The sequence below is a fragment of the Vulpes lagopus genome, chromosome 19 (assembly GCF_018345385.1).
Source record: "Vulpes lagopus strain Blue_001 chromosome 19, ASM1834538v1, whole genome shotgun sequence".
Classification (NCBI taxonomy): Eukaryota; Metazoa; Chordata; class Mammalia; order Carnivora; family Canidae; genus Vulpes; species Vulpes lagopus.
The window spans coordinates 27,907,013-28,195,370 of record NC_054842.1 but is presented as its reverse complement, the minus strand read 5'-3'; the positions used below and the strand labels follow the sequence as shown (position 1 = coordinate 28,195,370).

The following is a 288,358-nucleotide window of genomic DNA, read 5'->3' as shown; positions in this document are numbered from 1 at the left end:
AAATTGTGGTATGTATATACAATGGAATATTACTCAGCCTTAAAAAAAAAAAGATAAGTATACTGACATTTGCAACAACACGGATGAACTTGGAAAACATTACCCTAGGGAAATAATCCAGATACAGAAAGAAAAATACTATATGATCTCACTTATATGTGGAATCTAAAAAAGTCAAATACATGAACCCAGAGAGTACAACAGTGGTTGGTTACCAGGATCAGAGAGATGGGAGAAATGTGGCAGCGTTGATTAAAGGGTACAAAGTTGCAATTATGAAGGCTGAATATTTAGAGATATAATGTACAACATAACTATAGTTAATAATTCTATATTGTACACTGGAAATTTGCTAAGAGGGTAGATTTCAGGTGCTCTCACCACATACCCTCCCCCCCCCCAAAAAAAGCTAACTATGTGAGCAGCTAGGAGCAAGGATTTATTTCTTTATTCTTTACTTATATATTTTAAGCTAATAGAAATACTCTTAGTATATAGGAACTAAGGTAATTCAGTGCTCAGTAAATATTGTTTTAGATAAATGGACATTACTTCTTACATCTCTCCTTATAAATTTCTTTCTAAGCCCTGTCCAGTTCAAAATTAAGACAACCTATTAAATGGAAGAAGATATTTGCAAATGATATATCTGGTTAGGAGTCAGTATCCAAAATACAAAAAGAACTTACACAGTTTAACAACAAAACACAAATAATCCAATTAAAAGTAGGGAGAAGACATAACAGATATTTTTCCAAAAAAGACATCTAGATGGCCAACAGACATGTGAGAAAATGCTCAGCATCACTCATCATCAGGGAAATGCAAATCAAAACTACAACAAAATATCACCTCACACCTGTCAGAATGGCTAAAATCAAAAACACAAGAAACAAGTGTTGGCGAGAATGCAGAGAAAAAGGAATCTTCATGCACTTTGGTAGGAATACAAACTGGTGCAGCCACTGTGGAAACAGTAAGGAGGTTCCTCAGAAAATTAAAATAGAATTAGTATATGATCCAATAATTCCACTCCTGACTATTCACCCAAGGAACACAAAAACTAACTTGAAAGGATAAATGCGTCCCTGTATTTATTGAAGCATGATTTACAATATCCAAAATATGGAAGTAACTCAAATGTCCATTGATAGATGAGTGGATAAAGATGTGGTTATATATACAATGGAATATTACTCAGCCAGAAAAAAAGAATGAAGTCTTTCCATTTGAAACAACATGAATAGATCTAGAGGGTATAATAGTAAGTGAAATGAGTCAGTCAGAGAAAGACAAATACCATATGATTTCAGTCATGTGGAATTTAAGGAACAACAACAAAAAAAAGACAAACAAAAAGTCAGACTCTTAGAAAACAAACTCATGGTTCCCAGAAGGGAGGCTGAGGAGGGGGGTGGATGGGTAAAATAGGTGAAGACAATCAAGGGTACACTTATCTTGATGAGCACTGGGTAATGTATACAACTGTTGAATCACTAGATTGTACACCTGAAACTAATATAATAACACTGTACATTAATTGTACTAGAATTTTTTAAAAACTAAGGTATTTCAAAGAACCTTGAGATTAAAATGAGTCTGAACATTCTGACATCCATCTTTAGTTTCCCCTGAGGAAAATGATTAGAAATTAAAATCCAGGCCCAGTCTGAGTATATCTTTTCCTAACAGAAGGAATTCTGATATAATGGTTGTCTTCTGATGAATAAAAAATCATGCTTTTAAAATGTGCTCACCCATAAAATGTACTCGAGTTTACTGTTACTTACAAAGGACATTAATTCAGACCAATATAGAATATGTTCTTCTTTCCTGAATCAAAGATTTTTTTTAACATAACATTAGCTCACAGGTTTAGACTTTGTATTTCTAAGGAATTTTTGGATTACTATGATGCATAAAACATAAATGAAAAAAATTCCATAAATCAATGGCATAAAACATAAATGCACACTTTAATGAATATATGTAAATACCTGTGAAAATACAGTTCTGGTGGAAGACTTGAACATTCCTGAGATCCAGGTTCTGCTTCCCGGCCCCAGGCACCTCCCTCTGCAAAGGATGACAGGCTTAAGACCCTAAGAAGCAGTCTCTAAAACAGAGCTTGACATGCAGGATGTTCAAAAGGGAGTGCTCTTGAGGCACCAGTGGAAAAGAAGGGAAGAAAATCAAATTAGGGAGAAAGAGTAATTGGGCGCCACTATAGTCTCATGGAAGTTCTCAGTCGACCCCACAGACAGCTTAGAGCTGGGACTGCCCTACAAGAGGTGTCCAAGAGGTGGGACTTTTATAATTCAATATTGATCAGTCATTGGATACATCTGCCTGCAGAAGGATGTGAATTTTTCAATTGAGGAAATTTCCAGTGCAGATCAACCTCTCAGGGTCACCATCCAGCAGCACTTTCAGCAGATGGAGGGAGGAGTTCTCTGTTCCTAAAACGGGGGTGTAGGTCTCTCAACACACTCCACCGCATTGCCACTCCGACTTCAGTGGTAACTGCATCTTTGCACTGTTTTTCTAGTCTCATCACATAAGGGATAACAATATAACTTAATTTTACCTGTTTCTGAAGCTTGGATAAATGAAATCCTCTTGTGTGCATATTTCTGTTTTTCTCTCAGAAGTATCTCATTTAAGATTCAGCCATGTTGCTGAATCTTAATTCAGTTTAATCAGCTGGTTTCTATTGTTGTATACCCTGTTTTAATGTACCACAGCATATTCACACATCTCACTATTAATGGACATGCGGGTCGTTCATGACTTGGGGCTCTGAACTTGGTGCTGTGAACATTGCATGTGAATGTATATGAATCCTGGTGATCATGTACATATGATATGTGTAAAAGTGAAATTGCTGGTTTGGGATTTTTTTTTTAATCTTAATAGAAAATGCCAGAATACTGTCTCATTTTCACTCCCTAGAGCCATGTTTGAGAGTTCCCATTGCTCTCTGTCTGTATCACTGGGAATAGGCTTAGTAATGCAGCAGTAACATCTCCTAAATCTCAGTGGTTCACAACAACAAAGTTTCTTTCTCAGCCATATTTTGTGTCCCTCACAGTTGTTTCTGATCACTGTAGGATCCAGGCTGATGGAGCAGACTCTATCTACTGCTGGTTTCTTAGAACTTTTTATTTTCCCAGAAACATACTCATGTCACTTACAAACCGAGATTATATTGCTTCTTCCTTTCCAACTCTTCTGCTTCTAAAGGCTTTCTCTACCTAACTGCATTGGTGTTTTATAGATTTTAAGGCTATATTATTAGATGCATACAAATATATAATTTTTTTATCATTAGGAAGTGACCCTAAGTCAGACAACTAAACAACAGACTGGTGGCTGGCTGTATACATCATCCAGCTCAGACACAACTTTCATCAAATTATAATCACGCCCAAAACTTAGTGTTCTGAAACAACAACCACTTTTTAGCTCATTATTCTATGGATCAGCAATTTGTATTGGACTCAACTAGATGGTCCTTTGTCCTCAGCTAGGCTTGCATCTTTTAGATACCAAAGATAAAAGATGAGCTAAACAAAAAACAATTTAGTTTGCATGCAGAATTTAGAGGGAATTTAGGAGGCAAGAGATGTTTCCTCTCATTTCCAGTCTCCTCAGCCAGAAAAAAACAAGGCCCAGAAAAATGGAGTGATTTGTACAAGTTCACCAGGGAGGTAATGGAGGGGATTAGGTGCTGAATTCAGGTCCCCCAGTCTTGGTATTTCCCATAACACCACAATCCTAACTGTGAATCCTCAGCTTCATCGAAAACATATCTCTGGGACTACTTAAAAACCAAAGGAATAATCCACTATAAAATCACAAGGTGGTAAAAATGTAACAAAGGCGAAAGGCTGGGAAAGCACCTGGTCAGCATGAGCCCTACTCAGGAAAGCTCAGGAAAAATCCTTGAATTCATTTTAAGAGATGGCTGGGAACCAAGTTCTGAGCCTAGCAACCCTAGATGTTCCAATTCTCTGGAATCAGTAAAATCTACTGTATGTTTAAAAGTACAAAGCAATCAATTCATACAATGATTAAAACCTCTCCACTTTGCAGAGTGAACCAAACAGATGCCCAGTCAGTTTCAAACACATTTTAATTCTAATTTTAGGCTACCAACTGATTCACTGCATGAGATTCTATGTCACTTGACCTTTTTACATCTTAATTCCTTCATCAGAAAAACCAGAGCAAAGCATGATGGTGATGTGATAACAGATCCAGGGAAGAGATTAAAAACACATGAAATGCCGTAAATATGATGGAAAAAAGAGAAGTGTGTATAAAGTAGCCCGTAGGAGGCAATGACTAGTTCTTTCTCAAAAAGAATTACGTTTTCACAGAGGCAATGAGAGCTGAGTTGGTTTTGGATACAGATAATGAACGTGATAGATAGCAGATATCTATGAAATACTTTTCAGATAAATGAATTAAAAGGGCACTACCTGTAGAAGTATCACTACAGGCAACAGCATGGATGAGTAGCATGTGGAATTTCCAGGAAACAACATATGATTTATTTAGTATTGCTCAAGTGAAAACTTGGAGAGAAAACTTACACCATGGGTGAGGCTAGAAATGTTGCAAAGACCTGACTTCTGAGGGCTTGGATGTTGTGCTAATGCTTTTGAGGGTGTTCTATTGGATTAGGGAAGCTTTGGATATGTGTAAACAGAAGGCAAAGGACATTCCCCATAAAGGCACTGTGATGGAGAACCCCCCTCAGCAGAGGGCTTATTGCCCCAGATGCTAGGAGTGTGGTTGGCAGACAGTCTTCAGCTGGGCCTTTTCAGAGCTGACTCACCCATGAGCACACCCCTCTTGGAGCAGCCCACTTCCAATAGCAAATGGAGGCATGGATACAGGATGAGCCAATTCCGCACACACTGGGGCAACTCTGGCAAACCCTTTAGCTCTAGAGCTCCCTATGGGGTTGGCTAAGGCTGTCATTAAGGTTCCCCACATCATAGTTCAACTTTTCTTTCAGCCATTCCTGCTGCTTCCTCTCCCAGATTTAGGCCATTCCAGAACCCCCAGGGATTGGGTGGGGAGCATCTGAAGTAGACAGCAAAGTCAGGATCCTTTATGTCAAGCAGGAAATTTCTCTCTTCTGTCTCAGTCCATCCTCCTTCCTCTACCACCCCTAACCCCTGGAGCTCTGACCTTCAGAATTCTCTGGTGGTAGCCAATATTTTGGAATAATGGAGTAGAGCCTAAGGAGCACTGTTCTTGGGATCAGAAAGAAATCAAGGTCAGTTTCTGTTAGGCACCTGGTCAATACACTTCATTTTTCTGTGAATGGGAAGAACAGGAAAAATTGGAAAGAACAGTGCCAACATCTACAATTTAGTGGTGGGAGTAGGTAAATACAGAAATACATGAAATAATGTGGGAATGTGCCTTATAAACTACACACAATCATAGTTTTCCATCCTTGGTCAGATTGTCTCTCCTCATGGCTTTTCAAGTAAACTTTTGGCTTTTCAAGTAAACTTTTTGCTAGGATCATGGCTTTTCAAGTAAACTTTTTGCTAGGATCAGAGGAGCTCCATGGAAGGGATATACCATCATCTTGTAAATGCAGGGAGAACTGCAGGTGGACCTTGTACGTGTTTCAGGGATGAGAACAACCAACACCTGAATGTCTCCTCCCGACATTCCTCTTATATTGAATCTTTGCCTTTGGGTTCTCACCCTTCTAGACACTGGAAGGGGAGGGTGGGAATAAGAGATGGAAATAGATCACAGCTCAACTCACATACCCTTCTTAGGATAGGTAAGCTCAACCCCTACCTGCATATCCCAGCTGAGGGTATGCCTAAAAGAGAGAAATGCACACCTACATAATGAGCTTCCCTCTCAGGCAAGTGGAGCACGTGCCACTTCCTTCATGCTCTAGCCAAAAGCAGGTACAATGTAGTGTGTTAAGGAAGGGAAGAAAAAAACAGTATTCCAGGCATTCCTGGATTATATCAAAATGATTGCCCTTGGGAGAAAAGATTAGAAGTGATCTTTATTTCTTCCATGTGCATTTTTGTATCTCACAAATTTGCTACCGGGAAGACACAGTTACCCTTTTGTGGCCATATAAAAATAATTGCCATGAAAATAGAATAAAAATTTAATGTTTCTATGATTACTTATGTAAAGCTGGTTCCCATCCCATAGCCTTTGTCACTGGACTGAGAGGAAGAACAAATAAGATTCTGGAAATGACAGCCTTTGTCATTGACCCAGGAACTTGTCAGAGAGCAAATGCCACTCTGGATCCTTGGAGGGCAATCACCAGCTGCTTGTGATCTGTTATGGACTGAATGTTTTTGTCATCCCAAAATTCATATGCTGAAGCCCAAATCCCCAGTGTGAATATAGCCTTTAGGAGATAGAGGTTAGATGAGGTCATGAAGGTAGGGTCCTAATCCTATGGAATTAGTGTCTTTGTAATAATAGACACTAGAAAATCCTTCCTTCTCTTTCTCTCCTCTCTCTCTCTCCCTTCCTTCTTTCTTCCCTCCCTTTCTCCTTCCTTTTCTCTCTCCAGAGAGGAAAGTCTATTTGAGGGCAGAGTGAGAAGGCAGCTTTCTTCAACCTAGAAAGGAAGCTTTCCAAATTGGCCACACCTTGATCTTAGACTTCCAGAACTATTAGAAGTAGATTTCTGGTGTGTAAGCCACTCAGTCTCTTTGGCAGCCCAAGCTGATTAATACATGATCTTCCTGAGACCCCCATACCAGGCAGACTCAAAATCCAGCAGCTCTAGAAGTCCATGCAGGTACCATTTCTGCCCTGAAACTGGGCCTAAGTTAGAGGTCTAGGGAATAGAGCCATGAAGCCAGAGGAAGATCTCACAAAAATCACAATTTCCTCACTATCTATATGGAAAAGTTTGTCATCCAGGGTGAATCTAGACCTTTCATTTCATATTTGCATTGACAACATCAGCTTTAATTGTTGAGTCACCAAGTTTCAAAGGACAAGTCATTGTAATTGATGACAAAGGATTGGTCCCACAACAAACTCACTACTTCCTCTCCATCAACTGCTATGTCATAAAATATAACACAATATAACACAGTAAACACGTATCACACAGTTTCACATCAAGTGATTTAACCAAAATATCTTTATTTATACACTGAGTTGATAGGATAAAATATCACATTAAAAATCTCCAGCCCCCCCCCCCCCTTAGACTAACACTTCCATGTTCTCTAGTGATAAACAAGAACTCAAGTTCCAACTCATTTCTGAATTAGGTTTAACTCATTGCTTACAATGAATTTTCTCTTGCTACAGAGCCGAAAAAAAAAATTTAAGTAATGTTCTAGGCCAAGTTTAAGTCTCTTTTTCATTCACTTCTAAGTCCTTTAAAAACTTGCAGGAAAGTTTTAGTTCCTCTTTAAAGTACTGAAATGCAGTCCTTCTCAAGTCACAAAATCATTTGGCCCAAGTCCTCACTGGTAGGAAAAAAATTCAAGGGGTTAGGAATCCAACCTATGAGATTGCAGAGTGAGCTACATAATTGATGAGCTGTATGGCACTGTCTCAGGAAAGGTAAAATCATTTTCATCAGCTATGAAAACAGAAGTGGCCATAATGAGGTTCTGCCCTATAGGGGTGTTGGGACACACCGCGCCTCACACTCTTCCTTGGTTTCAAACCGATTAGCGTTGCCCCCACAGCTTCCATACCAGAACTGTTCACAGACCTTCCTCTCCTTGTTGTAGTACCATTTCAGGATGTAATCCTGGCACTCACCCACCATTGGATCCATGGAACAAGGACCTGCAACAAAGCAAAAGCAGGGAGAGCTGAATTTCCTGCATGAGCATGAGAGCAAAGGAATGATGGTTTAGAGACATAGACTGGGAATGAATCCTAATCTCATCAACTGGCTGTGTGAGCCCAAGTTTATCCTGAATTTATCCTCTCTGAGGCTCAATTTATTCAATCATAAAAGCAATTAAAAAAAGACAATTCACATCACGAGTTTGTCATAAGGTGGCACAGAACAGACATGAAAAGTGCAATACACTTACAGCTATTATTTTGCCCAGTACTCACCATATGAAAGGTATACTAGATAATGCGTAAATGAGTGAATGAATGCAGGAATGAAGTTTTCTGATATCAAGAACTCCTCACTTGCCTATTGTGCTCATTTCCTTCTTTTTTTAAACCGTATCAATCCCTTGTCTACTCCCAAATCCATCCAGCCTTTGAACAACCTAACAAAAAATTCAGTTTAATAGGTACTATATCCAGAAACTTGCCCCAGAAGTTAAGATTTACCTATTATAAGAAAACCATGGGAAAAAAAAGAAAACCATGATGTTCCTGAAAAATGAAAATTAGTATTTATAATTAATAAGTTACAACAAAGCAAGCACTGAGATGCCCTGAATTTTAAATCAGACATTAATTTCCCCATGTATGTAACTTCTGCCTTCCAAGGAGAATAGATTTTCTTGGGTACACTTGATGTTACAGAAAAATATCCTTGTCTCAAGTCAGTGGCCATGCAGCATAAAATAATGGTATCCTCCAAATAGTTTTCCCCTGGGCCTTCTAAGCACCACCAAATAAAGATGATACTGTTCTCAGAAACCAAGAGGCTAAAATTCATTGCCTGTTCCTTGGAAGACACCTTCCACTGGTATAATCAACACAGATCAGTTTTCTTGAAGGAGTGTCCAGATGTGCTGGACCCAAGAGAATCAGATACACTCTTAATGAGGTAAAGAGTTCATCATGGAAATTGCCTAGGAGAAGAAACTAGAGCAAATGCTTCTCCAAAACTTGTCAGAGTCAATAGGAAAATACTCTAAAGGTAAACTCTTGACTATATTCTGTAGATTCAATAAATAGATTTGGGGCTCAGCAATCATCTGGCACCCTCTGCCCTACAAAGTAATTTAAACTGACAACCAAAGACATGTTTAAACAGATCCTTCACAAAGTAAAATAACCAACTGGGACTTCATCAAAATAAAAAGCTTCTGCCCAGTGAAGGAAACAATCAAAAAAATTAAAAGGCAACCTATGGAATGGGAGAAGATATTTGCAAATGGCATATCCAAGAAAGGGTTAGTATCCAAAATATAAAAGAACTTAGCAACACTCAACACTTAGCAAACTCAACTCAACAAAACAAACTATTTCTTACAGTTAAGAAATAGGCAGAAGGCATGAACAGATATTCCTCCAAAGAAGACATACAGATGGCCAACAGACACATGAAAAGATGTTCAGTATCACTCATCATCACGGAAATGCAAATCAAAACTACAATGAGATACCACCTTACACCAGTCAGAATGGGTAAAATTAACAACCCAGGAAACAGCAGGTGTTGGTGAGGATAGAGAGAAAGGGGGACCCTCTAATATTGCTGGTAGGAATGCAAACTGCTACAGCCACTCTGGAAAATAGTATGGAGGTTCCTCAGAAAGTTAAAAATAGAGCTACCATATGACCTAGCAATTGCACTATTAGGTATTTATCCAAAGGATACAAACATAGTGATTTGAAGGGGCACATGCACCCCAATGTTTATAGCAACAACGTCCACAATAGTCTTTCCAAACTATGGAAAGAGCCAAATGTCTATCAACAGATGAATAAAGAAGATGAAGAGTGTGTGTGTGTGTGTATATATATGTATATATATATACATATATATACACACACACACATAGTATATACATACATAATATACATATATATATGTACATACATGGACTGTTACTCAGCCATTAGAAAGAATAAAAAAAAAAACCTTTCCATTCACAATGATGTGGATAGAAATTGAGGGTATTAAACTAAGCAAAATAAGTCAGTCAGAGAACCATATCATATGATTTCAACTCATATGTGGAATTTAAGAAACAAAACAGAGGATCACAGGGGATGGGAGGGGAAAATAAAAGACCAAATCAGAGAGGGAGGCATATCATGAGGCTCTTAATTATAGGAAACAAAATGAGGGTTGCTGGAGGGGAGAAGGGTGAGGGGATGGGGTAACTGGGTGATGGACATTAAGGAGGGCACTTGATGGAATGAACACTGAGTGTTATATGCCACAAATGAATCACTAAATTCTATCTCTGAAACTAATAATACACTATATGTTAATTAAATTGAATTTAATTTTTTAGCAGGATTCTACTAAAACTGTTCCAAAGGATAGAAAGGGATGGAAACTTCCAAACTCATTTTATGAGACCAGCATCACCTTAATTCCAAAACCAGACAAATACACCACCAAAAAGGAGAATTATAGACCAGTATCCCTGATGAACACAGATGCAAAATTTTTCAACAAGATACTAGCCAATAGGATCCAACAGTACATTAAGAAGATTATTCACCATGACCAAGTGGGATTTATCCCTGGGATGCAAGTTTTGTTCAACACTCATAAAACAACGTGATAGACCAAGAGAAAAAACAAGAACCATACGATCCTCTCAATATATGCAGAGAAAGCATTTGACAAAATACAGCATCCATTCCTAATCAAAACTTTTCAGAGGGTAGACAGAGGGAACATTCCTCAGCACCTTAAAAGCCATCTACAAAAAGCCCACAGCAAATATCATTCTCAATGGGGAAAAATTGAGAGCCTTTCCCCTAAGATTAGGAACACAACAGGGATGTCCACTCTCACCACTGCTATTCAACATAGTATTAGAAGTCCCAGCTTCAGCAGACAACAAAAAGAAATAAAAGGCATTCAAATTGGCAAAGAAGAAGTTAAACTCTCCCTCTTTGCAGATGACATGATACCATAGGTGGAAAACCCAAAACTCCACCCCAAGATTGCTAAAGTTCATACAGCAATTCGGCAATGTGGCAAGATACAAAATCAATGGCCCAGAAATCATTTCTATATACTAACATGAGACTGAAGAAAGAGAAATTAAGGAGTCAATCCCATTTACAATTGTACCTAAAAGCATAAGATACCTAGGAATAAGCCTAACCAAAGAGGTAAAGGTATACCCTAAAAACTACAGAACACTTTCGAAAGAAATTGGGAAAGACACAAAGAGATGGAAAAATATTCCATGCTCATGGATTGGAAGAATTAATATTACGAAAATGTCTATGCTACCCAGGGTAATGTACACGTTTAATGCAATCCCTATTAAAATACCATGGACTTTCTTCAGAGAGTTGGAACAAATAATCTCAAGATTTTTGTGGAATCAGAAAAGATCCCAAATAGCCAGGGGAATATTGAAAAAGTAAACCAGAGCCAGGGGCATCACAATGCCAGATTTCAAGTTGTACTACAAAGCTGTGATCATCAAGACAGTGTGATAGTGGCACAAAAACAGACACATAGATCAATGGAACAGAATAGAGAACCAGAAATGGGCCCTCAACTCTATGGTCAACTAATATTTGACAAAGCAGGAAAGACTATCCACTGGAAAAAGGACAGTCTCTTCAATAAATGGTGCTGGGAAAATTGGAGAGCCACGTGCAGAAGAATGAAACTAGACCCATCTCTTACACCATACACAAAGATAAACTCAAAATGGATTAAAGACTTATATGTGAGACAAGAATCCATAAAAATCCTAGAGGAGAACACAGGCAACACCCTTTTTGAACTCAGCCACGGTAACTTCTTGCAAGATACATCTATGAAGGCAAGGGAAACAAAAGCAAAAATGAATTATTGGGACTTAATCAAGATAAAAGGCTTCTGCACACCAGAAGAAACAGTCAACAAAACTCAAAGACAACCTACAGAATGGGAGAAGATATTTGCAAATGACATATCAGATAAAGGGCTAGTATCCAAAATCTGTAAAAAACTTATTAAACTCAACAGCAAAGAAACAAACAATCCAATCATGAAATGGGCAAGAGACATGAACAGAAATTTCACAGAGGAAGACATAGACATGGCCAACAAGCACATGAGAAAATGCTCCGCATCACTGGCCATCAGGGAAATACAAATCAAAACCACAATGACACTTGACGGGATGAGCACTGGGTGTTTTTCTGTATGTTGGTAAATTAAACACCAATAAAAGTTAATTAAAAAAAAAAAAAAAAAAACCACAATGAGATACTAGTGAGACCACACCAGTGAGAATGGTAAAAATTAACAAGAGAGGAAACAACAAATGTTGGAGACCTCTTGCACTGTTTTTGGGAATGTGAACTGGTACAGCCACTCTGGAAAACTGTGTGGAGGTTCCTCAAAGAGTTAAAAATAGAGCTACCCTATCACCCAGTAATTGCACTACTGGGGATTTACCCCAAAGATACAGATGCAGTGAAAAACTGATTCACCTGCATGAACCTTGTATTAGATGATGCCGAAGAGATTCATTCTAAAACAAAGTCAAGAAAACATCTGGGTCAGATCATGCTAAAAGGAGATAATATTACCCTGCTCCAAAGTGTCTCCAACTAGAATGATCAGTGAAGTGAGAAATTCTTGAGAAGGCCACGTAGTTTGTTTTTTTAGATGTCCTTTGTTGGGAATATAGTTCTAAAACCCTTGTTTGTATTGTTTTGATTACCTTACCAGAGGAAAGGTTATTACCAGAGGAAAATAAATGCTGTGGGATTGTTTTTATTAAAAAAAAAAAGTTTATAGCAGCAATGTCCACAATAGCCAAACTGTGGAAGGAGCCTCAGTGTCCATTGAAAGATGAATGGGTAAAGATATGGAATATATATACAATGGAATATTACTCAGCCATCAGAAACAACAAATACCCACTATTTCCTTTGACATGGATGGAACTGGGGGTATTATGCTGAGTGAAGTAAGTCAATCAGAGAGGGACAAACATTATATGGTTTCATTCATACGGGGAATATAAAAAATAGTGAAAGGGATTATAGGGGAAAGGAGAGAAAATGAGTGGGAAAAATTAGAGAGGGTGACAAACCATGAGAGACTCCCAACTCTGGGAAACAAACAAGGGGTAGTAAAAGGGGAGGTGGGTGAGGTGATGGGGTCACTGAGTGACAGAAACTGAGGAGGGCACTTGATGGGATGAGCACTGGGTGTTATACTATATGTTGGCAAATCCAACTCCAATAATACCGAAACGAAAGAGAGAAAGAGAGGAAGGAAGGAAGGAAGGAAGGAAGGAAGGAAGGAAGGAAGGAAGGAAGGAAGGAAGGAAGGAAGGAAGGAAGAGCCGGAAAAAAAAACTTTTTTTAAGTCTTTAAAAAAAAATGCCCAGTGTCTACTGATCATTTGAAATGTGGCTATTGGAACTATGGAACTGATTTTTTTGTTTATTTAATTTCAAATTTAAATTTAAAAATTTTTTTGACTTTGTTTCTTTTTTTTTTAATTAATTTTTATTGGTGTTCAATTTACCAACATACAGAAAAACACCCAGTGCTCATCCCGTCAAGTGTCCACCTCAGTGCCCGTCACCCATTCCCCTCCAACACCCGCCCTCCTCCCCTTCCACCACCCCTAGTTCGTTTCCCCGAGTTAGGAGTCTTTATGTTCTGTCTCCCTTCCTGATATTTCCCAACATTTCTTTTCCCTTCCTTTATATTCCCTTTCACTATTTTTTATATTCCCCAAATGAATAAGAACATACACTGTTTGTCCTTCTCCTGATTGACTTATTTCACTCAGCATAATACCCTCCAGTTCCATCCACATTGAAGCAAATGGTGGGTATTTGTCGTTTCTAATTGCTGAGTAATATTCCATTGTATACATAAACCACATCTTCTTTATCCATTCATCTTTCGATGGACACCGAGGCTCCTTCCACAGTTTGGCTATTGTGGACATTGCTGCTAGAAACATCGGGGTGCAGGTGTCCCGACGTTTCATTGCATCTGAATCTTTGGGGTAAATCCCCAACAGTGCAATTGCTGGGTCGTAGGGCAGGTCTATTTTTAACTCTTTGAGGAACCTCCACACAGTTTTCCAGAGTGGCTGCACCAGTTCACATTCCCACCAACAGTGTAAGAGGGTTCCCTTTTCTCCGCATCCTCTCCAACATTTGTTGTTTCCTGCCTTGTTAATTTTCCCCATTCTCACTGGTGTGAGGTGGTATCTCATTGTGGTTTTGATTTGTATTTCCCTGATGGCAAGTGATGCAGAGCATTTTCTCATGTGCATGTTGGCCATGTCCATGTCTTCCTCTGTGAGATTTCTCTTCATGTCTTTTGCCCATTTCATGATTGGATTGTTTGTTTCTTTGGTGTTGAGTTTAATAAGTTCTTTATAGATTTTGGAAACTAGCCCTCTATCTGATATGTCATTTGCAAATATCTTCTCCCATTCTGTAGGTTGTCTTTTAGTTTTGTTGACTGTATCCTTTGCTGTGCAAAAGCTTCTTATCTTGATGAAGTCCCAATAGTTCATTTTTGCTTTTGTTTCTTTTGCCTTCGTGGATGTATCTTGCAAGAAGTTACTGTGGCCGAGTTCAAAAAGGGTGTTGCCTGTGTTCTCCTCTAGGATTTTGATGGACTCTTGTCTCACATTTAGATCTCTCATCCATTTTGAGTTTATCTTTGTGTATGGTGAAAGAGAGTGGTCCAGTTTCATTCTTCTGCATGTGGATGTCCAATTTTCCCAGCACCATTTATTGAAGAGACTGTCTTTCTTCCAATGGATAGTCTTTCCTCCTTCACCGCATATTAGTTTACCATAAAGTTGAGGGTCCACTTCTGGGTTCTCTATTCTGTTCCATTGATCTATGTGTCTGTTTTTGTGCCAGTACCACACTGTCTTGATGACCACAGCTTTGTAGTACAACCTGAAATCTGGCATTGTGATGCCCCCAGCTATGGTTTTCTTTTTTAAAATTCCCCTGGCTATTCGGGGTCTTTTCTGATTCCACACAAATCTTAAAACAATTTGTTCTAACTCTCTGAAGAAAGTCCATGGTATTTTGATAGGGATTGCATTAAACGTGTAAATTGCCCTGGGTAACATTGACATTTTTAACAATATTAATTCTGCCAATCCATGAGCATGGAATATTTTTCCATCTCTTTGTGTCTTCCTCAATTTCTTTCAGAAGTGTTCTATAGTTTTTAGGGTATAGATGTTTTACCTCTTTGGTTAGGTTTATTCCTAGGTATCTTATGCTTTTGGGTGCAATTGTAAATGGGATTGACTCTTTAATTTCTCTTTCTTCAGTCTCATTGTTAGTGTATAGAAATGCCATTGATTTCTGGGCATTGATTTTGTATCCTGCCACGCTACCAAATTGCTGTATGAGTTCTAGCAATCTTAGGGTGGAGGCTTTTGGGTTTTCTATGTAGAGTATCATGTCATCGGCGAAGAGCGAGAGTTTGACTTCTTTGCCAATTTGAATGCCTTTAATGTCTTTTTGTTGTCTGATTGCTGAGGCGAGGACTTCCAGAACTATGTTGAACAGCAGTGGTGAGAGTGGACATCCCTGTCTTGTTCCTGATCTTAGGGCAAAGGCTCCCAGTGCTTCCCCATTGAGAATGATATTTGCTGTGGGCTTTTCGTAGATGGCTTTTAAGATGTCGAGGAAAGTTCCCTCTATCCCAACACTCTGAAGGGTTTTGATCAGGAATGGATGCTGTATTTTGTCAAATGCTTTCTCTGCATCTAATGAGAGTATCATATGGTTCTTGGTTTTTCTCTTGCTGATATGATGAATCACATTGATGGTTTTACGAGTGTTGAACCAGCCTTGTGTCCCGGGGATAAATCCTACTTGGTCATGGTGAATAATTTTCTTAATGTGTTGTTGGATCCTATTGGCTAGTATCTTGTTGAGAATTTTTGCATCCATGTTCATCAGGGATATTGGTCTGTAATTCTCCTTTTTGGTGGGATCTTTGTCTGGTTTCGGAATTAAGGTGATGCTGGCCTCATAGAACGAATTTGGAAGTACTCCATCTCTTTCTATCTTTCCAAACAGCTTTAGTAGAATAGGTATGATTTCTTCTTTAAACGTTTGATAGAATTCCCCTGGGAAGCCATCTGGCCCTGGACTCTTGTGTCTTGGGAGGTTTTTGATGACTGCTTCAATTTCCTCCCTGGTTATTGGCCTGTTCAGGTTTTCTATTTCTTCCTGCTCCAGTTTTAGTAGTTTGTGGCTTTCTAGGAATGTGTCCGTTTCTTCTAGATTTCCTAATTTATTGGCGTACAGCTGTTCATAATATGTTTTTAAAATCGTTTGTATTTCCTTGGTGTTGGTAGTGTTCTCTCCTTTCTCATTCATGATTTTATTAATTTGAGTCTTCTCTCTCTTCTTTTTAATAAGGTTGGCTAATGGTTTATCTATCTTATTAATTCTTTCAAAGAACCAACTCCTGGTTCTGTTGATCTGTTCCACAGTTCTTTTGGTCTCGATTTCATTTAGTTCTGCTCGAATTTTAATTAACTCTCTTCTTCTGCTGGGGGTAGGGTCCATTTGTTGCTTTTTCTCTAGTTCCTTTATGTGTAAGGTGAGCTTTTGAATTTGAGTTCTTTCCACTTTTTGAATGGATGCTTGTATTGCGATGTATTTCCCCCTCAGGACTGCTTTTGCTGCATCCCAAAGATTTTGAACGGTTGTATCTTCATTCTCATTAGTTTCCATGAATCTTTTTAATTCTTCCTTAATTTCCTGGTTGACCTTTTCATCTTTTAGCAGGATGGTCCTTAACCTCCACATGTTTGTGGTCCTTCCAAACTTCTTGTTGTGATTAAGTTCTAATTTCAAGGCATTATGGTCTGAGAATATACAGGGGACTATCCCGACCTTTTGGTATCGGTTCAGACCCGATTTGTGACCCAGTATGTGGTCTATTCTGGAGAAAGTTCCATGTGCACTTGAGAAGAATGTGTATTCAGTTGAGTTTGGATGTAAAGTTCTGTAGATATCTGTGAAATCCATCTGGTCCAGTGTATCATTTAAAGATCTCGTTTCTTTGGAGATGTTGTGCTTAGAAGACCTATCCAGGGTAGAAAGAGCTAGATTGAAGTCACCAAGTATAAGTGTATTATTATCAAAGTATTTCTTCAGTTTGGTTATTAATTGGTTTAAATATTTGGCAGCTCCCACATTCGGGGCATATATATTGAGGATTGTTAAGTCCTCTTGTTGGATAGATCCTTCGAGTATGAGATAGTGTACCTCTTCATCTCTCACTATAGTCTTCAGGGTAAATTTTAATTTATCTGATATAAGGATGGCTACCCCTGCTTTCTTTTGAGGACCATTTGAATGGTAAATGGTTCTCCAACCTTTTATTTTCAGGTTGTAGGTGTCCTTCTGTCTAAAATGAGTCTCTTGTAGACAGCAAATAGATGGGTCCTGCTTTTTTATCCAGTCTGAAACCCTGCGCCTTTTGATGGGGTCATTAAGCCGGTTCACGTTCAGAGTTACTATTGACAGATATGAGTTTAGTGTCATCATATCTATTCAGTCCTTGTTTTTGTGGATTGTTCCACTGAACTTCTTCTTAAAGGGGAATTTTAAGAGTCCCCCTTAAAATTTCTTGCAGAGCTGGTTTGGAGGTCACATATTCTTTCAGTTCCTGCCTGTCTTGGAAGCTCTTTATCTCTCCTTCCATTTTGAATGAGAGCCTGCTGGATAAAGTATTCTTGGTTGCATGTTCTTCTCATTTAGGACCCTGAATATATCCTGCCAGCCCTTTCTGGCCTGTCAGGTCTCTGTGGAGAGGTCTGCTGTTACCCTAATACTCCTCCCCATAAAAGTCAGGGACTTTTTTTCTCTTGCTGCTTTAAGGATCTTCTCATCTTTGGAATTTGCAAGCTTCACTATTAAATGTGAGGTGTTGAACGGTTTTTGTTGATTTTAGGGGGGGATCTCTCTATTTCCTGGATCTGAATGCCTGTTTCCCTTCCCAGATTAGGAAATTTTTCAGCTAGGATTTGTTCAAATACATATTCTGGCCCTCTGGCCCTTTCCGCGCCCTCGGGAACCCCAATTAAACGTAGGTTTTTCTTCCTCAGGCTGTCATTTATTTCCCTTAATCTATCCTCATGGTCTTTTAATCATCTGTCTCTTTTTTCCTCAGTTTCCCTCTTTGCCATCAACTTGTCTTCTATGTCACTCACTCGTTCTTCCACCTCGTTAAGCCTCGTCGTTAGGACTTCTAGCTTGGATTGCATCTCATTTAATTGATTTTTAATTTCTGCCTGATTGGATCTAAATTCTGCAGTCATGAAGTCTCTTGAGTCCTTTATGGTTTTTTCTAGAGCCACCAGTAGTTGTATAATAGTGCTTCTGAATTGGCTTTCTGACATTGAATTGTAATCCAGATTTTGTAACTCTGTGGGAGAGAGGGCTGTTTCTGATTCTTTTTTTTTTTTTTTTTTTTTTGAGGTGAGGTTTTCCTTCTAGTCATTTTGCTCAGTGCAGAGTGGCCAAAAACAAGTTGTATTGGGAAAAGGAGAAAAAGAGAGAGAAGGAAAGAAAAGAGAAAAAGAAAAAAGAGAAAGAAGAAAAAAAGGGGAAAAAGAGAAGAAAAAGAGAAAGAAAAAGAAAGAAAAAAAGGGGGTGGGGTGGGGGAAGCATCAGAAATCAAGAAGAAAGAAAGAAAAAAAAGCACAAAACAAAAACAAAGAAACAAAAAAAACCACGGGGGAGTATCTTCCGATTCTGTATACTTTAAGTCCCGTGACTTCCCCTGGAACTGGTCCGTCTCGCTGGTCTTCTGGGGGAGGGGCCTGCTGTGCTGATTCTCAGGTGTTAGCACTTGGGGGAGCTGCTCTGCCCCTGCCTGGTGCAGGGCTCAGTGGGGGTTGTTCACCCCGTGAGGCCCCGGGAGGAAGCCACAGTGGCGGGGGCAGCTCTGGAGCCCTGGAGTCAGCTCCCGCAGTAGCTCCGGGGCTCTCCGTCTGCAGGGCCTGGGGGCTCCCGGGCGGGGCCGCTGATCTGCTCAGCTCGGGGCAGGAGCGTCCTCGCTGTCCTGGGCCCTCCCGGCCTCGGCCTGTCCCGGGGGGAGGCCGGATCCTGGGCTGTGTCCCGGGCCCTGTGCTCCGGGGCCTGCGCTGTTGGATTCGCGCTCCCGGCCGCAGCCCCCTCTGCGGAGCCGCAGCCCGAGCCCCTCCGAGCTGTTCCCGGAGCCGCGCCGCCCCCTCCGGGGAGCCGCCGCCCGAGCCCCTCTGAGCTGCTCCGGGCCCCGCCGAGCGCTGCAGCCCTTAGGGAGCTCGGCGCATCTCCCCGGGCGCAGTTCCTCTGTTACTGTCCCAGGGAGCCCGAGGGCATCCCCGCCTTTCTGGGGATCCTGCTCCAATTCCCCGGGAGGCCTTTCCGCGGGGAAGGTTGGTGCAGCTCCTGCTCCTCCGGGACGGGGCTCTCCTGTCCTGGGGACACTCGCCCCGGCCTCAGCCCGGCTCCTCGCGGGGCCCCTCCCCCTTGGAGGCCTTTTGTGTCTTTATTTCTTTTTCCCCGTCTTCCTACCTTGATAGAGGCGCGAACTCTTCTCACTGGAGCATTCCAGCTGGTCTCTCTTTAAATCTCAGGCTGAATTCGTAGATTTTCAGGATGATTTGAAGCTTTTCTAGGTAATTTGTTGGGGACAGGTGATTTGGAGACCCTACTCTTCCGCCGTCTTGCCCCTCCCCTCTAAATTTAAATTTAAATAGCCAATGTGGCTAGTAGGTGGTCAGTGCAGCTATAGGTGAGTAAATCCCAATGCTTTATCTCTGAAGTATTCTTTGTAACCTAACATTCAGGGAGACTCTGAGTCTTCAGTTTTATTTTATCAGTAGGACATAGCTTTGGGGGGCAATAATTGCCAAGTAATTACTGCTAGCTCCCAGTTTTACATTTGCATTATTTTTACCATGAGTATTAACTTTTACCCTCTTAAAAAGATCCTACATCAGTATTACTCAAACAAGTCCATGAAATCCAGGAATGAAGGAAGAAAAGGAGGAAAGAAAGAGGAGTGTTGGATAGGAATGGATTCATCTCCTGGTATGTATGTATAGTCTAGCCCTACCTGGAGGAGAAAACAAAAACAAAAAACAAAACCAAAATAAGATTTATGTCCTTTGGAGAGAACACTGAAATTGAAAATATCCCAAGATCAGCCTGATTTCTCTGAAAAGAAAGGATACTCACTTAATTCTTCACAAGTAGGTACAATTGAAGGTCACCAGTGTTACAGGAGAATTTGGCTGAAGATACAGGGGCACAAGGGAGGCCATGAAAATTTAACCTTCCCTGGGGCCAGAACGGACTCTAACAAGAGGTGAAACTTGAGTACTGAAAGGTGAGTAGTGAACAGTGAGTAGAGGTAGTCCAGATGGACACCATGGAGAGGATGCAGATGGGCAGGTGAGGGTGAGCACCTCCATGGCAATTTGGAACAAATAACAGGGCACAAGACGCAAATAGTGCAAAAGCATCTGCAGGGGAGTGGCAGCCAGTGAGGCCCCAGAGGACCACAGCATGGACCTGATTGCAGAGGCCTGTGCGCCTTACCTAGCCACGGGGACGCTGTCTTCTAAACGATGGGGAACTAGAGAAGAAGATAAATGACATGGCCATATGTGCAGGCAAACTAGAAAAACTACTTTGGTGCTCAGACTGGAACTGGAAACAGGACAAACTGTAAGGAATGAGACCAGACAAAGAGCTCTGCAGTTACCTTTGAAGTCAAAGTGTTGGGGAGATGTGGAAAGGGGCATGGACCTGAGAGATGCTGAGGAGGAAGTCATGCCAACATCTGGTCACCAGCTGGAGGTGGGAGGCAAGGAGAGGAGAAAGACCAGCGTGATGTTTGGGTTTTGACTTCCCATTCCTGGATCGATGGTGGTGCGTTCCGGTAAAGGAACAGCAGAGGAAAAGGTTTGAATGGTGAAGACGAGTGGAGCTCATTTAACTGAGTTCATTTGAGAACTGAGTCCCCATTTGAGAGGACTGAGGGCATGAGCCACGGCACAGTCTGACTATATATAGGTGACTATATCGGTCTGCAGCTCAAGACCGTGAAGGGAGAAGATACGGAGTCATCAGAACAGAGGGGAGAGCCAAAGTCCTGGCAGGAAAGCTCACCCCAGTGTGTGTGTACAGAGTCCTCAGAGGGCTGACCCCCCACCCTGGGGGAAAGAATTGCGGTCACCATGAAATTACAGAAACCGAAACTTCTGGGCTCCTCACTTGCATAAGCCTCTTCTAAAGAAGTACTCACTTTGTCCTTAATTTTAATAATTTTGTTTTCTCTTTCTTAAAGAGAGGCTTAGAGATAGGCATTGTATCAACAATAAATTCCATAAAACCTGAATTCTCCTGTGAGGATGGGCCTGGAAAGAGGAGCCCACAAGAAGGGACAGGTCTGAAGTAGAAGAACTAAGTAAGCATGCTATTTCTAAGGCCAAGAAAGGAGGGAGTTTGAAAAGGAAAGTAGTGGTTAACAGTCCCAAGGAGCTCCAGTCAGATCTGAAAGAGCCCTTTGGTCTTTCTCGATGGTTCTCAACACACGTGAAGACAAGGGCTTGTTCTTTTCTCTGAGTGAAGTGCTGGAGGAGACGGTGTACAGCCCACCATACAGGAGGTCACAGGAGGTTACAGCTGGCCACCTTATTTCTTTTGAAAGCAAAAAACAAAACAAAACAAATCAAAATAAAATAACAGCATCTGTTAGAGACAGAGATCTGGGGAAAGGAGCTTGAGGAGGTGGTAAAGGTTTAGAACACCCTTGGAAGGCAACAGGAGGGGAATTGGCCAAAACCAAGTTACAGAGTATGGGGAATTGAGGGGAATTTCCAGCCTCAATGTTTGGCTATGAATAGGACAGGATTAGATGACCAGTAAGCTCTCCTCCATTTCTTTCACCTTGAATTTGTGGGAAAGGGTGCCTTAGAGCAGTAGTTCTCACACTTGGTTGCTCAGTGGACTCACTGGGTAAATTCCACATGCAGAGATTCTGATTGAATTGGGGTAAGGTCTAAGCATTGAGAGTTTTTAGAATCACAGGCGAATGATTCTAATTTAAAGCCAAGACCATGGGACTCCTGGGTGACTCAGTGGCTGAGCATCTGCCTTTGGCTCGGGGCGTGATCCTGGAGTCCCGGAATCAAGTCCCACATCAGGATCCTTGTATGGAGCCTGCTTCTCCCTCTGCCTCTCTCTCTCACTCTCTCTCTCATGAATAAATAAATAAAATCTTTAAAAAAAAACCAAGACCAAAAATCACTGCCTTAGTAATATTATCTGAGGATATTATATACTGGAAATATGAGAACTAACAAGGTAAGTTTATGTTTAGCTGTCTACGCCACGAGTGCCAATTCCTGTGTCTGTTTGGTTTTGTTATTTCCCTTTGGACATGTGTTTGCTTTGGAATCTGAGGGATAGGACACATCGCTGGTGTCTTAACAGCTAACTTGCATCCTTCTGTGTGGCAAACACACAAATTATCAAGTTTTATTCTTAAAAGAATCCTATGAGGTAGGTTTTCACATAATCCCCACTTCACAGATCAGAAAACTGAGCCACAGCGGGATTAAATAACTTTCACCTCGCTAGCAGCCCCAGCTGGAGAACCATCTAGGCACATTCAAACTTCTGGACAATTATCTCTCATTTAATCTAAGCAGGACTGACCTCCAACTCACTAGAAACCTCTTTCAGCTATTTGCATTAATACCTGCAGTAATCAAAATCAATGCTACAGTTGTTTTAGATGGATCCACGGTGTTCCTTAAACTTGGTCAGTTTATATGTAGCCACTCATACAGAGATGAAGGAACCTTCTATTTTCCTTCAAGGTCAGGAGTATGTTCACCATTTCTGCAATACGTCATTGCTTCTGGGCAACGAAGTAAACACTTCACAGGGTTTGTCTCCATAATACTCCCTGAAATAACTGCTGATCAGCTCCAGATTTACAGTCAGAGGAAAGTTAGCCTTCGTTCTTAAATTAATATCTTTAGTTGCGTACGTGAACTGGTGCGTTGGAAAGGAAAGTGCCTAAAAAGCCAAAATTTGCATGCTAACACAGTACACAGGAATTTTTTTTTAAAATGAAGACAACTGAAGGAGCAAGAAATAGTTTGGTTTTTACCATAGGCAGTGCCTGAATTTCTTTCTTTTCCGGTTTGTTTCCGTCTTGCAGGCCTTTCTTGTCGGTCTCTCTCAGCACCATATCCATTCTTTTCATAATTTTCAAGTGCTTCTTGCTGAGTTACAGATTTCATTGTGGCTTTTCTATTCTCCTCTACCAAAACATCCGCTGCTTCAAGTACTTCCAGATCATCAGCAAAGCCAGATAGGCCAAATTGGCGCTTAGGCAACCTGCGTAGAAACAATCCATCTCACACTGCAAAACTGAACCATAAGAACTGGAAGGTTCAGTCCCCAGCTGATCCTGGTGGGCTCCAGAAACTCAGGTTTGAGCACTTCCTCATGACCTGGTGTCAAATTAGTTAGTTTCTTAGGTTTGCAGAGGTGTTTGCACAGACATCAAAATAATATGGCTAGCATTATTAGTTTTGCCTCTGGGACATGGTATTAAAGGCTGGGAGGATATAGTAGAAGAGAAAATTGTTATTTCCTTGCTTTTCATGTGCTCTTTAGATTTGTTATATTGGCCCTATATTACTCTTAACATTAGAAAATAAGAAAAACCAAGATATATCAGTTGTAAAACACAGGAGCATCCCAGCCCCAGTGGTTCAAGTCAGGTAAAGGACTGGCATTGCCTGTGACCTTTCTTTAGGGGGAGATTCTCCTACAGGGGACAGAGCTATGGGACAACCTCAGCTCTACCTTCAGCCTACCTCCTGATAGGCCTAAAAGGTTGTAGCAGAGTGTCCCCTCGGTTTGGGCCCCCACATTTTCCAATGAGTTCAGGGGATGGGTACTGGTTTATTCCACCTAAAAATAAAATAAAAAATCGAGTCAAGTCAAATCAAGCATAAAATAAAACTTAAAAATAAAATAAACATACAGTGAAATAAAGCATAAATACAAAATGTTACCCATTAAGACATAAAATTTAAAAGAAAAAAATCAAAGCATAAGATAAAATCAAACATACAATAAAACAAAATAAAACTAAAATCAAACAAAACATAACGACCAAAAAAATACACTGACATAAACTGAAAAAAATATAAATTCAAGTAAGGCAATAAAATAGACACCAAAATAAAGGCAAATAAAATAAAAACCAAACAAAATAAAGCCATAAAATTCATCCTATCATATAAATTATATAAAATAAAATCAGAACACTAAAGAATATACCAAAACATACAGTTAAAGCTAACATAATAAAATATAAAAAATAAAGTAAAATGAAATTGTAATGGACTAGAAAGGTAATTCCCCCAGGCTGCTTCACCCTCAGAGCCACTAAGCTATCAGCCATCTATTACAGCTCTCTCCTTCACCTCCTACGAAGGAAAGGGATCAGAATCCACATTTTAACAAGATCCCTGGAAGATATGTGCACACATTAAAATTTGAGACACACTGTTATATGCCACTGGATTCTGTAATCCATATACCTGGATATAGGAATAACAATAACTCTTCCCAAAAAAAATTTAAAAAAATAAAAAAAAACAATAACTCTTCCTTATATATGTACAACACTGGTGCTTTCAAAGTCCATCCACACATGTATTTGAATGTAGGCTTCACACATAAGGAAGAGACTGTAATTCTCATTTTGGTAAATGAGAAAAGCCAAGAGGTTAAGTGGAAAACCGAGGCCTCTTAGTCACCAAAGGAGAAATTCCAGATAAGAAAACAGCACTGGGCTTGGCACAGCATCAGCGCAATGACAGCTCAGGGTTTTCAGGAAATGCTGTGAGGGTGCCCTCTAGGGACTTTCCAGAGGACAGACTCAGCAAGGGTAAAGGTGCACACCAGGCTCTAGTAAGTTCCTCTCCCCACCTCACTCAGGGCATCTCCAGTGCTTACTTTTTAGAAGGTTCAGGAAAGCCTGTGTGAATCCCTGGGCATAGGCTACTTCTGGGCCTGAGATTCCCTCCAGGTGCAACAGGTGCTGCTCAGAGGGAAGGCTGGCCACACCCTCTAGCTCGGCCAGCTCGTGGGTACCCACGCCTGGGCCCAAGGCCAGCACAAATAGAGTGATTCCCTTGCACTTGGCCTCCAGGGACAGAGTCCTTAGCTTCTCCTGGTCCCAGCTGCTGGTCTCACTGGCCACGATGGCAAAGAGGACCTGCATCCGCCTGGGCAGAGGGGCTGCCAGGAGCACCTTCTCCAGCGTCCACTCCAGGGCATGTCCCAGGGCGGGAGCTCCCTGCAGAGGGTGACCCAAAGCCTCGTGAAGGTACCTCCGCATCTGTGTCTTTTGGCCATAGGATGTCAGGTGGAAGCCCTCCAGTACAGGGGGGTGCCCTGCACCCGGCCAGAAGTCTGGGGTTGTGTGCATCACCAGGGCAGCACGTGACCCATGGTGGGACACGCCAGGCTGTGCAGCCACCTCTAGGTCCTCGAGCACGGCATCCACTAGACTCAGGGCCGTGCGGTACACGTCAGCCGGAACGCCATAGGAGCTGTCCACCACGAACGCCATGTCAATGTCCCCTGCCAGGGGTCCTGGCACGCTCTGAACACACTCTGGGGATGGTCTGCACTTGTCTGAGGAGGAAGCACCAGGAGAGGCTGGGGTTACCACACTTCCCTTCTCCCTTCCCCCCTTCCCTTCCCTTCCCTTCCCTTCCCCCCTTCCCTTCCCTTCCCTTCCCTTCCCTTCCCTTCCCTTCCCTTCCCTTCCCTTCCCTTCCCTTCCTTTCCCTTCCCTTCCCTTCCCTTCCCAGCAAACACATTTCCAGACTCTCGGTAAGAATGGATGCTGCTGAATGCTACCTGCATTGTGTTGACATAGGCGAGCTCATGGGCAATGTAAGCAATCATGCCCATTTTTCAGGAGAATGAATTTAGACAATCTAATGCTACATTTAATGTTTTTAACCACTAGGCCGTGGCTTTCTAATCCCTAGGTTCACAGACACCTGCCTGGTTCAGTCCTGTGTCTCTTACTGGATGTGTGGCCTTGGGCAAATTATTCAGCCTTCCCCATGCCTGTTTCCTCATCTGTCAGATGGAGATAGTGATGATGATAATAATAATGGTTTGTACCTTATGAAGTTGTTTGTGTGGTTAAATAAAAAATGAGTCAAGTACTCAGAACAATGCCTGGTATGTAGTAAGAGCTCAAGCTCAATGAATACCTCAATGAATAGGTTTATGCTTCTACAGCAGAAGGAACTGCAACCCAGACCATGTCAAATCATTTGATGCTGTGAAAGCAGTTCATCAACTGTAACATACTCTACAAACAGCAGCCATGGTATGCGACTCAACTGAAGTTCCCAGGTATAACACTGCCATCTTCATGGCAATGTTAGGTCTAAGTATGGTAGAGTAGAGGGAACAATTCAATTCCCTTTCAATTTCACCTATAGGACTCACTCTGGCCCCATTTGCCATGGGTGCGGATGAGAGCTCTCTACACCTGGGCATGCATGGACTTTAGCACAAAATTCTCTCTGGCACAGATTAATATGGAGTGCAGGAATGTGATGGAAGCTAGACATTGAAAGACTTGCCAATATCCCACTAGTGCTCAGTGGCAGTTCCAGGCTTAGAACCCAGGATTCTTGACTCTTAGTTCAGAGGTCTGCTTGCACACTAAGTAAGGAACATAAGCTAAGTCATCTACAGGAGCCCAGTAGGACAGGTAAATAAGCAGAGCAGACCAGGGATAAGACAATAGGGATGGAAGGGACTGTGGGACACTCACAGACACTTGCCCCCATCAAAAGAGGTCAGCCAAAACTCAGTTCGGGCTGACTGTGGCTACAAAGGAATGCAGTATCTGTGATTTTCAAGATAATTCCTAAGAAAAACTGGAAATCCAGACTTCACAGGAATTCCCAGATTCTAAGACTCTGCACATATTCAAGTATATACACATCTGCAGGGAAGATCTGGCCAGTGGCCACCAATGAATTCATCCTGTTCTAAAGACATCAATCTGATCAGAAATGCTGTCCGGGCTTACCATAGCAGAGGGTACAGTAGGCCATGTGCTCCAGGTCCTGCTGACTCTCAGTCTCCCAGACAAACAGATGAAATCTGTTGGTTCCATCCGCCTAATCCAAACACATATACAAGTTTATCAGTAGCTAAATTAAATTTCAAGTCATGTTTTTCATGCTTTTTTCTAATTGAGATGAGAAAGACATTCATATATTTTTAGAGACTATATGTAATTATATACAGATAAATAATTTGGTATTACCTATTACAGTTATTATTGTCATTTAGTTCTCTAGTTCTAACCTAGACATTAGACTATCATCGCTGTGGGGACATGCGGGTCTTCAGCCTCAAATGTGTGCAAAATTCAGCCAGTGTTATGTTGTATTGGAATGAAGTTCAGGGAGTTGAAGATTCAATCATTTATAAATTCCATAAATGTTTAATGATTGTCTGCAGTATGAAAAATGCAGTGTGGTGGGAATTATTAACACAAACAGGCAGACCCTCCAAGGAGGTGGCCATATAGGTCAAACACCATTAGAATGAAAAGAGATAGATAGGAAGGGAGGCCTCTCTCACATAGTCTAGGTGTTCAGGGCTGGTACACACCAAAGCCAGAAGACAAAAGGGAGGAGGACTCAGGGAAAGGAAGACTTTGGAGGGATGGCAAATCCATTTATGTCCTTCCTTCAGCCTTTCCAATTATGATTAATGTAATAATTGATATCAAAGCTTAAAAGCAAACTATTAATAACAAGTCCAGTAAGTTCATGTGACAACTAGTTAATCAACAATCAACTAGTTAATCAGTAAACCTTCTCCCTCTTCTTCCTAAGGCCACAAGTAGACTGTCCCTTGTAATTAATTGGGACCACAAGTAGGGGCTAGCCAATGCCATGTAGGTGGATAGATACCATTTCCAGTGCATGCATGATACTCTGTGTGTGCACATCCACCAGCCAAAGGTAGAGGATTCATAAAAAGGTTTTGAGGCCCTTCTGTGTGATGGGCCCATTGACAGGAGCCCAGGTCTTGAAATGGCTGCACAGAGCAAAAACACTTCTCCCCTCCACACCCACATCAAAGGACCCACGTTCACTTGTGACTGATGGCAGAAATAATATTTTATTATGTTAAGCCACTGAGACTTGGACATGAATGGTTACACAGTTAAGTTTCCCTGACAGATGCAGATAATTTGCAGGACTTCCACCTCATGATGAAATTCAGAATGCTGTCAGATTATTTCTCTCTGCATGTGAGGTTGGATATCTAAGATTAGTCATGTACATCACGTTGTCTGCTCTCTGTCAAAACATGAAGGACAGGGCCCCACTGAAGGGCAGCTCCTCCTCCTTCATCCCTGTGGCCAGGACCACATAGGCTCTGGAGCCTCCTCTGGAATTAAGGGGCTAGGGACTAGAAGATGTCACACTACTCTCAGGGAGAGAAGATGGGCAAAGGTTACTTTGGAAAAGGATTTTCTATAACTTGTACTCCTTACAGAGCTCTTCAATCTTTCTGTTTGGGACTGCAGCATACCCTCAACTTTAGCTCTCAGAGTGAGCTTACTTGAAAGAAATATCTATGTGGAGAAATAAATATAAAAAGTTGAGCTTTAGTGCATGCTAATGCAACACAAAAACAACATGGAAACTTTCCTAAGACTCTTAAGAAGAAAGGCAAATGTATTCTCTCTTGTTCCTCACAGGGTTATGCTTTTTCCTGACTTAGAAATTCATATCAACCAAGACTGATTAAATAGCTACTAAATAAAAATTTTAACAAGCCCTGCAGAGGTACAAAAATGACAGTCACCCCTTTTAAAGAGCTTATATCCTAGCAGGAAGGATGGATAAACAATTTTCAAGAAAGAAAGAAGTCCAATAATATGTTTTAGGAACACAGGAAAAGAAGATTCATTTGAAGCACAAGTCATAGAGGGAGCTTGATGACGATAGTGACATCTGGCACTTTGGGAAGAATGAGTAGGATACTTACTTAGCAAAGAAGCAGGTGAAAGAATTACAGAGTGGAGGAACAGCATGTACAAACCAGAGGCAGATAAATAGTTGTTTATAGAATTCTCCTTAGTGTTCCCACTCCCCAGAGATTAGAGAACACCCTCCTCCACTGTGCAGCTACACAGCATATTTGATACCCTTGAAACCCCCTGCCAGATGAAGGAGGCTGACATGAGAAAATGTGCAGAGTGCCAAAAGTCAACATTCAGATCTATTCCACATGGTCATCAGATCTGAGTACTGACCAAACCAAATTAATCACCCGATTAATCACCAGGGATTATAGAGAACAGTAGAGGTACGTAGATGGCCACAAATCACATGAGGCCATTTGAAATGCTGCTGAAATCAGGATCCACAGCAGTGTTCCAGGAACTAAAAGAAAACTGAGATAACCCTAGGAGCATCCATTTTATTCCAAGCGTTGTGTGGAAACGCTAAGTTCGGGTACATTATTTTTAGGTCACAGGAAACATAGGTGAAGTGTGTTATAAAATGCAGAGTTTGTGTGGATTTTTAAGGTACTTCAGGATCCACAGCAGTGTTCCAGGAACTAAAAGAAAACTGAGATAACCCTAGGAGCATCCATTTTATTCCAAGCGTTGTGTGGAAACGCTAAGTTCGGGTACATTATTTTTAGGTCACAGGAAACATAGGTGAAGTGTGTTATAAAATGCAGAGTTTGTGTGGATTTTTAAGGTACTATGAAAGACTTCAGAGAAATTCAAATATCCCCCCAAATTTGATCCATGGGAAGAGTCTAATGTAGTACTAACAGATTCTGTGTCAGGATCCCAGGTCTTAGTCCTTGATCTGCCTTAAGTCCTTGATGTGACCTTGGACAAGGCTCTGGCACCTCACATTCCTCAGCAAGAGAGCTAATAGTCTGAACAAATGCCACAAGTTTTCTTCCTGTTTCAACACAGCCTGGTCCTAATTTCCAGTCTTCTGTATTTGCCTCATGTTCAGGACACTGTGTTACCTTTTCTACTCTGAGCAACTCAAGAGGATGTAACTCTTCCATCTGTTGTCTGCTTATTGGAAAATTACCAAATTCAATTGAATTGGAATAGTTACAAAACTTACATCTTTTTAAAAACTTCTCTTAGGAAGAATAATTTTATGATCACACTTAAAATCTCTACTACTCTTACAAAAATAAAATTGTGGGAACAAGTACACAAAAACACAATGGAAGTCCATAGGGAACTATGATTCAGTATAGATTCATCTGTGCCTACTTGTCATTAACAAACCTCGTATTACTTTGAATTTGAACTTGCCAGCATGGTCCTAGTCATTGATAAGGTAAACAAGATAATTCCTGGGAAAGCTCATGCAGGGAGTGTGGGAGGGAATCCAGTAAGAAGAGAGGAGAAAATTGGCTCTGTGATTCTTACTGCAAATTCCCATCAGTCCAGAGATGGAAATTTTAAAAATAGAGTACCTTAAACATAGACTAAGTGATCTGCTTGAGGCGCAAAGCCTTATGGCAGTTTGAATCAATGCCTTTGGCAATTCTCTCAACCAACTTCATTCCTGAATGTCCAGCTATGGTTTGTTGGGACTAGTCGTGTAATAAACACAGGAGTGTACGGAGGGGAGAAGACATGGCACATAGATTTGCATTAAGGTCTTCTTTTGTTTCCTAGATAGATATTTTTTCAAAGGATTCAGATAGCCCTTAAACCCTCAATTTTTAAAGAAGTCCTCATGAGTTCTGAGCTACAGAGACCCACAGGGTTCAATCCAATGTTTCAGTTCCCCGTATAAAGCTGCCAGGTCATGGGACAATGTTCTTTCCTGGGACTAAGGGAGGCTCTTGGCTTGGATGGATGGGAATAGAAGGGAAGAAAGCAAATGCTGTGGAGGAGGATTTGCCTTGGACAGAGGAAGACTTAACTGGACCCTAAGGAGGGAGACTTAGAAACCATCTGGCTTCCAGTTGAGTCAAGAACTTGGAGGACAAGGGAAAATAGGCAAGGTAGGGAAAGAGGCAGGTGGAGAGAGTAGTCACACAACTTGTTACAGATGCCAGGAGCCTAAGTCTAGCCCCTGCTCCTTGCAGCTGGCATGGTTCCATCCCACCAAGACTGCGTGAAACAGCTGCCTCCCCCTTGGACTCTCCAGCTAACATCAGGGGTTGGCATTGGATTGAGGTGTCAGGTGGCAGAGTGGGACTTAGGAACCTGACAGACTGGAATGCAAATTCCAGGACTATGTAGTCTAAAACAAGTTGTTTACCTCTGACCTTCCCTTACCTCACCTGGGAAATGCAGATTATCATTATTAACTTGTGGGACAGTTATAAGGATTAGACCAACACTCCTCAAACTTTAATAGTCATGCAAATCATCTGGGGATCTTGTTAAAAACACAGAGCCTAGGATCGTGCCCCCATCAGGCTTCACACTTAGCACAGAGTCTGCTTAAGCTTCCTTCTCTCCGGGATCCCTGGGTGGCACAGCGGTTTGGCGCCTGCCTTTGGCCCAGGGCGCGATCCTGGAGACCCGGGATCGAATCCCACATTGGGCTCCCCGTGCATGGAGCCTGCTTCTCCCTCTGCCTGTGTCTCTGCCTCTCTCTCTCTCTGTATGACTATCATAAATAAAGAATAAAAAAAAAATTAAAAAAAAAAAAGATTCCTTCTCTCCCTCTCCCTCAGCTCCTCCCCCTGCTCGAGCAGGCAATAAATAAATAAATAAATATCTGATTTTAAAATGCAGAGCCTAATTAATTAGATCAGGGGTAGAGTCTGAGATTTGGCATTTCTCATGGACCTGGGTAATGCTCATGCTACTGGTTCTAGGACCATATTTTGAGTAGTGAGGGATTAAGGTGAAAAGGCATGAAAAACCATATAGCATGGTGGCTAGAACTTCATAGGTGCTTACTAAACAGAAGCTATCTAATCCTTCATTATTATTATTTGACAGAGAGATCATGTGCATACATGTGAATACAAGCAGGGGGAATGGGAGAGGGAGAAGTAGACTCTCTGCTGAGCAGGGAGCCTGATACAGGACTCGATCCCAGGACCCTGGGATCATGACTTGAACCAAAGGCAGTCACTTAACCAATTGTGCCACCCAGGTGCCCCATAAGCTGTCTAATCTAATAGTCACTGGGCAAACAGGCACTCTTAAGGTCCTTGAAGAGATTCTAATAATAATGGCTATCCACCAAATACACACATAGAAAGTGTCAGTCCAATGTCCCTGTAGGTGCTACCTCTTGGAACTCTTATAACAAATCTGTGAGTTTATCCCCATTTTATAGGTGAATGAGTTGAGGCCCCAGTGCCAAGAAAATGTATCCAGATAACATATGGAATAAAAACAGGGTGTAAAGTCTCATTGCCTAATTCCTACCCTTGGTTGCTGATCCTGGCCTTAGAGGAGTAACAATCTAATGGAAAGCAACAACCCAAAAGGCCTCAGCAGTAGCTTATCCATGGCCTATGAAAGAGCCTCTCCAGGCAACCCAGTATTTTCTTTAAAAGAAAAAAAAAAGGGAAAAAGTCTTCCTTTATTCTAAATCCTGAAATTATACCAAAATTTAAAATTACCCCCCAATTTTTTTTACCTTCCTCTTAATGTTTCTATCTTCGAAAGCTGATTTTTCCTGTCTCCATGATAGCCAGCATTCTTTGGATTCTTCTTTTTTTTAAATATATATATATTTTTAATTTTTCTTTATTTATGATAGTCACACAGAGAGAGAGAGAGAGGCAGAGACACAGGCAGAGGGAGAAGCAGGCTCCATGCACCGGGAGCCCGACGTGGGATTCAATCCCGGGTCTCCAGGATTGCGCCCTGGGCCAAAAGCAGGCACCAAACCACTGCGCCACCCAGGGATTCCCGGATTCTTCTTTTTTAATACACAGAAATAAAAATAGGGCTAGTTCATAGATTTATCTCATAGTGTTGTAAAGATAAAATGAGTTAGTACATGGGAAGAATTTAGAACTTCTAAACCCTCTTCCCCTTTTTGACTTTTGAACTCAAAATCTCATTGCTAATGGGAATTCCAGACCTTAAGCAAGTTATTTAACTTCTCTGTGTCTCCATTTCATCATAGGAAAAATGGGCCCATAATAACAGTTATCTTGCTGGGTTGTAATAAGGATTAAGTGAATCAATAAGTGGAAAGATCTTAGCACAGTGCCTGAGTCAATAAACGTAAGCCATTTTCCCAGGTAACATTTCAAGGGAACATGCACTAGAATTTTCATAAAGAAAAATGAAATTTGAAACCTGGCACTCAAATTGCATTTTCCCTATAATCCTCTGGTTTTTAACTTTAAAAAAACAGAGCAAATATTTTGAGACACACATAGCCAATTGGATCCAGGCACAAATAGTCCAGTGCTGCAAAACTGGTATTTTTAGGGCTAACTTCTTAGCCCTACTAAGCTACTCAATGAATGTCTTTAAAAAATCCTTTAAGTATGCCCCCACAGCCTCTGAATCATGTTTAAATGGACTGAGAAGTTAGGGCATCTGTTTATACAATCATTTCAAATTGAACAACCATCATTTTTCAGAAGGGGCATATGGGCGTTGTTCTGTGAAATAAATAGCATAGGCGTGAAAGACAAAAAAACTCAAAGAGTCAAAGAGATTCCTCAGGCAGATAATTCTGAAGACAAATTACAGGATATTCCTACTCTCCTAACAGAATCCCCCTAAGGATAACACACAGAGTAGAGGGGAGGTTAAAGGTGGCAATAAGCCCAGTTATGAAGAGATGAGGATCTTTCTGACAGGCCCTGAGAAGGGAGTTGTCATGTTTATGGTTTCTCTCCTTGCCCGTGTCAACAGAAACAGGGTCATCCATTACATTTGAGCTGGAAAGCACCATTTAGCACCATGTAACATTTCTACATTGTTACATTTAGGAAACAGAATTGGTTTGGGGCCAGAATATCCCCAAGAAATAGAAAGGAGAACAGAGACAAATGATGGAGATGAGGTCTAAGTATACTGAAGCTGGCAAATACTTTTCACATACCATTATATTCTTTAATCTGGAACCCAAAGCAACTAAGAGGGCAAGAACATTCTGACTAAATATTAACACTACATCAGATCCCAACAGTCTGCCCAGGATCCTTTCAGAGAGCCCCACTGACAGGCATCTGGGGGTCATAATTATATCCCCAAGGATCACTCTCCAAATGTTAGGGAAATGCCTTTTGTTTGTTCGTTTAAAGATTTTATTTCACTTATTTGAAAGAAAGTGGGAGAGAGAAAGAGAACACAAGTCAGGGGAGGAGCAGAGGGAGAAGCAGACACCCCAGTGAGCAGAGAACCTGCCATGGGGCTCCATTCCAGGACACCAGGATCATGACCTGAGCAGAAGGCAGATGCTTAATCGACTGAGCCACCGAGGTCCCCAGGGAGATGCCTTTTTGAAAATACATCATTACACCAGGAAGGGAACTAGATAACATCCCCTTGTGACCCTCTCTCCATTTTAAAGCTGACCAAAATGAGACTTAGAAAGAAGAAAGGGCTTTTCCAAAGGCACTTCATCACTGATGAAAGCCACTCCCTAATTTTGACTGTTATTTGATTACACCCTACCTTTATGAATCCATTCAGGAAATTATTGACAGCCGCCCCCTTGCCAACCCATATCTGTCCACACATCCTGCTGGACAAGAGGGATGTAATAGCAAACAAGGAACTCATCCTCTGCATCTTAACTTTGTTTCTCAAAACCAAAGGTATGTAGTCTAATAGTTTGCAAGCCGTCACAATTTTACCTATTGTTTCTCAGAAGCATATTCACAGTTGCGACAACAGTATCTGTCACCTACCATTTCTCATAAGAGAAAATTAAATGGTTGAGCACAGCTAAATTAATTAGCTATTTAGGTTGAACCATATGACATCTTCATTTCTACAGGTCTAACACAGTTGAATATTGGCAATGTCACATGGTTCAAACTGACATTCATAAGCATCCTGGAGTCTCTTAAATGTAGAACCACTCTCTATTTTTGATAGATCATCCCATATATTCCATGTGAATGTGTTATGTGAATTTCAGTTAGAAAAGCCAAGTCTGGAGAATAGGTACATAAATTGTGATATACACACTTAGAATAGATCAGAATAGTAGTAAAGAAGAATAAGTTACCCATATACACAACATAGATAAACAAGAAGAACTGACATTACGTTGAGTGGAAGAAGCCAGATACAAAAGAGTACATGCTATAGGCTTCAATTGATATTATGGCTCAGAACAAGCCAAACTACTTATTTTCCTGTGACTAAAGCCAGAAGAACAGTGACTCTGCAGAGTGGATGGTTTGGGAAAATATGAGCAAAACTTATAGGATGTTGAAAGAGTTCCATATCTTGAATCATGTCTAGGTCACAAGGGTTTAAACATTTATAAAAATCCATCCAGCTGTACATTTTAACCTAATGCCCTTTACCCAGTTTGTTATATGGGTATGTATTTTATACCCCAAGAAAAGAAGGGAAGGGAAGGGAAGGGAAGGGAAGGGAAGGGAAGGGAAGGGAAGGGAAGGGAAGGGAAGGGAAGGGAAGGGAAGGGAAGGGAAGGGAAGGGAAGGGAAGGGAAGGGGAGGGAAGGGAAGGAAAGGGGAGGGAAGGGAAGGGAAGGGAAGGGAAGGGAAGGGAAGGGAAGGGAAGGGAAGGGAAGGGAAGGGAAGGGAAGGGAAGGGAAGGGGAGGGGAGGGAAGGGAAGGGAAGGGAAGGGAAGGGAGAAAGAAGGAAGACTCTACAGACCTTCATGATATAATTTAGCGTAGTGGTTAAGCATAGGCTCTGAAGGCAAATAGTATTAGTCTGCCAATAACTAGGTTTTTGACTTTTGATGGTATACTTAACCTTTCTAAGCCTCAGTTTTCTTATCTTTGAAGCAGAGATGTATAGTAATACCCACGTCATAGAGTTTTGGGGATATTAAATAAATTAATGTTTGTGAAGCACATAGCACAGAATAAGCACTCAAGAGTGGCCAGTTAGTACTAGTAATAACACTAGTAGCAGGGTCCCTACTGAGGACCCCTGCTTCCCATGCATACACATTGATTTCTGGAGAATTCTTCCTCTGAAGCTCTCACTCAATGTGGTTCTTGATGGAGGGATAAAAGCAGGTACTAAGCCCCCACCCCCTCCAAGGCTCTCCTGCTTACCCACAGGGCACTGGGGAGGTTGTGTTCCTCCGTGAAGGTGATGACCGTAGAGGTGATATCCAGCGCACTGAGTTCCAGAGTGGCAGTGCTAAAGGCATCCCCACCATGAGTCCAGCCCGCCTGGAAGAACACAGCCACTTTCCTCATGAGAAGTCCAGAGCGCACACGTTTGAATACATGTCTTGCCACAAACCTCATGGCATCCCCAAGGTTCCTGCTGCCAGATGACCCTTGCAGGGGGATCCTCCTGACTGCCTGCAGGAGTGAGGGCTTCCCCTTGTGGTCTGAGAAGCGAATCAGGTAGTCTGTTTTGGCACTGTACGAAACGATGGCCACTCTGGCACCCGTTGGGCAGTTACTGTCACTTATTTCCATCTTCATCAACAAAGACAATAGAATGTTTCTCATCCTCTCAAAATCCGACTGGGAAACATCATTCGACATGTCCAAGGCAAAGACCACTTCACTAGGGAACACTGGGCATTTGGAAACACCTTGACACAATGGACACACAGATTTAAGGTTTTCTGTAATGCGTCTGAGCAGGTGAAGTTGAGTGAATAGGAAGATACATTACTTACCTGCTGAACAAGCTGGAAGGGAAATTGTTTTGGAGAAAAAACAAGACATCGTTAGTTTATGTAGGCAGTGGTACATTTTCCAGCTGAGTGCCTTGATGTGAAAACCATCTCCTCTGAGAAATTCAAGCGGTGACCTTCTCCAATTCCTGCCTGAGTTTGGTAAAGACCTCTATTTGCCCCCGATATCTATTCTCCCTTTTTTTCTTTTCTTTTTTTTTAATTTAAATATTTTATTTATTTATTCATAAGAGACACAGAGAGAGAGAGAGGCAGAGACACAGGCACAGGGAGAAGCAGGCTCCATGCAGGGAGCCGGATGTGGGACTCAATCCCGGGACTCCAGGACCACATCCTGGGCCGAAGGCAGGCACTAAACTGCTGAGCCATCCAGGGATCCCCTTTCTCTTTTTTTCTATAGTAGTAGATCCCCAGTCTGTGTCTGGGCATATGGGTGCCTGGAATAAAGACTCCATTTCCCATTGGGGGAGCTATCTTACTAAGTTCTGAATAATGGAATAAGAGAAATAGTAGAAACAACTTCAAAAAGATAATCTTCCCCTTTCCCTTTTCCTGCCAGCTGAAGCTTGATCAGTGTTTTGGACCATCCTATTCTGAATCTTTTTTCACTTAGTGTATGATGACCATGTATTCTTTTCATCAAGAAGTTTAGAGCGGTATCACCTAGTTCACTATAGATATGATATTCCCACCAAAATCTCTTTGTGATTAGCACACTTGTACATGTATCTGTGCCTCTCTGTTCGATTATGGTGCTATACGAATCTCTATCATTATGGGTTTTGATATGCAGGGTCCAGTTGCTCTTCAGAAAGTTGTACCAATTGACACTCTTACCAGCAATGTGCACTTTTATATATTTCCCAAATTTAGATAGAAAGTTTTTTCTGATCTTAAAAATATTTCCAAGTGGGGGGACAAAAGAAGTATCTCTTTTTTTTTCACTGCATCTCATTTATTTTTCCAAAAAGAGTATCTCATTTTCATTCATATTCTTTGACTTCTTATGAAGTCAAACATTTTTACAGGTTTTTTGGTCATTTGTATTTTTTCTTCTCTGAATCTTCCATTAATATCTTTTGCCCATTTCTTCTCCCTTCCCTTCTATTCCCTTTCACTATTATTTATCAGAAAGGGAGACAGAACATAAAGACTCCTAACTCTGGGAAACGAACTAGGGGTGGTGGAAGGGGAGGAGGGCGGGGGGTGGGGGTGAATGGGTGACAGGCACTGAGGGGGGCACTTGACGGGATGAGCACTGGGTGTTATTCTGTATGTTGGCAAATTGAACACCAATAAAAAATAAATTTATTATTAAAAATATATATATCTTTTGCCCATTTTCAATCTAAGAGTTTTTAACACTAGGTTCAACAAATATGAAATATCTGTGCTTGTAGAGAAAAATGCTTGAGTAGGAACGATTGTATATATTTCAACATGTCAGAGTCAAAAAGGTTAGGTCCTTTGCTTGGGTCCATTGCTTATATTGTATATATTTTTCCCCATTTTTCGCTTTGCTTTTGACCTCACAGTGCTCTTCAGTATAAAGGAGTTTTAACTTTTGACATGGTCAACTCTGACATTATCCTTTGTGGTCAAAACTATGGTATTATTTTTTTATGATTTCTAGGGAAAAGGACTCCAGAATCTCCTTGAACGGCAACTGAATGAGAATGGACAGAACACAGAGTTTGAATAAGCAGAGGAAAACTCAAGCACCCAAATTAAGCACTCTGCCAAATCAATGTCCTTTTCCCCTTGTTAGCGAGTGGAGAAATGTACATATTACAGGATACAAATATCCTGGAATACACTGAAGACACTAAGTAAATTTCAATCTGGGAATGTGGCAAAATATTAAGATCTGATGATTTGTAATTCCATTTTTAAAACATAATGCAAATTTAAAAAGGACACATTTCTTATTGAAGTCTCCCTGGTGACTCCTCTTATTTAAATGGATGGGATTAAAATAACAAAACTTCTCTTTGTTTTGTGTTAAGAAGAACCCGAGATGCAGACATGCAAGTGTGCAACTGGCATTGCCTTTCACGGGGTGTCACATTATACTGGAAATTTCTTCACTGTTGAGATAGCATGCCTTTCAGCCACTTCATCGCTGAGACCACGTTGGCAAAGATCACTTACCCAAAGGGAGACCAGCTGATATATTAATTTATAAGAGCCTTTCATGAGAGGGCCCCTGGGTGGCTCAGTCAGTTAAGCTTCTGCCTTTGGCTCAGTTCATGTTCCCAGGGTCCTGGGATGGCCCCACATCAGGCTCCCTGCTCTGTAAGGAGTCTACTTTTCCCTCTCCCTCTGCGCCTTCCCCTTCTCATGCTCTCTTTCTCTCAAATGAATAAATAAAATCTTTTTTTTTAGGAGCCTCTCATGATAGACAATGATACCTCCCAAATCTCAGTCAAATCCACAGGTGATTTATGTCCCTAGTCCATGATCATGACCTATCCCCACTTCACACCACTGGCCCCCATTTGAGCCTTTCCCAAACAACTTACGGCACTTTTCTTGTATGACATCAATGATTTCACAAGGCTGTTAGAAAGATGGAGAAAGACAGAAAAGGAAAAATATTTAATTTGAAGCATATTCCTTCGTGACATGTCATCTGGATATTACTAGTGCCTTTCTGAAGCTTTTTAAGCTACAATAGAAAACACAAAAATTGTAACAGCAGATTAAATGATCCAGAACTTACATTTCTAGATAAAATGGATATTTAAAAACATTTAAAATGTATTTTATATACAATAGAGTGCTCATATTATTAGTGATAGGTAAATATGGGGAACTTTTTAAATTTTTTTATCTGCCTCACAAAGCAATTCCTGGAACATATCTTTAGAATGACTGCCAAGACAAGGACCCATCACACCTTTCTTAGAATTCTATTTTGTTCTTTTGATCTCTTTTGTTCTGTTTATCCTTTGATTCTATCACTTCTTGGTTCTCACTTGCCTCCACTTCCTTTCCCCCAGCACCAGTAGTATTTCTGTGCATGTGAGATGAAAAACCATCATAATTTTGAGATTGTTTTCAGGTATGTCATGAAACATGAAGATGTATTCTACCATATGTTGGCCTATAAATACTTTATAAGCAATTTTTGAACTCTGCAAAAAGGCATATTGCACAGGGGTAGTAGCCTCAAAGTCTTTCCCTCCATGTCAACCAGTAGTAGTACTCAAAAACATCCAGAGTGCCTCCATGATGATTCAAAATACATTCTACTCTTTTCATTGATGTGATTATAACATCTCAGAGGCAAGTCTATAAACTTAAAGTACTAAAAGAATTTGTAAGAGGAAAAACAAAAGAATCTTTATAGATTTCTCTTTTGTGAAAGCATAAAGTCTCATGTGCTAAAAAGAATAAGGTTTAGAATTAAAATGTTCACCTACCGTCACATCTGCCAAACCTTTGGGGCCCTTGATACCCTAGAAAGAACAGAAATGAGTTTAAAATGTAAGATTCTGAGGTCCAATACATTGTTATCCAGAGTTGGCAAAACATTCTCACAAGGATACCATAGTATAAATACAAATCCACCTTCTTCCCCTTCACTCCTGGCCCTGGAAATCTAATCCCTTAAGGAAGAAAGTCCAAGTACCTAGGAGGTATGTCCCAAACCTCAGAGTCCACGATATCCAGGAATATGGTACATGAAGACCCTTAGAAGATGAGGTCATCTTGAGAGTAAGCCATAGTTTAGGATCCAATTCAGGAAAAGGCCTTTCAAGATCTCAGGATCATTCAGAGACAGTTCTAAAGTAGACTCCTATCATTCCCTATTCCTCCTTCTCAGGCTGCCTACCTCCATCCTATCTTTACTTAGTGCTAAACAAGTCATTTCTGGAACCCTCTGAAACTATAGGCCTGCCTGAGCTACTCTGTGAGACTAGAGATCTTTGTTTTTATCTAGATTCTACAAGGTAGTAGTTTGTCTCCTCAGGCAGGTCACTATAATCTTCTCAGCCTTTGTTTTCTCATCTAAAATGGGCATGTGCATCCTTCTAAGATTTTTTATTCTATGACTTCATTGCTCCTCTACAGTAAACCCTACATTTAGTGAAACCACCAGGTTCAGCCCATGGCTCACTCACTGTACCATCCCTCATGAAATGACAGCCTAGCCTCATTGGACAAGGGGTGGGGCAAAAGGACAATCGCCCCCAAAGTCTTTCCCTTCATACCAAATGACCTCCCAGGGAACTTTAAAAATATTTGTGGACTTGCAACATTGTCAGTTTAGTTAAGATTATATAATTTATATTATATAATATAATAATTCTATTTTGTTAGGGTTTCCTTCAAACCCTGTTTGCATAAATGCTGCTCATTTTGTTTACATTGATAAATTCACCCTCCAGTAAGTTTTAAGTAAAATGTTTATTAATCTCCAGTCACTCTAATATCTTCCCCATGTTCAAGTTAACAGTATATATTGAATAAATATACTGTGTAAGGACTTGAAGCTAATTGCCCTCTAAAGCATTCCCTATACAGATCCTCTAGTGCCTCCCTCTAGTTCATTCCTTCATTAAGATGGCTCTTAGCAAATCCTTATTCACTTTTACACAAAGGTTGAGAATAAAAGAAAGAAGAGTCCATGTTACCACTGGTCCTGGAGGGCCTTGGTCGCCTGGAGTTCCAATAAGTCCAGGAAAGCCAGCATTACCCTAAAAATATCCAAACCAAAGGAATAAGATTCTCTTCTTGAATACAACTTGATTAAAGCCATCAGACCCACTTTGAGATACTAAGTTATCATTATTTCTAAGATCCAGTGAATCTGCTATGGACCAGCTAGTTTATGAACTATATCAATTGAGTGAGACACCAAGACTAGAGAGAGAAAGGGTCTCCTTATGAGAGTCATCTAAATTGCCCCCTACATACCTAATCCCAGCCAGCATGTGGACATACACACACTTCCAAACCTAGTCTTAAAAAAAATGATTCAATACTCAGTTTAGACTCCAGATCATATAATTAAAAGAATACAGGAAATATACACTGAGGGACTGACATCAAGAGAAAGGACAATTTCTTTCACCACCTTCTGGTCTTTAGAGTCCAAATAACGGTATATGCTGACCATGTCTCACTGCTCGTCTTATAGGTATTTGAAATGACACAGCATTATCTGCATGTAATTGATGTTTAATCCTTTTTTATTTGAAACCAGAGACATAAGCTTAGCTGAGGGGGCAATATTAGCCAGCAGCAAACCAAGTTAGGCGTAGATCCATTTTTTCTTTATGTCCTTGCCAATATATGAAAATACCAATTATTGAGTACCTAGATAATGAATATTCTCTTTCCTCTTTTCTGTACCAAACAATAGTCTATGCCTTTTTCCCAGAAGGCCTTGCTCTCTAATGTCTATTAGCTAAACACTATCAAGGTTTTAGATATCCACAGGCTTTTTCTGAAAAGAGCTGCCAGTGATTGCAGCTTTTTGAGATTGAACCTTTGGAACCTAAAGAATTTTTAATAGTAGGCTCTACAAAGCATAGTGAAAACACAGCTCAAAGTCCACCAGGATGGCAGCCACATTCTTGAGAGCCTAGTCATAAATTAGCTAAGAGAAAGTTAAGGCTTGGAAGAATCATAAGATATAGCAATTTTTGCTCTGTAGCTAAAACAATACTCTTCCAAAGGATATCCAGACTTATCATAGATATTGATCCTATGTAACTCCAACTTGGATTTTCTGTTATTATGCTTTGATGAGCTGCGTTTGAATTCACAAGATCAATGAGAGTGGTATTAAGGGGGCGGGGGGAGGGTGGTGGTGAGGAAGACATGGAATGTTTACTGCCTGAGGAGGACAAGAGCTCCCTGCTGAGAAGTCCATGAACCCAAGAGAAATGCTCCTGTGAGTACTGTCATGATGTGGGCCTCTATAGACCTTGGGAAATTCCTTTGGTTCTTACCCTCCTCCCTCTGATTCCCTTTGCCCCCTTCTCTCCTCGGTGGCCTGGGTCACCATCTTCTCCCTTAATAGAATCAAAAGCAAAACCTTAATTTGAAGAAAAATAACTAGAAACAAATGATACATGCTGCATACCAGTTGTAACACCCAGAAAGATATCTTCTTACTTGTGCACCAGGAAAGCCAGGAAATCCAGGTTCACCCTAGTGTCAGAAATGAGATAAGGTCTTGTTTAATGTCATGTGATTAAGTATTTCTTTGACATTCCTCAGAGAAAAATACATAAATAAACTATAATTTTAAGAAAACAGACTCCAAACACGTGCCAGGAAAAACAACTATAGCAACAGTTGTTATCTTGAGCTTCTCCCAAGTGGCCATATTTTATTTCTATAATTCAGTGTGAAGCAACTTGCACATGATTTTTACCGATTCTAACCCTTTCTTCCTCTTTGCCCTTCTGGCAAAGAGAAAGATCCTTCCCTTCTTTGCCAGAGGAAAGGAGACAATGAGACTTATTACATATTGTGTAATGGAACTTCCTTCTTAAGGATTTTTATCTATTGGTCTAAATAACCAGAGGTCTGAAAAGAACCAAAAGAAGGTGTACCAAATTGACTGCTGGAAACAGGTGCTCATTGTCAGATCAAAGGCACCCTACAGGGGCACCAGTTGGTAAAGTGTCTAGCTTTGGCTCAGGTCATAATCCCAGGGTCCTGGGATAGAGCCCCACAATGGGCTCTCTGCTCAGCCTGCTTCTCCCTCTCCCTCTGCCCATTCCCCTGCTCATTCTTTCTCACTCTTTCTCAAATAAATAAATAAAATGTTTAAAAAACAAACAAAGGCACACTACAAAGCAACTGTTCATTCAGCAAATATTTAGTTAGCACCTACTACGTGCCAGGCACTTTTCTAGATACTGGGAAATCAGCAGTGAATAGAACAAAGACCCTGCTATCATGGAACTCACCTGTTAGGGAAGAATAAATGTATGTCAGGGAGAGATAAATGCTATTCTAGAAAGGGCATTAAGGGATAAAGAATGGCATGGATGGGGTTGGGAAGGAAATAACTATTTTATATAAGGTGGTCAGACAAAGCTTTTGGTAATGGCTGCCTTTGGGCAAAGACCAGCATAAATTGAGGAAGCCAGCCAAACAGGTATCTGGGAGAGAGCATTTCAAGCAGAGAAATGAGTGTGTGAAGGAGCCTGAGGCAAGAATATGAATGTGTTCCATGTTTGACAAACCCCGAAACAGAATGGCAGGAGAAGAGTGGGAGGAGATGATGTCAGAGAGTTCACAGAGGAGCCAGGTGGTAGAGAGTCCTGTAGGCCATGTTAACAGTGGAATTAATTCTGAATGACATCAGGAGTTGAAGCTTGGCTTTGAGGAAAAGAATAACATGATCTGATTATTCATTTAAAAGATGGGTCTAGAGGTGCCTGACTGGCTCAGTCGGTAGAGTACGTGACTCCTGTTCTCAGGGTTGCAAGTTTGAGTCCCATGTTGGATGTAGAGATTACTTGAAAATAAAACTTTAAAATAAAGAAATAAATATGGCTCTGGTTGCTGCTCAGAGGACTATTAGATGAGGTGAGAATGGAAGCAAGGAGCCCAGTTAGGTGGCCTGGCCCAGAGGGTGGCAGGGTGAGAAGTGATGAAATGCTGGATTTATTTGGAATGTAGACTCACAGAATTTGCTGATGGGGTAAATATAGGAGAGCACTTATTAAAGATGGAGCAAGTGTCTGCCTTAAACAACTGGCAGAGGGGAAGCTCTACTCCCTGAGATGGGGATGGCTAGCAGAGGGACAGGTTGTCAGGGGAATTGATTTTGACTGACCAGATATCTGATGATATTAAAGGATTATTGTTAATTCTTAGGTTGACAGTGGTATGGTAGTTCTATTTATAAAGAATCTTTTAGAAGTACAACTTGAAATATATATTCATGGAATATCTGATACTTGGGATTTGCTTCAAAATAATTGGGAGAAGGATACATGCACGGCAGAGTGCATACGAAATAAAATAAAACTGGCCAAGGGCTTTTCATTGTTTGAGCTAGATGATAGATACATGGGGAGAGATGTCATCATATTAGTCTCTTCACTTGTACATATGTTTGAATTTTTCCATAATCAAAAGTTGACAAAATAGGAAGGACAAAGGAAGGAGGAGGAGGAACAGGAGGAGGAGGAAGTTGTTTGGGGACATGCCAATTTTAAGGTAGAAACATGTTTAGAGTTTAAGAGATTGGTCCAAGCTGGAGAAGTACACTGGAGATCACAGGATAGATGACACTTGATGCCATGGAACTGGATAGGGTCATCTGAGAAGTAAGTAAAGAAGGGAATAAGAGAAGTACAGGAATAGAGCCCTGAGTCTTCTAATACTTAGAGGTCAAGAACATTCAAAAGAAATAGAGAGCAAGGAGCCAGTTAAAACCAGGGAAGTGGTATGTTCTGGAAGATGAGAGAGGAAAGGTTTGAAGAACAAGCCTATGACCACCTTTGTAAAATGCTGCTGAGACTTGGAGTATGACGTGGGCAGAGAACTAACCACTGGCTTTAGCACCATGGGTTTTACTTTGACCAAAGCAGATGTAGTGGAGTGGGCAGAGCTAAGGGGTGAAGGTTCAATTGTCATCAGTTAGAGAGAACCAGAGGAAACAAAGTGGAGTTTCTCAACCTTGGCACTACTAATATTTTGGACCTGACTATACTTTTTGGTTGTAAGAGACTATCCTATGTACTATAGGATGAAAAATAGTATCTCTGGTCCTTGTCCACTAGGTGGTATTTGCATCCCCACCACCAGTTGTGACAACCAAAACATTTCCAGACATTGCCCAGTGTACCCCGCACCGAGGGTAAAATTACCGCTGGGTGAAAACCACAGATATAGAACTACTCAGCCGCTAGGGAGAAAGGGGACGATGGGACTATGTAGTTAAGTGAGGAGTTTTTATTGTTTGATTTTTAGATGGGCTATTATTCCCACCTCTTTGTATACTGATAGGAATGATCTATGGAGAGGGAAGAAAATTTGATGATGAAGAAGAAAAAGGAGCCAGGACCTTAACGAAGCAAAAAGGGAATGGAATCCAGCCCATGAGAGACACAATCAGTCTTAGATAAGGGCATGGGCTCTAATCCATAGCAGTAGGAGGGAAGGCAGGAGAGAAGCCAAGTAGGTTAGCTTCTGTGGTGGTGGATGTATGCAGAGGTTCTCTGCTCATTTCTATATTTCTCCTAATTAACAATGAAACAAAAAGCACAGCTGTCTGCTAAAATGTATAAGAGAAAGCTGATCTTAGAAGTTTGAGGGAAGGAGAGAAGGTATGAAACAGTCGATTCAGAGAGGAGAGTGAACAGGCAAGGGGAAGGCAGCCAGCCAGCCAAGCAGCAATAAGGGCTGTTTAAAGTAAGGCCATTAAGCCTTGCCAGGAAAATCCCATGAAATGTGGACTGAATCTGTGTGTTTCACAACATTATTCATACCACAATAAGCATAGGCTGCCCTTGGATTTAGTGCAGGGCCAGGACGTGGCTTAAAACATGGACATTTGAATTCTACCCAGGATTCCTCTGCTATGCAAACTCCCCACTAAAGATGAAAGACTTAATTTGCCAGGATGGGGCTCCAATGAGCTAGCTTCTACACTTAGATCTATCTCTAATCATGTGTGACCAGCTGTGGGACCACTGGCAAGCTACATCACTTCTCTGCACCTCAGTTTTCTCATCTGTAAATCAAAAAGGCTGAGCTAGATGATCGCTGAGGTCCCCATTGTTCATTATTGCACAGATATTTGCTAAGAGCTTACGATGTTTGGGGCATTTATACCCATTAATTGTACTCAGGGCATTTTACTGATCGATAAAATGGCAGCAGTGCCATCAAGGGCAAGAAGAGAATTTCACAGAAGCTAGCCTGGAGTTAAGTAGCTGGGCATCCTTAAATATCCTAGTGATTTCTTATGTCATGAAGCAATAAACAGCAACTTGCAGACTGAAGCAGTCACGATAACTGTAGCTATTGCTATTTGATGTGTTCAAAAGCTTCACAGGACTTCCATTCTTCAAAACCTCTGTCAGCAATCCATTAACTACAATATGCTAAAATACCATCTTCTTATGGGAGTAGAAATATTCGAACATACTTGTTGAGTACCTACTCTGTGCCAGGCTTGTCCCAGCAATAGAAAATTGGATAAGATCCAACCTACTGTCAAGTTCACCAACTGGATGGTGGATAAATATGTAGGGATAAATTATAATATAGCCTCAGTGGAAAGGGGCTACCATAGAAATATGACCAATGCACATTAGAAACAGAGTATAGGACCACCAAATCTGCCCATGGAAATCTAAGAAGGCTTCTACAAGGAGAAGTTGATATGTGAGATGGTCTGAGAAAATGAGTAAAATTGTCCAAAAGAGGTAAATGGGTAAGGACATCCCAAATATAGGCAAGAGTGTTTGCAAAGGCAAGGAGTCAAGGAAGTTCCTGGCTGGGGTGGGAAGATCTGGCACAGGAGGAAGATGAGGGAAGGTGTTTGATCTTTAAATAAGGCAGTAACAGAATCAGCTTTTGTTTTCCAAGGAGGGAACTCTGGCAGCTACAACATGTCATAAACAGCATTCAGAAACCATTTCTGGCACACCACTTGGATAATAAGTCTTATTCTAGTAAAATAAAATAAAAAGCTATAGTCCTTAGCTCAGAATACTCTGTAAGGTAAGCCTCACCTTTTTTCCTTTTCTTCCCGGATGTCCATATCCATCTGGACCTAAAAGACCCTAATAAAATGACACAAGATGAATAGTAGAGTTACCCAGATCAGTATTTTATTGATTATATTATCTGAACCCTTGGATTAATCAGCAGTGCAAGGAAGTGGTGAAAGCAGAGGGGCTTGGTAGAGGCTTATCCTATCTCATAGGATAAACACTAAGCTATCTTTACAGGATAAAGAGAGGATAAGGGTTTAAAATTTTTAAAGACCATGGAATGAGTCCTTTTTTTTTTTTTTTCCAGTTTTCAACTCTTCAGTAAGATTCTATACCTCCGCAAGATGATATCATAGTTGTAGGAAGCCAAATCACCATACAAAATCCCCCTTGGGCTTTTCTTGCAGGATAAAGTAACAATAGCAGAAGCTCTAGAACTTGGTAAATCAGCTAGATAAAGACAGACTTTAGGGGAAAAGATTGGGATAGAGGCAATGCAATTGAGTGAATCCATGCATAGGATATAAACCCAGACAGACTTGAACTTTCATTCCATTTCCAAACTGGCTGTATGAAGGGCCTTTGGCAAATTATTCAACCTAAGTTTCGGCTTCTTCATCTGTTAAATGGGGTAAAACACCATGCACATAGCATGGTTGCTGGGAAGATTGAGTGAGAGTATGCATGGAAAGCACTTTGCACAATGCCAGCTCAGAAAAAGTACTTGAGAACGTGGTCATTATTCTGAAGCTGATGGCAACAGTAGTAGTGATGATTCTGGCAGAAGAGTAATAATGGTGGTGGAGGTGGTGGTGGTGAAGGGGCCATAATAACAGTGGTGGTGATTGGTGGTAGTAGTAGTGGTGGAGGTGATGGTGGTGGCAGTGGTGGTGGTGGTAGTGGTAGAGGTGGTGGTGGAAGTGGTAGTGGAGGCAGTGGTAGCAGTGGTGTTGATGGTGATTTTGGTCATGATGATGGTGCTGGCAGTGGAGGCAGTGATAGAAGTGGATGCAGTTGGTGGAGGCAGTGATTGTCAAAGTGGAGGTGATGGTGATGCTAACATTATGAATATGTTGACAATACTACTGCATCTGTACACATACACAGTGTGTTTCCCATATTAAGGAGTGAGTTCAGAAACATTCAGGTATTTTTTGCTGAACGGATAAAAACTGCACTAAACCACATAGTCAACTGCGAAGAACCAGTTTAAATTTTTAAAAATATTTTATTCAAATTTAATCTGCCAACATATAGTATAACACTCAGTGCTTATCTCATCAAGTGCCCTCCTTAGTGCCCGTCAAAACCAGGTTAAATTTTAAGCCTGGTTTAATAAGGCCAGGAAATATAGATCTCCTTCTTATGGCCTAGGAGGAAAGTTTGAAATGTTAGAAAATTAAAAAGAATAAGATAAAGAATATTGCCAAAGATGAATTATTAGGGGACAAAAAGGATGCAAATGAGGTTCCTTTGCTGTTATTCTAGCTCTCTCTGCTGAAGGACACACAAAGCCTCAGGCATCTACAACCCTAGAGACCCAAACTGTCTATTTTGGAGATATCTGCCTCTGACATTCCTGAACTGATACCTTCCAGAAAGACATTGCTCCCTAGGGAGAGATCTGCAAGAACAACCTTTGCATTATTTTAAATTAGGATATTTTAACAAAGTTAAACAGTGTTAACTTCATCATCTGGATTAAGTGTAGATGTAAAAACACTACCTGTCCCAGATTCTTTTTGACAGTAATCCTGTTCTGTTCTTTCCCTTTCCACAATCAAGTCTGAGCATTTTGGTCTGGTTTTTCCTTCTCCCCTTGCTAACAAATAAAACTTCAGTGCTGAGTATAAAGCAACATCAGGTTTTCTCCACTGTTGATGAAAGAAGTCTCAAATAAATAGGAGCTGCGGGAAAGACAACATTTTTCCATACCATAAAGCTCATTCCAATAAAAATGGTGAATTGAAAATAGTCATAAAATACCTAACCTACTCTTGTATTTAGAGGGATGACTAAGGAAGGTATAAATGCATAGCCCTGTCTCTGGTAGAATTATCTGTTGAAGTAAACCTTTGACGATCCGTGGTCTCCAAAGGTTATTTCTATGCTCTGGGTAATTGAGCCCATGCGCTTAAAAGTTTGCGATTCTGATTGCCTGTCTTCTTTGTTTCCCTGGAAAAAAAATGTCTCATAGAACTTGTCTGTACTCCAAAAAGTCTCAAATGCTTGTAAAACAGCTTTGTCAAACAGAAGAGGGACTTCCCTCTTCAACAACATGGGAGAAGACAAAGTAAATCCTGAGATGTCTTTAGGTTCTTTATTGACAGGAGGAGTTTGAGAATCTTTGACTCTTTAGATTCACAGCAGCTCTGGTGATAAACATATTTGTGTCCCGAATATTCATCAAGAATATCATAATTTTGTGTGAAACAAGAATGAATAACAAACAAGAAACTGAATTGAGTCCAAAACAGAGGAAACAGACTTACAGGTTGCCCTCTCAGTCCTTGTGGGCCCTGTGGGCCTGTGGCTCCTGCAACGCCAAGCTCTCCCTTTGGCAATAAAAGGTAAACATGAAATTAATTTTCTCCTATGAGTTCATGCAACTTTATGTCATTTTCCTTAGAGATTCCACAGTTCCCCCTTTCCAGCTTCTATTGGCATCACCATACAGTCCAAGGTAAGTATCTTCCTCTAGACTTTGTTACATACAGATAACTAACAAATATAGTAGAGGTTTTGGCACTGAAAATTAACAAAACCAGGTATGAAGCAGCAGTAACAGAATATTATATTATTCTGGCTTTTTCTAGATATGAATGTGAGAATCTATATTTGTAGCAAATCCACATATTTATCTTTTTATTGGTATGTCTTTGCCTACTGATATAGGTGGCCATCTATCCATCCATCCTGCTACATGTCAATCTATATGGCTTTCCTACTCTATCAGTCCATCCAGCTATAAGGTAATTAATGGCCAGTCAATACCACCACCAACCATATCAGAAATTCCTGCTGGAAGTAGGAGAGACGCGTATAAGAAAACCCAAGTTGCAATCAAAAAAGACGTGTTCTCTGACACTTACCTTCATTCCTGTTAGTCCAGCTTTTCCTTTCACACCAACAGGCCCTGGAGGCCCAGGAATCCCCTGCAACAAGACCAGGACTGAGATCACCTTGGGTGCCACAGAGTTAACTGTCTGACTGATTATTATTGAAATAGTCTGGAACTGGTAATATACTCACAAATCACCTTTCATGTTTTAGTCAGTTAATTGTATCCTTCAATATGCAAAATGCTTCATATGCACATTTAACCTCTGGGCTAGCAGGGGGAGGGGGAGGGGAGCGGAGAGAGGAGGAGGAGGGAGGCTTTCTACACAAGAGTCCATATCTATCAAGTACTGAGCACTGGAGCAATGATCTGGCTACTAGAGGGAAAAACACCATTTGATTAGGAGATTGGGAAGACAAACACCTGGACTTTCACTCCAAACAAAATATTACCAAATGAGAAAGAAAACAATCGGTTACAGGGCTAGACTTTTCCTAATCAAGAGTAAAAACAGAACTAGGGCATAGGCCATCCCAGAGCTGCTCCAGACCCAGATGTTTATCCCTAACTTAAATCATGTTGCTCAGGGTTTAATCTATGTCAAATGCTCCCATCATTAGGAGGCACTCCTGATCATCTGCCTCAGTGTGATCTGACTCTTCTAAGAACCACAGGGATTCTGGGTCAGGAGCAGAAGGGGCACCAGAGGGAGCCAAGCTGGGAGCCAGTTTAGACACTAACCAGATGACAAATCATTTTTAATCTCTTGGGGCCTCAGTTTCCTCATCCATAAAAATTGGGATAGTAATGCTTCCTTTTACGTTTATGAGGAGTAAATTAGTCATTTATACCTCTTTTACAGTTCTATTTTTTCTTGCACTATAAAAGGCACTATGAGCTTGTGTTAAACACCCTTGGAGCTCTGACCCAATCTCATTGATCACTATATTCCCACAATATACCTAGAGTAGAAGGGGGTACAGCCAGTGATCAAATTAACTATCTCTAGAAACCCTTGATACCCACCAATCAGTGGGTATCAAGTGTAGCTTTACTTATTAGTCTGGCACTCAGGTGTATGAACTGGCCTTTGTTAATGAGCAGCCCTGCTGCAGCTTTTAATTTTTCAAACCTACCTCAGCACCCGGTAAGCCTTTGTGTCCAGAATTTCCTGGTGGTCCTTGCCTTCCTCTCAGTCCCTGATCAAAGATGAAATTAAAATTCAACCAATGCTTATAGAGTGACATATTTTCCATGTAACCACAAAGTCATGTTGGCCACCGATGGGAACACAAACCTGGGTGCCCTGACCCAGCACTATCAGGTTTATCACACTCTACTCAGCAGCATCTGCAGGGAAACATGCCAGGCTCGCTCCACCTGAGGCATTAGATGTGAGCATCGATATCTGTAACGACCTCTGCAGTTGAATCTGATGAGCCCTAAAATTTCAGGACATTGCTTTTGTATTTTAGTACACCCAACTAATTTTAAATCCTAAAAGGGGAATGAGAGAGAGGCTGCTAGGATATCGATCTTCTTTGAAAATTCAACCTTTTTTTTTTATAGATACAAGGGCTGAGGACCAAGAGTACACTTTGATTTTATCAAGAACCAATAGCACATTTCAGTAGCCTAATCTCACTGGGCACATTGCTGGGGAGGTACTCATTTTCTCTCCAATCTATTTAACTTTAATGATTTCAACACTAATTTTTCTCTAGCTTTTCTGAGAAATGCTTTCCTATTAGAAGCATTGATCATGGCTTCTATACTCCTGCGTGAGGTATTGTGATCACCTATTTAAATAGAGCATCATACCCACATGCCGGTGGAAGGTGAAATTAAGGAGAGGTCTTATTGATTAACTTGCTCATGGCTCACAACACAACTTATTCCCCATGCACTCAGTGGTATGATAAAGTGAGTATAAAAGAGAAGGCCATAACGAAGCAGTGCTGGAGGGTCCAAATTATTTGATTTAAGACAGTGATCAAAGGAAAGGCAAAAATCCATCGCTCAGTTGTTTCCCCCTATGTTCAGACACTATTTTCTATCATAAAATAAATACAAATCTCTAATTACACTTTGATCACCCATTTTTTTCTTTAGTACCTTTGTCGAGTCGGAAAAAAAAAAACAGAAACCTTTCAAAATTATCCCCTGATGCTCAGAGAATTTTTAAGGTTATGGAGAATGATTCAGTGTGTTAGTAACATTTGTTGTTTTAAAGTTCTCCATTTGATACTTGGAAACAATTTGGCCTTTAAAAGAAAGATGTAGAACATGTTCCAGAAGGGTTTGCAGAATGACAGATTTGGGTTATGCTTAGAAGATTCCAAAAGAGCTGGTTGGAAGTTCAAACTTCCAGTTATCACTGACTAGTTTACAACACCCCACTTGAGGGCAAGACCCCTCCTTGCCTTAATGTTCTGAACATCCCTCCCTATTACCAAAGTGCCCTGTATATGATAGCTAACACTTTGCTGATTTTTCATGCCAAATTGAATATAATTTTAATGAATTAAGTGCTATTTGAGTACTTTGAATACCCAGCTTCAGAACAATCTGAATTGTTCTCTTGTAATTCTCTTGTAATCTGTAATTAAGAGTACAGATTTTGTAACTAGCCCTCCTGAGTTCAAATTCCATCTTTATCATTTACTAGTTGTGTGAGCTTGGCCAATTTACCTAACTTCTCCATCCCTCCATTTCTCTCTGTAAAATAGAGATAATAACCCCCCAGTAAAGGATCAAATGGGTTAATACAAGTTAATATCTGAAACATAAGAACTCAGTAAAGATTAGCTATTGGAGTTTAACCTGTCCAGGATAGAGACTGTACAATTTGCTTCAGAAGGCTCTGGAAAAGAGATATCCAAGGCCATTCTGATATATGTTAAATCCTATCCAAGAAGCTAAGTCATAATTTCAAACAAGTATCTTTTACCACTAAAAACAAGTTCACTAATACAACCTGTGAGCCTGGAGATCCAAGCTCTCCTTGGTAACCTTGTTCACCAGATTCTCCGCGCACACCCTGTCAAAATAAACCAACCTTAGTGAGTTCAACAGCCACCATTAGTGTTCCTATTGAAGGCAGGCTTCCTTGCAAGATGTCACTTGAAAGCCACAAGAGAAAGACAAAAAAAGATTTTGATCATCTGTGCTCAGTTCTCTTAGGGTATGGAATTGGAGAGAGGATATGGGGAGAGGGGACTCGACTTATGTTGGAAAAACAGATTCTTACTGTCTTTCAGAGTCTTTGCACGTCTCAGCTGGTGTCAGAAGCAAAATGGCTTTGTTTAAATAACCCACGCTCCCATTTTACTTAATAACAGTTTCCTAAAATCCCATCCATTCCTTTTAAGGGATATGGGCTAAATGCTCACTGGTGTTAAGGATCCTTATCCCATGTGGAGAAACTCAAAATGTTGAACACAGTGACAAATGCAATATTCTGGGTAAGACACATACAGTACATAGAGAAATGACAGAAAACTGGCTTTAGAACCCTATAGATTCTTATAGTATTAAGCTGGCTCTCTAGGCAAATTCATGCCAAATTGAGCTGGCAAAGGGTGAGCTGTTAACATGATTCATCTAATAACTGACTTGATTTCTCCCTCAAATTAATATTTTCACTTCTACAGAGAAGATACATTTTCTAAGATTGAGAATAATACACATTTTGTGAATTATTCTGCCTTCTTTTTAACATTGTTCATGTGTTGGGAAGGTTACTATTTATTCATAGATTCGCAAAGAGAAAAAAATCTTAAACTCAGAATTAATCACTATGTGGGGATCCCTGGGTGGCGCAGCGGTTTGGTGCCTGCCTTTGGCCCAGGGCGCGATCCTGGAGACCCGGGATCGAATCCCACGTCGGGCTCCCGGTGCATGGAGCCTGCTTCTCCCTCTGCCTGTGTCTCTGCCTCTCTCTCTCTCTCTCTCTCTCTGTGACTATCATAAATAAATAAAAATTAAAAAAAAAAATCACTATGTGGATCAATTCCTCATGCTTCTTACATTTTTAAAATTATTCAGGTAAATGGGAAGCACTTCTATTAATCATTCCTGTTATATTATTCTGTTCTTTAATAGTTTATTTCTAGATTTATAAATGTAACTATGTTTTAAAAGGCATGTAGCTAGAAATTTTGAAATAGGTTGTGAAATGTTTTCACATCACATTACTGACATTCACAGTGCAGCATTCTGGAAACATTGTGGCTCTATTGAGCAAATTTCACACTCTTTTACTATACCTCCATGTCTATACACACATTTATTTTACATTTATATTAAGGAATCATTTCAGCAAAGCAAAAGCAGGAAGAAAACAAAAACCCTTTAATACAGTTTTTCTTTACATCACTGACCATGATATCTAATGTAATAAAATTACCTAAATACTCAACATTAGAATTGTTTAGGAAATCATTGTTCTTCTACAGATATGCTATAATATATGAAATAGGAAGATTTGGAAACAGAAAAGTAGACTATAAAATACTATACCTGCTATAATAACTCTTTATTGTCTACCTAGTATAGGAAACACATAAACATGAAAATAATTGCAGGAGGCTAGTGGGTTTACAGACACTTAAAAATGAATTATATTCTTAATTTTATCATCATTAACAAATTAAAGCTTTCCCTTATTGCCAAAATAATCTATGCATTGATTTGTTTGCCATAATACAATGTTTTTCATTTAAAAAATCTTATTTAGAATTCCAATTTATTATGCATCTTGTAGATGCCAGCATATCTAATTTTCTAGACAATAATGAGCCATATTTTCCCCAGGTCCAAGGGATGCTGTAATTTGGAATTCAGCACCTCTGTAAACTGTACTCCTCCAATAGTACTTGCTTATCTTTAGCAAGTTACAGCCTCAAAAACATAAATGCATCTGTATGGCCAATGTTCCCACAGTGTTAACTAGCAAACTATTGACATATTGGATAAGCCCACTTCACACTGGAATCTACAAATAGTTATGATTTTATCTCTATTTCAAAAACTCAAAACTTGAATAGGAAAAAGAGCAAACAACTATTGGGACTCATCAAGATTACAATGTGTTACATGGAGAGGTTTCCTATTAAAGACAATAGTTTGCATACATTATTCTCTGCTCCCAAAATGAGAGGTCGCTGTTCTACAATCTGTCCCCATAAGACAACAGTGCAGAGACCCAGAGAGCAATATGTCTGAATTAGAGCAGGAGGATAGAGGGCCCAGGAAGGAGAAATCCAAGAGAAATAAACCTCACATGCTTGAATATACTGGGAGATTATCAGTTTTCTCAAAGAGTTTTGTAATTAACTGATAATTGGCATAGAAAACACAAAACAAATAAGAAGAAAGGGTGCCTCAAGGAAAACAAACATTACCTAGATGTAAATAATATTTACCTACTCATCATATGAATAATGAACTGACTTGACGAAAAGTGAAGAAAATACGAATATTGCAAGGATGAGCTGGAAGGAAGTGTATGGAGAAGGAGATGGGCAGGTTAAGAAAAAATTTTATTCCCCCATAGTCAAAAATCAAGAGAAAAACATCCCAAACTGAGAACCAAGAAATGCCAGAGTAAGCATGCTGTTTAGAAAAACAGCAATAATACCATAAGGAAAAGTCCACAGAGATGAAAGTGAGTGCTCCTGAAAAGCTGGAAAGAATGGACAGGAAGATATATTTTACTAAGCTTACAAATGTGGTTTAACTTTAAATTTATGCACAGGCTTCACTCTGATTTAAATTAAATCAAAAAAGGATAATACAGGAGATGGAGTGACAAAGAGAAACAAAAATAACCATGACCCAACCAAGGAGAGAATGAACCCAGGGTGAGCAGACATTTAGATAAACTACACATAGCATCATAAAAGAAATAATTCAAGAGTAGGAAATTCCTTCCATTGCCTACAGCCATTTAATTTCTCCAAAACGTAGCCTATTTCTTTCTGCCTCATGGGGATAAAAATCATAGGATAAAATGATAGTTCAAGACATTATTTATTTCACAAGTATTAAAACCAAAGTAATAGTATAAGAAAATATTTAAGAATTTATTTCAAATCCTAAACATTTTGTGAGAAATAATATTTTACTTGGTGGGATTTTTGAGACTTGGAATTTCTCAATATCCATGCTTTTCTAAACTGTTTGGTCTAAAGACTAGAGGTGCCATCTTCTTTTGTACCTAGGAGGTCAAAAGTCATTGCCCAACACACAGACACAGACATACTTGGGGTCAGAGTTGACATAAATCCATCTCTGACTTTTCCTCCATCTCTAAATCAGGAGAATGCTAGAAAAACTACGAGCAGAGCATGACAACACTGTGTTAGAGAAAAGTCTACATAATAAATTTATTTTGTATAACAATTCCCAAGAGCATCCTGATCTTTAGATTTGAATCCCATCTCCACTGATTATTAGCGATCTGGCCTCTAACAAGTTTTGCTAAATCTGTATTTTCTTTCTTATCTGTAAAAGGTAATCAATGATGTTCCTAATTCCTAGGGTTGTAGAAAGGTTTGCAGGAGGTGTTAGAAATAAAGGTGTAGGACAGTGACTGGTGCTAGATAATTGCTTAGTAGAATACACTTCCCCCACAGAGATAGCACCCCCTATCCTACCCTCAAATCACATCCTTCCCACTTGGATAAATGGTAAAAGCTTGGTCTTTTTTCTTTGCTTAGGGACTATGAGATCCCCTTGAGCACCAGCAGGAAGTCCCACTTCTTTGAATGGAAAAATCATTATTTCAGAGGTAAAACCATTCATTATGGCATTAGCTTCTTTTCAATCTAAATAAAATATTATACTAGGCTGGAGGGGAAGCAGAGAACCACATAAACTTTTTCTTCTTCACGAAAAAGGTCTTGATGAAAACTTCTCAGTGATCCTCCTGTAACCTCAAACAACCCAACCACCACATCCCTTGAGCCCAGAGAGTACTAATTAAAGTAAAGTAGCCACATTTGGAGAATGAGAAGCAAGTCTTTCCAGAAAGCACTGACCTTTAGCCCTGGCATGCCTCGTCTTCCTCTTGGCCCCTACAAGTAGAAGGGAAGCAGAGACCTTAGAGAAGGAAACAAGCCAATTTCACCCCAGCCTACCTCTCTCCTCCACAAAAGCAGCTGAAATACAACCCATGAGTGGTTGTACTTACCTGAGGACCAACATTTCCAGGTACTCCCTGAGGCCCATCAAAACTAGAACTTCCCTGAAAAGGAAGAAAAGAAGTAAAGGGAATATAAGTTTAGATGTCTACACCTTTCTGTACTTACTCTTCATACATGGGCTCTCCAATACAGAAGCCACTAGCCACATGTGGCTATCAATTTCAAATTCATTAAAATTAAATTAAATTAAAAATTCAGCTTCTCGGTTACACTATACACATTTCAAGTGTTCAGTAACAACATGTGACTAGTGGCTACCATATTAGACAACACAGATATAGGATATATAATCTCAGAAAGTTCTATCGGTCAGCACTTCTCTAGAAGCAAATGGATTAATTCTGGTGTTTTAAAATAACCATGTTGTAGGCAGGCATCTTTCCCCCAAGATTGTTCTTGTGACAACTCTTTGGGGTTCATCATGCTGGGAAAGTAGTCAGACATATTCCCCAATAGCCTGTGCTTAATACTTGAAAAATATTGGCGCTTTACTTTTTACCCATCATATAGGGTGCAGAGTGGCAGACAGAAACAGAAGGTAGAAGAGTGTGTCTCTGCACATCTGCAGTGACCAATATACACAGATGATGGTGGAGGGAGAGGTTACACACAATTAGGATGAGGAAACCCTCTTAGTGCTCTCACTTCTTTAAGGTCAGAAATGAGAAAATGAGTGGTGTCCAGAGAAAGAACGAGTCCATCTTGCAGGAGAAACGGAAATCACCTTGGATCCCAAGTAGGGATATTTTAGATACTCAGTAAAATCACATGCTAACTCAGTAAGAACACATAAACAGGGAAAGAATGTGAAATGTAGAAATGAAAACATTTGTGCAAAGCTGTTCTTCCAATTGTTATTTATAATACATTAAATTCCGAAACAATATAAATATTCCACAATATGAGAGATATGATTATCTCTTGATTATATGAAATCCACGTTTCTGTATTGACTATGGCTGTTTTTGTGCTGCAAGGACAGACATATTGATTAAATCATGGAGAAATGCTTATTGAAATAGTATGCAGCCATTAAAAATTATGTTTACCAAAGCTTATGAAGGAGAAAAAATATGTTATGAATTCTTTTCAAGTGTGTTAAATTCTCTGAAAGAATAATTCATCCCAAATATGGAGAAAGACAAAATGATGTTTCCTCATTTCTTTATACTGTACTAGGACATTTTTTAATAAGCCCATACGATCCTTTTCTGACTTTCTCAGGGAGAGTAGCTTCACCATCACCAAGTTAGGAAAGTTTCATAAACTGATTTTTTCTTGGCTACTGAAACTATAAATTTTTTCTCTACATTTTACTTTTCTGTATTCCCAAGTATCTATATGCTGTTTTTTTTTTAAAAGACTTATTTATTTGACAGAGAAAAGGGGCAGAGGGAGAAAGAGAATCCTGAAGCAGACTCCCCAACGAGCATGGAGCCTGACATGGGGCTGGATCCCAGGACCCCAAAATCATGATCTGTGCCAAAATCAAGAATTGGATGCTTAACCAACTGAGCCAGTCAGGTGCCCCAGTAGTGTTACTTTTACAATGGGAATTCTTTTAATATATGGTAGACTGTATGAAAAAGGAGGTTTCAGACAAGGCACCCTCACAATTGGTCTATATATAAAAAAATTCCTTCTTAAAATGTTTATCATTTTTTTTATTTCAATAAGTAGGCAGTTTTTAGTAGCCAACATAGCAAAGAAATCATCTGGGCAGATGTTGGAATCATTGGGTGTTTAAAGATTGTCGGGAAATAAGAATTTTACAGTCTCAGAGTATCATTGCCAGATTCCTTGATCATTACAAAGAAAAGTATGTTTATGATGGATAAATCTAGTGAACTCCATCTTTATCAAGTGACCAAATTAATGTACCAGTAACAAGACAGCTAGACAACTGACTGAGAAGGATGCTGTCTTACTTAATCTCCTGCCAAAAATGTTTAACCTGACTCTAGGCATGAGGGAAACAATCAGACAAATCCTGAAGGATGTTTAGCAAAATAACTGGTTGGGAATGTCAATGTCACGGAAACAGATAATTGGATAACAGCTGTGACTAAAGGACACTATTGAGTCAAGGCAACTAAATATGCCACATGCTCTTTGACTGGGTCTCAGAACAACAACAATAAAAAATAGCCATGAAGGGCCTCATTGGCATAAATGTGGAAATCTGAATATGAATTGCATATTAGAAAATAATTTTGCCGGGCAGCCCCGGTGGCCCAGCGGTTTAGCGCCACCTTCATCCCGGGGTGTGATCTGGGAGACCTGGGATCAAGTCCCACATCAGGCTCCCTGCATGGAGCCTGCTTCTCCCTCTGCCTGGGTCTCTGCCTCTCTCTCTCTCTCTCTCTCTCTCTCTCTCTCTCTCTGTCTGTCATGAACGAATAAATAAAATCTTTAAAAAAAAGATTTTTGTACTACACTAATTTTTTTTTAGTGTGATCACTATATTACTTCTAGATAAGAGAGTGTACTTGTTCTTGAAAGTTACTTATTGAATATTTGGAAGAGAAATGTCATAAGACCTCCAATTAACCCTCAAATGATTTGGACTCTTGCTAAATACAAATTTTGTAATCTGATCTTTTCACTTAATATTACATCATAAATGTTTTTCTTGTAATGAAATAGTCTTGTAAACTATTTTTCATGACGTAGTAATATTTGATAGGGTGCCATTGTTGATGTAAACAATCCCTTATCATTGGACATTCAAGCAGTGTAGTGATTTCAAATCTAATAATCTAATCTTCATCCTTGGGGAAAAATTTTTTGTGGTCCATAATTAGCTTCTAGGTAAAGTTCTAGAACTGGAAAGACTGGATCAAAGGACACATATACCTTAATCTGTGGCAGACACAACTGGGGGCTACACAACACTCTTGCCTCTTTCTTTCTTGCTAAGAAAATCTGTTTCATTTGGGACAACATGCCCAGCTCCACAGGATGAATTATGATGGGTCTAAACCAATCATGGAAATCTCACTTCCTCTGTCAGACACTTGCCTTCTCTGGGTCTCTCAAAATGGGTTAAGGGCAGGTGGGGAACACAGGACCCAGAAAATGAACCAAATGATCCAAAAAGAGAATATTGCTGGCAGTGCCCTGATGGGAGGAAAGTTCCTTTCTTTCTGGCATTTTATGCAAAAGCAAAGACAAAATACTTGGGCTGCTAAACCCAGGCACCACACTGAACATGGTACCATGGAAGAAAGGGGCTGAGTCCCTGATGACATGCCTAGCTTTTGATGACATCACTGACATCATTTTTTTTTGTTAAAAATATGTTTATTAGCTTAACACTGCCAGTCAGGCTTTCTGTCACTTTTATGTTAAAAAATACAAACAACAAGCAGCAGTCCCAGCTGATGTGTGTTGCCAGTTTGCCTTCAAAAATGTTGTATTGGTTTTCCTTCTCCTCAGAAGTGGAAAAGCATGACGGGTTTTCCATCGCTTCCCCAATACTAGCTGTATAATAAAGCTTTTAGGTTTCATTGAAAAGATTGCTTCATTTAGGGGACTGTCTCCATCCGATTTGCAACACAGAATCTGCTCCTTGGTTCAATTCAGAAAGGAATGCAGGTATCCTTCCTTTTTAAAAGTATGTATTCAAACTAACATTAGTACCAGGTTTCACTAACCAAAAGAAATTCAAGGAGGATTTTCACTTTTACGGAAAAGAGTGAAAAGTAAAAGTGCTGAACACAGCACTCAGCATGGGTTTTGCACTGAGCCTTCACAGAGGCAGCGTGCACCCCATGAAACAAGAGGCCCCGCCAAGCTTCTTCCCTGGGGACCACACTCAGCATCTCAGCATCCAGCCACCATAGCTTTGAACTCTGAGCATCCGTGCATCTCAATGCATGTTGTGCATCCCTTAGCAAGATGTGTCCTAAGGTATAAGGGAAGCCGAAGAGAAGTTATTTTGGGGGTCTGGGAACACTTGAAAATGTTTCCATAGAAATTAATGGTAATTGCTGCTTCTCTGAATACTTGATTTCAGAGAATGGTTTCATAGGAATGCCAAGGAAACCTGTACCGAGGAAAGACTGACCCCTAAAGGTTTATTTTATAACGGCACTTAAGCTAGAATTTCAGCATCCCCAGCATCAGGTTTATGTCATTTGGTGAGAGTGACTTTTATTCCCTAAGTCTAGTCAGAGAAGTAGCACCCTTCTTTGAGCTCAGCATGGGAATGGAAACCACGTGAAACACAAGTTCAGTATGACATGGCACCACTTCAGAGGGTCACAATTTTTGTTTGCACACACAATTCGGAGATCTGAAGTTCCAAGTTAACCCTTAGCTATAAAGTCAGCGATGGAGACCTCAGAAAACCAGGAGCAGGAGCTTCTGCCCATGGCTGAGGTTCTGTGATGCACAAGTACTGGAGCACTTGTCTAGAGGCCTGAGTTCCTTCCCAGCTATAAAACCATGAGGAGGTTCAGGAGGGGCAAGACGGCGGAAGAGTAGGGTCTCCAAGTCACCTGTCCTCAGCAAATTACCTAGAAAACCATCCAATCATCCTGAAAACCTACGAATTCGGCCTGAGATTTAAAGAGAGACCAGCTGGAATGCTACAGTGAGAAGAGTTTGCGCTTCTATCAAGGTAGGAAGACGGGGAAAAAGGAATAAAGAAACAAAAGGCCTCCAAGGGGGAGGGGCCCCGAGGAGCCGGGCTGAGGCCGGGGCGAGTGTCCCCAGGACAGGAGAGCCCCGTCCCGGAGGAGCAGGAGCTGCACCGACCTTCCCCGCGGAAAGGGGCTCCCCGGGGAATTGGAGCAGGATCCCCAGAAAGGCGGGGATGCCCTCGGGCTCCCTGGGACAGTAACAGAGGAACTGCGCCCCGGAGATGCGCCGAGCTCCCTAAGGGCTGCAGCGCTCGGCGGGACCCGGAGCAGCTCGGAGGGGCTTGGGCGGCGGCTCCGCGGAGGGGGCTGCGGGGCTCCGGGAGCAGCTCAGCGGCGGCGGCTCGGGCGGAGGAAGAAGCTCCGCGCGGAGGGGGCTGCGCGGCTCCGGGAACAGCTCGGAGGGGCTCGGGCGGCGGCTCCGCGGAGGGGGCTGCGCGGCTCCAGGAACAGCTCAGCGGCGGCGGCTCGCGCAGAGGAAGAAGCTCCGCGGAGGGGGCGGCGCGGCTCCGGGAACAGCTCGGAGGGGCTCGGGCGGCGGCTCCGCGGAGGGGGCTGCGCGGCTCCGGGAACAGCTCAGCGGCGGCGGCTCGGGCGGAGGAAGAAGCTCCGCGGAGGGGGCTGCGCGGCTCCGGGAACAGCTCGGAGGGGCTCGGGCGGCGGCTCCACAGAGGGGGCTGCGGGGCAGGAGCGCAAATCCAACAGCGCAGGCCCCGGAGCACAGGGCGCCGGGACACAGCCCAGGATCCGGCCTCCCCCGGGACAGGCAGAGGCCGGGAGGGCCCAGGACAGCAAGGACGCTCCTGCCTGGAACTGAGCAGATCAGCGGCCCCGCCCCGGAGCCCCCAGGCCCTGCAGAAGGAGAGCCCCGGAGCTACTGCGGGGGCTGGATCCAGGGTCCCAGAGCTGCCCCCGCCACTGTGGCTTCCTCCCGGGGCCTCACGGGGTCAACAACCCCCACCGAGCCCTGCACCAGGCAGGGGCAGAGCAGCTCCCCCAAGTGCTAACACCTGAGAATCAGCACAGCAGGCCCCTCCCCCAGAAGACCAGCGAGACGGACCAGTTCCAAGGGAAATCAAGGGACTTAAACTACACAGAATCGGAAGATACTCCCCCGTGGTTTTTTTTGTTTTTTGTTTTTTTGTTTTTGTTTTTGTTTGTTTTTTTCGTTTGTTTGTTTTGTTTTGTGCTTTTTTTTTCTCTCTTTCTTCTTGATTTCTGATTGCTTCCCCCACCCCCCCTTTTTTTCTTTTTTCTCCTTTCTTTCTTTTTCTTTCTTTTTCTTCTCTTTTTCCCCTATTTTTTTTCTTCTTTCTCTTTTTTCTTTTTCTCTTTTCTTTCCTTCTCTCTCTTTTTCTCCTTTTCCCAATACAACTTGTTTTTGGCCACTCTGCACTGAGCAAAATGACTAGAAGGAAAACCCCTCAAAAAAAAGAATCAGAAACAGCCCACTCTCCCACAGAGTTACAAAATATGGATTACAATTCAATGTCAGAAAGCCAATTCAGAAGCACTATTTTACAGCTACTGGTGGCTCTAGAAAAAACCATAAAGGACTCAAGAGACTTCATGACTGCAGAATTTAGATCTAATCAGGCAGAAATTAAAAATCAATTAAATGAGATGCAATCCAAGCTAGAAGTCCTAACGACGAGGCTTGACGAGGTGGAAGAACGAGTGAGTGACATAGAAGACAAGTTGATGGCAAAGAGGGAAACTGAGGAAAAAAGAGACAGGCAATTAAAAGACCATGAGGATAGATTAAGGGAAATAAATGATAGCCTGAGGAAGAAAAACCTACGTTTAATTGGGGTTCCCGAGGGCGCGGAAAGGGACAGAGGGCCAGAATATGTATTTGAACAAATCCTAGCTGAAAACTTTCCGAATCTGGGAAGGGAAACAGGCATTCAGATCCAGGAAATAGAGAGATCCCCCCCTAAAATCAACAAAAACCGTTCAACACCTCGACACTTAATAGTGAAGCTTGCAAATTCCAAAGATAAGGAGAAGATCCTTAAAGCAGCAAGAGAAAAAAAGTCCCTGACTTTTATGGGGAGGAATATTAGGGTAACAGCAGACCTCTCCACAGAGACCTGGCAGGCCAGAAAGGGCTGGCAGGATATATTCAGGGTCCTAAATGAAAAGAACATGCAACCAAGAATACTTTACCCAGCAAGGCTTTCATTCAAAATGGAAGGAGAGATAAAGAGCTTCCAAGACAGGCAGGAACTGAAAGAATATGTAACCTCCAAACCAGCTCTGCAAGAAATTTTAAGGGGGACTCTTAAAATTCCCCTTTAAGAAGAAGTTCAGTGGAACAATCCACAAAAACAAGGACTGAATAGATATGATGACACTAAACTCATATCTATCAATAGTAACTCTGAATGTGAACGGGCTTAATGACCCCATCAAAAGGCGCAGGGTTTCAGACTGGATAAAAAAGCAGGACCCATCTATTTGCTGTCTACAAGAGACTCATTTTAGACAGAAGGACACCTACAACCTGAAAATAAAAGGTTGGAGAACCATTTACCATTCAAATGGTCCTCAAAAGAAAGCAGGGGTTGCCATCCTTATATCAGATAAATTAAAATTTACCCCGAAGACTATAGTGAGAGATGAAGAGGGACACTATCTCATACTCAAAGGATCTATCCAACAAGAGGACTTAACACTCCTCAATATATATGCCCCGAATGTGGGAGCTGCCAAATATTTAAACCAATTAATAACCAAACTCAAGAAATACCTTGATAATAATACACTTATACTTGGTGACTTCAATCTAGCTCTTTCTACCCTGGATAGGTCTTCTAAGCACAACATCTCCAAAGAAACGAGAGCTTTAAATGATACACTGGACCAGATGGATTTCACAGATATCTACAGAACTTTACATCCAAACTCAACTGAATACACATTCTTCTCAAGTGCACATGGAACTTTCTCCAGAATAGACCACATACTGGGTCACAAATCGGGTCTGAACCGATACCAAAAGATCGGGATAGTCCCCTGTATATTCTCAGACCATAATGCCTTGAAATTAGAACTTAATCACAACAAGAAATATGGAAGGACCACAAACACGTGGAGGTTAAGGACCATCCTGCTAAAAGATGAAAAGGTCAACCAGGAAATTAAGGAAGAATTAAAAAGATTCATGGAAACTAATGAAAATGAAGATACAACCGTTCAAAATCTTTGGGATGCAGCAAAAGCAGTCCTGAGGGGGAAATACATCGCAATACAAGCATACATTCAAAAACTGGAAAGATCTCAAATTCAAAAGCTCACCTTACACATAAAGGAACTAGAGAAAAAGCAACAAATAGACCCCACCCCCAGCAGAAGAAGAGAGTTAATTAAAATTCGAGCAGAACTCAATGATATCGAGACCAAAAGAACTGTGGAACAGATCAACAGAACCAGGAGTTGGTTCTTTGAAAGAATTAATAAGATAGATAAACCATTAGCCAACCTTATTAAAAAGAAGAGAGAGAAGACTCAAATTAATAAAATCATGAATGAGAAAGGGGACATCACTACCAACACCAAGGAAATACAAACGATTTTAAAAACATATTATGAACAGCTGTACGCCAATAAATTAGGAAATCTAGAAGAAATGGACGCATTCCTGGAAAGCCACAAACTACCAAAACTGGAGCAGGAAGAAATAGAAAACCTGAACAGGCCAATAACCAGGGAGGAAATTGAAGCAGTCATCAAAAACCTCCCAAGACACAAGAGTCCAGGGCCAGATGGCTTCCCAGGGGAATTCTATCAAACGTTTAAAGAAGAAATCATACCTATTCTACTAAAGCTGTTTGGAAAGATAGAAAGAGATGGAGTACTTCCAAATTCGTTCTATGAGGCCAGCATCACCTTAATTCCAAAACCAGACAAAGACCCCACCAAAAAGGAGAATTACAGACCAATATCCCTGATGAACATGGATGCAAAAATTCTCAACAAGATACTAGCCAATAGGATCCAACAACACATTAAGAAAATTATTCACCATGACCAAGTAGGATTTATCCTTGGGACACAAGGCTGGTTCAACACCCGTAAAACCATCAATGTGATTCATCATATCAGCAAGAGAAAAACCAAGAACCATATGATACTCTCATTAGATGCAGAGAAAGCATTTGACAAAATACAGCATCCATTCCTGATCAAAACCCTTCAGAGTGTTGGGATAGAGGGAACTTTCCTCGACATCTTAAAAGCCATCTACGAAAAGCCCACAGCAAATATCATTCTCAATGGGGAAGCACTGGGAGCCTTTCCCCTAAGATCAGGAACAAGACAGGGATGTCCACTCTCACCACTGCTGTTCAACATAGTTCTGGAAGTCCTCGCCTCAGCAATCAGACAACAAAAAGACATTAAAGGCATTCAAATTGGCAAAGAAGAAGTCAAACTCTCCCTCTTCGCCGATGACATGATACTCTACATAGAAAACCCAAAAGCCTCCACCCCCAGATTGCTAGAACTCATACAGCAATTTGGTAGAGTGGCAGGATACAAAATCAATGCCCAGAAATCAATGGCATTTCTATACACTAACAATGAGACTGAAGAAAGAGAAATTAAGGAGTCAATCCCATTTACAATTGCACCCAAAAGCATAAGATACCTAGGAATAAACCTAACCAAAGAGGTAAAAGATCTATACCCTAAAAACTATAGAACACTTCTGAAAGAAATTGAGGAAGACACAAAGAGATGGAAAAATATTCCATGCTCATGGATTGGCAGAATTAATATTGTAAAAATGTCAATGTTACCCAGGGCAATTTATACGTTTAATGCAATCCCTATCAAAATACCATGGACTTTCTTCAGAGAGTTAGAACAAATTATTTTAAGATTTGTGTGGAATCAGAAAAGACCCCGAATAGCCAGGGGAATTTTAAAAAAGAAAACCTTAGCTGGGGGCATCACAATGCCAGATTTCAGGTTGTATTACAAAGCTGTGGTCATCAAGACAGTGTGGTACTGGCACAAAAACAGACACATAGATCAATGGAACAGAATAGAGAACCCAGAAGTGGACCCTGAAATGTACGGCCATCTAATATTCGATAAAGGAGGAAAGACTACCCATTGGAAGAAAGACAGTCTCTTCAATAAATGGTGCTGGGAAAATTGGACATCCACATGCAGAAGAATGAAACTGGACCACTCTCTTTCACCATACACAAAGATAAACTCAAAATGGATGAGAGATCTAAATGTGAGACAAGATTCCATCAAAATCCTAGAGGAGAACACAGGCAACACCCTTTTTGAACTTGGCCACAGTAACTTCTTGCAAGATACATCCACGAAGGCAAAAGAAACAAAAGCAAAAATGAACTATTGGGACTTCATCAAGATAAGAAGCTTTTGCACAGCAAAGGATACAGTCAACAAAACTAAAAGACAACCTACAGAATGGGAGAAGATATTTGCAAATGACATATCAGATAAAGGGCTAGTTTCCAAAATCTATAAAGAACTTATTAAACTCAACACCAAAGAAACAAACAATCCAATCATGAAATGGGCAAAAGACATGAAGAGAAATCTCACAGAGGAAGACATGGACATGGCCAACATGCACATGAGAAAATGCTCTGCATCACTTGCCATCAGGGAAATACAAATCAAAACCACAATGAGATACCACCTCACACCAGTGAGAATGGGGAAAATTAACAAGGCAGGAAACAACAAATGTTGGAGAGGATGCGGAGAAAAGGGAACCCTCTTACACTGCTGGTGGGAATGTGAACTGGTGCAGCCACTCTGGAAAACTGTGTGGAGGTTCCTCAAAGAGTTAAAAATAGACCTGCCCTACGACCCAGCAATTGCACTGTTGGGGATTTACCCCAAAGATTCAGATGCAATGAAACGTCGGGACACCTGCACCCCGATGTTTCTATCAGCAATGGCCACAATAGCCAAACTGTGGAAGGAGCCTCGGTGTCCATCGAAAGATGAATGGATAAAGAAGATGTGGTTTATGTATACAATGGAATATTACTCAGCAATTAGAAACGACAAATACCCACCATTTGCTTCAACGTGGATGGAACTGGAGGGTATTATGCTGAGTGAAATAAGTCAATCGGAGAAGGACAAACAGTGTATGTTCTCATTCATTTGGGGAATATGAATAATAGTGAAAGGGAATATAAAGGAAGGGAAAAGAAATGTTGGGAAATATCAGGAAGGGAGACAGAACATAAAGACTCCTAACTCGGGGAAACGAACTAGGGGTGGTGGAAGGGGAGGAGGGCGGGTGTTGGAGGGGAATGGGTGACGGGCACTGAGGTGGACACTTGACGGGATGAGCACTGGGTGTTTTTCTGTATGTTGGTAAATTAAACACCAATAAAAAAAAAAAAAAAAAAACCATGAGGAAACCATGGAAACAAAGCTCAACTCATACACTTTCCTCCCATGACAACCACTAACTCATGGAAACTTTGAAATGGTTTCTCTAACCTTCCCACCTTGCAGATGAAGAAACCAAAGCCCAAATGAGTTAAGGGGTGCTGCCCTGCTGTTCTCTTAGCTCAACCCCATAACTGATTGAGCGGCTGTTTACAGGCCTTTCTGATCTCAATTCATCCAAGAGAACCTTCTCAATGGAGTTCATCCAAAATAACTGTAATCAAAAACAGGATGAGAAATTCTTGCAGTAAGGATGATGGTTTTCTTGCATAGCTACACAAAAATGATCCTGTTACAAACTGGATTCTGCTCAGGACTTGGACATATATAAAATGAATGGAACAAGCCACAATCCAGGAAGAGAATTAACATCCTAAATTTTTGTCAAAGGAGGCAAATTGGAGTTCAAAGCAAAAAGAAGTTGCTTTATAGTTGTAAACATTTTGTTGTGCAGACCTTGTTCCTGGAAATTGAGAATGATGAGATATGAGGACTGAGGCACTGGGTTACTTTAGTCATATTTCAGTCATGCATTTTAATGACTAGGACATTTAAAAAAATCTAAATATGACTTCCAACCAGTTAGTAGCATCTGCAAAGTTAACAGATCTTTTACCTTTGGTGATGCCTTCTGTCATGACATTTTCAGTCTTCCAGACTAGACAAGGATCTTATCTTTAAAAATGGCTAGTAGTTGGGGCACCTGGGTGGCTCAGTGGTTGAATGTCTGCCTTCGACTCAGGGCATGATCTTGGGGTCCTGGGATTTAGTCCCGCATCAGGGTCTCCGTGGGGAGCCTCCTTTTCCCTCTGCCTGTCTCTGCCTCTGTGCGTGTGTGTGTGTGTGTGTGTGTGTGTGTGTGTGTGTATGATGAATAAATAAATAAATCTTTTAAAAAATGGCTAGTACTAAATTCACATCAATCAACATTGGCTGTGGTAGAAAGCGAGTCAGCGGTGCAGTGGCCTGATCAGCTTTTAAATCAAGACATCATTATGAAATTGGAGAATTTTTAAACTGAAAAGATTTTAGCATCACTGAGCCTGATGCTTTCATTTTGAAGATAAAGAAACCAAGGACAAAAGAGATAAAGTAATGCATATTCCTAGTGTGGGAAATGAGTTTTTTTCCAGAAGAAAAAAACCACGAGACAAGGATTTGAGGATGAGGATATAAGTAGAGATTAGCATTCAGAGGTCTTGTCTCCATTGGCAGTGGAGTCCCACAGCTTTACTCTCTGGTTTTCTATTTGATGCAACCAAAATGCTCAAGCCTTCTTCACCAGCTAACATCTTTCCCAAATGTATCAGCATCCCCAAACGAACAGAGATCATCTTACCTGGTGTCCACGCCTTCCTTTTTCTCCCTTAGGGCCTTGAATGTAACTATCTGCTCCAGGATTCCCCTAAGAAAAGAAAAGTTTGCTTACCTCAAGTAGATGGGAAAGATGGGAAGAGAAATTACAGGAAGTATTTAAAAAAAAAAAAAAGGCACCAACCAAGGAGGACCTTTTCTAATTGTCTGGGCCTGCTCAGAAATCCTAAATACCCAATGCAATTAAAGTTGCAAACTCTTTAAGAACCCAAATGTTCTATAAAATGGGTTTTCTCACAAATCTCTTATTTGTTGCAAGGCTAAGATAGGTGGAACAGATACCTCATTAATGAATAATTAACTGCCATCCTTGTGTCAAAGCAAACTGTTTATAAGTCCCTGGGTTAAAGCAGCTGCAATCCTTCAACCAGCACTCACAGGGTCTCCCCTTAACCCAGGCTCTCCGCGCTCTCCAGGCCATCCAGGCGGTCCAGGCAAGCCCTTAAATCACAGAGAAAAAAAAAGTGTCACTTTAAAAGATCATCTATTGCCTAAAGGAAAGAAAACATTAAGAGGCAAAATGAGAATCACATTAGAAGAGCAATTTAGTACTTGAACTTTAAGGCATTTGCTGCCAAATAGGTGAGGCTGAGATGCAGAAAAGAGCATATTGAAAATCTGTGATAGATGTGGCCTTTTGTGTGCATTACCTCACTGAACCCTCATAACTCAGGAATTACATATTGCATGCAAGAAACCTAAGGCTCAGGGAAGTTGGACCCAGTTCTCCCTGCCACCAAATCCCTGATCTTTCTACTTTTCCCTGATACTCCTACACAGAAACACACATCAGAAGAAGGCTTTCCCTACCACAGACATGGGCAGCACTGGTACAGCAAGATCTCATGAAAAAGAGCAAAAGAGAGAAAAATACTTCTGGAGTTCCTACTATAGAAAGAGAACCAGCAAGGTGATGCAACTTGCCATAAGACTATGGCATGATTAGCAAATTGCCTCTTTTAAAACCTGCTATTAATGGTACCCCCTCTGTGAAGTAGTTCCTACAGAACCATAGAGTTGGAGAAAGTTCCCAGAAACTACCCCAGAAACCTTCCTCAAATTGTATTATTTGCCTGTTTCTAGAGGGTATATGCCACACTCTGAGCATGATGAAGTGGGACCCATCTCTGGGATCTGGTTCTCAGATACACAGGGAATGGAATGTTCTCTAGGCTCAAAAAAAAAAAAAAGCCACTTTTTATTGTTACTGATAACTCCTGCTTAACCTCTTTCCTGGCCTGATATAATGATAAAAGGTAAGTTAGTTAATTCTAAATTCCAACTCGCTATCCAATTTACTACCAGGCAAATTTCTTATTGGGCCATTATGGAGATTAAATGGAATACAGAGGCTAGCATTTGGTTCTTATTATGACATGCCCAACTTCTAAGTGTTTTACTAGATAGATTCTACAGGTAGGAAGTCCTTAACATGTGTTTATTGAATTTAACTAAATTCGATGGAAACAGGTCTCTCCAGTCTTGAAAAAAGTGTGGTGTTCCTCCACCTTCTCCAAAATCTAGTCCCCAAATTGCGGCTTATCAATTAAACCTCCCTCAATAAATAGCCATTTCTTATGACTCTTTGTTTTATCTGATCAGGAAACCAATCCACATATTGGGGTAAAAGCTTTGCTCTAATTCCATAAGGGGCAAAAAAACATAACCCCACCCTTTATCTAATCCAGTCAATCAACAGAAACTGATGATATTGGTTCTGAGATGGATCCTCTGGCTGGATTCCATACTTACTTAGTAATGTCTGCCATGGGCATGGGAAAGGAGAGCTGTAGTACATACACCATACACCTTCCTTCCCTTACATAGAAATATAATTACCAGCACAAGGCAATGAATAATCCCTGTCAAGCAGGTAGTACAAATAATGTATGTGGGAAGGATATAGAGAAGGGAGAGAGCACTACAGACTCATACAATCAAGGAGGGCATCCTGAGGAGGAAAGAGTGAAGCTGGAAATTGGGCAGAAGGTGATGGAGGCAGGGAAAAGTTGCTCAAGGATGGGGTACCTAGCACAAGCTAAGACACAGAGAGGGGCATGCACAAGGAATCCTCAAGGCACAGTGAGTAGTACAGTCTGACTGAGAAACACAGTTATGGACTGAGAATAATGAAGGATGTGGCTGAGAAACCTATGGTATTAGAATGAATCATTGGTGACAGGGAGCCTTGCAAAGCCCATGAGGTAGGGCATGGCGATTATAGCTCCAAAGGCTAAGGAAGCCAGTTTACATCACTCATTTCACTAGCTGCACAGAAGGGTCTTAACTAAAAAGATTGCAAATAGCTAATATTTATTGCCCTTTAACTCCCAATCTAGAACTTAAACCACCAGAGGATTCTTTCCCAGAACTTAAAAATAGACTGTCAAGGTCAGTTTGTGCAATAGGAATATGAGAGAAAAATATCCTCACACTTTACCCGATTTCCCCTGTTTCCTTTTTCTCCAGATGACCCTGGGGCTCCACGATTACCCTAGAAAAAGAAAAATATTTAAAGAAGCTTTGTGTATCAAGTCACACCAGAAACTTTTTTCACATAGTTTCACATTCCAGCCAAGAGCTTTACTATTCGACTTGTATGTGACAGATTAGATGCCTGAACAATCTTTTTTTGACAAACAATATAAAATTCCAGATAACAAAGTTTAAAATACTCCATAAATGTTCATGAGCTGATAAAGAACAAGAGAAATCCTTAGAGCTCAGAGTAAAGAGAAAGCAGAAATCCAGAGAAGTAACAGCCATTGGCTCTCCTCAGGACTTCTGATCACTCTGTGACTGCAGTGTGAAAATCCAAAAGCTCATCATTTATTTTAAAGGGATCTCAGGATGAAGTGCCACCAAGTATGTGACATAGGCAAATAATCTCAATGCAGGCATTAGTGACTTCTCACAGATGAAATTTATTTAAAAATGAGTTTAAGTTAAAAGTCACCATATATGTGAGGGAGATGCCATGAGGGAAAAGCCAGTAGGAGTAACAGGCAACAAAATCAGACTTGTACTGCCTACAACTATTGGAATTATCATATGCAGAATATAAAATAAGTATATTTCATATATTTAAATAGTTTTAAAAATGAGTAAAATAATAAGCAACTGTCAAAAAAGAGACCAAGCAGAATTGAGAAAGAATCAAATAGAACTTCTTAAAGTGAAAATCAGAATAATCGAAATGAAAAATTGGCAGGTTAAATGGTATATTAAACAAAAGTGACATAAGGATTAGTGAACTTGAAACTGAAGGAAGTACTCCAAATGCAGCAGAGAAAGACAAACAAAAATATGAAAGAGAAGTTAAAAGACATTGAGGATAGCATAAGGTCTCATAAATTTCTAATTAGACTTCCATAAAGAGATATTAAAGAAAATAGGAAGGATAAACATTTCAAAACGAGAATTAGCTAAGGAGTTTCCAAAACTGACAGAAGGCACAAATGCTCAAATCCAAAAGCCTAACAAGCCCCAAGCAGGATAAATAAAAAGAAACCCACACCTGGACACATCATATTGAAACTGCAGAACACTAGAAAGAAATGGAAACTTTTAAAGCATCATATATTTTGTTAAGATTGCTGACAAAGTAACAATGAGTTTGATGGATAACTTCTTAGCAGCAATAATGAGAGGCAGAAGATAACTGAAGCCAGAAGACTACAAAATTCCATTTTCTAAGTGCTGAAAGAAAATCATTATTTCCCCGGGAACTATTTTTCAAGAGAAAATGGTAAAATAGATTTTCAGAGAAACAAAAACCAAGAGTGTTTATAACCTTCATTAAAGTAAATTCTAAAAGTTGTACCTGAGGCAAAAGAAACAGGATCTTTCATGTTCTTTTGAAGGCATCAACAAATATGAGGGTAAAGCTGGATAAGCAATGACTAAGTAAAATGATAACTGTAACAGTATCTTATTGATAGCAAAAACATATGGGAATAAAATACTGAACAATAACATGTGATTATGGGAGGTTGTCAATTGGAGCTAAGTTTCTATGGTCCTCAGGATGCCTGGGTGGCTCAGCGGTTGAGCATCTGCCTTTGGCCCAGGGTATAATCCTGGAGTCTCGGGATCAAGTCCCACATCAGGCTCCCTGCATAGAGCCTGCTTCTCTCTCTGCCTATGTCTCTGCCTCTCTCTCTTCATGTCTCTCATGAATAAACAAATAAAATCTTTTAAAAAAAATAAGTTTCTAGGGTCCTTATATTCTGAGGGTAAGGGTAAATAACAGATTAACTTTAGATACTGTTGAGTATGCATGCTAACATTTCTAGACCATATCATGGAAAGTATAGAGAGCATAAATGCCAAGCTTGTAGAGGGAGAAGCATAGAAAGGAGAAACTTTCTATACCTGTTCCCCAACCAAGCCATCAACACCTTCATCACCAGGGCTTCCCTGTGGAGCAAAGGAGGATGAAAACGTTAGAGAAAAGAGGACCAGGTGTATGTGCTTATTGCTTTGATATTAATTTCCTTGCTAATATTTGCCTTAGTTGGAAGAAAAATCTAGACCTTCTGAAATGACATTTATATACTGCATTCATATGTTAAGAAACAATGATCATGTTCATTCCCAAAATAGTCACTAGCATTTTACACTGTTTTTTCCTGACAGTTTTAGGCTCCAAAGAAAAGAAAAAAGAAATTCAAATTTCAAATAGATAGACTTCTTTTTCAACTATTGCACTGGGAACAGGTTGTAGCTCTTCCACAAGACTGAATGAGACATTTCCCACTGATTGTCTGCATGCTATAGATGGTCCTTTTGTCATTGGCTTTTTTAAATTTAATTTTAAATTAATTTTTTTAATTTGTCATTGGCAAATATGTCTGAATTAATTTGCATAATGGAAACTCAGAAGATCTCAGATTAAGGAGGACTTACATGGGAGTTTATCCACATGTATGTACTTGGGGAAAGTTAATGATAAGAAAACTTAACAGAAAACCTGAAGCTAACTGGATAAGAGTAAAAACTGGCAGCTGCAGAGTGACATCTCATCAACTATTCCATCCTTTTCAACTCATGGGCCCTTCATTTTGCCAACTATCTCAGAATGACAGTTAACATATTTATTATAGGGGTGCCTGGGTGCTCAGTTGGTTAAGGGTCTGCCTTCAGCTCAGGTCATGATCCCCCGCCAAGGGTCCTACCCCACGTCGAGCTCCCTGATCAGCTGGGAGTCTACTTCTCCCTCTGCCTCTCCCCCTGCTCATCCTCCCCGCCCCCCTCTCTCTCCTTCTTGCTCTCTCTCAAATAAATAAAAATAAAAATCTTTTTAAAAATCATATTTATTATAAAACGTCTTTTGAAGGAGAAAAAAAGTCCAGAGTTTCTCAAGCCAAATAAAATGCATATTACATGTGTGGTATAGTTGATTTACTCCTACTATCTGTACAAGGAAATCAAGTTTCAGGCACTTTTTTTTAACCCAAAAGACAGCTGAGTTAGTGCATGAAAATAAGCACACCAAACTCCTGGACTAAAATTATGTGATATATTTACCACAGGCCAATATATATAAGGGTGAATCAGTGGTACCAGGAGACATGAGTAAAGAAGCTCTATCAGCCCTTGTCTATCTTGTTCATCACTTTGTAGCCACTCCCATGGATAATGTGGGGAACAGAGTGGGTGCTTATGAAAATATTTTTTGAGTGCATGAATGAACGAATGGGTACTTTGCTTCTGGATCCAAATGTAGAGTCATTCCCTTATTGTGCCAGCTGCTTTCATACCTTATCCCAGCATCCATCTCCCAGTTGATACTCACCTTGACCAGACCCTGCCTACGACACCTTGGATCCAGGATCAACTCTTTCAGAGCCTCATGTGATAAATATGGTGGTGCGGTTATTATAGATAATTGTAAATTTTCATATATATCCCTGCTTTTAACCATTCATTAGCATGGCAGTAGGGCTAGTAATATCATCTGACAAAAAGTTTTTGTCAAAAAGTTTTAAATCTCACTTCGCTGAAGCAAAGGAAAAGCAAGTGGACTCAGTACTATTCCCAAAAGAAATTGCTCTCCAGTTTAAGAGGAGAAAGGAAGGTCACCTACCTTCTCTCCTGAAAATCCTCTTGTTCCCTAAAGATAGGAAGAAATAAGAAGAATTGAGTTTGAATCAGATTTTTAAAACTTTGTTTCACTTAGGACATGATATATTCCTGAATTTCAAGAAAATGCAATTAGGAAACCAAAATGAAGATTTCTTCTCCAGTGACTATAATGGACATCACAGCACTCTGATTACTACCACTCCCCTTTGCCTGTGACTTGAAGAAATTCATATCAGTAATTCCTCACATAGTAGGGGCAAGCAGGAAGTGGCAATGACCTGCCACTTATTAAGAGAATAATCATATTTTTTCCAAAAAAAGTGAGAATACAATGTTTAAGCAGCATGAGAAGGCTTTCAGGAACAATAGGACAAATTAACTGAAAAAGTGACTTGTTAGAATGTACAGTATATGATCACTACAGTCAGAAAAACTCTCTATAGGGGTCGGAAATTGTAGAGAAAATCTTCTGGCTTTATTAAAGGAGATTCTCTAATCCTGGATTGTTAAGAGGCACTTATGGAAGCCACTGAAAAAGGGGCCCCACCCATTATTTCTTTAGACTTTAAAATTTCAGTATTCTCAAATCCCCTTCCAACTGCCAGCACTAGGACTTTGCCAGAGGGCTTTTTCTGGTACTGGAGCCTGTCCATATGCAATGCAGGTCAGAAGTGCTGGAGAATTAATATCCACTGGGAGCAGCTTACAAATAATGCCTGATAGGATGTGGTGTATAAATATCCCAGCTCTCTCCCTCCTTGGGTGGGACAACATTGGGGTACATGTTCAACACTGGCTCATACAGTTCCTCAGCGGGATTAGGCTCCATCTACCCACAGTAGTAATCTAATTGATATCATAACCTTTATAGGCCACCTTCCTTCCTTAACTTATCTCTCATCTTGCTAGTATTTACTGAGATCCCCTCCAATAAGTATTTGCATTTATTCCTTTTCTCGGGCTCTATTTCTGGGAACCCCTCAGTCTGAGAAAGAGCTAAGACACTATGTTGAAGTCAGATTTTCCTCAAACTCAAGGAACAAAACAGGGACAGGGAAAGAACTCCACAGCTGGAGGTCTACACTCACCTTAGGTCCTCTCACACCTGGGCATCCTTCCTCACCTCGGGGTCCAGGAAGGCCTTGGGGGCCTCTTTCTCCCTATGGAATAAAGACATACATGGAAACAGTCAAGCAACTATCTCCATCATCACCCAACCGATTCAAACCAGCAATAATGAATGACTAAAATATGACATTGTCCTTACAATTACTTCTATAACCTCAAAGACTTGATAAGATCACCTACAAGATGATCAGAATGGGGATCCCTGGGTGGCGCAGTGGTTTGGCGCCTGCCTTTGGCCCAGGGCACGATCCTGGAGACCCGGGATCGAATCCCACGTCACGCTCCCGGTGCATGGAGCCTGCTTCTCTCTCTGCCTGTGTCTCTGCCTCTCTCTCTCTCTGACTATCATAAACAAATAAAAAAAAAAAATGAAAGGACCCAGGTTCAAGTCTTAGTTCTGCCTCCAACTTGCCTTGTGAACTTGGATAAGCACATGACTCTATGAACTACAATTTCCTCCATTTATAAAATGTGGATCTTGGTAATATTGATGCTAACCATTCAATACAAATGCATGAGAATCTGTACTGAAAGTACTTCATGAGCGCCTGAGTGGCGCCAATCAGTTAAGTGTCTGACTCTTGGTTTTGGCTCAGGTCATGATCTCAGGGTCATGAGATCAAGTCCTGTGTCAGGCTCTGTGCTCAGTGTGGGAATCTGCTTAGAATTCTTTCCTTCTTCCTCTGCCCTTCCCCTACTCATGCGCACACATTTCTCTCTCCCTCTCTCTCTCAAATAAATTCTTTAAAAAAGAAAGAAATGAAGTACTTCCTTTCTTCCCTACTTGTAGGTGATCTACAAGTCATACAGATTGAACAAATGAGGTGCTTTATACTTAAACAGCAAGAGATAATGAGAAAAGCACAGGTTCTGGCATCAAACTGACAGGGGTTTGGGCACATCTCCAACCTTCTGTCTTTGACCTTATAAGACCTCTGAGTTTTGAATTCCACATTTATAAAATGAAAGTATTAGCACATATCAGTATGACTGTCATGAAGATGAAATGTCATAATGTGTACAAAATGCTGAATGCAAAGCCTCACACAGCAGATGCCAAGTAAATGTCTATTTTCCCCCTTCTTTCTTGTCTATCTGCATTTTTAAGCCCAATGTGTGGTGTTTGAGTTTCATCTGAAATTTTAATTTTAATATATCTCCTTACCATATTGTACTATACAGTGTTATCAATCATGAATAATTGTTGCCTTCATTAGGAAGTAGTTGCTATATACAAAATAAATGTCCCTAACAAAGGTACACAAAGGGAAAATTCTTAGTTTATTTTTAATCAAACAAAACACTCTTAGGATGGTTATTATCAAAAACAAAAAGAAAAAGAAACAAGTGTTGATGAGGATGTGAAGAAATTGGAATCTTTATGCTCTTTTGGTGAGAATGTCAGAGTTCAGCTGATGTGGAAAACATACTGTAGATTCCCCCCCCCCAAAAAAAAAAACTAAAAATAGAATTACCATATAACCTATCAATTCCACTTCTGGGCATATACCTCAAAGAATTGGAAACTGAGTCTTGAAGAGACATTTCCATACACATATTCATGGCAGCATTATTCACGACAGCCATAAGGTGGAGGCACCCAAGTGTCCATTAACAGATAAATTGATAAAGAAAAAGTGTCCTATACTTACAATAGAATACTATTCAGCCTCAAAAAGGAAGGAGATTCTAATATGCTACAATATGGATGAATCTTAAGGATACTATGCTAAATGAAATAAGCTAAAAATAAAATACTGCATGATCCTACTTAATAAGGACCTAGGGTAGTCAAATTCATAGAGACAGCAAGTAGAATGGTGGTTGGCAGAGGCTGGGGTGAGGGGGTCATTGGGAGTTAGTATTTAATGGAGATGGGGTTCCAATTTTGCAAGACAAAAAGCATTCTGGAGATGGATGGTGGTGGTGGTTGCACAGCAATAGGAGTGTACTTAACACCACTGACGTATATACTCTTGAAAATGGTTAAGACGGTAAGTTTTATTTTATATGTATTTTGCCACAACTAAAAATTTAAAAGAAAATTGTGAAGAAAAAGAAAAAAAAACTTCTTCTTATGACTTCTATTCCCAGTTTCTAAAGTTTCAGTTGCTATACATACATAGTATGAGTTTTCCCAAAATTACTCCTTGGAAAAAAGGTTATTCTTAAACTTGAGTTTTCACAAAGATTCTCATATTTCAGAGTACTCTCTCCATTGCTTAACTTTGAACAGCATAGTGTTGACACTCAGTGAATGTTAATATGAGATTATTTATGGATCCTTACAGATGTCACTGACCAGATCAGTTAAAAAAAGAGAAAAAAAAAGGAGGTAAAGGAATATAACAGAGGTAATTTATTTGTCATATTTGACAGTGATACCTTACAATTTCAAATGTTAGATGCTATGCAAATAAGATTTTTAAAAATCACTTTTAAAAGTAATAGAATTCATGAATACACTGTGAAGACCATAAAAAATATTCTCACAAGAAAAATGAGGTAATGAGTTTTTGAAGCTAAAGATTAATTTTTAATGACAGACTTAAAAAGTGGTTTATCTTAGAGATGCCTGGGTGGCTCTATTAGTTAAGCATCTGACTCTTGATTTCGGCTCAGGTCATGATCTCGGGGTTCTGAGCTGAGCATGGAGCCTTCTTAAGATTCTCTCTCTCCCTCTCCCTTTACCCTTCTTCCTGCGCTCTCTCTCTCTCTCTCTCTCTCTCTCTCTCACATCCACAAAAGTGGCTTATCTTAAACAACTTAGACAGAAGTAAACACAATATATTCTATAAAACCAGGTAAGGTGTCTCCAAAACAGAGGCTCCAGTAATGCTGGGAAAACTGATATAGAAATTCCATGGGAAGAATTTTTTATAAAATTATTTGATACTATATGAGAAGAGAAAAAAGAATTTCTTGGTATATAATTTTACATAATGAAAGACTCTAAAATGTTTGTGTGTAACTAAATTAAGTAGTATAAGTAGGCAACCCTCAAAGTTTATATATTCTAATCGGGGAAAAACATTTTTTAGGATGTTCTCATGAGAAAACGGAAATCATCTTATAATTGGTATATATGTCAAATTGTTTTTGAAGATGCAATTTGGGCCTACTGTGTTTTTCATTCATATACTAAGCTCCATCCATTTAAAAATTGGTCTCCCATTTGTTCACAGTAGTGGCTTAAAGCTATCAATTATAGCCATGATTTATGAAAAGAATAACATGATCAAAAGTTGTTCAAACCCAGGCAGCCCCGGTGGCTCAGTGATTTAGCACCGCCTTCGGCCCAGGGTGTGATCCTGGAGACCTGGGATCGAGTCCCACATCAGGCTCCCTGCGCAGAGCCTGCTTCTCCCTCTGCCTGTGTCTCTGCTTCTCTCTCCTCTCTGTGTATTCTCATGAATAAATAAATAAAATCTTTAAAAAAAAAAGTTGTTCAAATCCTACGCTGGTTCAAGTTATTTTTGAGAAATGAGAATAATAATAATAATATTCTTATTTTGTAGATGAAATGAAGAACTATATATAAAATGTTTAGCCACACATCTGACATATATGAAGTTCTCAACTAATGTTAACTAGTTTTGTTACTACTGGAGTTACATAACTATTTGGGGGGAAACTAGATAACCTGACTAATTTGATACATAAGGTTTTGATATGTAACCAATACGTATTTAAACTACCATCTCATACTAGATACATTTTGAAAATATATAGAATTCATGAGTCTGACAGATTGTCTTTCCCAAAGATGGCCACAACAAAATCTCAATGCTCCTCTGGATATGACCTTGCCACTCACCCATGGAGAGGAAGGTTCTAATCCCCACCCTGCCTGCCTTGAATCTGGTCTGGAGCTAGTGACTTATGTGTACACAATAGAATGTGGCAGACATGTGACTTCTGAGGCTCCCTCAGAAGGCTTGAGCTTCAGTTTTGGTCTCCTGGAATGCTCCCTCTCAGGATGGACCCTCCCTGGTGGGTGCTCCCTCTCCGACCCAGCTGCCATCCCCGTCTCTGGACTACCATGGCCCATCCTCTGCTATCCCAACCAAGCTCCAGGAAGGAAGTCCTTCCTGAAAGGAAGGACTGAGAAAGGAAGTCATCTCTGCAGAGGGTCCTCCAGCCACCTCATCAGCCCTTAGGAACCTAGCAGAGAGCCACCTGCAGCATTTCCCTTTTTAGCTTCCCCACCCCAGAGTCCGTGGATGTGATAAGTGATTGTTGTTTTACACCACCAAGGTTTTCCCTGGGGTGGGGGGTGGTTGGGGAAAGAGGAGTAATAGATAACAGGAACAATAAATTAGCTCTTTGTCATTATATACTTTCAATTTGAACCTACAAATTATAGCCCCAGTCTGAAGCCTGCCATCTGCAGAGAGATAGATGTCTCAGCCATTGAGTAGACCAATCTGACCTGCCTTGGGGGGACACAACATGAAAAGTCATTCAGAGGACAACATATTTTGAAGTCACCTTCTCTTATGAGAAGTGCAGTAAAAAGAAAATAACACCTGCTAGAGTCATACACACACCATATGGCTATTGTGCACTTGCAATGTGTCTAGTCCAAACTGAGATTGCTGTAGGTGTAAGATACACACAGGATATCAAAGACAGTATAATTTAAAAAGATACCATCAATTTTTATACTATTTACATGTTGAAATAACTATATTTTAGTACACTTGGTTAAATAAAATATATTAAGATTAATTTCACCTAGTTCTTTTTATTGTCTTTAACATGCCTACTATGAAATTTTAAATTACATAAAATAATATATATCACTCACATTATATTCCTAGCTCTGTCCTAGACAGTCTTTATAAACCATTTTGGTTTTAGGATGTTAAGACAGCAGAGAAGTACAAAACTCTTATTGTAGCAGACAAGGGCTTGTTTATCATATTTGTCTGAAATCTATCCCAATAAGTTGGTTGGACCCTCCATTATTTTCTTAGATTTTGCCAGGCTCATTGAACCACAGGGCAAGTAGACAAAAAATAAAATAAAATAAATAAAATAAAATAAAATAAAATAAAATAAAATAAAATAAAATAAAATAAAATAACACTTAAAGGATATTTTAAAACATCAGAAAAATGGAAAGAATATTTTCACCATACCAGAACAAAATAGCAAAACTCCACAGCCCACATTTCCGAATGTATCTCTGACATCTAAGACTATAATTACTGAAGCAAAATAAAAAGAGAAAAGAGGAACGATTCTCCCGCAAATATAATCAAAGAAATGAATTGGTTTATATAGGTCCCAACAGCTGCATTTCTTTTTCTAATTTCTGCTGATTTTCCAAGTTCCACCCAGCCTACATATCCAGAACAGTAAAACAATGCACAACTCTACGGGGGCAACGAGAACATTAATGCTTGGATATCTCAGGAGTTTGAAAATTGTGGTCCTCCAAGGACCCCTCAGGTCCCCAAGACCCTTTGGCAGGGGGTGCTCAGAAAATTAAAACTACTTTCCCAATTATATGAAGATCCTATTATCTTTTCTTACTCCTATTCTCTCCCAAGTGTACGGCAGAGTTTTTAAGAAACTATAAAGCAAGTGACAACACAAGAAACTGAACACAGAAGCAGACATATGAATCCAGCTGTCTTCTAATAAGCCAGATATTAAAAACACATAAAACAATTCCACTCTTCTGACTCATCTATTTCATTTTAGAAAATATATTTTTCATAAAGGAATATGTCATTTTTAAAAAGATCTTATTTATTTATTCATGAAAGACATAGAGAGAGATGCAGAAACATAGGCAGAGGGAGAAGTAGGCATCTGCAGGAAGCCTGATACAGGATCTGATCCCAGGAGCTGATCACCAATGGAACTGAACGCAGATGCTTAACCACTGAGCCACCCAGGTGCCCCAGGAATATGTCATTTATAAAAAGGGCTTGTTCTTGTTATTTGGGAGTAAGATGAATAACTAATTTAAAATTCTTTCCATTTTGGGGTTCCTGGGTAGCTCAGTTGGTGGAATGCCTGACTCTTGATTTTGGCTCAGGTCATGATCTCAGAGTCATGAGATATAGCATGGTGTTAAGCTCTGCACTGGGCATGGAGCCTGCTTGGGATTCTCTCTCTCTCCCTCTGCCCCTCTCTCCCCACCCATGCTGTCTCTCTCTCAATCTCTATCAAAAGTAAAATTCAATTAAATAAAATTCTTTCTGTTTTAATTTCTAACACAGAAAATATCAATAGAAAGTGTATCAGCAGAAGCTCTTCAAGGTCTTCAATAATAGAGAGTGTAAAGGTATCCTGAGACCAAAAGTTTGAGAACCAGAGGTGTATGCATATCAACTTTAAAATAGACACTTGTGGCAAAGTGGTTTTCCACAATTTAAAATTAATTAAAAACTATGGCATTTAAAAATCCTTTTGATATTATATGATGTAATAAAGATGGGGCCTGCCACATTCCAGCCCCTTAGCTAACAATTTTCTCTATAATATACATTTTTCTCCATAGCTAATCATATGATGGCTAACTTTCCTGTGCTCAGGGATATACGCAAACTTTCAGTGGGTAACTGTAGCTCTATCACCTTTCTGGCTGCTCAGGAAGGAATCTGAGTGATCTTGTTACAAGAATGGCCTTGGTTCTCTTCAATTTATCTTGTTAAATTACTTATAAGCATAGCTACCTCGTTAGTAGTAACAAATTACCTATAATTCAGCTCACAATTAACGATTACTATTATATACATAGTCATTAGACACAGACCACATTTCAGTTATCTCAGATTCAGATTAAAATGATCATCCTTTATAATTAAACACCTTTTAGAGACTACCTTTCCAAAATTTATCCACCTAACATTTGTTACAATAAACAGTTATTTTCATATAGATGTTTTAAGTCAATTTTAAATGGCATAGATGAGAAAAATTTTCAGGACCAAAGTACAGTTAAGTATTTCTAATATTTGACCCACTTTACCATATTCCTTTAAAGAAAAAAAAATAAGAGTCAGTACTTACATGTCCACCTTCTTCACCAGGATAACCAGGAAATCCATCAGTACCCTTCTCTCCCTGAGAAAAAAAGAGATAACTTGGATTCTAAATTCTTTTCTCAAATCTACATGGAATAAAAACTGTTATTGATATCTCACCAGTATGAGATAAAGCCCCAAATTGAGCTCTGTGCTCAGTTAAGCTTGAGATTCCCTTTCTCTCTCTCCTTCTCTGTCCCTCCCCACCCATGTTCTTGCTCTCTAATAATAATAATAATAATTTTAAAATAAAAAAATTTACTAATAGATACCTTTGTCTCACTGAGTTGACATTTTATTGAGAATTGACTAAATGTTGAACATAATGTGTAGGGATGTGTAGAAGGAAATATTTTTGGCCTGTCTTAAAGTAAAAACTTAAATACCTGTTTGTCTTAATAGTTGGCATGTCAGCCTATTTTTATTTTTCTAAAATACCATCTTAAGCCATTCTAATCTGAAAATCCAAACCAAAATGTGTTTCTAGTTAAATGTTTAAAGTACACCGTTCTTCCTAATGTGGCCTTTGGCCTTGTTTTTTTTTTTTTTTAAACATCAGTAAGCAAGGTGTTACCGTCCATGCTACTTATGAGAAATGGTTGTTTATTTCTGTATGACTCAGCTGTTTAGTCTCTTCCAATCTCTCTCTCTCTCTCTCTCTCTCTTTCTCTTTCTATTTCTTCTTAGATAACTAAACACACAAAGCATTTCCTCTCAGGGAAGTTTGGCTTGCCATTTATAGCCAGATGTGTTTATTTAATTTAAAAATGGTCAATAAGATATGGGAGCCATATTCTCTCTGGGATCAACAAAGACACGAACATCAATACAATCAACCACTGAATTCTTGCAGACAGAAAGAGCAGAGAAGTCAATTATTCAAAACATTCCCATCTTTGGCCTTTGAGGCAGAATCCTTGAGTTAAAAAACAACATGTCAAGAGGTTCCCAAGCTTGATTTCCTGATTCTCCAGTCATTTAAGAACAATGCAAGGGGGGAAATCCAGTGCTCAGGCATAACTACAATTTTTCTCAAAAAGTCATATACTTTATACTGTTCTAAATCAAGACTGATCTGCAAAGTCAGTAAGAGCTCATTCCAACAACATCGCAGAAAACCTTACAAAGAGAGAATGTAAAAAGATGAGCAAAGCCAATGGGCTTGATTCAACCATATATGAGGATTTGTGGTAATCCCACCATCATAAAGGGTGTGAAGGGTATTCTTCATGTCCCTGGATAACTGAGGATGATTTTTAATGAGATTTATTCTTCCTTAAAAGTGGGACAAAAAGGATAATTTTTCTATTGCTTCACCATGGAGTTAGCAGAGAGATGCAACCAATGAACCAGAGATGCACCAATGAACCAATGATTATATCTTTCCTCAGACTTTAACGCTATAGAAGAGAATGTCAGCTCAGAGGGGAAAAGGCACTGACCACTATAAAGAAAGAAGATGTTGCACAGTGAACATTTTATAGACAAGTGAAAATTTTTGTGCAGTAGTAGAGTCTGTGAAATTGTCAAATAAATGTAAGGAGACAGCATAATATAATGGAAAGAATGTGAGCTTTGGAGTCAGGTAGACATGAGGGCTTAAATCCCAAAATGCTTCTTCATACCTGTATGACTCTGGGAAAGCAACGTTCCCTCTCTAAGCCTCTATTGACCACCTGTAAGATAGCATTTGCCTCAAAGGTTTGTTAAGAGGGTAGAATTAGCAAAGGTGTGTTAAAGACAGAACATGGGGCTTCGTTTGTAGTGGGTGCTGAAAGGCCCTATCTCTCCCCGCCCCCCATCTGCATCCAACAAATTCTCACCTTGTTCCCAGGGTTCCCGCCATCACCCTGGTACCCATCTTCTCCAAAACACTTCATATATATATTGCAGCATCTTCTTTCCACAATTGTGTCCTGAAAAAGAGAATTCAGGTAATATGGAGTTTTTTTCATCTGTATTAACCTATGTCACATTACACATTGAAGAGACAAAATTCCCCCTGGGTTTTTTAAATCATTAGAATGAATTGACCTAGTGAAGGATGGTGTTAAAAAGAAAAAAATACTTACAAGTTGCTTCAGTAAAATGTTTGGGAGTGATTTCAGTGTGATGCTCAGAGGTTGATTATATATGAATCCTCTGCCAAATTCTAGTTCCTGGAGCTCTTCTAATTTATGCACACCTTCCAGGCCAACAAAGAGGAGCCCAGACAATCCTTCAAAATACCAGCAGGTAGGAGATTTACTTGCATGTCTTTTGACTGGTTTTTGTTCTGGCCCTAGATATTCATGCATCATTTCACTCTTCCTATATCCTTCACCTGTCTTGTCTCAAACTGCATTTCTGACCAATGAAATGTGAGCAGAAATAACATGTGTCACTCCCTGTGAGAAATTTTCAGAGCAGTGCATAATTTGCCCCATTTCCTGTCTCCTGCCACAGGAATAGACCCTCTTTCAGCCTGGGTCCTTGAGTGATGAGAATGAGACAAAAATGAATGGGTCATAAGGCATAATATAAATATATTCTTGCTAGTTTAAGCCACTGGGATTTGAAGGTTGTTTATTATTGCAGCATGAGCCCATCCTACTGATGAAGGCACTAAAAAGTCATCTGGATTTGCCCATATAAACAGAAAACAAAATGGCAAGGACACTTTTCAAATTGGCTAGAAATCACTATTCATAGAATTTAAGGACAAATATTGCCGTTAATATTTTGAAGAGTAAATTCACACACACATACATGCACACATCAGTTTTTTGCTATTATAAACAAGCTATTTAACAATCTTGTGGTTACAAGTTGTTTACGTATTCTTAATTATCCCTTAAAATAAATTTTTAGAAATGGAATGCTGATCTAGCACGTAAGCAAAGTTTGCTATCTTTGGTCAAATATTTCAAATTCCCTTCCAGAAAATTTGCAACATTTTAAATTTCCTATGTGGTAAATCCAGTTTGGAGCAAGTTATCACAGCAAATATTCCAGCACACCATTAACCAACAGAAAGCATCATCTCAAGAGAAATATACTTAACATACTCTACAGAGAAGGGAGAAGGGTACAGGGAGCTTGAGTTGCTGGTTGTTCATCATGAGTTTACTTTAGAGCTTTTATATGACACAAAATGGGAACAGAAGAGCAATCGTGCCCAACTGTACAGGTGGTACTGCCCAGGCACACCCAGCTGAGGGAGCTGGTAGGCCCTGACATCCACCCAGCACTCTACTTATCAAGCCAGGTGCCCAGGCAAAGGGTTTCATACACCCAGAGCATTGGCATCTTTTTATAATTTCACAAAGATGCCATATAGACTAGTAGCAGCCTTTGGGGGATGGAGAAAGAAGAAGAATTGGTGAGAAAAGGAGGAAGGAAGGGCAGTAGAAAAAGCAAAGACCAGCTTTAAGGGGATTCTAGAGTTTAGGAAAAAGAAACGTATTGACCCCTTGGTAGCCTGCAAGAGCAAATGGCACCCATTCATCATGAAATAGGAGTTACACATTCAACCCTCAAAAGCAGATAGATGCCAGGCTGATAATTGGTCAGTCCTGTCTCAGTCAGAGTGGCCCTTGATCAGTGTTGGGGATGTGGTACCCTGGGTTCTCTCAGTCCTGAACAGCCCCTGATTATACAAGGAATCAGTCTTGTGAGCACTGAGCTCCAATCACCTGAGTTAGTCTATGGAAGGCTTAATGGAATCCAGTGCCATCTGGAAATCTGAAAGAGTATCCTGGTCCCTGTGGGAGGAGAAGTCCACCCAAGGCAACCATGAGCACTTACCTTTGCTGCGGAGAAGCTCTGATGTTTCCTTCAGTCTCTGGAAATTATCATCCAGCCCATCTGTAAACACTAGAAGGACCTGTTATTTATGAGAGAGAGAGGAGGGTGGTGGAGAGCAAGGATGGATGGGAAGAACGGGATAGGGGCAAGATGAACTCTGGAAGTCACATATTTTGTAAAAATGTGAGGATAAGCTTAGCTTTTGTGGTTGTATCTAGCCTTTCACCCTCTTTCATTTCACTCACTCATGTATTACTTTATTATACATTCACTTTTACTTCAACCTCCCTAAGATCCCACACCAAAAAAAGAATTTGAACCAGCTTAATGCATTCCCTTTATCAAAAACACCTTCCCAAAATAGTCTCACAATATTCACCTTTATCAATATTCACCTTTATCAATACCAACAAAACTTCAATACATTTCTATAATTAAAATGTGTTATCTTTACTCACAGAAAAATATAATTAAAAGTGAATTTATAAAAGTGAATTTCATAATTTAAGAAATAAATCCACTGAATGCATGATTGAGGGAAAAACTAAATGTCACTTTCAAAGTTTGGGGATATCATTTTCTAATAAACATCACATAAAATCTCTTCATCTCAGTAGGCTTTAGTGGGTTTATAGTTCTTGGGCACCAGGAAGGGAGGACCACTAACAAGCCATTAGCTAGGTACTAAAGACAGCTCAAAGTGCTGAATGGAAAAATAATGGGCCCTACTCTACTTGGCAATCAATGACCATAAGGAGCTAATATCTTCCAAGTTGTCTTTGGAATGAATTTGCATCGTGGAAGAATCTGGATCTCTAAACTGTGAGCAACTTGAAGACAGGGATTTATCCTTTTATCCCTACTGGCATTATTTAAGTACAGAGTCTCTAGGACTTAGTAAATATTTATTAATTGAATGAAAACATATCCCTCATTGCTCTTTACTGAATAAGACTATGGTTTTCCACTAAGCAGACTCTCCAGTGAAGAATAGTTTATTGGCTTCAGTCACAAAAGCCTTATCCCTCCCACCATGGTAATTGGCCTCATATCATGAGTTCTCAGCATTTATTACCTTCACTTTAGCAGAAGAGAGATGGACAGTATGATCTCCCAGGGACTGCAAAAAATCCACATCCATATGGTTGTTCTTGGCAGTCTGATTAATTAAGAAGGTCTTAATAATCTCATCACTATACTTCTTAAAGCCTGAGTCAAACATAAGCTGGCCATTTGAACCAGGGACCAAGTAGCGGAACATGATGTTGAGGCCACCAGAACCACTACAGCTGATGTTGGAAAGCAGGGCCAACTGTTGCATTACCCCTGGCAGTAACCCTTGAAGCTTCTGCTGAACTTGCCTTGTGGAAGTGGAAGTATCAATTCCTACAGACAAATCTATGTTGCATTCTTTGAAGATAAAAGAGAAGAAAATCAAATTAGTCATCTATAGATGCATGACCAAGCTCAGAAGATATCAGCCAACCCTCAAAGAAGAACCTCCAGCCAACATGTAGAAATATAAGCTAAACAATGGTAGTGATCATTTAATTTGGGGGGTGATTGTTATACAGCAAAGCTAACTGGTACCATATATAGTGTTTCATACCTCCGTTCCTCTGCAGATCCTATTCCCTCTACCTGAGTGTCCTTTCCCATCTCTTCTATCCCAATATGGCTAACCCAATACATGTCCTTCAAGTTGTAGTTCCAGAGACCTCCCTCCCCCCAATTCCTCAAATTGACTTATTAAATGCCCCTGCATATCCATGTTACTTTACTTGACCTTCTCTCCCACTAAACAAAGATTCTTTCATAGCAGGGATTATACCATCTTACCTTCCCAATGCCTAATACAGATAGATGCTCACTAAATGTTTGATAAACTGATAAAGAAGGGAATATAAGTGAGCTTTGAGTCTCTTTCAGGACATGCTATACTATTCCCTTCTCCTCCAAAAGTTACTTTCTTCATTCACCACCCATGCATATACCTTATTTCAGAGAAGCATATTAGAAAAGATCAAGACTGACAACCACTCCCAATTTTCTGTTTCTTCTACCTTAAAATTTGTAAGCCTTCCTGGAAGAGTGTTGCAAAAATTTGAAAACCCATTGATCTTTCAGGGTATAGCCACCCACTCACAGACCATGCACAAAATTTCAATGAGGAGGCTAAAGTTGGTCACAGATGCACCTGAATTAGAATCTGGACAAATGACTTAAAATGTAACTTAACAATCATAAAAGGGCCACTATTATTAACTACTTCTGGACAACAAGCATAACTTGCAATTGTCCAGGGCAAGCCAAGAATATGGACATTTTTTCCTTAGCCAGTGCACACTGGGGTATTTGACTCAGAATCAATAAAAATAATTATAGATTTTAGGGGACAAATTTGATGAAAATAAATAAATACTGGACCCTTTACCAGTGAAAATTGTTATAAACAATGTCTTAAAGATTCTCAGGGATCTGAGATCCAGGGTTAGTTAAGCCATGAGTTTTCCATCCCCTAAATAATACACTCTGTGCTAGCTGGCCAGATAGGTTTCCAGAAATGCCAAGACAGAAAATGTCTTCCTCCCCTCCTTTCATATAAAAATCTTGGTTTTGTTTTGACTTTTAAATCTCTAATTGAAATTCACCAAAATGGGTTTTCACAGATGTAAATCCCATTTCTACATCAGATTTAATTTCAGGAAAAAAAGAATTTCCTTTTTGCAGTATGGTATATTACCCCAATATTTTTAATTTACATTTTCCCAGGAACATTTTCAGCTGGCTTTATTCTGTAAATGCAAGAATATGCAAGCATTTTCCCCCCCAGAATATAGAGGATTGAATCTTACCAAGTTATTTCTAAGGCCTTTATGATTCAGCTTTTGATTCCAGAATTCTGGAATTAATTAGGTTCCAGCCATTACTGAGGTATCCAGCTAATTTTATCAAAAAGTCAAAAGACAAAGCTGAAGATGAATGTAAATCCTAATTTACTATGCGGTACAAAATAATCTGAAAAGAGAAGCTGGAATCCTATGCCTCTTTTCCTGCCCAGGATAATAGCCAAGTACATATAAACAAACAAACAAAAGTGTACTTTGACTCCTGGAAAATCTGAACTGCTTAATGCAGGACATCCCACAATCCATGCTTATTTTAAAAATAATTTCACACATCCACTCTTTTCTATTGATTTCTGAATTCACCAAGGGCATGGTAAAGTGTTATCCTTTACACAGTATAAACAAAAATATTAATTTAATACTCCAGAAAATTGGCTCCAGATTTCAACACCAAACTTCTGGAAAGTTCAAACCCTGACTCCCATTATTTCCCCTCTGTATTTCTTAGCCTCTCTCTTGCTTTTCCCATCTGGGAATTAAGTATCATAGTAATAGTACCTGCTTCACATGAGGTTTACATAGGAATGTTGGGCTTTAAGGGTTTCATTATATACCCCTTTATATGATTTCATACTACACTATGGTTTATTATATGTTACTACACTTTATTATGTATTATTATACTATATTATACCACTCCATGCCATTCCATGGCATTCTATACTATATCACACTATATTATACTCTTCTATACTATACTACTCTTCATTATGCCTTCCAATATCATACTATACTGCACTATACTATGCTACACTACACTGCACTACACACTATACTACACTACCCCCCTATTTGAAGTGTAATTTGAGGACCAGCAGGATCATCATCACCTGGGAGCTTGTTAGAAATGCAGAATCCCACCATGACCTACTGAATCAGAATCTGCATTTCAATAAGATCTCCAGATGATTCAAATGCATATTAAAGTTTGAGAGGCCCTCTTCTGCTCTACCATACTGTACCAAAAAGCAATATTGAACAGTATCTAGTACACAGATTCTAGAACCAGATTGCCTCAAGTTTAAATATCAGCTGGGCTATTTACTTGGACCGAATAACCTGATTTTGCTGTGCCTTAGTTTCCCCAACTGTAAAATAATAACTATTTTATGTGAAGATTAAATGTTTTAACATGTGGAACCCTTGCAATAGCCCCTGGCACAAAAAAATGACCATCTAATGGTTAGCCATTCTGATTATAATGTGATTGTGTTGGAGAATCTCACTCCCTGTGGGTAGGAGAGAATACTATCCATGAACATATTCTCTGGATCACTTGTACATTGTAAGGTAAGTCTTGGGGGAAGAGAAGATCCAGAATTCTGGGAGGAGGAACACCTGTCTCTGGACCTTACTTCAGGATAAAAACTTTAGGAGTTAAAATGGGGTTGAGGATGACCTCAGCCATATGAAAGCTTCCCAGCAACAAATTAGGCCTCTACAAAGCCGCATAGAGGAAACTGTTTTCTAGTTCATAAGAGCACCTATGTAACTGATAATTATTCTGTATCTAGTTCCCTTTTGGTATGCCCAAACCTTCAATAAATTGTGTTTACCTATTCCAGTCTGGTTCTTCTATCTACAAGGAATAAACCTAAGAGTTGTAAGGACTTTCTAGAGATAGAGTTCTGAGAAAGTTCAGGCCACCGTAGTCCAAAGTGGTAACAGTCACAAGAATGATTAGAAGAATCCCCAGGGTAAGGTGAACCACAGCATCTGGTGTTCAGGCCCACTGTCCTTCCCCTTGGGATGATCTTCACTCCCATCTCCAGCTAGAAAGATCAGTTTCATTTTATTAACAGAAATAACATCATCTCTGACACTTAAAACAGGCTCATGGATCAAATAACAAACCCTCACGCACCTTGTGGAATGCAGACCTTAAGAAGAATTTTCTTCTCCAAGTTCTGCAGGGACTCAAAATTCTCTTCATAGTACACTTTCTGCACGTCATCAGTAATCTGCAAAAGCTGAGCACTTTTGGCTTCTCCCACCCCAATGGCAAAAATAACGATGTTCCTGTCCCTGAGAGCCTTGGCTGGTATGGCTACGTCATCCTGGGCAACCCCATCAGTGATCACAATCAAATACTGATGAACATTGGGTCTCCCTCCTCTTGAACTGTCAAAAAAAGGCAGAGTAAAAGTCAGGGCTTTCCCAGTACGAGTGCCATCATTCATTTGCACAACTTTTGAGATGGCTCTGTGGATGTCAGCCTTTGAGGAGTATTGGTTGAGCCTGAATTCTTCCTGGGGGGATGAGCTGAACTGCAAAAGGCCAATCTGAATTTCATCAACACCAATATTAGCTTGGTTCACCATCCTCTTCACGAATCCCTTCATCTTCTCAAAGTCATTTGGGGAGATGGATTCTGAACCGTCTATCAGGAAGATAATATCAGCTTGCCTATTCTTACAGGCTGGGGACAAAAAAGGAGAAAGTAACATTCACTCAGAGCCTGAAACCAATTAATTCTGAGTCCCCAGGGACAGTCTGGGGTGGCATACGTGCAACACAAAAATATTTTTACAGAGGGTGGACGAGAAAGTCAAAGAAATAAATTTTCTGTGACTCAGCACAAATGAGACAGACACAGCTGTATGGTAAAGATAAAATCTAACCAGCTAGCTTCATTCCAGGTCATGGTCACTCTGTGACCAAAATTCACTTTTGGACTCCAAGAAGTCAATACTTTGAGAATGAAGCCTATTTCATTAGATTAGATACATACACTTGGAGGGACAGAGAGACTAAAGAAACAACTTACTCTCTGAAGAGCAGATGTCCTGAACCACATCTCTTTGGATGACCTTCAAGGAATCAAACTCAGGTGTGAAAAAGGTCTTATCTTTAGCTATCTCCTTGAGCTCCATAACATTAGCATTCTTGACTCCAATAGCATAAATGGTGACTCCTTCTCCCCTCAGTGCCTCTGCGGGCTCAGCCACTGGATCTTCAGATTTACCGTCAGTGATGATAATGAGATACCAAGGCACATTGCTGCGAGCAGTATCCACAAAGACCTGAGCCATCCTGCTCAAGGCCTCACCAGTCATGGTACCACCTTTCCTCTGCTGGATGTCATCAATGGCTGCTTTCAGCTCTGCCACACTGGAATACTGGCTAAGGGCAAACTGAATATTAATTCCATCTGAGTACTGAACGACTCCAAACTGTACTCTGTCGGGCCCAATTTGGAACCTCTTTATTGCCTCATTCATGAACACCTTCATTTCGAGAAAATTGGCATCTTTGATGCTGCTAGATCCATCGATGAGGAAGTAAATGTCGGCCCTCTGAATGTGCACACAGTCTAGGCAATAAGAAGAAGGAGTGACCCATTAGAATGGAGTGTGAGATAGTGTGTAGCCAAAGTCATTAATCCTGATCCCCACCTGTACACCCTTAGTTCTCATCATTCCCTCGGGAGGCAACAGCTTTCTACTGAAAGCACCTGTGACTCTGCCTAGGGATATTGTTTGACCAGAAGCATGATCAGCCACACAGCAGACAGGCCACAATGCCTGGGAGTGAGTTTGGAAGCAGCCACCAACCAATGATTGACAGGGGAGTAGTGGATACATACCCAGCTCCCTTGTCCTTTGAGTGGGACAGCTCTGAGGGGAACTCAACACAGTTTCCCTGAGTCCCCAGCAAAACTGAGCCCCAGCTGCCTACAGCAATTACCTGCTCACTAATTCAGCCTCTGTTGGCTGCCTTCCTTCCTTTTCTCAAATCTCTACACCCCTACCAGTATCCTCTGGGGACTCCTCCCGAATAAATCACTTGCATCCATATCCTTGTCTCAGTCTGTTTCTGGGTGAACCCTGCTGGAGACATGAAGTAAGTAGTACCTGACATTTCCCAAACGGGACAAGCTAAAGTAAAATATCAGGACATGTTTGGAGTTAGGAACTGTCTCGGTATCCAATATTCCTGTTTCCCATGCAAGTCAGACTTCCTAAAATATAAGCAAAAGGGTACACTTTCTGAAACGTCATTAATTTAGTATAAAACTTTCTGTTTAAAATGAACCTTACTTAAATGGATCACTTTGTATTAAGGCTTAGACTCCAAAGGGCAAAATGGCTCTACATTTAGATCCTTTCTCAACTACTTAGTATCCAGGCTTGCCCCTTTGCATCTCAATTTCCTAATCTATCAAATGGCAATCTTCACACCTATTCAGTAAGATTATAGTGAGGACTAAATAAGATCATAGAAAAATAGAAGAGCTGAGTATTAAAAATTACTGATTAAGATCACCCACTGCCACATAGCAGATTCCTAAAAAAAAAAAAAAAAAATGACGTATAATTTTCTCCTTGCACCCCTCAGAAAATGTGGTCCAGCCTTATGTTTCTAATCTCTAGACTCCCTCATCCCAGGGAGAATGGAGAGCCTTTTCATGTTTTCTGGTTGAAAGGAAGTGGTCTGAGGAGGCAGATGGGCTCCCTTGCTCAGGCCTTTCATTTGGGAGAACCTTGGTCCATGTGATATGTGGTACATAGTTTTACTTTTAAAAAGTATTTGTTTTTTTCTGAATGAAATTCAATTGTAACCAGGCATCCTGCATTGTATCTGGCAATTCTATACTAGCAGGGCAGGCACTGGAAGGAGGTGTGACTTGGAAGAGTGTGGAGAATAGTTATCCACCTCTCTGGTAAAGTGTTTATTGAATACTTGGAGACTCAAGGAGAAGCTATAGAAAAAGAAGGCAGAAATTCATATCTTGCTGGAAGCCAGCACCCACTGATGACAGGTAGATGGCTGGCCTGAGTCTGAGAAAAAGACTTTTGGGCAGGAAGAGGCATCTCTGGAGCCAGCTCCATGCAGCAGTGGTCCAAAGTGGCTCTTCTGCAGCCCAGGACCTTTGCAATGTCCAAAGGATCCTAGAGCCCTGAAGACTGTCTGGCAATATACATTCAGGACAATCTTGGCAGATGGAAGTTTGAGGCAGGAGGGAACAGAGAGAATAATTTTTATAGTCTGGATGCTGCTATGCATCCATATCTATTACACACACAAAGTACTTAGCAGAGTATGTGACACATAGCTGATGACCAATAAATGGTAGATATTATGATCTTGTGGTCATCCAGGACAGATTTCTGATAAAACTGCCCCAACTTCCTTTTACCTCTAACCACTCTAGACTTAGAGTTGATTTTCCTGATTCCAGGTTTCATTTTAGCAGCTATGTAGTCTGGGAACAAAACCAACTCTCAGCCCTTATACTTGTCTGTGAATTAGAAAAAGAGAAAAGGAGACTTCTCTTTCCTTCCTCCCTACAGATTATAGGTAGGGGGTGCACAATGAAATGAAATTCGTATTTAATAATTTTGTTTCTCATTCCCAGGACAGAGAAAGGGACAAAAAAAAATACAGGCCAAAACAAAAGATGGGAATTAATTTAAATATTTTAATTCTCTAGACCTCAGCACAAATAATTAAGAAATTGCAAGATTGTTTAATGATTGTTTAAAAAAAAAAAAAAGGCTCAGTGATTTTCCCCTGAAGACATAATCACAGCCTTTTGAATTTTAAGCTAATTATCTACATTTCAAGTAGTCAACTTCTTTCTATTATTCTGATTTGAATCTCAGAAATATTAGCACGGGTGGACAAAAATAGACATATGAACAGACAGACACAAAGATACTTATGATAGCCAGTAAGTAGAAAATTAGGGATTTAAAATTCAGGCAGTTTGACTCCAAGATGCATATACTTAACTGCTGTTTTCTCTGGTATTTTTTTGAAACCGAATACACAGTAGGAGCTCTCCTAATCAACTTCCTCTTAAGTGGCTCACCAGATAATTGACTTTCTCCCCTCACATCAATAACACGTGAGTGATGTTCCCACAATACACTGAGTGCCCTCCCCCGGAAGACCCCAAGGGCAACACTACACAGTTCTGCTTCACTCAGTGAAAGATGTGAAAATTAATAAAGGGAAACCTCTCTAAAATGGAGACAGGAGAACAGAAAGGAGAATTCTCATACCCTACCACTTGTCCATGTCAGGCCCCAACAGAAGAATCCTCAGCAGAAAAGAATCAATTATAGCCCCAATAGGAAAAAAAAAAAAAAAAGAATAATTCATCTCCTACAAGAAATCAACAACCCAGCAATTCAGCCAATGAGAAACCACCATCGCTCTGTAACTCTTGAATTTTTCCAATGGACTTTCATCCAAAATAATCCCTCCCAATTTCTTCCTTCTCAATAAAATAATATTCCTCTCCTTTGTTTGTTGAGCTTGCCTACTGTTGTTGCTATAGCTTGCCTGTCTGAATTGCAGTTCTCTACTATTTCCAAATAAACCCATTTTTACTGGTAAAATAACTGACTGTTTAATTATAAGGTCAACAAAGAGTAAGTCTAACCAAGAGCAACATAGGTTTGTCCTCAGCCTATTTATGGTAGTTTTGTTACTACAATTATACAATAAATCAAATATTGTGCAAATCAACAGGATATGAGTGTGAATAAAAGGGGTTTATTATGTCTATGAAATCAAAGTTAACTCCTTAGAAAAGACCCAATAAAAGCAAATTGTTTTAAAGAAAATTGTTAGTGTATCAGATAGCACTACAAAAATTGAATTTTTGAGACCATAAAAATAAGGATTCCATACTCAGATTGTTTCAAAAATGGCTGTTTTCTTTTTCTTTTTTTTTTTTAAGATTTTATTTATTTATTCATGAGAGACAGAGAGAGAGGCAGAAACATAGGCAGAGAGAGAAGCAGGCACCCTGCAGGGAGCCTGATGCAGGACTCGATCCCAAGACCCCGGGATCATGACCTGAGCCAAAGGTCAACCACTGAGCCACCCAGGCACCCCTCAAAAGTGCCTAAGTTTTCTTCCCACTTTAAAGAAACTGAAGCTAGAAATTCTAGAAACTATACTATTGGATGATTGATGAAGAAAATATACAGAACTCCAATCAGCAGAGCTCATATTCAAAAAAGCCTTGGCTCTACACAAAAGATTAGCAAATTAATGTTCATTTATATTTGGAGTAAAAAAAATTTTTTTATTGATGTTTGATTTGTCAACACATAGTATAACACCAAATGCTCATCCCATCAACTGCCTTCCTCAGTGCCCATCACCCAGTTACCCATCTCCCTGCCTGCCTCCCCTTCCACTACCCTTTGCTTGTTTCCCAGAGTTAGGAGTCTCTCACGTTTTGTCACCCTCTCTAATTTTTCTCACTCATTTTCCCTCCTTTCCCTTATAATCCCTTCCACTATTTCTTATGCTGAATGAAGTAAGTCAATTGGAAAAGGACAGTCATCATATGGTTTCACTCATACAGGGAATATAAGAAATATAAGAAGTCAAAGTTTTTAATTTCAGGAATGTTTTTATCTTTTTAGAAGTCATTTTCTACTCAAGGAACTTCAGATTTAGTAAATCCATACTAGATCCCTAGATTTGCTTCTACTGCAAATATACATATATTTTCATGAAATTGATAAAAGGAATGAGGAAAAGGAATCAAAACAAAACAAAGATTTTATAACTATTCTGTTCCTGTTTTTAAATAAGTTGACTCCAAACTCTTTCCTTGGTTGAGGAGTATAGGAGGTGGGTATATGGAACAAGAAAATATTTTTTTTAAAAAGATCAAATTTGGTAAAGGTCCACCTACCTTCTTGCGGGGCTTGGCCCATCCCAGAAATGGAAACACTTGTGTCCACAGTCTCAGGGCAGAGTTGGTTCTTAATCTTGCTTCCCACAACAGAGAGTTGTAGAAAGGACTCCAATGAGATGGCATGCTTCCAAGGAGGATATGATGCTATATTTTCCAGGTCTTTACTCTCTGAGGCACGGTGGGTGCCTACCACATAGATGGTAACCCCTGCCCTACGGAGGAGAGAAGCTGGCTCAGACAACTGGTCTTGGGAGAAGCCTTCTGTGATGACCACGGCCATCTGCAGCACACCCTGCTTGGATCGGCTGCCCCTCTCCTCAACAAAAACCTCATTTCTCAGGAAATCCAAGGCAGCACCAGTCTTGGTCCTTCCACTTCTTCTCCGGTAGGTTAATTTGTCCAAATGCTCCAACATTTTGGCTGGGGTCTGAAATGTGTCCAGGGAAAACTCCAGTCGTGGTTCCTCACTGTAAAAGACCAAGCCAATTCTCACACCATCAGGATGAACATTTAGAGAGCTGACAGTGGTCTTTAAGAAGTCGATAACTTGTTGGAAATTCCATTGCTTGTCCCTGCTGAATTCCTCAACAAGGAAGACTAAATCAGCTGGGATGGCCATTGGACATGCTATAAACAAAAACAGAAAGAAGGGCTAAGCATGAGAACAGAGTAATAAAGACAATATTCCTTTTGTATTATGCTATATTTTCACTAATGTATTATGCTATATTTTTATATAGTGCACTAATATATTTCATATTACAAATTCTAATAAATATGTTATACTAACTTATATTAATGAGTTTTTAAATTTAGTGGAAGCCTTTATGACCGGTATTTGGCATGATGGTCAAAGATCACAGATTTCATATTTATCACAAAATTTTTCACTGGAAAGAGTATTTACATCACTTGCAAAATATGTAAACATATGAATATCCACAAGAAAGTGCTTTCAGATCATTTTTTCAATTCATCAAAGTCCATTAGAAGCATCTGAGTCTGGCTTGACTAGCTTTTGTTCTTAATTTTTCTAGTTTCAGGAAACATTGAGTCAAATTCTCTATTATAGGCCTAATATATGCTTAGTTTAATTTTTCCTCTTGATAAAGATGCAAATAAGAAATTGTGACTATTAACTTGTGCATCTTTCTCTGATAAATCTCATGTCACTTCAACAGAGGCAACATGAGATGTTGCAAGGTCCTATGAAAAAAATCTTTGCCCACAAATTGGGCTAACTAGCTTTTTAATTCTCCTATTAAAGAACCTTGGCTGAACCTGCCTCAAATGGGAGAATAGAGCTGTAACTGCATGAACTCCCTTCCAAGTTTAGGGCAGTGCTTAACATAGAGAAACCCACTGAGTCCACATACCAAAGAGGTCCAAATCTCTTTTGACACATGAAAACAGAAATCTCCCTAGTGCAGACCCAAACACGCAGAAAGCTAAAGCCAAGGTATCAACAGCTGAGTCCTATCAAATAAAGTTTAGAGAGGCAACAGAATCACCTTATTACTTATCTTTGGCCTCTTGATGTCCTGTAATTTCTTATAAAGAACCAAAAACAATCCTAGTTTTAAAAAGAGTGTTGCCTCTGATTTTGCCAAGTCTAAAACACTTCCTATAGAAACTCCAAGAATCTCCGACTTCTTCTTTCCTTCACCTGCTTATACCACATGTTATTATAGTTGACCCTTGATCAACATGGGTTTGCCCTGTGCTGGTCCTCTTACATACGTGAATTTTCTTTCTTTTTAAGAGCTAACACCAAAAACCCCAGACATTTATTTACAGCTGCCCACCCAAGTCTCTATAAGACACAATAAAAGGTACCTGCTAGCCTCTGAGTATGAGGGAGGCCCACCCAGGCTACCAGGGGCCCTGGGACTGGGCAGGGCTGCAGGTTGCCCTGTGAGTCCATGGGGTGGTTGGGTAAAGTGCCAGGTCTGGGGCAGGAGCTGGGCTGAAGCAGAGAAACGTGTTCAGAGGGCAGAGATGGCACTGCACAGGAACCCATGAGCCCCTGGTACACCAACACACTCCCACTTGGTTGTCCACTCACTGGGGTCTCTGACAGGCCCATTTCCATGGTGGTGCCCTTGCCCATCAGAAGCCAGTGCACTCACAGGTGGCCACATTTTCAGTAAATATATGTACAGTACTATAAATATATTTTCTCATCTGTATGATTTTTTTAACATTTTTTTCCTCTCTAGCTTACTTTATTGAAGAATACAGTATATGATACATATAACACAAAAACAATTGTTAATTCACTGTGTAGGCTATCTGTAAGTTTTCTGGTCAACAGGAGGCTATTATTAGTTAAGTTTTGGGGAGGCAAAATTCATATGGAGTTTTTCAACTGTGGGTGCTGGGGTAAGTGCCCCTAACCCCTGAGTTGTTCAAGGATCAACTGTATTCTCCTTACAAGTTGTCTTTAGGGTCCATCCCCTTTCCTCACTATCAGAGCCACCATTGGTCTAGACCCAGGCATCCTTCCAATGGGAATAGGTTATGGTTCAGCCTTAAAATCCTTCTCAGTCTGAGGTGTCATGTAGAATTCAGCCTGCCCCGGAAGCCTTCCTTAAAGACCACTTTAGTGATGTCATTTTTTCCTGCTTAAAAGCCTATAGTTACTTCCCAGTGCCTTTGGGATCCTGGGATTCATCCTACCTCATCCGATCTCATCTCTTACTACCTCCAAACCCTCTCCCTCCTCCAATTGGCTCCATTTTGTCACTTTCTTCCATATTTATCCAGCCCATTCCCACTTCCACACCCTTTCTCATGTTCTTCCCCTTACCAAGAGCAGCCTCTTCTGTTTTCCCTATATATTAAGATCATACCCATTATTGAGTGGAGGGGCCAACACAATTCCTTCTGGGTCAGATTCTCCATTACACTTTCCTTCTAGTCTACTTCTACTTAATGTAGTGTCTGTAAGATGCCTCTTAGTTCCTTAGGATCTCTGCTTGGATTTTCCTCATCTTGTCTCACATGTGTATGTCTCTTCTGACTATAAAATTCCAAGGACTTTCAAGCTCTACATGTTGAGAGGTCTGGGCAGAGCTATAATAGTTCAGAAAAAGGAAGGATATATCACTTCTGTTGTGAGGATCAACCATAAGCACCGTCAAGAGTATAACTTAACAACTGAAGGACAAAGTTTTACCTGTAGCCATTCCAGGCTAATAGTACAGTGTATTCAAGGGCAGAGACAGTGGTAGGAAAGCATGACACATATATAGCAAATGGTGAGTAGTTCAGCTTGGCTAATAGTTAGAATGTATAAAAGGACTTCATAGAAGATAAGGCTCAATGGTTCTCATCCCCAGGGGACATTTTGAAATATATGGCAGTGTTTTGAATTGTCATGGGGGATGCCACTGGCAGAAACCAGGAATGCCAGACCCTGACAATGCACTGTACAATCCTACACTACATATCATCTTACTCAAAATGACATGTTACTCACCTCCCTTAAGCATTTTGAACACCAGCTTCTCTGGGGAGAAGCCTGAATACCCCTTCTCCTGGAGAAGGCATATGGTAACTTGAATTATTGCTCAGAAACATTCACTCCCTACATCTCACTTCCATGGGAGGACTATACTTTCTTACTCCATTGATGATGACATGACTATATGATTTACTTGGCCAATGGGATGTTAGCAGATGATGAAACAGAGGCCTTAAAAGTGCTTATGTAATTAGATTTTCTCTCTTGCACCTCTGCAATCCCCATGGGAATATGTATAATGTGCCCAGACTAGCCTAATAATCCCAGGAGGAAGATAAGCGCTATGGAGCAGAGCAAAATGTAGATCAACCAACCCTTAGCCAAAGCTCAAATCTGTGGATAAGCCAAGGCAAGATCAGCAAAACCATTCCATTGAGCCCAAAAAGATCAGCTGATTCCAGCAGATCAGTGAAAATAAATGATTCTTTTCAGCCCCTGACTTTTCAGATGGTTTCTTATGCAGCATCACTGTGACCATAGTTAATTAATATAATGGGTGTGCTTGAGGAAGCTCAATTTTGCCTCCTCTTCCCCATCCACTGGTGCTAGTATCTCATTATCGAGAAATCCAGAATGCCCCCCTTCTCAGCTTTTTCTCCAGAGTTTCTGAGGCCTCTCAGTGGCTCACACACATAGGCACCAAACCTTACCTACTCGAGTCTCCTTCTCAGACGCAATCCCGAATTGAGGCTTCCCAGTCCCTTGGATAACCATACTCACATCCTGCATCAACTGTCTGACTCCATCTTCTCCTTGCATCTCGTATATAAGGGGTGGAGTTGCCATCCCCTCCAGTTCTTTCCTGTCAAAGTCCTGTACACCCACAGACATGACTTTCACGCCTTTCTCCCTCAGTGTTTGTGCGGCATCCCAGACCTCATCTTCAGATTTGCCTGAGGTCATGACCACTGCATATTGGGGAATGCCCTGGAGAAACCGGCTTCCTGCTGCCTCCTGGAAGAAGGTCTGATGAAGGTATCGCAGAGCTTTGCCCGTCCTCCTGGAGCCACCCCGGAGCAAAAAGTGTTCACGGATGTGAGCAATCATCTCATCCCGGGTATGGTAGGTATTGAGCAAAAATTCAGTATGACCTTGACCACCATACTGAGCCAGCCCAATCTGGTACTTGTCCCTGCCAACATCCAGCAGGCCAACCACTCTGGAGATGAAATTCTGCATCCACTGGAAACTGGCCTGTGATGTATTCTGTGAGGTGTCAGCAAGAAAGACCACATCTGCATAAGCTTGAGTGAATTCTGGAATCAAAGAGAGGAGGAAGAAGGAAAAGACATAAAGGAGAAAGTAAATCAAATCAAGATCTCATGGGATGCCTGGGTGGCTCAGTGGTTTAACACCTCCCTTCAGCCCAGGGCATAATCCTGGAGACCGGGGATCAAGTCCCTCATCGGACTCCCTGCATGGAGCCTGCTTCTCCCTCTGCCTATGTCTCTGCCTCTCTAATAAATAAATAAATTTTAAAAAATCAAGATCTCATGAATACAAGGATGTGGGGAACAGAAGAGAGAGAAGTACTATATTTATATAATGGTGTCCATATTGTATTTCCACCTCCTCTCACAAGACTCTCTCCCCCTTACATCCTATAGCTTTTGTTGTCTGCTTTATTAGACTAAAGCACCTCTTGCCTATTCTTCTTCCACCAATGGAAGAGGCAAGGAAAATGGACATATATGGAGCAGTTATTTTGTGCTAGTAATTTTTATACACATTATCTGACTTAAACCCCATAAAGTATCCTACTAGGCAAGTGCTATTATCTTCACTGTACAGATAAGAAAATTGATGTGAAGGAATGAAGCTGCTTGTCCATGCTCACATAACTAAACAGTGGAACAAGCAGGATAAAAAACATAGATCTTCTGTTCTTCCTTTGAACAACATGGCAGGGTGTCCTTTTCAACCCACAAGAAGTACATTCATTCTTCAACTCCCAGCACCAATGTTCCTTCACCTAGGAAGTCCCGTCAGGTTCTCCAGTGGTGGCAACCAGCTCCTTCTCCTGCCTTCCCACTACACTCAGTGCATTCTGGCTCATACATAATTAGGTGTTCTGATTGGAACGTAGGGTTTTGATGCAGCTTCTTACCTTTTATCTTACCCTCTACTGCTGAGCAGAGAGTCTGAAGAATGCCTCCTGAGAAATCCTGAAGGATGTTGAAGTTTTCGATGTTGAAGAGAAACTTCTCGAATGGCTCACTGGCTATTTTTTGCAATTCCTGGACATCCTGGACATTGACCCCTACCACATACACAACAACTCCATCTTCTTTTAACTTGTTGGCTGCCTCCTGGACTTCATCATTTGACTCCCCATCTGTCACCAGGATAACTATCTGAGGAACACTGTCCTTGGCCCGGCTGCCAGCTGCCTCTGTCAAGTAGTGCATCCTGATAAACTCCAGGGCACTCCCAGTGTTTGTGTCTCCTGTACGGTAGGGAAGATTCTGAATCTGCTCCAGGACCACACTCTTCAGAGGGTACTGGTTCAGCTGAAAGGCTGGGTAGATGTTGTCATTATACTGAGCAAGTCCCACTCGGACCTGGTCACTGCTGATGTCAAGCCCCAAGATGACAGAGTAAAGGAAGTTCTTCACTTTCTGGAAGTTCTGGGGCCCAATGCTGGTTGAGCTATCTACTAGGAAGACAATGTCTGCCAGAGCTGCCTCTCTGCAAGCTGCAAGAAAAAGAACAAAAGGCATGGAGTCTGTGGGTCTCACTCAAAATGCTGAGAACCAATGGAGCTGAATGGTGTGCAGAAAGGAGAGCAGTGCCAGTTAGACTATACTCTGTGGACTATACACTCTAAATGACAGTGCTCAGAGGCGTGACAACCTCCCTGTGCTTTTTCTTCCCTCTATTCCATCATTTGAGGCTTCTGTCCTGTTCTATTGATACTTCCGATCTTGAAACCCGTTTGGACAATGCCTTCAATCTCATTAAGAAAAACCCTTCTATAAATGTAGCAGCATTCTTAGAAAGGAGTTGTCCTCTTTCTAGTGCTAATAAACTTCATCTCTATAAGTGTGCTGGTACCAACAAGTCAGAAAGCTGGAATATATCCTGTATTCCATGATACATGTCATAGTAGCTCCATCATTTAGGAGCCCTGTGACCTATTTATCACTCATCTTTTTGGGACTCAATTTTCTTCTTTGCAGCACTGAAATTTTATACCATCACTCATACTCTCAAGAGTTGTTTTGAGGATAAAATAAGATAGTCTACTGTAGACTCTCCCAAGGTCCTTTTGAATTCCTTATTACCATTTCTGTACACTGTTCCTTGAAGGACTTCTCTTCAGCTACTGGAGCTGCTTTGCCAACAATTTATGAAAGCCTAGCTGCAGCATAATTTATATTCCTGAGTTCTCCTGTAGGATCATGCTAAAACTACCCTCTGTGGAACTTTTGCCTAAGATTTCATTCTTCCTTTCTTTCCTCTACCTCTCTGTCCTGTATCCCCCACATCTTTACCAACCCATTGGGAGCTCTTCCATAATAAATAATGTATATCCAAATCCTTGCCTCAAGCTCTGCTTCTGAGAGACACAATCTACAACACCTGGCCTATTAGAATGGATCTGCTCTTAAAAAACTGGGATCAAATCCAGTTATATTACCTTTGACCTGTTTCCTTGCTTGAAAAATGCAAATAATAATGCCAGTTGCCTTAGATATCTATATAAAAGTAAATAATAATTACCCTGTGCATCACACACATCCCCATGAGTCTAACAAAGAATTGCCTTATGTATGTATCTATCAGTCAGATGGGTGATTTAAGCAAGTTTGGCAAACTATATATTACCAAGCAAATGGTAGTTAATATTACTAAGTATATAAACCTTTTGTGTAAACCCTGAAGTGACACACAAAAGCAAGGTATGTAATTTGGTTGTACAGATGCGATACCACCACCAAACTGCTGCAGCATCAAATGGGTGAAAAGTTTCAGCACTTCTTCCAATTTACCTACCTTATGTAGAAATACCAAAATAATGAATAAGTTATTATTTGCTCTATTTTCTTGAGCATTTTGATGAAAACCACTAGGAAGCTCCTCTTTCTCAGCTCAAAGTTTTTTCTCATAGAATTAAGTAATTAACTCATTAAGGATTTCTGTAAGTCTCTGCCCCATCACCACCAACAGAAGTACAAAGCTAATGAGAGTTATATCATCACAGATAATGACCATAATACTATCACCTCTGATGAGCTGAGCACTGTGATAAGTACTTGACCTGTATAGTTTTATTTAATGCTTTCAACAACTTTCTGAGGCAGGTACTACCATCCTAGGAAAATTTAGACTGAGAGAAAGTAACTTGTTCAAATTGACACAGTTAAAAAGTAGAGAACTGGAATTTGAACCCAGACCTTACTTTTCCCTAAATTCATCCTCATAATAACCAATATATTATACCAACACATTGGCAGTAAAATTAGCAAGCTGCGCAGAGGATCTAGATCTACTGCCCCTCTCTCCTCTTCTGCCCCTCATCCAGGCAACATGGATAAATTAATCTAGGAATAATATCAGCCTGGGAACCAATATTCTTCCTTCAAAAATGGACTTACGCTACCAGCATATGCCCACAAGATTTATTTAAGAAGTTGGTAAGTTTCTGGTCAATGATTGAAAGGGAGCAGAGAGTACAGATAGTTTAGGGACACTGTGATATTAAAATCCAACATACACATAGGGAAAATAAGAAGGACAATTGGAGAGATGGATAAGAGATAAAGCTTTGAGCTCTGTAACTTCTAGATCAGAAACAAGGAGAAAGTTTCTATACCTGGAAAGACGCTGTCAACAGGTTGAGCTGCCTTTGCCAAAGTATCACAGACCTGTTGCCGCAGCTTCTGAGCATGACTGCCCAGATCAGGGAAGTTGGGAACAAAAGAGGTGAACTTCTCCGCAGGACTGCTGGCGATCTCCTTGAGCTCCGCCAAAACTGCATCTTTGACACCAACGGTATAAAGTAGTACGCCTGCCCTCTTCAATGCCTTGGCAGCTTCCTGCACAGGATCCTCAGCTGGGCTGTTGCTGATCACCATGGCCATCTGAGGCACACCCTGGCTTGCCCGACTCCCTGCTGTTGCCTGGAAGTGGTGATCTAGAAGGAACTGCAGGGCCAGGCCCATCTTGTGGCCCCCAGATTTAGGCTGAAGTTTTTGAATGTGTTTCAACACATCACCTTTGCGGGGGTAGGTAGAAAGCAGGAATTCAGACTGGGGCACATCACCATACTGAGCCAGCCCGACGCGGATGCTGTCTTTGCTGACATTGAAGCTGTTTACCATGATGTACAAGAAGTTCCGCACACTGCGGATATCCTGGGTATTGAGGCTGGTGTCCACTAGAAACACAACATCTCCCACAGATGCCTCCCTGCAGACTGGAGGAGACAATTCAAGATAAAACATCACAAAATTGACAGCTATGGCTATGACTCTCTCTCTCCCCATTCATGGCCTTTACAGCCCACAGATCTGCCTGCATGGCTCTTTGACAATAGCTAGCATGCACAGCCTAAGCATATCATCATCTTCCTAGGCTTCCTCATAGCCACCATCTACCCTTATTCACCTTCCACTCTCTGTTTCATTCTAACAGACATCTGACCCCTTCAGCGAGATCCCTGACCGTGGCCCTCCATCCATCCCTTAAAGTTAATCAAAGAAAATAATTTTGACCAGTAGAAGATGCTGCTGGTACCCCACCTAGATCTTTGCTGGCTGGCACACCTATGTCCTAGCTGCTTCAAGCGCTATAGTTAACTGCTTCCCTCTGACACTTTGTCTAGAGACCTGTCCGTGGCTGAAGGGAGAAGAGCAACCACATCTGGAGACACCTGGAAAGTCATACCACCTGAGTGGCCAATGTTCAATGACACAGGGTTACAAACACCTGGCCCCATTGCTCTCAGGGTGCTGTTTAGATTCTAGCAGCTTCCATGGCTCAGGCCAAGGCTGGATGTTAACCTGAGGCTACATCCTTGCTTGGCTTCTTCAACCCCCAGCCTATCTCACTTCTCTTTGGTTTATCCTAAAGAGTATTCCCTCACAATAACACATTCACCAAATCCCTGTCCCAGTCTCTGCATCTCGAGAACCTGACCTAAGACATCTGCTTTGCAGTTCTGAGCTCTTTAGCAACCATAGTTTTATCTTGTTCCATTACTGTACGTGTGGCTCCTATTTGTCCATTGGCTCCCTGAACTCAAGCTTGCACTATACAACTACTTCTCCCAAACCCAGTTCTAACCCCGGAAACCACAACCCCAACAGTGCCAGAGCAAGTGGTGCTCCAGCTGGGCCCACCCTGGTCTCCAGCATAAAAGGAATCAGACACCAGGTGGCTGTAGGACTGGAGCCAATAGCTAATCTTTCTGCTTCTCAGATTGCATCTCTCTATAATAAGGGTTTGACCGGATGACCTGGTCTCTTCCAACTCAAACATTGCATTTCTGTGACAAGAAGTAAATATACAGATTGAATACTGTGCGTGTGTGGACAAAAAAAGAGAAGCGGTAATTATGATCTCTCTGTTCGTCAGTAACCAGCATGACTTGTCCCCTGTACTTCGCAATTTGTGATGATGGTAGGAGAATACATGAATCAATGATGAGAGAGAGGACAAACAAAAGCGGAAAACAGCTGAAGATGATGTTAGTGTCAAGTGGCTCAACAGCAAGGGGATGATTATCCCACACCAATTAAATATATCTTGCATTTGGTTTGTGCCAGGAGGGTTAACATACTGACTGGGGTTGGCCCTGTACTCTTCTTCCCTCTCCACTTTAATCTCCATAGTCCAGGCTCCTTAGTCTAAGTTCTCAAAGCTGCCATGTGGTCCCTACATGCATGCCATTCCATCCCCTGAGTTTTTTTCTCTTTCTCTCTCTCTCTCTCTCTCTCTCTCTCTCTCTCTCTCTGGACAAAGTCCCATGGAATAATGTTCTTTTATCTTTATTTGTAATGTAACATTCATCAATGTGCTTATGGCTCATGGCAGTCTCCCTGATTAGACAGTGGACTTCAAACAAACAGATGCCATATCTTTTGTTTGTTATCCATCACTTGCATGTCTAGTATAGGCACCTCCAAAAAAATATTTAACGAAGGAAATATTTAGGAAAGAGAAAAGAAGAGAAGGAGAGAGAAAGGGAGAAGATATCACTTAGAAGAATGGAAATATTGAACACGAAAGAAACTAAATAAGGATATCGGAAAATTTTAGAGTTAGAAATAATCCTATGAGATTATATAATACAATACTGTAGCCACTAGGTATATGTGGTGATTGAGCCCTTGGAATGTAGCTAGTACAAATGAGCAAATAAATTTAAAATTTTACTGAATTTTAATTTAAATAGTCACATGTGCCTAGTGGCCACTATATTGAAAAATGCAAGCACAGAATAATGAATCCAATTCATCCATCTCACAGATAAGGAAAGTAAGACCTAGAAAGGCAAAGTAAGTCACATAAATCAGTTCGAACAGCTAGTCTTAGAAACCATGTCTCCTGACACCCAGTCCATACTATGGACTGCCAGAAAGAAGATAAAATTGAAAGTCCATATTATAGAAAGGTAAAGATCCTGTAAGAGTTAGGCAGAGAAGGGCTAATGAAGGGTGGCATGGTCCAGGGACACTAAATCCATCTGCCGCTTCTAGATTCCAGAGTCCCTCTTCTCAGGAGTTGGCTTAATCTTGGTCAGAAAGCCAAGTGGAATCATGATTACTGAAAAGGCAGATAATGAATGAGCTCATGGACCTTTAAGCTTTATTTCCCTTTGGCACTCCAGGATGCAATCGCATTGAGAGGAGAGAGTTCTGTGAGTACTCCAGGGATGGCTGACTGGTCTCCTCAACATCTCTTTTCAGAGGGATCAAACACAGACATAGAAGTGTTTCCCTGATCTTTCCAATTATAGAATAGTTTTTCAGGTTCCATGACATGCACCTTGAGATATATATTACATTTTCATACATTGTTATTTTTCTTAAACCCCCCACCCACCAGTCCTTTGTCATATTAGAAGGTGTTTGAAACATGAAAAGACTGCCACAGCTTCTGCTCACAAGAGCAGGGAGTCCGAGCTGGAGGGAAAATATAGAGAGCTTCATGGGTTTTTTTCCCCAACAAATAACAGTCTGTGTAGTTATATATAAATATTTAGACCTCAATATTGTCTCAGTGGGGCTTCAGGCTACTCAAACAATCTTTTCATGAGACTTTCATTGTGAAAAGTCACAATAATCTGTTAAAATGACTAAAAAAAATTGCAGAGGAGTCACTGGCATCTAGTAAAGCTATCCATCTTGTGATGACAATTACATCTCAGAATAGCTCTGCCAAAGGAGATAAAGCACAATGCAGAGTCAAGAGAATAGGCCCATGTTTACAAAAGCATTTGAGAGCCTGGTAATACATTCAGAAGTATAGCATTTTTCATAGCTTTTTTTTTTTTGTCATATGAGGTTAAGCTTTGAAAAAAATCAAGTGTCCATCATTCACTAAAAGCTTCTAGATTCTAAGTTCTTCTAAAAAGAAGCATTTCCCTTTCATTAATAATGAAGCTTCTATAATATTTTCTTTCAAGATTCACTACTACTAGGTTCCTGGCAAGGTCATCATTTTTGGCTTAGAGAATCCAATGCATAATGCATTACCAATTCTCTGTGACTTGATGAAGCCAAAACTAGCTGCAAGGAAGATGAACTCCCAAAACGTCTTCCAAGTCTTCATTCTGGTTATGTACCTAAGGAAAAAAAAGAAACCTCATAATTAAAATTATGTCTTCAAACAGTTAAAATGAGTGCATCATATCATGTGCTAGTTATATCTCAAAAAGTGAATAAAAAATATATATATATAACAATGTCTTTGCCCAAACCAATAGAAACTTGATAAAAAATAAATAAATAAAGGACTGTGGCTACATTGTTTCAATTGTACAAGAAAAATGATCTTGATGACCCAACTCAGGAAGAGTTTTGTAAACACCCGGAGTGTATACCTCAGACTTCACTGTTTAAAGTTGTCCAGATATGACTATAAAAGGATAAAGCATATGGAGCATGGGTTGAATTTCTGTTTCACACACCAAATTCATTTGGGGGAACATAAACATTTCTGGATGATTTTGCTTGTATTTTTATACAAGCATTGGATGACCTTTATAAATATTTGTAGCATGCAGAAATATTCAAATATCTTGGGGGCACATCTGCTTGATAAAATCAGGATAGCCTGAAAATATTTTATATGTTCCCAGAAGAAGCAGAACATCAGACTTCCCTCCCCTAAACTTGGATTCATTTCCAAAGGCCTCCATGAAAATTTTCTAGCCCCAGTTCCATTTCTGTTTTTCAACCCAAAAGAAGTCCATGTTTTTAAAAGTAAGAAAATCATGGAATTCACATTAGATGAGGTTTCAACTGGAACAATGAATACCTCATCTTTATCTTCTTAGCCACCCATCCCCAGCATCCTCATAAGTTTGATCATTGTGTTGTAGGAAGAGAATGTCCTTGTTCTTAAGAAATATAAGGGGGTTAAGAGTAAGGATTCTTGAGGATAGATTGCCTGAGTTTAAATCCCAGACCTATTACTTAATAGTTGACCTTGGGTAAGTTGCTTTACTGCTCTGTGCCTCAGTTTCCCCATTCATAAAATTGGAACAAGAATAGCATCTACTTCATAGTCTTGCAATCAGGATTAAGTGAGCTGTAAAAAAATTCACATATGCCTATGACATTGAAATCATTCCTAAGATGCTTCTTAAATAAAATAAGTCTTCTTGGATACTCACTAAGACATAAAAAAGTGTTGCCTCTAACTTGAAACTCAGAATCTGTAGAGGTAAAGGAACACTAATACTCTGCATTGTGTGCTAATAAGGAGGTTATTTTGTTATATGTGTTTTGATTTATATTTTTTACTTAATTCATTCAAATTTCACTCTCAAATGATTGCTATTTTGTAAGTTACTATGCTAATATCTCCATGTTCCTCACCTCAAACCTGGGAAAGGCCACCAGAGCAGACCTTACTCTGCTCATCTTGTTAATGGAAATGAAGAAATCAGGCCCCAGAAAGGTTCAATAGCATACCACAGCTACAAGCCCATGGACCTTCTGTCAGGCTCTGTCCCATGTAACCCGACTTCAGGTACAACACACGACAGGAGCTCTAACCCTTCAGTGAAAATCCCCAAGTCCAGACTGTCACTCAATGCTCCATAATCTGACTCATGTGAAATGAAGACCTGTGGGTAAGTTACCATGGCATAAAAATGTGAGCTGAAGCCCTAGTTCCTGTATCTACCAATCTGTCTTCCAAGAGTACAGTTTTATGGACAAAACGCTGTATTAGGTGCTCCGGAGAATGGAATTACAAACCTTGCTCTTATGTTTAGATAACTGAACAATCTATTTGGGGAGATTAACTTTACATACCAAAAACACTAAGAAATTCAGGAAACTTTAAACACATATTTTAAACGTACCAAAGAGTTTAAGTGAGCATCTCATTGTGTCTATATCACTTTGCAGCCATGGCCCCTTTATGTGGAACATTGTGGGGAAACCATACCACGATGCCCAGAAATCCCAGCTATCCAACAACTGGGGCCCTCTTTCCAGAAAGTGGCAGTGGAGCCATCCTGTTTAGCCATCCTAAGGACATATTTCTCCTGTTCATGCTTGATTTACTCCGTAGAAATGACTCAAGGATATGAGATAACCACACCTGTTTTACTATTTTATGGTAACAGAAAATACTGGGAGAATCCTTGACCTCAAAAGAAACCCACAGACCTTAATTCTGGTGTCAGCCTGACCATTTGCTTTAGGGACTTGAGCTAGCCAGTTCATCTTTTAAGGTTTATGTGATGACTCTCAAGGACTTGGTACTGATTTGAGACACCTACTACATTGCCTACTATATTACGAACACTTCCAGGATATTGGTCCAATAATTTTCCAATAACTGTGATATAATTTCTCTGTTCCTCTGTCTCTACATCAACCTCCCACTAATGCCTCATTAAGGAGGCATATAAGTAATTTGAGGGAAGATGCTTTAAGACTGTAAATATCTTATTCCTCAATAAGCTTTCGTCTAATGGCAAATGTACAAATGCATGATCACAAGAATAGACTATTCTAATAGGCTAAGGACAGTATGAGAGTAAGGAGCCGAAGAGTTTGAAAGTGCTAGGAAGAAAGATCCAAAATAAATTCAGATGTTAATCATAATTATTATGATTATTATTACTATTGTTACAATGAAATACTATACCCCAACTTTTTAACTCTTGGATTAATGAAGTTAGGTGAAATAGAAAAACTTCAAATATGGTATCTACATTTTCATATTCTTATGTCTTAATTACTAATATTAATGCAACTAATCATAAGAAATGAGATGTATTTTTAGTTAGTTGTAAATAAAGTACCAGAGCTATTTATGGAAATCTAGTGGGAAAGTCAAAAGTTTATAAACAGTTTACAGCTGTGCATTTGTGTATTTACATTAATGAAGAGAAAAAAAGCCTATAGATTAAGGACTTAATATCTATATTGTATATACTATTTCATGAAGATGTTTACATCTAATTTAATCTGTTAAAGGGGTCTTGCATTTGAACATGTAGGGTTCATTATGGGAGGAAAAAAAGTAAAGCCATTAAATGAAATACAATTAGGTAGGGCTGGCATAGAATACTGATTCTTTCTGGAAATAATTCTAATGGGTGTGGGGTTGTGAGACACCACTCTCAAAGTATGCCGAGAGAACTCAAATAGTTCAATAGTCAACTAGGACAATCTACTTTTTAAGACTAATTCATTCAGGGGCACCTGCATGGCTCAGTCGGTTTAGCATCTACCTTTGGCTCAGGTCATGATGTCAGGGTCCTGGGATCCAACCCCATATCGGGCTCCCTGCTCAGCAGAGAGTCTGCTTCTCCCTCTCCCTTTGCTGCTCCCCCTGCTTGCTCAGTCTGTGTGTGTGTGTGTGTCAAATAAATAAAACCTTCAAAAAAAAAAGGCTAATCCATTCAATTAAAAAAATTATCTTGTAAGCAACCACCATAGTAATAATTGATTCAGGAAGAATCCTCAAATGAAGCTAAAACTATTGGGTAGAAGCATGTTGGGGAACAAGGTTTTAACAGTCTCAAAATGTCTCCTAACCAATTACTTATAAGTTACAAAGGACAAGAAAGGTACATTTACAACAGAGAAGCACAGTGGATATGATGTAACCAACAGTGGTAGGCTACACCAATAACACATACTTCCTGATGTGCTACATGAGAAAACTCTACCTCACTTATATGGTAGTCCTCCTCAAATCCCATGACTTAAATCTAATGTTAATAAACAATCATACAAACCCAAACTTGGAACTGGCCTGTGCTCCTCAAAAATATTAATATCATGAAAAACAAAGAAAAGCTGAGGAACCAACTGAAGTTACAACAGTCTAAGAAAAATTGGCAAATAAATGCAATGAACAGTCTTAGCAATGGGAAAAATGGCTATAAAGGACATAAAGGGAGACAATAGGTAAAAATTCAATATGGACTGAAAGTTATATAATAATTCTGGGTCAATGTTATATTTTCTGAGTTTGATCATTGTGTTGTAGGAAGAGAATGTCCTTGTTCTTAAAGAAATACATGTAATGAGGCAGAGGGTCTTGAAGTCACCCACTTACTCTCAAAGTTTCAGCAGAATTATAATAATCCATAGAGAAAGAAGAATAAAGTATCACAATAACTCTTGCAACTTTTTTTATTAAATGTTTACTGTTTACCAGATAATACACCAGGCACTAGAAATAACAGATTAAAGAAACAGTTCTTTTCTTGAGAAGAATTAGAATTCTAGTGGAGAGAAAGAGATGGATAAATTGTAATATTGTGGGATGAACAAAATAAAATAGAAAGTTGTACAAGGTGCTGAGGAACACAGTGGGTGACCATCTCTCTTCACTTGGTGAAAGCTTCAGAGCAGGTGATGCTAGAGTTGAGATTTAAAGGAGGAATAGAAATTTATAAGTGAGCAAATGGAGAACGGGAATTCCAGGTATGGAACAGCACATGAAAAGACTCTTGTTGTTGGACAGCCAACAACCTCATCCAGGGATTTGGGAACTAAGGTTTAGAGTGTAGGGAATCTGGTTAGGTCTTCTTGGAGCTCACACATTTGTGCTGCATAAGCTCTGAAGGCATACGTCTATGGAGACCTTTGGTTTTCTGAAATGCTTGAATTCAGAAGGTGGGATAGAATGGGGGACCTGGATAGAGTTTCTCAGTCTTCAACTATAAACCACCTTCACTTCATTTAATTAAGCCAACTGCCCTTCATATACCAGTCTCCTTCAAGGTTTCTGTTCTCCCTCTATTGACTCCTCAAAAATAAAATGAAAAGATGCCATCACTAACATTCTATGCCAGTGGTTCTTAGACTTGAGAATTATGTCAGAATCACCCAGAGGACCTTTTAAAACCCAGCTTCCTGCCCCATCTCCAGAGTTTCTGATTTAATAGGTTTGGGTGGTGAGAACTGGCAGGCTGAGTGGATCCAAGGGACCACTTTGAAAACCACTCTTCTATGCATTTAGCGTGCAGTGGTTCCCAACCAGACAGATATCTTCTCCACTTACTTTCAACATCTTTAGCTCCACATGGAGAAAACCAAATGTCTACCATCAATTAAGTGGAGAAAGGGGAGAGACGATCAATTAAAAAATGTTTTCTTTATACACATATGACTGAGAGGTAAGCGGAAGCTTCAAAATATTTAAATGAGAAACCCAATGCAAATGTACAAAACTAACACTTTTTTTTTTCAATTTGCTTTATAATGATACTTTATTCCCTGAAATAATAAAGAGCTATGTTCTCTCTCTTTTTTTATTTTTTTATTTTTTGGTCACTTAAACACCATTATTTTAAGTACTGTGTTATTTGGCTTTCTTACAAGACACTCTTATAGTATACCACATCTGGGCCACAGGAAGTTCCAGAAGGCAAACAGTTAGGGAACATGAACAGATTCTTCTGTACACATCACATTAGAAATCCACATGGCATGTTTAACAGTTAAGAAAAACTAAGGTTAGCCTTAACCTATTGCATAAACATTAATATTTGCTTCCTGTGCCCATTCACAAATCCTATGACGGCTTGGATATATACACAACTTTGTTGCAACATATTTGAGGGAGGCTGTGTCAAACATTTCAATGACAATTAATGTGTCATGAGGCTCAAAAAAATAAAATAACAAGATGCAGAATCCTAGAGCATTCCTCCGGGGAAGGATAAAGATCACAATGCCAGAGTTCAGCAGGGCAGTGTGCACAGCAGTAAATGGGCGCTGATGGCCATGACACTCTCATCAGCTATGGTAATTTCAAGACTGGCACACAATCTGAGAATACTCAAACTCTTTCAACTTATGTGTAGCTTATCAACTCCATCACCCCAGCATTTCACGAGCTTGGTTTTACCAGAGATGGGAATAACTACCCTTTCTCAAGGGTTTCATTCAAGAAGAATCCCTACAATCCACTAAGCAGATCAGGCCCCTCAAAAGAACTGGGGCAGGGGGCACCTGCGTGGCTCAATGGTTGAGTGCCTTTAGCTCAGGTCGTGATCCCAGGGCCCTGGGATCAGTCCCACAGGGAGCCTGCTTCTCCCTCGCCCTATGTCTCTACCTATCCCTTTCTGTCTCTCATGAATACATAAATAAAATCTAAAAATGAAAAAAAGACCCAGGGCCCATCAAGGTACTCTGGCACTCCCTACTTCCTATCACCAGGAAACACAGAAAGAGCAGGTCATGGTAGTGAATAAAGGCAAGTTGACCCCCTGCAATTTTCTAGGGCATCATATACTCTGTCCCTTATTTCTTCTATGCCCTTTAAGAAGGTCGCTCTAGAGGGGATCCCTGGGTGGCGCAGTGGTTTGGCGCCTGCCTTTGGCCCTGGGTGCGATCCTGGAGACCCAGGATCGAATCCCACATCGGGCTCCCGGTGCATGGAGCCCGCTTCTCCCTCTGCCTCTCTCTCTCTCTCTGTGACTATCATAAATAAATTTAAAAAAAAAAAAAAAAAAGGTCGCTCTAGAATCTAGAAAGAAAATGTAGTGTGGAGCAGTAAAAGTTGATAGAATTTGACTTTGAATTTTCTGGTTCAAATGTCAAGTCTGCCACATTCTTCTTGTTTTTTTTTTTTTTTTTTTTTTTTTTGCCACATTCTTGTTATGCAGCTTGCCACATTCTTGTTATGCAGCTTCTTGGAAGTCTCTTGAACTCTAAGGCTCAGCTCTGTCAGCATAAAAGAGAGGTAATGATACTGTGCCATCACTATTTGGCAGGTGTACTGTGAGGACAGAATAAGCTAACGGAGTAGTAAAGACTTTGTAGAAAGCTATAAAACTTGAGAGGTTACCTTTACCTTGTCAAGCAAATAATCTACAAAACAAAATTCCAAAAATGCAATCCTTTCTCACTGATAGAACCAAGCCTCAGAATATTTTATTCCAAGAGGGAAAAAAACACATTGCTTGAATCAAAGAGCTGTGGCTACATTTTTGCTTCATTATGTCTAGGAAATAATCATACTCTGATGGAAGTGAGATTTTGGGTAAGAACAGACATTTTATGGCAGCAAGAGGAGATTCCCTAAATCAGAGAAGTATGGTGCCAGGTGTGACAGCAAGCTGGTGGTCACCTGGATGAGATAAGCTCTTTCAAATCTTATGTTATGAAATCTTAGCTGTCTGTGTTCTTTGGGCTGAATGTCTCACTTTTGTCTTTAAGCTTAAAAATAACTTAGATGCCATTGAACTGTTCTTTGTATCTTAGTGTATAATAAAATTTTTAAACACAAACTGAAAAAATATCCACTAAATTCAGTGACACAAACCCATCTGGCCCTTGGAAAGGTAACGATAATTTCTTTATGATTGCAAGATGCATTGACCAGGCTATAAACCTTTCTGGAGTTTATAGAATTATAAGTCAGCATGGTTTGCCAAGTCCATTCAGACTTCAGTGACTCAGAACACATCACTTATTCCTTCCCTCTACCTAGAAGGTTGCGTACTACCCCTTGGCCCCAGTACACTCTCACACATGCACATACAACCCACACATACACACACATACCTGGAAAGCTCTATTCACCTTTCAAAACCCAGCTCAGAGGTCACCTTCCTAACCCAAGCCCGATGGCAAATCACTCCCTGTTCTGTTCTTCGTCTGAAACCTGTACATTTATTTCAGTGAATAACTGGGATTTGTTAAGACTGTCTTTACCATTAATATATGCTCAGCACCTAGAACAGTTCCCTTCTCTGCTCTCCCCCTCCCTCTTCCCTCCCTCTGTTCACTTCCTTCAGTCCTGGCAACAGCAACCTTCTCATAGCACAAAGCAAAAACCATGGAGTTATCATTAACACACCTACATCCAACCTGCCAGGAAATCTTGCTGCATCAACCTTGAAAGCTATTTGCACAGAAACTGATCCTCTCATCATTTCTACTGCACACAGGCTGGTTCAAGCCATCTCTCTCTTGCTTGATTACTATAAACTCCCTGGCTCTCCCTGCCTCTAACCTTTCTCTCTGAAGTCTATTCTCAAGATATATTCAGGGAAATCCTTTTAAAACCTAAGTCACTTCTCCCACGTCGGGCTCCCGGTGCATGGAGCCTGCTTCTCCCTCTGCCTGTGTCTCTGCCTCTCTCTCTCTCTCTGTGACTATCATAAATAAATAAAAAAATTTAAAAAAAAAAAAAAACCTAAGTCACTTCTGTTCAAAGCCTTCTAATGGCTCCCTGTTTCATTCAGAATGAAAAAACAAAATAGGCTACAAGGTCCTATGTAACCTGGCCCCCAGTTTTCTCTAACTCATCTCTCACCCCCACACATTAGACTCTGATCTCTTTGGCCTACTGGCCGTTCTTCAAATAAGCCAGTAACACCCTGTTTAGGGTCTTTGTATATACTATTTCTTCCATCTGGAATGCTCTTCTCCATATATCCCTATATACCCACCTATATCCCTATATATCCACACACATCTACAGATATTCACATATATCTACATATATCCACAAATATCCACATATATCCTTATGTCCACCTATGTCCTCATATACCCCCATATAGCCACATATGTCCCCATAGCTCTACATACATCTCCATAAGGTCCCATATATCATATATATCTGCACATATCTATACATATCCACATACATCCACATGGCTGATTCCCTTGCTTCCCTCAAGCCTTTGCTAGGATGTCATCTTCTCAGTAAGGTCCACCCTAGCCATTCTACTTAAAATTGTTACCCATTCTTATTCCCCCAACACATCCAACCCCCCCTTACCCACTCTCTGCTTTTCCTCTTTTCTTATCACCTTCTAACATGCTATGTAATATTCATCATGGTTTTTATTAATTACCTGTTGTCATGCCCACCATCAACTAGAAGAGAAGTACTACAAGGAGTCTTGTTTTCCACAATATATCCCCAGTGCCTGACACATAGTAGGCGCTCAGTAGATTTGTTGCATAAATTCACTTGCTCAAAAAAAAAAAAAAAAGATTACCTGTTCGTAAGACAGGATGTTCTATACAAAGAGTTAGAGGCTTTCTTGGAAAGATTAGTGCCCCCTAGCCATTATTTTTTTGTAAATGGAGGACTCAAAGCCAACTGAGCTTGGTTTTATATTTTGATTATAATTTTATTTTTAATTCATTTGTATTAAAAATACAATCAGAACAAACAGCATAAAACGAAACATTTGACAGATTTATTGAATAAGCAAACCCAGATCATAAGCATAGTAGAAGGGACTTGGTTTAAGAACTTCAAGAAATCTAAAATTAGAGCCAGTCCATGCCTACAACCAACCCCAATGAGGCAGGGAAGAGATGCAGCCAGAGGTGAATCTTTTAAAACTCACAGGCACAAAAATTTACTTATACAGTGAGTTGCTCAAACATAAGACCTAAGATTAGGTTGGAATGTTTGGGCAAAACAATTTCTTGTATGATATTTTTAAAAAGACTCATAGCAGGACAACTGGGTGGCTCAGCGGTTGAGCATCTGCCTTTGGCTCAGGGCGTGATCCCAGAGTCCCAGGATTGAGTCCCACACGGGGCTCCCTGCATGGAGCCTGCTTCTCCCTCTGCCTATGTCTCTACCTCTCTCTCTCTCTCTCTCTCTCTCTCTCATGAGTAAATAAACAAAATCTTAAAAAAAAAAAAAAAGATCCATAGTATTATTATTTCAGGCCAAAATATCAGGTAGGTAACATTCATTATTTCACTTCCTAGTGACTGTTATGCATCATATTTGCTGTTTCTGCAAAAACATAGACAAGGCTTCATTACTCTTGGTCAGTGATGGAATAAATGCATCCATAGACCTTTCAAAGCCCATTCCTATGAGTCAGAAACTACTAGACAGAATTTTGTGATGAGAGACTACTTTCAAAGGCCTGTGGCATACACACTCATGAGCCGAAATAAGAAGGACCCTTCTGCATTTGCAGTTCCCTGGGCCCAATTTCTTAGCTTCTGAAGATCAATACAAAAGAGAACAAAAAGATGCTAGATTTTTCTCCTGTAGTCCTGTGGGATAATTCTCAGTCAATATTTGATCCTTTCACCCCACAGAAGTCATCCTTAATAATTGTCACCATCCCTATGTTTGTTCAGTGAATTCAAATGTGTATCAACCCCAGTCATCAAAAAATTGCATATAAAATCTGAATCTGATCAACTTTACACTAACTTTCCTTGAAGTTCTTTATAAAAATAATCATTTTCTTTAACTCTGGTAAATGATATGCATGCTGATGTATTTAGGGAATTTACTGATGTTTATAATTTACTTCAAAATGCATTTAAAAATAAGAGGGATTAACAGATGGTTAGAGGGATGGAAATGTGAAAAAAACAACTATATTAAAATGTTCACAGTGAATCTAAGTGGTGAGTATACATGTATTCTCTGTGAGTTCTGTAACTGTTGCTGTATGTTTGAAATTTTTCATTAAAAATTTAAATAATCCTCTGAATTATTTCTTAAAACTGTGTATGGCAGTCAAATGGAAAGGAAGATGAGAGTCTAATTATATGAATCCTGGCAAACTGGATGGGAGAAAACTCTATTTCTAACTCCAAATTGCCCCTGGGATTGTTCTAAGAGAGTCATTTTTACCTGAGTTTTATATCTCTACCAAAGACATGTTTATTTCCTGAATCTTTAGTGTTTTCTTTCTTCCTTTAGCTTTAAGAGTTTAACACTAATCTCCATGTTTAAATTCTCCCAAAGATTTGCTTCAGTGAAATAATTCATGAGACATGTGTGAGTCCCAGTAAATTGGTTTCCCCTTTCCACACAGATGGTAAATTCTAGGTCCAATCTTAAAATATTTCACATCTTCCTGCTCCACAAAAGTTCAGAGTTATGGATCTTACTTCATCACAGTTTAAATCTTAAAGGTTATTCTCCCTCTGTATATCCGAGATAATCTTTGGGTTTTTTTCCTCTGCATCTTTATCACTCTCTCATATTCTCTCCATCTCATTGCTATACGAGGTCTCTATCACTTTCCCCTCTGTTGATCTATGTGTCCCTATCTCTCTCTACCTAGAAGTAAAAGAGAAGCAGTGCATTTGCAAAAAATAACATGGAAACAAACTAGAGTTCCCACCTACCAAACTTTCCCTAGGAGAAAGCACTTCCTCCTACCTGGCAAAACCTTTCGGACTTGTTCTCTTAATTCCTTCTTCTGATCTTCATCCCTTAAGAAGCTGCTTGAGCCTTGGGAATTCCCTAGAGTATGGGAAGGCTCAAGGGTACAATGACATATCAGCTTTTCCAGTATTTAATCCTCTCCTGGGGGAAAGGGGAGGGGGGCAAGGGGAGGAGCATAAATGGTGTTTATGGTGACTGATGCATTGCTTGTTCTCTTGCATGCTTTACTGCCATTAAATAAAAAGAGTTCTTCTGTAAACACTGGTCTCCAAAATGCATACAAAAACTAAGTAGGGAGAGCATTCTCTAATAATAATAATGTAAATAAAATTAGCCTTTTTCAAATTTAAAGTTCCTAGAATAAATATCCTTATTATCTTTATTTCAATTATTTAGTCTCCACCTAAAATCTCTAGACTATAAGCCCCTTGATGCCAGAAACTGAGTATAATTCATCTTTGGGTCACTCACGTCCCCTGGATATCCCTCAGCTAAGGGTCTTGTCTCAAAATACTAGGTATAAGGGATGGATGGATAGGTGGATGGATGGGTGGATAAATTAACAAACTGGACAATGACAAACACTCTGCATTGATGTTTACCAAGCAGGGTAAAGCTCAAGTGTTTGTATTCATCTTAGATGTTCTAAACTAGCCCATACCAACCAGATCAGAGGTCAGGATGGAGTCAAAGGAAATATTTAAGTATTTATACATGTATGAGTTAAACAAAAAATTAAGCAGCAATAACAAGAAACCTAATAACAAAGGTCATTTCCCTCTCACATAGTTCAGTCCTATGTTCAGTCCTAGGTGGGTATTCCAGGTCAGCAAGAGCCTTTCCTCCACATGGTCTTTCGGTAATCCAGGCTAATATTCAACATGTGGCATCTGAGGTTTCTGCAAGTACCAGCACAGTAGCCAGTGGGAAGGGTGAAAGAGCCCATCCTACAGATTCCCTCCTAAAAGAGTGAGGCACAGGCTGCTCACATTCCCTGCATTCACATTCCGCTGGTCAGACCTTAGCGACACCGCCACATCCAACAGCAGGGGTGCTTGAGGTTTGATTGCCAACCAAGCAACCCTGTGCCCTGTTCAATTCCGTTACCATAAAAGGAGAGAGAGAATGGAGGTGGAGGAGGTGTTGGTCAGTTACCATCTCCATCACATTTTGTATACATGTTTTTCACCATTATCTCAAAACCTGACCCATACTTGGAATGGAGTGTTGTTTCATTTCTGGCATAAGTATTCAAGGAAATGGGGTCAACTTGAGGTTTCCCAAAATAAATTAATAGAAGGACAGTGTATCATTCACAGAGTTGAATTCAAGTTTCTCTGTGTTTTTCCAGGATTGTTAAATTTGACATAAAACCTAGAGAGCCTCCTACACAGAGGATAACTTCCAAAATGACAGGTTAGTTCACTCTTCATTACCTCTTCCTTAATTATTCATGATGTGGAGATAACAGGGGTAGAATTTTGCTCTACTTGGAAATAGAGTGACTTCATATTATAGCTAAAGAAGCTGTAAGCACTCACTAAATATTCTGATTCTCTGAGGGAAATAATCAAGCCATCATATATAAAATTCTTCAGTAGAAACAGTAAAGATATTTAGTGAAATTTAGATATTCAGTGCCAACCAGTGCATTCAGTCTTTAGTCCCTTCCTGCTCAGGAAGCCATGTCCTCCCCTCTGACTCACCACCTCACAGCATCCCCTTCTTCTGTCTCCCTTTCATTCCCCAAAGCAGTAGCTCAGATACCAAGGTAACTTTAGGCTCAAGGTCTTGAACTCTCTCTAACATGACCCTAGCCAAAGAGTAGGGTCCTTATTTTTTTCTATTACTTCAGAGCATTCACCATTTTGTTCTGCTCTGTATCCTCTCCCTGAATTTCAAGCAACATTCCTACTTCTCCTTGTCTGCTGCTCTCCCATAGTAGAGAAGCTTGCCATCTTCATTTAGGTTCTCCCAAAAGTAGACCCTGAGACAAGGACTTGGGTGTAGGCAATTTATTCAGAAAGCCATCCAAGGAAGGGAGGGCAGATGGAAAGTTAGACCTAAAAGCACAAAAGCCAAGAAGTTTGCCTTAATGTGTGCATTACTGTTGTAGGCAACTGAGGTTCAATGTCGCTGGAGACCCTCTGAGAAACTCAGAATGACCCTCAGAACCATCCCAAGGAGGTACAGTTGGGATTTAGACACTGAATGCTACCCCTCAGTAGTTGAGAACTGAAGTAGGGGGTGCTGTGGGAAATCTTCAGCACTTCCAATTTACCCTGTGAGCAAGTTGAGTAAGTAAGCTCTCTTGGCCACTGAGAAAGCCCTCAAGTGGAAGACTATAGCGGGAAGCTGTGCACACGCTCAGAAACCATCCATAGCTCCAGGGGAGCTCAGAGGCACACTGAGCAGATGGGGTATGGCATCAACAGTGTCTGCTACACATGTCAACTCGGAGTTTCCTCACCTCAAAACCTCAAATCTCCCCTCCCTCTGACTACTCTCCCTAAGAGCTGGACCAAATTCCTAAGCCCAGAGTTCACAACTTCTTCCTCTTTGTTCTCGCAAATGTTTCTGCCAATATCCACCATTGCCTTTGCCCTGGTGTACCGGGCTTGTTTCCTTCTGCAGTGTTTCCATCACTAAGTTGTGAGCTGCTCAAGGACAGTTCTATCTCCTTTGCGAAGATTAGCACATAGTAGGAGCTCCATGAATATTTACAGATAATTGCCTCAATAATATACATAGGGCCTTCAACTTTTCTTTGTGACTGACATGACATTTTCACCTTAACTCACTCCTTGATGCTTGGTTACAAAAGCCATGTTGTTATTTCAAGAAAGACTCTGATCAGTGTATATCTGATGAGTGGAAGAGGATCTCTTCTGCAAAACTTTGGGGGGGAAATGCTTTTGTTAACTACAAAAGGACATGAGAAAACTTGTTCTCTAAAATCACAGACTGTCAGAAACTGAGGTTTGAAATCACATTTAGCGAGAATGAAACACCTCTTTTTTGCCTAGAGGATCTAAGTCATTTTAACACAGAAAAACAGCCTCAATTTCCAACCCAGGTGCAGAGCTTCAGATAAGGGTTTTGAACACAACATTCCACATTTATCTTAACTTTATAGTTTCCAAGGAAACAGGACCCTGAGTTCTCATCTCAGCCCAGGCATGATGTCAACTCCTTTATACACCCCCCTGCTTCACTTGAGTGAGCATAACACTGCTTTGCTGAAATTTTACTTAAGCCCCACCATTCCCCTAAATACTACAATAAGCCTGAATCTTCCTTTGGTGTGTGGTCCCCTTACTAAGCAAGTTAACCTTATTGGATGACTAGTGTCTTCTTGGTGGTTTTTATCAGATGGACTTTATCACCTCTAATTTGTTTGTAGCACAGACAAATATATCAAGGTTGCTAGTCATTACCAAGAAAAGCACTTAGAGATAGACGCTGAGAATGCTGGGCAGGTACATCTTAGGCAGGAGCTAAGTAATGATTTTTTTAAAAGATCTAGGGGTTTCAAGGGTATAATGGACTCCTGAGAAAGCCAAATTTATATGGTAGACTCAAACCAAGTGTAGAAGGGATAAAGAGAACAACCAAGGCAAAATGAAACCAACATTTACTCTTTACCTACCTGGAATGATAGCCTCCTTATGAGAAACTTCCATGCCAGTGGGAGCTGCAGTCCCCACACTATGCGGTCCAGAAATCAGCATATGACCCAAACCTGGCCAATCAAAATCCTTCCTTATATTCCCCCCCCCCCCATTTTTCTGGTTGTAAAGCTTTAAAGATATGCTGAATTTGTCTGTTGCCATGGTTTCAGCTTTGTGGGAAGCTAGCATGACCCCAAAACACAGAGGAAAGCAGAGATGAAACTGAGGAGATTCAAGTACCTGCCCTTCCACTGTTTTGTTTGTTTGCTTGCTTGCTTGGAGGTTTTTTTTTGTTTTTTTGTTTTTTGTTTTTTGGTTTTTGGTTTTGGTTTGTGAGTTTTGTTGTTGTTTTGAGTTTTGGTCATTTGTAACAGAATCATCATTATGACTTACATAGACAAAATCTAAAACTTTTTCTAGGGTCCTATATTATACTTTCTTCCTTGCATTTTACTCCATCTCTGCAGATACAAGCCTGCACTTCTTTTCATTAATGAACCCTGGATAATTCAACATCTCTTCCTATTTTCCTTTGCTACCAGGAATCCTAGAGCCTAATACAATGTTCAGCGGCAGCAAATGTTTGTACATTTTACAAAATCTAGCCCTGGAAAGGATCTTACAGATCATCTAGCAAACCTCATTATTTTGCAGAGAAAACTTGAGGTCGTAAAAGGTGATACAATTTGCCCAAGAGACACATAAGCAATTAACAGCCTTTCTCTTCGCGTAACTGATCACATCTACTTACTCTACTGTCTTTATATTCTCTGTTTTTTAATCTGAAAACTGCCTTAAGTAGGTATCTCCATTTTCCTCCTTACTGATGGGAGGGCAGATGGCAGAGGATGAAGGGATGATTCTCAGAAATTGGGGAGTGAAAAGGGCAGAGATAATGGAATTTAACCAAGGAATTAATACTATTCAGACCTGACAAAACCTGGAATTTTACACAAGAGATGGAATTCACAGTGATTCCAGAAAGGGAAGGGATTATTGAGGAACCAGGGAGGGGAGTTTTAAGGCTGTCAAGAGAAGACTTAGGCTTTGTGCTATAGGCAGGAATTCCTTTAAAAAAAATGGTTACAATTATAGTGCTCTAAAAACTTAGACACATTTCCTCATAACTAATGGAGTGAATTAGGCAATGCTAATCACACATTTATAACTTCGTGTCTTTAGTTAGAAGTATATAGCAACCAGCCTGTGGCAGAATTTCAGATACTGTAAACCACCCATCACTAGCCCTTCATGGGTAAGAAATAGCAAGAGGGAAAAGATGCAAGAAATGTCATCTGTGATTCATAATGTCTTTGTGGAGACTTCAGGAGATAAGGTGCTAGCAGCCATGAAGAAGAGGGATGATTTCCAACTCCATGAGCCAATATGAGGCCATATCAGAAGAACATATATTTATTAGTGTACAAACTAGCTTCCATTGGTGACATCAGCTTTGTCCCCCTCTCAAATGCCACGTTTAATTTTTTTTTAAGATTTTTTATTTATTTGAGAGAGAGAGAGAGCATAGCAGAGGGGAGGAGCTGAGAGAGGAGAAGCAGACTCCCCACTGAGCAGGGAACCCAATGTGGGGCTCCATCGCAGGACCCTGAAATCATGACCTGAACTGACAGTAGACACTTAAGTGACTGAGCCACCCAAGAACCCTTCAAATTTCTCTTGATCTGGAAATTGGAAGGGATCCACAGGACCAGTCTTGTTCCCAATCTCTATCCCCATAAACAGAGATCTAAAGACCTTCTTCATTTTGGTGGTGGAGAGGAAGGCATCAGGACTTTTGGATCCCCAGAAATAGGAAAAGCCCCAGTTATCACCAAAATGTTGGCTGAGTAGTCACAGTGGGAATGGCACTTCACTGGCTTCTTGGAATCCAGACTAATCCCAAAAGCTATGTTCCTTGGAGAGATAAGATTTCTGTACCCAAGACAAATATAAACAGGAAGAGATTGAGAAATGGAATATTAAAAAATAGCCAATCTTCATATAGTCAAAGCCTGGACTTTGGGTCATTCATAAATATCATCATTTTTAAAACTATATCCAGAATCAGTAATTCTGTTACACAACTTCATCAGGCTACAGAGGAAGAGATCCAAACCCACTGAGGGAGAAAGAATTTGCTTTGTGTCCTTATCTACTTAAGTCACATATTTAATGTTTATTTAGATAGAACTTATGTAAGAACTTGCTCAAAAAAAAAAAAAAAGGTTCAGGGATGCCTGGGTGGCTCAGCGGTTGAGCGTGTACCTTCAGCTCAGGTCGGGATCCTGGGGTCCAGGATCAAGTTCCACATTAGGCTTCCTGGGTAGAGCCTGTTTCTCCCTCTACCTATGTCTCTGCCTCTCTTTCTCTGGGTCTCTCATGAATAAATAAAATCTTTTTTAAAAAGTGCAGTTTTCATGCTATGACTATGACAACAAGATCAAGAGATCATAGTCAAGGGATCAATGATCCCAAAGTTAGCCATAAATTCAAACTCCAGTGACAAACCTTGCTTTCAACTTTAAGTGATAAACACTCTTGTCTACGATAAATACTCTAACAAATGTAGTTCCTCATAACACAAACTAACGATCTCAAGGTTACTAATCAATGGTCTTTCCAAGGTTCATATTAAGTAAACTTTTGAATATTACAGGAAAGTCTTCCTTTCTAGAAAACTGACTTAACCTGAAAATCAACTTTATGATGACAAGATACAGGTTAAAAACATGTTGAACCTATCGCATTTTTTTTGCAACTTCTGGATAAATCTTTTCTAATCTTCATAATCTATATAAAGCAGTGCTTTGCATTTTCAAAGTGCTTACTTTTCTTTCAAATAGACTGCTATGGAAATTATCAATTTTAATCAAGACTGATTCAAAGATATTCTGACTTAATTCCTACACAAGCCAGATAAAGCACCGTACATTTTTCCACATCCTGAGTGTGATGTGACTGGTAAACCTTTAAGACGCTTCCCCACAGTATGGCACATAAACTTTGGTTTTCATCTATGCCCTAGGAGAAGTGGATTCCCCTAATCTGGATGGCCAAGTAGCATTTAATCAAAAGTCCACACACTAGAGGCAGCTACCATCAGTTCTTCAGCTGTCCTTGTTTCCAGTTAACCCCAGGTATTTTGTTAATTAATATAACCATTGGAAATAGATTATTAAGTGAAATCAGTGATGTTCTAGAGGTGTGCATTTTCCACTTATACTCTGGATGCTCCCCATCATTATACAAACAGGATATAAGAATTTAACAAGCCCAGTGTATTTTTGGAAATGTTCCCTGGGACTTGATTCTCAAAAGTTCTGGTGTCCAGACCCTGATTTGGAAGGATTATTGGTTCCCTCACTTACCTAAATGGTGAGCCAAACCATATCTCTCACATTGGAGAGATTTTCTTTCATGCAAGGTGCTATCAAGAGCTCCTACAAGACAAAGAACCAGCATTTTCTCCATCTTGTGGAACAGGTGATCTGTAAACTAATTCTAATCCTAACCCTACTCTGCCTGTTTGTTTGTTGCTGCTTAAATATAAATGTCTAACTGGATAACCATAACCTGATACTTGGTCTCTTCTAACTTAATAGTAAAGACCTATATCTAAACTTACAGCTCCAGCTTCCAACTATTGGGCACTATGCATAATGACCAAAAACTAAAACAAAATAAAAACAAAGGGCCTCATAATTGTAAACAGTCATGTGCGTTTAGGTCAGGTTGTCATACTGAGCCATCTACCTTTATTTTGTTGATCGATTTTTCTCTGCTTAGCTAAAACAGCAATTTAAGCAGCTTATTATAAGGTGGTACCTCAAATAACAAACACAAAACAAAAGGGAGACCAAGTAAGAAAAAAGCAAGAGAGGAGAAAAATGAATCAAACCTGTGGGCTTAAGAAAGGAAGAACAGCACAGGACTTAACATTGAGCTTCCTGACAGGGGAAGAGTTGTGTACAGTACCTCAAAACAATCTCAGTCCACTCCAGTGACGCTGCACCCAAACAGTATGATTCTTGTAAGCTTTGTCGTGTTCATGACCTTCATTCTAAACCGCTCGCTTCAGCTCTTCTAGGGCTTGTCTTCTCAGTTGGCATCTGATAAATGTAACTCTTAGCCCTCTGACCTGTTTCCTATTGACTGCCTCAGCTTACTCCTCAGACCTAACAGCACTCAATATGCTCTGCCAAAACCTAATTTGAAGGTTATCATAATTCTCCTATGGATAGATAATAAGCACACTCAATGTTTTATTCAATTTATTAAAGCACAAACTAGCAGAAATACAAAGCCAGTTCCATGAGGATATGAGAAATTTCATTTATATAGTCAGTGGAGAAAATGAATGCTGAAATAAGAGTGCCAGGTCAGATACAATGCTGATTCATGCACCACGAGGCAATAAAACCTTAATATCTGGGTTATATTCTCTACTGAACAAGAAAAGAAGTCTCTTCTTAGTTTAGTACAACTTAATTTATAACTTTTCAAAGCTGCAAAATAAATGGGATCTAGTCAATTTGTGAATAGCAAATCAAATAAAGCTATATTCCCTGAGATTCAGATGACCCTGAAGCAGGCTTAGAAAAAGCTCTAGTGTGACATTTAAAATATCAGGAAATCATCTTTTTACTTTATTCCCAAGTTTTGGATAATTCTCCTGAACACTGTCTTTTTTCTTATTATCAATCAACAAGTACCTGTTTTTACTCTGATGGCACTGCCAGAAGCAATCCCCATATAAGCACTTGCACACATGCCCGTGACTTTGCCACCCTTACAGCTAGGGCATAACCATGAGGTTTGTTCTAGCTCTTCTGATGGACCTTACATATCACCCTTCCTTGTCCAACAGGAGGATACCAATTAGTGGGTGAAGCAAAAAATTTTCCAGACCCTGCAGACCAAAGGTTCTCAAATTTTAATAGTTATAAAATCCTCTGGGGGAATTCTGATTCCGTTAACTCAGAGTAGAGTTTGGGTATTTTTAACAATCATCCTCAAGTGATTCTTGCCTTTCCACTTCCCACCTCTGCTTCTCTCCTGATTCATTTATATCACATGTTGGCTCATGGGAATCTGCAGGAGGATAAATGATTTGCAAATGTATACATGCTATTGGTCTGTCCTTCCCCACCTCCCACTCTGTTAGGAGAGACTGGCACTAAGAGAGTTTCCCTCTCCTCCAGACAACCCCACAAACTTATCAAAAAGTCCTTTATTTCAGCACACCTGAGGAAGAGATGACAAAGGCCATTATTTGGGTTGAGAAAGGAAGGAGACATACCCCTGAGACTGTATCCCTGGAGTGGGTTGGGGGCTCCACACAGGACAGACCCTGGGCCTGCATGCCTACTGAGCCCCAACAGATAGGGGCCCATGCAGGGGGCCTGGGGAGTGCCTCTCTAGTTTGCTAGGAGTCAGCTGGAAGAGCCAGTTCTGAGGATGGCCATCACTATGGAACCAAGGCGTCACAGTCCAGGTGAGAGTACCTTAGACTCATACCCACCCACCCTGCTCCAAGCTGAGAATTCTTACTTGACCCTGTAGAGGTGAAAGGAGAACCCAGTAATGTCTAAAGTTGAATTTCCTACCAGCCAGGTAGAGGGATCCTTAGAAGAAGTCATCGCATTGAGAGAAAAAAGTGCAGAGTGGAAATTTAATGTAGCCATTGAGAGCAGGGACTCTGAGGCCAGACAGTCCTAGGTTTAAATTCTGGCCCTGCTCCTTATTAGTTGTATGATTTGGGGCCAGATAATCTGTCTGTACCCCAGTTTTCTCATCTCTAAAATGAGGACAGTAACAGCCCTTATTTCATAAGGTTGCTGAGAAGTTTGAATGAGTTAATGAGGCAAAGCATTTGAGCTACTTCTGACACTAAAATAGCTATTTTCTATCATTACTCTAAAATTCAAATACCGTGCAGAAGTCACACCTGCTATATCTGCAGGGTGCATGGATGAATACATCCTTAAGAACAATTTTACCCATTGGCAAAAGTGTTTCACTTCTGACGATTTCTAACTTGGTTCTACAGAAAGTGAGCTCCTAAAATTTAAACATCTTTCTTTAAAGCTTCTGTGGACTTGATCGTGTAGGGTGGGGTTGGTAGAGAGATCTGGATCAAGTATGTAGGAATTTGACTTAAGACCTGAGGAAGGAAAGAAGAATATGTTGATCTCAGTTGAGATGTATATATATAATCCCTCTCTTTATTCAGCTGTTTTGATGATTTATTTATTTTATGAATTATCTGTGCAGTTGAATTTATCTCTTTAACCCCTATATTGCACATGCACACACACGTCCCAGGCATTAACAGAAAATCTAATAAATAATACAGAGGCACCTGGATGCCTTAGTCGGTTAAGCACTGGACTCTTTATTTCAGCCCAGGTCATGATCTCAAAGTTGTGAGATGGAGCCCTGCATCAGGTTCTACACTTAGCATGAAGTCGGCTTGTCCCTCTCTTTCTGCTTCTCCGTACCCCCTGCCCCGTGCTCTCTCTCTCTCAAATTAATTAAAATCTTTTTTCAAAAATCTTAAACATACAGATAACCCTAGGGGCAAATGGGTGGCTCAGTTAAGTGTCTACCTTTAGCTCATGATCTCAGGGTCATGAGCTCAAGGTCCTGGGATCAAGCCTGGCATTGGCATCAAGCTCCCTGCTGAACCAGGAGTCTGTTTCTCCATCTCCCTCTGCCTCTCCCCACTGTTCGTGCTTTCCCCCTCTATCTCAAATAAATAAAATAAAATCCTAAAAATACAGACAAGCCTAAAGAAAACATAAACATCACCCATAACACAGCCCATCACTCAGAAATAATCTCAGGGATCCCTTTGAGAAAGGAAAATGTGCCTTGCTTTGCCCTTTAAAGGTTATTTTCCTTCTTGTGTTTGGGAGTGGTGTGAGATGAGCTAGGTGCTACCTGAAAAAAGAAAAAGAACTTCTGCCCAGTGGGCAGAGATGAAGACACGAGTTGGCCACGTGACCACCAGCAGCTGAGCAGCTCTCTCTGATCTACATGGCATAGGCCACGGGCAGGGTTTTCTTGGCAGCTCTTTTCTGAATCCAAAGGATAAAAGATGAACTTTCAGCAAATTTTAGCCTCTGGCTCCAGCTTCTGAACACAAATGTTGGAGATGTCAGTCCCTCTGCAAAGCTCATTTCAAAGCTGGAATCAATGAGCTGATTGCCAGAGGAAAGAGGGGGGGGGAAATCTGTTTCCCCATCTATCTGATGAGGGCTTATGCCAGAATTCAGGCCACCAGGCACATAAATAGCCCATGTGGCTGGACAATGGTCCAGACACACTCCTGGCAGAGATGTACACCTTGGGTCTGTGTTTTTCCTGAGTGGTTTCCTTTTTTCTAATCTGGAGAGAGGTGAGTGTCTTAGTTAAAGCAGAGCGTTAGACTCAGCAACTTGGAGGCAGGTGACTAATTTGCAAGGCGAGCCCGGAAAGCAGGAAAGAGGAAGACAGGAAGGAAGGATAGGCAGCCTGGTGGCTGTGTTACTGAACCACCGAGGGCTTGAAGCTTCTGCAGCCTCCTGAGAAGCAAACTGCACTGAATGCCTCTGTTTCCTGTTAGCTAAGGGTTGTTTCCAAGGCTGTCAATTTCAACCAAGCTCACTAAAAGGCCCAACGCCCTCCTCTGCGCTTAGCAGAGAAAGCCCTGGATTAGCAACAGGGAAAATACAGGGGCACACACTAGAGAGGTGCATCATCAGAGTCCAGACTGGTGGTCAGGGTACTCAGACTTCTTTCATAATGGCTGCTTCCCCTTGTGTGAGCATCCCAAATGAAAGGGGTAGAAGCTACATGGCCTCGGAAATCACATAGCATCACTTCCACCACAACTGTTTGTTGAAGCAGTTACAGCCCGTCCAGATTCAGAGAGAGGGGACATATACCTCACCTCTCAATGGGAGGTACATCAAAGAATGTGCAGACGTATAAAACTTACACAAAGATGTCATCTGGTGGCATTCAAAAAACATCTGCCTAACTCATATACTTTGCTGGCGGGAGAGTAAATTGATAGAAGTCCCATAGAAACCAATTTGGAAATATTTGTTAAAATTTCAAATGCGTATACTCTTAAGACTGAGCAATTCCACTTCTGGGGATTTACCTTCTAGATGAGATGTGGCCAACTCAAATCACTACAAGTCATCTTCAGTATTTCAGGAGTGTTAACAGATGTACAGCCACAATTTCCACTAAAAAAATTAATATATATGTATTATATATATGCATTCTCTCCATTTAAGGAGACCATAATATTAAGTATATTAGATAATCTTAATTATTACTTGGCCTCCAATGGGCTCAGCATGCTCTCTGTTTTACATCTATTATTTCTAATCATTTGTATAGCTCTCAAAGGTTAATTATTTCTATTTCTCTGGATTCTATTTCTATTTCTCTGGAGCAATATGTGTCTTGCTCAAGGCCACACAGCTGGTTACTAGGAGACCTAAAATTCCGATCCAGTTCTGCTTGACTCCATATCCCAATCTCCAGCTCACAGTAGCATAATTCAGTCTTTAAAGTATGTTTTCATTTGAGAATCTTTAGTCTTTTCGTATTCCCAAACCACTGCACAATATGAGACAATATTTCAATACAAGTTGTTTTCTGTAAGAAGTAACATAAAGATAATTCCATACAATATTTTGAAGGAGAAAGGCTATGAGATTAATGTTCATACTGCAAATTTCCTTAGAAATGGAAATTATTCTTACAGTGTATAAGTAGAAAAAGTGTCCTTTTGCATATCTTGTTAAGAAATTCCCAGAAATTGAAGGTCAGCACAGTTTTCTCTCATCTCTACTCTGGCCAACATTGTGTGAGGACAGCTAAAGATTTGAGACCAGAGGCTAAAGTGAATCAATAATAACTGTTAGTTGCCCAAGCTAAGGAGTAGGCATAGATAATGAGTAAAAATTCTTTGCCCTTAGTAAGTTAGCCAACATTTCATCATTCCCTGATTCTTCACAAGTGTCACTGAAGGGAGCTGTCTGTGGAAGCAGCTGCCCCAGCCCAGCACTTTACACACACTCACTCACACACATACACACATGTGCACATCCACACATTTTGCACCTGAAATTTACCCTTGCTTTTTTTCACTGAAATATAAATGCACAAAAAATTCTGCAACTTAGTAAACTTTCCTAATTTCCTGGGCTAAATGGATCACTCCCTTGCTCAGACATTTAGAATAGCTCTATATTGTTCATTGCAGTAAATCCACCAGTAAATTTAAAAAGTACTATACTCCAAAAAAAATAGAAAAATAAGGAAAACGTCTAAAGTCATTATACAAGGTATCAACATTCTACAAGGTTTGGTATCAGCATTACCCTGATACCAAAACCAGACAAAGACACTACAAAAAGAAGAAGGAGGAGGAGGAGGTGGAAGAGGAAGAGGAGGAGGCGGCAGCAGCAGTGGTTACAGGCCAGTATCTCTGATGAACATAGATGCAAAAACCCTCAATAAAATATTAGCAAGCCAAATTTAACAATATATTATCACAATTATTCACCACAATCAAATGAGATTTATTCCAGGGATGTTCAATATTCATATCAATCAATGTGACATATTACAATAACAAGAGGGAGGATAAAAACTATATGAGCATCTGAACAGATGCAGAAAAAAGCATTTGACAAAATATGACATCTATTCATGATAAAAACTCTCAAGAAAGTGTGTTTAAAAGGGAATATACCTCAAAATGATAAAGTCCATATATGAAAAACCCACAGTTAATATCATATTTAATGGTGAAAAACTAGGGATCCCTGGGTGGCGCAGCGGTTTGGCGCCTGCCTTTGGCCCAGGGCGCGATCCTGGAGACCCGGGATCGAATCCCACGTCAGGCTCCCGGTGCATGGAGCCTGCTTCTCCCTCTGCCTGTGTCTCTGCCTCTCTCTCTCTCTATCATAAATAAATAAAAATTTAAAAAAATTATTTAAAAAAAATGGTGAAAAACTGAAAGCTTTTCTTCTAAGATCAGGAACAAGATAAGGATGCCCAATCTCACCACTATTATTAAACATAGTACTGGTAGTCCTAACTGCAGCAATCAAATAAGAAAAAGAAATGAAAGGCATCCAAAGTGGTAAGAAAGATATAAAACTGTCACTATTCGTAGAGGACATGAAAACCCTAGACTCCACCAAAAAACCATTACAACTGATAATTGAATTCAGTATAGTCACGTGATATAAAATTAACATACAAAAATCTGTTGCATTTCTATACACAAATAACAAAGTAGAAAGAGGAGAAATTAAGAAAATGATTCCATTTACAATTGCGCTGAAAAAAATGAACTATGTAGGAATTAATTTAACCAAGGAGGTGAAAGACCTATACTGTAAAAACTATAAGGCATCAGTGGAAAAAAAATGAAGATAGTACAAACAGAAAGATACACCATGCTAATGGATTGGAAGAATTAAATTGTTAAAATGTCCATACTTTTCAAAACAATCTGCAGATTCAGTGCAATCCCTATCAAAATACCAATAGCATTTTTCACAGAACTAGAACAAATAATCCTAAAATAGTTTGGAACCACAAAATACTTAAATAACCAAGCAATCTTGAGAAAGGAGACAAAGTTGGAGGTATCACAATCTTCAAGGTATACTCTAAAGCCACAGTAATCAAAATAGTATGATACTGGTACAAATATAGACACATGGACCAATGGAACAGAATAGAGATCCCAGAAACAAATCCACACCTATATGGTCAATTAATCCACAACAAAAGAAGAATACACAATGGGAAAAAGTCTTTTCAATAAATAGGGTTAGAAAAACTGGACAGCTACCTGCAAAAGAATGAAACTGGACCACTTTCTTACATTGCACACAAAAATAAACTCAAAGTGGATTAAAGACCTAAATGTGAGACCTGAAACCATAAAACTCCTAGAAAAAAGCATAAGCAGTAATCTCTTGGTCATCACCCATAGCAACATATTTATGGATAGGTCTCTTCAGACAAATGGAAAAAGCGAAACTAAACAACTAGGACTATACCAAAATAAAAAGCTTTTGCACAGTGAAGGAAACCATCAACAAAACAGAAAGATGACCTACTGAATAGGAGAAGATACTTGCAATTATATACTGATAAAGATATAAGAAAGATACTTGCAAATTATATATCTGATAAAGGGTTAATATTCAAAAAATATAAAGAATTTGTACAACTCAACACACACACACACAAAAACCACAAATAATTCAATTTAAAAATAGGCAAAGGACCCGAATAGACATTTTTTCCAAAGAAAAAATGATACAGATGGCCAATAGACGCATGAAAAGATGCTCAACTTCACTCATTCTTAGGGAAATGGAAATCAAAACCACAATAAGAAATCACCTCACACCTGTCAGAATGCCTAGTATCAAAAAGACAAGAAACAATAAATATTGGCAAGGATGTGGAGAAAAGGAAACCCTTGTGCACTCAGTGGGAATGTAAATTAGTACAACCATTGTGGAAAATAGTATAGAAGTTCCTTAAAAAATAAAAAAATAGAATTACCATATGATTCAGTTATTCTACAACTGGGTATTTACCCAAAGAAAATGAAACACTAATTCAAAAAAATATACATACCCCTATGTTTATTGCAGCATTATTTACAATAGCCAAGAAGTGGAAGCAACCCAAGTATCCATTGATAGATGAATGGATAAAGAAGATATGAGATAGATATATATTAGCCATAAAAACAAAGTCTTACTATATGCAACAACATGGATAGAACTAGAAGATATTGTGCTAAGTGAAATAAGTCAGAGAAAGATGAATACACTATGATCTCACTTATATGTAGAGTCTAAAAACTAAAACAAATAAATGAAAAAAATCCAAACAGACTCTTTCCTTTTAGAGGGGGAGGGGAGAGAAGCAGAAAGAGGGGAGAGAGAATCCCAAGCAGGCTCGATCTCACAACCCTGAGATCATGACCTGAGCCAAAATTAAGTCAGATGCCCAACCCACTGAACCACCCAGGCACTCCCAAACAGGTACTCTTAAATACAAAGAGAACAAACTGGCGGTTGCCAGAAGGGTGGGGGGGAGGGGTGGGGAATGGGCAGAACAGATAAAGGGGATTAAGAGGTATGAATTTCCAGTTATAAAATAAGTCACAGGGATAAAAAGTATAGCATAGGGGATATAAGCAAAATATTGTAATAACATTGTATGGTGACAGATGATGACTATACTTTTCATGGTGAGCACTGAGTAATGTACAGAATTGTCAAATCAATATGTTGTACACCTGAAACAAATATAACATTGTATATTAATCATGCCTTAATTTTTAACATCTGAAAAAAAGGATTTGTAAGAAAAAAAGTATGAAACCTCAGTCACTGTTTCCCAACTTTCTTCCTTTCTGTATACTAAGTCTTGTCTCTGATACTTCTACATAAACCAAATCTACTCCCCAAGAACCTTCCCATGGTATCCTAACCCATCATACCTCTCTTTTCCCCAAAAGCCTATGGTATTTAGGACCTTTAGAATTCAACTTAATAGTTGATTGTCTATGACCTTGTAGACTCTTTTAATTCAGTGGTCTTCAAATGTTGGTGTGCATAAGAGTCACCTGGAAGGTTTTTAACAGATTGCTGGGCTCCACTCCCAGGATTTCTAATTCAGTAGGTTTGGGATGGAGCCCAGGAATGTACATTTCTAACAAATTCCCAGGTGCTGCTGCTGCTGCTGCTGTTGCTCTGAAGACTGCAGTGTGGGAGTTACTGGTGTAGAGAAAGAGCATGCTGCTTGCTAGCTACCTTGAACCTGGACAAATAACAGAGATGTTCTTCATCCCCAGTATCACTTCAAAGGACTATAGAAAAAACGGAAATAATGGTGTTTTTTTTTTTTAAATAATGTATTTTAAATGTTTAGCACAGTCCTGGTGCATAGAAAGAGCTCAATACACAGGAGCCATTATTTCTAGCAGAAAAAGACAAACTTCTTGAGGATTATCTATATAACAAAGGCAACACCCAGACTGTGCCTTAACAAAGCTCTGGGCGGTAGGCTTATTGGCAGGGGTGCCACATCCCTTGCCAGGGCCTAAAAGGAAGCTATACAATTTTTTACTCAACCACTTACGTAAGTCTTTATCCAGGAAGGGCAATTGAGAAAAACATTTCCCATGTTTATAAGACTGCTCTCAAAGCTAAACACCTGTGATTCATTCACATCTCAAATAGCTAACTTTTCACTTTATTGTAAATTCTAGTAACTGTGACAAAAAGCAAAATATCCTATAGTTTGTCCCAGATTGTCTTAACTTGGTTCTTCATTAGAAAATAAAACAAACAAACAACAAAAAAAAGAATCTTAAGAAAACTTCGGGAATAATTTAGAATTATGAGACCAGCTTTGTTGGCAAGGATATCTGAAAAGAAGGCCCAAGTTTGCAGAATCCTGGACTGTGGGGGTGTAGCTTCTATGCAACCTAATCCAGCCAGGGAGAAGGAGCTGGGGCAAGGGAGTTGTCAACCAGCTTGGTCAGACCCTGCCCCACTGGCCTGTGACAAGCAGGGGACTGCAGACCGTCTTCTGATGCCACAGAGCCAAAGCTTCACCAGCACACTGGCTGGGGCTTGGACTTTTCCTGGGACCTTTTGGGAACCAGGAAACAAAGAATGAAGCTGGCAAAGCAAATCCAATCTCTCGTATAGCCTGCAAAACCTCCACCCCCACGGTTTCCCCTGCCAGTCCCAGACCTGACTCTCACACCTGAGACTGAACATCTCATCCACAGCGCCTAAAGAATGAGAGGTGCTCAGCTGAGATGAATGTCACTAAACAAAGTAAATGTTGGGGTGGCTGAGTGGCTCATTTGGTTAATTGCCTGTTGATTTCAGCTCAGGAAATCATGATCTCAGGTTGTGAGATCAAGCCCAGCATCAGGCTGCGTGCTCAGCTGACTCCGCTTAAAATTCTCTCTCTCCCTCTACCCTTCCTCCCACCACACACAGTGTTCTTTCTCTCTCCCAAATAATCTTTTAAAAAAATAAATAAGGGGGGGAATTCCTGGATGGCTCAGTGGTTTAGTGCCTGCCTTCGGCCCAGGGCGTGGTCCTGGAGTCCCGGGATCTAGTCCCACATCAGGCTCCCTGCATGGAGCCTGCCTCTCTCTCTATGTGTCTCTCATGAATGAATAAAGTAACTGTTGACAGTTTTTTTTAATGTTACATTACAGGTGCTATCATATTCATGATGGCTATGGTAAATTCAAGAAACTGTTAGTCATAAGAAATCAGTACATAGGTAGGCTTCAAATTCACCTGGTAGGGTTGTTGTTTTTCCATACCTGTGTCAGTCAGGGTTTAATCAGAGAACAGCTAGGAGAAATATAGATAATAATGGCTTCTTTAAAGGAATTTGGACTTACACAATCATGAGATCTTGTTAAACAGTTTATACTGGGCTGTTGTTTCCACATCTGGTACTGGGGACTGAATCAGCAGGGTCAGTTGGCAAAAGTAGAGATGGATGTGTAGTGGGAGAAAACAGGACAAGCTGGAATATTCAGGCAGAGCCAGAAAGCACAGGAATGGAGGGAACTGTGTCAGCCTTTCAGGGCCTCTCAGCCTTCGTCTTCAGTGATGCGAGAAACCTGTAGGCAGAGTTGGCGCCCTTTGTCAGAGAGGTAAGCACGTAGCTGGCACGGGAGTTGGAGGAGCCATAGAGGAGGCTCGGCAGAAGCAGAGGATCTGTGGGCAGGGCTGCTGCCCCACACCAACCAGGTGAGAGCAACCCCACGCATCAGCTGCCACAGCAACTAGCACCCCCAAACCAACCTTAAAGCATGAAAGACAATATAGTTACTGATGCATTTCTGACTTCCAGGTCTCACACAAAGGGTCTCATGGGATCTACACTATGCAGAAAACTCTGGAAAACATAGTTCCAACTTAGACGAGTCCATGCGACACAAACCCACCACAATACCTGGCAGTGCACAGAAGACAGATTCTCCTGAGGGTGAGCCTCCTCGCTCCAGCTCAGAGAGGTTCTAAGCACAAGAATCAGGTGGTCAAGGTGGTGACTGACCCTGACTCACAGCCAGTTTTTAGAAAAGATGCTGAATAGAAGAGGAACTGAGTTCAAACTGCAACCTTGAAAATTTCGGAAGGTGTAATTCATTTCAGATGGGTTTAGTACCAATTAGTCAAGGGAGACAACTCCAGGATAGTTTCCTGACAAGCTGGCCCTTTTTTTTTTTAAGATTTTATTTATTTATTCATGAGAAACACAGAGAGGCAGAGACACAGGCAGAGGGAGAAGCAGGCTCCATGCAGGAAGCCTCACTTGGGACTCGATCCTGGGTCTCCAGGATCACACCCTGGGCTGAAGTCGAGGCAAGCTGCCATCACGTTGCACCTGCATGAGCTGGTGAGCCAAGATATGAGGTCAGGCATAAAATGTAGGGATTCTTCACCACTGGGCCACCCGGGCTGCCCCAAGCTGGCCCCTCAGAGCAAGATGAGAAATATAATCTAGACTCAGAAACTGGACTTCATAAAAATCCTCCAGTTTGTGGTAAGCACGCAGATTTCCCTCAGGACCCTGGCACAGCAGGTCTGGGAAGACTCCCAGGAATCTGTGTTTCAATTAACACCCAAAATGATTCTCCTACAGGTGGGCCTTAGTCCACACTTACGACTTCTCTGGAGGCCTGCAAATCAACTTGCAAACTCCTGAATCTACCCTGTCTGCAAAAGCTGGTGGCTGTTGGTTATTTTAATTGAGGGAACATCAGAGAATATCTTTATAGAAAGGCAGCAGTGGGAAATAAAAACCTGCTATTTATTTTAGCATGATGTTCTAAAGGTTATTTTAAAATTCTATTTATTGAGGGTTCATAAATGTTACTTGCTCTATTAATAAAAAAAAAAAAAAACTTTCTGGTTGCCAAATCACATCCTCCACTCTGACTTGTCTAACAGCCCACACACCTTACCAGCCTCAAAGCAGCCAAGATGTGCTAGCGCCACCTAAAGGTCACTATGAGCATACGCTAAGTGTAAAGCGCGACGTCCTCTTGTGGATGTCACAGTGTGACCGTTGTAAGTGACAACAGCAAATAAGAAACTGAACTTTGGGAATAGCCAATGATTTGAGTTTGATTTTTTTAGTAGTGAATAACAGAATTTACATGTGTCCTTCCTTGACTGCTTGAGAGAACAGAAAGAACAGAACAGTAGGGAAAGGGACTTGGAATTTAGCAGACTTGGTTTAAATCCCTGCTTTTTCTATGCCCAATGGAGGCAGAGCAGAAGTACAGGCAGGGTCCCCCTCCTTGGAGAAGCATCAGCTGTTGGTCACTCTGTCAGGGGATGAAGTGAAGAATCCCTACATTTTATGCCTGACCTCACATCTTGGCTCACCAGCTCACGCAGGTGCAACGTGATGGCAGCTTGCCTCAATTTCATTGATTATCTCCCTGTGTCTTGACCAAGGCTTCTCTCAGGCAGAGGATGCTTGGGACAACTGTGGGAGCTTCTCAGTCCTTCTCACATATGTGCCACCCCCGTAGAGACCTTCAGCACAGGGATCCAGAGCCCACAACAAATTCTTCACTGTTCTTGCTCACACAGATAACCCTCAGTACACTCTACCTAGCTTCTCAGAAGACTCCTCAAGAAAGCCATAGGGAGCTCCCGTTGCCCAGAGTGATGATCAAGTCAAGAAAAAAATCCACCCTTGTATTACCGTTTCCTCTTCGCTTTCATATTCCCTGAGATCACTTGCCAAAATAAACTACCTGCACACAAGCCTTTGTCTCACATTCTACTTTCTCGGGGGATCTCAGACTAAGACAAAATATAACTTTAGGCAGTTTATTTATCTTCTGCAGGCCTGGGTTTTCTCAGCTGCAGTACGAGATTATTGCAATATGCAAGACCTTCACAAGGACACTGTAAAAAAGTAAATGAATTCCTGTAAGAAGAACACTTGTACCATGTCTGATCCATAACAGAGCCCCATTTCCTGGGGACTCTCTCTGTTACCTGGTAATTTCTTGGAGGGGGCAGTTTCTCTTCAAGCTGGGCCATCACTACCAGTGTCACATGCCTCACCACCACCACTTCCACCATTATCACCTCCTCCCCCCAAACCACATGCTAACACTATTAGCACCAGCAAGACCGTTATCACCACAACCATCACTACCACTGTGACCTGTACCACTCCCACATTCACCATGAGTATCACTGTCATCCTCATCCATACCACACCACATACCACCATTACAATCATCACCTCTATGCCACCATTACCACACTCCTGTAGATCATTGAGCAATATTGCTCCAGCCCAGGTGCAATCAATTCCCTTCAGCTAGACAAAGTACTTCACATGTCTCTATTATATCTGTCTCCACAAAATCTACACACCAGCTACAGTCAACATTTCTGGTTATTCCTGACCAAAATTTTTCTGGCTAATTATCACAACAGAGTTATCACCTGGCTAAACATATATCCACTATATGTTCGTGTCCTTCTAGGAGTTGGGTACAAGAAGGAAATGATGGAAGTCTCATAGTAAAATCACTGAGATCAGGTGAACTGGATTTTTAAATAATTCAGCGGAAAGTACAGAGAGTTCCTATATATCTCCTGCTCCCATATGCAGAGCCTTCCTCACTGTCAATATCCCAAAGTGGTATATGTGTTACAATCTATAAACCAACATTGACATGCCATTACCATCCAAATTCCATAGCTTAATTAGGGTTCAGGCTTGGTGTTGTATATTCCATATTCCATGGGTTTGGAAAAATACATAATAGACACATATCCACCATTATAGTGTCATGTAGAGTAGTTTGTCCTAAAAATCCTCTATGTTCTACATATTCATCGCTTCTTCCCCCTTACCCCTGCAACCACTGATTTTTTTACTTCATAGTTTTGCCTTTTCCAGAATGTGATATAGTTGGGTCATATAGTATGAAGCCTTTTAAAATAGGCTTCCTTCACTTAGTAATAAGCAATTCACATTCCCCCATGTCATTTCTGGTTTGATAGCTCATTTATTTGCGGTGCTGAATAATATTCCATTGTCTGGATGTAGCACAATTTACCCATTCACCTGCTGAAGGACATCTTGGTTGCTTCCAAGTTTTGGCAATTGTGAATAAAGCTGCTATAAAAATCTATGTGCAGGTTCTTGTGAAGATATAAGTTTTTAGTTCATTTCGATCAATACCAAGGAGCATAACTGCTGGATCATAAGATGATAGTATGTCTAGTTTTAGAAGTATCTTCCACACTGCCTTCCAAAGTGTCTGTGCCATTTTCCATTTCCACCAGTGATGAATAAGAAGAGTCCACATCTTGGCCAGCATTTGGTGTCATCAGTGTTCTGGGCTTTTGCCCTTCTAATAGGTGTAGTATAGGCTCACTGTTGTTTAATTTGCCATTCCCTAATGACATGATGTTGAGCAACTTCTCATATACTTCTTTGCCATTTGTATCCCTTCTTTGGTGAGGTTTCTGTTCATATCCTTTTCCACTTTTTAATTAGGTTGTTTGTTTCCTCATTATTGAGTTTTAAGTGTTCTTTGTATATTTGGGTAACAGTCCTTTATCAGATGTATATTTTGCAAATATTTTCTCCCAGTGTGTGTCTTGTTTTTTCATTCTCTTATGGATTCTCTTATGGAACTGGATTTTAACCCTAATTATGTTAGTATAAACTCTAAAAATCTTACAATCAACTTTCATCTTTCATTCAATAAATACTGTAGTACTATTATGTGGCAAGCCTCTATGATATACTGGAAAACAAGATTGTGGGCCTTTCAAAGAGTGTTCTGAGTAGCAGAGACCAACACACAAAGAGGGAACTTTGATGCAGGAGGGCCAGCTCCATAACAGGGAAAAGTGAGGACTGCCCATCCAGTTGGAGATAAGGAGTGTTCAGGGAAGGCTTCTTGAAGGAGATGACCTAAAGAAAGAGGAGCTAGCCAGGTATAATTGAGAAGAGGTGGTAACAAGAGTTCTGGCAGTGGGGACAGTATAGTGCTTTATGCATGATAGAAGGTAAGACTTCCCAGGACTGACCACAGCTGTAGTAAGTGTGAAAGGGGCAGTCGGGAGATGTAGAGTAAGACAAGCTGTGGCCAGGTCACAGAGGGAGCGTATACCACACTAAGGAGCTGGGAATCAGTTTTTTATATGAATGGGGTCCCCAAAAACATTTTCCTCCCTGGAGAAAGTAGCCTTGGAACCAAGCCAGTCCAAACCAGATCAGTGCTTCACAGAGGAAGAACTTAAACAGAGAGTGCGGGGTTTGAGGGTATTAATATCAACTTCATAGCTACTTCCCACATATGTTTTGGTGAGGCATGTTGAAGTCATCTTCATCCGTGGGCAGACATGTATGGGAGTTCCTATATCTGGTACTTTCTTCTCCCCCAAACCCCAAGCAAAGATAGCCAGAACCTTGGTCACCACTGCCTCCTATATAAATATCTCACTCATAGACTCTGACCTTGGAGTCATAAGGAAAGCAGTGCTACTAAGACTAAACCAAACCAGCATTTCCAAGAATGAATGTCTTGGGATAATTTTGAAGGTGAACCCATGCACCATGGGCCACCAAAGTGAAATTTTCTTTACATGCCAGACTGGTGTTTCTCCTTTGAATCCACCATATTGAATCCACTCCAGATAGTCCTGAGACTGAGCAGTTTTCATAGCTTCTTGTGGAAGGATCTCATGGGATTAAACAAAACAGACAATTCAATTACATCTTTGTCTAGGTTTCCCCTCTTGCCCTGACTCACAACCATCCCTCACTCCTGCTCCCTGGGCTTGTACTTCCTAAGACATTTGGTATTCACGTAGCATTCAGGTGTGCTAAGCAGTACGTGAAAGTCCTCCTTCTAAATAAACACCCTAGCACCCTGTCACCTCCTCCCCAGAAGTAATCACTATTATTAGTTTTGTATGAATCCTTCCAATCTCTTCTGGATGCATTTCTGAACACATACGTATGGTGTCTATATACATGTATACAAAGAAATGTTTACATATGCAGAAATATATATCTTTAAAAGAAATATTTATGTGTATTAAATCATACTATTAGCATTATTCTGAGTGCCTCAATTTGTTTTGACTTAGCAAGGATATCTTCCCAGGATATTTAAATGTGTCAAAGAATAACTCATATGTATAGTTAGCCATTCTTCATGCTATTTGGCTGTTTTACATGCAAATTGTTTGCTCTTGTGTTAGAGAGTTGGTGAAATGAGTGAAGGAACAGAAGCAAAAACAGGGTTTATAAGAGATGAGAGACTACAAAACTTTGAACATTTTGGGGAGAGAATTCCTAGCTGGAAACTGGCAACGAAGCCAGAGTAGCATTCTGTACCTGAATAGACTGAACAGGCATAGGAAGGAACACACATTCAATAGTTGGTGGATTTTTCAGAAAATCTTGAGAGTTCAGTAGTGGAGCCTCATGACAGGCCATCTCTGTGAATGGTCTGCCAGGTTGTCCAATCACGCCTCCACCTGAGGCCAGGTCTGTGACACGTGCCACCATAGAATGTGTCCAATGTTAAAGGACTCAAAGCTACTTGGTCCAAATGCCCTCATCCTGCACAATGACAGCCCACCCACAAGGAAAGCTGGGACAGACCCAGAGAGAGGGTGAGCTCCAGAAGACACTGGTCAGCACACAAGCTCCTGCTCAGAAAAAAGCCCCAGGCTGTCAATTGTCGAATTCCTTGCCTCCCTTCATACAAATGGCTTCACAGTCAAAGCAGCCAAATCGAGAAGCAACAAAAGTTTGAAATCCAGGCTTGCAAAGGCCTTCTGGAGTTAGCACTGCCCTGGGAGGCTGTAGGCAGAAGAGAGAATATTATCAGTAGCCGTAGTTTATTACTCTGTTAAAAGCTGCTAGCCTGGGGATCCCTGGGTGGCGCAGCGGTTTAGCGTCTGCCTTTGGCCCAGGGCGCGATCCTGGAGACCTGGGATCGAGTCCCACATCGGGTTCCCGGTGCATGGAGCCTGCTTCTCCCTCTGCCTGTGTCTCTGCCTCTCTCTCTGTGTGTGACTATCATAAATAAAAAAAATTAAAAAAAAAAAAGCTGCTAGCCTGGTGATGGTAGTTTTTTACTTCAGTCAACAAATGCTAAGAATTCTGTTGACCAGACATTGAGTATTAGAGCAAAGTGACTGAAGCTGTTCACACTGTAGTGAGTAGGAAGTGCATGAGCCAATGATTCAAACACCATTTGATAATTGGTAAGGGAGAGGGAAGTCAGGGCTGGGAGGGCCAGAGGAGCAGCATCTCCATCAGCCTGGGGAGTCTCACACCACATCCTAGAGGAAGGCAGAGAAGAGCAAAGCAGAGAGGAAGAGAGGGATGTTTCAGGCTCAGTATGAGGCAGGTGTGGAGCCCAGGATACAGAGAGGATCACCATCTATTGGTATAGCTGTGGGGAAGGGATGGGCATGAGACTGGATGAGGCAGTGCTCCTCACAGCTTGGCTGAATCAGGATCCCCTGGGGCCACACCCAAAATGATGGGCTCTACCCCTAGGGCTCTTCTGACTCAGGAGGTCTAGGCAGGGAGGGCCCTCAAATGTGACAGGTTCCCAGATGCTGCTGGTGCTGCTGCTGATGCTACTGCTGGTGCTGGTGCTTCTGGTGCTGCTGGTGCAGAGACCACACTTTGAGAATCACTGTTATAGATTTAAAAAGGCGGCCTGAGAAGCTTAAGGTCTGTTCCCAGCCAAGATTCTTGACTATGGATCCATGGCCTCATGGCCTTGAAGTTCCAGTGCTCAGGAACAGCATGTGTCACGTTAATGATGCCAAAACAAGGGTGAGTCCCCTGCCTGCTATGCTGGCTTCATGTTCTTGAATTTTCCTCCTTTTGTAAGCTCTTCCTCTGCAACCTTCATGCTGTTTTGCTTTCAGTAGTACAATGTGTCTGAACACTGCTTTTCCAGGTTCTACCACCATATGTCTTGTAAGGAGATGAAGATTTTATGAGTTAATCTGGGTGCAGGCAGATAGCCCTGAGGTGCTCCCACATTTTCTCCAGACTGCATTCCTGATGCCTGACTTCTTATAGAAACTGTCCAATTTCACTGACCTGCTTTCCTCCTCACTTAATGAGAAAATTGAATAATTTCCCTACCCACAAACACTGCCCTGTGATTTCCCACATGGGAAAAGCAAAAATAACTGTTGGTCCTTGGTTTCTTGGTTATATTGTCTCACTCTGATAAGCGACCAATTTTTCATGTCATTGACAGATTGAGGACATTAGATTTTAAAACTAAGAAAGAAGATTCTAGTGAAAGAGAACACAAGATAAGCTTTGTTTTCTACAGATATAACTTTGGCCCATTTGAAACATTAGTTTCAACTACACAAAACGGCTGTGTTTGAAGGTCTAAATAGTCAAATATTTGTGCTTTTATATGATTCAACACAATTATATATTCTAATTATATTAAATATATAATTGCATGTACATCTTAGTTGTTCATAAATGCTATATATATGATTACATATCCTGATATCATATATCCTAATTATATATATTTAATAGATACTGGTTATATGCATATACCTTAATTATATAAAAATTGTAAATGTATTTTAACTATACCTATATATTCTATCATACATCCTGATCATATGTATATCTAAATTGTATATATCCCAATCATATAGATTCATTATATATATCCTAATTATGCTTCTTCTAATTTTAAACATGTTTATTATATATATGTGTGTGTGTATGTGTAGATAAAGACACACACATTAGGACATAGCAAAACTACAATGTATTTATATTATTCGAAGATGTGGATATACATTCATGGCAGACAGAATTCAAATTCTGTCCTAGAGAAAATCAGGACCCTTGTATCACACTTCTCCAGGTCCACTGGGTATGGATTTCTGAGAGCACACCACCACCTTGTGTCTAGTTGAGGAACTACGTGTCTCATAGCCTCAATTCTAGAAGGGACTTGGGGTCACTCGTTTTGTCCATTTAATCAGCATTTATTTAACATCTACTACTGGGATGGATTCCAAGTACAATGATTTCTAGTCTGAAGCTTCTCCAGAATTCTTCAGAGCATATTAGTCCCATAGCCCAGGCAAAGAACATCAGTGTGAGAAGCAGGCTGGGTGTAGGAAGCAAGTAGAACAGCACATGTCCCATATCACTGGAGCAGTCACTGCTCAGCTCCAGACGCCTTCTCCAGGAAGAGAGTATGAGCCTAGTATTCTCTGCCAAGAGAATCCACAAATCCAAATGTTGGTGTGAAAATCCAACTTTTAAAAAACAACTAATTTTAATTATTTCTAAACACCATGAGCCAACATTATGTATCTGCAGGCTACATTCAGCTCATATTCTGCCAGCTTCAAATCCCCAGTTTGCACTTTCTTTACCCCTTTCCATCATTCTGGAGGGGGAGGGGGCTCAAGAATGAGAGAAAGCAAATGTTGCCCTCTGAGGATGCATTGGTGAGCAAATACAGACACAGCCTTCCTCTCAGGAAGTACAGAAATGGCAATTCCTCACATCCACACTGATGACTATTTCTAGAATGGTAAAAAAAAAAAAAAAAAAGCAAACCAGTCAAGCATACCTACAGACCTTGTTTTAGAACAACCTGACAATCTGCCAGTTCTGAATCTTTGCAAGTCACATAATAAAGACTAGGTGATTAAAAACTGTTAGTACTCTCCACCCCTTATCAAAGAGCTAAGCATCTTCTTAATTATATTTCACCATTTAAGGTGGATATTAAACTGGTAGAGGAAAAAGTGCACAAACATATCAATCAACCATACCCCTACTCACTGTGACTAGTACAAGAAGAATTCAGAACAAGAAGAATTCAGAATAAAACGAAATTGGAATGCACTAGAATGACTAAAACTGATAAGGCTGCCAATGTGAAGTGTTGGTGAGAATGTGGAGGAACTGGAATGTTCATACATTGCTGGTGGCTGCTGTAAGTTCACAACCTTCTCTGGACCATCTCTGGCATAATTTGAAACCAACCCCATATACAGAGAGCTGGGACAGACAAAAGAAAGAAGCAGGCCACTCTAGGTTGGCAGGTGGCAGTTTTAATAATAGCAACGGGAATTTACGTACAAGGCTTGTCTTGGGCAGCAGTGAGATCCCCACAACCATCCTCTAAATCTTAAAATGTTAGATAGAGGCCCTAACTAGGCTCAGTTGCATATACTGCGCAGGTGTTTTTGACACTACCTCACCATCTCAAGGCTATGTTCTTGGAGAAACCTCTAGGAGCAGAAAAGACAAGGCAAACCCACACTCTAAGGACAGGGCTGGGGAGTGTGGAGCCTCTGAGTGCCCTGGGACCAGTTCAAATGTCAATTAGGGGTCATTTCTTTTTCTTTCTTTTTTTAAGATTTATTTATTTATTTTAGAGAGGGGAGAGGAGGGGCAGAGGTACAGGGAGTGAGTATCCCAAGCAGACTCTGTACAGAGCATGGACCCTGATGTGGAGCTTGATTTCATGACCCTGAGATCACAACCCTAGCCAAGAACAAGAATCAAATGCTTGGGGGTTATGCATGCTATATGTTGGCAAATTGAACTCCAATAAAAAAATTAAAAATAAAAAAAGAGAGAACTCACAGTCTAGCTAAGAGGAGTATGGTTAGCTGATTGCTTCCAGCGACTAACCCTTATGCATCTGCTTCAGCTTTCAATGGAAAGTATCCTCTTCTTGGAATAGCCATCACCCAGTATCAAAGCAAGGCAGTCATACAGGGGCCTGATCATTGGTGCCCAAAGTGGGACGGCCCTGAAGAACAGTATTTGCTCTGGAGTTTCCTCTAGACCAAAATAGACTTTGTCAGGTCTATATAGCTGGCCAAACTCTCCCCTTCCCAATCTTTCCTCTTCCCACTTTTGTTCACAGAGTTCCCAATAAGACTCCTTTCTTCCCATTTCAGCCTCTGATTCCCTGAGAACCCAACAGGTGACATATGAGTAGGACACCACCTAGAGTTGTTTTAAAAGCAAGTTTTACAATCTGAATGAAATGCACTGATGAAATGTCTTAGAATAATGCTGCCAACAAAAATATGTTAGTCACATGGATAATTTTTAATCTTCTAATGGACCCATATGAAAAAGTCAACAAAACAGGTAAAATTTATTTTTAAAAATGTTTTACTTAATACAACACATTTAGGATATTGTTATTTCAACATGTAACCAATATTAAAAATAATGAGATATCCTATGTTTTCTTTTGTACTACATCTTTGAGATGTGGTATAAATTTTATACTTATAGCACATCTCAGTTTGGACTAGCCACATTTCAAGTACTTTCAAAGAAAAGAAGCCTGCTAAAACTAGAAAAACTGAAGAGTATTGTACACCAAGGAAAAGGGCAGGAATTGTATTTGTATTTATAGCATGAATAAATACAATTGTCTCCTTCTGAGGTTCTGATGAGGTAGCTATACCACTCCCAGCCCTTCTCTTTTTTGCTTTTTTATTGAGATATAACACCCCTCCTTATCACCATCAGATACCAAACTTTAGTTTCCCCAAATTCATGAAGAGATGGGCACTTGACACATAGCTGCCCTCTCCATTTATACTTCTGTCATGAGACAGAATCATGAGTTTCATTATTACCTGCATGGATAACCCATCCAGTGTTCTCCAAGTGTTCCTAATGGCAGGAAGAGGTAGTCACAGACTTCTTTGGGGATCTTCATACTTATGGACCATTTTGCAAAGGGAAATATGCAAACAAAATGTTGCATCTGATTTCATGGTGTTCACAGTACTCCTGGAGCTATATATGATTTCCAGGTTAAGAGCATCTACCCATTAGTTTATTTCTTCCACAGAACAAATTCAAAATTCCCTTACATATCATGCAAGGCATTCTGCCCCTGAACTTCGCCTTCCTTTGTGGTCTCATCTCCTGTTGCCTCTCACCTATAGTTTTCACAAGGACTCCATCCATTCTTTTGAAGTTATCTTGCTAAGCTGTTTCATACTTCTGCACATCTGCAAATGTTATTATTTCTACTCAAAATGCTTTCTCGTCCCCCAGGTGGACTTCTCTGAAGCTCAAACATCAATTCAGAAAATCCTTCTCTGACTCTTACTTTTCCCAGTCACTAAGTTAACGTCTTCTGTTGTTCATTCATTCATTCTTAATACTTCCACCCTAGCATGTATTATACTATTTGATACAGTTGTTTGATACTTTTTGATACAATAATTTGTTTGAACATCTGTCATCCTCCACAAAACTATAAGCACCTTCAGGATAGAGTTGTTTTTTTATACATCATATCCCTATCAACTTGTGTGGTGTCTGCAATACAATTGGTGCTCAATTAATGTTAATGGAATATTGTTTACAAAAATACTTATCTTACTTTTGGAAATAGCTTAAACCTTGAGGTGCTGGCAGATATTAGTGAATTTTATATGTTAATTCTTACACTAAGAATATTTTACTGGGTCTTGAAATAAATTTTATTTCCTGGAGAGCTTAAACGTAAGAAGAAAAACATTTTTCTCTCCCTATTTTCTTCCTTTACTTTTAGAAAAGAAATATTGAGTGAACTGTTGGCAGTAATGTTAGAAAATCAAGTCAACAAATATTAGACAAAAGTTCCTCTAGTGAAAGTGTATTTTTCCCTAGAATACAATTCCATGCTGAAAAGCCATCACAGCCATATTATGTACCAGGATAGAGATATATAGCAGAAGAAATGGAAATGCTTAGGTAAGTCAGGAACCAGCTTATGAGTCACTAACACGAGGATTTGTATTCACATAATAAAGGTAGATGATTTTATTCTCATTAGGTTTCTCTTACTTAGACCTTTTTCACATTGTATTGTTATAATGTAATTAGAAAGGGTATCCTACAGACAAACTTGAAATAATCTATGAAGACTTGTTATTTCTAATACTCTTTAGCATGTATTCCTTCTAGACATGATAAGTGTTTCCAACAAGTCTGGTATTCTACAAAACGAAGCGCTAAAAACTAATAAAGAAAAATAGGACTCTATGAGTGGATCACTCATAACCTAGGCAACTCTGTAACCAAAGCCCTAAGAAAAGGCACAGTTGTTAGGTTTTTTTTTTTAAGATTTTATTTATTTATTCATGAGAGACACACACAGAGAGGCAGAGACATAGGCAGAGGGAGAAGCAGGTAGGGAGCCCAATGTGGGACTCGATCCTGGAGTCCTAAGATCACGCCATGGGCCAAAGGCAGACATTCAACCACTGAGCCACCCAGGCGTGCCAGTTGTTAGGTTTAAATAGTAATTTAGGCAGGCCTCCCAGGATGTCAAGAGGCTTCCTAGAAGGATATTTGTAAATGCACAACAACACCAGGTGGAAATCCTGGTCCAATCCTGGACTCTAAGACAATGCTGGGGGAATGGCGCTCTGAACTTGCAGAGCTGCTCTTCAGGCAGGCCCGGAGGAGGCACAACCTGCCCGGAGAATGTGCAAGTCATGCAGGCATTCATTGTTCATTTTTCTCAAAATCGAGCTGAAATGACTTCTCACTGGGTAGTAGACATCTAAGAGCTTTTCCTTTCATTTCCAGCTGATGCTTTTCAACTCTGCGCATACTAGTATGGCTCCCCATGCCTGGGGAAAAATGTGTATAAACCAACACAACTGGGGTGCCCGGGTGGCTCAGTCAGCTAAGCAACTGCCTTTGGCTCAGGTCATGATCTTGGGGTCCTGATATCGAGCTCCGCATCAGGCTCCCTGCTCAGTGGGGAGTCTGCTTCTCCCTCTCCCTCTCCCTCTGCTTGTGTTCTCTGCTCTCTCTCTCTGGTGCTCTCTCTTGAATAAATAAATAAAATCTTCAAACAAAAAGTAAAAATGAACCAACACTACTGCCACTTATTGGATAACAGGAATATCTGTGATAGCAAAACATAATAGCAATAGCAAAACATAATTCTTTTGAAAAAGACAAAAACAATCATATTTTCCATTTCTACTTAATAAACCAGCTTGAAATCATCAGAGAAGTATAAACTTCCTTAATTTGATATTACGCATTTAACCTTTGGGAATTTGTGGAGAGGAAGCACTTTTAAGTTGCTACCCAGAATGGGATACTATTTTAGATACCAGCCAAATTGGAAGCTTAACCCCTAAAAGAAGGAAAATCCTGTCATCTAATCCTTAGAACCATTACCTCCTCTGCTAGAAACAATGTATTCTTTCTTTGTTCTGGATCCTGGTATAATTAGCTACATAGTGTAACAAAAGCATATTTTAATTATGAGATAGAAGATAATAGGAGATAGATACCATTTAGGTAATTTTAATAAGAAAATTAAATATGAAGAAATGCTAACTCTTAAAAGGCAGTTAATTACCAAAAGGGATTTTTTTTTTTAAAAAAAGGAGTCTTAGTCCTACAGAAGTAGCAATTGGAGAAAGCAGCTACTGCTTCTATGGCTGAGATAAAGTGAACAAGGAAGGAACTAAGAAATTTAGGGAAGGGCCACAATGTCCTGGAAGACTGACAGTCAGTTTTCTGCAGAGGATGTGGTTGCCACAGGTATATGCCCTACCAGAGTAATTTATTGGAAGCAGAGGCCTGCCTCTGAGTTGCAGACAAAATTGCTGGAGAGTATAGACAATTGATCCAAACAAGCAACCTACCTCGAACCATTTAAGGCATCAGCTTGATCTTGTCCTCTACACCATGCTCAGAGCGCATGAGACCCCTTGGGTGTGATTCATTGGGTGCAGCTCCTTTAATATCACTCCTTTTGGGGACTGGGTGACTCAGTGGTCGAGCGTCTGTCTTTGGCTCAAGTCATGATCCCAGGGTCCTGGGATCAAGTCCCCCATCGGGCTCCCCACAGGAAGCCTGCTTCTCCCTCGGCTTATGTCTCTGCCTCTCTCTGGGTGTCTCTCATGAATAAATAAATAAAATCTTTACCAAAAAAATAATTCACTCCTTTTGATTGGAGAGCTGTTAATCAAAGAGACTAGGATTCTGCTTCACATACACACATATCCAACATACCATGATAAGACAGACATAGGATGATCCCTACTATAGAAAATCCTATTCTAAAGGGCATGGGGAAGGGCAGTATACAGCACTAATTCGTATTAATTCTGAAATCCAGCTGGATACATGCTTCCAGTTCCTTATTAGAACTCAGTCCGACTCCTACCCTCAGGGAACTTTTTTTCTGTGAATTCCAAATTCCAAAATACATCTGGCTCCAAGGAGGTAATCAAGAATTGTGGATCTATACCCACAGACTGGAAGGAAAAAAAAACAAATAAACACATTACCTGTTAATAACTAAGCTCCTCAGGTGATGCTATTGTTGCTCCTGTTTTCCCCAAGGTGATCAGTCTCCAGGAAGCTGAATACAAGCAGCTCAGAGACAACACTATTCTGAAACCATGCCTTCTGGCCCTGCACTGATGGATCATCACCTGAAACCAGAAGCGTATAGAGCCCAGCCAAGTGTTGCAGGACATAGCTTTTTCCAATGCCTCAAATACATTAGGCGCTATGCTAAAGGCCTTCTGGGCATTACTTCATTCAATCTTCTGCAAACCCATGAGGCAGGTACTCATCTCCCCATTTATGTTGCCCCATTTAGGTGAGAACATTTAGACTTGATGTTAGGTAATGTGCTCACAGTTTGCAAACCTAGAAAACTGTAGCAGAAATTGCAAAGCGACTTTCTCCATCAATTTTCTTGTCTTTGCTATTATGGTGGAAATGAAAATTCTTGAATTTTCTATTTTGTCTAGTGAAAGCTAAAAACAGATATTGGTGGATTGTTACAATGCTAGTCATGCTATTATACTACAGACTTGCAAGATGTTACCATTGGGAGAAACTGGGTAAAGGTACATGGGATGCGATCTCTCCATATTATTTCTTTCTCTCTCTCTCTTTTCTTTATTTTTTACTGTAGCTGGCATAAGTGTTATATTAGTTTCAGGTATATAATACAGTGACTCAACAATTCTATACATTACACTCCACTTATCACAATAGGTGTAGGTACCGTCTGTCAGCATATAAGGTAATTAAAATACTAGTGCTCCTCAGAGCAGTCGTGCATGTGGCCACACGTGTTTGTACAAATACTTATTTGTATTCTATTTCATATCATTACCAGCATTTAAGCAACACTGGAATTTTTGTGTTGCTCCAGGGATTGTAATATGCAACTATCACAATGTAAGTAGAGTCAAGAGTGTACTGGTTTAATAAATGTCCAGTAAAATATTTGCCACAAAAAAATAAAAATAAATAAATAAAATAAAATACTAGTGCCTATATCCCCTGTGCTGTACTTTTCATCCTCACAACTTATTTAATTTATAACTGGAAGTTCATACCTCTTAATCCCCTCCACCTATTCCACCTGCTTCCCCACCGTCATCCTCCCATTTGGCAACCACCAGATTGTTCTCTGTATTTATGATTCTGTTTCCAGTTTTTGTTTGTTTTGTTTTTTAGATTCCACGTATAAGTGAAATCATATGGTATTTGTCTTTGTCTGGTTTATTTCACTTCATACCCTCTAGGTTTATCTACATTGTTGTAAATGGCAAGATCAGATTCTTCTTTATGGCTAATATCCCATTTGTGTGTGTGTGTGTGTGTGTGTGTGTCTGTGTGTGTGTATACATATGACATCTTTACTCATCTATTGATAGACACTTGGGCTGCTCCCATATCCTGGCTATTGTGAATATGCAACAATAAACATAGAAGTGCATATATCTTTTCAACTTAGTGTTTTCATCTTCTTTGGTAAAATACCCAATAGTAGAACTACTGGATCATATGGTAATTCTATTTTTAATTTTGTGAGGAATCTCTATGCTGTTTTCTACAGTAGTTGTACCAATTTGCATTCCCACCAACTGTGCACAAAGATTCCCTTTTCTCCACATTCATCAACATTTATTATTTTTTACCTTTTTGATACCAGCCATTCTGACTGGTGTGAGGTGATATCTCATTGTGGTTTTGCTTTTCATTTCCCTGTTGATAAGTGACATTGAACATCTTTTCATGTGTCTGCTGGCCATCTGTACGGGTTTTTTGGGGAAAAAAGTCTATTTGGGTCCTCTGTCCAGTTTTAATTGGATTATTTGGGGGGTTTGGTGTTGAGTTTTGTAAATTCTTTATATGTTAATCCCTTACGGGGTGTATCATTTATTAGTATCTTGTCCCATTCCATAGGTTACCTTTTTGTTCTGTGCAAAAGCTTTTATTTTGGTGTCATACCATTTGCTCATTTTTGTTTTTTCTCCTTGATTAAGGGGACATATCCATAACTATGTTGCTACAGGTGATAACCAAGAGATAACAGTCTGTTTTCTTTCAGAATTCTATGATTTCAGGTCTCACATCTAATCTTTAATCTATTTTGAGTTTATTTTTGTATATGGTATAAGAAAGTGGTCCACTTCATTCTTTTGCATATAGCTGTACACTCTTCCCAACATCATTTATTAAACAGACTACTTTTTCTTCATTGTCCATTCTTGCCTCCTTTGTCATAGATTAATTGACCATATAGGTGTGGGTTTATTTCTAGGTGCTCTATCCTGTTCCATTGATCTGTGTCTATTTTTATGCCCATGCCATACTATTCTGATTACTGAGGTTTTATAGTATACCTTGAATTCTGGGATTGTGATACCTCCAGCTTTGTTCTTGTTTCCCAAGATTGCTCTGGCTGTTTGGAGTCTTTTGCAGTTCCATACAAATTTTAACATTATTTGATCTAGTTTATCTGTATTATTTCTTACAATGGCATGTTAATTTACAATTATCTCAAAATTTTTTTAAATGTTTTAAAAAACACACACACACTAAAACTACCCTACAAAGATGGTTTCTCCAGGCTTCTTTTATACATTCTTGAGAGATGATGCAATTCTTCAAGCAATGCAGTGAGAGAACTGAAGAGTGATGTCATGTAATGATTTATTTCATTATTATTTCATCAATTTAGGCATTCCATCTTCTGTTTCCCTGCTTTCTTAGTATTTTTAAGCATAGATTAGAATTATTAAGTAATTTGAAATAACTCATTGAATGATGAAATAGCAAAATATTTCAACACCTAGAAAGATCTCCAAAGGTTGCTGAGATGCTATTTATCTTGCTATAAAGCAAATCAGAATCTAAAATTGGATTTCATGGTCCATAATGGTGTACTGAGGGGTGCAATAGAATCCAAATCCTTAGCATGGCCGATAAGATTCTCTTGTACCTGACCACCCACCTCCCTAACCTCTTTGTGCATTAACCTAACCTTTTTAATTCTCTCAGCTCCAACCACACTGTTCCTCTCTCTCTCTCTCTCTCTTTTGGTCTGTTCACAGAACCACTGTATAAGGAGGTCTGTCTATCTGAAGCAAGTCTTTGCTGACCCTCTACTAAGGTCAATTTCCTTTTCATAAGTTCTTCCAGAATTGAGTTGATTACATTTGGAATAGTCACCTCCATTTGCAACTATTCGTTTCTCTCAAATAAAAAAATTAAAACAACTAGTGTTGTTGTTTTTTTTAATCATCGTCTGTATCTCCCATGAGACCAAAAGAAGGGCTTTTCTTGTTTCACTCACCATTGCATGAGATCCTCTGTAAAAGGTAATAGAAACAAATAAAGTACAAACCAAAGGATCAATGTATCAGTATGTAGATCCATGATACTCTACAGACATGCACTGTTGGTTCTTTATATTTAGAAAAACATTTAAATTCATGTTTATTTAAAAACCAGGAATTTTTACATCAAAATTTGAATTTCTAACTTCTCTTTATAAAGGTACCAGGCCCCCAATTCCCTTGAAGTCTGGACTGCCTTTCCAGGATGGGGCTTGAAGGTCGGCCTCGGTATCCTCCAGACAATTCCCTTGAACTGTCAAGAACTGAGCAGTGGCTGGCCCAGTTAGATGGCACATTTACTATCCAACTCCCCTTCCTAGCCCTAGTCTATTTCTCACGTTTCTGTTCCCTGCCCTGGGAATGAGAGGATAGCCCCACAGAGGCTTGGGACATGGAATCATTGTGCTCTGGAGCATTATGGTAAGTATTTTAAATCAATGTTTGTTGAAAAAATCTTCTAGTGACCGTAAGCACTTCTGGGCTAATATGCAGCCAGGTCATATTACCATATCCAGCCACCGTGCCACATGGAAACATAAGTAGCAGTGTGATCTTAGAAATTCACATAAACCCAGCATAGCTGGTGATGCTCTGCAGTAAATAGGGTGAATTTTTCCTCTGGTCTGTTTTGTGTCAGTGTGGGTTTTTTGTGTGTATGATAACAGCAACTGTGTTAGACCACCGGCAACACATTCCTGTGTCCAAACAAACCCTTTCTCTATTCTTTATTACTTGCCAGACTTTAAATTTAGGACCACTTGAGTGTGTGTGTATATAATGAAAATATGTATAAAATAAGTATAGATATATTTAAACTTAGGGGACTATATAAATTAGAATTATTACATCTGTGTATTAGATATATAAAAATAAATTTAGAATATGTGTAGATAAAATTAAAATATGCATATATAGTTAGGATATGTTTAAGAATTAAGATAGAAAAAGAATTAGGATATCTATATGTGTCTGTATGTATACACAGGCATACATCAGAGATATTATGGATTTGATATCAGATCACTGCAATAAAGTAATAAATCAATGTGAGTCAAATGAATTTTTTTTAATTTCCCAGGGCATTTAAGTTATGCTTACATTACACTGTTGTCTATTATGTGTGTGATAGCATTATGTCTTATACAATGTATATAACTTAATCTAAAAATATTTTACTGCGGGGATCCCTGGGTGGCTCAGCAGTTTAGTGCCTGCCTTCTGCCCAGGATGTGATCCTGGAGTCCTGGGATCGAGTCCCACATCAGGCTCCCTGCATGGAGCCTGCCTCTGCCTGTGTCTCTGCCTCTCTCTGTGTGTGTGTGTGTGTGTGTGTGTGTGTGTGTCTCATGAATGAACAAATAAATAAAATATTTTTAAAAATTAAAAAAATATATTTTGCGGCTAAAAAAGTTTAAGCATAATCTGAGCTTTCAGACTCATAATCATTGATCACAGATCACTATATCACTATAACAGATATAATAATGAAAAGGTTTGAAATATTGTAAAAATTAGCAAAATGTGACAGACACCAAGTGAGCAAATGCTATTGGAAAATGGTGCTAATACACTTGACACAAGATTGCCACAAACCTTCAATTTGTAAAAAATGCAAAAATTGTGAAATGCAGAAAACAAGGTATACCTGTATTCCCCCCAAAGGTAAAGCTGCAGGATTCTGGACTGCCTTTCCAGGATGGGGCCTGAAGGTCTGCCTGGTATCCTCCAGTAAGAGAAATCTGAAAGCCTTGATGACTAGTAGTAAGCCAGAGACCCTGTCAGGCAACAAGGCCAAATGGGGGCTGAATGTTGCCAGGTTAAAGCTGCTGCCCCAAAAGATGTTGGAAGTTAGCTCCCTTTTCCCTGGAGGTGATGCAGGTAGTTCAGGAAGACTCAAGCTCCATGGGCCTAGAGGGCCCAGCTGCCTTCAGTGAGCTGACAGGATGCCTGCTGCATAGATACCAGGGGCACAGGTCAGATTAGCCAGGGACCTGCAACAGGAGAGCGTCTGGAGAGGCCAGGTCACAGGAGCAGTAAATGGAGGTACAAAGCATGTGCCCAATTCCAATCCCTAACTTAGACAAAATGACCAGGAGGCATTCATTCAGGTGATTGGGGTCCTGTCAGAGCTCTGCTAGCCTGGAGGGCTCCTGCAGTCCAAGGTATGTTAATAGGGTATGAGCAGCACAGGTAAAGGTAGTCAGGATTCTGGAATAGGACAACTTTGGGAGAGGCTGGTTAACAGGAGGGGGCTATTAGAAGTACCTGCATCTGCTTACTTATAAACGTTAGCCTCCACTATGTACATACTCCTCCTGAAAACAGAACTAGAGGAATCTGAAGTGCCTCGGCATGGGATTGGGCCAACTGGCTGGTGCCACCTCCACAAAGATACCCTGGGAGTTTTGATTGCTGGGGAAGCCAGGGACTCCATCAGGCAGCTACTCCAAATGGGGATTATCTGTTGCCAGTTTAAAACTGCCGTCTCAAAAAGATTTGGGGGAGTAGACATTCTCTACTCTGGAGGCTATGCAGGTTTTGAGGAATGGCCCAAACCCAAAGGGCCCTACAGCCCAAGGCCAGCTGACACAGTGCAGACTGAATATGTGAACAGGGGCGCACAAATCAGGGAAGCCAGGGACCTGAAACAGGACAGGTGGAGGGAGAAACCAGGTCACAGGAGCTAGCTATTTCTAATACCTGAAATCTGCCTAATTCAAAGCATTATTTAACACAAATGAGCCTGAAGGCAGAGCCAGAGAAAGTAGATTGACTTTCCAGGGTGGTGCTTGGCTGACTGGCCAGGGTTGTCCTCCAATAAAAGATACCTGGGAACCTTGGGACGCCTGGGTGCCTCTGCGGTTGAGTGGTTGAGCTTCTGCCTTTGGCTCAGAGCATGATCCCGGGGCCTAGGATAGAGTCCTGCATTGAGCTCCCTGCTCAGCAAGGACCCTGCTTCTCCCTCTTCCTCTGCTGCTCCCCCTGCTTGTGCTCTATTGTTCTCTCTCTCTCTCTCTCTCAAATAAATCAAATAAAATCTTTAAAAAAAAAAAAAGATACCTGTGAACCTTGATTGATTGAGAGCCCTGGACCCCATCAGGCATCTGGTCTGAACGGGGACCGATTGTTGGCAGTTTAAAGCTGCTGTCTCAGAAAGAATTTCAGGGTTAGGATCCTTCCACCCTGGAGGCCACATAGTGGTTCCCGTTGGAGCTCAAAGCTACCCTAGGCAGGCTGACAGGTGCTTACTGCAAGCAGAGCTATGCAGATCAGGGTAGCCAGCACCCTGGCACAGGACAGTTGTAGGAAGAGGCCTGGATGACACAAAAACAGTTTAGGGGTACAGAGCATCTGCCTAATTCCAAGCCCTCATCTACATAAATGTGCCTACATACTCTCCCTGAAGGTAAAGCTGCAGGAGTCTGGATCCCCTTGTTAGTATGGGGCCTGCCCTGATACCCTTCACTAAGAGATACCTGGGAGTTTTGATGACGTAAACCTGGGACCCTATCAGAAAGCCAATGTAATTGAGGACTCACTAGTAACACTAGTGTTACTAGTGTAAAGCTGCCACCTCAGATTTTTAGGATATAGGCTCCTTTTGCCCTAGAGAATACGCAGGTGATTTGGGACCCACCAGAATTCCACCAGCCTGGATGGCTCTGGCTCTGTGTGCTGGCGGGGTGTGCACTGTGCATGTGTGAGAACCAGGGATTAGGATAGCCAGAGACCTAGAAGTGTCTGGGGAAGCCAGGTCATGATAGCAGGCTATCGTGGGTACAAGGCTTGTGCCTGGGATCCCTGGGTGGTGCAGCGGTTTAGCGCCTGCCTTTAGCCCAGGGTGCAATCCTGGAGACCCGGGATTGAATCCCACGTCGGGCTCCCGGTGCATGGAGCCTGCTTCTCCCTCTGCCTGTGTCTCTGCCTCTCTCTCTCCGTGTGTGTGTGTGTGTGTGTGAGACTATCATAAATAAATAAAAATTTTAAAAAAAAAGCAAGGCTTGTGCCTAATTCCAAGCCCTAATTTGCACAAATTATTCCATTTTCCTTTTATGTGGGACGGAAAGCAGGTGAGTGAAATTGGACAGTTTCTATAAGAAGTCAGGCATCAGGAATACAGTCTGGAGGGAGTGTGAGAGCACCTCAGGGCTATCCACCTGCACCTAGGTAAATCATAAAAACTTTGTCTCCTTACAAGACATATGGTGGTAGAGCCTGGAAAAGCAGTGTTCAGACACACTGTAGGACCAAAAGCAAAACAGCTTGAAGGGTTGCAGAGCAAGAGCTTATAAAAGAAGAAAAGTTCAAAAACATGGACTCAGCATAGCAGACAGGAGACTTACCCTTGTCCTAGCCTCATTAGCATGACACACGCTGTGCCTGAGCACTGGAAGTTCAACGCCATGAGGCCATGGAGCTATGGTCAAGAGTCTTGGCTGGGAACAGACCTTGAGCTTCCCATGTCTCCTCTTTAAATCTAGAACAGTCATTCTCAAAGTGTGCTTTCTGCACCAGCACCAGCAGCACCAGCAACAACAGCAACAACAGCAGCACCAGCAGCAGCATCTGGGAACCTGTCACATTTGAGGGCCCAGGCCTCCTGAGTCAGAAGTGCCCTAGGGGTAGAGCCCATCATTTTGGGTGTGACCCCAGGGGATCCTGATTCAGCCAAGCTGTGAGGAGCACCGCCTCATCCAGTCTCATGCTCATCCCTTCCCCACAGCTATACCAATACATGGTGATCCTCTCTGTACCCTGGGCTCCACACCTGCCTCATACTGAGCCTGAAACATCCCTCTCTTCCTCTCTGCTTTGCTCTTCTCTGCCTTCCTCTAGGATGTGGTGTGAGGCTCCCCAGGCTGATGGAGATGCTGCTCCTCTGGCCCTCCCAGCCCTGACTTCCCTCTCCCTTACCAATTATCAAATGGTGTTTGAATCATTGGCTCATGCACTTCCTACTCACTACAGTGTGAACTGCTTCAGTCACTTTGTTCTAATACGCAATGTCTGGTCAACAGAATTCTTAGCATTTGTTGACTGAAGTAAAAAACTACCATCACCAGGCTAGCAGCTTTTAACAGAGTAATAAACTACGGCTACTGATAATATTCTCTCTTCTGCCTACAGCCTCCCAGGGCAGTGCTAACTCCAGAAGGCCTTTGCAAGCCTGGATTTCAAACTTTTGTTGCTTCTCGATTTGGCTGCTTTGACTGTGAAGCCATTTGTAGGAAGGGAGGCAAGGAATTTGACAATCGACAGCCTGGGGCTTCTTTCTGAGCAGGAGCTTGTGTGCTGACCAGTGTCTTCTGGAGCTCACCCTCTCTCTGGGTCTGTCCCAGCTTTCCTTGTGGGTGGGCTGTCATCGTGCAGGATGAGGGCATTTGGACCAAGTAGCTTTGAGTCCTTTAACATTGGACAAATTCTATGGTGGCACATGTCACAGACCTGGCCTCAGGTGGAGGCGCGATTGGACAACCTGGCAGACCATCCACAGAGATGGCCTGTCATGAGGCTCCACTACTGAACTCTCAAGATTTCCAGATAATTCGTGACTACCCAATACAAAGTCAATATATGAGTACCAGTTTTATTCCTACATATTACTGAAAACAATGGAAACTGAGCAACATAATTTAGAATAGCATTAAAATATGAAATGCCCAGAGATAAATGTATTCCACAATGTGCAAGGTCTGTGTACAATACAACACTGCTGAGATAAAGAAGACTGAGAGATTTACTATGTTTATGGATTAGAAAACTCCCTTTTGTTGTGACTACAGCTATTTGGAAGCTTCGACTTGCCTTTACCCTGCCTTATCTCACTCTCTCTTGTCTTTGTGTCTTCAGTGTGCAGCTCTGTACCTGGCATAAAGTAGGTGTCCAGTACTCACTGAATAGATAAATAAGAAGTAAGATCAAATATACAGGGAATAAATGAATATGTATGGGAAGGGACCACAACTACCTAAGAGTGCTAGGAAAGGCTTCCCCCGATATAGATGAGGAATTCTGGGACGCCTGGGTGGCTCAGTGGTTGAGCATCTGCCTTTGGCTCTGGTCATGATCCCGGCATCTGGGATTGAGTCCCACATCCAGCTCCTTGCAGGGAGCCTGCTTCTCCCTCTGCTTATATCTCTGCTTCTGTGTCTCTCATGAATAAATAAATAGATCAGGAATTCTATAAGCTATAATGAAAGGAAGAACATTAGACATAGAAATCCTCTTGTGAGTAAAACTGCATTTGTCTGCTATAGCTTGTGGTCAGTTTTCTGCAGGACCTTCTAATCTGTACTCAGGAATTTCTACCTCATTCCCAGAACCAAGATGAGGGAGTCACAGTGAATATATTTCGGGGGGAGTTCACTCATTCATGTTTTAAAATACTTGCTGAACACCTGCTCTGGACCAAGGCTTGGTCTATGCTAGACCAAGGCTAGCATAAAACTGGTAAAGACAGAAACCATCCCTGCTTCAGTTATAAGACTGTCATAGCTAATGATGAGAACTATCTTTGTGCCAGGCACAGAATCAAATTCTTTTTTTTTAAGATTTTATTTATTTATTTGAGATAGAGCATGAGCGGGGGGAGGGGCAGAGGGAGAGCAGACTCCTGGCTGAGCAGGGAGTCCAATGTGGGGCTTGATCCCAGGACTCAGGGATCACCACCAGAGTTGAAGGCAGACACTTAACCTACTGAGCTACCCAGGTGTTCCACAGAGTCCAATACTTGTGTTTATTACAACAGCTCAGTTAGTTATTAATTTCATTAAATGTGAAGAGTTAAAGAAACTAAGAAATGAGAGCCCCATTTAAATGCAGACTATGACTAAAAAAAAAATTATTAAAGTACCATTAAGAAGAAAATTAGGGATGCCTGGGTGACTCAGTGGTTGAGTGTGTGCCTTGGGTTTAGGGCAAGATCCCAGGGTCCTGGGATGGAGCCTGCTTCTTCTTCTGCCTGTGTCTCTGCCTCTCTCTGTGTGTCTCTCGTGAATAAACAAATAAAATCTTTAAAAAATAGAAGAAGAAGAAAGAAAATTAAATCACACACTTAAAATGTAGAATTTAGGGGCACCTGGGTGGCTCAGTGGGTTGATTTCCCATCTCATGGTGATCTCTGGGTCATGACTGAGGGGGTGAGAGGGAAGGCCCGTTCAGGCTCCAGGTCAGCTATGAAGTCGGCTTGAGATTCCCTCCCCCTCCCTCTCACTCCCTCTGCTCCTCCCCCTTTTACCCCCCCCCCACACACACCTGCACTCTCTTTCAAATAAATCTTTTAAAAATTCAGAAAAATAAAAATTAAAAATAAAACGTAGAGTTTAACAGGTATTGACAAATGTATACATTTTGGCACCATCACCAAGTCATAAAACATTCCCATCACCAATAGTTTCCCTTGTATCCCTCCCCAGTCATGGATCTGATTTCTTTTTTTTTTTTTTTTTTAATTTTTATTTATTTATGATAGTCACAGAGAGAGAGAGAGAGAGAGAGAGGCAGAGACACAGGCAGAGGGAGAAGCAGGCTCCATGCACCGGGAGCCCGACGTGGGATTCGATCCCGGGTCTCCAGGATCGCGCCCTGGGCCAAAGGCAGGCGCCAAACTGCGGCGCCACCCAGGGATCCCCGGATCTGATTTCTAATACTATTGATTAGCTTTGGCTTTTCTAGTACTTCTTAACAAGAGCCATGCAGTATGCACGCTTGTGTCTTGCTGCTTTGAATTATTAGGATTCAATTTCGACTTTCCAGGCACACTGTGTTGCCTATCACTAGTTCATTTCTATTATTGCTGAATCCAATTTTAAAGGAGAAAGATATTAACCAAATAATCGCCTAATTAAGTGGTTAATGACAATAGCATTAAGTTGACCAAAGGACAAGCAAGTGAACATATATTGCCTCGTTTGTTGACAATTCCACCCATAAATACACTGGGTCCCTAATTTTTAAAAAGACACACACACACACACACACACACACACACACAAAAAGACACACACACACACACACACACACACACACACATCAAGGGTCGCCAGCAACAGCCGCCCTGCCCCTGCGAAGCGCCACATCCGCACCGGCCGGGACTACACTCTGCTTTCGCCTGCCCAATCCCGGGAGCCCTGGCGATCACGTGCCCGCCGGCACTCCCCAGGCCAGGCCCCGCCCACCACACACGTACTATCGCGAGCCCGGCTTTTGCCGCCCCGTCTCCGTAGAAACGCCCGAGGGCCAGGCTGCGCCTGCGCAGTGAGCCGGTAGGCGGGGCGGGGGAATGCGGTTGCCTGGATGGGGGGCGGCCCCGAGGCAGACGGGTGTCGCAGCGGGCCCTGGCGCGGCAGGCCCGCTCTCGTCCGTCAGCCGCGGCGGATAAACTTGGCTGCTCTCTTCACGGCGTTCTCGGGTGCGCCTCCCGGCGGTGCTGCCGTCGGCGGAAAGCCTGGTGCGTCGGGCCTTCCCTCCCTGCCTCCCTCCGCGGGCGCGGGGCTGCGGCGCCATGGACGCCACGGCGCTGGAGCGGGACGCCGTGCAGTTCGCCCGGCTGGCGGTGCAGCGCGACCAGGAGGGTCGCTACTCCGAGGCGGTGTTTTACTACAAGGTAGGGCCCGGCCTGCTGCGCTGTCGGAGAGGCGAAGGGGCGGGTCCGTGCGGGGCGGCCGGGCCCTGGGCTTCGCTTTCCCCTGTTCCTGGCCCGCGGCGCTCCTTTCCCGGGCACGGGCGACCCGGCTCCTGCCACCGTGGGGAGGCTTGGCCGAGGCGGGGGAGCCGCCGCCTCTCCGGTTACCGTGTTGATGGCAGGTGTCCCCACCGCTGAGCCACTGGCGGCCGCAGTAGTTCGGTGGGGTAGGTAAGCAGCTGATTCTCGCCGTCCCTGGGCTCTGATTTAGGGCCGGGGGGGCGGGGGGGCGGGTGGTCTCGGATACACACTAAAGTAACGTACGTTCATTGAACACAAGACGATTTCTAGAAAGAATGATTCGTCGCTTATCCCGGCACTTCATATATCTTTGTGCTTGGTTGTGTGTTTGTTCACGCGTATTTACATAGACACCTTAGGAAAAAATTTGTAGTTGACGTAGGATGAGACATTAGTCTCAGGTGAACAACGTGGTGATTCAGCTAATCAGTACGTAAGACAAACTTGGATTGTACCACGTATACTATTTTTTCAAACCTGTTCTTCGTATTTAAGCTTTTAAAAAGGCAAAGTTGCTTGTTTAATATAAGCTAACGGCAGGTGCATGGTATTTCGTTATGTGAATGTGCCATAGGCAGTTTACAAACTGATGGGTGTTTAGATTCATTCTTGGTTTTTCAGCATCCTAAGTAGTGGTGTGCTGAAAGTCGATAACTAATGCTTTATACATTTCCTGGCTGTTTCTTTTGGGTAAGTTACTAGGGGCGGAATTATGAAAGGATATGATCCCCCACAGTCCCCTCTGCTCCCTAATCCCGAGGATTTGCCAATACACCTCTCCAGCTCTGGCCATGCCCTCTGTCTCCTTGTGGAGGTAGCTGTATCCTGGTGATATTGTCACTTTTTTAGAGAATGTGCTTTGATAATACAGTAGTCATGATTTTTTTTTTTACATGAATGTATATGCTATCAGTCATGTGTTTTTTCTCAGATTATTATTCTATTGCCTTCATTTTATAATCTATATCTAGAGACTTTTGGTGTGTTTCAGAATTCTTACCTTTGGACACTTGGGACATTTTCGTGAAGGTGGTATTTCTTTAAAAGTAAAACTCTGCGTGTTTTAGTTTTGTGAAATAACTGACAAGATTTCATAGGTTAAAATCGCACCATATAAAATTGCTTTGTGTAGAGCAAAAGAAAATACTATGTGCTGCAAGAGTTTTGCTATATGATTGGAATACATGTCATTATGCAGAATTTTTTTATCCTTGAGAAAGAAAAGTGGTTGTGCTTCCAAGAACTGTTTATATAAGCTTTGCCAGATCTTTAGCCTTTTCTTGTCTTCCTACTCTTCTGTGAAGGATTTCCTAATTGTCATTTTCAAATATAAGTTAAATGAGTAGAATAAAATTGATGTCAGCAGTTTTTTTAGTTGGCTTTGTTTCTTTTAACCAAGATAATTATTTAAGTGTCAGTACTTACGTGCAAGATAATTGGAGGTGTGAAATATATGTATAACATCGGTATTTAGATAATAGTATATAAGGTAAAATGTTTAATGTTTACGTACGTGTAAAGTTATATTTTCCTCCCATGAAATGTCTGTTACAGAGTCTGAGGAAATCATCTTTCCTTCTTTTGCAGCCTTTCAATGAATTTTTATTTAGATCAAAACCAGACTCTTAAAAAAAAAAAAAACAAAAAAACAAAACCAGACTCTTCTTCCTGATTTTGTTAAGTTCAGTGAAACAGTATGTGCTCTGACAACTGGATTCAAAAAGTTAGATGTTCAATAAATGGCTGGCTTCTTTGGATCCAACAATTAGGCATCAGCCTCTGTGAAGTACACATGCTTAGGTTGTTGCTGAGAAGGTATTATTACTTTGGAGAAATCTCTCTGTGGTTCTTCTCCCTGTAACATTGGTAACCTGTTATCCTGGAATGGTGAAGGGGAGAGTGAGGCTCTTCCTCACTGGCCACAGCATAACTGGCTGTTGGGAGTTTGAGAAAAACTGGATGATGAATCCAGGCTTTCTTAGTTAAAGTAAGTTGATTTCATACAACTGAACTCTGCTTTAAAATATGTTACCCTTTGGTAGTATTTTTTATGGAGAAAGAGATTTTCTTTCCATTGTGAGATATTTAACCTTTATAATTAAATTTTATTTTTAAGTAATCTCTACACTCAGCATGGGGCTCCAACTTAACAACCTTGAGATCAAGAGTAGCATATTCTATTGACTGAGCCAGCCAGGCACCCTAACCTTTATAATTTCTTATAGTCTTCTTTGGACATTTAATTTTATGCTATTGGTTATCATTGACTAATTGATTATTGATTATTATTAACTAATAGGAACTGGTATTGTTATTATATACTTGTTAAGCTTTTCAGGCTCAATTCATATTTTCAAGGTATATGATTTTAGGGCTGACTTATTGCATAAAGAAAAAGAAAGCAGAAAACTTGTTTCGGTAAAGCTATGCTCCGAAAATGTTTATAATCTTTTCTATTTTGAGTTTGTAATTTTTTGACAGTATGATAAAATTGAGTATTGAGAACTGGGGAAAAGGTATTAGAGGGTTATATAACCCACTTAGCACTATCTTAAAGACATTTTATCATTCATAGACAGCAATAGTGAGTTAGCAGTAGAGAAAATTCAAAGTGTAATTCATCTATTAGATTCTTTTTTTTTTTTTTTCTTTTTTTTAGGAAGCTGCACAAGCCTTAATTTATGCTGAGATGGCAGGATCAAGCCTAGAACATATTCAAGAAAAAATAAATGAGTATCTGGAAAGAGTTCAGGCTTTGCACTCAGCAGGTTAGTAAAGGACTAACCTTTTTACTAACATTTTCTTTTTTCTTCTCTCACATCACATCCTTTCCCGTGTTTCTTTTTTAAATTACTGAAACATAGCTGATATACAGTGTTATATTAGTCCCTTGTGTTTCTCTTTCCTTTTTCATCTTTGTATCTTGATCTTCACTCCTACTCATTTCTGTTTTGGTAATCATGTCTTTAAGAATCATAATATGGAAATAAGTGATAGATCTATGAATAAGAACCTTACAGATAATATAGGCTAATCTCCTAACTAATTTTCCAGGGGTACAGAAATAGTGAATTAGCTACATTCAAATTGTATCATTGGTAGAGTCAGGATTAGGACCCTTTTCAAATCTACTTTTTAAATATCTGTCACATTCTGTCTCCTGATACTAAGATTAAATGACTGCAGTTGAACAACAGGGGTTTGAGCTGTGCAGGTCACTTACATGCAGGTTTTTTGCAGTACTCTAAATGTATTTTTCCTTTCTTAAGATTTTCTTAATATTCTCTTATGTCTAGGTTATTTTATCATAAGGAATACTGTATATAACATATATACAAAATGTGTGTTAATCAATTTATGTTATTGGTAAGGCTTCCAATCAACAGTAGGCTATTAAGTTTTTAGGGAGTCAAAAGTTAACATGCAGATTTCCATCAGCGTCCCTCACCCCCCACATTGTTCAAGGACCATCTTTACTCTTTAGTATCAACGACTTCAGCAATATGTTTGTAGTCTCTTCTATATCAGTATCCTCAACCTGAAGACCTCAGCTAAACTTTTTTTTTTAAACCATATCTTGGAAAGCAACATGTAAGTAGAGACCTGGAACAACATGTTTTTATTTTTGTAAACAGTATTGCGAATGCTGTGAAACAAGTACACCGACTTAGTGACCACAGTATTATTAGAGGTATGTGGGTCCTGTCAAAACCTGCTATTGACATCGGTAGAAAAGAAAGTGATCACCTCCTGACATTTTGTTTTAGAAATACATTTTTCTCACTAATGGTTCTTTTTACCCTTTATTTCTGTGGCTGTATAATAAAATCACAAGAAGCTTAGAGGACTCTTTATTCAGCATTCCCTGATGGACTTTGTGCTACTTTCCACTACTCTGAGTAGATACAAGCAGTTATAATCACATCTTTAGGAAAAAATGATCCCATCATTGGGTTTCTTGTTAGGACAGTACCATTAAGGACAAGGTAGTTTAGTTTAAGACAGTGCTTAGAAATTGGATGTATGGAACAGTGAACTACCTATCCAAGGCCTCAACTGATACAGAGTTATACTGATTCATGTATTCAAAGTACCATGTAATTCAAAGTAACTCCATTTTCCCTGCCAAATAAATTTATAAATAAGATATTTATAAAGGGTGGGCAGTCTGGGTGGCTCAGCGGTTTAGTGCTACCTTCAGCCCAGGGCGTGATCCTGGAGTCCCGGGCTCCCTGGTTTTGCACCTCAGAAGCCTGCTTCTCCCTCTGCCTGTGTCTCTCTGCCTCTCTCTCTTTCTCTCAGTGTGTCTCTCATGAATAAATAAATAAAATCTTTAAAAAAAAATTATAAAGATGATATTCAGACACAGTGTGACAGCTCTAATCTCCTGAGGAATTAAGACCTGGCACTGAAACAGAAATAAAGGTCAAAGGATTTTCAAAGCATAAGATACCTTAATTGTTTTGCCAGCTTTTTGACCCGTAATGTTTGATCTATGGAGTGTATTCTTTAAATGGTTTCTTTAATATCTCAAACAATGTTTAAAACAAATTTTGCTGACAGAAGACTCTTGAGATATAGGTTGATTTTTGGGTGGGGAAGGGTAACACAGTTTGAAATTCACCAGTGTAGTACAAATAGCTCAAGACTTAGAATTAAAAATCTAAATTATAGCTAGACTTAGTATTAAAAGATCTAAATTGTAACTTGTAGCTACCAAACCTTAGGCTAGATCAGTTATTCTCAACTGGGAAGAGTTTTTGCACCTCAGAAGATTTTTGGCAATGTCTAGAAAGATTTTTGGGGTTTAAATTAGGGAGAAGTAGGGAGTATACTATGGCATCCAGTTGGGTAGAGGGCATGGATCTTACTAACGATCCTCCAAAGCACAGGTTAGTCTACAGCAAAGAATTATTCCAGCTGAACACATTAGTAGTATGAGGCTGAGAAACCATGGGCTAGCTATTTTAATATTTTTGAGCTTTTGTGTCTTCATTTTGTAAAAGGGATTAGCACATACTTCAGAGAGTCGTTACAGAGTTAAAGTTCTAAAATATCACCACCATACCTTTAAGAGAAAATGTAAAGCCTTTTTTTTTTTTAAATAACTTTATTGAGGGGGATTCCTGGGTGGCTCAGCGGTTTTAGCACCTGCCTTCGACCCAGGGCGTTATCCTGGGGTCCCTGGATCGTGTCCCACATCAGGCTCCCTGCATGGAGCCTGCTTCTCCCTCTGCCTCTGCCTGTGTCTCTGCCTCTCTCTCTCTGTCTCTCATGAATAAATAAATCTTAAAAAAAAAAAAAAACTTTATTGAAATATAATTCATGTACCATAAAATTCACCTTTTTAGAGTATACAATTCATGGTTTTTAGTATATTTCTAGAGTTGTGCTACCATCACCACTAATTTTAGAACTTTTTTGTTGTCCCAAAAGAAACCCTATCCATTAGCAGTCATTCCCCATTCTTCCTACCCTCTTTCCCCTAGCAACCAGTAAATCAATTTTCTATCTCCCTGGAATTACCTATTCTGGACATTTCATGTAAATGGAATCATCTAATACATGGCCTTTGGTTTCTGGCTTTTTTCATTTAGCATAGTGTTTTCAAGATTTATCTATGTTGTAACATGTATCAATACTTCATTCCTTTCTATGGCTGAATAATAATGCCATTGTACCAATATACCATTTATTATCCATTCGTCAGTTAATGGACATTTTCTTGTTTCCACTTTTTGGCTATTGTGAATAATACTGTTTTGGATTTTTGTGTATATGTTTTTGTGTGGACATAAGTTTTTCGTTCTCTTTAATACATAACCCAGGAGTGAAATTGCTGGGTCATGTGGTTAGCTTTATGTCTGATTTTCTGAGGAACTGCTGAAATGTTTTCCTAAGTGGCAATACCATTTTAAATTTCCATCAGCGATATGTGAGGGTTCCGTTTCCTTCACATCCTTATCAACATTTGTTGTTTTCTGTCTTTTGTAATTTTAGCCACCCAAGCGGGTATAAAGGTGGCATTTGGGGTTTCAGTATGCATTTCCCTGCTGGCTAATGTTGTTGAGCATCTCCTCTTGGGCCAGTTGGCCATTTGAATATCATCTTTGGAGAAATGGTTATACAGACCCTCTGTCCATTTAAGTCAGGGTTCTCCAGAGAAAAAAGAACCAATAGGATATATATAAAGAGATTTCGTATAAGGAATTGGCTCATAATGGAACCTCATTATGTAAGCTAAGAAATCTCATACTGCAGTCTGCAAGCACGAACTACTCAGGAAAGCCAGTAGTATAGTTTATTTAGTTCCAAGTCCAAAGGCCTGAGAAGTAGGGGAGTTAGACGGTGTGAGAGCCAGTCCCAAGGACAGGAAAAGACCAAAAAACAAAAAAAAATTCAGGCAGAGAGGGCAAATTCTCCCTTCTTCTGTCTTTTTATTCTATTCAGCCCCTCAGTTGATTAGATGTTGCTCACCCGCATCAGGGAGGACAGTCTGCTTTTCCTACCAATTCAAAGGTAATTTCATTCAGAATCACCCTTCAGTCATATCTACAAACCATATCTATCTAGCCAAGTATCTGGGTACGCAGTAGAGTTGGCACAAATTGATATGATTAATCACCACACTCACTTTTAAAATTGGAGTTGTCTTTTTAGTGTTTAATTGTAAGAGATCTTTGTAATATTCATGATACAAGTCCCTTGATGAAATACTCATGTATTAAAAATAAATACTTATTTCAAAGAGCAGAAAAAATATATGATTTTTTTTTAAAGATTTTATTTATTTGTTCATGAGAGATACAGAGAGAGGCAGAGACACAGGCAGAGGGAGAAGCAGGCTCCATTCAGGGAGCCCGATGTGGGACTCAATCCCGGGTCTCCAGGATCGATCACACCCCACGCTGCAGGTGGCGCTAAACCGCTGCACCACCTGGACTGCCCAATATATGATTATTTAATCTGGACTCAGATGAATAAGAAACAGCAGGAACTTTATCATCAAGGCCTAGGATATTGTATTATACAATTGTACTGAAAAAAATTTTACTTACATTAAAATGCAATTAAGTTTCTTTAGGCTTAACATTTTCTTAAGTTTTGTTTTGTCTTTGGGGGCGGGGCAGGAATATGTGAGGAGGGCTGTTTTTTTTTTTTTAAAGGAAGAAAGTGCTAGTAAGGAGAGATTCAGGGGGAATTTTTTTTTAATAACTCTTTTTGGTATTTTTGGTCTCTGGTGTGCATTATGTAATGAGTCAAACAAGTGGGGACTTTTTTTTAGGCCTTAAAATTCAGATTGAAAGGAGAGAATTAGTCATTTTGTGAGGATTATTTTTTGACCTTGCTAAGCTTTTATTTTTTTTTTATTTTTTTTTTTTTTGGATTGCTAAGCTTTTAAAATGAAAAATAAAGTTTTGATAAAGAGTATCTTTAATGTATTAAAATGGTGTGTTGTTTCCTGGATATATAAATACATATATATAGATAATATTTCATCTAAATGGCTTTCTTCTTATCCTAGTTCAGTCAAAGAGTGCTGATCCTTTGAAATCAAAACATCAGTTGGACTTAGAACGTGCTCATTTCCTTGTTACACAAGCTTTTGATGAAGATGAAAAAGGGAATGTTGAAGATGCTATAGAATTATATACTGAAGCCGTAGATCTCTGTCTAAAAACCGTATGTATAGCTACCAGTTAAATTTGGTGGAATTATGCTAATAAATTTCTCTTACTAATGAATTTTATGTGACAATTCCTTAAAGAAAAATAATTACTGTATCAATATGTGTTATTAAGTTACTCTTCATTAAAAGATGATGAAGAATAGAAAAATAATGATGGATTTTTAACATTTTGTTAAGAAATTGACAGTTTTAAGATTGAGTCCTTAGACATTCTTTTTCATTATGAGTATCACTTTTTTAACCTGCTTAAACCCATATACCTAAAATTAACATTACAGGAAGAAATCACCATCACAAAAGTATGAATTTAGAATAAACCTCCTCCTTTTTAAAAAATTTCTTATGTTTAAAACTAAAGTAGTGGTTTGGGAGAGCTTTATTAATTTGCAGTGTAAAATCTATATGCTGAGTGGCTTTTAGTGCTTCCTGAGGACCCTGGTTAGGACAACTAGCTTTAAGGGGCATCTAGTGCATAAGAGCAGTGCATTTGACAGGAAGATGAGGTGAGATGATAGTGGTGTTCTCAGTATTGTCAGAGGATTGGCTTTTTTTTTTCCAGGGAAAGCATCTTGCCTGATTTCTGGAGGTAAGTGCTGGTCTCCCGAGTTTCCTGCTGCTCAGCTTTCCATGGTACCATGTTCTTATTACTTGTGTGGTTCATTCACCACATGAAGTGTCACACCTCAGTGACAAGTTTTTAACACTATTTTAAATGATACTTTTAAGGATGAAAACAAATTGTCATCTTTGTTTATTCTCTCATTATTTGAAGAAATATATTCCATTATATGTTTTTTGTTTAGAAATATGGATCAGGCAAAGAAAAAACTGTGCTTCAGATTATTTGTCTCTCTTTCTCTTAAGTCTTACGAAACTGCTGATAAGACTCTGCAAAATAAACTGAAACAGTTGGCTCGACAAGCACTAGATAGGTGAGTTTTGTTCACTCAAGTTCTTATCCATGGATAGCAGTGTCACTTAAATTTGGCAGATTTCTCTGTATGTGTCATAGAGTTCATAGTAACACCTCCCATCTTTAAGCTGAGATTTGGAGCAAGTCTGCCTTCTTTCTATGGGTGAATTTATTCCTCTCTAGTTCCCTGCTTTAGACTCAAGAAATAACAAATCAGTCAAGACCTGTTTTATTTAGTTTTTGCTATGTGTAGAACAATGATTATGATGTTTGAAGTGGAAGGCTTCTCTCTTGTGTAATACCAGATTTCTGGGGAGAACTTCCAGAGAGCCTTCCAGAGCTACTATTAAAAGTAGAGAAATTGAGAATGAGTTGGCCTACAGCCATTCACATACCCCAAATTATACCATATGTGTAGCTCCTTCAATTCTGCTCAAATGTCACCTTTTCAATTAAGCCTGCTCTGACCATTTCATTTAAAATGGAATCTCCACCAGTATTTTCCTCCTGTTTATTCTAACAATCTTTCATAAAGCTTTAGCACTTTCTAAGGTATATGAAATTTACCAATTTATCATGTTTGTTATTAGTGTCCATGTCCCTTTGAACCCTCCAACCCTCCATGTAAACTGAGTGTAGAGAATTTTGTCTGTTTTGTTCAGTACTATAATGACCTAGCAGAGTGCCAGACATACTACATATGCTCAATAGGTATTTGAGAATGAACAGATTTGCACAAGAGAGTTATACTTCTTAAAGAGTGTTATAGATGAAGGAAAAGGATGAAAATTGCATTTGTAGTTACAGTGTGAATTAATAAAGTTACCTCCTTCTGAGGTTCTGACTAGGTAGCTATACCACCCCCAGCCCTTCTTTTTTTTAATTGAGGTACAACAGTCATCCTTCCTTTTCATTGTCATCATCTAACATTTAGCTTGTCTTCAAATACATTAGAATATGGGCACTTGACACATAGTAATCTCCATTTTCACTTTTTTCACTAGTCAGGTGATGTTTATGACCTATGTGGATAACCATCCAGTACCCTCTGAGTGCTGCCTAAGCACAGAGGGGTGGGTCAGTCATTGGCTCCTTTGAGGGTCTGTTCAAAATTATGGATCCTCTTTCTAGGAAAAAATGTACATAACATTTTTTTCATGTGCATTTTATGTAATTTCAGAGTGTTCACAAGATTCCTGGAGCTCATGTGGACCTCAAGAACTTCTGTTTTTTTTAGCTTGCTGAACCTTTGACAAAACAAAGCCAAAATTCCCTTGAATCATGTGAGACATTCCATGATCAACTCTTTCCCCTGGTCTCATCTCCTTCTGCCTCTCATTTGCACTTTTCACAGGGTCTTCTCCCATTATTTTGAAGTTATCATAACTCGCTATGCTGTTTCATACTTCTGCACGTGCTATTTTCTCTACTTAGAATGCTCCCTCACTCCCCAGGTGAACTACTCTGCAGCTCAAACATCAATTCAGAAAATCCTTCCTTGACTCCCTCCCTTTTTTTTTTTGTTATGAAGGTTAATATCTTCTGCTGTACATTCACTCGCATGTAATACTTCTAGCATTTGTCACTTTTGATGCAGTTGTCTTTCTTTCCCCCACAAAACTTGTAAACCCCTTAAGAGAAGAGATTGCATTTTTTACTTTCTTGTGTTCCCCCTTACCTTGCATAGTATACAACATGCAATAAGTACTCAATTAATGTTACAGTGCTAATGTCAATTAATGTATATCAGTTGTGAAATACTTTTGGAAGTAGCTTAAGTGAACTGCTGGCTGGTATGTATGGATCTTATACACTAATTTTACATTAGGAATGCTTGACTGGTTCTTGAAGTAAACTTTATTTTCTGGAAAACTTAAATCTGAGAAGAAAAACTAAAACAATTCTTCTGTACCTCTTTCTATTATAGAGCAGAAGCATTGAGTGAGCCTTTAACAAAACCATTATGCAAAATCAAGTCAACAAATAACAAACCAAAGCCACCTCCAACAAGAGCACATTTCCCACTAGGGACTAGTCCTTTCCTTGAAAGACCTCAACCCTTTATAAGTCCTCAGTCATGTGATGCACAAGGACAGAGATATACAGCAGAAGAAATAGAAGTTCTCAGGTAAATCAGTTTATGATTCATTGTAATGAGTAATTTTGTTAACGTAATCAATACAGGTAATTTTATTTTTGTTACCACATCTTAACTATAGTGTGTTGTGGTTTTATTATGAAATTATAGGGCAGCCCCGGTGGCGCAGCGGTTTAGCGCCGCCTGCAGCCCAGGGCATGATCCTGGGGTCCCGGGATCAAGTCCCACGTCGGGCTCTCTGCATGGAGCCTGCTTCTCCCTCTGCCTGTGTCTCTGCCTCTCTCTCTCTCTCTCTCTCTCTCTCTCTCTGCATCTCTATGAATAAATAAAATCTTAAAAAAATTTATTATGAAATTATAAGTTATATTGTTATCAAGTTATATAGCCATAACTTGAAATAATTAAAATTTGTACTAATATATTTTAATACTAGCAATTGTACCAGACATCCATTTTTCTGAAAATCCTAGTGTCCTTTAAAATCGAGCACTAGGGGTCCCTGGGTGGCGCAGCGGTTTATCGCCTGCCTTTGGCCCAGGGCGCGATCCTGGAGACCCGGGATCGAATCCCACGTCGGGCTCCCGGGGCATGGAGCCTGCTTCTCCTCTGCTTGTGTCTCTGCCTCTCTCTCTCTCTCTCTCTCTCTCTCTCTCTGTGACTATCATAAATAAATAAAAATAAAATAAAATAAAATCGAGCACTAAAAGTCAAACAGCACAATAGAGTTATGGCAGACTGCTCTTAATCCATGCAACTGGTAACCAGAGCCCTAAGTGGAAAAAAATTGTTACCTTGAAATAGCGTAGGCCTGGGTCAGCAAAGGGAAGCCTGAAGCTATGAAGTTTTTACAGTTCTTTAAAGGGTTATAAAAAAAAGCAAAAACAAAACAAAAAACAAAAAACAGAAGAATATGTGACAGAGACCTCATTGCAAAGCCAAAACAATGTACTGTCTGGTCCTTTACAGAAAACATTTGCCTCAGAGTCTGGAAGTAGCCTCAAGGGATATTAAAAATTCAGAACAACAAAGATGAGGAAATCCTTGTGATTGCATTCTGAGCCAGTGTAGATGGGATTTATCTCCAAGCCAGTGTGGCTGCTCTTTAGTTGGAGGAAGATCCAAGCTGCCTAGAGCTGTGCAAGTCCTGTAGTTGCTCAGTTTAAATTTCCTAAAATTACGCCAAGAGTGTTCTTTCAATTGTAGCAGCCGCCTGAAAGCAGTTTTCTTTTTTCCTACTGAAGATTTTAATTCTTACACTAAAGTGACTCATTTTGCGTAGAAAAGTTACATATGACCCACCATAACACACAAAGGACAAAGAAAGGTGGTTTTGGAGCTGAGAGACAGTAGCAGTCCAACACTAAGGCTACTCAGCATCCCTATGCTCCTTTCTATACACATTTGAATTTCATTCTATAACAAAAAACCTATATTTCTACCTAACACAATTCAGCTATCCTCATACAGGTGAAAAGTTCTCATCCTTTCAAAATAAGGATACACAGTCATTGTATCCATTGCTCACTATATTAATTAGTCCTTAAATTCAGTCTCACTGAATATTGTTACCTAAGGCTAAATTGTGAAGCTACCTTGCAACTACGCTTCTAAATAAAATGAGGGAAGGAAACAGAAGAAGGAAATAGTTGATACATACAAATAAACATGCACACGAAATAAGCAAAGCTCCTACAAACTACATTTCTTTAATTTGTCAAGTGGCCATAGCTTCCTTTTTGTACTGCCCATTCCTCATTCTCATAACCAGAAGATAGGAAGAAAATATTTTCCAGAATTGTAAATGTTATGTTTTTTAAATTGCAAAGTAACTAGGTAATTGCTTTCTCCCTTTTGGCTTAGGATAGAATTTGTTTTGTGTCTTGATGTCAGGGATACTCTCCATACTTTTAGAATAGGTTTATCTTGAGACCATAGTTTAGTTGTGTAGAATGCTAGTCTTAAAAGAATAGCTCTTACTGGATTGAATTGAATCAGTTATTTTTTGGTATTCAACTATTTTGTGAAAATTTTATTCAAATAAAGATATCAACAACATGAGATGGTCATTTTAATTTTATTATAGTGCTATACTTTGTCATGTAAATTTTAAATAAGATTGATAAGGTAAACTTGAACATTTACTTTAGATTTATTTCCTTGTGTTTTATAGGACAACATCAAAAATAAATGGTATAGAATATGTTCCTTTCATGAGTATTGATCTGAGGGAACGTTTTGCTTATCCAATGCCTTTCTGGTAAGTAAGCACTATTGTACTTTTTACTTCCCAGATAATTTTAATATTTCAGTAGTTTTCCCATACTCTGAAATCCAATTTAACTCGTAGCCTTGAAATTGAAATTTGTAATAAAAAGGTTTGGAAGAGGGGTATAGTTGTGGCAAAAAGGTAAGGCAACAAACATAGCAAGAGTATCTGTGTTGTCGTGTGCCTGGAAATGGGCACACGTGGCTCTCCTTTTGCCTACCATTGCACTAACACAGTACCTGACACAAAGTACTCAGTAAATATTTGTCAAATTGGTGTTTGCATCACAACTGCAAACGCAATAAAGAAATTGAGTGGGAAAGTGGAATGGAATGATGATGTCGCTGTTTACTAAAAAAAAAAAATCCAGTTCAAGAAAGGGTTAATTTTGAAAATGTTGATTAGAACAGCTCTCCAGGATAGTGACAGCTTGTGTTAGAGACTTAAAAATGTTACTTTGTTCATGACTCCCAGCTTCTACTAATTCTAAGGAAATAAAAATTTGACTGAAGATGCATATAATAAATTAGAGCATTCATCAAGCATCTGTTACAGCAAAAATTACTGAAACAAATTAAATATCCAACAATATGGGAATGATTAAATAATGGCACATCTATGTTATTACAGTAAATGTTTATGCTACTAATAAAAAATACATCTTTCAAAGATGCAGAGAAAATGCTTGCAATTGAGCAAATTTAAAAATATAAAATTGGGGTATTTTCTTTGGGAAAATTTCTGTATTTTTTTTTCTTTTCATGTATTTATAGATATGTAAAAAATGATGTAAAAGTACACATCAAATATTTACAGTGGTTATCTCTACATAGCAGAATTGGATGATTTAACTTTAAAATTTTTCAGAATTTTTGCAATGAGTGTGTTATATTTATTAGAAAAAAATGAGAGTTGAATGTTTATTATATACCAAATATATAAAAGGTTCTATAAAGAGCGAAATAGCTGCTTTCTCATTTTCTAGTGTTTTGCAGTTCTTAGATGGGCAAAAGTTAGACATGTAGCCAATGAGTTATCAACCTAATTTTTTTCATTCAGGCAGTCATATGCTGGTCACTGATTGGAGTCTAAGAAATTTTTGTATCTGAGCTCTATAGCATTTGATCGATGTTAAGGGCACAAATTCTAAAGCCAAACTGTCTAGTTTCATATCCGGTATGATGCTGGGCAAGTTGTTAAATCTCTCAGATGTAAAATAATAATAGAATCTACCTCATGGTGTTTGTGATCATTAAATTAGTTAAAACATATATAAAGCGCTTAATAGTGCTGGTTATACTGTTACAAGGGTTAATATAGACAAATATCTTGTTAAATTCTAAATTATATTACAAAGTTTGGTTCGTTTCAGATGCTTAAAATGTTTGAAATAAACAAGAAGTTTATTCCTTTGACCAGTAATTTCAGTTTAGGAAACAATTACAAAAAAATGTTTATAGATCTAGTCAAAGATTTCTATAAAAGATTCATCAATTTTGTAATTGTGAAAGTGTGAATCAGTTATTTTCATATGTTCTTAAATGGTTATATCCAAGCAGGGATGTAAACTTGAAGTTCCAGTCGCTGTATAATAAATTAAGATAAATCACGGTTTTAGTGCTCATACAACAGAACATCTATAAGAATAATACCATACAACCATGAACAATCAAGTTTTTGAGAAATCAGAAAACATGGGGAAATGCTTACAATATAATTGAAACAGTAAAATATCTGCAAACTCCCTTAATTTAGGCATAGCACCTGTCAACAGTTGGAATTTTACATAATTTGTAGATTACTTGCTTACTGCCAGTCCTCCACCCTGGGTTATAAATTCCATAAGGACAGAGAACGTGTCTGTTTTACTTAAGTTACACTCCAATGCCTAGTGCAGTGTCTGGCATCTAGTTGAGTACTTGCTGAATTAAATTTATAGAAAAATCAAGAATAAATACTAGATTACTCTAATTAGGAAGATTTTTCCTTTCTTGTTTTCTAGATTATTTTATGGTAGAATACTCAGAAGGATAAGGAACAGTAAATATTTCAAACTTCAAAGATAACAGACTGATAAAAAAGGGCTCCACAATTTATGAATCTTTGGTTAGAAAGATTGAGTGATTTTTAAACATTTTTTTCCTGTTTGGGTCACTTATTTTTAAATCCTAAAGTAAATATATTGAGTATAAATTATATTTGTAAAATATTTTTAGTATCTTTAAAGTTAGAACACTGATTTTGATAGCTTAGTGATGACTTGAAAAAACACATATTAAGGGATCTTGGATTTACTCTATATTTTCATATGGCAGATTAAAAATACAAAGTGATTATAGATTTGAATTAACTTTATATTTTCCTCTAAAATTTTGTGATGCCTGTCTTTAAATTATTCTAAATTTGTTCAGCTCACTTTCTATTTACAATCAGCTACTGTTACTATATAGGTACTAAAATGTCACCTAGAACACTAGTGTTCTATGACATGATCATCAGAAGGTTTGAGAAGTTTTATATGGTAGTCTAAGAAACTTACATAAACCTTGGTTTATTAAGTATTTACAGATACCCTCTAATGGAAAAAACAATATAAGAGTTTGTAGATCACATATGATCACAAAACCACCTTTTACCTAGAGTCACTATTTTTTGGAAAAAAACATGTTATATTGCTTTGTCTTATTCTAGAAATCTTATGAAACCTGAGGACTGTTACCTTGTAGAAGAGCTTTGAGGAAAGTTAAATGTTTTTTATTTTGTGCTATACATCAATTTCAGAGAAATATTACACAGTATATTCCCAACGTGCAGTCAGAGGGTAAGGGATCCAAATGGTGGATATGGCGCCAGAGACCTGGGTTCAAATGCCAGTTCTGCCATTTTTTGGCTGTATGACCTTGACAAGTTATTTAATCACTTTTAAAAATATTTGGTTTAATGGAATTGTTTTAAGGATTAAATGAATAGTGTATATAAAATACTTCAGCATGCTGTCTGGTACATGGTTATTAGTAATTAGCTACTCTTATTGCTAGCTTTGCAGAGAAGAGTTTGTCAAGAGCCCCCATAAAGATCTGTATTTTCCTAGGTCCTTTTGAATTGAATTAGCTTGTATTATTGTTAATGGTTCTACTTTATTGAAACTGAATTTCTTGAATATATGATACTAACTTAAACTTTTAAATTATATTCTTAAAGTAAATATAAATGAATTTAGTTTCTTTCCTGTTTTCAGTTATAAATATAAGATGAGCAATTGACTGGATTCATGGTTAAGTGTAAAGAGCCAGATTTGACCAGAGTGTTATTTAAGGATGATAAAAGAATAGCTATGATCATTATGCCAAATAAATAAATAAATCTCTAGGAAATTTAATTTTCTTTTTGTATCATTTTTAAAGATTAATTGTAGTAGTAGTAGTAGTAGTAGTAGTATTTAATTTTTATTATTACCTCAGTGATAGATGGGGCAAACTACCATTATCACCTAAACAAAAAGCTACATTTTCCAAATGGGTACGACCAGAAGACCTCACCAACAATCCTACAATGATTTATACTGTGTCCAGTTTTAGCATAAAGCAGGTAAACATTTTATACAATTTTATATGAAAGCTAACATTTTGAAGTAATTTGATATAGATTTGGGTTTTTTCTTAAATTTTATTATGTATTTGAGGTGCATGAGTATATTTGGAAAAATTATTCATTCTGTATACTTTGACTTAGATGTACTAGGAAAACTGGTTTGAGCAATTACAGATTTTTATATAGATCATATTAATCAGTAGGTCTTGCAGATGAGAAAGTTGAGGATCTCAACGTTACCTTGATAAGAGAATAGATTTTTTTTTTTTAAAAAGGAAGAACGTATTAGGCTTATTTAAAACACTTCAGTGGTGGAACAACAATATGGCTTTATTGTTACTGTATTCAATTAACTTTGCATTGAAATACAGATGTCTTCCAGTTAGTATAAAAATAACAGCCCTGAAATACTATGATTGAAGAATCTTTTCATATGAATATTCAGTTTAATTGGTTGTATTATAATAAACCAACTTTTTTTAAATACCCTTAGATTATGCTTAAAAACATGTGGGTTCAGTGAGTATGCTTTTTATTCAGAAATTTTATTCTGAATTTCATTTATTCAGAAATACATCATCCATATTTGTTCCAATTTAGTTTTATTGAAATATCCTATTCAGTTTTTCTAGGATTTGTCTGAATAAAATATGAGTTGGCAGTATAGCATTTCTGTTTATTATTTTGATATTCAAGTAATAGTTAATTCAGTATAAAAAGCCAGTTGCTTAGGTGCAGTGCTTAAATATTGTGGTAATGTTGAAATTACATAAATGAATTAATGTATTAATAAATTCTTATTAACAGACAATAGTATCAGATTGTTCCTTTGTGGCATCACTGGCTATCAGTGCAGCTTATGAAAGACGATTTAATAAGAAGTTGATTACCAGGTAAAGTTTTATATTTGTCCCTTTAGCCCCTTTCATATAATCGTCTCTTAACTAGAAATTAACAGCTTATGTCTTATTTGCCTAGAAAGTGAAGAAGGCATATCACTTAGAATATTGGGGCCCTCTATGTTAAGCAGATGATTTGTGAATGTGGAAAGATTTCCTAAAATAGCCTAAGAATATATGCACATGTGTTAATATATATGAAATAGGTATGTTTTGAAATAAGTATGTTTTGAAATAAGTGAAATTGGTTAAAGTAAAATGATATCTTACTCATAATTACACTATAGTATATGGTAGCCACATAATTACACTATAGTATATGGTAGCCACTAGCCACATGTGGATATTATATACTTGAAATGGGCTAGTCTGAATCAAAATGGGCTATAACTTTAAAATGCATTAGATTTTGAAAACTAAATACAAAAAATATATAAAATTGGAAAATAATATCAAATTTTTATAGTGATTACACTATTGAAATAATATTTTGTATAAGTTTGGTTAAATAAAATATATTAAAATCTCACCTTTTTTTTAAGTTTTAAATGGCAACTGGAAAATGAAAATATTTCTTTTGACCAGAACTGCTTTAGCATGTACTGAAATGTTATTGATGTATTTCTCTCAATTTTTAAAAGTTCTATTAGCTAAAAATCATTCACTGTAAAAATTAAGCATTATAATTTTTTCATGCATCTTTTCCTGAGTGGTTTTTGTGTAAGTCCTAAGATTACAAAGATAAATTAAATACAGGCCTTAGTTTCAAGCTATTTGCCATCTTGGATAAATAGATCACATAAGTAAATAATATGTTAGTGTAAAAGAAAATTGATACTGATACAAGTGTCTTATTAGATAATTTTGTGTGACTTTATCAGATAATTTTGTGTTAACTTTATCTCTGTCAGAGTTGTGGTTAGTTGCCTTAGTTCTGGTTAATTGAAATGGTCTCAAGAATCTTAAGCCAGTGGTAGAAGATTATTTTAACTAGCATAAAATATATCCATTTAATAGAAAATTCATTAGAGTATATAATTAAAAACTTTGTATTTTTCAGAGTATTGTGAAATTTATGCCCTACTGTATGATCTCATAAGATACTTTATGTTAAATAAGCACTTTGATTAGGGTGAAATTCTTTTTCTAGGCCTATTATAGAAAAATATTCTTATGTTTATTTTTATAAAATTGCCAAGACAATAGCATATGTCTAAAATATCCTGCATAGTAGTTTATATTGAATATTAATTTGGTATTTCAATATTTATTTTCCTTACAAAAGCATAATTTACCCTCAGAATAAGGATGGTGAGCCAGAATACAATCCATGTGGAAAATATATGGTAAAACTTCACCTCAATGGTGTCCCAAGAAAGGTGAATAATCTTTCCCCACCCCAACCCCTTCTCTCTCTCCCTTCTCCACTTTTGAATATTGAATCATTAAGAAATGTTATCTGTGTAAACATTTAAAAAGATTTTTGAGTCTGGTGTTATGCATATTACTACCAATAACATCTTATGTTAATAATTAAAAATAAAAATTAAGAAAGTCTTTTTAAAAATGGTTTTGGGAAATTTATAGAAGATTTCAATAAGTAACATTGAGCTAATGATTACTAATGCTGAAACCTTAATCTGATAGTTCTTAATTGATTAAAAGGAAATTGGACAAACTAAATCTAATAAGTCACAGGAATTTATATGTGTAGTCATAACTTCAAATCCAACAAGCCTTTAAAATTATATTTTCCTTTGTGAAATACATACAGTTTTAAATTATATTAATTTCCTTAAGTGTGAATTTGTTGTAATGGCCTGACATTGTTGGGATTCTCTAGCTCTTATCTACTCAGAGGTCCAGGAATCAACATTAGCATTACCTGGGGACTTGTTAGAATTGCAAAATTTTAGGCCTCACCCTGAACCTACTAAATCAAGAATCTGCATTTAAACAAATCCCCTGGTGCTTTCAGTCTGAAAAGTTGCTCTGTGACTCAGCGATACTCAAATTTTGGGATGTGTAGAATCACGTGGAGGCTTTAAACAAAAATTGCGGGCAGCCCAGGTGGCGCAGTGGTTTAGCGCTGCCTGCAGCCCAGGGCATGACTGGAGACCCTGGATGGAGTCCCACGTCAGGCTCTCTGCATGGAGCCTGCTTCTGCCTCTCTCTCTCTCTCTCTCTCTCTCTCTCTCTCTCTGCATCTCTATGAATAAATAAATACTTAAAAAAAATAAACAAAAAATTGCTCTCCCACCCCCCCCCCACCCCCCCACCCCAGGAGTTTCCATTTCAGAAGTTGTGGGGGTGGGGCCATAATCTGCATTTCTAATAAATTCCCCCATAATGGTGATGCTAAGACCCTCTGAGAACCCCTGCTGGTTCTTAAAAACTAAGCAAAATCATTGAGAATGGTTTTTCAGAACTGTAATCTTTAACCCTTTATTTAAAGAATCTTTGAAAATAATAGTTGCATGACTCTCCTATTCGTGTTAGATCAGAATTCTGCCTATCATCTTGTTTCCCAGATCACTTTATAATGTGACTTAGAAACTGTAGCTTTGTGGTAATCACTTCCTCTATTAAATGTATTTTTTAGCCATACTGTTCTGTTTTTACAACTGTACATAACATGAGTCTTTTTGCAGGCTTAGTAAAGTTACTCCTAGTAATACTGTGATTTACCTTAATAGGCCCTTTTATAATTATTTTGGATATAATGTACATTTCTAGAATCTGTAATAATTTTGATGGTATAGATCTGTTTAACCAGTTGGCTCATGATTATCACCTGACAGGGAAATTAGCCTATAAAATTGAATGAAGACATTGTATAACATTTTATAATTGATCAGATTCTAAAAATATGAAGCTATAATTACTTTAATAATAGGCATATTGTGTGTTTTATTTCATTTGTATGAAAGGTATTTTTTTCCTTGATAGAAAGGATTTTAAGATATTTTGTACCACCTAAGGAAATTAATGTTCTCTTTCTCCAGGTGATAATTGATGATCAATTACCTGTTGATCATAAGGGAGAATTGCTGTGTTCTTACTCTAACAACAAAAGTGAATTATGGGTGTCCCTCATAGAAAAAGCATATATGAAGGTCATGGGAGGATATGATTTCCCAGGATCCAATTCAGTAAGTATCAGGATGATCCAGACACACATTTATGCTGTCTAATATGACTTTTAAATTTGAGAGATTATAGATGATATTTTTGTTTACAGGAAAACAAAACAGTATCTGCCCTGAAAAATGTTTCTCACTCTACCTTATTAGGGGAAACTGTATTTTCTTTTACAAGGATAGTGCATTGTAAAGGATTCAAGGAAACCAAAACTGTATGTCTGCGAGACATGTTGGGATGCAAGACCAATTGGATGGTCTTTTTTTTTTTTTTTAGACTGCAAGGAACATTTGGGTTTTATAAGAGCAGAACACCAGCCCAAAGGTTATAATTTGGACCCAAAGTCACATCTGGGGTTTCCACTGGAATGGTGACATTTAAAACTTACTCTTCTGCTCCGACCCAGGAGGAAAGGCCCCCTCTCTGCTGGCCATGGCCTGCGCACCAGGGAACCTCCTAGCACCACCCCTTGGGTCATTGCAGCAGGGAGCTTGGGGCCCGGGGCATCCCCAGGGTTTTAAGAAATGTGGCCTTGAGTGAGCTGGCTCTCATCTCGGCCCCTTGGAGCCACCTGGAGGTGGGGGGCTTGCACTGGCACTCGCCCCTCTGCGCGCGGGGGCGTCGGGTGGGAGCAGCAGCCGCGCACCTGCAGCCCCGGCAGCGCCCCAGGTCCCCGTACAGCGGCTCACAGAAAGTGTACCTTTTCAAAGAAATCTCTTCAGATCAAAGGATGTGTCATTTTGTCATCTTTATGTGTGGTTTTTGATTTGTAAATTCAGGGTGTTTTAGTTTTGCCCAATCTTAACACTACTTAACCTATAAAATCAAAGTGTGCCAGTGTCCTTTAGTTGTATGGGGTAGCCTGGGCTTATGCCAGAAATTAGATTAGTATAATTTGAATTACGGCACTAACCAGCCTGTGGCCTTAGAAAAGGTATGTAACCATTCTTAGCCTCCTTGCTTGTGTGTAATATGAGGATAATATCCACCTCTCAGAGTTGTGAAGATTAAATGAAGTAACGTATGCAAGTCATCCATCATTCGTAGCTGGTTAGTTTCCTCGTACCTGGTCTCTCTTTCACTCTTCTAGTTCTTACAATACAAGGCATAGAATGTATAGGTCATAGTTAAATGCAATAGGATGTTAAAATCTCTTCTTAGCCTATACACTCAGTTGTTCTGTCCTTCAATTATTTTTATAGTTTTGTTTGGTGTTTTCTTTTTTTAAGATTTTATTTATTTGTGAATCAGAGAGGCAGAGCAAGAGAGTGCAAGCATAGGGAGGGCAGAGGAAAAAGTGTTCTCCTCATCCTCACTGAGCAGAGAGGCAGACACAGGGATCCCCAGGACCCTGGGATCATGACCTAAGCCAAAGGCAGATGCTAAACCCGCTGATCCACCCAGGTGCCCCAAGAGTTTAGTTTTTAATTCACTGCCTTTTAATTTACCCAGTGCAGCATAGAGAGGGAAAGAATGAGAATATACATAAGATAATAGAAAAGTGGCTATCCTAAGAACTCACTAAATGGTGACTGTCATCATCATTATTAAAGCACCTTTTATCTGTAACATGTTTTAAGTTTGTATCATATTTACCAGTAAAACAGTTGGGTTTAGGAAAAGCATTGGAGATTATAAGGAATAGATAAACTCCTGCTTAAATCCAGGTAGGAATTTGAGTTAAATAAGAAATGTATTATTGTCAAAAACAGCTTACTACCCTCTGATTTAGTCTATTGAAATCATTATATCAAATCAATGAGATTTAATAGCTACCCTGGGGATTTATTTAAGAGCTTGACAATAATATTGATGGTCCTGAAAATATGTTTATGTTGCAGAATATTGATCTTCATGCACTGACGGGGTGGATACCAGAAAGAATTGCTATGCATTCAGATAGCCAAACTTTCAGTAAGGATAATTCTTTCAGAATGCTTTATCAAAGGTAAACATTTTCTCTCTCTTTCTCTCTCTTCTGCTCCCTTTCTCTTTTTAGTAGTAAAAGAGGCTTTTTAAAAAAATTTATGCCTTATTTAAAAGAGATACTGCAGGGCAGCCCCAGTGGCGCAGTGGTTTAGCACTGCCTGCAGCCCGGGGTGTGATCCTGGAGACCTGGGATCCAGTCCCACGTTGGGCTTCCTGCATGGAGCCTGCTTCTCCCTCTGCCTGTGTCTCTGTGCCCCGCCTCTCTGAATGAATGAATGAATGAATGAATGAATGAATGAATAAATAAATAAATAAATCTTTTTTAAAAATAAAAAAATTAAGATATTGGAGAGGCTGCATGTTTAGTTATTTAGGGAAATTGTGTTATTTATTTTGTTTTTGTTTTTGTTTATTCAAGTAATCTCTCTGCCCAACATAGGACTGAAACTCAGTGACCCCGAGATCAAGAGTCACATGTTACACCAACTAAGTCAGCTAGGCACCCCAGGAAATTGTGTTGTTGTTGTTGTTGTTGTTTTTTAAGATTTATTTATTTATTAGAGAGGCAGAGACACAGGCAGAAGGAGAAGCAGGCTCCATGCAGGGAGCCCAACACGGGGACTCGATCCTGGGTCTCCAGGATCACGCCCTGAGGCGAAGGTGGTGCTAAACTAGAAATTGTGTTTTTAAAATAGACTTCACTTTATGTACTTGCTACCTCAGTTACCCTCACTGATGGTTATGATTAATCCAGGTTATAAATAATCCAGAACGTTTGAATCTGGAATATGTTATGTGGACAAATTGTTTTATATTTCCCTAAGTACTTGCCAATTTGAGGGAAGGTGGAAAAAGAGAAGTCTGAGAGTATATATATATTCTCAAGAGGAATATAACTTTTAAGCCTTAAGTGAATAATCCACATGCAGGGACTGGAAAGTTGTACAATAATACACATTCAGTAGTGAAACTAGAAAACTTCAAAGATTTGGCAAAAATGTATTTCACATCTTCAACTTTATTTGTAAATCGTTTGAAAACTTAGCATTTGCTTTCCTTCATTGTTATGTTTGTACGTAAACCTTTAGATAGTTATCTAAAACTGGAGGAAGGGGGATCCCTGAGTGGCTCAGCGGTATAGTGCCTGCCTTTGGCCCAGGCGTGATCCTGGAGTCCTGGGATCGAGTCCCACATCGGGCTCCCTGTGTGGAGCCTGCTTCTCCCTCTGCTTGTATCTCTGTGCCTCTCTCTCTCTCTCTCTCTCTCTCTCTCATGAATAAATAAATACAATCTTTTAAAAAATAAAAAAAAAAATAAAACTGGAGGAAATTGGGGCAATATGATAATTTATCTGTTAATTTGTTAAGTAGAAATGTACTTCTTGTTCTTTGAGGGGTATTAAGAATAGCCAGTTTTAGAGATGTCAAATTTGCAGAAATTTTAAACCCTTACAATAAAGGAAAGACAATGTGATCTGAGGTTACAAACCTGTTTTCTTTTAATTATTTGTCTGTTGGGGTCATTCCAGGTTTCACAAAGGGGATGTCCTCATCACTGCATCAACTGGAATGATGACTGAAGCTGAAGGAGAGAAGTGGGGTCTGGTTCCCACACATGCTTATGCTGTTTTGGACATTAGAGAGTTCAAGGTTTGGTTTTACATTTTTCTTTCTTTCTCATACCTGATAATAAGACATTGCAAGGATCCCAAATAGTATAATAGCCTCTTTTTTTTTTTTAATTTAAATTTTAGCATACAGTGTAATACTGGTTTCTGGAGTAGAATTCAGTGATTACTTACATACAACATCCAGTGCTCATCAAAAGTATAATAGACTCTTGCATACTGACAGGTCAAGGTTTAGATGAAATTTTAAAAATCATTCCACCTATCACATTAAATAATTTGACCTCAACCATTAGAAATTATGAAATAAAATAGAGGAAATGTAATGATAGTGATGCACAGATGTTGATAAAACAAATGCCTTTTGCCTTTTTCATAAAATTAAAGGGTTGAGGTAAACACACAGCCCTCAAGGTTCTGGGCTATTTGCTGGTGTTGGGGTCAATCATAGCATAGCATTAGTCTCAAGAGCATGGTAGACATTCAGTAAGCATTTGTGAAAGAGCAAAAAATAAGAGATTGTGAATAAGAAACCTGCCAGTGGGTTTGCAAATGTTTCTCATCCTGACAGCTCTCACATGCTTTAAGACATTTCAGACTCTTTCTCTGCTCAGGTGTTGGAGTGGTTGACCTGATTACTTCTTGGGTTACTGATTAGTTCTTTTTAACTGAAAAATAGATCCATTCTATGGATTAGAAAATACAAAGATGATTACAGGAGAATTCTTTTTCCCTGATGATATAGAGTACCTAAGCTGTATAGTCCCTGGAAAGTTTAGCCAGCCATGTGTTCCTGTTTCCCTTGCTTAAACTTACAGAAGGAAGTAGTGATCAATCAGCAATAACAGTATTCCATTATGTATTAATTAGATTTATTTTCTTGGGATCCCTGGGTGGTGCAGCGGTTTGGCGCCTGCCTTTGGCCCAGGGCACGATCCTGGAGACCCAGGATAGAATCCCACATCAGGCTCCCCGTGCATGGAGCCTGCTTCTCCCTCTGCCTATGTCTCTCTCTCTCTCTCTCTCTCTGTGACTATCATAAATAAAAATTTAAAAAAAAAAGATTTATTTTCTTATATGGCACATGGAATTATATGAATTATGAAGCAGTAAGGACCTGCTACCACATCTCAAGGTTTTCTAAATCAGCCACTAACCATACTGTATAGAATAGTGTATTCCTGTAAAAGTAGCATAAAAATTGATTACTTAAAGCAAAAAAATAAAAATGTATGGGAAATTGAATAAGCTGAGAGGTTGTGTTTGTTTTAGAAATGTGATTTTCCACAAACATGAGTTAAAACATTGAGAATAACAGTTGCTATTATAGTATTATGTGTATGTTACTTTATTGTTAAAACTTTCTGGTAGATGATTAATAGTGAGGTAATGGCAAGGTAATTAAATTTAGATAATGAAAGTCCATATGAAAGCTTGAATTTGAGGAAATTTTCTGTGAAGATTGTCTCTTTTACTTTGAATAATGAGGCTAGTCTGATTGTTGAAAGGAAACTAGACAAATAACAGGTTTATGAAATAGACACCTGTGGTTTGACCTAAAAAGAATACATTTATAAATTTGCTAAATGCCAATAAAGTAAGAATTTCAGTAACAGCTGTTCAGTTAAAAATCCGGAAGCACTCATATTATCAATTCCATGTGGGAGTTTTCCTGTAGAGATTAAGGCATTTTAGAGCATGTGTGGGTAGAGTATGCTGCCTGTATTTTGAGATAGTTCCTTAGTTCTGACTTGAATTTAAAAATATTTTTAGGGTTCCTGAGTGGCCTAGTCAGTTAAGCACCTACCTGCCTTTGACTTAGGTCGTAATCCCAAGGTCCTGTGAGTTGCCTGCTTCTCTCTCTGCCCCTTCACCCCACTTGTGCTCATTGTCTTTCTCTCTCTCTGTCAAATGAATAAATCTTTATTTAAAAAATACCCAAAAATATTTATTTCATTCAGGCATTTATCTCTAATCTCTGTTGTGCAGATAGACCTAATCTTAGACTAAAGCTACTGCCAATCTTCTACATTTGTGAATTTCTTCACTTAATGAGATTTTATTAATACTTGTGTGAAAATGTTATCCTTTTTGTTTGCTTCTAACCAGTTTGAATGTCCTAAGATCTTCAGTTTTAGTATCAGTCCTTTGGGTCATTTTGTTGTCTCCTACTTGGAGTGATGTTCCATAGTCTACTGTGAAGATATATATATATCAGTTTCAAGCTGCAGTCTCTAAGTCCAGCAAGTCTTACCAAGGGATTTCTGAATTTATCGAAGTTTTTTCATTTGCTGCCCTTTGGAAATAACTTTGAAAATGGGATGTTGCATCATAAACTAGATCCAGTTTTGGTTACGTTTCTTCCTTGTTCAGGGTTCTGAATTGCAGGCTCTCTATCCAAACAAAATCTATAGCTCTTTCTTAGTGTCCTTAAATGTCAGTGATGCCTGGGACCTGCCCCAGAATTGCTTAGCAGCAATTTCCTCTCTTTTATATTCCTTCTTTAAGAAGTGATAGAGTTCTGAAATAAGGCAGATTTCCTGCTTATGTAGAAGTAGGTTTTATGAAAAAATAATAAATTAAGAGTTAAATATCTGTACAATAGGGGCAGGGGTGGACAAGTGGTAAGAAGAAACTGAGAAAAGCAATTTGAAGATTCCTGAGAGAAATGAGTCTTAGTCCAGAAATTACATTTATCCCAGGCCATCATTTGCCACATTTATAAAGCCAAGGAATATGTCTTTCAAAAATGTCCCCCCAGTTTGATATCATTAGAAAACAAATACAATTTCCTAATTTGTTTGAAAATAAAATAAATACTCTTGGATTTACAAGCTCTTTTGATTTTCTGAGTCCACGTAATCAGTTTTATAGACACACCCACTATTTGTTGAGCCACTTACTATAACCTTAACACTTTGTTTTATAAACTCAGGGGAGACTTCTGAAAAAGGACAGTAGTGTTACCATTTCAAGGAGTTTACAATCTCATTGGGGAAACAAGACTTATGTTTGCACAAGTAGGAAACAAGATAGGATATTATTTGTTTTAAACTAAAGAAATACAGAGGGTTAGCACTAAAATTTAGAGAAGAGGTAGTAATTAAAAGGTAAAAGGAGAAGAAAATTACTAATTGTTAAATATTTTTTTTTAATAATTGTTAAATATTTTATATTCATTTAGTCTTCACAGCAGTGTTCTAGGAGACATTATAATGTTCATTTTACATGTGAGTAAACAACTGATCAGAGAGTAAATGACCCACCCAAAATCCATAAAACTAATTAGTAGTAGAGTTGGCATTTGGTCCCATTTCATTCTGACTCCAAAGTCCATGTTCTTTTTCTCCTCTTCTCTGCTTCAGTCTTCACTGAGAGACAGTCAGTGGAGGAAAAAGCTAAGGAGGATCTGAAGGAAGGAAGGTGATTATAGGAGATCAGAGAGGGCCTTCCAAGAAAGGGAGACAAAATAGGTAAATGTAAATGCCTTTAGAAGTAAAAATGAATAAGGATTGTTTGTGGAATTATGAGAGGAAAGACTAAAGTCAAAGATACATGGGAAATGAGTACTGGAAAATAAAGTGAGTTCAGAGCAGAGTAGGTTTTTGAAAGAATGAAAAAATTCTTGATGCTCTAAGGCAGCACTGTCCAAAAGAACTTCCTACTGTGATGGAAATGTTCCATATTTGTATTGTGCTGTGTGTATGAGCTACTAGCTATACATGGTCCTTGAACACTTGAAATATGACTAGTTTTTTTTAAAAAAAAAAAAAAAGATTTATTCATGAGAGAGAGAGAGAAGAGGCAGAGACACAAGCAGAGGGAGAAGCAGGCTCCTCGCAGGGAGCCCAACTTTTATTTTTTTAATTTTGAATTTTAATTAAATTTGATAATTACCACCTCTGGGTAGTAACTACCGTATGGGCAGCATAGCTCTCAGGAATAGGTAGGCATTTACAGTTTTTGATCAGATATGTGACCTACTGAAAATGTTGATTAAAGTTGACATGGAAGGAAAAGTATTTTGATCAGTATTCAAAATGCATCCTCTCTTAGAAAATGCATCTATAACTAATAAAAGTTCGGTAAAACTGTTTTGTAACTTTATCTCCTGTTTTTTTTTTTAATAGGGGCTACGATTTATCCAACTGAAAAATCCTTGGAGTCATTTACGTTGGAAAGGAAGATATAGTGAAAATGATGTAAAAAACTGGACCCCAGAGTTACAAAAATATTTAAACTTTGATCCTCGCACAGCTCAGAAAATAGACAATGGTAAATATATCTTCTTAATTTTAATACCATACAATCTTTAAATAACACACTGTAACAATACGAAATGTACCTAACTGAAGTCATTTATCATTAAGACATTTTATAGATTAACAGACATCTAATTTTCAGGAATATTTTGGATTTCATGGGATGATCTCTGCCAGTATTATGATGTGATTTATTTGAGTTGGAATCCAGGTCTTTTTAAAGAATCAACATGTATTCACAGGTAACTTACTTTCATATTTCAGAATATACTTTATAGTAGTCTCCACTTTTTTCACATGAGGTATAAGGATTAATTTATGAAGACTAGCATTCTCTTTGTCATGCCCACAGGTGACTAACCATGTAATAGTTATTTGTTTATATGCTCTCTTCGTTATGCCAAAAAAATTTTAAGCAATAAAACAAAAATCCTGATAACTTAATTGTATTGGAAACACAAAACTTTGAAAAAATAGTGTTTTAGCTCAATGAGAAATTTAATTACTACTTTCTTTGTTGACTTTATCTTTTAGTACTTGGGATGCTAAGCAAGGACCTGTGAAAGATGCCTATAGCCTGGCCAACAACCCCCAGTACAAACTGGAGGTGCAGTGTCCACAAGGGGGCGCTGCCGTTTGGGTTTTGCTTAGTAGACACATAACCGACAAGGTACTGATCCCTTCTTATATATCCCATACAGAAACGTTAAAAAATATTAGACCAAGATATGTAATTCGGTCATCAGCCTGTTTCATTTATATAGGTGCTTGAAAATAAGTGTTGCATTACGTAAATGAATATTTCCCCTAAGGACGTTTATATACTTAAAATTTTGAAGAAAAACGTGAATTTTTGCTTGTCATTGAGGATTTTGAGGTTGATTATGTATGCTTTAGGTCTTAAGAATATTAACATTATTAGAGGCACCTAGGTGGCTCAGTCAGTTAAGTGTCTGCCTTCAGCTTCTTTGAAGGGTCCTGGGATTGAGCCCCATATCAAGTTCCCTGCTCCATGGGGAGCATGCTTCTCCCTCTCCCTCTGCCTGCCACTCCCCATGTGTGTGCGTGCTCTCTCGCTCTCTCTCTCTCTCTCTCTGTCAAATAAATAAAATCTTAAAAAAAAAAAAAAATATTGGGACGCCTCAGTGGCTCAGCAGTTGAGTGTGTCTGCCTTTGGCTCAGGGTGTGATACCAAAGTCCCTTGGGATCAAGTCCCACATTGGGCTCCCTGCATGGAGCCTGCTTCTCCCTCTACCTGTGTCTCTGCCTCTCTCTGTGTGTGTCTCTCATGAATAAACAAATAAAATCTTTTTTTAAAAATTAACATTAAAATACTCTGAAGGGGGTTTGGAAATGTTAAATCATTAGACCTGATTCCGTAAAGGGTGACCATAATCTTAATAGCCTCAGAGTCTTATTTAATATATTATTTAATACAATGTGGGCATCCATTAAAATGAGTCTAATTCAGAAAAGTATTTTTTAAGTAGCTGAAATGCTCTTAAAATTAGAATTTTTTCCTCTACTTAAGAGCATTTTGAGCCCATTTTCCTAACTCCATTGGATTCTTTGTACTTTCAGGATGATTTTGCAAATAATCGAGAATTTATCACAATGGTTGTATACAAAACTGATGGAAAAAAAGTTTATTACCCAGGTATGTTTACTAGATAGACATTCAAACAAACATTAAGATTTTTATTTGCCTGATTAAAATGTCATTTCATGTAGATAATATGCAGAAATAATGCTGATAGACTAATAAACACCATTGGAACAGACGTATTGGTATTCACGCTACTTTTATGTTTTGTTTTGATTTGTTTCTAATATAGAGATTTCAGGTACTTGGAATCCCTATATTCTTGGATATTGCTGTCAGAGTAGTATTTCTAAAATTTAAATCCTATCTTTTTTTCTGATCAAAAATTCTCTGGTTTTCCATGGACTCCTGGCTAAAATCTCAGTTCTTTGGCATGGTTTGTTAGACTTTTGGTATCCTGACCTTAAACTTCCTGTTGCCTTTTATCTCAGGCCCATCCTTTCATATACACTCAGTGAGGTACTGGCTACTCCAGGAACACACTATGCCCCTGCTTCCCTTCTTTTCATACAGTTTTTTCTCCCATGTGTCTCTATCTTCCCTGTTCTCTACCCACTTATTCCTTTTACTCTATTCTGTGTAATAAACATGGTTAAGGGATCCCTGGGTGGCGCAGCGGTTTGGCGCCTGCCTTTGGCCTAGGGCACGATCCTGGAGACCCGGGATCGAATCCCACATCAGGCTCCCAGTGCATGGAGCCTGCTTCTCCCTCTGCCTATGTCTCTGCCTCTCTCTCTCTCTCTTTCTCTCTCTGTGACTATCATAAATAAATTTAAAAATTTAAAATAAATAAATAAATAAATAAACATGGTTAAGATTCAGCTTATATGTTATTTCCTCTCTGATACACTTTCTGCCAGGTAAAGTGTATCTTTCCCTCTGCAGGGCTCCTGAGGCATTTAACATACTGTATTGAAACCACTTTGCTTTCACGTGAAAAAAAAGTTTATGACATACTAAGTGATAGGAACAATTAGTTTATGTTCTTGTTGGAGAGATAGATAAGAAAAATACCAGATAGTGATATGTGAGTAAAGAAATAAATTAGAAAAATAAATAAATAAATTAGGTCATGTGTTAGTGACTGGTTTTTGGTTGGGTGACCCTTGGATGGCTTCTTTGAGAAGGGTTACATTGGAACTCTGAGTGAGAAAAGGAATCAGTCATGCAAACAAATAGAAGGAAAAGCATTACAGGCGGAGGGAAGAACAAGTGCAAGGACTCTAAAATGAGAAAAAGAGTATTTCTTAGAAAAAAGGCCAAGAGGCCTGGGGTGGTAAAGTATGAAGAGGTCAGAGAGGGTGTGCAGGCTCAGATTACATGATGTTCTGTAAGCCACACGAAGGGTTTGGATTTTGTTCTAAGTGTGACAGGAAATCTTGGAGAGCCTTGATCAAGAAAATGACATGATATAAATTTCTTTTAAAGAACATTCTTTGTAGAATATATTGGAGAGGGGGGAAAATGGAAGCAGAGAACCAAATTAGTGATTTTATTTGAGAAAGAATTTAGCATAGGAGTAGAGTGGAGATGATGCGGAGAGGACAGACGGGTTTCAGTAGGGTTTTCAGGACTTGAGTTGATATAGGGGGCAAAGAGGAATCAAGGTTGATTTCTGGTTTTTTGGCTCAGTTCATAAAAAGTTGCTGTAACATTTATTGAGATGGAATAAGAGCTGGTGGCAGGCAAAGGAGCAATTTTGTTGTGAAATAAAACCAAAAGCTAATTTTCGGTTTTGTTACATTTCAGATACCTGTTAGATACCCAAGTGTAGAAAATAAGGAAGCAATTGTATTTTTGAGTAGAGTTCTGAGATATGGTTAAGATTATAGATACAAATTGAAGAATCAGGGGTATATAGATACCTTTTGAAGATAGGACTGTATACATTGCCAGTGGAGAGAATTGTAGGTACAAAGATGAACACCCAGGACCTGACCCTTGGAATCAGGCATCTTAATGTTGACAGAGGGAAAGTTACTGTAGAAAAAGTAGAACAAAATACCTGAGGAAATAGAGTAAGGTTTTACATGACACGAGGGAAGACTTTCATGAAGGAAAGAGTGGGCAACTGGATCTGTTGCTATTTCAGAGGTAAGATTAGGTTAGAAAAGAAACGATTGGACTTAGCATCCTGGCAGTCATTATTGACCTTAACAAGAACAGAATTAGTGGAGAGGTGGGCTTAGAAGCCCAAGTGGAGTGGACTGAGGAGAGAGTGAGAGGTAAGAAAGCAGTTATTGACAGTTCTTTAAGAAGGCACAAAGAAAGTGGTTCAGTCTTGTTTCATTTAATCAAAGAAAAACATAGTATTTATTACCCCCATTACACTGGTGGGGGATATGGGTGGGACAGCCCTGATACTTGTCGGTTGATATCCCTTGATATCCCAAAATGAGCATGGCACATAGTATTCTAAGGATTAAAGTTAAATTAGCCAGATTTTCCATTTTTCATATATTGGCTACTATACAATAAAAAACCCACAAATATTATGAGTATATATTCCTAGCATTAAGATGTTTAAATGGGTTTTGAATTTCAAAAATATTTCTGTTACCCTTTTTATTTGGATTTTTTTAAAAAAAAAAAACAATGCTGTCACATATAATGATACTGCCTTTTCAAGAAAAAAATAGTTTCTGGTTTATAGTTTTATTTTCATCATAACACTCTGAGGTGAATTTAAAAAACACTCTTACATCATTCCCCATTTACCAGAGTAAACTGAGACGCAGGTTAGAAACCTTGTCCAAAATCACAGATATGCCCCCCTTCTTTTTCTCTTCATACTGGATCACACCACTCTAAACATTAGAGACCTATTATCTGTTTGAAATACTAAAACGTTTAGTTTTTCCAATCAATTACATTATAAATATTCAGTATTCCTAAGTAAGCTAAGTGATACAGCACTGACTTTATTAAATGACATATAGTAATTAACATGCATGAAAAGATTTTATTGTATTGACTTTGATGAGACATCAGAGAATATATCAGGTAGCATTGTTTGTGATAGAAAAATATTAGAAATATCTGTCAGATTGTATAACTAATGGGGGTATAAATAAATCATATTTATATGATAGAATATTATACAGGCAGTGTTAAAAGGAATAAACCATCTCTATATAGAACAACATGAATCTTAAACATGTTGAGTGAAAAATGAAAGGTTTAAACTAAGACATGTGCTATCCTTTTTTTTTTTTTTTTTTTTAGCTCTATCCCCGTAGAAATAACATTTGTTTTTAGGAATGTGTGTGTGTTAAAGTCTGAAAAGATGCCCATTAATCCATCAGAGTGAAGCAGAATAAGACTAAGCGTAGTGTTTAAAAGGGACTTTGTTTTATAAAGAAGCTAAAATGACCCAAAAAATTGTTAATTTAGTTCTGAATGGTGGGGTGTTTAGATATATTTTTATATACCTCTTTGTGTCTAAAAAAATTTCCCCAAAATTAAAAAAACCAGTCTACTTTAAAATCCTCTGTTGGAGAAAATGTAACATAAGCTAATAGGAATTATCTTATACCTCATTGAATGTATTCCAAAAGATTGCATTTATTTATTAGAGATTACTTAAAATTTTAAATTGTTTAATTATAAAGTTTTAAGTTGAAATTTTTAGGACTGTTATATTTTAAAGATAGAATCAAGGGGGGAGGGATGTCCATCTATTTAATTTTTTTCCTATCATGAACAATAATACTTTAAATTTAAAAACTACAGGAACTAAATTTAGTGTCCTTTTCTGTAAACCTACTTATTTGTAGGTGACCCGCCTCCATACATTGATGGCATTCGAATTAACAGCCCTCATTATTTGACTAAGATAAAGCTGACCACACCTGGGACCCATACCTTTACATTAGTGGTTTCTCAGTATGAAAAACAGAATACAATCCATTATACTGTCCGGGTGAGTAAACAAACCAACATACAGCAGCAGAATATAAGAGTACAAAGTATATAATGTGCTCTGCTTCATAAGTGAGATTAGGTATAGAAAAAAACTTATATCTGAAAATTGATCTCTGTAAATGTTTGTATGTTTATCAATTCAGTATTAAATTATGATACTTCTTGCAGAAAGTAATGCTTTGAAAAGTAATGTTTTTATTTTGAATGTTATACTGAACGAACATCATAGTTTTCAGAGCAAGCAGTTAAGAACTCCTTTCGCCTTTGTAATAATTTGACTTAAAAAACACAACTTTGAACTTAGTGAAAGGAAATCAGTTGCCTGTAAACATACTGCTCTCACATAGCTGCGCAGATTTTTTTGTTTGGTTGGTGGGTTTGGGGGAGGGAGGAAGGTTATTGTAATTTTGTTCCGCATAGGGTTTTTTCCCAATACATCAGTAAGGAAGCTCGATGAGAATAGATTTTTAGGGATATTAGGGTACTGCTTCTACCCCTTTATTCCTTCAATGCAGAAATCAAGGCCTAGGGAGTTTGCCCTGAGTCATACATAGTAGCAGAGAAAGCCAGGACAAGAACCCTAGCTACTCAATTCCCAGTTCACTAAACCTGTGTACAGAATAATGACTTTTATATGTGCCAACTGATTTTTCAGTCTTCCAGTATATTCTTTTATCACTTTGCTGTTTTTATAAGTATAAACTTTATCAGTACAATAAATTTTTTTTTCAATCTAGGTATATTCAGCCTGCAGCTTTACTTTTTCAAAGATTCCTTCACCGTACACCTTATCAAAACAGGTAAGAGAATCCTTTCTCTGGGTCATAATCTCAGAGAACTTTTTGAATTCTTTGCCTTTTTCTCCTTTTCTTATTTTATTCTTCACATTTAACAATATTTTACAAAATAAAAACGTTCTGGACTTGACAGTAATACAAAGGAAATGTAAGTGGTCTCCAATCTGGGTTGGAATACAAGATCTTCACTGAACAACATATAGTGATTCTGTGGAAAGAAATAAAGTTCAAAGAAAGAAGATTATGCAAACTTTAGTCATTAGGGAAGGGTTCATCATGTAGATGAATCTTTATAGTAGACTGAGAGACTGTTTTTGCAGGGTGGGCTAGATGTGTAGAGGGAAATTTGAGGGAGAATTTTTGGCTCCCTTGTCAAATATTAATTAATTGATTTATTGCTGGGCTCTTTATTCTGTTTGTTTATATGTCTGATTTTATACTGTGTCGTATTGTTTTGATGAGTATAGCTTGAAATCAGGAAGTGTGTTATCTACTGCTTTTTCTTTCTCAGGATTTCTTTGGCTACTCAGGGTCTTCTGTGGTTTTATGTAAATTTTAAGAGTGTTTTTTCTACTTGTGTTTTTAAAAAAAGTCATTGGAATCCTGATAGGGATTGGACTTAATTTATAGATGGCTTTTGATGTATTGACATTTTAACAGTATTAACTGTTTTGGTACATGAACATGGGACACCTTTCCACTTATTCTGTTACCTTCAATTTCTTTTATTAGTGTGTAATAATAGTTTTGAGATGACAGCCCTTTTACCCCCTTATATTATTCCTAAGTATCTTATTGTTTTTGATGTTACTATAAATGGGATTGGTTTTTTCAGAAAATTCGTTAACATAGAAATGCTACTGTACTGCATTTGTTGATTAGATCTAACAGTTTTTTTTTAGTCTCTTTAGGTTTTTCTATATATAAAATCATGTCGTCTCTAAATAGAGACAATTTTACTTCTGACTTTCCATTTCCTTTTTTTTTTTACTTTCCAGTTCTGATACATTTTCTCTTTCTTGTGTGATTGCATTAGCTAGGATAGGAGTGGTGAAAGTGGACTTCCTTGTCTTGTTCCTGATCTGAGAGAAGAAGCTTTCAACCTTTCATCATTGTGTATGATGTTAACTATGAGCTTGTCACATGTGGCCTTTATTACGTTGAAATATGTTCCTTCTGTGCCTCATTTCTTAGGGAAGAGTTTTATCATGAATGGATGTCGAATTTTGCCAGATGCTTTTTCTGCATTTGTTGAGATGATTTTAAGATTCTTTTCATTTGGTCTGTTGTGACATACCACACTGGACTGATAAGCATATGTTGAACCATCCTTGAATCTCTGGGGATGTCAGTTATACTTCATAAAGCTTCCTTAAGGATTGTTCTGCCTTCCTTGTGTGACAGTTCATAGATCTCCATTTTTATAGGGTTAGTGGAGTAGTATTTGGTTTTTTGGTGATATTGTATTTACCTGATTTTTTGTGATCCTTGATTTTTATGTTTGTAAATCTGTACATTTGGGTAATCAGGCTCCTTTACCAGACTTTTCAGCTTTGCTGTGGCAGGGACAGTTTTCCACTAGTTAGCTTAGTTTGGGTTTCTGGGTGTGTCTGCTGGTGTTGTCCTTGGGCAGATGGGGGACCTGCCGTGATGGTCTGTTTTTGGGCAAGGTAACTGTTAGAATTCTAAGGATGGGATGATGGTTGGGTCACTAGCTGAGAATAGTTGAGTATGACTGCTAGCTTGGCCCCTACCCAAATGAGGCTAGAACAGGCTGCATAGTGGCTTAGATTCTCTGGTCAGGCTTACTACACGGTCAGGACATGGTACTGTAGTCAGTAGTAGGTGGAGCTATGAATTCGTTTCCCTGTGTTGGTGGGGCAATAGGACAGGACCCAGGAATAATGCAGCTCATTGTGTGGGGACTTGAACTGAATTTCCTAATCAGGTGAGACCACTGGTTTTGCTCTGCAGATGGGGCAAACCCACAAGCCATGCTCGTTGTTAAAAGTGCTATCAGCAGGGCATTTAGGTTATGCAGCTTCCCACATGCTCTGGTTAGGTTCCCTGGTCAGACAGGCTGAAGGCTGTATTCAGTTATGAGTGGGCCCACAAATCAGATGCCCTGCCTGGGCTCAGCAGGAGAAGCATCTCTTTGTTGTCTTAACACAAGCCCGCCTACACCCTAAATTCCGAAACCAAACAGGGCCACTGGCTTTACTCTGCAAACTGTTGGTTCTGCCTGCCTCTTGGCTAAAGCACCACTAGCGTGCACAGCAGCCAGTAGTTGACCCCCTTCTGGTCAGGTGGGGCTGGAAGGCACTCTCCATAGCAGTTGGGGCTGACTCAGCTCCTTGTCTGTGTGTAGGCAATCCAAGCTATAGGGCTGGCAAAACTCATTTGAGTGTCCGAATCAGGCAGGTCTGTACCCCACCAAGTTCCCTGGTCAGAGCGTGTTCTGAACTTGGTTCTGCGGATAAGCAAAGCCACTGGTTGGGATTACTACTTGGACACCACAGGTATGAATTCAGTCTGCTGCGGTCCATGCCGAGGGGGTTGGTGCAAACCCCACCCCCTTCTCTGCCCCAGATTCCCCTGCAATCCTCATTATGTGAGGTCAGGGTAGGGGCTTCTGCAAAGCAAGCCCACAAGTCTTGGGGGTGGGGGGGTAGCTGGTTTGTCCTCTGGAAGAATGAGCAGCTCAGGGAAGACCTCTCCACCCGGTGCTGTGCTGGCCTGGAGACAATGCAGTGAACATGTAGCTACTTTTCTTTTCCTTCTAATACAATCTGTCTTGGTCTCTGTGGTACAGAGGCTGCTTCTGCCTCATTCCCATGTTGAGGATTTTCTCAGTCGTATCCTCTTCTTGAATTGCTATTAGCTATACTCGTGAAGGGAAACAAAGCAGGAGGAACTTTTATTGCCATCTTGGTGACATCATTCCCTTTTTAAAGTCTTTAAAGTAGAATTGGAGAATGGGAAGTTTGTTAATACAAAAACTTTGTTTTATTAGATTAATGGGAAGTGGAGTGGCCAGAGTGCTGGAGGATGTGGAAATTTCCAAGAAACTCACAAAAATAACCCCATCTACCAATTCCATATAGAAAAGACTGGGCCATTACTGATTGAGCTAAGAGGACCAAGGTTTGTGATTAAGTAACTTTCTTAGTATCATTAAAAATGAGTTTAGTAGGATAGGGTTTTGAAACACACCTATGCACATACGGGCACTTGATTAATGAGAAACATGGCATTGCAGAGGAGTGGAGAAAGGGTAGTCTGATGAATGAATGTGCTTCAATAATTGAATATCCCATGCACCAAAAAGGCAAGTCTAAAAACCTCTTGTAGTTGGGTTACTAATAAAGAAAATATCTTAATGACTTCAGGATAAAGAAAAATTTAAGACACATTGATTGTAAATATGCAACGTTTGTTTAAAAAAAAAAGTCAGCAATTTAAAAAATAAAAGCTCGACTAGGTGTGTCATAAGAGGAACAATCCAAAATGACTAATAAACCGTTGTAACAACCCAAGTGTTCATCAGTGGCATTGAGTCATAGAGTCCTGCACAACAATTAAAATAAGTAACTACCCACAGCATGATGGATAAGTCTTAAAAACAATGCTGAGCAGAAGCCATACACAACATCAACTGTACGATTCCACTTCTATAAAGTGATGAGCAGGCAAAATGAAACTATTATATAAAGATGCACACTTAAGTTGTCAGATCATATAAAAGCAAGAACGTTGGGGAGTAAGTGAAATAGGTGAAGGGGATTAAGAGGTACAAACTGCATAAAATAAGTCAGAAGGATGAAAAGTACAACAGAGAATATAGTCAATAATGCGACGTATGGTTACTAGGTTACTACACTCACTGGGGGAGCATGAAGTAGAGAACTGTCAGATAATTTGTACACACCTGAAACTAATATAACATTGTATGTCAATATATATTTTTTTTTAAGGACAAGAAAGTGTTAAATGTTAGCTGTGTGGGGACAGGAGCTGTAATGAGAAAGGCACATACGGGGACTTCTATGGTGCCGAGGGGTTGATCTAGGTAGTGATAACCCATGCGTTCACAAGTTATTTAGGCTGTATATTGTATGTACATTGTGTTTTGTGTTTCATTTCTTAAAAAGGTTTAAACAATAAAATTAGTACTAACAAACTAGGCTTAATTTTGCCTCTTTACAAACTATTTCAAAAACTAATAATCCTTTAGATACAGTTAAGCTATTTTTCTAGTTTGATAGGTGAAATAAGGTATCTGGTTGTTCTTTTGTAGTCAATTTGTACATAGACTGAAGTATTTGATAATGTGTGTCTTTGGCTATTCACATCTTTTACCCATTTTTCTCTTGGAATTGTCATGGTTTTCTTAACTATAATATAGCATGAATAAGGATCTGTATCACATTTTTACAAGTATTTTTCCCAGATCATAATTTTTTTTTCACAGAGAAAAATTTTCATTTTAAAGTAAGTTCAGGTTTGTTTTGCTATGGGCATGAAATCATACCCCAATATCAAATTTTTACCGTTTTTTTTTTTCTAGTTCTTTTTGTGGTATCTATATAGAATGGTATTTTTATAACAATTTAAGTTCTTTTTTCTTAATTTGTCACCTCATCACCATTTAAATAATTCTTCCTTTCCCTACTGATTTGGAATGTCATGTCTACTGTAATATGCTAATTACTTCTGTAGATTCAGATTTTTCAGGGCTTTCTCCTTCCACTTTTTCTGCAAAGACAGTTTTTTTTTTTTTTCATTTAAATTTAGCAGTATTCTCTTAGAGCCTGTGGTAAAAATACAGTTTCTTCTAAAGTAAGTTTAATGCTAATCTTCTTCAATTTAAAAATATAAATGATGTCTTGTAGAATTAAAGTAAAAATAGCATGTGTTTCAGAGGGGTTTCCTCCTCCTAAAACTTTAGAAAGCATATATATCTGCATTTTAGGTGTGTATTTGAGACTACTTAATAACAGTAATTGTTTCTTTTTATTGCTAGGCAATATAGTGTTGGATTTGAGGTTGTAACGGTGTCCATGGTGGGAGATCCCGGTCCCCATGGCTTTCAGAGGAAATCTAGTGGTGACTATAGGTAAATGTTTTCATTTTAACTGTATCTAATTTATACTTTACTTTTTGTGGCATCATCTTCTGTAAACTTTGTTCTCATTCTTCCCCCCTCTGCATATAGGTGTGGGTTTTGCTACTTGGAATTAGAAAATATACCTGCTGGGATCTATAATATCATTCCTAGTACTTTTTTGCCTAAACAAGAAGGACCTTTTTTCTTGGACTTCAATAGTATTATCCCCATCAAGACAACACAACTTCAGTGATGCAGCTTTCGGCATTTACTGGATTTTTATACTTACCAACATCAGCTCTTCGAATAAGAACAGAAATTGTCAGGACACAAACAGAACAGAATATTCTAAAAATGTTACAGTGGGATCTGGTGCTCAGGTCACTGTGTTTAGAATTATATATAGTCAGAATTACTCTAAATCACGCAGAAGTACTGTTTACATGGTTTTGTGTGTATAAGGAGTTGGTTTGCATTCAGGGGCCACATTGCATAAACTGTGGAGGATTAAAGGCTAGACTCAGCACTCCGTGATGCTTTTGCTAAAAGAGAACGGAGACCAGATGAGGGACATGACGTACCCCTCACTGGGTGGAACAGTAGGCTGGAATAATATTCTGAAATATTTAGATTTGTCTTTTGGCAGAGCATGTTGTAAGTTAAACCTGCTTGTGTTGTGACTCTACTGTACATCTTGGGCAGCTAATTACCAAATGAATCATGTCACCGTAACAGATTTTAATTGTGTTATGATTTTTGATGTTTGTTGCCCAGGTGTCATGAAAGAATAAAGCTTTAAGAAATATTTTAAAACTTAGTCAACAATGAAGGTTGTTGAACTTAGGTACCTGTTTCCCATTAACTCCTGTAAAGAGAACAGATATATTCATGATTGCAATTATTTTTTACCAGGCTGAATGAAGGTAGTGATCTGAGACTCTGAAGATACTACAATTTAGTTTGTCTTTTAAAAATTGCTCTTATGGTAACACTGAAGATACAATTGAAAAATATGTTCATTGAGGTTGTATTTAGAGAAACTGCCAAGATACCACTGCCATGTATAAATTCCCAGTTTACATAGAAATCCATCAGAAATGCTCAGAATTTTAAACATCTGAAAATAAGGTGGAATTTTTCATCGTCTCTACTTTATAATTATCACAACTTATTTTGTATTTCTACTATCTTTAATTGAAATAAAATCTTTATACTTACGGAAACTGCATAGTTTAACCTAGAGATTTTTAAAGGGCTTCATCTAGTATGTTCCATCTAAAAACTCATTATTTACATGACAGGCTTCAACAGGCCTGTTTTATATTCAGAATACTGATTCCACTTTGGTAAATACTTGGTTTCAATTTTAGGTGGATTAATTTTCTATGACCCTTTAAAGAAAAATTTAAACATACAATTAGAACCTTTAATGGAGACCTGCATATGAACAATTTAATACTGAATTCATCTGTACCACCCTACCTGGAGCTCTACTATAAGATCAGTTTTGGCTGGACCAAGATAGGAAAAAAAAATGTCAACTAGATACACACTAGAATCAGCTGGGGAAGCTTAAAAAGTTCAGTATGCGGGGATCCCTGGGTGGCTCAGCGGTTTAGCGCCTGCCTTTGGCCCAGGGCGCGATCCTGGAGACCCGGGATCTAGTCCCATGTCGGGCTCCCGGCATGGAGCCTGCTTCTCCCTCCTCCTGTGTCTCTGCCTCTATATCTATCATAAATAAATAAAATCTTAAAAAAGTTCAGTATGCAAGTGTACCCCAAATTAATTATACTGGGCTCTAGAGTTATAATAGCAGAGAGCAACAGTATTCTTTAAGCTTCCCCAGAGATTCCAGTGCAGCAGAGGTTGGGAAGCATTCCTACATAATCACCTTGTCTTCATTTTCCTAATGCTGTGTCTCCTTACTGCCCAGCTTTAGTAGCAGCAGCAGAATTCTAACTCAAACCTTGATTAGTAGGATGCAGGACCTTAAGTGGAAATTAAGACAGTTGACCACTGCATTCCATGTTCTTCCTTGTGGCAAGAAGGTTGCCTAGAATGGAAGATTGAGGGTTTATTTGAAGACACAGAAAAGTAAACATTTTCTTAGGCCATTTTTATTACACTCAAGGAATTAAGACAAGTACAAAATAACCTTGTAATTAGGATACTGTATCAGTCGTTAAAAAAGGAGAAAACACTACAGTATGAAGAGATTTACAAATGACTAAAATATACAAGTTGTATCAGAATTAACAGACAACTTGAAATGGGGTTGCTTTTCTTTTAGAAATCCTATTTTTTTAAACAAAAGGACAAATAAAATACAGTGCTCTAAATATATGTAACCATGAAAACATGAAAGAAAAGCAATCTTAACACATACTATTAGCATAACAGACTTCATTGCTTCTATTTAACAGCCTGTGCCAACACATGCCTACTCCCTTTCCTATCTTTAAAGAAACAGTTCCCTCTAAGAAATACTAATGCAGCATTACCCTTAAATAATTTTTTAAAGTCACAACCTACAGAGAAATTGACACCTTGTCAAATCTAGATATAAACAATGGCAACCATTCTTTACATGCACTTCTCTTAAGAGTTAAGTCCCTTGGCTGGTAGGATAAGGTTTATGCTATAGACTCTTCTCCCCCACAGCCACAAATCACCACCTATGGTATGTCCCTGCTACCCTCCATCCCTCCCATCCCCATGTTGGCATTCACTTCCCCCCCCCCCCAAAAAAAAGTGCAGTTCATGGTAACCTTTATAGAAAATGGTTCTAATGGGTATCCCAGTCTATACGCTTTTTTTAAAAAGCCCCTTCTGAATACCAGAGGTGATGAAAATGAATCATGTTCTTGGAATTTTTGTAAGCCTTCGCTGGGTCAAAAAGGGGTGTTCTGATTTTCATTCTTGTGTGCATTCATTTAGATCCCCTGGGATATAAAGGAGAGAACATCTCCATTTTCCCAATCTGAGGATAAGAGAAGGGAAAGAGAAGCAAGCTGTCGACCCCGGTTTGGCTCAGCTTCCCAGCCCCTTTCCTGGCTCGGGTTCTTTCACAGGAACTAGTTATTGCTTCCATAACACTGTTACAGGTAATATTCCACAGAGGCTGTGACCCTGGTCACAGTCCACTGCAACAACGCCTCCACTCTGAAAAACCAGCCCAAGAGCTCTTCCCAGAAGGAAACTCTTCAGCCCTCAAGGTCACAACTTCATTAGTGCAGTTTACAGTAAACGCTTAAGATTTGGCATATATTAAATGATTATTGGCACAATGTTCTCCATACAGCTTCGTGTATAAATACTGCTATGCACTTGGGCCAGGGCTTCGGATGGATCAGCCAATCTGCACCATTTTTATGTCAGCAATAATCCCATCTCTTCCTTTTGAGCACTGGAGAGAGAGCTGCTTCATCCTGTTCTCCAAGGCCTGGCCCTCGCGGGAGGTGTTGCTTTGGCTCTTGCCACTGCTGTTGCTGAGACCTCGATTGTTGTTGGCTTTGTCGCTTGTTTTATTCTCTGCTCCTTCTGCCCTGTCTCCTAGAGAGATGTAAAGGAGATTAAGTACATACTGACAATTCCAAGAACCACCTGAGCCCAAGGCAACTCAGCCCTCCAGAATCTCCCAGGGTTGTCCAACTGTGCCTGTCACAGAGCATTCTCCATCACATGACTACATATTGCTTTTACTGGTCAAGGCATTTTATATATCCCTTATCTTTAGAGAGGATTGGTCAGACCCTAACTAACAGCCAGGAAACAAACCTCTAGCACATGCTTGTCAAGAGGGCTATTAGCGAAGACAGAACCCAAGCTGCACTTTGAGGAAGTGTTCGGAAGCAGAGCCAAGCAGAGCCCCCCCAAAACAGCAGCCAGCATCTCTGTGGTCAACACAATGCACATTTGCAGGGGTCCAGGGATGCAGCACCGGAGTGCCGAGACCTGGCAAAGGTCTAGAGCAGCACGGAAAGCTGGCTCCCGAGGCAGCGAGGCATCTGGCAAAGGCACTACTGCTGAGAGGGTGGTCACTCACCTCGTTCTACCTCACATTCGGGGGATGAGGCTCCACTGCATTCACTGCGAGGGCCCAATACCGGGAACATCATCCCAAACTCTGACAGAGACACAGGGCTGGGCAGATCCAAGCTGCCAGGCCTCACGACTGCAGGGAACTGGTCAGGCATCTCAGATGGGCTTGTTGGCCCTGAACTAAAGCTGGATACAGACTGGGTTTCCGAGTCATCTTCAGACACGAAGTTGCTGCAGTTATCATCTTCAAAGGCCTCGGAGGCCACTAGGAGGAGAGACAATACCAGTCGTAGGTTCTGACGGAGAACAACCTAGTTCCTGAAACCCCTCTAGATGTGTGCACTGCTGGCTGGCAGCTGGATGCGGCCTGGAGACCACAGAATCCTTGCCACCGTGGGCACCTAAGAAAAGGACCCTGACCCTCCCAAGCCTGCATGGCCAGACTGCCAACTTCAAAGGGAAGCAGTTGGACCCCATGGATATCCCGTGTCCTTAAAATAACCTCCTAACTTCTGCCCTAGAAGTCAGTGTCAACTACTTCAATACACTACCTAAAGGTGGAGGATGAATCTGCCCCAGAACAGGGGCTTTTCTCCGCCCCAGGTCCCCAGGTAGATCCACATGTACAGAAAGAGAGTGGCCCTTTGTGATGCACACTAAACAAAGCCAGTCAGCCGTAACAGCTGCTCCCATGCAGCAGAAGCAGGAGCTACAAAAAGAAATGGTCCTGTGTGGAGTAACTGTTGGGATTCTGTGATCTTCCAGGCAGCTTCTGATCACATAAAAGACAGCGTGTATCACCATTTGCTGCAAAAGGACAAAATTCCTTTAAAATGCTCTAAACTTGGGCCTCATTTTGTGGATCAGAATAACCAAGGTTCAGAGGACAGATCATTCTTGTGATTTGAAAGCCACATTCACCTTTCACTGTTTTCCCCTCAGCCTGCATACAATCCTGCTTTTTAGACCTTTCCTATTCTCTTTTTCCCTCCTCCCTATCTTTAAAAACAGCAGTGGTTGGGGGGGGGGGGGGGGAATACAGCAGTAGCATCCCCTAGAGGACTACCATAAATGAAAATTACTGAAATGCTGAGCTCAGAAAACAGGCTCATATCTGAACTCAGATCCTGTCTCCACTAATTGCTGTGTAGCCTTCCTCAGCCTCTCTGAGCTTCATGTTCTCCTCCATATGAGAAGATGCGTAGTAGAGTACCTCACACATTACTGATGATCAGATTTTCCTTTCCGTTGGACCTGGCTTAAACATTTGTTTACTGAATTTTAAAACTCCCGAAGAAGGACCTCCTTGAGAGCACCAATAAGGATTATTCCACAGAAAACGGAAGGAAGTGTGCAAAGACAGTGCTGGAAGTTTTCTTAATCTAAAGGGAAAACTGGACTATTTTCTTTCACCATATGCAAAAATAAACTCCAAATAGATTAAAGACCTAAATGTGAGACCTGAAACCATAAAAACCCTAGAGAAGAACACAGGCAATAATGTCTCTGACATCAGTCGTAGCAGTTTTTGAGATAGGCCTCCTGAGGCAAGGAAAATGAAAGCAATAAACTATTGGGACTACGTCAAAGAGCTTCTGCACAGTGAAGGAAAACATATCCAATATTAAGGGAATTTATACAAGTCAACCCACACCCAAAAAAACCCAAATAATCCAGTTAAGAAATGGGCAGAAGACATGCACAGACATCATCTCTCCAAAGGCATCCAGATGGCCAACAGACACCTAAAGATCAACATCACTCATCATCAGGGAAAAGCAAATCAAAACCACAATGAGATATCACCTCACCCCTGTCAGAATAGCTAAAATAAAAAACACAAGAAAACAGGTGTTGGTGAGGATGTGGAGAAAAAGGAACCCTCCTGCACTGTTGTGGGAATGCAAACTGGCACAGCCTTTGTGGAAAACAGTCTGGAGTTTCCTCAAAAAGTTAAAAATACAACTATCCTATGATTCAGGAAGTGCAGTACTGGGTATTTACCCAGAAAAATACAAAAACTAATTCAAAGGGATACATGCACCCCTATGTTTATAGCAGCATTATTTACTTACAATAGCCAAGGTATCAGTAGCCCAAGTGTCTACACCAATGGATGGGGGGTGGGTGTAGAATATTACTCAGCCATCAAAAAGATTGAAATCTTGCCACTGGCAATGGCATGGATGGAGCAAAAGGGTATAATGCTAAGCGAAATCAGTCAAAGACAAATACCGTATGATTCACTCAGATGTGGAATTTAAGAAATAAATGAGCAAAGAAAAAAAAAAAAACAAGAAACAGACTTAACTACAGAGAATTGATGGTTACCAGAGGGGAGGGGGCAGAGGGATGGAGGAAATAGGGGATGGGAATTCAAGAGTATACTTATCATGGTGAAAAAAGTAAAATGATAAAAGTGGGGGGCACACCAAATTTGTCGATCAGTTTCCCACGGGGTCGCCCTGGGGGAAAAAAGGTCTCCGTGGTTCGATACCAGTGAGGGCCACCATTTTCAGACTTTCTGGGTGCCTACATTATTTCATTTAATCCCAACCTCCCTTCTACACAGTGGATACCAGGTACTCATACTCCCTACTTTACAGGTAAAGAAACAGAGTTGAGCCCTTGCCCACATCATGTACTACGGGGGAGCCAGGATTTGAATCAAATCAAAGTGCACGGGGGCCTATTAGGCAACTCTCCCTTCCTGCAGTACTGCTCAGAGCCCTGAACGTTCTAACACATACTCTGAATGTCAGAGAGCGTGAAAGTGTCACGTTTTCCAAACTCATCCACCACAGAAGCCTGACTCTGAGAACACTCAGTAGCACCTCGATGAATACGGTGTCCCGCAAAATGTGGGAAGCCGTGAGAAAGAGCCAAGTCTCCGGCCTGCCAACTCTGAGGCGCTTCCATACAGGCGAGACAGCTCTGGAAGCAGACCACACAAGCTACGGCGGCATCTCGCCCTTGCGCATGAGCCCCCAACTCACCGGAAACGGCATCTGGCTCAGGCTTGCTCCCTGACAGGTCCTCCACCGACGTGCTGCTGCCCTCGGCCCCCACGCCGCAGCCCCGGGGCCCCATGGCGCTGGAGCGCCGCCGCTCGTGGATCTCGTCTGAGATCATCTCCAGGTTCTTCAGGGCCGTCTTGTACTCGCCTTTCGCCAGGGCCAGTTTGGCCTGCAGGTCATCCACAGTCTTCTTCAGTTGCTGCTCAGGAGAAGAGGAGGCTCAGTAAGTGGAGGCAGCCACTCCCGGCCTGGAGAGGCTTTTGAATGACAGGTTCAAGCCCATTTTCTGCCCGTCACTCATCTCCAAAATTACCCAAGATGTGACCGATGGCCTGATTTCTCTCATCTAGCTATCCACACACCAGATAAAACAGCAGTCCCCACCAGGTGACAAACTCGAGCTAAGAACCAGAAACTACCACTGGCGGAATAAAGCCCCCAGAGAAACAGTAAGCGGTGTCTAACTCACACCGGTCCCACTTTCTGGTCATTTGGTCCCTCGTACTGGGGTTCTCGAACTTGCATTAGAATCCCCTGGAGGCCTTTTTAAAACACAGATGGCTGGGCTCCACCTGCAGTCTGTGTTTGGGGTGGGGCTTAGGAACCTGCACTTCCCGGGTGATGACGACACTGGTCCTAGGAGCCCTAGGAGCCACTGCCCGGGGACAGTACAGAAAGTGGCTGGGCGGCAGATTCAGAGCACTACAGAGGCCACTGAAGACCCAACCAAGGCCATTTGAGGCCTGAAAACTCAGTAAAGAATGTGTTTCTCTCTCCATTCACCTCTTATACCAATATGCCAGTAGAAAGTCCACTACCACATAAAAGTGGGGCTTTGAGTGCAGAAAAGTCAACAGCAAAGCCAAAGAACGCCACACATACCTCAAGCTGCACGTAGTACTTTGCCTTGAGTTCAAAATAAGGCCTGTGGAAGACACAAAACAGTGAGGGTGAGAATACGATGACCCCAACAGACACCACTAGCTAGGGCTGGCAGGCCAACTGTCCAGGATTTCGTCAACTCTGACAAGGCCAGGAGATGAAGATGATACTCGCAGATGGACACAGGTGCCAGTCAGAGCTGCTCAAAGGGCCCACTCAAGACCTATGGGACCCACACATGTGAACACTCATCCTGGGGCCCTTAAACCTTGATTCACTTTCCTCTGTAGGAGGCTCTTCAGGACCATCCAGGGCGTGCCCAGCAGCTAAGGAAGCCCAGAGCCCCTTCTCCTAAGGAGGAGGCTGTCTCCTTCAGAGTAAAGAATAGACAAGGCTGGGGTTGCCTGGGTGGCTCAGTCAGTTAAGCCTCTGCCTTTGGCTCAGGTCATGATCCCAGGATCCTGGGATGGACACCCATGTCAGGCTCCCTGCTCGGTGGGGAGCCTGCTTCTCCCCTCCCTCCCTCTCTGCCTACTTGTACACTCTCGCTTGCTCTTGCTCTCTCACTTGCTCTCTGTCAAATAAATAATATCTTAAAAAAAAAATAGACAAGGCTGGAGAAGGGACTGCCTCAACACACACCCTCCTCTGCTGGGGTCACTGGAGAAGGGAGAAGCATTATTCCTCCCTCACCAAAAGGATGGAGGCTCAGAGAGGTCCTCTTGCATTCTGTCCATGAGTGTCAGTCTGCAGACCCAGCCAGGTCATGGGCAAGAGAGAGGACAAAGGCCAACATTCTACTAGCCCCCAGGTTCTGGGTCAAAAGACCCTGGCTCTTTTTTGGAACTTTGGTGTCAAGCGTTAAGAGTAGACAGTGCTTTATTCTTGAGCTGTTCACTCCCTGGGAAGCTCTTTGGCTTGGAGGCCCAGCAACTGTAAGTGAAGCAGGGGGCTTGTCCCTAACATCATTCCTATATAAAAATATACAGCAGCAGTGAAAAAAGCTTGCAAAAACCTCCATTAAAGCCAGTCTTGCACCATTTCATCAGATCCGGGTCCAGAGAGAATGTGTGCTGTGCACTCAGCTCATCCCCATGATGCTGACAGGTAAAGTCAAGGACAACGCTCGCCCACGCCGCCCACCAGAGCCAGCAGCACGGAGTGTCCCAAAGCCCAGCCCCGGCCTCCAGCCAACGAGCCACGCAATGGCTTGCTTTTGAAATTCCTTTTTCTGTGTCTCCCAGGTCAGTCACGGCTGGTCACTTCCTGCCTCTGGGGGTTACTGAGAACGTGGGGGGCTCTGATGAGGCGGGTCCCTGAGTGTGCGGCACACAAAAGGTGGAGAAGATGCGCAAGAGAAGGACACTCGCCCCTGGCCCCAGGGCCCCATGCGCCCGACTCACTTGGACTTGTTGATGGCTCTCTTGAGTTTCTTCTCCAGCTGCCGCATGCGGCCCATGGCCGCGTTGTACCGGGCCGCTGTCTCCTTGTGCACCAGCTCGCTCCTCGTCTTGGTCTGCTCCGCCTCCATGACCTTCAAACGACAGCAGACGTCAGCCTGGCCAGACAGTCCCTTGTTGGGGTATTTCTTCTATCATTTTTTTTTTTTTAAAGAGGAAATCTGTGGACAAACTAAGATTCAACTAAATCCCAAACAGAAGAGGACCACTTTTCTCTGTTAACCTGTTTTGGAAAGTCTGGTCAAGCGAGATGAAACAGCCAGACTGGCCGTGGCCTTGCCTGAGTAACAAAAGGAAAAGCAAAAATCACAGAGAAATGAAGCATTCTCTGATTTAATCGATGTCCACCTCATGCTGCTCAGGCCTCCCGGCCCTTAACAGCCGATGTGGGCTCCTCGGCCCTTGGCTTGGCACGGGGGTGTCAGGCACGCAAACAGACCAACGGCACCACAGGGACATCCAGGAACAGGGAGACCTAGCACCACTGGGCACGACCGCGTCAGAATGGCAAGGCGATCGCAACGTCAGCTGGTTGGCCCTTTCCCAAATATCCTGCATCAGCCAGGGACACAAAAGAATCCGGGATCCAGAAAGGGCAACCTTCACATTTACACAAATGAATATCAGGTCATCCAGATCAGATTCTGGGGGTCACAGACATGCATGAGACCAGGGGACGAGTCAGCGTTCTGGCAGGAAATTCTAGTGGCGATGTCTCATTGAGCCTGTGGATAAAAATCATTTTACAACAAACAATCGGGGGTTGTCGATGGTCAAAAACAAGGCTGCTGAAAGGTGCATCCCTTGATGGATGAAAATGATGGTCCTTTCGTCCGTTACATAAAGAAAGCAGCAGAACAAAGCCTGTTGTATAAAACAGACAGTACTACAGATGATTCTGACCCTAGAAATGAAGATGAACTGCATCCCATGGAGATGGATTTCATGACTGATTGCCCCGTAAATACTGACCCATTCCGCAAGTTTACAATCTCATTTCAGTCATTCCTGATTTTCTATACACGAGCTTCTCCTTTGAAATATAACATCTTACTAGTTTCTTCCTTAATTAGGGAGTTAAAGAACTATGTTCAACGTTTTATGTTTATCGGTTACACTTGTACCTTTTAAGAACATACATATCTTAGCAAAGGCTTCAATGCTTGAGATACTCTTAATTTAACAGAATTAAAACCATTCAAAGAAGAGAAGTACGAGGGAATTGATCTAGGCTGCCATGAGGCGACATGCTTGCTAAAATGACTTCTCGACCAAGCCCAGGGCTAAGAAACCCTTCCCCTCTGCTTCAGACACCAAAGACTTCACAGTTTTGAAATGAAGGGCACAAAAAACCATCCCATACTTGGACACTAAGGGAAACAGCAGCAACTCTTCAGTCTTGTCCTGAAGCTTAAGCATTAAGGATTTGCCAACATGACCTTCACAAAAACCCGAAACCCCAAGTTTATGAGACAGATGAAGACTCATATTGGTGGAGAACAGCTGCGTTACCATTGGACATGATACCAGGCTCCTCTTTAAGGAGTGGTGTGAAAGCATTTTAAATAGAGCGATTCATAAAAGCTGTGATTCGTGGCTACGAACAGGAAGGGTCCCCACAAGAAGCTGCACACAGGCCCTCGTCTATCTCAGCCTCTGGTCTGCAAAAAGCAGCAAAGTCTGTCTGAAATTAAACACAGGAAGCTCTGAGCACTTGGCAATATTGCCAGTGAAGACCGAGGGGGCAGCGTGTGTGTCACTGTCCCCTACTTCAGGCCACTTTGGCTGTCTCCCAGCCCAATCTGCACCCCTACAAACATGCAACCCCCAGAGGGAGCCCCGTTCACCCCCAAATCCTCTTTCCGCCTCCAGGGAGAAAGCCACACCAAGCATGCTACCTTGGTTGCATGGTAACTGAGGACCCCCCCCCCCACTTCCCCCCCCTCCCCCCGCCATCTGAAGCCCAGCATCGCCTAGGCAGGAGCAATGATGGGCAAAGGGAGGGCTGGGCGGCACAGTAAAGGGGCTCTGCTAGGAAGGCCAAGCCACATCAAGCGCCGGCAAGCCACAGAAGGACCAACAAGGAAGTCCCTCAGGGCCTCAAGGTGGCCACAGGCTGGGTGGAGCCACCAGATGGGCAAGGGCCACTCAGAGCGGGGGTAAACACCGCCATTGCCCTGGGCCTCCCGGGGGCCACTCCTGCCCTCCTCCCAAGCCTGGGCTGATACTACCTGGTCCAGACTCCAATCTCTGCACAGAACTGCTGCCCCCATCTCAACGGGCTTTGCTTTTGAACCAGCATCACCGTGCACCCAGAGGTACACATACTACTTGAGCGCCTACAGTGTGCCCGGAGCAGCCTAACAGGTATAGATGTGCCCGCAGCAGTGGCTGCCACTCAAGACAGCACAGGATCTGGGCTGGCAGGAGGGCCGCAGCAGCTCAGAGGGGGCACTTGAGCAGGCTCTCCGGGTGGGCAGCTGGGGTGAAGGATGTGAAGGGGGGGAAGCACAGCTGGCTGAAAGCACAGGCCTTATTAGCACAGGCTGCAGTCCCTTCCTGCACCCACATCCCAACACCCCATCTGCCAGCCCCGACGTGATGAGCATGCAGGACAAAGGAAGACAGGCAGCAATCAGCTTCCCACCCCCTCCCCTGGAGCCGGGGGGCTCCCGAAGGACATACCACCCAACAGGATCAGACACAGACTCCCTCAGGATGCCTGAGAACCCTATCCTGGAGGGGGCTTGCTGGCCATGGTCACCTCTAGGTGTGTCTACCTCGCGGCCTGTCCCAAAGGCCCGGGAACCAACCACCCACCCGGGGCCCGATGCCGAGGTCTGAGGCTAGTCGACCCTAGTGGCCAGAACCAGCACCCGAGGGGTGGGTCGCTGCCCCTCCTCCTAGTCAGCAGGACAGAGAAGTGCGGGTCCGGGAGAGCCAGCCTGCCCCTCCGTAAGGCCCAGGGCAGGCAGGCAGCTGGGTCCCAGAGTCCTAGGGACCCCGCTCACGGCAGCACGCAGTCGAGCTCCAAGAGCTGGGCCTGAACAGGCGTCGGCTGGACACCTCCTGGTGCAAGACGTCTACCTGGCGTGGCTCCTCACAGCCTTGTGTTCTGGCTTTCCCAACGGCTGTGCAAACCCCAGGGTGTTCCCATTTGCTCCACCACCCTTGACATCCCAGAGCAGAGGTCAGGGCCCTCCTCTCCCCCAGGGAGGCGGCTTCAGGGTCTCCTCAGAACCTCAGGCAGCTGGTTCAGAAGCTTTTCAGGTTCTGCTGCACCCCTGGGTGAGGGGGCCCATGGAAATGGCTTCTCATCGCCGTGCAGGAGGCAGGTGGCACACACGCAGCAGCGTCAGGGAAGCTGGCCTCGACAGCTCTGCGTGTGCCACTGGCAGGCCTGCCGTCCCTGCACCCAGGCAGTCTCACACACGCAAACCACCTAGGACTCGAGGTGGGCTCAGTGTCCTCTCCTCTCCTCTCCAGAGGCCACCTGCTGCCCTTTCACCAAGCGTTAATGTCTCCCCATTTCTAAGTCGCAGTTGCTTCTTCCTCTATCTGCTCTCTTTTGACAGGTCTCTGAAAAGCCAGTTCCTGTCCCCTCAGATGCCAGGTCTCCTTTCCCACTTGATGAAAAGCAGTCACTTTCCCATAAAGTCACTGCTTCAAGGCCAAAACGGCCGAAGCTGGAGGGGCCTCTGCTGCCCAAGCCCTCAAGTAGTGAGCAGCAGGGACCCCAGGCCCTGCATCCCCTGGAGGCCCTTCAAGTGCAGGCTCGACCACTCTGCCTCACCTACTGTGGCTCCTAAGGCCCTTCTTGACCCCAGCACCGAGCAGACAATCGTCCCTTTGTCCCTGTGGGTGGCATAACGTGTGGCCTAAGAGAATACTGGGACTCCCGGCATTGCTTACAGTTTCCTAGAATGCTGGTTTCAGCCTTGCCTTCAGGGTGTGGCTGCCCAACATCAGAATAAGAAGTCTGAAGGGAACAAAGCAGACAGACTGATGGCCTGGGCAAGAACAAGGGTACTTGCTGCAGTGCTCCGCCACAGTGCCCAGGGGGAGGGCACACGCAGCCCAAACCACCGCCACTTCCACAAAACAGCCCGGACCTTCCTGAGCTCTGGACCTCTGACCAAACCATTAAGTGGTACTTTTTTGGGGGGGAAAGAGGGTGAGGTGAAACTAGCTCCCTTCTTCTGAAGAAGTGGGCTTCCTGGGGCATCCAGAAATCAGACAAGGCAGGAGGCACAGTCTGTACCCCTCACTGTCCTCAGCAACCAGCAATCCACAGGTCGAGTGTGCCAACCCCATGAGGTTTGGGGAGCAGGCAACATGAGGCCTTGTCTGGGGAAATGCTAAATCCCAAAGGAGATCCACAGTCAACCTAAAAAGGAGGGTTTGCACCATCCATCAAGTTCAGCATGCCCCTTTCTAGGCTGTTTCTCAATAATGCAGGACGTGGTTGGAGAGGGCTGTCACCAGCTTTGTCTCTAGGTAGTATCAGTTTCGAACTTTCCTTCTCCCTCAGCAGTTCAAACCTATGCAATGATGAAGGAACCTGGGGAAGAGAAGAGCAGCCCTAGGGTAGGAAACCCAGCCTGTGACCCAGAACACCTGCTAGTCTGCAGTGGTTATCCCCATAACCAAGAAGCCTCCAGTGGCTTCAGTGAGGACACACATCAGAAGACCGTCCCCAGGCCCTGAGGAGCCCGTGTGACCTCAGGAGGCCTGGGGCCATCTTGTAAAGCCTCACAAGTTGTACACTGCACAACCCCAAATAGCACTCTCAAAGACAACAGTATGAACAGCACTCCCGGGAGCTGTGCAATGTGGAAGTCCCAGGGACGCCTCTTCTTGATCAACCACTCACCATCCACCCTAGAGCCCCAGGACTTCCAAAAGAAGTTAAAAAAAAAAAAAAGGCATAAATAAATAAATATATTTGTTCCTTTTTAAAGAACAGATTATTTGTTCCTTTCTAAAGAGCAGATTACGGGATCCCTGGGTGGCTCAGCAGTTTAGCGCCTACCGTTGGCTCAGGGCGTGATCCTGGAGTCCTGGGATCAAGTCCCACATCAGGCTTCCCATGGAGCCTGCTTCTCCCTCTGCCTGCCTGTCTGTCTCTCATGAATAAATAAAATCTTTAAAAAAAAAAAAAAACACAGATTAAATAGTTTCTGAAATGATTTCTTAAGGCTGATTTAGATCTCCAATTGGGGTGGAGGGAGGACAAAAAGGAAAAGGAGACCTTTACCTAATTTCTTGGAAGGAGCTTTTTTGTTTTCTTTTTTTTTTTTTTTTTTTTTTTTGGTCCTTTCCACATCTGTCAGACTGTGGCTTGTAAATTTCCAACTTCTACTTTGGTTTCTCGCTGGCTGACCCAGAAAAGCTATTCCAGCCCGTTTGTCTCTCTGAGCATCACACGTCCACTAGGGGGCAGGAGGCCCAAAGCCACACAAAGCCAGGCCAGGTATCTTGGGCTTCAGGGGAAGGTGGTACAAAGGCCTGACTAGAAGTCATTTGTGTGTCAGGCTATTTAGGGAAGCACAAGACCATCTTTAGTTATCAGATCCCCTATGACTTGAGCCACTGTGGCAGGCGACAGTGAAGAGACAGAGGCTGCTGGCATTAACTGCTGACTTCTATTCTAGCCCCACAGGTGGCAAGACCAGGGGGGTTGCAGCCCCCTCTACGTCACCCCTCTATCTAAGGCCGTGGTTGGAGCTGCTGGAGCCACGTGTCAGCTTTCCCACTCACCTTGCAGCAAATCTGCCTGGAGAAGGCGGGGGGGTGGGGGAATCAAGACTATTCTGTGTGACTCCTAGAAAACCCAGTGGAGTTAGGTAGAGGTAACAATTCCAACTGAGCCAAGTAGCTATCTTGATTCTGAGCTACGTGGTCAGAGAACAGGTCATGGGAGCTGGTAAAAAGCCAAACAATAATGGCATAAAACCTACAAGTCAAATCAGGGTAAAGATCATACACAGCCCACTTCCTGTTCCCATGCTGGCTGCTCAAAGCCCAGCCCAACCCGAAGGTCAGGCCTGTGCCCACTGAATTCTGGTCTCATCTATCATGGCCCCCACCCTTCTGCCAGCAGCGCACACATCCCAAGTCCAGGCCCCACGTGATTTGGGGCCATTAATCAGTCTTCTACCTGGAATTCTAAACTCAGCTATTCCCCTTGCAACTTAGTGGGAATGGGCCCTGGTCCCTCCAGGAAGCCCAATCCACAGTCAAGACCTTCAGGGATGATCTGAACCAGACAAACCTCCACTGACACAGGGAAGGAACAGCTAGGCCCGTTACTGGGGGACTGTCACTCTGAGTATGGCTGAGTACCAGGCCAGCAGAGACCCCCCACGGAGAGACAACCTGTGACTTTCAGACAGCGTTTCTAGGCAACAAGCCTGGGAAGTCTGTTTCCTCTGCGTGGGGGAACCAGGGCACACAGAGCTCATCAGGACCAGGGGGTAGTCCAGGTCACAAGGATGAGGAGAAGCATGAAGGATGCTCTCATACCCCACCCACGAAAGGGAGGGAGGGCACCCCGTGCAGATGCCCACACGCACGCAGGCACCTGCAGACAGACGCATGCTTGAAAACCAGGCCCACCCTGTACAGGCGCACACGGCTGTGACTCATACCCTCTGGGTGGCGTGATTCAGCATCTCTTGCCAGGCAGAGTCGAACTGTCGCTTGTCATCCTCCAGCAGCCGCTGCTCAGCCAGGGAGATGGTTTCCTTGGCGGCACGGAGCACCTCTGTGGCCCTCTGGAAGTCCTGTGTGGCTTTCTGAGCTTCCAGCTGAGCCTGTGCAAGAAAAAAGCCTTGTGAGGCTTCAGGAAATGGCAGGGGCTCCCTCTGGCCCAACCCGCCCTCCAAAAGATGAGCTTCCTAAGGGCTGGCACCTGCCCTGTCCACCTCTGCCCTTCCAAGCAGGAACAGCCCTGGTGCCTGCAGGTTCTTGTAAATGCTGGATGAGGGAGTAGGTGCCAGGGAGGCAGGTAGAGAATTTTCACAGTCCAGGACCCAAGAGACCAGATAAACATGCCACGTCTCGGTCAGAGCTGGAGATGGCAAACCACAGGTGTGGCCATCCGTGCCCTTTCCCAGAGCAGCTCTCACTTGCTAGCGATGCCAAGGTGGATACCGGGGTCCCCGACACTATCCCCGCCCAGATCCATGGCTCGATGCAATCATGTCAGGACCAGAAGGGCCCCCGGAGATCCCAGTCCAATGGCTTCACTCTACAAGTGGCACTAAGAGACCCAACCAGACCACACAGCTGGTGAGAAGCCGAGCTGTGACCAGACTCCAGGCACTGCAAGTCCCACTAAACACGGTCACTCTGCCAGACAGGCCCTCGACCCAATTCACACTCCCCAACAGCTAGGGAGAAGGACAGAACTGTCACAACACGGTCCCCGCTTTCAAGGAACGTCAAGTAGGAGAATGCATATGAATCATAGCGGAGCATATGTTAGACTGCCACCAATCACATGTGGCTATCGAGCATTTGAAATGTCCTTAACCCACAGTGAGTGTGAAGAACTCCAAATTTCTTTTTAAAGATTCTATTTATTTATTCATGAGAGACACCGAGAAAGAGGCAGAGACACAGGCAGAGGGAAAAGCAAGCTCCAAGCAAGGAGCCCAATGCAGGACTCGATCCCGGGACTACAGGATCACACCCCTGGGCCAAACGCAGATGCTTAACTGCGGAGCCACCCAGGCATCCCAAAAGCACCCCAAATTTTAAAGACAGTCCCAAAAAAAGAATTGTTAGTGATCTCACTTTTCATAATGATTACATGATGAAATGGCAGTATTTTGGATATAGTTGGTTAAATACAATACCTTATTCAAATTAATTTCATCTGCATCTTTGACTTTTTTACGATAACTACCAGAAAATTTAAAATTACATAATTGGCTTACATGCTATTTTTTTTGGACAGTAAATTCATCTTCCCCAAGAGTGGCCCAGGAGATTGCATCAGGAATCAGCAACAACACCCTCTGGCCACGACTGAATTTCCCTGCAGAGTCCAAGCAAGCCACTGCCAAACACTGGCCCACTGCAGCATCTGACCCACCCACCCTTGGTTAACCAGATCAGTTACATAAGCCCTGGGGACATCCATGGGGTAGCCCCTGGGACTCAGAGAGGGGAACAATGGGGGCCCCATCCATCCTCAGGGTGAGCCTCACGTGACTTAGAGGAAGTCTTGGAGAACCGCAAGACAAAGATGGTTAAGGGGAACAAACAGACATGGAACGTACCAGCCCCCAAGGCAAGGGACAGCTCTGTGACCTCGAGGGTGCCACTTTCCACACTTCAGGGGACAGTGGACACATACGCTGCATACCACACCCAACCCAACCCTCCGGGATGACCATCTGGTCAGGGAACAGAAACAGGCCTGCAGTGGACATCCAGAATGTGTCCTAAGGAGCTGTGCACGAGCACGCCACAGGAGGGAGATAGACGGTAGGAGGGGGTCCAGGAGAAATTACTTCCAGGGGAGGGAATCCAGGGCTACTCCTGCAAAGAGAATGATCCAGAACGGAGGACTGAAAGACAAGATAATCTCAAAAAAACGCAGGGGGGGGGGGGGAGGTGTCCAGGAAGCAGCAGCCTCATGAACCACAGTATCTGAAGGAGACCTTGACAAAGACAGGTAGAGGACATGTACCTTGACGAGCACCGACTACTATATGGACTTGCTGACTTCTTATATTGTACACCTGAAACTAATGACAGCAAGGAATCAAATCAAATCAAATTAAAAATAAAAATACATATACTGCTATCAAATTTTAAAAGGAATCAAGAATGGTAGCCTGAATGAACACCAGGCTAATGCTTCAACCAGTGGCCCAGGGGCCTGCCTGCCTGCAGTGAACCACTGTGTGGCCCCAAGCCACACGCCATATGCCCACACGCCCACACCAAGCCCCTTATCTGCTATGTGGTGGGGACAAGGGGCCCGGCCCTACAGAACTGACCAGCCCACCGCATGGTAACAAGACAGCACAGCATGCTCTCCACATGGGACATGCTGCTCCAGATCCTGAGCTTCCAGGCCAGTATGTGGGTGTCCCATGAGAGGATTGCCCTGGTGGGGCCCTCATCTGCCTAGCTAGCTGCACTGTGGGGCAACTGTGGGGAAGCACGGGGACCTGTCACTTCAAAGCTGCCCTCAACCTCCCCCACAGACCACCTACAGGCTTCCAACCAACACCAGCAGACAAGAATTAATCCTACAGGATTCTAACATTTCCCAAGGTGGGATCTGTACTTGTGTCTTTTAGGAAATTTTAGTATTTCAATTCAGCAACATTTAAGGGTAAAGTCTCTTCCCCCAGGTCTCCTCGCTTGAATTATGAAGTTTTCTTTCTTCAAACAAACAAAAGAAAGAGCTGAAATGCGGCTGCTGCCACAGACCCAGTACCACCTTCACCTACCATCTTGCATCTGGATAGTTCTAATGAGGGAGCCAGATCTCTACAAAGAGGGGGAAGGAGGCCCATCTGAAGGGGCCTTTAGAAGAACATGCTCTCTGTCGAGTCCATGGAGTTTCTGAGTTTTCCACAAGGCTGGTAGTATCAGAAATGTGCCTGCCTTGTCATATCAAAGATCTAACGTGAGCCTTCAGTCTACCCTTGACCCATGAAAACCAGATGGCATCTCTCCATCATTTATCCTCCTACTCATTCATTCAAGTGTTAGGTGGCTCTTCAGCACCACTGTCCGTTCTCTTCATCTTTCCTGGTAAGAGAGCCCATGTGTCTCTAAAGACTACTTCCCCAGCCATGAAGATAGCTACTAACTTCTTCCTAGCTAATGAGATGTAAATGGACACTGAGTGAGCCTTCCAAGAAGGCGGCTTTGTCTTCCATTTGTAATATGAACACAATGGCTGGTGCTTCAACAGCCATTTTGGATGGATCATGAGGCAATTCTCCCAACGAGTAAGTTAGGTCCCTGCGCTGGACTGCAAACCTCCTGACTTTTTAAATGACAGAAAAAATAAAGGCTGATGTTTTCTGTTACACTCAAATCTAATGCTAAATGATAACACACCTCCCCTCTCTACAGCTGAGCTATTCTTCAAAACAGAAGTGACTACAGTAACTAGCACAGACTTGTCGAATCTCCTTCAACTTCTTTCTGGCTGCTCCCAGTCCATTTTACTGCTACTAAGCCCAAGGGACCAACCTTTTGGGGGGATTCCTAAAGAAGCCCAAAGCTCATGGCCTCTTTGTAAGGCATTTCATCCAACATTTTCTAAAACCACATTCACAAGGAAGGACCAGGCAGGTGCATACACAAGGGGAGGGAACAGTCTATCATCCCCTTGCTAGCAGGATATAGTACATTCAGCATTGCTAAGGAACCTCCTGGTGACTAATTTCTGGAAGGGAGGGATCCACCCCAAAATTAGGGGTTCCAAATCAGTCGAGAAAACAGACACATTCAGAACAAACTCCAATACAAGACAGATTGTGACAGTAACAGAGGTGTAAAGTGCCATGGGAACATAGGGAAGAGAGAATGATTTGTCAAAGGTTTCCCAGGGAAAACTCGTCAAAGGAGAAGGTGTCAGGCACCAGGCTAGGTCATGGTAATACAGGAGGCATCCATGAGTTTACACATATCTAACTGGGGACGGTTAACTCTGAGACTGCTTCCCAAGTGCCATAGTGGGACACAGGACCTCAAAATCATTGGCTGACTTAACACTCCCAACAAGAGCTGGCTATCTGGTTCTCACTGGTGTATGAAAGATGACACCCGGAAATCTTCGGCACAACGATGCCAACATGTTTTACCTTCAACCCCCTAAAAAGGACCTAAACCCTAGTATCAATATATTAGCCATCAGTGTACACAAATCAGGTGGTGGACATTTGCACTGGTTGCAACAAAGGGTCAGGGCAGAAGGAAGTTCACAGACCATCCAGTTCAAGACCTTCAGCGTTCAAAAGATGGCCCAGAGACACTTGCTGAATGACACAAGACAACTTGCTGAATGTCATACAGCTATTCAGTGCCAGGAAACCAGAGCTCCTGACCCCTAAATGTGGCTGTTCCTGCTCTAACCTCTCATATGAGGCTTCAGTCTACCCTTGACCCATGGAAATGGGATGACATCTCTCCATCACTGCCCGTCATTCTACCTCCAACCTGCATAACTTCGGCAAGGACATCAACATTGGATGATTGGAGAATCCACCTGTAACTCATGCATAGCAAGAAGAGCTGTTCAGTAGGCCAAAGAGGAGATGAGAATTCAGAGTGCCTCCCACCTGTGGCTCATGCGGGGGCCACTAACACACCAGCTGGTCAGCTAAGGAAACTGGAAAGGAGTCTTGTCATATGGATTCCCAAAGCCACGCTCCAGCTGGTGGTAGCTCCAAGTCACGGAGAGCGCCCCTACGATGAGACCAATCTTGTATCTGAGTACTAGCAAACCCTTAAGTGTGGAGACAGAGGGTTATAAGCCAGCAATCATAGCAGTTACTGTTTGAGCATTTATCCAGGGTCAGGTAAGGTGTGGGAGACGTTCTGAGTACAGTATTTCATTTCAATCTCAAAATTATGCTAGGAGTTCAGTCCAGTTATCATCCTTACTTTATAAAGAACACCAAGACTCAGAAAGGTGTAATAAATTGCCCCAAATCACAAAATCACAGTTAATGAGGGTGAGGTCAAGGCTCAAACCCAGAGCCTTCGTTCCAGATTTTTATTAAATACCGCCTACAGAGGTTATAAACCATCCTCACAAAGAGGTTAAGTTAAGGTCGGTCTTACTTCTGCACCCAAACCAAGGCCACGTTGGCCACTGGCACACACAGAGATCCAAGGAGGTAGGGGGTGTGCAGGGAGAAACCAGGTCACCCACACGGAGAGCACGCTGCCCCCCAGAGCGCAGCATCCACAGTGAGGAGCCAGCGTGCGGCCAGCGGGGTCCAGAAGCTGATCCCCAATGCCCGCTGAGCCTAACTTCTCCATTACCTGCTCCTGGGAACAACTGAGGTCCCACCGACAGAGAAGCAAGGAGGATGGACGAGACACAGGGAAGCAGCTGTCAAAATCACACCCCCAGTCCAGGGCCAGGTCCTCCTGGGAGTGGAAGCAATTACAGAGCAACCAGTCTTAAGAAACCGCTGGATGCTGCTGGGGCAGAAAATGAAAGATGGGGGTACCCCACCTTCTTCTAAAGAGGGTGGGAGGGATGCCTGGGTGGCTCAGTGGTTGAGCATCTGCCTTTGTCTCGGGTCATGATCCGGGGTCCTGGGATCGAGTCCCGCATCGGGCTCCCTGCATGGAGCCTGCTTCTCCCTCTGCCTGTGTCTCTGCCTCTCTGTGTCTCTCAGGAATGAATAAAATCTTTATAAAAAAAATAAAAATAAAGTGGGTGGGAGACACCCTCCTGGGAGGGGCAGAGGCTGCCAGAGGTCAGGGCACCGCGGAGAGGGAGGTGCTTCTCCGGCTGGGTCCATGCTCCTGTTGCACTGGCCCCAGGCCCGCGGGCGTCCTGGTTGGGTGGCTGCACCCAGCAATCACTGGCAGGGAAACCTCCATCCTTGTTTTTTTCTCTTCTCCTTTTTCGAACCTGATGCAATTTTGTCGTTGCCTCTTTACAGTGAATGTTGTATGTGTGGCTGGGAAGGACGCATCCTCCAGCTAGAAGTTCATGAAGTCCCAGTTTCCTCTCCAAGCCACCTGAGGAAACCAAAACCTTTGAACGCGGGATCAAAAACCCTGCTGGCCTCAGTGAAGGAGGGATGTCCGGGATGAACATCAAAGGGGACGGCAGACAGGGGCATCCGTTCTCGGTGTGATTCAAGCTCCACTCTTCCGCGTGGATTCTGGGCAAGCCCCGTCAGCACCAGCTGCCAGACAGTCTGAGCCTTTCAATTCTGAAAAACTTCCTGTCCCTCCACACCTGCTTCAAACCTGTGTCTGAGGTTAACTGAAGGCTGGCCAAGGGATAGGAGGCGGCCGTTCAGCTCTCCAGGATGTTTTGGATATAAACATTTTCATCAGAATTACCCCAGAGTAGATACATTTTCATTTGGAAGCATTTTCTAGAGAGAATTCCATGAAGTCCATTCAGTTCCTTGATCACTTTTCATCTCCAGTGTTTCTAATTTTTTCATTTTTCTTCAAAGTTGCTTTTATTAGAATCCGTTCTTTTCTACTTCAATAGATTTGATTCACTGAACAATCTCATCTGTATCACATTTTATTAATTACAGCCTGTGCCATGGAGCTTTCCATTATTTCTATCAAACTCAATTTTCCTGGGTCAATTTTGTACAGACCTAAAAACCTGCTGAGCATATGGGATAACTTTTACTCAGTCCCGACTGTTACCATGTACAGGTTAAGCCATCATCGGTTAACAAAATGCATAATACAGAATATAGTAAATGATATAGATTCTAATTCTAAATAAAAGGTCCATGGTGTGTGTATCATGAAAATCATAATAAGTCTGTGTACGGTTCTGAGATAGAACATAGGGCCTGCAGCTGTTTCAGAGGACAGGCCCCACAGCTCTTTAATGGACCCTGGTGTCAAAGGAGCCTCACGGGATTAGAGAAATCAAGGTCAGATCAGACTCTGTCCCGAGGTTAAAGATGAGCTGTTTAAAAATAAAAAATTAAAAAGCTATCATGTGCTTCAAACAACACAGCTAGAAGAGAGGAGTCGGAACTTTGGGGGGGAAGGGGGGCAGAAAGGTCGGCCATGGCTTAATCACCGTAGAAACTGGGCAAAGAACTGGGGCTCTATTACACTCTTTGCTGTACTTTGTATTATCATTTGTATTTAGGTTCTTCTACAACCGTACTCTCTAATACAGGACTACTCTCTAATACAGGACACACTAGCCACATGTGGCTATGTATATTTAAATTAATTACAATGAAATAAATTAGAATGTCAGTTTCTCAGTCTCCCTAGCCACATTTCAAGGGCTCCACGGCCACATGTGGACGTTCCAGACAGTGAGGATAAAGAACGTTCCCAACGTCACTGGAAAGTCCAACTAGACAGCACAGGCCTAGATACTGTGTAACCCTGAAATGAAGAGTGACCAAATATCTCAGCTATCATCCATATTCTTGAACTTGCTGTACTCATTAAAACAGAATCTGGGGCAGCCCTTGTGGCTCAGCGGTTTAGCGCCGCCTTCAGCCCAGGCCGTGATCCTGGAGACCCGGGATCGAGTCCCACGTCAGGTTCCCTGCATGGAGCCTGCTTCTCCCTCTGCCTATGGCTCTGCCTCTGTCTCAGTGTCTCTCATGAATAAATAAAATCTTTTTCAAAAAAAAAATAATAAAACAATCTGCATTCCTGCTTTAGATGATTAATCATACAGTTAAAACCCCATAATAAAGGAACCTGGAGGTTCCTTTATTCCCACAGAATAAAGGAATAAAGGTGGAGGTTCCCAACCCACCCACAGTGTATCCTGTGGCAAGACCTTGAATGTGGAGAAGGCCTAGCCCCTCAGTAGGGTGCTGTGGCCCTGTTTCTGGCAGGACCATCTCCCATTCTCTGTGGTCACCCAAGGCCTCACACTGACCAGGGGTACATCTAACTCAAGGGTTTGGGGAGCTTTGGGGAGGTTCATCCAGGATTGTGTCCACCTTGGCTTGTCTTCCATGCTGGGCATCTGCCTACAACTCACCTCTGGACCCAAGCATATGCAACGTATCAGACCCAAGCGCTTCCCATTCCACTCATGTGCCACTTGTCCCTCTGCTTTCGGTTGGCACCATTTATCACCCTACCAAACCTCCCCAGTTTGGCCAAAAGCTTCTGGCAGAAGGAAGGTATAGGCCTTGTAATTCCCCAGGGCACTGGGGGCTACTTAGTCCAAATCAGCATCTCAGAGCCTGTCAGCAAGAGCAGGTCTCTGATCCCTTCACATAGCCCTATCCCATTTCAACTACCAATGGCTTACATGGCCTCCAGCCGTGCACAACACACCCTGGCAGGCCCCCAAACCAAATCCTTTCTGTTGCTGCAGGGACACCACAGGTGCCCAGCCTTTCCCACCCACCCCAGCTAGCAGGATGACACCCACTTCCTCATTGGGCTTCCTCTTGCTCTCATACACCTGCTGGTTGGGAGCAGCATCTGCTGGCTACGGAACTATCAGCTGGCAAGAGTTTGGGGCTGGACTGAAGGCAGAGGCCTAAGGTAGGGGACGCCAGCAACGTCCAGGGTCAAGGCCCACATGACCCAACGGCATCCCAGGAGCCCCCAAGACATCTGGATCCCTCATCCACAGCATCACATCACCAAGTCTTTGGGCTCAAGGAGGTAGAAGCAATGTAAACCCATCATTTGCTCTTATGGAAGAAAATTCAGGAGCCTAACAAGTAAAAGGGCTTGCTCTAGAGCCCAAGTCACATACTTGAGCTCTTAAATTCTTCAAATGCATGCAAATTCTGAGTTCCTCTGCTGTGGAGGGTTTCCCCAGATTCAGCACTGCTGTACCTTCCTCTCCACAAGCCCATTCAAACTGATCTCCCTCTCTGCCTTGGCGCCCCACATAGTCATTCCCAGGACACATCCAGCAACAAGATTGCCCAGTCTGAAGGCCAGAGGGACACACACACCAACCAGGAGAAGTCATCCCATCCTTCCCAGGGAAAAACAAGGTGGACCCAGGCCACGACAGGCCACAACCCAGGGCCTGATCATCGCCCTGCAAGTTGAGGGGGTGGAGAGTGCTGCTTTATGCTGCAGGGCGGTGGGGAGGCGAGGGGGGCATCCACAAACTCTAACTACATCTCATGACAGTTCTTTGCACTCGTCAGGAGCTGCTGTTTCCTGTGAGGATGGAGAAGCCTAGAGTGGGCATATGAAGAACTGGGATGTCAGAAGAGAGGACGGCACTTCCTCCCCTCAGCCACGGCCAGGGAATCAAAGGCTAGCAGCCGTGAGGCACCCCTGGAGCAAAGCTCTGATCCCCTACTTCTTCTCCAGTGGACCGACTGGCCCTCACCCCTGAGCGCTGCCCCTGCAGGCACAGGCCCTCCCTACTGGCAACCGTGCACAGAGCTGCCAGCAATTCCAGGGTCTCCTCTCCAGAGAGATGGGCCCTCCAACACCAGGTGGACAAACTGGCCCCCCTGTGCAGCTCTCCAACCCCCAGGGACCCCAGCGCCAAGAGATGCCTTGGTGGCTGAGTGGTTGAGGGCCTGCCTTTGGCTCAGGGCGTGAACCCAGGGTCCTGGGATCGAGTTCCACAACAGGCTCCCCACAGGGAGCCTGCTTCCCCCGCTGCCTATGTCTCTGCCTCTGTGTGTGTGTGTGTCTCTCATGAATAAATAAAATCCTTAAAAAGAGACAGATAACCACAGCGCCAACAAAAGAAACCCTCCCAAGCCCTGCACAGACCTGGACCTGATAGAACAGACAGTTGGGTCACTGTGAGGCAGCACACCACAGAGAACTCCAGAGAACTGGGAGCAACATGGTCTATTCCTGGCAATGGCCATTGTCTTGAGTCTACAACCTTGAACAAGTCATTAGACTTCTCAGAGTGGAATGCCAAGGCCTCTACTAACTCCCAGGGAGCCTTGTCTTCAGTACTGAGGATACATAATTACAGGACTCACAAGGTCATTCCAGAATGTGGTTCTGGCTTCAACAGGTGCAAACAGTCAGTCAGCAGACAAATTAACCCCTGAGCTATTTTGCTTCTGCCATCAGCATTTGTTGTGCATGTCTGCAAATCTTCCAAAATAAAAAGTTAACAAAATGGTCTCTCGAGGCATGTTTCCATCAGCTATCATTTTGCTCTTTATCTACCACATAGTTCTTTCTGTAAACTCAAAGCTATGTCACTGGGTTGAGCAACAGCATAATACAAGGGCAAAGGGGAGGTCCACACTGTCAAGTTAAAATAGAACAGCTGTGTCAAAAAAAAAAAAACAGCTGTGTCAGGTCAAATACTTTAAACCAAGAGTAAGAAAGGCATTTTTAATACAGCTGGGGAAATCTGAAGGAGGATCACGTACTGGAGGATATTACAAGAACTTTAATTTTCTTAGGTGTGAAAATGTGATCTCTTATAGATTTTTATCTATTAGAGATAAAATATGTAAGTATTTGTGGTTGAAGTTATACCATATCTGAATAGTTTCAAAATAGGAAAACACGAGAGGAGAGAAGATGTGATTGGCAAGATGTTAGCTGCTGGTGCTGGTGAAGGGTACAGGGCACTCACTGATTATTCTCTCTGCTTTGCTACAGACTTGTAAATATGCCATCATAAAAAGTGGTATGGGGGGATCCCTGAGTGGTTCAGCAGTTTGGTGCCTGCCTTTGGCCCGGGGTGTGATCCTGGAGACCCGGGATCGAATCCCACGTCAGGCTCCCTGCACGGAGCCTGCTTCTCCCTCTGCCTGTGTCTCTGCCCCTCTCTCTCTCTCTCTCTATGTCTATCATGAATAAATAAATAAAATTTTTTTAAAAAGTGGTATAGGGTAGCCCGGGTGGCTTAGCACCACCTTCAGCCCAGAATGTGATCCTGGAGACCCGGGATCGAGTCCTATGTCGAGCTCCCCGCATAGAGTCTGCTTTTCCCTCTGCCTGTGTCTCTGCCCCACCCCCCTCTCTCTCTCTCTCTGTGTGTGTGTGTCTTTCATGAATAAATAAAATCTTTTTAAAAATTAAAAAAATAAAAAGTGGTAAAGAAATGTTTTTTGAAGACTTGGCTATTTACCTGCCCCATAATCACACAACTCAAGAAAATGTTACTCACCGAAAAGACAGAACTAAGGTTATCTGTCAAAAGTTGTCCTCACTAAAGACTAAATTTAAGTGAAATAATCAAACCAAAGAAAAACCAGTAAGATTGCCAAGGAGGCCAAGTAGAGAGAATGTTGTACAAGCAAGAATAGGTCTCCAAGGGCTCCCAACCTCTCAGAGCCCACCCCACCCATGTTTAAGACGCATCAGAATGTGGGGGTCCAACACTGGCCTCCCAACACCCTGTTAATGGCCAAACCAGTCCAGCTGTATATCTCTTCTGCTATGAATTAAAGCCCTCAGCTCTTGGGCAGCCTGGGTGGCTCAGTGGTTTAGCGCCGCCTTTGGCCCAGGGTGTGATCCTGGAGACCCGGGATTGAGTCCCACGTCAGGCTCCCTGCACGGAGCCTGCTCCTCCCTCTGCCTGTGTCTCTGCCTCTCTCTGTCTCTGTGTCTCTCGTGAATAAATAAAATCTTTTAAAAAAATAAAAAAATAAAAGCTCTCAGCTCTGTCTCTGGCAGAGACAGAAAAAAAAAAAAAAACATAGACTCACTTGTCACAAAGCAGTGTGGCACAAAGCACTTGCAAGGCAGACTGAAACCAAACTGCAGGGACCTTGCTAAGTCCTGCCCCTCCCTGCACCCCACTTCTATTGCCCTGAGGAAGAACAGAGGAACTCGGGCAGGGGTGTTTATTAAATCCTACTGAGTGCCAGATGCCCCCCACACAAGGTATTCTCACCTCTAGCCCTGCTGGTTAAGTTTTCTGTCTTTTGTTTTTTTAAGATTTTCTTTCTTTATTCATGAGAGACACAGAGAGAGAGGCAGAGACCCAGGCAGAGGGAGAAGCAGGATCCATGCAGGGAGCCTGATGCGACACTCAATCCCAGGACCCTGGGATCATGCCCTGAGCCAAAGGCAGACACACAACCACTGAGCCACCCAGGCGCCCCTGGTTAAGTTAGTATTGAGCCCATGTTACATCCAAAGAAATGGAGGTTAAGAAACTGGTCCAAGGTCACACCCTAGAAAGAAAGGACACAAGACTCAAACCCAAGCCCTCTGGCTCCAGCAACCTGGGGAGGAAAAGCACAAACACAGAGCCCTATATTGCTCTACTTCTCCAGTGGTAAAGCTTACAAAACAGATTCCCTAGATCTGGACGAGAAATCACAGGACCCTCTGGGCCACCCTCAGTTCGGTAAACAATCTCCCCCACACCATCTGCACACCCACTATGCAGAGCCCTGTGGCCAAGAGGTTTTCTCTGTAGAACATCCAAAGGCTTGACAAGCCCTGCCCGAGCTCCCCTCCCCCCATGTTTTGCATCTGCACCGAGGAACAAATGCACCCTAAGGAAACCTCGGCAGATGTTTCCAGCATTGGTTCTTACCCAGATTATTTCACAAACTTTCCAACTCATCTCCTAGCTTCCAATCTCACAGAGCCAATTGAAACCCCACATGGTATCAATTTAATCTCACACAATTGCATTTAGGACACCTGGTGATCTTTCTGAAATACACATCTAATGACCTCACTCTCTAACACTCTCCCCACCCCCAACACAACTTGGCCATAGCCCAGGTTCTCACTTCCCATCCACCCAGAGAGGCCCAACCCCTCACCATTCCTTCAACACTCTCATTCTTTTTTTGTCCCATTCCCTCTGCCAGCAATACACACCCTTCCTCCTTGTCTCCACCTCGCTACTTCTATTCATCCCTTAAAACCCATCACAAACATCCCATTTTCTGTGAATTCTTTTTTCACTACAGCACACTGAGCTCATTTGTTAATCATACCCTCTTTTTTAGGACAAAAACAACAACAACAAAAACAGTTCTTGTCATCCCTCAGCCTCTTCCTTGGAGTGAACAGCCTTATTCCAGGACTTATAGGTTTCCCTCCTTTCCTCAACTCCCACTGATAAGTTTTCCAACACTTGATGGAGAACTCATTCAGATTGACCTGCACTGCCCCACAGCAGCTGGGCACACAAAAGTCTGCAGGACAAAAGCTTCTTGAGGGCAGGAGCTGTGGTTTATACTTTATACTTTAACACTCACAAAGACGAGCGAGGAGATGAACACACATCCCCGCCCAAAGCCATTCTCCCAGGCACACTTGGGTTATTATTGTCCATCACTGGCTCCTGTATCCCATCTGGCCAAGGAAGGCCATGATCATACTCTGCTGACATGGGAAGGCAGACTAATTAGTGCAGACTAATTAGCAGTCTCCAGTTGATTGGGTCAGGAGATACCCACCATTCCCAAAACAATAATGACTCCAACTCCTGCAAATCACATTCAGAACTAATTCAAAGCATATTAAGAAATGAATCTAAAAAAATAATAATAATAAAAATAAATAAAAATTAAAAAAATAAAAATAAATGAATCTAAGGTGACACAGATAAGCCATGACAAAGAAAGACATCACTAGATCACCACAGGGTGGCGAACTCTGGATTCCAGAGCTGGTCAGAGCTTCACCTGCCCTCCTTACCATCTTCCCACTTGCTGGGCATGCCACGTGCCAAACTTCCATGGGCTACCTATGCTCCACCTATCTCCATCTGGAGGCTGCTTTCTAAAACGACTAAAATAAATGGGTTCAAAGTCCTTAACATTCCTCCTAACCCCTGAGACACAAAATAAAAGAAATAATGGGAGTATCTGTTGATGGCCACTCCCCACCAAGCTGGGATCCATAAAAAGAAGTTCTCAAGTGGAGAGCTTCCTTATATCGGCCAGCACTAGTCTCCACAGCCAGCACCCCACAGCCACCTGGCTTCATTCCCATAAGTCTTCCATTAACATAAGCAGTGGACACACCCATTCTAGACAAAGCGATTCCCTTAACACTCATTCCACAACCTGGAGTGGATGGTTGGCAAGAAGGTTCTTACGGCTTTCTATTCTTGGTCTGGAAGACTGAGAGAAGCTCACTGAGGGGGCCTGAAGGGAAATGAGGGAGGAGAGGCAACAGTAGGACAGTTCAACACCAGGACCACCACTATGTGCTAAGTGGCCAGTCCCCCAGTCTAAGGACCCCTGGAATTGGTGAGACAGCAGAAAAGGGCCAGGAACTGCAGTGTCTCCTTTCTGCATAGTGCATGGAATTCCTATGACCTCTACAGGAGCATAACCAGTGACCCAGGAAGCCTAAGAGGAGCAAGGAGTGTGTTACTGAATTTTTTTTAATTCCCAAAAGTTAGCCTAGCAGCCTGTGACTGCAGTTGTGGAAGAGATATGCGTTTAATTAAAGTACCAAGCTAGGGTACAAATGATAAGCCACAAACAACTCCCTTGTGGTCAATCTTGTAATGCGCCTTGTGATTTTTTTCCTTCGGTGGCTCACACAATCAGATTAATGTCTCTCTGGGCACAATTATCCTTGGACATGCCCATTTACATGATGTGAAAACTCACTTGAATAATGACCTAACACTATACCCTACATTGCGGGGTGTGAATGCCTTCCTCTCAAGATCTACATAATTCCCCCTTCTACTCTACCTCCCCTCCTCCAAGCTAAAAGATAGATTACCTAGGTCCCAGTGGGTCTCCAGAAAATTTGTTTCTGGGTGAAATCTTCCCCTCTCTGAATTCACAGGACCAAGTTTCTATACTTATTTCAGCTGTCTGCCGCATTACAAGGCAGTGGATGTGGAAAAACACTTGGAAAGCTGCCCAACATTTGAACATACGGACACCACGTCTCTTGAATTATTCTGCTCTTCAGAGTCTTCTCAAGATGACAAACTCTCTGAACACAGCAACCATGTTCTGTACAGCTGTGAGCCACCACCTCCAGGACAGTGAGGAATGTGCACTGAGAACCATGGAAAGGTCACTTTCAATCCCTTCTTGAGCCAAAGACCTTGACTACCCCATCCCACCTTCTTGGAGCTTCAGGCTTCCCCGGGTCACTTGGCACCATTCATTGCCAGGTAACTTAAGTACAGCCAGAGGGACAACTGATTCACTGAAATATCAAACCCCCTCCTCCAGCCCATCTTCTGCCTTTGGAGCAGCATGACTTGATTTTAATTTCTACCTGTGGTAAGACCTCCCAAGGAATTCAAGGTCGGGGAGACACGAATGAAAATGAGGACTTGGGGGCACCTGGGTGGTTCAGTAGTTGAGCGTCTGCCTTTGGCTCAGGTCCTGATCCCAAAGGCCTGGAATCAAGTCCCGCATCCGGCTCCCCACAGGGAGCCTGCTTCTCCCTCTATGTCTCTGCCTCTGTTTCTCATCAATAAATAAATTTTTAATTTTAAAAATTAAAAAAAATGAGAACATAAATAAGAGGGAGCACAACCTAGCTCCCTGCTTTGCTCATTATCTGTAAAAGCTAGGGGGTCAGCTATGAGACAAGGTAAAGATACCCATGGGGCCACAGCCAGCAGACCCCAGCAGGAGCAGGCTGTCAGGAAGAATGATGGGACATGAGAGCACAGGCATTCAGGGCCCCACTGGCCACTGGAGCCCGTGCCACTTCAAGTCACCTAGGGATCTCTGAAAAAGACAGGGATGGCCTCGGTAGCAGCTGGGCCCCCAGCTCTGGGAGGCAAGGGCAACACTAGCTAGCCTGACAGGGGTGCTCCAAGCAAACTGGGGCTCCTGGCAATCCACCGCCCCCCTCAACCTTTCCACTTGGTACTGCCAAGCAAAGCTGCTCTGAGGCCTCAGGACCTCTCCCAGCTCTAAGGGGTCAAAAACAAACTGCAGCCAATAAAAGAAAGAAAAAGGAGAAGACAACCAGTGGAAGAATCCAAACGTCCCAGAGCCAAGACGATTATGCCTTAGCCTGTGTAACTCAATCCCAAGCATCCCTCCCTCCTTCCATCAAGCATTCATTTCACCTTTACTATGTGCCATGAAGATTTGCAAAGGATAAGCCATTTCTGTCCTCAAGGCACTCAGGTTTCTAGGACAGGGTTCTTAGCCCTTGGTGTGGCAGTCAGGAACACAGACTTGGACCTCAGATGGCCTGGGTCAAGTCCTGGCCAGGCCACCCACTGGCTGAGTGACCCGAAGCACTTTAATTCTCTGTGCCTCAGTTTCCTCATCTGCAAAATGCAGGTTACAACAGAAGCTACCTGATGAGGTTGCTGTGACGAGTGAGTTAACACATACAAAGTGCTCAGAAAAGGCACCCAGAAGGCCGTATGGAAGGGCTGGCTGTTACGTAAGCAAGCGGTATGAGCGTTACTCACTTATAGTTTTTTTTTTTTTTTTTTTAAGATCTTATTTATTCGTGAGACACAGAGTACTTGCTCACAGGACACAGGTGACCTTTAAGGGAAGCTGATGAATACCTCGGAATTAGGTTTATGATTTACACACCCATGCACACAGGTTTTCAGAGAATGACATTGGTAGCTTTCGTCCAATTCTCCAACAAGCAAAGCTGAAGGAAGCTTAGTGAGGCGGGGGATCTAAGGACAAGAGTTACACCAGCCCATGCCCTCAGTGTAAGCAGGCAGAGGGTAAAAGCCAAGTAGTGCCGCCCAAGAGAACTTTCTGCAATGACAGAAATGTACTCTATGTGCGCTATCCCAAAATAGTGGCCATCAGCCACACGAAGCTCCTGGGCATTTGAAACGTGGCTAGGAGACTGGAGAACTGAACCTTTAGTTTTATTAACTATTAATTTGCCTTTAGGTAGCCACATGTGGCTAATGGCTCCCACTCTGAATATCACAGAGCTAGTCAGGGCGCAAAGGAAAACATCACAGGCAGAGCACAGGATACGCAACAGTGCAAAACACTGGGGGACGCGTTCAGAAGCTGAGCACAGCAGCAGGATGTACCCAGCAACTGGGGGTGGCGGTGAGGTGGGGCACAGGGTGCAGCACGGAGAACACGGGTACCAGAGGATGAGCGCCAGAGCAGACCGGAGAGCCCTGTGCGCCGCCCTCAGATCCGGGCCTGATGCTGGCCACGCACAAGCTGTGCTGGATGGGTCAGGGTGCTCCAGAGATGTGGGGCCAGAAGGACGTGTACTCAGGCGCACCTCGTTCTGTGGGGCCTCACTTTACTGCGCTTCAAAGATATTGCCTTTTTTTTTTTTTTAATAAATTTTAGGCTTGTGGCAACCCAGCATCAAGCAAGTCTATCGATGCCATTTTTCCACAGAATCTGCTCACCTCATGACTCCGCCACATTTTGATAATTCTCAGAGTATTTCAAACATTTTCATTATCATATTGAATTGCTATAATCTCGAGGTAAAACTTGAACGGGTGAGGAGTCAGTTGCTTCTCAGGGACATGCAAAGAAAGTGTTTCTTGAGATGGCATCTACTCCTGGTGAAGATGCTCGGAACACTGTTGAAATGACAACAAAGGATTTGGAACATCTCATAAATTCAGCTGATAAAGCGGTGGCGGGGTTTGAGAGAAGTGACTCCAATTCTGAAAGAAGTTCTACTGTAGGTAAAATGCATCGCATGCTATAGGGAAATTGCTCATGAAAGGAAGAGTCAATCAATGTGGCAAATTTCACTGTCATTTTAAGAAATTGCCCCGGCCATCCCGGCCTTCAGCAACCACCACCCCGATCAGTCAGCAGCCATCAGCATCGAGGCAAACCCTCAACGAGCAAAAACATTACAACTCACTAAAAGCTCCGATGATAGTTACACTTTGTTTTTTTTAGCAATAAGACATTTTTTAAATTACAACATGTACTTTTTTTAAACATCATGCAATTGCACATTTAATGTAAACAGCTTTTACAGGCAGTGGGAAATTAAAAAATTCATTTGACTTGCTTTATTATGACATTCACTTTATTGCAGTGGTTTGGAACCAAACCTGCACAATCTCCAAGGTCTGTTTACAGAGAAAGATTTATTTTAAGTAATCAGCTCATGTAATTATGGTGGCTGACAAGTCCAAGCTCTGCAGGCTCAAGACTCTAAGAACAGGCAAAACTTCAAATCCAAAGGCCATCTGCTACAGAATTCTCTCTCGGAAGCATCCAGGTGGCTCAGTCAGTTGAGCATCAGCTCTTGGTTTCAGCTCAGGTCATGATCTCAGGGTTGTGAGATCAAGCCCCACATCAGGTTCCATGCTCAGCGTGGAGTCTGCTTGAGATTTTCTCTCTCCCTCTGCCCTTTGCCCCACTCACTCTCACTCAAATAAATAAATCTTAAAAAAAAAAAAAAAAAAGATTCACTCTTGTTTGGAGGTGGTCACTCTTTTGTTCCATTCAGGCCTTTGACTGATTGGATGAAGCCCACCCATATTATGGAGGACAATCTGCTTTACTCAAATCTATCAGTTTAAATCTAAATCTAATAAACGTCCTCATAGAAATATTCAGGATAATGTTTACCTGGTCACTGTGTGACCCAGCCAAGCTGACACATAAAATTAACTATTGCATGCACTAAAGTTTTTGGAGAACTACCAGCAGAACTAAGTCTAACAAGATTCGGTTGGGAGGCAGTGGAGATGGGTGGGGGAGGGGCACCAGAAGGCAGGAATACCAAGGGAAAGGCTATTTCAGTCTTCTAAGCCAAACGTCAAGGCTTCTACCAGAGAGGTGGCAATGGGAAATGAGTCATTTAATCAGCATTTGTTAAAAGAAAGTATGAATGGATTCTGTGACTTGACAAAACACATACACACAATGACACCTTCGTGGGAGCTACGATGTCCTCATGGGTCTCTGACCCAATATAAAGGACAGGAAGTTTCTCTACACACCATAAAGGGAGGGAAATGACATAGCAGAGAGAAACAGGGTTTACTGCATTTCCCTACTCCCAGGAGTCCTTGGCCTCCTCTGTGGGTCACACCTGCCCACCTTTAATTCTTTCCAACCCAGAGCCTTTCTAGAAGATAGGTAAACCACAGCCCAGACATAACACCATTAGTTAGCTGCCTCCCATTATCTACCCTTCCCCTCCATCCTTAGAAACAACCCTGCTGGCTAAAAAAAACAAAACAAACAAACAAAAAAAACAACAAAAAACACTCTAAGCCAAGCCACCCGTGCAACTACCCACGACTATGTGACTAGGTTCCAGCAATGAAATGGAAGCAGAGTATTGTCTGAGAATGTCAATCAGACTCTTTAAAACAGAAGGGGCATATGTCCCTTCCCTGTTCCTCTTTTATCCCTTTTGCTCTGAAATGCAGATGTGATGGCTGGAGCTCCTGGAGCTATCTTGGACCATGAGGTGGCTTTGAGGCTGGGATTCATAGGATTGAGCAATACATAGGTCACTGAGTCTCAGATGGAGTCACAGCACCAACCTAGATTGCCTACTTCAGGTCTTCTTCCAGGTGAGAGAAGGTACCCTACTGTGTGCAAGCCAGTTTTTTGGGCCCTCAGTCACTTGCAACCAAATGCAATTCCTGGCTGATATAAGAGGAGGTTGTTATTTTGTGCAGAAGGCAATGCAAATTTCAGAATTCAGGCTACAGAACTTTATCTGTATATTTTCTTATGGCCTTAGGTGTTGGGATGAGGCCAGAAAGAGGAATCTACAGAAACTCAATACAGTCCTTCATCTTATGATTTCCTTTCAACTGCTCCTCAAGAACCCACTACAGATGCCTTCACAACCACCTTGGTTGAGTGCCCAGGTCAGTGTAAAACAGACCTCTTAGTCTCCTCTGTGTAAAGAGAACCTTCACTTAGTTGGCCTAACCCTGGGATGAAGAGACATAACACAAAGAATGAGAGAACCTCAGGAGACTTCCATACCATGACTTTTAGAAATAAAACAGGCCCAGCATCTTCCCTGCACTTCAGTGCTTTGCCAAAGAGCTGGAAAATGTGCTTGAGGCTGGTAACGAATTGAACAAATGGTATCCTTGTTTTACTTCCATTTAACCTATTTCTTCAAAATGAAGCATACAAAGGGAGGCTTCCTAAACATAGCTGATCATTGCCCTAAGTCCAGCAAAGAGGCAGTCTTTTCCCTGGGAGAATGTAAGTTCCCTGGTGCCTGGGAAAGTCTGAAATTAAAAAGTGAATAAACAAACATGAATAAATAATCAAAGTAACTAATAAAGATACTCAAGAATGGAGGGAAAGGGATACGACCTAGCAATTGCACTACTGGGTGTTTACTCCAAAGATACAAATGTAGTGATCAGGAGGGGCACCTGCATCCCAATGTTTATAGCAGCCATGTCCACAATAGCCAAAATGTGGAAGGAGCCATGATGTCCATCAACAAATGACTGGATTATGAAAATGTGGTGTCTATATGCAACGGAATACAACTCAGCCATCAAAAAAAAAATCTTGCCATTGCGATGTGGATGGAACTAGAGGGTATTATTTATTATTAAAATCAATCAATCAAAGAAAGATAATTACCATATGATCTCATTCATGTGGAATTTAAGAAACAAAACAGGATCATAGGAGAGGAAAAAAAAAAAAAAGACGAAATCAGAGAGGGAGACAAACCATAAGAGACTCTTACCATAGGAAACAAACCAAGGGTTGCTAGAGGGGAGCGGGGTGGGGGAATGGGATAACTGGGTGATGGACATTTAAGGAGGGCACGTGATGTAATGAGCACTGGGTGTTATATAAGACTGAGGAATCACTTAACTTTACCTCTGAAACCAATAATTATATATTAACTGAATTAAAAAAAAAAGAAAAGAACAGGAGGAAGGGGAGAAAGTTTGAGGGAGGCAGACACCAGGTAGTGCCTAGATAAGTCAGGGCAAAGAGTGGCTGAGGGACCCACATTCAGGAAGATCCTTCAGAAGAGACCTGGCTGGTGGAATTGGTCTACAGAGCCCTTCAGAGTTCTGTCCGGAGCTGATCGATGAGCAATCAACCATCAAGGTGGTAAAGTTGAGGGCTGGCAGTGATCATAGACTCCTAGCCACTTGTCTTAGAAACCTTATTTCAGGGCACCTGGGTTGCTCAGATGACTAAGCATCCAAATCTTGGTTTTGGTTCAGATTGTGATCTCAGGGTCATGAGATCGAGCCCAGCATCAAGCTCCACACTCAGCTCAGAGTCTGCTTGAGATTCTTTCCCCTTCCTCTACCTCCCGCTCTGCTCTTCACCTGCTCGCATGCCCTCTAAAATAAACAAACAAAATCAGAAAGCAAGAAAAGAAAGAAAGAGAAAGCCCATTTCTTCCTGGAAACCCTAGGCTTAGAAGTGTAGAACTATAGTGTGAGATGGTGAATACTCTAGATTGTACTGAATACTCCTTCATTCATTCATTCACTGGTACCTTCCCAAGGCTACAGGCTAAGGAATGGCACACAACAGGCATCAGAATCCTTCCCTCCATAGCAACACATGTTATGAATTCAGGAACCTGAGAGGGGGCGGCTGACTCCAAAACAACTTTATCCATCTGGCTGATGACTCAACACAGCTCCCCTCCTTTGTAGGCCTGCTAGATTTAGCAAATAAAAATATAGGACTGCCAGTCAAATTTGAATTTCAGGTACACAATAACTTTTTTAGTTTCAAAGTCCCAATAACTTTTTTAGTTTCAAAGTCCCAAATTTCACGTGACAGGATTATCCTTTAAAAAAAAAAAAAAAAAAAGTATCTGGGATGCCCAGGTTGCTCAGCGGTTGAGCGCCTGCCTTTGGCCCAGGGCATGATCCTGGAGTCCCAGGATTGAGTCCCACATCGGGCTCCCTGCATGGAGCCTGCTTCTCTCTCTGCCTATGTTTCTGCCTCTGTGTCTCTCATGAATAAATAAAATCTTTAATTTTTTTAAATTAAAAAAAAATACCTGAAATTCAAATTTCACCGATCATCCTGTATTCAAATCATGTGTGGCCCCTACCTCTGCCTGACACTCCCCAAGGACATCCCATCACACAGACGCGAACACCCTGCCTACCACCTGCTCGTCCCTCTTGGGAATGGGTGTGGTGGATTCCTCTGCACACACGTCGAGAAGCCCCTGCTGTGCCACGAACACGGAGCTGGAATCCACAGTCCCACAACAGGAAGCAAAGCATCCCAAGGTAGGAGAGGGTTTCTAAAGCAGAACTACGCAGAGGTCCAGAGTCTGCACATACGCAAGCCTTCTCACGCATCCACTTCTTAGTGTGAGTGAGGCCTTCCGATTCTTCAGGGGAGATTTTCACGGGAGAGGGAGAGAAGAAGTCACATTGGGAGGGGAGCGGAGGGCGAGGCCACCGGGAGAGTAGAGAAGGAAAGCAGGGTGGGCAGAGGGTGGATCCCCAAGGCAACACAAGGCAAGCCGAAGAAGTGCTCAAGAAGAACCTCAGCATCTGTCCGGGACCAAACCTTGTTACCTGACAGCATAAAGATGCCTACCTGTGTTGACAAAGCTCGTGGCAAAAAAACATCCCATGCTCTGATTTTCTTGAGCTATCGGTCACCCTGCCACTCCTTCCAGGGAGGGCTGGCGGTTTACAGGGAGTGGGGAGGAAGGGACGATCCTTAATAACACAATAAGTTTATCAAAGACCGAAGGAGAGAAAAGAAGAATATCCCAGGAGCCTCATGGTTTCAGATACAGTACAAAACTCCACATGCCCCACTAACTGCCAAACTGCAGTGACAAACCACCTCTGCTGGCTCCAGGCAGCATGTGGCCCACCAAGCGGCACTTACTGGCCATCAGCCGTGCCCCAGGAAAAGGCAAAGGGGACGAGGGACAGGAAACTGCCCCTGACAATCTTCCAACTTACAAGGTTAACAGGGTAGGTAATGCCTCCAGCTTCATACTGCTTGGCTGACGCCCTGTTGCAACCAGTCCCCCCACTGCTGGCAAGGGAGGAAAGGGTCAAAGCAAGAGGCCCATTGCACCACCAGAAGAAAAACAGCTTAGCAATTCTCCTGCTCCAGCCCCAGCAGAGGATGCATACTGCAGAGCCAGCCAAGCAGGGGGTGCAGAGGCTGCAGCGACTGAGCCCTTCTGACTTGAGCCTCGAGGCCTCCCCCATGTCAGGAGCCTCTGACCTGGGTCAGAAGCTGCCAAAGCCCCCCTAGCCACACGGACCCCATCCTGGATCAAGCATCTAGGCTTCCAAAATGCAGCTGCTTCTTCGCCAGAACCTCCCAGCAGGACTGCGAGGCAGGATGCAGTCTTCCAGGCAGGGGAGAGTTAACAGTCCATTCTCCCCTGGCGCTGCGGCTATAAATCACCAGGGGCTCTGCTCGGGGACAGGTGCCCCATCACTCACCGCCTGCCCTTAACGCGGACAGCAGGGATGACGAGCTTCCCGGGAACCAGCCTGGGGCCACCCGGCAGGAACATGATCAGGGCCCTGGGGAAGGACGTCACTGACCCAGACCTCCTCACCCGCAGCCCCCGTGAGAGCTGCCAGCAGGCCAGCCAGTGGCCCCGCAGAAATGAAAGTGACCGGGAAGAAGGAAGACCCAAAGAAATTGTACTCGGGTGCCAGGAGGAGGAGGAGGGCATGCCACAAGGGGAAGGAGTTTCAAAGGGCCCCACATGGCTTGGAACAAGTGCCTCACGGTTACCCCAGGGCAGAAGAGGCAGGGAAACTGCACAGAGGAGCTCTACGTCTTCCTTTCAACCTTCCACGGCAGTTATTGCTGGAACCTGTCCCCTTAAGATGTGTCAGTGTGCAGGTCAGGCTTTGCAATAGTCATGAAATGCCTCAGAAGTGCCGAGGACTGGGCGGCAGCCAGAACCAGGGAGATGTGGGTTCACATCTCCGGTCATCTCCTCACAAGGTGGGTGATCTGGGATGCCACTTCGCCTCCTGGAGCTTCCCCTCCTGACTCCCTCCGTAGGACACACCAATAACACCACCTTCAAGTCTGCTGGGCCGACAAGAGAGAACTGACCTAAGGGACCTACCACTACAGGCCTGGGGACCTCATAGATCCTCAATACATAAGGACATGGCGGGGGGGGGGGGGTTGTGGAGACTTGAATAACTCCATTTCCTTAAACTTCAGTTTCCAGCTCTGCAGAACTTTAAAAAAAAATACCTCCCTCCTGTATGTAAAGCATTTAGAGAAAAGTACCTGGTACACAGAGTGCGCTAAAATTTCCCTCTTCTCCCCCTCCTTCCCTCCATCCTGAATCTGACTCTGTTCTCTCCACACACACGCTCCTAGGGAACTGTCACCTCCATAATGACTCCCAGCTCCTCACCTCCAACCTGTCCTCGCCTGTGACATTCCCACCACGGCCATTCCCATCACAGCTTTAACATTCAGGAGGGTGAACTCACCACCTCTCCCAAAGCTGGGTCCCCACTGCCCACTTCCTCATGGCATTCAGGCTATTCAGGTCAAAACCTTGGAGTTCCCTGTGACTCATTCTTGACCACTGGTCAAGCACTAAGTCTGTTAAAGCTTCTCTTCCTATTCTTTTGGCCTAAGCCACGATACCAGAAGGGTTTATGCAAAGGCCAAAGTCCCCTGGGCTCTAACACCAGTTTCAGCATCTATGGGAACAAATGGGAAAGATAAATGACCCCACACACACATAGCGCAGTACACATGGTGCCTAACATATAGTAGGATCTCAAAAGCTGGTGTCACTATTAATGTAAGACTTAATATTTAGCATTGAGGTTTGATCACCATCTCAACATAACTCCCCACATAAAAGCCCACGGTGGCTGCTCTGCAGTTTAACCCAATCTGGAGGCCAGGCTGAGGCTGTCAGGTACTCCTTCAGCTGCCACTATTCCTTCCTCAACTGGTCCTTCAGTGCTCATGAGACTCCCTTTCCACAGCCCTCACGCTGACACACTTACCCAGATTATGCCCACACTGACTTCTACCTCAGAACTCGGCTCTTTCATCTTTTCTGCCCAGACTCTCCCTTGTACTTTGAGGCTCAGGTGTGTCTTTCTGCCTAGCCTTCCCCCACACTCCCACCCCCTAAAGTGACCTCACTCCACCGCCTTCTTCCACACAATGTCTACACCCATGCCATGTGGTTCGGTTCTCTAACAAATGAGCCTCCCCATTGGGTGAGTACAAATGATTCTCATTATTCACGGATTCCATATTTGCAAATTTGCCTACTCTCTAAAATTCATTCAAACCCCTAAGTCAATATTTATAGCACTTCCAGGATCTGGATGCAGAGTAGCAAAACAATTCAGTCACTCAACATGCACATTCCCAGCTGAAGCCTAACAAGGCAATATCCCGCCTTCTTGTTGCAGCTCTCCTATTATAAACAACTGTCCAGCCCTGTCTACTTAGTGCATTTCTCACATTTTTGTGTTTTGATTAATTCAGCTGTTTAAATTGGACCCCAAGCCTAGTGCTGAAGTGCTGGCTAGTGTTCTAAGTGCAAGGCAGCTATGATGTGCCTTACGGAAAAAATACGAGTTTTACATAACCTTCATTCAAGCATGAGTCACGGTGCTGTTGGCCACGAGTTTAATGTTAATGAACCAACAATAGGGTACATGTAGAAAACAGAAGAGGAAATTTGCAGATCCCTACAAGAGGCTGCTCCAGTAAGTGCTAAAGTCAAGTCCATAGTGCATGAGGAAGCTGCAAAAAAGTGGCTAAATCTGTGGACTCCATTTGGTACCAACGCATGCGAGATCATGACCAACTAAAAAAGCATGGTGGGCAACACTGTGTGATGCTAAAAAGCCAAGTACACTTATTATCATGTCACCCAGGGTCAGGAAAATGTTCGACCCTCCTTAGGTGTTTTATGATCAGGAAGTACTGTATGTAGTTACTATAAGAACTAGATATTAAAATAAGCTGTCTTTGTATATTTTAAAGATTTGAGAGAGAGAGAGAGCGTACACGTGAGCACCCACAGTGGAGAGAGGGAGAGAGAATCTCAAGCAGGCTCCACACTGAGTACAGAGCTTGACATGGGGTTTGATCTCAAAATCCTGACATCACGACCCTGACAACCTGATCTGAAATCAAGAATATGTCACTTAACCAACTGAGTCACCCAGGAGCCCCTAAAAACAGTGTCTTTAAAGACAAATATACATGAAAGAAAGTTATGTATGGATCAGTTGATGAAAATGTGACCAGAGGCTCTCAGAATCCTGACCCTCTCTCTATTTCCCCTAGGAGCAATGCCTCAATAGGATATCTAACAATCTCTGAAAGCAAGGGAGACAAAGGCAAAAATGAACTATGGGGACTTCGTCAAGATAAAAAGCTTCTGCACAGCAAAGGAAACAGTCAACAAAACCAAAAGACAACTGAAAGAATGGGAGAAGATACATGCAAATTATATATCAGATAAAGGGCTAGTATCCAAAATCTATAAAGAACTTATCATATTCAATACCAAAATAATCCACTCAAGAAATGGGCAGAAGACATTTCTCCAAAGACAACACACAAATGGCCAACAGATACATTTAAAAAAAAAAAAAAAAAAGTTCCACATTACTCGGCATCAGGGAAATACAAATCAAAACCATGTTGAGATACCACCTCACACCAGTCAGAATGACTAAATGAACAAGTCAGGAAGTGACAGATGTTGGTGAGGATGTGGAGAAAGGGGAACCATCATACACTGTTGGTTGGTGGGAATGTAAGCTGATGCAGCCACTCTGGAAAACAGTATGGAGTTTCCTCAAAAAGTTGAAAATAAACCTGCCCTATGACTCAGTAATTGCACTGCTAGGTATTTACCCCAAAGATACAAAGGTAGTGATCCAGAGGGACATCTGCACCCCACGGTTTATAGCAGCAATGTCTACAATAGCCAAACTATGGAAAGAGCCCAGATGTCCATCAAAGATGAATGGATAAAGAAAATGTGGTATATATATCCATGGACTATCACTCAGCCATCAAAAAAATGAAATCTTTCCACTTGCAACAACATGGATGAACTACAGGGTATTATGCTAAACCAAATAAGTCACTTAGAGAAAGACAATTATCATATGATCTCACTCATACATGGAATTTAAAAAACAAAACAGAGGATCATAGAGGAAGAAAAGAAAAAACAAGATGAAATCAGAGAGGGAGGCAAACCATAAGAGACTCTTAATCATAGGAAACAAACTGAGGGTTGCTGGAGGGGAGAAGGGTGGGGGAATGGGGTGACTGGGTGATGGACATTAAAGGGCACATGATATAATGAGCACTGGGTGTTATATGCACTTGATGAATCACTGACCTCTACCTCTGAAACCAGTAATACACTATATGTTAATCAACTGAATTTAAATAACATTTTTTTAAAAGATACCTCTCTAATTCAATATTGATAGTGACCTTGGAGAACATTACTATCGTGAATGATGACAATGGACTGTAATCACCCGTGCCTTACAATCACCTTGCTTGTATGTGTTGATGGGGTTCCTGGAGGATATAGACCAAATTTTCTGCTCCATAATGGCCAGCACAGACCAAGGGAAGATACTCAGAAAATACTTTGAGAAACTCTTTTACTCCTCCAATCCACTAGCCCACTGTAATCCACGGTCTCCACACTTCAAATCTGATCAGGAACAAAGATTCTACTTTTGCCCAGAACTTCCCACCCCACACACACTTTTGTGAGACTAAGAGCAGAATACCAGCTCCACAGTCAGGCTTTTTGTTCTGTTCTTGACAAGAGGCTAAAATAGGGCCTGACAACTGGCAGGAATCCAGTAAATATCCATTAAATTTTTTAAAATAATAATTTAGAAGAAAAAAGAATACCTGAACAAGTAGAGAGAGTAATAACCCATCCTTGACATATCCTTGAGTCCATGTCCCAACTTTGTGGAAGCTGGCCCTCTCTTTCTCCACTTACAGAGGGTCTTCTGCAAACAAAACCAACAGTCTAGAATTTTCTAACAAAGACTACAATGTTCTGTTCCTCTATGATTAACATAAGAATTCAAGGGACTATCTGATGCACTTGACCTATTACATCTCATGGGAAACATGACTCTCCCTGTCTTTGAGGCCTTCACTATATTGTCTGTTAGGGCTTAGAGCACTGATTAGTGAAGAAGTCAGATACCACCCCCCCCTCATCATTTTTGATCCTCTGGCATGTTTTACCCCCACAAACAACTCAGTAGTTACTTGGCTGCCTGGGGTCATCCTCCTATTCTCAAATGCTTGACATTTTATGTATCTCCTCCCAGCCAGCACAGGACTGTTTCTTCCATCCATCTGGCGTGGTGGTCTTTTGTTTCGAAGGCAACAGATTCACCATAGAGACACAATATTTGATAGCAAATACATCTGGAATAATAACTTAGATTCTTTTTCTTTGATCCAAATGTTTTACATGTTCTAATTTATTAATCACCACAGTAAGTTGCAAAAATGGCTACAATACTTTGAGTGCTTTGCAGTAGAGTTTCTTTTTTCCCCACCTCTCGAATTTGGGCTGACTCTACCCAATAGGACATTAACAAATGTGATGTAGGCAGAGGCTTGAAGAGGGCTTGCCCTTTTTCTTCCTGGAATCCCAACACAATGTGAAGAAGCCCTCACTAGCCTTTGGATAAGACTCATGTGGTCCAGTCACCCGGGAAGCCTTAGCTGACCACCAGCCAAGTGCCTGACAGATAAAGCCATCTGAGACCAGCCAGTCCCCAGGCAACCCACCAACCGATTACACATGTATAACCGACAGCCAAGCCTGAGATCAGAAAAACCACCCAGCAAAATTATGAGCCAAGTAAGTGTTTTAGGCCACTAAGTTTGGAGTGGTTTGTGTTACAGCAAAAGCTAACATACACGACTCCATTTTACAGATGAAGAAACTGAGGCACAGAGATTAAGTAACCTACTAAAGTCCCACAGCTATTAAATGGTAAGTTGGGATTCAAACCTAAGAGGCCAGGCTTTGCCAGCAGTCTGACAGCCAAGTCACTCCACAAGCTTCAAATATCTTCCCACCTGCCGACTTCCCCAAAGAGCTTATGTGTAGGGCATGGACTTACATGGCCCCATAAACACAGACAGGCAACTTTCAGCACCAAATAACCTTCTTTATTTTGCATTTTATGTTGCTCTTCAGGTGTGCAAAGTCTTCTGACACATGCCAGACATGAAAAAAACAATAGGAGTTGCCCAAATTTTCACTGATGGATGAATGGAACAAAATGTGGTGTATCCATACAAAAGAATATTACTCAGCCTCAAAAACGGATGAAATTGGGATCCCTGGGTGGCGCAGCGGTTTGGCGCCTGTCTTTGGCCCAGGGAGCGATCCTGGAGACCCAGGATCGAATCCCACATCAGGCTCCCGGCGCATGGAGCCTGCTTCTCCCTCTGCCTGTGTCTCTGCCTCTCTCTCTTTCTCTCTGTATGACTATCATAAATAAAAAATAAAAAATAAATTAAAAAAAAAAAAAAAAACGGATGAAATTTTAAACACATGCTACAACATGGACAAACCCTGAAGATGTTAGACGAAGTGAAATAAGCCAGTCACAGAAGGGTATTTATTCATAGAGACAGAAAGTAGAACCATGGTTGCCAAGGGCAAGGGGGAAGGAGGAATGGGGCACTGGCGTCTAATGAGTCAAGAGCTACAGTTTGGGAAAATGAGAAAGTTCTGGAGATGGATGGCGGTAGGGGTAGTCCCACAATACGAATGTACATAATGCTGCTCAACTACACATTTCCAAATGGCTCAAATGGCAAAACGTTCATTCTATATAGTTTACCACACTTCTTTAAAAAAATAATAAGTATGGGTGGGTGTTTGGCAGTCTCAGTCAGTTAAGCGTCTGCCTTCGGTTCAGGTTTTGATCTCAGGGTCCTGGGATAGAGCCCCACATCAGGCTCCATACTCAGTGGGAGTGTCTACTTCTCCTGTGATCTCACTCTGTCCACTCATGCTCTTGCTCTCTCTCAAATAAATAAATGAATATATATTTTTAAAGAGCTTATGAGAGACACAGAGAGAGGCAAAGACATAGGCAGAGGGAGAAGCAGGCTTCCCTGTGGGGAGCCCAATGAGGGACTCAATCTCGGGGCTCAAGGATCATGCCCTGAGCCGAACGAAGGCAGATGCTCAACCACTGAGCCACCGAGGCATCCCATAAATGAATCTTTAAAAATAATAACAAGTGTACGGAGTGGCAGTGCTAAAAATGACAGGCCTAGGACCACTGCTAGACAAGTTAGAGCCCCAGGAGCAAAGCAAGCAAGAAATACCCAGCCATTCGGGCTCAGAGTCACATGGCTCCACTCTGTCAGGATGTCCTGGACCCACCACACAACTGAGGGCTGACAGCTATGTCAAGGCTGCCTTACAAACAAGCTCCAGCTCAAAGACAAAACCCCTCAAATCCATCAAAGCTAGTTCCCTGCCCCAACTCCAGCTAGTCATGGGGGCGGGGGAGCTATGTTCTACTTCTTCTTGGCAAAATCTGGGGTGGGTTCTCACGATCACAAGACTGGATCGGACTCATTCCTGATCTGATGTGACATCAAGAACAATAAAGTTAATGCAAATGTTAGATAAGCAAATATAATTTCTACTGGCCCAGCAATTTCAAACCTTTGTAAATTAAACTCTTTCTGGAAAACCAAGGTCTCTTCCTCATTGGGACTCTGGATGAATGGACATGGGCATTTGGACAGTATAAAACCACCACTACAGGATGATCTCTTATACAGAAAAAGAAAAAAAAAAGAGCTATACCTCAAATATTAACAGAAGATATGGGGACTTATTGTCTTTGTTTATTTTCAATTTTTTTTTTCAAGAAAGTTTTTTTAAGCGAGCTGAAACCTAAGCTCATGCAGGGATCCTGCTGTCAAACATACGTTACCTCACTTAAGACCTAAAGACAACCTTACAAGAGAGCCAAGGCTGCTCCCATAACCATCCCTGCCGCATAGACGAGGATGCAGAGGTTCTACAAACGCCACACCTCAAGATACGCACTTGAGGCAGATGTTTTGAAGGCACCTCTCAGAGACCATCCCTGCTGTCCACAGCCCGAGGGGTCCATAAATATAGAAAGGAAGGGGCTGGGGATAAGAGAGAGGAAGAAAACAGGAAGCCCCACTTGGCAGCCGCCCGAGAAGCACCCCACCCCCTTCACCATCAGGAAGGTCAGAGGATGCTGGTGCACAACAGCCTCAGCCACCTGGCCGGAGTCCAGACAGCCCACCATGTGCGCAGATGAAATGTGACATCCGTGACCAGCCTCAGCCTTTAAGTGTCCTTCCAGTTCCTCGGCTATGGACCAACAAGGTCCCTTGGGGCTGAGGGGCAGGGGTCACTCTGGGCCTCCCCCCCCCCTTCTTCTTCCTGCCCCACCTGCAAGAAGCCAGGGGTTCCCTTAACAATCATCTCGGCCTCTGCTAGCTGACAGTGAGTCAGTCACCCCAAGGGTCTGGGGATAATCTCACGGGACCTGATGACTCAGTGGCTCACCCACAGAATTCCGTAATTGTCATAATCATTGTCCTCACCGGCCAAAGGAAGGAATGAGAGGAAGCAATGCCATGATTCACAGGTGACCAGCAGCAGGACCCTGCCAACCCAGCTCCCTCCTACCTCTTTTCCCATCACAGAGGATTTGGGTACGGAAAAGACAGTGGTGGAAGATCTATCCCAGATGTATCACAGACAACTGGGGACCTACCCAGTATATGAGATTTAAATGAACCAAACCCAGACAAAGCTGGATTTGCCAGCCGTGTTCCTACCCCTCAGCTTATGTGGCCATGTAGCCAGTAACGTGAGAGTCAAGGGGCAATGGAGGAAACACTCAGAATGCTAAGGGCCTGCTGGTGGCCAGTCAACTCATTGTTCACTCATTTGTTCAGGTACTCCTCCTGGAGCTTCACTACTATAAACAAGTAAACAATCATGATTAGCTGAAGAGAGTGCTACAGAGAAATAGCAAGCCAAGGAATGAGGGATGGGGGTGCTGGAGATGGCAAGTGGCAGTTATTTAAATGGGGGTACCTGGGTGGCTCAGTGGTTGAGCATCTGCCTTTGGCTCAAGTTGTGTTCCTAGGGTGCTGGGACTGAGTCCTGCATCAGGCTCCCTGCATGGAGCCTGCTTCTCCCTCTGCCTAGGTCTCTGCCTCTCTGTCTCTCTCATGAATAAATTTTTTAAATCTATACAAAAAATAAAACAATAAAATAAATGGTACCGCAGGAAATCCTTGTTGATAAAGTGACATTAGAACAGAAATCTGAACTTCACAAATTCTAAGGTTAAGACAATAGCAAACAGAGGGACCAGGAAGTTCAGACTCTGAGGTAGGAGCACATTTGACAGGAGCACAGCAAAGGTGGACACCTCCTACCAGCTGGGACTGGGAACCTGACAGGCCAACCTCCACTGGCCCCTGAACACAAAGGTCCCTTTGGCCAACTCTGCACAGCCAAGCTCAGGGACCAGGTGGGGAAGCCGTCTACCACAACTCCAATGGGCTATTTAACAAGCTACTCTTCATCATCCGATGGCATGGGCACATGGATGATTTTAACAAATATCTGTGGGCTCAAGAGAGTGAGAGGGCAATAAATTTAAGTGTTGAAGACTTTCAGAAAAAGAAATTTCATGACCTTCTCAGTATTCATCAATGTTTACATTACATTATCGGAAATCTCTCCTCAAACCTAACCCAAACCCTTCATACTGTAATTTTAGGTCAAGAATGCTGCTATTCTGGGCTACATGGGGCCAGGGGGTGGCAACAAAACATCCCCAACTTGGGGTACACCTGAAAGATGGGTGGGACATGGGCACTTTGGGGAGGCAGTGCCTCAGGATTCTGGAGCTTCTGCGGACTGGCCAGCACCTTTTGAGAAGGCTTCCTCTCCCTGGAAAGCTAGAGGCCTGGGCGGGGCCCCAAGAAAGAGTAGAAAGAGGGGGTGGCTGCTCAGAGCTTGTTGCAGACCAACAAGTAATTGGCACTTAGATGTTGTACAACCCAGGTTAGCTGGCCAGGGGAGGAGGCAGGGACGAGGCAGCCATTCTATCTAGGAATAAGGCAATGGATCTGGCAGGTTCCAAACAGAAAGCTCAGCTCAAGGTTCAGAGTGTGAAACCCAAAAACAAAGCTGAGATCTCAGCAGAACCACCAAAGCATCAAGGGGATCCCCTGATGAGAAATTTGAGGGTTGCTTGGAGGCAGGGCAAAGGGGAAGAACGTCCAACTCCTGGTCCCTGACCCTAAATGGGTATGATCTGAACATGTTCCTCGATTTCTGGGGCTTCATCTCTCAAGGGTTCACCCTCCCGTGATCTCCCCTACCACGCCCAAAAACCTGCTTGCGCACACAGTAGGTGCTCAAATACCTGTCACTCACACTTTCTTACCAGTAGAGACCACATTTTCCGTCACATAAACACCCACCAGGGATACAGCCTACACCCCTCAATGTTTGACCTAATCGCTTAGGCCTGCTTTGGGTGGCAATTCATACTGAAGCACACAAGACTGGGAAGCCAGAGTGGGCGGAGGTATATGACAGCCCCTGCCCCAGGCCCGGTGAGTGTTGGAGGCTCTTTGCCTCCTCTATTCATGGGGCCTGGCCAACAGAGGCTGGGAGGGGACACAGGCAGCACACCACAGCACATCCGTGGTGACAAAGGAAGACACACTGTGAAACCAGAACTAGGTCCCATGCCGCACCAGATGGCCCAGCTGTCCAGGGCGTGGATCTGGGCACCAATTCGGCAACCAGGTGGCACCCACTCACAGGGTCATCCAAATGTCAGCACCCACACTCTATTAATAGCATCAAGAGCTGGAATGGAGCAGCTTGTGGGGGGAGGGAAAAAATAAGAAGCAGTCTTCAAATGTAGCTGTTCACAAAGTTGTGGTCGTTCTGCATCCCAGGGGACTCACACTTCTACCCTTCAGCAGGGGACATGGACATCAGTAGGTGTATCCCAAACCTGCTTTGGGGCAGCAGGCAGAGTCAGGGGAGACGGTGTGCAGAGGTACCTTACCTGCCTCGCCACCCTCCGCGCCTCCCAGTAGGGCTTCGAGTCCTCCACAGCTTTGCCAATTTTCTTCACCAGTTCGTCCAGTTTGACGGTTGCTTCAACCAGAACAGAGCGGAACTTCTGACGAGCATCCTGCAGCCAGGAGAAAACAAAGAAACAGTTCGGGCTTACAAAGGGATCCGTGAAAATCCCCCTTCCCTAACCAAAAATCCCCTTTCCCTAACCAAAAGCACCAAAGAGGGCCTTCATCCAACCTACGGGCCTCAAAACTAATACTTTTACAAGACAGTGTCCAGAGCAGATTGTCTAAGACAATCTGTGATACTGGAAATGTTCTATCACTTGCATTGTCCAGCACAGCAGCCACTAGCCACATTTGGCTACTGAGCATTTGAAATAGGCTAAGGATACTGAAGGAATGTGTTTCTAATTTATTTAATTTTAATTAAATATATTGGGATTTTAAAAATAAGTGTGGCTTGTGACTACTTCATGAAGGTGGACAACTCAAGTTTTAGGGTTTTTTTTTTTTTTTTAAGATTTATTTATTTATAGGGGCATCCCTGGGTGGCTCAGCAGTTGAGGGCCTGCCTTCGGCCCAGGGCATAATCCCGGAGACCCAGGATCAAGTCCCACATCAGGCTCCCTGCATGGAGCCTGCTTCTCCCTCTGCCTGTGTCTCTGCCCCTCTCTTTGTCTCTCATGAATGAATAAGTAAAATCTTTTTTAAAAAATTATTTATTTATGTATTTGACATAGAGAAAGAGAACAAGAGTACTCGAGAGAGCACAAGTGGGGGAGTGGTAGAAGGAGAGGGAGAAGCAGAGTCCCCGCTGAGCAAGGAGCCCACCGCAGGGCTCAATCCCAGGTCCCTGGGATCATGATCTGAGCCGAAGGTAGGTGCTTAATCTGAACCACCCATGTGCCCCTCAGGTTTGATTTTAAATCTCTGTCCAGGTCTTCAGGGGAAGATGTCCAGTCCAGCCAGCCCTGGCAGCTTCAGTTCATAATATGGCCCCATTCTCCGCACCTCCATGGAGTCCTCAACTACATGATGTAACCCACATTAAACACTGAGTGGAAACTTCCCACGTGCCAGACCCTGTGCTGGGCCTCGGGCTTGGTGCCTGCCTCCAAGAAACTTCCACTCTGGTGGGTAAGACAGGCATCATAGCCCATTCCAGAAAAGTCTATGCCAGGATGAGAATGGTACAGGTGCCATGGAACCCAGCAGCAGAGAACCTCACCAGTCCAGGTAAGGTGGGAGGGGGTAGTGAGAGGGAGACTCATGGAAAACACCCAGAGGGATAACATCTACACAGAACCCAGGAACACGAATGTCACGTCACTTAGGAGGAGAGAGAGAGGGATCCCTGGCTGGCTCAGCGTTTGGGCATCTGCCTTCCACTCAGGTCGTCCCAGGATCGAGTCCCACATCGGGCTCCCGCTATGGAGCCTGCTTCTCCCCCTGCCTGTGTCTCTGCCTCTCTGTCTCTGTCTCTCATGAATAAACAAACAAAATCTTTAAAAAAAAAAAAAAAAAAGGGAGAGAAAGGAGATAGGAGACCCAAGCAGGCAGAGGAGCCATATTCAGCAGAGGCAGGGGCGGAGGAAGAGGCATGCGATTTCCAAAAAACATAAGCAAAGCTAGAAGTCTGGAATGTGGAGAATGGCAAGAGATAAGGGTGGCCACCCAAGCTGGAGACAGCTCGAGCAACCTGGGCCCCGATAAGAGTTTGGAGAGAAGGAACAGGGTGGGCCGTTCTAGGCTTCGCCACTCTGTGAAAGTCAAACCCAGATCCATGGACTTCACGAGGAGGAAATAAAATTTAAAAGAAGCCATTTAGTCCAACGTCTAGGAAGACCTATTGGAGGGTTGGGATAGTACTTCATAGACCCCACACTCCTCTGTCTACTCCTTTTCCCTTCAGCATGTGCCTGACACAGCCACCCAGGGGGAAGAGAAGCGGGGCAGCATTTGAGAGGGGAAATGGATCCTCAAAGAAGGAACAGCATGTGAACATCAACCGTGGGGCTGCCCCAAGAGACCCAGCAGCCACCCTGCTGGTAAAACACGTGTGCGCTCCACTGGCTGCAGAGGGCCTGCCTCACACGTAACTATCGGAAATCTCTAAACGTCAAAGCGCAGGGGCCTCCTGGCCCAATGGGACGGCGCACAGGGATGAAGGAGGCTCTGTTCACTGCTAGTTCATTTCCCTCTATCGTATGGCACCAGGGCTTCCCACATGGGTTTGAAAATGACACCAGCACCCCAGCATATGAAGATACTGCCTTTGCCTCATATGGGAGTTTCTCAGCTCTTGTGCCCCATCCTACTTCTGACACTGGCCTTGGTCCTTTCCCCAGTCCTATATCATCTTCTCCTCTGCCTTCTCTTCTATCTGGCCAGGCCCACAGTCACCTGCTACAGCTTCTAAAGTCAACAGCAGAGAAAGTGTCCTCCAGAGAAAGTGGCATGGGTGCACAGGGTGGCTTAGGGACTAGCAAAGCCCCACTGAGCTTCTAGTAGACTTAATTTCCAATATGTAGGACGATAGGATGTTGTCTGAAGCCCGGGATTTTTTTTTTTTTTTTTTAATCAGAGAGATGGATTCAATCCCTTCCAAACCACTGTGAGGCCCCTAATCAGCTAACTTCTTTATTAATCATTTTTATCACCAATTAAATGGTTTACTTTCCATCTCACAGGGAGGGCAGTTAGAAGGAATAAAGGAGAATACAAATGTAAAACGACTAATAGTTCCTGGACACACAGCAGATGCTCGGTAAATGCACACAGTCCCCCACCACAGCCACCTGGCATAGAGACCCATGAGGGGATCCATGGGTGGCTCAGCAGGTTTAGCACTGCCTTCAGCCCAGGGTGTGATCCTGGAGACCTGGGATCGAGTCCCCACGTCGGGCTCCCTACATGGAGCCTGCTTCTCCCTCTGCCTGTGTCTCTGCCTCTCTGTCTCTTATGAATAAATAAATAAAAATCTTAAAACAAAAAAAAAAAAAGAGAGAGAGAGACCCACGAGCCTATTTCAAAAACATCAAGGAGGGCTCTCTGAGGCCGGGATGGCCGACATGATACAAGGAGCAACCTGTTAAGCTGTGTGGGCAGATGCTTTGCAAATGCGCTCACACATGACTTAATCCTCAAAGTCCCCAGGGGGTGAGTGAAGGGGAGACAGCGCTAGTGCTACCCACGTCCAATGGAGTGAGAAGACTGAGGGCCCAATCAGACAGCATGTGACCCCAGGCAGATCGCGTTGTCACTCTGGCCCCTTTTGTAAAGTGAGAATTGGGCCCCAAAACAGTGGCCTATGGGCCAATAGGCTTAGTGCCTTTGGTCTGTACGCTGTGTACCAAATGTCAGGAAAACCCAGATTTAAAAAAAAAAAAAGTAGAATCTCAAGTTTCCCATAAAGGAAAGAAATCTGATAACCTGGCAACACTGGGCCCCCATTCCGACCTGGGACCTGCCTAGAGGTTGAACAGGAGATGCCCCCTTAGAAAAAGACTGCCCTTTCCAGTCCCTGACACCCCCTTGCCTGAATCGCACCCGGCCTGCATCACTCACTTAGGTGCCCAGCCCAGCCCCTGGAGGCTTCTGATCTGCCAAGAGCTATTCCAGGCACCAGTGACCAGAACCCACCCAAGTCTGCCTTTGTGAGGGAAAGGGACATGGAGCACAGATGGCAGTTTACTATGCGGCAGACGCTATTATAAATGCTTCTGTTCTATCAATCCGTGCAATCGCTAACAACCTTATCAGGTAGGTGCTATTGCTGCCATCTGTAGTTTACCAAGAGGGAAACTGAGGCACTGGGGTAGCTTGCCTGAGGCTACAGAGCTGGGAAATGGCACAGCCAAGATCTAAGCTCAAGCAGTAAAGAGAAAAGTATCATGTTGTGTGATAAATACTAACACCTCAGTATACGCACCATGCAAGACACACAACTGGGAAGGCCACCCAAAGTGTCACACAAGCCAGGCTGGCAAGAAAGGGGATTTCCCCAGACAGAGAAGTGGGGGGGGTGGGGGGGGATGCATTAGCAGCAGAGGGAGGAACATGACCAAAGAATGGCAGGCCAGAGGGCAGGTGGGGTTGGAACAAGGAGCATGGGTGCTGAGGGAAGGCATTTGAACTTTATCCCAGGCAGAGTGGGGACACAGGGTAGATTGATTTAAACATGTTTCAATTTACCTTCCATGTCTTCCTGTCAGAAATGACCTAAGACTTTAAAAAGTGGGGGGGGGGGGGGATCCCTGGGTGGCGCAGCGGTTCGGCGCCTGCCTTTGGCCCAGGGCGCGATCCTGGAGACCCGGGATCGAGTCCCACATTGGGCTCCCGGTGCATGGAGCCTGCTTCTCCCTCCGCCTGTGTCTCTGCCTCTCTCTCTCTCTCTCTCTGTGACTATCATAAATAAATAATAATAATAATAATAAAAAAAAAAATTAAAAAAAAAAAAAAGTGGGGGGGGGCACCCCTGGGTGGCTCTGTGGTTGAACGTCTGCCTTCGGCCCAGGGCGTGATCCTGGGATCGAGTCCCACATCCGGCTCCCCACAGGGAGCCTACTTCTCCCTCTGCCTGTGTCCCTGCCTCTCTCTCTGTCTCTCGTGAATAAATGAATAAAATCTTAGAAAAAAAAAAAAATGACCTAAGAATGCGTTCTGCCACACAGAGGGAAGTGACGGCAGCGTCCTGGAAGGCTCCACTGTGAAGCACTTCCATAGCTGCCCCAACGTGAACACTGAACACTGACTACACTAGAGTTCTGTGGGGAGGAAAGGAAGTGGGAAACGGGGGGGGGGGGGGGGGGGGGGAGAACAGAGGGAGGAAAGAGATTAAAATCTCATCTTCCAAGTGGGAGGCTGGCAGATGGGAACTAAAACTGACAAAACAAGCAGCCACACAAAGCCCCTTTTTAAAGTCATGGAAGTTAATGCTCAATCAGCTAAAACAGGGTAAACTACTAGACCTATTAGATGGCCTCTAAGGGGGGGGGGGGATGAGAGTTGGGTAGAAGGATGGGACGCTAACACCAGGGGCGGGCCGGGGACAAGGCGTCTGTTTTATTTTTGTTATTTCCCCTTTTTAAAAAATTGTGGTAAAACACCACGGTGAATCTGTAAGCAGAGGCATGACCGGAGCAGACCTGGGTCTTAGCAAAGAGCGAAGAGGCCTCCTCAGGTGACGCGGGCGGGCGGGCAGACTCCGGGTAAGCCGGTGGCCACCAAGGGCTGTCGCGCCCAAGACACGTGATTTGACACCCGCGTTTCCCTCGCTCAATGAGGCTGTGTCGGCGGGGACGGCGGGGACGGTGACGCACGACTGGCTGACGTCCAACCCCCAACAAGCCTATTCATCTAAGATGCGTTAAAAGCTAAACACAAAGCCAGCCTTCTCTCTGAGAAGATAAAGCGGACCCAGTTCTTTCACCATTCCACGGAGACTCGGGGCCACGAGAGGAACAACTCTCCGCCAACACTGGAGTATGAGACCCACAAACCAAAACCTCACCTGTCTGCCCCAGGTGAACAGCCCTGAATTTCTTGGGCCTCCCTCAAGCGCCCAGGAGTGGTCACGCGACCCAGGCCTGGCCAATCAGATTCGGATACTCCTAACCTCGGTGATTGTGGAGGGAGAGCATGTGACCCAGATTCGGACACTCCTCACAGCATCCAATCAGATTCGGACACTCCTCACAGTGTCCAATCAGATTCGGACACTCCTAACCTCCGTGGTTGTGGAGGGAGAGCATGTGACCCAGGCCTGGCCAATCAGATTCGGACACTCCTAACCCCGGTGATTGTGGAGGGAGAGCATGTGACCCTTCAGAACCAATGAGACTTCACTCCGCGGCTTCTCTGGAACTGTTAGAGGAAGTGTTTTCCCCGGAGACGGCTGAGAGAATGGAATGGGAAGCCTGGCGCAGGAGGCGGCCATCTTGGCACCCTGAGGAGCGAGCCGGCGGGAAGGAAGTCCCAGCAACGCTTAGAGCTTCTGGACCTAGCAATGCCTCACGGTCTAACCCTACACTCCGCCTTCCCCAGAGCTAAAACACCACACACACCGCCAGCCGTCAGCCGTCGGCACTGTTTTAGGTTTTGTTCAAAGCTAGTTGAAAGTGGATTTCTGTCATTTGCAATAACATGAAACCTTACAAAAAAAGAGAAAAGATGAAGAAGTATGCCTTAAGGTGGTCATATTAATGTAGACAGAGCGAGGAAGGTCGGTCTACAGCCCACGCCACGGCGAAGCACGGTGATTAAATACGGTTAACTGCTGGAGGCTCATTCCCCTAACAAAGCCATGTCTTATATGGAGCAGAATCTGAAACTTTCATTCAACCTAACCTATAGAATATTTCTTTAAATCCATCTTCATGCCAGTTGGCCCCATCTTTAAAGACAGTTTGCCACAACTGAACTTCCGCTTTTTGCCTTATTTCCTAGCTCAAGGAAAGAATGGACCATGGTTCGCCTATCTCCCACAATTACAGAAAAAAAAAAAAAAAAGTTTCCCAAGATCAGAGTGGAGGGTTGCGTCCAGGAACGTCCAGGGAGGACAGAGAGCGGACTGCTTTCCCTACAGTAAATGATCCATGCACTTCCTTATAAACTTATCTCTGGAGAATGAGCAGACCTTTCACCAGTCAAGAAAAACAAGTCATTTACCATCAGGGGCTGTTTGCCAGCTGGTTTTTAGATCAGCATCTGAAGAAGTTCTGAAAGAGCTGCCTCTGCTTGGATCCCTCAGCCCTTCAAATCTGAAAACAGTGTCGTTTCCATTTAGGTGACTCAGACTGAGGGCAATTTCTTCAAGCACAGAACTGCTGAGGGTGGCACAGCCTCCCCGTCTGAATGTGTCAGTGTGTCAAAAATACACCCAGTATCAGGTAAGGGCTCCAGCTAAACCAAACCAGCCAGCGTGTGCCTTGGAAACCACGCCGGGTGTCACCACACTGGGGATGAGCTCTATGTTCCGGCCAATCAAGCCTCAGTTATCTCACCTGTCAACTGAGAATAACAGCCCTTCCCCTTCACAAAGGTGTCCCCAGAACCCAGTAAGATAAAAAAAAAAAAAAAACAACCTGATATCCTGTCTTTAATAACTGTCTTGCTCTTGCCCCTGGGGGCCCAGGGTGCAATGACTGCAAACGGTAGCCTCTTTGGTAGTGTATGCAGCCTGTTGACTGGATGGGTTGCCCTAAGGGACCCTGGAGAAAACCCTTGTCAGTGGACATTGATGTTTGACCTCATGCTATCCCCAATATAGACCCCAGACAGGTATGTGGGGTGCCTTTAAAAAGTCCCCAGGGCACACTGGCCAAGTCATCATGTCCATCTGTACCAAGCTGCAGAACAAGGAACATGTGACTCAGGCTCTACACAGGGCCAAGTTCAAGTTTCCTGGCCACCAGAAGATCCACAGTTCCAAGAAGTGGGGCTTTACCAAGTATAATGCAAATGAATTTGAAGACATGGTGGCTGGAAAATGGCTCATCCCACATGGCTGTGGGATCAAGTACATCCCTAATCATGGCTCCGTGGACAAATGGCAGGCTCTGCTCTTATGAGAACCTCAGCACTGCCCCCTCCCTATTCATGCCCACCAATAAATCCTACTTCCTGCCAAAACAACAAATCTGTCCTACAAATTAAAGATGCTGCCACACTTCAAAAGATCCTTGGTGATGCCATTTATAAATACACTACTGCCTGTAGAAAGATTTTACAGGCATTATCGGTGCCTCACAATGACCCTGTAAGACAGGCTAAGCAAGAATGACAGCCCCAAGTCTACAGGTATCTCAGGTGAAGTGCTGCATGGCCTGTCACACACCAGTGCGTGTCAGACTTCAGACAAACACACACCTTTAGTCTATTTGTCTGATGGGGTTCACCTATAGGTCCCAAAGTGTAGTCCAGGGGACTGTGGTGGGGGTCCCTGAGCCCTTTACTGGGAGTCTGCAGGGTCAAAACCATATTATCAAATTTGACATATTTGTCTTTTCACCTTTGTTCTCTCATGAGTGTTCAGTGGAGTTTTCCAGAGACTACTTGGTATGTGCCGTCAAAACAGAGAGAATGCAGAAGCAGAGAACTCAGCTCTTCTATTAAACCAGACTTGCAAGAGACTCGCAAAAAACAACAAAAAACCATTAAATGATTACTTTCCTTTCATGAATTTGTTTTTGTTTAGGAAAATAGTTATTTCTGATAAAATATGTGTCAACATGTAATAGGTTTATTGTCTTTTTTTTAATGAATACAAGTTTTTAAACTATAAAACAAGTTTTTAACTTTTCTAACAGCAAATATTATAGATATTACCCACAGACCCAGAGCTCTCTGGGGTACTCAATGATTGGATTACAAGCACGTAAAGGGAACCCGAGGCCAAAAGCATCAGTCGGCTGTGTACACTAAGCCATATTCTTCCCCTTGGGCCTGCCCTGCAAAGACCTCTTGCAAATCAGAAACATCAGTGTATTTTCATTAACAGTGAAGCAGTTGTTCCTTCTCAGATCTTTCTTGAATCCTTCTGCTTTGGTCCAAGAAGGCCCTGTTGGGTGCTACTATGTCTCCACGGTACCTTCCCACGTCTTTGTATTTGCTAATATCCTTTTTAAGTAAGCAGGAACTAGTCTAGCTCTGAGCCTTCCACAGAGAAGGGAGTCTGCTAGAATTTGATAAGCAAAATAATAAACCCACTGGAAACGAAACAGCACTGCTTTGAAAGTCACCAAGCAAAATAAAAAAAAAAATAGAAAGTCACCAAGCTGTGCCCCTCTGAGTTGGGCACTTGCACATACATGTAAAATTCTTCAATAAAAAGCTGGTGTTAAGAGTATACTTAACATAAGCACTGAGAAATAAATAGAATTGTCGAATGTCTATATTGTGCACCTGAAACTAACATTGTACGTTAACTACACTTAAAATTAAAATTAAAAACTTGGTAAAATAAAAAGCTTGCTTTTAAAAAAACATTTCCTTTTTATGGCTTTCCACTCAGAGTCATGAAGTCTCTATTTCAAACCAGGTGAAGTAAAAATGTGAATTGATTTCAAGATAAATATGGAACCAACAGTACATACAGAACTAGGATACAGCAAAATTTTTTACAGTGGCAGAAGAATAGAGTTAGAAATGTCAAGTCTCCATTTGCAGGAACATTCTAGAATGACATGACAAAAGGCACTATGGGAAACCATCCTACTGACCAGTTATAAGGTACTTGAAATGTTTTTAAGTTTACTATATACCATGTTCTGTTTTCACCTCTCCAATCTATTCTTTAAGAGCACTTGTGGCAGCTACTAAAACATACAAAGAAAGCACTTGTGGGTAAAAAGGGCTAAGTGCCCTCCAGGGCTGTCAGACACAACTTTCTGCAAGAATGGAAATGTTCTGTATCTCTCCTGTCCACATGTAGCTAAAACCGTGAAATGTGGCTGCTGCTACTACAGGGTTGGTTTTAATTACGTTGTAACATTTAAATTATAATTTAAATAGCCACAGGGGGCTCAGGGTTGCCATATGGGACTGCAAGCCTAGCTCCAACCCTGCCTTTCACTACACTTCTCCAGTCAGAGAGATCACACCAGGCTCCTCCAGTCCTCCAGTGGCCTGCTTTCCCTGCCTCTGCCCAGTTTTTCATCCCTGGGTCCCAGCTCCCATGGGGAGTGGCTTTCACCGGCTCCAAAAACGGGGGAGCCAGGACAATCACATCTCACCTTCAGCAATCTTCGTGGTAGAGGCAGATCTGGAAAGCCAGCTCCAGGGTCAAGCGGGAGCCTAGAGAGCCCAACCAGTGAGGCCTGGCTTGAGCGCACAGGGGCCAGGAGGAAGCTGAAGTAGAGAGGGGAGGTGGGGTGGGGAGATGGGGTGGGAGTAGGGGGCAGGAGACCAGCAGGGAGCTGGGCCAGCCCCTCCGAGGGCCACAACCACATGCCCCATCACCGTGCAGGCCCAATTCCACATCCACGAGTGTCATCAAGCAGAAGAGCCTGGTTAAGACAGCTCCAACGGAATGGAAACATGCATGGAAAAGAAAGGGGCAGAAAAGAGCAGGCCCTTCACGTTGGAAAAAGCCAGTCGTTGTTGTCGTCGGTAACCAGGTGCCTAATCCCCTCCCATCTGACTCCTTTGCTTTTCCACCGGAAGCTCCAATTTGAGTAGCAGAGGCCTCCTGGGGTGTCTGCAAACCCACCAGTTCCTTCCGTGGGGCCTGTCCCCACCCCTGCATCAGGAAGAACCTTGCCACCATGTTTCTGCTGCAAGAGCCTCTCTCACGGAGCAGAGGAAGCCAGGAGGGATGGAGAAAGAGAGAGGAGACAGCGAGTCAAAGCCAATGAGAGCACAGAGGCAGCAGAGGAAGGCTTCTGAGGGATCAGCTGGGTCCCTGCCTTTAATCCTGCAATTACAGGGCCCAACAGATTATCAATCAAAGCAAGGCACCAGTGACCGTGAGGTAGAGCACTGTTAATAATTATGCTGGAACGACAGGCAGAAACTAAGATGGTCAGGCCAACTGGGATGTTCGGTCTCTCTATGCTTAAGGCTTTACGACACACTTCCCTCCCTTGGGTTCATGGAAGATTCCTTCAACCTTTCAGAAAACCCTCCCTTTTTCCAAAGCTGTCTGAGTGGCTGTGGCACCTAGTGGAGGGGATTCTAACTCCAGCTTGGGCCCTGCCCAGCTCCAGACCCAAGGGCAGACCCTAGGCAGCTTGACTGCCTTGGTGACAAGGCCATGCTGTTTCCTCTTTTCATAGCACCACACTACTTGTCCTGGTTCTGAATTATGAAGTGGTTCCTTCCACCGAGAGGGAGAAAAGGAAAGTAAGAAAAGATGGTGTTCAGTATGGTTTCCTGCTGCAAGTTCTCCTCTTCTGAGGTTAACAGAGGTCTTGGAACTTTGTTCAGGCCCAAGTAGAACCAAGTTCCTTCTACACATAAAGGCTGTCCTAGAGCTCCAGTGTGACTATAGAATGTTTCCAAACACACAGGTGAGCACCCAGTCCCCTCCCCAATGACGTCACAGCCCACCAGAGCTGTCCCCTCAGTCTGCACCATGTGGCTTCCCTTGAACCTCTGGCCAACGTCAAAATCCCATCACTAAGGGAGGCCCTGCCATTTGGAAGCTGAGTTAAGGCAGCTGGTAGATCTGGAAAAGGCTCTTCCTTTCAAAATTTTAATTTAAAATAATTTGAGACTTGGAAAAAAAGGAGGGTAAGATGGAGACACAATGTCCCTTAACCCTGAAATACTTCAACACACAATTCCTAAAGATGAGGATATTTTCTCACATAACCAGAGTACAATGATCAAAACCTGAAAATAACAGATACCTGATCAATTGATCTGGTCTATGAATTTATCCAAATTGCATGAACTGCCTCACTATTGTCTTTTATAGTAAAGGGAAAAAAAAATCAGGATCCAATCCAGGACTACCAGCTTGCATTTAGTTGTCACAGTTCTCTAGTCTCCTTTAATCTGGAACAGTTCTTTGGTCTTTTTTTTTTTTTTTTTTCTCTTTTATGGCCTTAATATTTTTGAATAACATGAGCCAGTTACTTTGTAGAATGTCAGTTTGGAAAAGACTCACTTTCAATTCATCTTTTTTGTTGATGTTACATGTGCATGAGCCACCAGAATGGAATTTAACCAATTATAAAAAAAAATATGTTTAAAGAGCCCAAGGCCCAAAGCACCACAAAGGGAAAAAACAACAACAACCATAGTCCTTCAAATCTTGGGGTACAAGGGTCAATCCTAGCTAGCCCTGGAGGGAAGATTAAAGTTACATAACCATCCTACATTCTCATACATACACACACACACACACACACACACACACACACTCTTACACGTCCCTAGAAAGACTGACAGGTCCCAATGCTTTTTCATTCATGGCCAAACATAGGTTTTTAAACCATGGCATTTTCCCAAGTTCAACCACAAGGAAACTATTTCCATGTTTACACCAAAGGGCTTTACATATTTGCTCAACTTCAAGACCCACTTTTTTACAAAAATTTGCAAATATTACGTTTTGGTGGATTATACTATTTCTGTGCATGTTTATCAGAGGCAGTGTTTCAACCAACACCCAAGGTGGAATGCAATACAAGGTCTGTTTGATATTTAACACGAGTTTTAGAATCAGGGCAATATGTACATTCACATAACCTTGGAAAGCTCTAGAGATCATGTAGCGCAGCCTCTACTTGAAGCATGATTCCACCCACCACAGCATTCCAGGCAAGCTGGCTGTCCTGCCGCCTTTGAATAACCTTCCTCCTGCCTGCAGCTCATCAGAACAGAAAGAAAGGAGGGCACAGGATGCAAACGAACCAAAGTCAAAATCCACTGCTATCACTTCAGAGATACAGAAGAATCCACTGGAAGAAATAGCTATATGTTGGCAAATTGAACTCCAATTAAAAAAAAAATAAAATATATATTAAAAAAAAAAAAAGAAATAGCCGAACACATTAGAAGTGGTTGTGTCTGGGAGTAGAACCAGGGGTGAGAAGGTAGAAGGCAGAGGACTTTCATTTCTCAGTAGAACTTTCTCAGGGATATTCCCTTACCTATGTGCAAGCAGTACTACAATAAAAATAAAACTTTAAGTCTATTGCAGCACCGAGTGACCAAAGAGCTTTGTATTTCCCCCGTCATCAAGACAAAGGGGGATTCCTAATTCATTCAGCATGTGGCTGGAATAAAGTCAAACGATCAGATTTTGCTGATCGTTTAGCTCAGATGCTCCCATTTCACAGAAGAAACAAAAGTCTCAGAAGGTAAAGGTTCCCTCCCAAGGATGTATACCTGGTGAGAATCAGAGCAGAGGTGGAACCCCTGGTCCCCTAAGTCCTAGAGCAGCATTCTTTCACCTGCAGTCTGGTGGGGACCTCAGAAGATGGATCCTCCACACCCACAATGCACATCCCCAAACTACTTAAGGGCATGGCCCTCAGCCTCAGACTCCTGGATTTAATCTTTTTTTTTTAATTAATTAATTTTTTTATTTATGATAGTCACACAGAGAAAGAGAGAGAGGCAGAGACACAGGCAGAGGGAGAAGCAGGCTCCACGCACCAGGAGCCCGACGTGGGATTCAATCCCGGGTCCTCAGGATCGCGCCCTGGGCCAAAGGCAGGCGCCAAACCGCTGCGCCACCCAGGGATCCCAGACCCCTGGATTTAAATCTTGGCTCCTCCACCTGTTGGCCAGGTGACCTAGGAGATGAGGGGACTCCCTCTTTTAGCCCCTCTGTTTCTCCTCAACGTCCTCAGGAGCATTGTGAGACTAGGACAGACTATTTAAAGCACTTACCATGATACTATGCATATAATAAGCTTTCAATAAATAATGCTTTTCATGTAGGTGCCATTATTCAATAAATGACAAAAGGTAGAATGAAGCAACATTTGTTGAACATTACGTACCAGGTACCGTGCCAGGCACTTTCTAAACATCACCTCGTTTAATCCTTAACAGCCCTGCAAGACCAGCATTGCCCTTCCCACTTCAGAGAGAAGAAAATCAAACCCAGAAAAGTGAAAAACCTTGCCAAGACTGCTCAGCTTATGAAAAGGCAGAGGGAGAATTCAAATCCAGGCCTCCTGAACTCCAAAGCCCCCACTTTCCACCATCACATGCCAGGAAGTAGGCATCTGTTGACTCCAACAAAACAAGTTTTCCTACCCATTTGACCCTATGTTTTATAGCATTAAAGTGCAGTTTAACAAGTTCCAACTTGGGGAGTAGATCCAATTTCTAGCAAATGCAGGCAATAACCAAGATTGTATTTCCCCAGTGGGGATGCTAGTGAAACCAGGGGCAAGGAAAGGAAGCAGCATGTCGAGAGCTGCCCCAGAAGCTTTAGAACCTCCTCCGCCTGCCCACCCCTGCCCCAAATTTATAAAGTATCTGCTTAGCTATTGCACTTTTGGCCTTCTCCACTAATTTTTTCTAATAGGCCTTGAAGCCATGGTATAATTCTTTCTCAGACCAAATTTGTAAGAAATGGGCAAAGTGGCAAAAAATTACCTAAAACAAGACCCACAGAATTGCTAAAAACAACAACAAAACAAAAACAGTTCCCTTTTGCTTTTATTGTTGCTGGCTTAAGGGTCATTGAGAATACTAATTAAAGTCCTTGCTTTACTGGCTGGTTAACCATTAAAGCAACTTGACAAGGCACCATGAAATGTTGATTATTCATGAAGTAAATGCACAGAGGTCCTGCAGGCATCAAAATGAGTCACATCTGTACATCACTGCCATGAGCATGGCAGTTTTAAAATGTGGCTCAAGATTCTTTGGCATAGCTCCCCATGGAATCTATGTCCCCTTCTTGCGAAGGTGGGTGAGCTCATGACTGCTTGGACCACAGAAGTGCTGCTAGGGGACTCCCAAGGCTTACACAGAAAAGGCCATGATGCTTCCACCTGGTCCTGCCCGGCTGCTCACTGTCGAGGGAGCCAGACCCCATGAGGAGGTCAGAGTGCCTGAGACACCATGGCGGAAAGGTCAGATTCAGCACTCTGTTTGAGGAGCCCAGCTGAGCTTCGAGCCAAAAGCTAGTGTCCACGACCTGACACTGGAGTGGGCCTCCTCAGATGTCCTGTCCAGCCAAGCCTTCAGATGACCACAGCCCCAGCTGACATCAGACTGCAACTGCATGGGACCCCTCAAGTGAGAGCCGCCCAGCTGAGCCTTCTCCACACTCCTGCCCCCCAATTATGGGCAAATTAGAGCAGTTGTTCCAAGCAATGAAGTTTGGGTGGTCATTTGTTCGGTAGAAATAGTAACCAGAACAATGAGGCAGGACAACACCCCATTATACTCTTTCAACGAAGCCAAAAAACTGGGGAAGAGAACATCAAATCTAGCAGAGGGAGGCAGGACCCTTGCATGCTAGCAACAGAAGGGTAGAGGGTGGTGAAGACAACCAAACCCCATTCATCATGCCTCGGCTGAGTCTCATGCCAAACAATGGAAGAGTTTATATTAAGTGGGCTTGTCTGTGGTTATAACAAACAGCGGATGTTCCTCTCATTGTCTCCCCGTTAGCAGTTTCTTTCTGTCAGAGCAAATATTAATATCTCTTGGATAACCCGGCAAAACACAGCAAAGGAAAAAAAAAAATCAGGCAAGAATAGAATGAAAATTTCTTCCCCATCTTCCTTTAAGGAAACAAAAGAGGCTGATTCTCCGAGCTCTTGAAGAGGTACTTTACAAATTATCATGAGACTGTTGGTGAGGATGCACCACATAAAAGCCATACAGTCTACTGCTGGAAACATCTAAGTGAGCATAGGCAGATTAAGTAACTCTCAAAGAGGAGGGCTGGGCAAAGATAACTGGGATACTCGCCAAAGGATAAGGTTCAGGAGATGTTTAATTCATCCAGCCAAAACACACGCACGTCCCACTACATTAAAAGTCCCTACAACAAACACTCAGAGGGAAAAATAAGAGCTCTATATGAAAAGGCTAACAGTCCGTGGGGACCACTGCTCTGCCGACTAGGTGACCTGAAGCTTCTATCAACCACTGGGAGAGCAACAAATCCGTCAACCCCCATAGCCTGTCCTCTTTTGAAGTGGGGACACTTTGTGGCACCTCAGAGTCAGAGGGATGGTGTCTTGGATATACAGTCATGTCACTGGCGAAAAGTTCATTTGTACTATAACAGCGAGGGCCTATGCTCCTGTGACGGGTTCCAGCTGACGAGCCAGCAAAGCTTATGTATCATCTCACTGGTATTTACAGCTTCAAAGGAAGACCTATCTGATTTTTTTTTAAGGCAATAGAGTCCATTCCAATATTAGATAGCTATTTCTATGTTCTAGCCAACAGCCCATACTAACAGCAATTCGCTAATGGAGCTCCAGTAAGATTGTGAAAGACAGCCTATAAGTGCCCAAAGTCCTCATTCACTTAAAATTCATGTAGTATGAAAAAATGAAAAAAAATCATGTAGTAACTCAAATTCGCATAATAACTAAGTTTCAGTATCTAAATACTCCCAATACTTGAAATCTTTCCCACCATTCTCTTGGTGATTTTGTGTTTTCCAGTAAGTGTATAAATGAGGGTTTCTTGGCTATCGACAATCCTGAAATGCCATAACAGCACTTTTCCTGCCACCGTGAATCACCACAATGACCGTTTAACAAAACAGTAATTCACCAAGCAAACCCACTAACATCAGGGTTTATCCACAATTAAGGCAGGGACTACCAATCTGAACATTTTTTCCCACCAGCCTTCATAGTTGCAAAAATTCCTTCCATAGAAATTCATTTCTTTGACTCATAAAGACATCTCTTTATAATACTGCTTCATTCTCCACCCCCATCCCTTGCTTATGAAAGTGATAAAATATGGTCATTGTGAATAATTCAGAAAATACAAAAACTGAAGGAAAAAAACCACCAGCATTCCTAGCAATAGCCACTGGTCACATCTGAGGGTACGTTTTTTCTAGACCCATGCTTCTCACACTCTATGGTAATGGATCTCCCCTCCCAACCCACTTTGAACACTTCTGCAGAATACAATTTTAAAAAACTAGAAAAAAATGCCATGTTGATGTCACAACAACGTCAAACTGCATTTTTAAAAAAAGTTTCCAAAGTCTCTCAATTTCTGTATTTAATTCACCTTAACTGGTAATAAGTCATTGTCTGTGGACCCCACTAGACCTTTTTTCTCTCAGATGCACAGATTCTATTATTGTATGTGTAGATTGTTTTACATATGGTCTACATATAGTATTATGTATACTTCAACTTGTGTTAATTTCTTCCCACTAAATAGATCATGGCCCCTTGTCACTACCACATATGCCACCCTTAATGTGAAAGGCCACTCTTTTTTATTATTTAAATTTGCCAACATATAGTATAACACCCCGTGCTCATCATATAGCATGCCCTCCTTAGTGCCTGTCACCCAGTTATCCCATCCTCCCACCCACCTCCACTCCTGCAACCCTTTGTTTGTTTCTCAGAGTTAGGAGTTCCTCATGGTTTATGCCCTCTAATTTTTTCCCCACTCAGTTTCCCTTCTTTCCCTTATAGTCCCCTTCACTATTTCTTATATTCCACAGGAGTGAAACCATATGATAATTGTCTTTCTCCAACTGACTTACTTCACCGGCAAAATACCTTCCGGTTCCATCTCCATCAATTTAAGTGGTAGGCATTTGTCCTGATGGCCAAGTAATATTCCATGTATATATATACACACACACATACACATATACGTGTATATATACACACATATACATATATATATTACATCTTTATCTTTTCATCTGTCAAAGTATATCTCAGCTCTTTCCACAGTTGGGCTATTGTGAACATTGCTGCTATGAACATTGGGGTGCAGGTGTCCCATCGTTTCATACATCTGTATCTTTGATGTAAATACCCAGCAGTGCAATCGCTGGGTCATAGGGTAGCTCTATTTTCAACTTCCTGAGGAACCTCCACAGTTTTCCAGAATGCCTAAACCAGTTTGCATTCCCACCAACAGTGCAAGAGGGCTTCCCCTTTCTCCACATCCTCCCCAACATTTGTTGTTTCCTCTCTTGTTAATTTTAGCCATTCTCACTGAGGTGAGGTGGTATCTCATCGTGGTTTTGATTTGTATTTCCCTGATGGCCAGTGATGTGGAGCATTTTGTCATGTGTCTGTTGGTCATGTGTAGGTCTTCTCTGGAGAAATGTCTGTTCATGTCTTCTGCCCACTTCTCGACTGGATTGTTTGTTTTTTAGATGTTGAGTTTGATAAGTTCTCTATAGATCTTGAATACTACTAGCCCTTTATCAGATATGTCATCTGCAAATATCTTCTCCCATTCTGTCGGTTGTAAAAAGCCACTCTTGAAACCCTAGCATCTTACACCAGAACTAAACAGGATATAGTTTATCAATTGTACCTTAATTATAAACGGACAAACCCATAGGGCAGAATTTCAAACCTTCACGAGCTAAGACCTCTATGAGCGAGGGTCTTTGGGGAAAGGAAGGAGAGCACAGGTTATCTTCTACCAGTGTTTGCATTGTGTCCAGGGTCAGACCAGCATAAGAAGAGCCTGGGGACAAATGGCTCTAGGAAGGGGACCTGCCTGTTTTGTAGGCACCATGCATGACAATGCCAAGAGCCATGAGTCCACAAGGATATTTGGTTCTAGCCACAAACATCCATCCATCCATTCTAACATGCATGGTACCTGTGTTCAGGCACTGCAGGAGATACTGGAGCACAAAGATGGGAGGCCTGGCCCCTCCATCCCGAGGGCCCAGGTGAGTGGGGGAGCCAGACAAGTAAATAAATGACAGGAATGCAGCCTGATGAATATGCATGAGACAGGCACGGGTTACAACAGGTTCCCGGAGGGTCCCCCCAGAAATTCTGATTCCCTAGGTCTGGGCAGGGCCCAAGATGCTGCAATTCCAGGGCACCTGGCTGGCTGAGTTGGAGAAGCATGTGACTCTTGATCTCGGGGTCATAAGTTCAAGCCTCATGTTGGGTGTAAATATCACTAAAAATAAACTTTTAAAAAAAAGATTTGGCAATTTTAACAAAGTCCCCCAGCAGGCTGAGGCAGCCAGTGCAAGGGCCACATTTGAAGGTTCACCAGGGGCAATGTTGCACCACAGGGGACATTTGCAAGTCTGGAGGAGGCTAGGCTGACACAACATGGGGTGAAAGGGGAGCTGTTCCCCCGCATCTAGTGAGTAGAAGCTACTCACAATGCACAGGGCAGCCCCGACTCCCCAACAACAAAGAATTACCCAGCCCACCAGATCAATAGAGCCAAAGTTGGGCAATTGCTCTAGAGTGAGACGCTTGATGCCTTAGTTTGTTATCAGCAAACTGGGGATGATAATATCTGTTGCATAATAATGTCTGAGGTCTCAGTGAGTTACATATACAAAGTGCTTAGAACAAGGTCTGGCACATCGTAGGCACTATTATCGTTAGCGGTCACTGTTACTGAAGAGCAGTTAGGAGACAAAAACAGGGAAGACATCCCAGGATGGGCCAAAGTCCTGCATGTATGAACCAAACTGCAGCCCACATCTGTCCTGCTTCATTAAGAGCAGCAAGAATACTTATTAATCGCTCACAATGCACCATCATTGGGATGGGGAAACCAAGGATCAGAGACATTAAGTGATTTGCCCAAAGCCATGAAGGGGCAATCTGTTGTTATGTGTCCACTCAGATAGCTACTGAGTACCACAAACAGCACCAGACAGATCCCAGGAGAGGACTCTAACAAAGCAGGTCTCTCTCAGGAAATTGATCTCCACATCCCAGTAGACCAGCCACAGAGCAAAGGCCCGCTGCTCTGGTGACTGCAAAGTCCATCTCTCCTGTACAAGCCCTCTCTCTCGCCCCTTGCCCAGAGCCCATCTCTGACAAAGAAATGTCATGGCAGGGCACGGGGGAGGAGAGCAGAGCCGTGGTCAGAGACTATGAGAGGCCTGTCAGAGACTCCTTGGCTTCTGGCACCCACTGGGCCTTGGCACTCCTTGCCTGCCACACACGCATTAGGCCTCTCCTTCACCCAGGCTGTGTGGCTATGAAAGCACTCCCTGTTGCCCTCCAGGCCACCGCAGGATGTGGGCAAGAATCATTACCCCAACTCACAGACGAGGTGATTCAGGTTCCCATGGGCCAAATGCCCCTAAAAATCAACAGACCTCAGATCCTACCCACATCACCTGATACTAAGACCAATCTTCCCTCAACCCACTATTTCCCCATGACTATGGGTTTAGGGAGTTTTTTCTGATTCAAAAGTGATACAAATTCAATGCAAATAACTAAATAATATATATATAAAAGTACAAAGACAATAAATATTACCTATCTCTCATCAGATAGAACATGTGTAATCTTTTCCATGTATGCATATAAACCTTTTTTAGACTAAGACCATACGGTGGGCTCCTTTGGAATGTGCTTTCTATTCAGACATCTTTCTAGGTTGTTGTTGTTGTTTTTTTTTTTTTAAGATTTTATTTATTTATTCATGTAAGACACAGAGAGAGGCAGAGACAGAGGCAGAGGAAGAAGCAGGCTCCCGGCAAGGAGTCCAATGCGGGACTCGATCCCAGATCTTGGGATCAGGACCTGAGCCAAAGGCAGACGCTCAACCACTGAGCTACCCAGGCGTCCCTCTTTCTAGTTCAATAGCAAGCTGTGTCATCATTTTAAGGCCTACGCTATCAGCCATTGCCTGTGGATAGTATTCATTTTACAGGTCCCCTATTGATAGTCATTTAGATTCATAATTTTCCAAAAATTTTTAAAAATGCTGCAATGAACATTATTGGGCTTATATCCTTGCCCAGTTATTCCCTTAGGATAAATTCTTACACGTGCAATCATTAGATCATAAGTGTCCCTTGATGTCCCAGCAGCAGGAAGCCCTAAGTCCTACATTCTGATGACCAAACTTCAGGCCAAAATCCTGAGGGCAGCAGCAACTGCCACTCCAGCTCAAGACACCCAGACCGCTTCCATTTCACCCTCAACTCCCCCGAGGTTCCAAGCATAAAACAGGGTTTATTATTTTACTTAAGAGAAAGTGCTGCTTTCTGGAGGGAGAGAAACAGATTTTGGGTGCAGGTTTCATGCAAGTTTGAGGAACACAGCTGGCTAGAATCAAATGCTTTTTCAAACCACCCCCACCCACACAGTGAGGGAAGGAGCTTGAACATTGACAACGGCTCTTGCCTCCCTAGGGAAGGGCAGGCTGAAAAAGTCAGCTTCTGACTACTTGGAGCCAGAAGAAGCTGTCAATGAGTAACTTAGCCCTGGTGGCGTCCTTCCTCCTCCTCCTTGGCCATTTCCTGGCCCTAGGACAGCCCACCTTCCAGGCAAGAAAGGGAGACCATGAAAACACGGCACCACACAGTAAAAGAAAAGTAACTGGCGTGGAAATATCGCAAACTTGATTACAATGCTTTAGAAATCTGCTGTGCTGCATCTTGTTTTAACAAACACTTGAGGGCAGCCCGGGTGGCTCAGCAGTTTAGCGCCGCCTTCAGCCCAGGGTGTGATCCTGGGTACCTGGGATCAAGTCCCATGTCGGGGTCCCTGCATGGAGCCTGCTTCTCCCTCTGCCTGTGTCTCTGCTTCTGTCTCTCTGTGTCTCTCATGAATAAATAAATAAAATCTTTAAAAAAAAAAAACTTGAAAAAAGCTAGATCTACGTAACATGCATTGTAAAAGTACAACATCACATTTACTCATGCTGGCAGGGTTGCCACACACTGCACGACATTTCTCAGACTGTCTCCTCTATCCAGGGCCCACTCCACCCTCAGGACACTGGGGCCCCCTTGCTGATGCTCGGGGAGGTCAGGTCCTACTCCTAGCTTAGCACTGGCTCTTCTCTCCGGCTGGAATGCTCTTCCCTCACATGGCCCTGAGGTGTCCTCTCTCCAGACAGGTTTTCAGGGAAGCCTTTCAAACCCACTAGATGTAACACAGCATCCTCCTGGCTCCCATATGCCCACACTGCTAGGCCCCTCCCTGCCTTGCTTTTTCTCCTTACGGCATATCACCATGTAACCTACTGTGTATTTTAAATAATTGTAATTCTCTGCCCACTCTCTCCACTGCTCTCTCCCCTTCCGTGTTCTCAGCACACAGTAGGTGCACAACAAATACTCCATGATTAAAGCCGACTAACCAAAACGTGAGAAAAATACATTTTTACTTAATTTGAAATATCAGGCTTATATGCAAGGGCTTCTTTAGTTAAAAGGTTACTCCTGTCAACAGCTTGAAAAGACTGGCCCTGTTGATATAAATCAGAGAGCAAAGGGAATACAGCATTGTTTAAACAATGGCAGAGGCAAACCGAGGTTGCAGGAAGGGGCAGATATCCAACTGACAACGTGGACAGTGGCTGGCATCCAGAAGCCTTTCGGTTCTCTCCCATTTAAAGAGCCAAGACAAGGGATAGGACACTCAAGTGAATCAAGGCTTGCGCCTCCGCCTACCACTGCCCAGAGCCAATTGTGCCACGTTCTGAGAGAAGCAGCAGCTACCACAAACCTGATCACCGACATGCTCTAAGCAGAGTCAAAGTCAGGAGGGGTGCTGGCCACTCCAGATCATTTAAAAAGAAATGCAGGGGATCCCTGGGTGGCTCAGCGGTTTAGCGCCTGCCTTCGGCTCAGGGTGTGATGCTGGAGTGCCAGGATCGAGTCTCACGTCAGGCTCCCTGCATGGAGCCTACTTCTCCCTCTGCCTATGTCTCTGCCTCTCTGTCTCTCATGAATAAAATATTTTAAAAATAAATAAAAAAAAGAAATGCAGAAGCCAAAGACCCTCTGCTAGAGGCTCGGAAATCACAGCCAATCAATCCTCATTATGTGCAGATTCCACACTAAAATTTGTAATTCCAAAATCAATGCTCCTGGAGCCTCTCCAGTCACGGACACGCATAGAATGGTCAAAATTTGAGCTCCCCGACGTGCGAGATCCCGGTGAGGCGGAACAAAGAGACGCCCTGCCTTCTTGTTTCAGCTCTCAGACTGTAAACAAGTGTCCTTTCAAGGTCCATCTAGGGCCACACTTTCTGCACTCTTGTGCTTTGTGTTGGGGAGTCGGCTGTTTGAAACGGCCCCCAGGCCCAGGGATGAAGTGCTGGCCGAGCCCAAGAAGGCTGAGATGGGCCTTCCGGAGAACATACCGTGTTCCTTAGGCAAGCTGTGTTCAGGCCCGGTCAGGGTGCTGGCGCCTGTGAGCCCAACGTTAATGAATCAACAATGTATGTTAACTGAACTGGCTTTAAACAGAAGCTCACATCACACAAGGTACTAGACTGCTCAGCAGATGAAAATACCGTGACCAGAGGCTCAAGGGAACAGTAATGTAAGGTTGGGCTCCTGTGAGCCTCTGGTCCCAACATCCTGCGGCCCCCATCCCCCGCCCCTGCCACGATTCAGTATTCCCTAATTCAATGTTCACAGGGACTTTACAGAAAACTGTCACCACGAATAATGAGAACCAACCCTATGTGAAAATGGCTGTTTCCTGTCCCACATCTTTTGGCATGCTCCCCTCCACCACCCCCACGGCTCACTCCATCTGCTACTCTTTGCACGGGGACTCTCCTGTCCCCCGCTGTCTCCCACGTGGCAGGCTTCTGCTCAGGTGTCTTCCAGGAACCCCCTCCCCCAGAGCCCCTGTCACATCACTCTTTGGCTACAGTTATGACAATCAGCAATTACCATCCACCTCTCGGCTCCTTGCCCTCAAACTAAAATTAGACTCCCTGAGGACAGGGTCTTTATCTTGTTCACCCACGGATCTGCAGGGGCCGACAGAGTGCCCGACCCAACACACACACACACACACCCTCCTCCCCTTACACTCCAGCATGAGCGTCAGGGCGCTTGCACCGAACCCGACAGGAAACCTCTATTACACCTGAGGCCACATGCAGCTATCCAGCATGCAAACGTGGCCAGTGCAAGCCAAGATGTGCTCTAAATGTAAAATATGCACAAGAATTTGAAGATTTAGTAAGAAATACACGTAAAACCCCTCATTCATTATTTGTATATTGATTTCACATTGAAGTTACACTATGTTGGGTGCCCTGGGCTAAACAAAACAGGTTAAAATTAATTTCAGTGGTTTCTTTTTCCTTTTTAATGTGGCCACTAGGGAAGTTTTCATGACTTCTGTAGCTTGCATTATACTTCTGGGAGTCCACCTTGGTTACACTAATACCAGGAAAAGGTCACCCAGCAACACAAGCCCGCTCTGACCACCTCTTCCCTGCTGTCTAGTGCTCTCCAGAGCCAGGCCGGAAACACCTGTCCTGCAGCTTCCCGTGCCACACAAACACTTAAGTGTTTTCAGAAAGAGGATTGTGAAATCAGAGCTAAAGGTTTATCAGGTGAATCAATTTTATACTCAGAAGGTAAGCACCAGGATGCCTGGGCAGCTCCGTGGTTGAACATCTGCCTTTGGCTCAGGCGTGATCCCGGGGTCCTGGGATCGAGTTCCGCATCAGGCTCCCCTCAAGGAGTCTGTGTCCCTGCCTCTCTCTCTGGGTCTCTCATAAATATATGAATAAAATCTTTAAAAAAAAAAAAAAGAAAGAAAAAAAGGTAAGCACCATGTGGGGCTTTCTTGTTCATGGCCCAAAGCAGTGGAATATAGGCATACAAATATTTGTCAAATAAATAAAGCAATCCTTGGGTGGGGGCGGGGGAGCCTATTTCCAAATTGTCTACTCATAGCTGGAATGTCAGAACAGGAGGGCTAGAGGGGATGTGGAAAAGGACCTGGCGCCGTCACAGGAGCCAGGAGACCCTATACCACCACATCCTCCTCATCTGGACAAGAGGTAAATCCAGACTGTGCTCTCCAGAACTTTCTACAATGATGGAACTAGTCTCTGTTCTGTCCAAACGATGGCACCTGGGCTCCTGAAATGTGGCTACTGAATTTCCAATCTTATTTCAATTAATTTAAAGGTAAATTAGCCACACATGGCTAGTGGCTACCATATTGGATAGCACAGTTCTAGGTTGCCGTGACAGGAGATAAAGCTTGTAAAAAGGGATGCCTGGGTGGCTCAGCAGTTGAGCATCTGCTTTCAGCTTGGGGTGTGATCCTGGAGTCCCGGGATCGAGTCCTGCATCGGGCTCCCTTCATGGAGCCTGCTTCTCCCTGTGTCTCTGCCTCTCTGGCTCTCATGAATAAATAAAATCTTCAAAAAAAACAAAAAACAACAAAAAAAAAAACTTGTAAAAAAAAACTCTGCAAACTCTAAAGTTCTCTAGAAATGGTAGAGTTTCTGTTGTTTAATATATTAGAAATGTGAGATTCTGAGAGATTTCAATTGCCCAAAGAGACTTGATTCATCAGAAGTCAAAAAAAAAAAATTAAATAAACATGCAGATTTGGGGCACCTGTGTGGCTCAGTAGGTTACCCATCTGCCTTTAGCTCAAGTCACGATCCCAGGAGCCTGAGATCGAACCCTGAGTCGGGGTCTCTGCTCAGGCAGGAACCTGCTTCTCCCTCTCCTCCCTTGCTTATGCTAATAAATAAAATCTAAAACAAACATGTATATTTTACTTCACCTGGGGGAGAAGGGCAGCCAGTGTTCATGGATACATACAATCAGAACAGAGGCGTCAGTGATAATCCTTCACACACAACTCAGAAAACAGACTTTTAATCCCCTTTTTTGCAATGCCCAGATCTGGTGCCTCCAGGGCCTAGCCATGCAGTCAGAAATCAAGGCTGCCAGTGTATTCCCGGTAGATTATTCCTATCTCCCACACCCTCATTCTTAGGGACCAGATGTTTCCTGCCCTTTTCAGTGACCTTCCCTACTATTTCTCCTGCAACAGAAACAGGCCCTCCAACAGCTCCCTGAATCCCTTCAATTCTCTGATGGATTCATTCACAGGCTCTCAGATCCATGCGGGGTTTGTTCAAATTTGCTGATGGATGGTAAAACCAACCACTACTACAGCAGAGTGGGGGCTGACGGGTAGCTGTGAAGACTGCTCATCTGTTTACACTCACGTTGGAAGATGCTCATGAAATTCAAATCAAGTTCTAGTATCCCCCAAGATTCTTCCCAGCAGGAAAGCCCTTGCAGTCCAGACAGCTTTTTGCTACCATGAAGATCATTATATTCTACACGCAAACAGACAACAAGGAAATGAGCAGGGAAGTGGAAGAGGGGTGAGATTTTTAGGACAAAAAGTCAAAAAAAAAAAAAAAAGTAGAAGTCTAAGGAAATACATAATGTTTCCAGGTACAAATGTAAGGAATCACTCTGAAATATCAGAAAGACTTTGTCAACTCATTCTTTCTTGTCCATTGTAGAGTGCAGGTAATTCTCCCCTCAATCCTTTCACGCTTTTCCACAGACACATGAACTTCAGTGCCCCACACAGCCCTTGGGTTTGGCCCCACGGAGCTCCCATGATGAAAACCATGTGAAATAGGATCCACATGTGTTCCACCCACACGCTGGGCTCAGCAGTGCATTTTATTCTGTCGGCGGGCGGTTGCTCAACTCCGCGGAGGGGACGCCAGCAATCATCCTCCAGCTATTAAAACAAGATCAAGCAGGCTGGTGTCAGCAGGACTGACACCACCTCACCAGAAACAAGGACCCAGCCTTCTGTACCTCGAGTTCCGTCTCCCGTCTGTTGATGTCATCCGTGGATTGGTTTAACTTCTCCAGTTCTCCCTAGTGAAGAGAGAGAGAGAGAGAGGGAAGAAAGATGTAAAGGAATTGTCTTTTGTTTCCAGTGTGACTGAGCTCATTCTCCGCAAAAGTACTCTAGCACAATTTGGAGGAAGGGGGATGAGTCAGTATTAATTCTCAAGGAAAACAGTGGAGCCCTGGCTTCAAGAGCAAATGAATGTCAGTTATTTCTGAAGCCTTTTTCTTTCAAAAATGTCTGAAGGTCCTAGGGATTTTTTTCTTAGAAGGTCAACTGTTTTCCAGGTATGAGCCTTCAGGTAAACCCACCTGTTACAAACGGTTTAGGAATCCAAACAGTACCTCCTGCCTCACAGAAAGAACTTTGCAGAAAAGACGATGAAATAAACAAAAGGCAAGCCGAAACTATAAACTCAGGGAAAGGATTTAAATCAAGGGCAGAATTCTGGCATTAACTCATTAGGGGTTGAGTATTGTTCTAGAACTGAAAATCTTTTTTCCTTGCAAGCCAGCAATCTTTAAACCTGCCTCGCTGTTTTTAACGAAACAAAAACTAGCTTTCATCCCGACCCTTCAGATAAACATCTATAAACTGACTTTTTTTTTTTTTTTTTTTTTTTTTACAAAAAAGTACCCAGTGAAGAAGTTAAGTCCTTTTACTCTGCAAACAAAGGATCTCCCAAAAAGAATTCCCCTACCGGGAAAACAAGATTCAGTAGCCTAAACTAGTGATTTTAATTAGTAGAATTCCTCATGCAAAGATTTTTTTTTCCCCCACCTGATCTTTATCTTGCTAATCTGCCACAACAATTCATTTAAATGGCAACAGCTGAGTTAAATGGGCTTTTAATTGATCCGCGCGCTGAAAAACCCATTAGGGCTCCAGAAATCGCAGAGCACGATTAAAAGCGATATACACATTGCTATATATATATATTGCAAAATATACATATTAATATATATCGAATATATATACATATTGCTATATATATTGCGCATATATATCAATATATGTGCAATACATATATTGCATTTAGTATATATGTATATAGTAGCAATATATATATTGCATTTAGTGTATATATATGTTTATACTAAATGATTTGTGGAAAGGGTAGAAAAACGGGTCTTGGAAAGGGATGTGCTGTGCTTTTCGCCTGGAGGGTGAGGAGGTGAAGCCGTCACTCCTACATCTTGGCTCAGAAATTGTTTTTTAATCCTCTCCCTCAGAAATGGAGGCACAGAAAGCCCCCCCCCGCCTCCTCCCCGCGGGGGCCCTGCGCATCCCTCGTCCCCGGCTGCTCACGCCGCGACCTAACGACGACGAGCTGGGCTCAGCCCTGGAGGCCGAGCGGAGGTCCCAGCCCGCGGCGACAACGAGCCGGCGGAGGGGGACGGCTCGGGCGCCGCCAGGTGAGGCTGCGGCCGGGCTCGGCGGCCCCGCTGCGGGGGACAACGCCCGCCGCCCCCGCTCCCGCCCCCGCTCCCGCCCCGCGGGGGGCCCGACACCGCACGGCGCCCCCGCCCCCGCCCCCGCCCCCTTTTCCCTTTGTTGCGCATCCGCCCGCGCCGCTGGGCCGGCCGCGGCGCCCCCCTCCTGCGGGTGTGCGGGAGCCCCCGCGGCTCAGTCCGGCCGCATCCGCGCGGGCGCCGCAGCCTCCCCCAAGCCCCGCAAAGCGGGGTCCGCGGGCCCGGAGCGCAGGCGGGGTCTGAGTGTGCGCGGCGCCCCCGCGCGCCCCACCTGGATGCGGGGGTCCACCTCCTCCTCCTCCTCCAGCGCCGGCTCCATCCCCTCCTCCTCCTCCTCCTCCAAGTCCCGGGCCGACGGCGGCGGGAGGTCCGCCGGCTCCTCGGAGCGGCTCCGCTTCAGCGCCGCGTCCATGCGGGCAGCGGGGAGGCGAACCGCGCGGAGGACTCCGGAGCGCCGGGGGGGGGGGGGGGGCGCAGCCGCAGGCTCAGCCGGAGCCGCCTCGCCCCAGCCCCAGCCCCAGCCCCGCGCGGTCCGGAGCGCCGCTGCCGACGCGGAGCCCGCGGGCCCAGGCGGAGCCGAGCGAGAGCGCGCGGCCGCCCCCTTCCTGCCGCGGCCCGCAGCGCAGCCCGCCCGCCGCCCCGCCCCCGCCGCCCCGCCCCGCCCCGACCCCGACCCCGACCCCGGGCCGCCCGGGCTCCGTCACAGACGCCGCGGGCCCTGCACCCCTCCGGCGCGCCGGGAGCCGTGGCCCGGGCTGCAGCCTGCGTGGGGGCGCCTCTCCCTCTCGTCCCTGCCGCCGGGGTTGGGGGACCTTCCACGGCCTGAAGCCCCCTTGGGAAGCCTGCATTCGGTGACCCTGCACCAGCTTCAAGACTCGCTCAAACCCCTGTGTGCCTCCAAAGCCCGGTTCTCCCCTTGGCTGAGCCTCGGGAATCGGAGCCTCCTTGGAAGAGTTTCCCCCAGAACCGGGAACTGAAACGTGTGCTCACACGCCACAGAAGCACCAGGAGGGGAGCTGGGCGCAGCTTCGTCCTGGATTCCCCAGTCAAGCACACCCAAACGCCTGTGCCCTCCTGGTCGTGGGGTGGTCCTACCTGAATAGCCAAGAAGCGCGGAAAATGCATTGGTCGTCAGGGATGTCGGGTTGGGTAGGTCCAGCCCTCTCCAGGCGGCAGCAGGTGTAACCCCTGTGTCGTGGGCAGGCTCTGTCCAAACATTTTTGAACGGCGAGATTTTCCTGCCTTCCTGAACGAATAGGGAGCCAGCGCTTGCCTGGCACGCTCAACAGCATGGGCCCAAAGAAGGAATGGCAGGTGTGCGCCTTTATGAACTATCAGGGCCACTGTGATGTCAAGGGAGCACAAATTCAGTTGACCTTAGCAAAGCAGGCAAGGACGTTGCCCCTGGCCACTGCTAAGATCTCCACTACAAAAATGCAGAATGTGTACACCTTTTACATACAGGCTTGTGGCCCATTAGCTCTGGGAGTTTGAAGAGCAAACTTGCTTGAGACAGAGGCTGAGAGCCTATCTTTAAAGCCACCTTTGGGGAACACCTAGGTGCTCAGTGGTTGAGCCTCTGCCCCTCTGCTCAGGGCACGATCCTGGGATCCTGAGATCAAGTCCCACATTGGGCTCGCCAGGGGGAGCCTGCTTCTCCTTCTGCCTATGTCTCTGCCCCTCTCTCTGTGTTTCATGAATAAATAAAATCTTTATAAGTTTTTTAAAAAAAAATAAAACGACCTTTGGGAAACCTGCTTCTAATGGCTTCATCAGAAGCTACATTGCAGAGCAGAGGAGGGGAAGGGGGGTGGTATTAGTCCTTGGGCGAGGTACCATCCTGCACATGCTGGCACCGAGGTCCACTGTGAAAAGAGATTTATTCTGTCTCCTGGAGGTAATACCCTTATGACGTACACATATACCTTTATGGCGTACACATTCAGTTTGGTTCTGAAACAGTCACACCTGGTCATTGTTCTAAAATCAAGAGAGAGCCAACAATTCTCAGAGATGTCCTGAAAGGTTTTGCAAAACACCAAGTTGCTTTTGCTTTCCCACCAGTTTCCCCAGTGGCGCAGAACGGAGCCTGTACCGGGGCAGGTTTTATCCGAGCTGTGAATAAACTGAGAGACAGAGGTTGTAAACAAGAAAAGTGAGGTCAGTCCGGACTCTCCTATGCTTCTCGGTTGCTGGAACCCCGCCCTCACCGTGCTAAACAACAACTTCCCAGATACACTTCCATTTCAGCTTAGATCAAAGAGCAAGAGAATGGTTCCAAAGGCCACCATGGACATAGGGAAACTGCCCTAGAACAGTGGTTCAGGCTTTTGTTGTTGTATTTTTAGGAGACCTGGGCCAGTTACAGCGTCAATTCCAATAGTGTTCTGAAGTTAAAATAAGGAAAATAAATCACAGTACTACTCTCTGTATTCTTTCCTGGGACACAAATGCATAGGAAACGAAGCAAGTAATGAACTGAGGGTGACAAGGCGGAGGTGCCTGTGTGGTTACAGGGAAGGCCTCTCTGAGAAGGGCACTTTGAGCCAAGACTGGAGAGAAATGAGAAAGTGACCCCTGTGTGCCTTCACGGGGAGAGCGCTCCAGCCACCGAAGCTGCGTGTGCTGAGGTCCCCGGGTGAAACTGTGTCTCACTCGGGTGCTGGAGAGCCAGGGACACGACATCTGAGACCTGCAGATGGGTAGACCACAGGGGACAGGGTAAGAAACTTGGACTTTACTGAGTGATATATAATCACTCTGTGTGGGAAGTGGACTGCAGTCACTGGGGACCGGGGGCAGAGGGGACACAAGGAGGTGAGTTAGGCCTGTGGCCTAAGCAGTGGGAGAAGAGAGATGCCCCTGTTGGTTGCTTCCCTTTGCCAATGGAATGGTGGGCATAGTCAGCAGCTGAGAATAAGAGTGATTGGGGGGTTCTTGGAACAACACTGGATGCTGGAGGAGAGACACAGAAACCTATCCAGGGGAGCTGGAAAGTCAGCTGACAGGGGGAATACGGTATTGTAATTTCCAAGCTGCACTGAGGACCCACACGGGGTTTTGGGATTCTCCATATGACCAGTCAGCAAAGCTGAGTGCTTTTGCCCACTCAAGCTCCACTTCTGGACACAGGCAGAGACTAATGAGAATGCCAGCTTTAACCAGGGTTGGGATTATTTAACCAAGGTCTTACAATGGCAGGGGAGAAGCATAAGGAGGTTGAGGGCAACTGCAGGCATAACAACTCGAATGATGGCCCATGGAATCGAAACTGGATTAAATAGGAAGTGCAGGCACA

At 41.9% G+C, this 288,358-nt stretch overlaps 3 protein-coding genes and 1 non-coding gene across 7 annotated transcripts; 2 read left to right on the top strand and 2 right to left on the bottom strand.

Annotated features, from left to right (window-relative positions):
- Positions 1–7,195: 7,195 nt before the first annotated feature.
- LOC121478899 (collagen alpha-4(VI) chain-like) lies at positions 7,196–129,995 on the bottom strand. Of its 2 annotated transcripts, none has more exons than XM_041734359.1 (38): positions 129,872–129,995; positions 111,104–111,192; positions 107,218–107,820; positions 104,509–105,096; positions 103,052–103,657; positions 98,873–99,502; positions 93,977–94,522; positions 93,074–93,628; positions 89,376–89,710; positions 88,301–88,379; positions 86,587–86,732; positions 86,338–86,430; positions 84,501–84,554; positions 77,432–77,503; positions 76,345–76,371; positions 74,631–74,675; positions 72,697–72,750; positions 70,635–70,697; positions 70,222–70,287; positions 57,771–57,824; positions 57,619–57,654; positions 53,553–53,615; positions 51,712–51,774; positions 50,607–50,669; positions 50,007–50,069; positions 47,533–47,583; positions 42,944–42,979; positions 42,778–42,840; positions 41,455–41,517; positions 40,240–40,275; positions 39,337–39,373; positions 36,797–36,808; positions 36,216–36,709; positions 27,034–27,124; positions 24,924–25,607; positions 23,774–23,870; positions 23,059–23,288; positions 7,196–7,824 (listed from the first exon to the last, which is right to left on the bottom strand). In XM_041734359.1, exons 2-38 carry the CDS (start codon positions 111,177–111,179, stop codon positions 7,649–7,651), a joined length of 7,050 nt encoding a protein of 2,349 aa, XP_041590293.1. In that variant the 5' UTR covers positions 111,180–111,192; positions 129,872–129,995; the 3' UTR covers positions 7,196–7,648. The 2 variants fall into 2 exon arrangements, with proteins under 2 accessions (XP_041590293.1, XP_041590292.1); XM_041734358.1 differs by lacking the exon at positions 129,872–129,995 and adding an exon at positions 122,220–122,330.
- Positions 129,996–166,985: 36,990 nt separating this feature from the next.
- CAPN7 (calpain 7) lies at positions 166,986–208,477 on the top strand. Of its 2 annotated transcripts, XM_041734648.1 has the most exons (21): positions 166,986–167,308; positions 170,067–170,175; positions 174,933–175,090; positions 175,962–176,029; positions 177,938–178,138; positions 180,279–180,365; positions 183,836–183,962; positions 184,773–184,858; positions 186,150–186,243; positions 187,870–188,016; positions 189,847–189,953; positions 191,463–191,583; positions 195,692–195,836; positions 195,966–196,065; positions 196,358–196,493; positions 197,405–197,480; positions 201,203–201,348; positions 202,088–202,150; positions 205,161–205,291; positions 207,171–207,263; positions 207,363–208,477. In XM_041734648.1, exons 1-21 carry the CDS (start codon positions 167,207–167,209, stop codon positions 207,505–207,507), a joined length of 2,442 nt encoding a protein of 813 aa, XP_041590582.1. In that variant the 5' UTR covers positions 166,986–167,206; the 3' UTR covers positions 207,508–208,477. The 2 variants fall into 2 exon arrangements, with proteins under 2 accessions (XP_041590582.1, XP_041590583.1); XM_041734649.1 differs by lacking the exons at positions 196,358–196,493; positions 201,203–201,348.
- An 878-nt stretch (positions 208,478–209,355) lies between these two features.
- Positions 209,356–286,200, bottom strand: SH3BP5 (SH3 domain binding protein 5). 2 transcript variants are annotated; one of them, XM_041734651.1, is made up of 9 exons: positions 286,156–286,200; positions 283,552–283,614; positions 257,318–257,446; positions 223,305–223,469; positions 216,598–216,728; positions 215,195–215,237; positions 214,292–214,511; positions 211,300–211,560; positions 209,356–210,806 (listed from the first exon to the last, which is right to left on the bottom strand). In XM_041734651.1, exons 1-9 carry the CDS (start codon positions 286,183–286,185, stop codon positions 210,604–210,606), a joined length of 1,245 nt encoding a protein of 414 aa, XP_041590585.1. In that variant the 5' UTR covers positions 286,186–286,200; the 3' UTR covers positions 209,356–210,603. The 2 variants fall into 2 exon arrangements, with proteins under 2 accessions (XP_041590585.1, XP_041590584.1); XM_041734650.1 differs by lacking the exon at positions 286,156–286,200 and adding an exon at positions 285,332–285,637.
- On the top strand, positions 264,427–264,556 carry LOC121479156. Its single transcript, XR_005984669.1, has one exon. It is a non-coding gene; the product is annotated as a small nucleolar RNA SNORA70 (small nucleolar RNA).
- Positions 286,201–288,358: the final 2,158 nt, after the last annotated feature.

Excerpts from the sequence above, each read along its gene's own strand:
- CAPN7 (XM_041734648.1), top strand. The coding sequence starts at position 167,207 with ATGGACGCCACGGCGCTGGAGCGGGACGCCGTGCAGTTCGCCCGGCTG. Across the intron at positions 186,244-187,869 it reads TCAATGGTGTCCCAAGAAAG|GTGATAATTGATGATCAATT; the intron begins GTGAATAATCTT and ends CTCTTTCTCCAG. Across the intron at positions 197,481-201,202 it reads AAAAAAAGTTTATTACCCAG|GTGACCCGCCTCCATACATT; the intron begins GTATGTTTACTA and ends ACTTATTTGTAG.
- SH3BP5 (XM_041734650.1), bottom strand. The coding sequence starts at position 285,472 with ATGGACGCGGCGCTGAAGCGGAGCCGCTCCGAGGAGCCGGCGGACCTC. Across the intron at positions 216,729-223,304 it reads TGAATCACGCCACCCAGAGG|GTCATGGAGGCGGAGCAGAC; the intron begins GTATGAGTCACA and ends TGTCGTTTGAAG. Across the intron at positions 214,512-215,194 it reads AGTACTACGTGCAGCTTGAG|CAACTGAAGAAGACTGTGGA; the intron begins GTATGTGTGGCG and ends TCTCCTGAGCAG.
- LOC121478899 (XM_041734359.1), bottom strand. The coding sequence starts at position 111,179 with ATGAAGACTTGGAAGACGTTTTGGGAGTTCATCTTCCTTGCAGCTAGT. Across the intron at positions 107,821-111,103 it reads CATCAAGTCACAGAGAATTG|TCTGCAGGGAGGCATCTGTG; the intron begins GTAATGCATTAT and ends TGTCTCCTCCAG. Across the intron at positions 27,125-36,215 it reads ACCTCCCCAGTGCCCTGTGG|GCGGATGGAACCAACAGATT; the intron begins GTAAGCAGGAGA and ends TGTTTGGATTAG.